The sequence below is a fragment of the Siniperca chuatsi genome, linkage group LG2, assembly GCF_020085105.1.
Source record: "Siniperca chuatsi isolate FFG_IHB_CAS linkage group LG2, ASM2008510v1, whole genome shotgun sequence".
Classification (NCBI taxonomy): Eukaryota; Metazoa; Chordata; class Actinopteri; order Centrarchiformes; family Sinipercidae; genus Siniperca; species Siniperca chuatsi.
This window is the reverse complement of record NC_058043.1, coordinates 5258568-5546925: the sequence shown is the minus strand read 5'-3', so window position 1 is coordinate 5546925 and position 288358 is coordinate 5258568. Positions and strand designations below refer to the sequence as shown.

The 288358-nt window shown below is 38.5% G+C and overlaps 2 protein-coding genes and 1 long non-coding RNA gene across 8 annotated transcripts; 2 read left to right on the top strand and 1 right to left on the bottom strand.

Moving 5' to 3' along the window:
- Window positions 1-43385: 43385 nt before the first annotated feature.
- Window positions 43386-47105, top strand: LOC122882464. The gene is made up of 3 exons (XR_006379363.1): window positions 43386-43488; window positions 43575-43773; window positions 46330-47105. It is a non-coding gene; the product is annotated as an uncharacterized LOC122882464 (long non-coding RNA).
- A 22144-nt stretch (window positions 47106-69249) lies between these two features.
- raly (RALY heterogeneous nuclear ribonucleoprotein) lies at window positions 69250-220367 on the top strand. 6 transcript variants are annotated; one of them, XM_044209848.1, is made up of 9 exons: window positions 69250-69459; window positions 153190-153518; window positions 159643-159712; window positions 161438-161485; window positions 176641-176804; window positions 189132-189251; window positions 198609-198793; window positions 201082-201129; window positions 201232-203918. In XM_044209848.1, exons 2-8 carry the CDS (start codon window positions 153263-153265, stop codon window positions 201124-201126), a joined length of 888 nt encoding a protein of 295 aa, XP_044065783.1. In that variant the 5' UTR covers window positions 69250-69459; window positions 153190-153262; the 3' UTR covers window positions 201127-201129; window positions 201232-203918. The 6 variants fall into 6 exon arrangements, with proteins under 6 accessions (XP_044065783.1, XP_044065774.1, XP_044065745.1 ...); XM_044209839.1 differs by having other exon boundaries at window positions 69295-69455; XM_044209810.1 differs by lacking the exons at window positions 69250-69459; window positions 201232-203918 and adding exons at window positions 69889-70135; window positions 212901-220367.
- A 19560-nt stretch (window positions 220368-239927) lies between these two features.
- Window positions 239928-261153, bottom strand: asip1 (agouti signaling protein 1). The gene is made up of 4 exons (XM_044209792.1): window positions 260749-261153; window positions 241686-241857; window positions 241085-241134; window positions 239928-240490 (listed from the first exon to the last, which is right to left on the bottom strand). The coding sequence occupies exons 2-4, from the start codon at window positions 241849-241851 to the stop codon at window positions 240326-240328; spliced, it is 381 nt and encodes a 126-aa protein (XP_044065727.1). The 5' UTR covers window positions 241852-241857; window positions 260749-261153; the 3' UTR covers window positions 239928-240325.
- Between the last annotated feature and the right edge of the window lie 27205 nt (window positions 261154-288358).

The following is a 288358-nucleotide window of genomic DNA, read 5'->3' as shown; positions in this document are numbered from 1 at the left end:
GTTTGCGACTACTCGCACGCGCAGAACAGAAATTCTAGATCATGAATTTTACTCGGAATGTTTTGGCAGTGCAAAAGTTGCTGTCTATCAGCTGTAGCATGCTAGTCAGCTTAGACCGGTTAGCCAGGCTAGCTCATGTAGTGTCGCAAACACAAATGAGAGACCAGAGCTGGTGGATCCTCCCTGACATTTAGATCCACTGTATGGGAGCATTACGGTTTCCTGGTTAGTTACTATGGGCAACAATTAGTGTCAAACTGTAAGTCAACATTGTTCAACTGAAGTCAGGTATGTCTGTGGAAACACTTTAAAGACGTCATTTACGACGGCATCACACAAATGTGTTGAGTAGTGGAACCATACAAAAACAGACTGGAAGGCGAGTCCTTTTCCCCACAGCATTCAGGCAGCCTCTCACTGCAGATTCAGACTGTGCCAAATCAATTACTATAATCCAATAACAATAACTTACTATAGGAGTATTTATCGCTGCAGATGTGCAACCATACTTGGCCGTAGACAATACAGAATTTAAGCATATGGTCAAAGTGCTTGAGCCCGGCTACAAAGTGCCGTCACATGTGCATTTCAGTCAGTCCGTTGTGCAGCTCTGTACAACCGGAAAACCCACTTTGTACTTCACACTTATTTTATTTTATACTTATACCCACCTGGTACTTAATTTATTTTCTGACCTGTATTATAGTGTATTGTATTATATTTTTTGCTAGTACTTTCCTGTCTGCACTGACACAAAGGTGAGCTGCTGCAACAAAGAGTTTCCCTTCGGGGGTTAATAATGTATTTCTGATTCTGATTCTGATAAACCAGTGCAAGCTAAGTAAGTAAGAATAATGGCCAATGAGCCACTTTTAAATGTTTACATTTTTCAAAATAAATTAAATAAATACCAAAAACGTACCGAACTGTGACCCTAAAACTGAGGTAAATACCGAACCATGAATTTTGTGTACCGCTACACCCTTACTATGTATGTATATTTGTATGTCTATGTGTCTTTTTATCCTATATGTGAAGCACTTTGTAACTGTGTGTTTAAAAAACAGTAACTGTGCTATATAAATAGAATTATTATTAATTATTATTATTATTAACAATAAACATAGTAAGTAGAAAATATAAAAGATGAAAGCAAGTACTGCAAGTCAAGAAGCATAAATATGAAATTTAAAATTGACAAAAAAATATGAACACATATTTAATATATAAAACAATATGTTCAAAATGTTATTTAAATGAAAGAGCTGTACAGTTTTATGCAGGAAAATATTGACCAGGGAGTGTGCAAAAGTTGCCATAAGTCGATATCAGGAAAACACATTTGTCAATCCACGTTTTGCAAACACAATTAATTTCTTACAAAACATATTTATTTTTATGGAGATATTTACCATTTGGTCACCCTTGAAAACTTGCACAATGATGTTTGCATTTTGTTTTACACAATTAATGAGACTTTATTCAGATTTGGTTAGTTATTAAGACATAGATACATAAATTCAAGGTTCTTTCTCTGTCTTTCTCTTTCACTCTCTCATGGTAATACTGAAAATAGATTTATCAATTCCAGGGCAGTTATGTTGCAAGCATGTTGAAACTGATGTAGCTGATAATCTGTTGTATTTCAAGAAATTGTCTGGTAGACAATTTGTGACTGAGAGTGAGTGACTGAGAACATCACCACCTTGTGTGTGTGGTATCTGTTAATGTGAGTGCTTTATATTCAGACTCAAACCACAGAGGAAGAGTTAAATAAATGTCAGTAAATTCGAGAGTTGACAGATTGACTTTTCAGGGGAAAAAACTGTTCAAGTTCCTTTTTTAAACACAACGCTGACATGTAAAAGTGCCAGAGAATTAAAAAGTTAAGTGTATATATGTGCGAAGGAGGCTTGTAGCTGTGTGTGTGTGTGTGTGTAACAATATGAATCAGAGCGAGTGTGTGTTTGTTAGTTTCTGAGTCAGTGCACTCTCTGATGAAATCCTTAGAAGGTGCCAAAACCTTAATGACTGTGTTTTTCTCTCTCACTCACTTCAAGAGCAAAGGACAGAGGTTCAGGAAGCTGTGTGTGGTCTGCTGTGTGGTTTAAAGAGACAGTGTGACATGAGTAGGAAACATAAGCCCTTTTTACACAGAGATCCTGCAATACTGCCATAAAGAAGAGCCGTCATTACACCGGCTTTGCTTTTTTACACTGAACTAAACAATGCCGGCATCATGCAGCCCCAGTATGCGATTTTGGATAGCATGCCAGCTTTCCTGAAGCAAAAGAGGTGTGACATGAAACACAACAGTGTCAGCGTATTTCCACTGCATGGTAACAATGGGACTCAACTCTTCTCACTTTTGGTACCACTACTTCGTTTTCCACTGCAGATAGTATCCCCTCAAAGTAGGCGAAGCTGATCGTCATAGCGACGCCATTCCAGCAGTTGGGAAACAACACACGGGAGCTTTACTTTGGTCTTGAGAAGCTGCAGCCTTTATTCACTGGCTAACTGTAACCTACACTGTACATTTACTGACTGATTGACAACTTCAGTGCTCACTTTTTCCTCTGCACTCCTCGCATTCACCATCACTCTCTGCCATGCTCTCTCGCTCAACCACACACTCACTACGCACACATGTGTGTCCCATCCTGCCGGTTCACCCTTTTTACACAGACATCGATTCAGCTCTGTTACTACCTCCGCTGTTGTCTCAAAGGCGGAACACCAATGCCAGCCCATTCCGTGTTCGTACGTTTTATACAGAACGGCACAGCAATCCTTGAACAGGCTGTGCAAAAGGGGCTTTAGAGAGAGAGAGAGTGAAGAAAAACACTGGAATAGGAAGAATGAGAGCAAAGAGTAGCACTACGTGTGTGTGTGTAAGTGTGTAACACCTTCTGTGTGATGTAAATCAGAGAGAGTTAAAGAATGATAGGGTGAGACAGTAGTTATGTATCATATACAAATGTAGTATGTTTGCTGTTTCCATTGACAACGTATATGCAAATATATTCCAGGGGACATGACAATACTACACAAGTCATCAAGCACCAGTAACTCAGATACATCATGACATTTCGTTACTGCTTCCCTTCCAAGATGGCGTTTGTGTTTTTTGTCATATAACTGGGTGCCCATCAGGAATCAAACCACAGATGTTGCAGTTACAAAGACCTCTTTATTTTTTATGTAAAGGAAGCAAAATGAACCGCAAAATCAGCCTTTAATGCACATTCTCCTTTTCGATATACTAACTTTTCTACCTTAGCTAAGTATATAAATGTTTTTGAGATATTTACCTTTTTCCACATATTTATATAAATGTGCATAAAAACAGTCGTCTGGTTCCAGACCTTAGATTTGCTGCCCTCAACTCAGATTTGTTCAAATAGTTTGGTGCTGTGCCCATTTATGACTATTTCCCCTCGCTGGAAAAACAGACATCAATCAGAGCAAAAGAGTGGATGAGATGGACACAACTGTACAGATTGTTGTAACACAATTTACAAATAACAACTTTTAAACTGGCTTTTTTTTTTTTTAACGTTCTGAAAAGACATTGGACCACTGTTTGTTTAGGGCAAAACAAAACTGGCTAACATGAACAAAATGTCAGGCTGAATGAATAAAGCAAAACGCAAAGGTAATTCAGTCAGATTATCAGGCTATGAAAAAAGTGGAAGACAACATCTAGTGGAAGATTAAGCTGATTCAGTGCTCTGTTCTCTACTGGCTGAAATATGTTCTATACTGGAAATTACGTTTGAAAAAGTGTCATCTTATAATCGAAGACATACACATTATTAAGAGGATCACATGTTAAATAAACTCTGACCTGAACAGTGGTAGTAGTAATGGGCACACTAATAGTAACAGTAATAGCAATAGGCATAAAGGGAAAAGCAGTAGCAGTAGTACTAATAGTACTAAATCTATGCATGACAGTAGTGGCAGTGAGAGTAGTAGTACTTGTGAGCTCCTGAGTGCTATCATGTGTGAAGAGTATGTGTGTGAAGAGAGGACCTGCTGGTTTGCATGACTCTTTTCTGGTTTGGTGCTGAATAATTGCTGATCTCTGCTTCTCATACACAGAAGCTCTGTGGGTCTCATAAAATATGTCTGCACGCACTCACGCGCACACACACACACACACACACGTACACACACATGTATACACACGTACTTCTTTACTTGTGAGGACCCTCACTAACATAACACATTCCTTAGCCCCTTACCCTAACCTAAACTTAACTGTCTAAACGTAAAAGATGTATTTTGACCTAAACATATCTTTAACCTTAACCTTAAAGCCAAGATTTTACCCTCAAACAGCTGTTGAAAGAAGTGAAGGCTGGTTCACATTGATCTCATTTTACAAGTATGCCCTCCTGTCCCAAAAATGTCCTCATATTGCAAACATGACCACACTTTTGAAAAATGTTTCACTTTCCAATAAATGTCCCCAATATCCCAAAAATTCTCACTTTCCAACATGCCCTCACTGTCCAACATATTTATTAGTAAATGTAATTTTCTATTTTGAAAATATATTCATAATTTCCAAAAAATCTTCACTTAAAAAAAAAAAAAAAAAAAACGCTTTCCACAAAGGTCCTTACTTTTCCAAAAAATAAGTCCTCACTTTCAAGGTTAAACTCAAATTGGTCCTCACCAAGCTAGAAATATAAAGGCAGACATACAAAATCATCCACATTTTACACATACACTCACTCTGACATTCCCTGCCTTTTTATCATCACAAGTATGGAAATAGAAGTACACACACACACACACACACACACACACACACAGTAACACACATAGGCAACATCACACTTCTCCCTGCTTGGTGAGATTATTGATGACAGGTTCAGTAATTTGTCTTTTAAATGAGACACAAAAATATCTTTTTACTCTGAAGACGTTCACAGGCAATTAAGGCCAGTTCATTAATGATGTGTGGAGACAGTGAGAGAGAGTTTCTGCTCTCCTTTATCCATCACAGTCAGTTTTCTTCCTACAGAGGAATGACTACAGACGATCGTACGTTTGGTAATAATTTTGTATTTTTTACAATCAGACAAAAACTAAAACTATTAAGAACGGCATCGGAAACTCAAATGTTGCAACAAGATAACATAAAAAAAGGTGCACAAATTGTTTTGCTGGAAAGTGCCAGCCAACAGTGTTTTGTCAGGTCATATAGAATACAAAGTTGTAAAATACAGCTTCATAATGAATGCAAAGAAGCACCAGAATATCATTCGCCTGAATTTTAGGAAACGGCCTGGAAAAACTCTGCTTTAAAAGCTGAGTCTAACTTTTGGAGCTTCAGCTTTTGAAGAATTCACACACGATGAACAGACAGTGTACCAGATATATGTTCATATAACTTCATCTGTAACACCCTTTCATGAACATGTCCAGGCTGCTGACAAAAACAAACAGTGAAGTGATTCCCAATATTTACGTCCTCCTGTGGCTTGTTTATCAGTCCACTTGATGTGATGTATTAACCAATGACTGATGACCACCTGGAAACAAATACCGGGAAAATACAACACAGTCACAAGATATTTCCTGTCTTTACAACATTACAAGGACCACTTGAACAAAATATTAAATAAATGTCTGCCATGTATTGGATTGTGGAATACTGAGGGAAACGGTTGTAGCCTTGTCTCCAAGAAATCACATTTATATATTACAAATTCAAGACAACCAATATGTTTTGGAGAAAACGTAATGCCAACTGGATTGAGTTTTATGTCAACATAGTGAGGAACTGATGTAAATTAACCTACCTGGCAATATGATGAACAAATGCTGAATGCACTGCCAACGTATTTAATTAGTTTTCCTGCAACATCCACTACTGCAATACATCTACTGGTAGCAACTAAAGCATGGTAAAAGTTTTATATGATTATATGTAGGCACTCACAGCACTTAAGTTTATGGAAAGATTGTGGTCTTGGTTTAATCCAGAAAAAAGCTACAACACACTTGGAAAACAAATTAGTATACAAACACAATTTCTATGAGTCAGATTTTCCTCTTGTGTCCTCCAAATCTGGTCAAACGAAAGCTACATTTAGATGAGCTTTTGAACTGGGACAGGCCCTGTCTACCTACAATTATGTATGTGGTCTTGAAATGCAGACTTCGGCTGATGCAGACTGTGAATCGTGATGACACTCGTGCGTCAGTGCAGCCTGCACGTACACAGGGAAATTTTGATTCATTCACTTGAAAAATAAGCATTGACAGCAGCAGGTTTTATGAGAGCACAGAGAGCAGCAGAGCAACAAACCGGTCATTGCGACCAGACCCTGTTTGTATTAGTGAAGTGAGGCTCAGTTTCAGCACTTCATTAAAAATTATATACTGCTATGAATCACATTAAAAACTTAAGAAAAAGTTGTTCATGTGTGATTCTTCCAAAAACTTGCATCTTGAACAACTTCCAAACAAGCAGTCAAGCTTGGTAACCTACTTTCTGCTGCAGTGAAACACCTGAAACCAATTTGGCAAGAAACTGTCCCTCCCTCATGGTGGAACAGCATTACCTGTGAGGCAAAAACAAACACCAACAAAACCAACTCTGAGCCAAATTTGTAGTAATGAGGTTAGACTAAGATGAAAAATGTGCTCAAAGCAACAAAACAACAAGTTTCCACAGTAATTAGAAAAACTGAGTGAAACTGAATTTACTAGAAATTATATTATATAACTTATATGATCAAACAACAGCATAGCAGAAATACATATTGTTTTTTTCCTTTCCTAAGTTGTTAATCATACTGTGACCACTTGAATCGATCTTGAAACCCCTTGGGGGGTATCGATCCCCAGGGTTAGGTTTGGCCATAACTGGCAATTACATTAGATCATGGTCATGGTTGAGATTATGGAACGATCTCTTTTAGAGCTGCAGCTAATGATCATTTTCATTATCTATAAATCTGACAATTATTTTTTCAATAAACCGATTAGTTGCTTAAAAAATAAGTAAAAGTGCATTTTACAATTTTCCAGAGTCCAAGGTTATTGATATTGCTTATTTTGTCCGACCAACAGTCCAAAACCAAAAGATATTTAGTTTACAATGATATAAAAATGAAAAATCAGCAAATCCTCACATAAGGAACCAGCGAATGTTTGGCATTTTTGCTTGTTAATTGTCTGTGTGGTTGATTGCTCATAACAATCGTTCTTGGCTCATTCACTTAAATCCCCAGTCTCCGGTCTCAAAGTCAAACACTTTGTGTTCACATCCACCACCCTGACATCCACACCCTTTGCCACAAAAACATCAGTCTGCTTCCTGCTTTGCTTCTGAACATAAACATGATCTTACATAAATTCTTACATCTGATTCAACATTTGGATTCATTTCAGTTGAAATTAAAGCTTTTGAAGCATGGTTGCAGGGCCTCATTTACAGTGATAATGACTCAGTTATACAGTTACACTGTAGTTTAAATATAGTTTATACAGAAAAATGCATGTATTTTTATCTTTCAAATAGTTAATTCCTTCCTTCAGTTTGAATGATTTGCAGTGTAATTATGCCAAGGTAAATAACTGATTTCCTCAGTTACTACATCCTCACATACATATTAAGGCCACATTCAGCATTGTGCTTTGCTTTCTGCCTCAGCATTAAAAAGCTTAATGTAATCTGATAGGTCTTCTTCTCCCTCTTTAACAGATGATGTTACAGTACTTGTTTCATCTTTCTTTATATTTTCTACTTACTATGTTTATTTTTATGCACCAATGTACAAAAGCAAATTCCTTGTATGTGTAAACCTACACCGATCAGCCATAACATTATGACCACCTTCCTAATATCGTGTAGGTCTCCCTTTTGCCGCCAAAACAACCCTGACCCGTCGAGGCATGGACTCAATTGGATTGAGATCTGGGGAATTTGGAGGCCAAGTCAACACCTTGAACTCGTTGTGTGTCCTCAAACCATTCCTGAGCCATTTTTGCTTTATGGCAGGGAGCATTATCATGTGCATCCTGGTGCCATGTGTTCCCCAGGTAAGCGACGCACACGCGCCCGGCCTTCCACGTGCTGTGAAAAAAAAATATGATTCATCAGACCAGGCAACCTTCTTCCATTGCTCCGTGGTCCAGTTCTGATGCTCACATGCCCACTATAGGCGCTTTCGGACAGGGGTCAGCATGGGCACCCTGACTGGTCTGTGGCTATGCCGCCTCATACACAACAAACTGCGATGCACTGTGTGTTCTGACACCTTTCTGTCAAAACCAGCAATAACTGTTTCAGCAATCTGAGCTACAGTAACTCGTCTGTTGGATCGGACCATACTGGCCAGCCTTCGCTTCCCACATGCATCAATGAGCCTTGGCCACCAATGACCCTGTTTACCGCTTTTCCTTCCTTGGATCACTTTCGATAGGTCCTAACCACTGCAGACTGGGAACACCCCACAAGAGCTGCAGTTTTGGAGATGCTCTGACCCAGTCGTCTAGCCATCATAATTTGGCCCTTGTCAAAGTCACTCAAATCCTTACGCTTGCCCAATTTTCCTGCTTCTAACACATCAACTTTGAGGACAAAATGTTCACTTGCTGCCTAATATATCCCACCCACTGACAGGTGCCATGATAACGAGATTATCAGTGTTATTCACTTGTCAGTATCAGTGTTATTCACTTGTCAGTATCAGTGTTATTTACTTGTCAGTATCAGTGTTATTCACTTGTCAGTATCAGTGTTATTCACTTGTCAGTGGTCATAATGTTATGGCTGATCGGTGTACTTGGCAATAAGAAGTGAGTTCTGGTTATCAAGCAGCCAATACAGCACATAGAGACCTGGTCTCATATTGATCATGGCATGAGCAACATGGTGTAAAGCAATGCTTGTTAAAAGACAACAGACTGAACATTTGAAATTGAACCTTTCCTGAGCTGCCCATCAATTGTCTCTTTGTGAGATTTTGCTGCAAAAAGAACTTGTCTCAACAGACAGTTCAGTATTTTCAGTTGAGTTTAACAAACATTCTGCAAACTATTTGAAATTCATGGCAGCTGATTGTTAAGGAGACCAGCTGGACTTACTCTCAATAGACAAGTTACAAGGTTGGGTTTTGTTGACAGAAATGTATTTGTCTCACCAGGCCATCATTTATTATGTAAGCCTAACTAAGATTTAAATAAAGATGAGGTTATCTGCCAAAGAAGGCTGGAAGGAAGAAGAGAATGAAACATGGAGTACATAAAAACAAAATAAGAAATACAAAGAGTTAAAAGTGCATTTATTGATTTTTGTCCAGTAGGGGCAGAAAAACATAATAAAATCTGAAAGATACCCCACTATATCATATCCCTGGTTTATAAAGTTGTCATGGCTATGGCTGAGCAAACACTTGACTATTTACACATCCAACAGACACAGAGCAACATTATGATTAATTTGGAGTTGTGAAATATTGTCAAATATTCACTTTCCTCTTAGCTCTGGCTTGGCCTCCACCAACTCCTGAGAAAAAAACATCTGACTCTTTAGCAGCTAAATGCTACACTTCCTTCAAAAGCTAGTCTCTAACTTTGTCTGTCTTTGTCTGTCTGTCTGTTTGGTGCTGGGCAGGTAGTGTAGGTTAATCAGAGCTTGTTTGCTGAAAACAGCTGCCTGCTGCTGCTGGAAGTGGGGTCACTGAGACTGAACCATACAGTTAATGTGAAACAAATCAATGAGCTAAAAGGGGCTCAGTAGAGTTGCAGAGTTGGATGATAGTTTTTCATTATTTTGGTACTACAATTGACAGCTATTACTGTTAAGATTTAATCTGAACCCAGGTACAACAGATTAAATTTTGTTATTGTAAAAGCATTCTTTGTGCCCATGTTTGGACCAAGGAATTGTATCCAGTTTCACCTGTACAAGGAAGTAAAACTGTGGTTTGGTAGCATCAATGAGATGTGAACATCTCTGTGTATGCAGTCACCCACTGTAGTGTAAACAGAACTGCATGCACCTCCGCTGTCTGCGATGCTGTCAGTTGTCAATTGTCAGTCTTTACAGCTTGAGCACTTAGTGTGGAAGTTAGTATGCGCATAGATATAACTACAATATAACTTAACACGGTCAGGTCAGCTCGACTCAAGGAAACACCATGAGTGAATATGTAGGAGAAGTGAGAATGTATTTTGAAACACCTATAGGAAACAACCTCAAATTTGTAGGGATTATAGGTAGAAGGAGGAAATGAAGTTGCTTGGAAAGCCAAAAAGGACAATGATTTCTGGAATAATAATGTTCAGCTATTACATTTTATGTAGGATGACAGGTTGTCCAATAAAGGAGCTACTTTTGAATCATGAGCTTAAACTTTACATTCTCCAATTATTTTGGAATTCAGCTGCGTTGAATGTTAACAAATCAAATACACAAAAGAAAAGTTACCTGTTACATACAACCATTAATGAAAACCAACTGGACGTAGTAAAACACACATTGAAAAACATAGTGACAGACAAACAAAGAGGATCAAACAAACACACACACACACACACACACACACTCCACCCTGTGCATGGAGAACAGGTGGAAAGGCAATGTGAGTGAGCTTGGCTGGAGGTGACTGGATTGACAATGAGTAGACGTGTATTGTGCTCCGGTGATTCTTCCCCTCTCCAAGGCTGACTGAAGGAGTCTGCACCGCTGCTGGCTACTGAATAGGCTTCCTTTGTCTGCAGATGAGGTGTGTTTGGTTTGTCTTCAAGGACAGCTGAGACCAGAGTGATGAACAAACCAAGAAAACATTTCTTTATTTAACTTAAATGTAAAGGGACAGATTAACACAAGTGGAGTTAAAGCTGAGTGTGGGACTTTTACATATAAATGAACGTCCGTTACATTCAAGCCCTTGCCAAAGGTTCAAGCTGATTAAGCCTATCATCACCACGTAAATCTCTCTGTATTTCGCAGAGTTTTTAAATCTGGTGTCTGTGGCAACATTCCCGCACTGGCGCACCTGTAATGATGAGTTTTACGCCAATCAGCAATGATTGGTTTGGTTTGGATTTGATTTGGACACAATTCCGGTGTAAGATCGAGGAGCAGCTTGTTTTAGCGTTATCACTCGCTTTTAAGTTATTTTTTAACGTTTTTTACCAATTGATCGGAATTGATCTTAGCTGTTTTACTAGTCTTTAATTATTTTATCACAGCTCCGTTGGCTTCACGAGACTTCCCCGCTTGCCTTCTAATCAAATTAACCTTTGCTTACTCTGTTTTTTAGCTTGGTGGCTAAGCTAACAGACACAGCTATGCCAACTATGCCCTGTGAGGACTGTGTGCTACATGTAAAAGCAAAGAGAAAGATCACTAACCTTAAGGAGGACATTTGACGGCTTTCTGATGAACCGCAGGAGAAAGACTCTCTTTTGAACAGCTTAATGGATGTGGCTTCTGGGCAGTCCGAACGGATTGCCTCTCTCAACTCAGCCATCCAGGACACAGTTGCGTGGGACTCCTCCACTTGTCCACAGCTTTCCTCCTGCTCAACACTGAACCATCAGGCATCAGAATCAGAATCAGAAATACTTTATTGATCCCCGAGGGGAAACTCTTTTGCTACAGCAGCTCACTATCACATCAGCTGCTGTAGCATTGTGAAGTGCCAGTGTGGTTTGCAGTCTCATTACACTATGTAAATCAAATAATTTCTGTCATCTATGCCAGGGAGATTACAAAAGACTGAGATCTTTCAGGGCTCCAGACTACCTTTTTTCACCACCGTCCCAAATAACAATTTTAACCATCCCAAAGTGAATGCAAACCATCCCAATATCAAAATGTTGTTTCTTTACTTTGTTAGTATCATCTATAGTTGTTAGTTGTTAAATTGTTGAGGAAATAAATAATTGAAACTGATTTAAAACAAAATCTGTAATAAACAGAATTTTAAAAATTTTATTTAGTAACACAGCAGCAGTGTTTACGTCACCACGACCACAAGTCAAGGGGGATTGATAAGACAGAGAACTGATGAATGTCATTCAGGCTTACATAAAATCATATTGTGAACATTATTGGCCATGCTGGCAATTATTTGTCAACTAGGAAAGCTACCATGGCTTTTACCCTGTAGGCCAATATTGTTGTTTGTTTTGTCAGCTGACAATTACGTGGTTGCTCAGGCTATTGAGTTATCTAAATCAGGTTACTTACAGTTACTTGCAGTAACTAAGATGCAAGTTTAAATAAAAAGCATGATATGGCCACATCCACCTAGTTAAGCAGTGGTGATATCACTGCATAAAATTGGACTCTGGCTGGCTAAAGTTAGCTAGCTAGTAGCAAGCAGCTGGCTAGACTGTTTCAATCAAATGATGTGCTCGATCAGTAACCAACATATTTGCGAGGTCCTGCCAGCAAGCCCTTTGTGACTGAGGGGGTAGATGGATCGGTACTGCAGGAACATTTCAGAAACTTCATATTTTTCGTAGGTCTTGAGTTGAGTAGCCAGCCAGTGATAGTAACTATAGTAACAGCATGAGAAGACGTGCTCCACTGTAGTCAGCACTCGGTTGAGTTTGTCATTTGCTAAGCAATAGTTATACATACATACACATACAAAAATCCCTTTCATCCCGGAGGCGTCCCAGGGAAGATCTCTGTTCATCCCAAACACATTTTCTATCGTCCCTGGGATGACGGGACGCCGTTAGTCTCAAGCCCTGTCTTTCTTCAAGACTGACACAGAATCAATAAGAAAGTGGGTGATCAAGGTTGCAGCTGCTACCTGTGTAAAAAGAAAAGAAGAAAAACATGTATGACCACACATTTGCAACTGAGTAAAAAAAAAAAAAAAACATACTGAGTGAACTGTCTATTAAGTGTCTTCAGAAACTCTCCTGTGAATGAAAGGTGACAAAGGTGACATTCAATTCCAGCAAAAGCAAACAACAACAGCTGATAAACCCCTGGTTAAACTAAATTGTCAAAAAGGAAGGAAAAGTCAGGAGATCACCAAAGTCATTAGGATTTATCCTCTGGGGACCATGGACATCTGTACCAAATTTCATGGCAATTCATTCAATAGTTGATGAATTGGTTGACCAACCAACAGACCAACATTGCCATCCATTAGCATGGCTAAAAATCTAACCTACACACAGCTAACGCCTTTATAGTTGGTGCATTGGCTGTTTGTGGTGAATAAACATAGTCTGGTCAGATATGTACAAATAAAGTGGTCAAATCTGCAATTACTGCTAAATTCATCAGTGTGTACAGAAGTCTTCTGTAAATGTTTCAATCAAGTCAAGTCAATTTTATTTATATAGCCCAATATCACAATTAACAATTTGCCTCAAGGGGCTTTATATTGACACAGAGATGGCGTGTCATTTTCTGCGTGAAAGTCATGTAACATAGTATAAAGAGCAACAAAGTCGACATAGGGAGGTCGGGGTGGATGGATGGATGGATGGATGGATGGATGGATGGATGGATGGATGGATGGATGGATGGATGGATGGATGGATGGATGGATGGATGGATGGATGGGACAGGACTTTCACCCAGGAGACTGCTGTTCGTGTCCCGTGTGAAACCAAAAGTCACCGTTGACTTATTACTTATATTTTAACTTATATACGTAAGTTCACTTACTTAACATTTTTAACTTACTTAGGAGTGAGGAGTCAGTCAGAAATTATAAAACAGAGCAGTCAATAAAATAGGTTTTTCAAAAATTGTGCATCATCGCAACTATGAGAAGTCCTTGAGCGTACAGTCATAAATGTGCACAAAAAATATTAGGCTGATGGGTCCAGTAGCAAGCTTAGCTACGGACAAATACACACACACACACACACACACACACACACACACACACACACGACCAATGCAATAGATGTTGTGTGTACAGAATAGATTCACAACATAAAGTCATATGATGACAAATCATGTAGATTGTAAAACATAAGTGAAGAGGATGGATCCAGGAGGATCTGCATGGAAGGAATTGATTTATTGTTCAGAGTCCAATTACATGCAGTGATATCACCACTGCTTAACTAGGTGTATGTGGCCATACATTATTAGGCCATATCGTGCTTTTTATTTAAACTTGCAGAAGAAAACACAAGTAACCAAAGATGATCCATTATAGTTTTTACGGCATTAAAGTGATATCTCTGTCGCCACCTTAGCTCCAATGTATTAAAGTTTTGAGGAGGTTCACATTAGCTACAGCATAGCCTCCAACTTAGCTACAGTACACATAGCCTCTGTAGTTTAACACAGTAGGAATACAGCTTCAACAAGACTAATATGGCTTCAAGTGTAATCTGAACGAACTTTGTCACAAACAGGGTTTTGGGTTTTGATTCCCAGTGGAGCCAAAAATACTAAACATTTCTACATTTCCCCAAATAACACATTGATATTTGAAATGTACAGTATGTTCTGGTAATAGAATATGACAACCAAGACACCAAAATAGTTTGTCTAACTGGGTCAACACAGTGAAATACTGCTCTTAGTACAACTAGGCACAAAGTTATCAAAGTCATCCTGAACTTTAAATAACCAGATATTTTGGTATGATAGTCCCAGAAGGGAGTTGTTTCCAAATTGTCATCTTTCAAGAACTTTAAACAGCAGAAGTGCCAGAATTTGTTTTTGGCAGGTGCCGATTCTATTCACATTTGACAGTCTCATTTTGTCTTAAGTTGTCAACTGCAGACAAGCAGAGGGGCTGTAAGGAAAAAAATGAACTGTTTAATTCCTAAAACACATTAACTCTATTTCAGGAAAATGTTGCTACCTGGAATTCATCAGTTGTCATTATTAAAAAGCAAAATATTTCAAGCCTCAAAAATAGAATTTGCTTCTAAGTTAAGGTCTACAGATGATACATGACGGTAATGAATGCTTTACCTTCAATTTTTATGCCTTGTATTTATCCAGGAAGATTTCTGCAAAGCCTGCAAAATAGGTGGTCCTAGAGGCTTGATGACGTAAAGTGACTAATTGTGGGTTGTGCAGTGTCTATCACTGGTCATGGCTAGTCTAGTTAGTGGCAAAATAATGTGACACTAATAAACTAATGTGATACCTTTCTGCTTTTTCATACTTGCTGATTATTTATGTTCTCTCAGAACAACAGTAAACTGTCAATACAAGACAAAATCCAGTTTGCAATTGGCCACCAAACTTAAACTTTAGACGAAAGCACCAGAAGCAAATCCATTGATCGCTGTGATTCAGTTGAAATGAACTGATTTTAGTCTGAAATGTTGCTGTTATAAGTGTTAGTGTTACTGGGTGCCTCATAGACTTTAATCAATGTCACCTGTGTGATTAACCATGTGTTTGAGTGGAAGATCAAGGGTGCAAAAACAGTGTATGAGGAACACTTTGAAATCCCATGTAACACCTTGTCAGAGGTATTTCTGTGGCCAGTTATGTATGATTCTCATATTTTATATACAGTTTAAAGGAGCAACTTAACACCAGGCTGGAAAGCAGTGCAACACCAGCCTCTCCGGTTGAAAGTTGTTGAAAGCCTGTTTTACCTCTGTCCACACCCAGCATCACCTATAACCACACCCACACCCCAAATGATGATCAGCAGAAAAAAAGGCAGTGTTAAGTTACTCTTAAATAACATTTTTAAAAGCCTTTATATTATTAGTAACTTTCCAAGCTGTCTCTTGCCAGTTCTAATTGTCTTGAACATTTTCGCACTGAGCTGGAAACACATTAACACATAGCATTAATAATTAAATTAACAAATACATACCACAAGTTCAAAAAGCAAGCTAATTATAGCATTTGTGCTGTGTCACACAAACAACCAATCATGCAATCATTCAAACTTTATTTGTATAGCACCCTCCATACAGGTTAGTGTAGTTCAAAGTGCTTCACATATGACAACATGATAATAAGACAGTAGTGTAGACCATAATAGAGGGAAATAAAATAGATTAAAAGACAGAACAAAGATAAAAATGTGATAATAATGATAAACAGAGTTAGATAAAAACGAGACTAAAATTTTGATGAAATATTTAAAAAGGCAACAAAATAAAAACAAATAAAATCAATCATAAATACAATAAAATAATATAATAATAAAATCAAATAATCATAATAAAATTAAGCAAATAATGTCTACAAACCAGTCTTAATCAAAAGCCTGGCTAAAGAGGTAGGTTTTCAGTTTTTGTTTAAACATTTTAACACTTCCAGCTGCTCTCAGATCCTCTGGCAGACTGTTCTAGCAGCTCAGGGCATAAAAGCTAAAAGCTGCCTTACCAAAAGTTGTCATGATCATCAATCATTGAATTTCATACATTAGAAATATGTGTTGACTAAAATGCAACACATGCCGGCTGCATCCACACTTCAACTGACACCTGAAGCACACACCAAATGCATCATACAAACAGAAAAAGTAGCCAGAGTACAGTAACCGGGATGTGCCAATACAGTATCGACATGCATCAACCTGTAAGGACGCGTGTCAAGGTGTTGCCTTATAGAAAACAATGGGTGCTGGTGTTTTGATGGTCGGCAGACACTGCTGTTGTGTGTTGCCCTTAAGTCCTGATGTCCCCACAACCACAGTAGAATAACAGGCTTCAGTGTGGAAATGAAGTATTTATGTGCGTGTGCAGTGTTGTGCATGAACGCGCTAAAAGAGCGCCGATCATTGAACATGCTCATGTTTTTGGTGAACTGAACGTAACCGTTTGCAACTAATGAGCGTGAACATGAGCGTCGTTCACTCCCGCGAGAGTTAATGACGCTCACGCACTCTGTTTTACAGCATGCCAGGGTTTTTGGTCACAGAATCTGATGGGTCACAGGTTTTTGAAACGACACAGCGAGCTGAAGCATCCAGCCAGTCTTGGAAAAATATCTGTGAGTGAATGATGATCACAAGAAATCATTAGCAAAGGTTAAGACGAGCCAACAGTCAAGTCAAACTCATTTTTTGGTACTGTGAACTTAGTTCAAAAATCTAAATTGTGAACTATGAATGTGAACTAGTTCATTTTAATCTGTGTGAACTGAACTTTGAGCTAGCTCTTGTGATGTGATAACTTGCACAACACTGTGTGTGTGTATAAGGATAACCTGTTTGTGTGTGTGTGTGTAAGTGCGTGTGAGATCTATCCATCATGTGTCCTAGTGGATGTGGTTATCCATCATGTAATATGGGGTTAAAGAGAGAAAAATAATCACCCCTTTCTGACATCCTTCTGTCCCTGAGGGCCCCAAACACACACACACACATAGACACACACATCCTTGTATCTTTGTGAGGACCGTCATTGACATAATGCATTCCCTAGCCCCGTACCCTAACCTTAAGCCTCACAACTGAATGCCTAACCCTTACCCTAACCATATCCATAAACTAATTCTAACCTAACCCTTAAAACCAAGTCTTAACCTTCAAACAGCCCTTTGAAGTTGTGAGGATTGGCCAAAATGTCCTCACTCTGTTGGTAAAAATGTGTTTCAGTCCTCACTATGTAGCAAGTACAAGTACACACACACATGCACACAGTTTTTCTCTCAGTCAAATGGTGTATCTGGCACATACACACTCTTTCTTTCCCTTCTTCGTCTCCTGAAATGAATGATGGGATGTCAAATGAGACTTGCTGCGATCAGTCAACCTTTTAACAACCCAGAGGGAGCATAGGGAAGGTGGGCTTCTCTGTAACAGCAACACACACACACACACACACACACACACACACACACACACACACACACACACACACACACACACACAAGTACACACTCATGTTACCCATGTATGTGATACTATCCTTAGTTACCCCACACACTCTAACACACACACAGCTGCAGACAAGCAGTATCACACAAACAAATTCACTATGCTCTCTTTAACTCACTTTCACACTCATTTTTGGTGTCTCTTGCTCTCTCTCTCGCTCAATCTCTCACTCACTCACTCACTCACTCACTCACTCACTCACTCACACATACACACATTCACACACTACTCTGTACTGTGTGAAGGTAATAGAGGTTCCAGCAGGTTTTATCTGCTGCAGACGCTGAGATGAATTTCCTGCTCTAATTGAATAATAGGAAGCAGCTCAGCAGGAAAGTCACAGCAAACATCAGCAAGTACAGACAGAAGGATTGTCTGTGTGTGTGCATGCATGTGTGGGGCTTCTTGTGTCTGTCCTTAAAAGAACCAAATAGGTGGAAAAAATCACTGCTTTTGCCTTCACTTTCTTTGGTGTGTCACACTGATCATCAAATAAAAGAGATGCGATGTGTTCAGAAATGACTTAAAGTTCACCAGCTTTCACCAGCCTGCTGTGGACATTCGTGTTGGGTTTTTTTCATACAAAGACATTACTGGTTTACACTTTCTTCTTTTCCCACAGTATAATGCTGATTTTGAGACTGCCATCATAATAAAAATGACAGCATTGGTTGTTTGTTCAAGCACTTAAAATGACGTATGTGGTCAGGTGAAAAAAAACTGCCCTCTCTCAGAAGTAAAGTAGCATAGAGTTGTTAAAAAGACCACACCACACTCAAGACGTCAGTGGCGAGTAAGATAAGCTCTACTGACTTGTCTGTCCGTTCAATCCACAGCTACTCTGACCTCTGTTAGGGTGTCACTCTCCTCAGAACCAGCTGTCAGCAGCACAGCTGGCTGTGGCTGGAGAAACTGTCTTCACGATGTTGACTAATAACATAATTTCAAAAATAGTTTTCAAGTAGTCTCCATAAGAGGTGTACAAGCAGAAAACTGAATTGTTTAAATTAATTGATTCATATTGTATTTCCTCTGCCCACCATAGCTATATGCCTATAGTGAAACCAGAAATCTCACAATGAGACTGGGGACTTTCATTGATATATATACTGTATTTAATAATTTTACAACATGTAGACTGTTTGAATGGCTGCCTGCGGAGATTATGTTTCACCAAGTGCCCGAGAGAGAGAGAGAGAGAGAGAGAGAGAGAGAGAGAGAGAGAGAGAGAGATAAATACTAAAAAGCAGGAGGGGTGCACTGGAGGGCATGATTAGCATTGATTTGCTTTAACCATGAGGGTGATTTTCAAAAACTACTTTATCCAAGTACTTTTAGTTGTCTAAACTTCTAACTAAATCTTAAGAGACAGCAGATCAGATAACTGATATGAGTCGTTTTTGGAAGGCACTAACAAATGTCTTTTAAGCAAGGGGAATCCTGCTCCTGGTTGAATGTGCACACTGTCTACCTTTTTGAATCCATCACAGTAAACAGTTCATAAGTTTGTATTGTTTTTCTTTTATTTCCAGTTTTTTTTTCTGTCAAGGCTGTCATCATTCTGTGTTCAGACAAATATCTATCAAGTATAGTGTACATATGATCCAGCATTATAGAGACAGCTTTGGAACTTATTGCTCACAGTCAGTTTCTCTCTGACCACCGTAAAAATTGCTGTTTGGTGGATGAGGATACATTTTACACTGTTTGGCTGAATCGGATATTCAGCCGTATTTATTAGAGCCAAAGTGTACGGGCTTAGAAATGCAGCGGAGAGAGGCTGAGGTTGCAGGTGCATTAGCCATGCAAGAGGATGTGGCTGGCGGGGATCATCCAGAACCTGAGCTGCCGAGAACAAATAGCGACTGGTGGTGCCTTTGCTCAAATTGCCCTCTGATGCCAACTGAAACTCAATCATTCTGTGGCAATGAATTTCAGTGTGGGCAGTTTTTGTTGGATGCTGCCACAGACGCCAACTCTGAGAGAGCGTGCGTGTGTATTACTATACATGGTTTTACTCCAAACTTGGAAAGAGGTGTGCTGGAGACCTTCTTCAGGATCCCGAAGATAAACTGGAAAAGACGACCATGACCAGCAGAGCCAAGAGGGCAGATGACCATTGAGTATTTTTGTCACCTAACATTATGTTTTGGCCAAAAAAAGTAATAGCTGTAGGCTAGTGATACTCCCACAGGCTGGGGCAATGTTGGACTAATGTTGTAATATTAAGGGACAGTCAAGAGAAACTGTGTGAATGTTAAGCCTTATTTGAAGCCAACTAAATAACGAGAGAGTAGGTTGGATGCCGGTAACTGTTTTTTAATGTTGCTTTTTGTGGAATTTTATACTGCAGCGCTAGCTCAGCTAGCGTTAGTTTTGCTGTTATGACGGAAGTCAGCTGGGTGTGCAATGAATCCTGGTACGTGTAGGCACTTTCGGCACGGCTCTGTGAGCAGGAGAACTTAGCTTTCACAGTTAATATAGCATACATTGTGGAATTTATTGCATTTATTGACTAGATTTACCATCAACACTGACTGGACATCCACATAAAACACGGTGAAATTTCCCTTTAACAGCTAACAGGAAACAGGCTTGACTAATGATTCATTCTGACAAGAAGCAAGTCTGTATATGAGTGTGTGTATGTATGTATACTGCATGTGTGTGTGTGTGTATGTTTGTGTGCCAGTACCATCATTCTCAGTGTTGAGTTTGATTGCTGCTCTGTTGATGAGGTGTGGAAAATAATATCTACAAACATGCACACCAGTACCTCAAATGCCTCACTAGCGCCTGACAAGACCTCTTCCATCTGACCAACCTGTGACATTACACCTACAATTTCCATAGACCTACAATGGTTACACAGACATCATGCACAATAAGCATAATTGACAGTTGTCTGCTAAGAGTTTATCATAATTAAGTCCATGTCCATTACAGATAAGGTCTGATCTTATCTTTTGCCATTTACTCTTTTTCTTTGTTTCTCTCCTTGTCTTCTTTCCTCTCCTCTCTCTATCACCACAGTTCATATCACAATCTCCAGCTTGATCTTCCCTCCCGGGAGAAGCTAAGCAGCATGTTCCATTCATAATACATATAAGCTCCAACACTAAAACACGTTCTTCATACAGTGTGCTACTGTGAGTGGACTGGAGCTGAGGAAGAGAAATGCTCTACAGTAAACTGACACAGTGTGAAATACAGACTCAGCATCCAGGTCCAGAACCACAGGGTTTCACAGGTGAATAGAAAAAAAGATACTGTGCAATAAGAATATTACCAATGTACTAATAATGTACTGCACAGTATAGACACAAGTACACTTTCTCATTATAGTAAATTCAAGTGTTAAAAAACATTGAGTGAAAAATGAAGATTTGATGCTGTAAAGACTTTTATTTGTTTTTCAATAAAATTTTTAAGATTTTCAGACTTTCCTCTTTGTGAATAAGTTCAGTAATCAGTCACTAGGACCTACCAATTTTTTTTAACAGCAGATTTAGCTTTCCTGATCATAATACATCTATGCCTAAACAAAATCCAATCCAAAGCAGCCTCGTTTTTTCTAAAAAAAAAAAAAAAAGATTTAAGATCATGTTTAAAAACTAAGATATCTTATCAGAACAACCCAACACCTATTTGATTGATACTCCCTGGAATGCACACAAAAAGAACCTTGATTTCGGATAATAAAGACAAATGGAGATATCTGTTTTTGCAAAAGAATCCCTTAAACATGTTGTACAGTTTTATCTGGAATTATATTAAATTTGAACTGTAATTATTAAATACTTGCATGCTATGAACGGCGTAGAACTGTTTGTCATTTACCCTCAGGGTAATTCCCACACCACTCTTCAGATACAATCAAATGGGTGGGTATAAAAAGGTATGCAATCACAATGCGTAGTGATGAACAATGGTTGTTTTGGCACTGTTGGAAGACATGGCGAATGGCAGACTTCAGAGGGAGCAAATCTTCAGAGACCAGCAAGATGAGTGGCTTATGAGCCGGTTCCGACTTTCACAAGCTGTTCTCTTGGATCTCTGTGCTGTATTGGGCCAGGCTTTACAGAGAAGCATGCGCAGAAACCAAGCCGTGCCAGTCCCACTTCAAGTCCTAAGAACACTGGGATTTCTGGCCATGTTATTTCCAGTGTCATGGTTTTGGGTTTTGTTATTTCCTGTTTTATTTTGTAGTGTGCTACCTCATGTGTCTTGTGTAGTTTTACTTCCTGTTTTGGTTTGCTTTTCCTGACATTTTTGATTACCTGCCTCTACCTGATTAGTTTCACCTGTGTCTCATTTTCTCCCCTCACCTGAGTGTATTTAAGTCTGTGTACTTCCTTTGTTCTGTGTCAATTTGTCTTGGTTCATGTGCCTTGCGTTCCAGCCATCTTTACTTGTGTTTATTCACAGTGTTTTGGATTCGATACCTCGGCTCCTATTGGATTTGTTTGCCTGTGTTTGGACTGCTGTTTCATGGTTTTGATCGAAGGAATTTCACATTCCTAATACAGGCTATAGGGTAGTGATCACTGAAATCTTGAGGAGAAAAAGCCACTGGATGAGTACCTCTGAGGCATATTGGTGAGAATAATGTCAATCAAAGAGGATTTGGAGCTACACTTCACATTAGGACATACTGGTTTGATTAGTAATTGAGTCAGGTTAAGATTAGTGCACATATCTTTTAAACTATCAGATGTTGCTTTTTCCCATTTAATGTTAAGATCAACCATAATTAACAATTCTGAAGCTGTATAGTCAGAAAATATGTCTACTAAGTTATCAATAGCGCAAGGGAGGGCTGAAGGGGGTCTATATGCCCTCATCACTGTCACCTGTGTGTTTTCTCCAAGATTTACTGACAGAGCCAGACATTCATACTCTTTTGGAACAGAATGAGATTTGTACAGATACCAGAAAACATGTCTTAAGTCAAGTTCTAGAGCACTTAAACATTTAAACACAGCTTAAGATGACCAAAGTGCTGTACAAAAAAGAACATTAAAATATAAAGTAAAAATTAAGAACCACATTAAGGCACATCTAATATATAACGGCAACTGGTTCCACAATCGTGGAGCAGCAACTGCAAAGGCACTGTCAGCTCTGAGTTTTAGTCGAGACTGTCGGACATACAAGAGAGATTTGTTGACAGATCTAAGAGAGCTAGGTCTGTGTGAATAAGGTCTGTGATATAAGATGGGGCCGGACCATTAAGAGCCTTAAAATTAGTCAGCAATGCCTTAAATTGAATTCTAAAATGAATGGAGCCAATGGAGAGAGGGACTTGGGTGATGTGCTCACACTTTTTGATACCAGTCAACATCCTTGCAGTTACATTTTGGATCAACTGCAAGTGAAGGAAGGCGTAAGTAAAGAGAATTACAATAATCCAGACATGATGTAATGAAGGTGTGGATTACTTTTTCCATATCATGGAAAGATAAAATTGGCTTAAGTTTGGAAATGGTTCTTAATTGTTGGTAACTATTTTTAACAACAGAACTGATTTTCTGTTTTTTTTAAGACAGAGCTCAGAATCAAAGATAACACCCAGGTTTTTTGCATGTGACTTCACATATGGGTGAAGTGGCTTGTGGACGTAGAGGAACCAAAGATAATTACTTCAGTTTTATTACTGTTTAACTGAAGGAAATTATTTGCTATCCAGCATTTAATGTCCTCGAAACAGTCCAGGAGAATTTGTAGGAGATCTCTAGCTTTTAGTGGAAGGTACAGCTAAGAACCATCAGCATAGAAGTGACAGGATATGTCATACTTCCTAATAATGTTTCGAAGAGGGAGCATGTACCGGCAAAATAGAACCGGCCCTAGGATGGATCCCTGAGGGACCCTATGGGCGACCAGGGCAGAGGAAGAGGAAAACTGGCCTATAGTTACTGAGAATGTCCTATGTTTAAGATAGGATTTAAACAAATTCTAACCAACCAACCAAGCCCTGGGCCTTCTTCAGTGATTAGAACCTACTAAACGACCCCTGGATTCCCAAGAAATCTGGGAAACCCAGGAAGGACCCTCATGAACCCTTTAGTGTCCCTCAGGAACTCATGTCACCTTGTCAATAAACTTGAGAAGTCACTCAAAAACCCTTAAAACCCCTTTAGTAACCACAGATGGTCTCTCAAGGACCCTTAAAATGTCTTTGACAACTTTTGAAACATCTTCAGAACCCCTTAGGAGCTCTGTCACCTCTTTGGTGACTACTAAAACTTTCTGAAGAACCCCTAGGGCCTCTTTGAAGATCCCTGTTTTATGAAAAACTGCTTTATGGCAACACATGCATTCATATGTGTGTGTGTGTGTGTGTGTGTGTGTGTGCATACCACCAGCTCTGCTGCTATATTAAACCTCCAACATGCTGATCTGTGCACAGCTGCAGTCTCACTGAGCTCCTGTAGCTTCAGGGCAGCTACCTAACAGCACGCCGAGGATTATCCTGCTTACACACCTCTCGTATTTCCAACATGCCTACACACACTACCACAGGGGTGTATGGCACATTAGTGTCATGCAGAGAATACTGCGTGTACATTCAGGGGGTATTTTTTATTTGGCATGTTAAATTGAATATGCATGTGGTATTTGCATCACAGTGTTCTTTTATGGATGTATATTTGCTACAGAGCAGGGTAGGAAGAAATGCTTAAAAGATGTATATAAACAAAACAAGGCTTCTTTAAGAGGTCTTTTATAGAAAGGTGTCTTTTTATAGCACCATAGTGACTCAACTGTGAAACTGACTGTTGTCAAAGTAATTAAAGTAAACATAATTCTAAAAGGTTTAATGCTGGTTTAGTACATTTAATACACTGCTTTCATGCATTCTTTGATGGGATTTAATGGGATTTTATATTGAGCATTGAGGTTATTATCCTTGCAAATCCAGCCTCACTCTCAAGCTCAGTTTATTTATTTATTTTGCTGTCAAGAAAAACAAATGTTGAAGAATCATTTGAGCCCAGGTGCTGGAAGCTGGACCAACTTTGGGGATTAATTAGATGATAATCATTGGCCTTCAAAACCCCTTGTCTTCATGAAAATAAAATGAAACTATAGGTGCTGTAGCTATAAAATAGAACCACACTTTGCAACTCTATAACCTAATTCAGATGTATTCAGTTATTCAGGAAGTGATAATTGATGACAAATGTATCAACATGTCCAGAACAGCCACCATATTTCAGCAGTTTGAAAACTGGGAACTCATGACTTGATTTGATATCAATCATCAATTGTACTTTCTACTTTAAATAACATGCTTCTGACAAGCAAATGGCATGTCAGTACACAATGGGAAAGAGAAAGCCTTGAACTGGGTTTGTGAGGCTAAAGCTCTACATGAAATACTTGAAAATGGTGAGATAAATAACTACCAACATAATTCTCTCGACAGTCGATATTAGCTTGGGAAGGGGGGCTGTTGGCCAGAGTGAAACGCAGTGGATATAGAATTTTATCTAGAATCTAACTAGAATTTTATCATTTAAATAATCCCTGATAAAATAAATTCCAGCTTTAAATAAAGTGTTTGTGTATGCTTTATTATGTTGTGGTTAAAGTATGAAAATTGATATGAAAATGTGATACATTTGTAGGATAAACATATATATGGTTTTCTACCTCAGTATCCTGACGTGACTGCGTGCTGCCTGGCAGCTTCTCTCCTGTAAAACCAGTGTTTTCTTAATTTGTTGAAATGGAACCTCTGTGTCCTCTTGTGCGCACCGAACAGCAGCTAACCCACTATGAACCTGTGGCGGTAATGAGACAAAAACAAAATACTCAGAGAAAGATGCTGAATTTGAGGACAGACTTGATGGACATCTACAATATCTGAAACATGACACATAAGTTTAATAAAACACCATAAAGTAAGTGGTAATCAGCCCATAGCTGTTAAGCTCGTATGTTAAGCCCTGACTAAGCAGCTGAGCTAATTGCAGGTTTAAATATCCTCGATCATATGTATCATATTGTTTATCCTGCTGTAATAATATTTCCACATAAGTTTCAGATTTAGTGATACTACATCTGTCAGTTGTTTATTTTAAACATTACTACATGCGTACATGTAAGCTGCACATATTGCAGGGCAGCCCCCCCACCTGAAAATACTGTACGTTCCCATGTGCAACGTTGACAGTTGTCTGTTAAGATACTAAGGATGCATTTTCAACTTCGACTGTTCAAGAACTGTCTCACAGTGTAATTGGACAGTTTGTTACCATGGAAATGCTCACCATTTCCTCAAACAAGGCTGGCAGAAGGTGTAAGAAAATAGATTTAAAAATAGATTTGCTCTCAGATACTACTGTTAATTAAGTACAGCTGCATTTTGTTTTAGTGTTTACACCCACTTTCAATTAAATTATTTGTAAACTGAAAATTCATATAAAATTCATGTTCAGCTGCCATATTACTGTCACAAGCTCAGCGACTTAAATATAAAAGAGAAGAAAATATCCACAGAAACAAACAGCAGTATGTGTGTCTGTGTGTGTAAAATTACATGCTGAACAGAGTCCAGATAATGCTCCAGCAGCCCAGTGCTTAAATAAAGAGGATTAAAAAAACAAGTAAATCAACAACAGTTGCTGTTTTAATTAACAGAGAACAGCTTGTTAAAGAAGGGGAGAGGAAGAGATGTGTATTTTTTATAAAACTTAAATGATTAAAAACAATAAGTAAAAAGTCAATATTTTTTCCTCCACCTTTGTCAATTTTAATTAATCATATTAGTATAATGAAAACAAAATTGCCAAAGCAATAAAGTGTAAGAGATAAATCAAAAACCTTTTAACAATTAAGCAGATCATTAAACAGAATCTCAGTCTAATCTCCTTCTCTCTCTCTCTCTCTCTCTCTCTCTCTCTCTCTCTCTCGCTCTCCCTTTATTTCTACCTCTTTCTATTTTTTTAATTTAATTTTTATTTAATCAGGCAGTCTCATTGAGATTCAGGTCTCTCTTTTCCAAGAGAGACCTGAACAAGAACATTCAAAAGAACACAAACAAAAACAGAATCAACACAACTACACAATAAACAAAGTAATTAATTAAAACAGTTACAAGAACCATTAAAAACTTTAGATGATAATTTTTTAAAATCTCCAAGGGGAATGTAAGACTGTAGTTTGAAGGCAGTTTGCAGTTCAGTAGAGATTTATAGATGAATAACATGAGATGGCTATTTCTTCTTGACTGTAAGGAAGTCCATCCAACCGTGTGATAGAGAACAATGATAAGTACGAAAATCTGTCATTTGTTATAAAGAGTAAAGCACTGTGTTACACAGGATTTAACTGCTGAAGTATTGATGGGGCAGCATGAGAATAAGGAATATCTCCATAGTCAAGGACAGACATGAAGGTTGATTGCACAATAGTTTTACGGTTGGAAGAAAACAGACAATTTTTAATTCTGTACAAGAAACTTTTAAGATTTTTAAGTTTTAAGTCAAATGTTGAATATGAATCTTGAATGATAGTCTGCCAAAATCCTGAATATTTGTAGGACTCAGTAAGAGTAATATAGGTGCCATTTAAAGTTGTAATGGCAGGATAGTCACTAGTGGAGAATACCATGAACTTTGTCTTTTCTGCATTTAAAACTAGTCTGTGACTAAAGAGTGATACTTGGAAAGCATCAAAGGCAGATTGAAGACGAGTGAGGGGCTGGGATGGCACCTGGCACATATAACATAGTATCATCAGCAAAAGAATGTACATTGAACTATTGATTTGGAACTATTATGTTATTTATGTATAACATAAACAGCAGTGGACCAAGGATAGACCCCTGTGGCAACCCATTTCTGATTCTAAGATGGCTTGACTCAGTACCATCAGCAACGACAGTCTCTTGGTAAGGTAAGAGTGGAACCAATTCAGCGTTGCTTCATCTAGACTGTAGTTTGTGGAGTAGGATTTTGTGATCGACGGTAACACATGCTTTAGAGAGGTCAATGAAGAGGGCAGCACAAAATTGTTTTCTATGAAGGAGACAGTGTTATCAATGACTGTTATTGTTGTTATTGTGCTGTGGCCTGGGCAAAAACCAGACTACTGTGGCTATAGTAAATTTTGTAAGTGAATAAAGGCACGTAGCTGTAAATTGACCAAGGGTTCTAGGATTTTTGGTAAAAAGGGAAGTTTGCATATTAGGTGACAGTTATTGAGATTGGAGACATCCCCACTTTTATGTAATGGTGTTACTGAGGCACTTTTCCATGAAGCTGGAATCATGTCTGTTAAAAACTGTTTGATTAAAAATATGTGCTAAGTGTGGACAGATTAAGGGGGCACTTTGACAAAGGAGCTATGGGTTATGTTTGTGGAGTGGAAAGCCTTGTATTTATCTATGTAGTTATCTACAGTAAAAAATTATTTATTTGTTTAATTGTGTAAAAGTTTTAATGTAAACTATAAAAGGGAAGACTTTTGTTAAGGGGCCGAATATTTCTGTTGTAGGGCCGGAATTGGTCAATGGGATTTGGCCCATGTGCACTGCTTAGCTAATATTTCCTCCTGCCACTGCCAGGGTTGAGAGTACATCCTGACAGGGGATGCATGTTCAAACCATCACTCTCTTACTGTCACCCTTCTGTGTTTCCTTAACTGGTCCATCTTCTTCATTTTCTGTTAAACCGTCTTTCACTGACAGGGACACACACACACACAGCTTGTTGTGTGCTACTATGCTGCTTGGTCATGTTGAATAAATTAGTGTGTCACAGGAAATTAACATGTGCATGACAGCCTGCTTAATGAACTAGAGGTATACAGTGGTGTGCAAAAGTGTTTGCCCCCTTCCTGATTTCTTATTTTTTTGCATGTTTGTCACACTTACATGTTTCAAATCATCAAACAAATTTAAATATTAGTCAAAGATAACACAAGTAAACACAAAATGCTGTTTTTAAATGAAGGTTGTTATTATTAAGGGAAAACAAAATCCAAACCTACATGAACCTGTGTGAAAAAGTGATTGTCCTCTAAACCTAATAACTGGTTGGGCCACCCTTAGCAGCAACAACTGCAATCAAGCGTTTGCGATAACTTGCAATGAGTCTTTTACAGCGCTGTGGAGGAATTTTGGCCCACTCATCTTTGCAGAATTGTTGTTATTCAGCCACATTGGAGGGTTTTCGAGCATGAACTGCCTTTTTAAGGTCATGCCACAGCATCTCAATAGGATTCAGAGACCCCACAACAACATCCAAACAACTGCAGGGTCACTTGCCTCAGTTAAGGTCAGTGTTCATGACTCCACCATAAGAAAGAGACTGGGTAAAAATGGCCTGCATAGCAGAGTTCCAAGACAAAAACCACTGCTGAGCAAAAAGAACATCAAGGCTCGTCTCATTTTTGCCAGAAAACATCTTGATGATCCCCAAGACTTTTGGGAAAATACTCTGTGGACTGATGAGACAAAAGTTGAACTTTTTGGAAGGTGTGTGTCCCATTACATCTGGCGTAAAAGTAACACCACATTTCAGAAAAAGAACATCATACCAACATTAAAATATGGTGGTGGTAGTGTGATGGTCTGCTTCAGGACCTGGAAGACTTGCTGTGATAAATGCAACCATGAATTCTCCTGTCTACCAAAAACTCCTGAAGGAGAATGCCATCTGTTCGTGACCTCAAGCTGAAGCGAACTTGGGTTCTGCAGCAGGACAATGATCCAAAACACACCAGCAAGTCCATCTCTGGATTGCTGAAGAAGAACAAAATGAAGTCCTGACCTGAATCCTATTGAGATGCTGTGGCATGACCTTAAAAAGGCAGTTCATGTTCAAAAACCCTCCAATGTGGCTGAATTACAACAATTCTGCAAAGATGAGTGGGCCAAAATTCCGCCACAGCACTGTAAAAGAGAAGGCGAAAGGGGATGATGAGGTGAGGAGAGACGAGAAAGCTGACGTTCATATTCTGATTTGGTAAAGTAACAGGTAAAGTAATCAGTACTCTACTGAATTTGAATCCAAATTCTGTTTGTTACTATTTACAGTATAACTGTAACATACTTGGTAAGAGAACACTGTTGAGCATGATTTTATTATTTTATGACAATATTTCAGTAGGATCGCCCCCTAACAGTTGACTAAAGCATTAGTCGATGAGAAGAGTCTTAGTCGACCAAGTTTTTATTAGTCGGGTAGTCACTGAAAAAAAACCCCCCTCTCAAACTGCATTTGGTAGCTGCGTCTTGTCACCGAGACAAATGTATTGCAACTCGGACATTTTCTCTTGTCACACAGGAAGTCACTTACTGGCGCACTGCTACTTACTTTACTAGCTGCCATTAGCTAGTTAGCTAACTTAGCAGTCCTATTAGCTGACTCTGCCCGGACTGGAAGCTCGGAGTACCGAGGGAATCTTGTTGTTTGCTTACAACACTAGCACAGGAGCTTTGGTCCACCAGGAGGAGAGCATTTTCAGGCCCGAGGTGGGGGACCCAGCAGGGGATGCTGCTGGGAAGCGGGGCCGGAATGAGCACCAGAACCGGAGCCGGGCAAGCAGGTAATGGAACCGGGCTTAGCAGCCTCCCAGACCGACGGAGGTGATTTATAGCAGCTCCGACCAGGACTCTATCTCTGGGGACGACGAAGACACAGCATGTTCAGGCGGGGACAGGAGAGGCGTGAAGCGGGAGACAAGCAAGTTTGTAGAGAGTTAATTTGTAAGTAACGTTAAAACATCATCCGTCGTATTAATAAGTCTGTGAGTATGGAAGTAGAAGTTATTTATTCCCATGTTTTGAACAATGTCACTTGTGTGATGTTATACTGTGTTAAAATAAATTAACTAAATGCTGGTTGTTCCGACACATTCAGAATTATTACTGCTTTGCCGTTAGCAACAGGCGGCTCGCTTCGTGCCCCTTGTAAAATGTATGTTTTAAAGGCTCATTATTATGGTTTTGTAATTCTCTGTAATGTAGCACAGTGATAACAATGTTACTTGTAACATTCTTTCTCAGCCCTGGAATTTTTATGATGTCCCAAAAATATCAATTTAAATAATGAATTTAATATAATAAACATTCGATGACTAGTCGACCAGTAGCTTGAACTAACAACTGCTACTTAAGAAAATCTTTAGTTCAAATCCTAAATTCACTGTTTGGTTTGTGTTTGTGTCTCTCTGTGTGTGTGTGTGTGTGTGTGTGTGTGTGTGTGTGTAAGGGATTCAGAGCTGAGAGTGTGTGAGTTTATGAGTATTTATGAGTATTATTGCATATGTGTGGACTTTGTGTGAGCGTGTGAGCCAGGTGCCCTGTGTGTGTGTAAAGTCTAAACCACTCTGCAGCAGAGCAGTTATTGGGGCTGTGCAATAGCCTACAGTGGTGTGAACCTCGTTAATTACCCCCGTCTTTGATCTCAGCCTAACGAGGTGTTAACGAGCCCAGGCCGGCTCTGGGGGACTTTCAGCTACTAATCACTCCTTGGAAAGAGCTGTGTGTGTGTGTGTGTGTGTGTGTAGAGGTGGGGGGTTCAGGTGAGAATCTGAGAGTGGTTTACAGTTGGTCCTAAAAACTTTTGAGGGAGACTGTGGAATGGTTCTACAAATGTTTGAGAGAGGTTTGTTAGAGGTTATGAAAAGGTTGTAAGGTGGTGCTTGAAAGGTTTTGTGTGGCTTGAGAGGAAAGCCCAGTTTCGTTCTCAGAAGCTTTAAAAAATTTTTTTGGAGGAGTTGTAGATTCTGGTGAGGTTCTAAAAATTGTAGCACCACAGGAATCTTTGGCAGGCCACTGGGGAAGGTTGTGGTTATGTTCTTGGTGATTTCCTTAGATGAAACTGGAGGAAGTTATTGGAAATAAGTTGTTCTTGATGGGGTTTTAGTTTTCTTTTGCACACGTGTACTGAAGACTGACAATAAACAATCCCTAATCTTGAATAAACATTGAGCCCAAGGCAAAAAGGTGGTCAAGCAAAAAACAGTAAGGGCTAGGTTATGCTAGAAAAGAGCTAGTTCATACAACATCTCGTCAGACCAGATCAGAAGGCAAATGTGTGTGTATAGCCGCTTCAAATCGCCTTACTCGAAGGCGGGTGAAAAGCTAGCTGTCACAGAGAGGGACGAGACGCAATAATTTGTTTAAATATGGATATACATCGCACCCTGTTAGACTGTCTTTCTTGGAAGGTATTCATAGTGTTACTTTTCATGTGTGCAAATGAGTGTGACAAATATTTCTGCTACAAATAAAAAAGAGAGGTGGAGAGAAGTTCTGATTACTTGACCAATTGCTAAACCAATTGTTTTGAAAAGTTACAGAAATTGTCAGACGCAGCCTGCGGGGGGTTAAGATGTTCAACCATCTGATAAGATCTTCTGATAGAGTATACAAGAGTCTTAAAGAGTCCCTCACAGTGACCAGTACTGCTTCCTAGAATAAGGACACCTAGTGGTCACATGGAATGTTAAAGTTGTTATCCTTAAGCTTTCAGTCCTGGTTGATTTGGTGACACCTGTGGTTACTGGTGGTAGGCCTAACGGCAAGTGCAGTTTAATACTACAGGTCACAGAATTCTGGGGGCAGCAAAACAAACTATTGTCATTTTAATAAAGAAGTCAGGCAATAATTGGCCTTTTTCCATCATTCTGTAAGCAACCATGATCAGATTTAATGCTGCACACAGCATGAGTCTGCGAACAGCAGGGCACAGTGAAAGGAGGTGGTTACCTCCCCTAAGAAGTTGGAAGTGTGCAGCCTGTCGCCTGCAGCTCTTCATCTAACAGCTCACTGTGGCGGCTCCTTCTTGTTCCATTACTCCCTGCAGTATTTCAAACTGATCCGCTGTCAAAAAATGTCGAAAATGACCGTTCTCTTGTTTTGTAGACGCATTTTGCATCAGTGCTAATCTGACTGACAAACACATTGCATTTCCTGTGACTACTTCATAACAAATGTCAACTTGTGTTTCACCAATTAAATGCTTTTAATGTGAAGCTGCAGCAGTAGGAAATGTTCGGTTTGCATTAGCAGTAACTTTGTACAGCATTTTTTCCGGGAATGTCGCCACTGACACAGTTTTGTAATACTGCAAATGCAAGGGCTTTCATCAGTGGGTCATAGGCTCAATCACCATTGTTACCTCCTTCGCCAATAGTGACTTAACATACATTTATTTAAATGAAAATCTTTGAGATTATTGCTTTAAACTTGCATATATCACTTGTGATATTATTCATTATGTATAGTTTTACACTTTACACTATTTATAACTTGTCCATTATTTTTTGTGTGGGAGCCTTTACCAATGGATATTTGGGACCCAATCAGCTGTAGATTTATTTGTAGATACTGATACTTTTTTGGTTCATAGCAGCATTACAAAAAAGCAAAGCTCATGTGGGATTAAAAAAAAAATCTTTTACCTTGTATTATTAACACTGACAAGGGCATTCACAGCTTTGAAATGAGTCAATTTGAAGACTTGTTTTAATTTCATGTAAAAATTGTTTTATTCAGTTCTATTGAAACAGTGAATTTCTTACTTTAAACTGAAACAAATGCACCAATGTTTCTGAGACAGAATACTCAAACCTGTTCACCTTTGCATGACTGCTGGCTGGTTGATCACACTAAATAAATTGAAAGTGAGGAGTAATTCATTTCAAATGAGACAATCCATCACTGCTACTTTCATCGTGTGCAGATGTATGTGCTGTGTGTCTTTGATTTACTCTATTTATGCATTGATAATGCAGGTGTAAGTCACACATTTTACCATACGTTGCTTTAATTTACAGTGAATATGTCATGGTTTTGGGTTTGTGTTGGTCATTTTCTGTTTTATTTTGTAATACTCACCTCTCCTCAAATGTTTTGCACTTTATTTCCTGTCTTTGCCTGTCTTCTGTGTCACCTGTGTTGCATTAGTTAATCAGTCTCTTGTGTATTTAGTCCATGTGCCTTGCCTCTGTTAGTTGTCAGGTTGCCTGTGTTTTTCCAGTGTCTCTGTGTTTTGCCCTGTGTTCCTGCATTAATCTGCTCCTTGGATTCTGTACGGGTTATTATTTGTTTGGACTTCTTTTGTTGGAATTAATTCTTGGTTGGATTTTACCTGGAGTCCTCAGCCGGCCGGTTGTTTTGTTTCGGCTTCTCCTTTCGATTTGTCTGCCATTAATGGACTACCTTTGTTATCTGCCTGCCCAACTGTAAGCTTTCAGTTTTTACTGTCATTAAATATCATTGAACTGCACCTGCTTTGCCTAGTTCATCTGCATTTGGGTCTTTTCTCTGTTGCCTGGCATACCTGCCATAACAGAATCTGTTGTCTCAATTGAGGTTGTAATCAATAACACCTGATCAAGTCTACCTATTAACCTCAGAGCTCTGTTTACGAAAACAAATGTGTTGCACATTTAAGACTAATCCCAGTGTGAGAAAGACATCCACAGCTTTGAAATAGAGAAGGATTCTTCTCTAAGACTTTTCTTCTTCTCTTATTGCTGTGAGTGAAGGCCCTCTGAGTATGCCTTTTAATTGCAATTTGAAAAAAAAAACCCCAAAACACACATTGTAAATCCTCGATATTCAGCTTCACCTCCGTGCAACAGATGGTGAAGACAGTTTGTTCAGACTGGATGGTGTTATCAAGACGGTGTTTTGCTCAACTTACTTTTTATGTCAGGAATGAGTAATATATTTCTCATCCATTCTCACTCACACACACTGATGGAGTATAGGCTCATGGTCAAAGGGGAGGTAGAGAAAGGATAATCGATTTAATCTGACATCAGCCTCACGTTTTAGTGTGGACAGGGAAAACAAAGGTTTGGACAACGATAAACCTGTTTAGGCCTTGTGTGGCAGTAGTGTTGAAAAGTACATTTTCTATTGCATCTAACTTTCTGTGGGATCACTCAATTTAAATGTCCATATACTGTAGATGAGTATACAATAGGTGTTGTCATTAGTAGGTTTCTACTGAATCTCTAGGCTGGCTGAGTAGACCTTTCCATTCCATTTCCATTTGAAAGGAGTAGTAACACAGAAACTTGGAAGAAAAAACCCCAAAAGGCTTCAGACTCAATTAAGTGTCCTTTTTATATAGCAGAGCTTTTTGACTGGTATGGAGAGTAGATGGTGCACACTTAAAAGTGTGTTTGTGATTGAAAGAGGAAGAGAGGTTAAAGGTGTCGTACTGTGTGTGTTCATATGTGGTTAGGAGGTGATACCATTCAGCAGAATCACAGCACTGGAGGTTGGACTGGGCAATCGAAGGCTGTTAATCTTTGGTCTGAAACTTTAAACATTAAAACATAGAATCTCTTTAGTTTTTTTTTTTTTTTTTGCAGCTGATGTACAGTGGGGAAAATGCCTGTAGTGATTTATTTGACAAGAGCAGATCTGGCCTAGATTTTGTGCTGCATTTTCTGACAATCAGTCAATCAGGGAAAAACAGCTTTTTAACAAAAATATGCATCAAAGATATTTGACTGACAGCCATGTTGTTAGTTAAAGGTATCGCTCCAAGCTTGCCTCTGGGGAGGCAACTTTTTTTCCCCCCAAACAAGTTTTAAAAGCAAAAGTTTTATTTTCTTCACAAAAAAACAAAGTAACAACTGATTCCTGCCAAGTGAAGGGAGGAGGTCAGGATGGTTGGAGTCAACAATTGTGTGCCTGTCTCCTACCAACAGTCATTATTTTTGTTTTATTTAACCCCCTAACCTTAACCAATTAGTTTTTGTTGCCTAAACCTAACCAAACCTGAACCATATTAGTGGCAGATCAGAAAATGCTCATATGAATGTTTTCTGTAATGATTTTGGAAAATACTGACAAGCAATGTAGTCTTGCTAACAGTAGCACCAGAACTTATGGGTCATTGTGGAAGGCAATGACCCATAAGCATACTCTCTGACCTAGTGATGTCCCGATCAAGTTTTGGTATCTGCCCATTTCGAGTCTAAATTTACTGATACAAAATTTTACTTAAATGCTGACACACTGAAATAACAGCTGTAACCTGCTTAATCTGACACATTTTTTTTTCACAAGCTACTTGATACAAATCCTGGAGGTCCTGGTTAAAATATATTAAGTTTTTAATCTTAAATTATTTATTAATGAAAGATTAACTGGGAAAATGTGATTCCTGAAACTGACATGAAGCGATCAGCTAGAGAGAAGATGTCTCACTCTGTTGGATTTGTTGGAACCTCAGAATCACTCTGTAACTCCACTGTACAACCACGAGTGAACTGAGTGGATCTTCTTCCCTCACAAAAGAGCTTCTTCCCTCATGTGACCTGACGTCACCGCCATTTGTCACTTTAACTGTTGAAAGTGACGGTCAGTGCTGGGCTAAAAATCAGAAGCTGCCACCTGAATGTTTTATACACTACTCTTTGCTAATGATAATTAACGTCATAGCATAGTGAATCCGTGCATTTTGCCAGCCTGAGTGTTTGAACTCAGTCACTCAAGATATACCCAAATCATTTTTTTACATTCACACACTCTAATTTGCATTCTCATATGCAGCGAAATGTTCGCATTGTAGAGCCTGGCTGTGGTAAAGCAGAGCAGTGCTACAACTCTCATAGGCTGAGGTGGACAATACACAGTAGAGGACAGTAAAAAAAGGACTGGAGTTTGACTGACTTTATTTTAGCTGATTCCGATCCATCAAAGTACGCTCGGATCGGCCCCAATACCGATCCTTAGGATTGGCTCGGGCCATCTCTAGTATGACCTGTAACTGTGACATTGACAATCTTGACTTAATTTTCTTGAGATTTTGTTGCGGGTGTTGAGAGGGATTGGTTATCTTGGTTTATTTATCAATAAAAAACTGACCTTAAAAGAAGAGCAGGAGAAATGTGCCCTCATCAGCCTACTCAGTGTAATAAATGGCCTGTGGTTTATTCAAAGCACTGTACAGTGACTACATACTTTTCTAGCACAAGTGCCCAGTGAGAGAGACACCTCTAACCTCTGAGTTTCTCTCAGTGAGTTACATAGGACCAGTGTGAACGTGAACAATGAAAATGTAATGGAGTTTTTCATTCTTTCATTACTATTACCCAATTGTATTATGCTTGTTTGGATTTCATGCCTACTGATGTGAATTTGGCAAAGCAAAGTTGTACCATGAGGATTTTTTGACAATGATATGATTAACCTAATTAAAATCTCATCAGATTGGCTGTAGATCACACATACTTTCCATACTCCCATGTTAATTGAATTTGGACTTCCACCAGTGCTCGTTACCGACATGTTGTGCCTTGTGTGATCATACAAGGCTCCATGTTTATATGTATTTACAAACAACAAACAAAAAGAAGATAAGAATAATTATGGCTGGAAGACAATCAGCTCAACTCATTAACTACAGTGCAGGGCCTCATGCAGGAACATTTTCATATATTTATCCTTAACGTCTTTTTTTCCTTGAGGGCTACTCGTACCACTGTTCCGAATCGGACTGGAACTTGACTGCACAAATTTGCTATAAATTCCTTGTGGTAACTTGATGGATGCCATCTTTATGTGAGTGGGTATGTGTTCGTCACACCACCAAATTGCTATTTAAGGTTACTTGTTCTGCTCCTTTTCCAGGCAAGTCTCACAAGTCATCAAATAGTAAAAAGAAGAACTTTGCAGTGTACATCTTGAAGTCCTATAATCTGAAATCAGCAGATGAAGAAGAAAACTAAAAATAAATGTGGCTAGCAGCAGGTCATGCATTAATCGCAGGGATGGCGGTCGATTCCTGGCTCCTCCTGTCCACATGTTGAAATATCCTTGAGACAGACACTGAACCCAAATTGCTCCTGATGGTTATACCAATGCTTTGCATAGAAGCTTGCTACCAACTGTGTGTGAGTGTCTGTACAACTTGTTTTCTGAAAAAAACAAAAAAAAACTTGAAAAAGTTATTACTCCTGTTAATGCTGTGTCATTATAAATTAGGAACTGTTTGAATTCATTTAGATGACAAACTATGTCAAATCAAATATCCATATCAAAATACTGTCAGGTGTTATAAGGTCTTAATATCATATGATGATACAATAAGCTATCAGAGGTGAAAAAAACTTTTGACTGTGGGTTTTTTTCCATGCACATACCCAGCTGTTGTGGGATAAGTTCAAGTTTGCGACTACTTTTTCTTTATTTGTGCTGATGTCCTTTTGTGGTGGGCTAGGCTGCTGTGGCTGATGAACTGTCACAGGTTCATATATAGCATAGTGTAGTATCTTAGAGTTTGATTTAATTGAAGAATTCCTTGTCCATTTTTGGGTGCTAATGACAAAGTGACATGGGGCACTGCCAGAAATTGCATATTTTGGTTACTATTTTAGAGTGTTATTATGAAGAACAATAAAGCATGAGATGATGAATTGGAAAATAATATTGTATGATTACCACTGAAACTAATATAACACAGAAATGCAGTTGGGGCATCTCACAGACGTCAACACAAGATAAGTATTCTTGCCTATGTGATACCTGGAAGGGACAGGGCAGTCTCTTTGCAGTCCACAAACAGTACTGACAAGTTCCATTCCACCAAAGTATTGCTCTGCTTTCATCGTCCTAGTTACTTCAGTTTGTTTGTGTCTGGTTGGGATCCTCAGGTCTTTCCACGTATCTGATGCAGTCATCAGTGAGAAAGGTTGGGGTGATAGTTTCCCCTGAGGAGGTTGGAGCTCCCTTGTTACACACCAATGTCTACAAATACAACAAATTTATTTTCTAGATCTTTTTCACTATCACTGCATTACCTTGAGAGAATTCCTGTTTGTTGCTGGTCTGCTTTTCAAGGTAGTCGATTCCCTGAAACCCCTTCACCTGCTCAACATTTATGCAAAGTTGGAGTTGCTCCTGAGGCTGCCTCAGGGGAAATTCATTCACAAAACCACCACCTGTTTAGAGAGCATATCTTCTTTTATAAGGAGGGGCGCTATCCTGCCCTGACGTGATCTGACATTTTGACAACATCTAACATTAACTTAGCTGGCCGCAGAGAGCAGCTGCGCACATGCCCCTTGGATCGAGGTAGGTTGTGGTGACAGATGGGTTGAAATTGTATGTAGTGTGTAAATTGTGTTTCATACATGATCTGGCAACTTGGGTGACATGAGACAAAACATCCAAAACTTGGATGAAACTTGGATCAGTGCATTCATAATTAAGTTTGAGGGCCATGCAAATTACGGGAGTTTCCAGGGAGAAACAACAAAACGGGAGGCCGCCGAGAGATGGCGATAGAGATTTCTAATTATTAAACTGAGGCTATGAATTAAAGCTGCTTTATTTGAGTTTACTGACACTCCAGGGTAGAAGAACTCCACAACAAGCTAAAAAACACACACCTATGACATTATCAGCCAACTTAAACATCCAACACACACAGAGCAACATTATATGCTAACGTTGTTATTTGGTGCTGGGCAGGTGGTGTACTGTGGGTTTATCAAAGCTTGTTAGCTGCCTGCTGTGGCTGGAAACGAGGTTGATGAGAGCGCTGAAATAGAACCAAACAGTAAATGTCCAGTAAAACCAAAACTATGAGCTAAAAGACTTTGTGATCATTCTTTGCCTGTTCTTCTGTGGAAGGAAATAGCTTTTCCTTGTGTTTTCCAAACTTATTAAAATTACAGCACCTGCATTGTTTTTTCAGTTTTTATAATTTTGCATCAAATGTAGTGTAAATGTTGTGTGTGGCGAAATGTTATTAAAAATGCACAATCAACAAATGGAAATAAACAAATCTTCACCCTTGGCCCATCCTCAAGGCACTGCAGGAACCACTGTCCTTGTGATATGATTTCACTTTATTGTCAGATTCCTCTGAAATGTGCCTTGCATCACAAGGCATATACTGTTTTGCATACATAACAAAACACAACATTCGGCAAGACAACGAAACTAACGCCACAAACTTATCATATCAGACATTATGAATAAGCAGCTGTAGTGCAATCAGTGTCATCACTTGCTTTCACGATCAGTGTTTAGCCTACATAGTCACACAGGTATTAGAAGAAAAAAAGCACATCAGCTAGATGCAATGCACCAGAAGCCTGTGTAACATGACTACTGGCCTACCGAGAAACCAAACTCTGATTTAACAATTTGACAGATTGCATTTGTAAACCTTCTACTCAGTCACAGTGTGACAGGAAGTCTAGTTTATGCTCTTATTAACTGCTAAATCAGTACAGCGAGTTAAATCACCAGCACCAAACTTGCCGAAGTTGAACCCACAGTGGAGCTGCAGAAACATGACACAGACTCATGCACGTGTGATGTGGTAACACGAGAGACTTTGCATAATTCAAGGTGTTCATTGTTTAATAACATGTCAGTTTTTATTCTTTCAACATGTTCATTCATTCATATTCAGTTTCAATTATTTCATATTCACTCTTTTAATTTTTATTTGTTTTTTAATTCTAGATCTTCTCTTCCAGTGTCCTTTTTCAAAACTGATTGTCGTTACTGGTTGTGATTATTTTGGTGCATGTTTGTCTGCACCGATTTGTATTTGTCTTGATGTTGCTTTCTAGGCCAAGTCTGCTCTGAAAAGGAGGCCTCTCATCTCAGCGGGACTACCTAGTTAAATAAACAATAAATATATTTTCAAAAAGCATTCAAATCAGCCTGAGATTTCAGCACTACTTCCTGGGGCAAAATCAGGTTAAAAGAAATTGTTGCACAATCATCCGTTGCAACATTTCCTACCCCTGACAGGATTAAATTTGATGGATATTTACCACAAAGAAAACAATTATTTCAAAGTGAACGAAAGGAGCCTGGATTAGTGCTTCTTATGGGACTTTGTGCAGCTGCATATGTTTAGGAATTCAATTAGAGAGTGAAATTATAGAATGGATATAGCATTTAGTCTTTTTTATGCCCCATTGTTGCATTATGAAAGCAGAGTATTTGGTGGCTGTTGAGGCATACAGTCTCTGTAGTGAATGGAATATAGAAAATGTAATTTGCACAATGGGCTTCTTTGAAACACAATTCAGTGCAACTCAGTGATTATATAATACACAGGAGGTTAACAGTGTAGAGTGCTGGAGGATATTTAGGCAAAAAAGAACCATAAAATAGTGTAATCTGGTGAAGTTTAGAGTCTTTAATCAGACAACACAGTCTCATAAAATGGTGTTGAATTTAACACAAGTGTTTGAATGAAGATTACAGGACTATGAAGAGTGTGAATACTAGTTTTTTTTTTTCAAGATTTGTCAGATTATTAGAGAACAGTTGTTTATAGGCAGTTTTTCTTAGCACTGACACAACAAATTTGTTTATCATTTACAGTAGCATGAATTATTTGTTCCAAAGTTACAGTAAGGGCTGAGTTATGCTTCATAAGAACACGTACTGCGGTACGTATTATCCAAACACGTCGGAAGCAGTTTATAGTTGGCTTTTATTTCTAATTCCCTCTATTTTGCACCGATTAACCATTCGTTAATTGATGCATTTAGAGTGCAGCTTTGGTGCTGATACAAAGTGGCTTCACTGTATGTTTTCTTAGACATAGGCTTGCTTGGCTCAATAAGTGACAATTTGTGTTTATGGATAGGGTAGGATATATCAGCTATTTTACAGTTGTGAATTTTAAAATGACTATCAGAAGGGCCCCTTGAGAATGCTCTGCCCCTTCTGCGCTGAGAGTCTAGCTCTGCCCCTGGTCCTCAGTGTCACAAAACACATTTGGCATCCGCCAGTGTTTTAATGGAAAGTTCAGATGTTCCTTGTTCACTCGTAATGTCAGGAAATATCATCTGACTACACTGTATTTAAGGTAATTGCCTTCAGGTGTTTATCAGTGACTGGTAAATCCATTATTTTAAATGTAAAAGCCACAACAGGATGTGAATAATGGAAGCCAGACATAAAGGTTGTCGTGCATGTTTTAATATACTGATTGGTAATGTTTGGTATTGGCCACTCCAAACATATCTTAAGACATATTTATCAGGAATTGCAACAGCCTCAAATGTCTGCAAGTAAACTCTAAACCCTTTGAAGATGGAACGGTGATGAAACATAAACTTTGGGGTACCAATGATCATTTTGGAACACAACCAAAAACCTTGCCACAAGCTACAGAATCTTGAAGAAAACTTATATCTAGTTGTAGATACAAAGTGATGATCTAAGGTAGTGTCGGGGGAAAAGAGCTGCTCTTAAAACCTTTTTCATCGACTGTCTGAGGTGATTTAGTCTTTATTGAAGCTAGAGCCATTACACCTAAGATCATAAAAACAATCATATCTTTTTGCTGTATGTCTATGTGTGTGTGATCAATCACTGTTTAGCATGCTGTCATCTATCTATTTTTAAGTGTGTCAGTGTGAAAGATGGAAAAGAGGACCAAATAATCTCTCTCTCAATCTCACACATACACACTTATATGTATGGAGTTCATTAGCGACAAAACTAACTGAACATACACAAAACAAATTCAAACATGTATTAAGCTACAAGTCTTTGTAGACTTTGAGGCTCCTAGGGACAATATTGTAATTGCAAAGCAGGACCCTTTTGTGTGCACTGACTTCTGTGCTGCTCTATAATTTCCTGCGTTTCAAAAGATTTTAAGCACTTGAGAACGTAAGAGAAAATTGTAGATAGTGCATAGATAGGCCTCTCTATCATACCAAGTCCTCCAAATTAAACGACAAAATACAGTTTGTCCATGTCTTCGAAACAACACATAGAAGCCTTTTCTGATTTGACGCCATTGTTGGCAGGACAGCATTGTTTGTGTTTGTCTGTGGCTTCTAAAATTAATTACTATTGAAAAATAAATCCATTTTATGATGTGTCAATATAAGGTTTGGTTAGGTTTAAGCACTAAAACATCTCGATTGGGTTTGGGGAAAGATTATGGTCACGCTTTAAAAAAAAAACTTTGGATTTGAAATGTTCAGTGAACATCCAAAAGAGCAGTTAACATGTTGGGCTAAGATATATGTAGCCACACAATTCCATAACGTGCTGCTTTACCACAGCCATAGTTACTGTCATTACTGTCACCCTAGTATCACAGCAAGGGTAGTACTGGAGAAATTATTTGTGGCTGGGTCGAGCGAAATTAATTACCACAAGCAGCTATATCAGCTACTCACAGGCTGCAACATGTGCCAATGGTTGCCGACGCCCCAGGAAAAGATGAGTGTCCTAGCTGAACCCTGGTGGGCTTGTCTCCTACACTGTCACTTGCACTAAACCAGCAATAAACTATTTTTAATCCTCCATCAGCATTTTATTCAGTAACTTTTCAGAAATGGGCATCTCCACAGCCTTAATGTGGAAAAGACATCTGTACCATCAGCACCATCAAGTACGTTTGAAAACACTGAGAAGCACAGAAAAAGCCCTGCAATTATGGTTTAACATGGTTTTATGCTTTTACATCACCAATCTATGAAAAATATACTGTTGCCTTGTTACAGACAGAGGCAGGAGACACCGATATGGAGCCAGATGTATGTTTATTGGATTACAGCCAGAGTAGACAGGGACGCAGGTATGGAGAAGGGGAATCCCGCTGGAGTGGAATGGTGGAGTGGATACCTCGCTGATGTAGGATGGAGTGGGGACAACGAGGTTGGACAACTGGCTGAGGTGAGTGTTGGGCTTTTATGCTGGCTGTGATTAGATGCTGATGGGGAGCAGGAGTGTGATAAGGAACAGGTGTGTGTGATTAACAGACGGTGGAGCCTGGCAATATCCCTGACATTACACCCCTCCCCCGAAAAACCCCGCCGACGTGGTGGTTGTCCTCTTCCACGGGGAGCAGGTTGATCCGGGTGGACGGCCCGGGGGTTGGCTATGTGCGGAGCAGAGACCAAAACCATCTAGAGGCCTGACGGAATCCCTGATGGGGAGCATGAGTGTGATAGGGAGCAGGTATGTGTGATTAACAGACGGTGGAGCCTGGTGTATCTGTAACAAGCCTACTGCTTGCAATAGGAGAGGGGAGGAAAGGGAGAGGCCCTCTTCTTTCTGCAGTGGCTCAGATTTATTTGGCCACTGTGAAATTGTCACCAGTTTACCAATAAATAAAAACCAGAAGATGTTAAAACATACACTGTAAAATGCCAACTTATATTTTTTGGCATAAAAAAGTATTTCAAGTTAAGACTTTAAAATATAAATTATTAACATTTGAGGCAATAACTTAAGTCAGTCCAGCAAACCAAAACCATTGAGTCTTTATTGTGAAATGCGGGAATTCTAACTCATACCATTTTGGGAAAATAAATGAAAGTCAGGAGACTATTACAGTGCATCATGCACAGCCTATGGCCAGCCATCTCTCTTAAAAACAGGAGGCAGACAGATTAACTTGTGACCACACTATCTATGCACTTAAGACCATTTTGGTATTTTACTGGTTTCCAACACAAATAAGAGGCCATTTAACACAAATTTGTCTCTAAGATAAATTATCTATTTATATTAGTAGCCTTAAGGTTATATTATAGGCTACTTAAAACATGTAAATATGACAAACACATTATATATGGGCTAGATATTAAATCTTCATTTATAAACACAAGATTATAGATTATCAGTAATAGAAAACATACACTATATGGCCAGAACACCCAAACATTACCCATATGTGATTGTTGACCCTCTCATTCAAAAACCATGGGCATTAACTTGCAGATATCATACACCTACACAACATAAATGCTATAGACTAAATTAGTGACATAATGCAGAAACAAAGAGGCATTCACAAGGACAGCTATGCATTCTCATCCTGTTTTCAACAGCTTTCGTAACTACGACAATCACAGACAACCTGTCACTAGTTTATCTCCAGACTTTTTTGAAGGTGTTATTCCGGTAGAACTGTCTTTGTGTCTAAAGAAGTTTATTTCAAAAGGCTTTTTTACTTTAGACAGACTGAATAGTGTAAAAACTTAATTTCCTCACAAATACTCAGACAGGGTGAATAAAACAAAGGAAATATCTAAAGCAAGTTTTGAAAAGGGCAGTGGCCATGAAAATTGGACCCTGTGACCATTCCTCCCTCTTCATTGAAAAGAGTATACCAGAACAAGAACCTGCATGGGAGATATTGATGTATTGTTGAGATTGTTGTCTCACCTGTTTTTTTTTTTTTTTTTTTTTTAGAGCAAATACTGTACTACTTGGAGATCAAGTTGTCTGATCACAGAACGCTGCTCACAGACACTTTTCCTAATTTTAGCTTGCGCCCACAACACCACTTTGCTGAACATTGTCCTTACCTTCTACGCTGCTTTGGTCCATTGGTGGAATTATGGACAATGAGGTTTGAGTCAAAACAGCAGCTGGTCACTGCAGAATTGTACAAAATAGTGACCATAGTAGTTAACCATGAAAAAGTGGTCTTTTGGCAAAAAACTCACATCTTGGTACCTGGAACATTTTAGGTCAGGGCTATTCAATTACAAATTCATTTGGGCCAGATTTTAAAACCAGGAAATGCAGATGGGCCAAACATTTTCAGCAGCTTATTTAAAAAGTTTTTAGTTTTTTGGTAATGACACATTTTAAACAAATGCAAATGAATGTAATCAAAAATAGCAGGCATTTTGAGATGGCGGTAAAATAAACAAATACTTGCCAGTCCAGGCAGAATTAAACTGAAAGTTTTCATTGTCAAATTTACATTTCAGGGGAGACATATTTTCAGTAGAACACTTCACACTGTCAATAGCCAAATGTTTTGAAAAGCTACTTAGTGTGGGAGTGTTTCGGCTCCCATCCGGAAGTCATTCTCAATTGACTTCCAGGTGGGAGCCAAAACGTCTTGACTTTTTTGTGTGAAGCTTTTTGAAGTACCTGAATCAGATGAACATTTGCAAAACATTCTTCAGGAAAATCTTCAACTTCAAGGCAGCTTCACACTACAGTTTGAGGACCCAGACTTTAATAATGCTCTCAGTAATTTGATTGATATCCATGAGTTGCCACCTGAACATCTTGTACATTCTTTGGGATGAGCCACCAGCACTTGCTCTGCAAGAGTCAGACTCTGTTGATTCATCATCTTCCCTGGACACAGCCAGTTTATCCTCCACAGTCTCTCAGCTTTTATCTGCAAAGTACATCCAAGTGGCCTTCACCTTTTCCCATTCCAGCCTTCTCCTATGATGTGAAATGCCCATCCCGTATACTAATAACCGAGTGGTTATTAGTAGAAACTGTAAATATATATTATACTCTTATTAAAAATAGACTCCTAAGATTTTATTCATGGTGACTTCAACCTTTACCTCTCTGCCCTTTTGTCCTATTCTAGACTATCCATTCCACGGTCCTCCTTGTTCTCTTTATCTGTCCCATTGCCCACAGTGTCTTCAAGAGTTGTACTTTGCTGGTTAATATGTAATTGGTGTTAATGACAATGTCTTTCAGTTTGATTTACTATTCATGTGTTGGTTATTTCCTGTCTGTCATCACAAGGAAACTGACCCAGAAGAGGAGCAGATGAAGGGCCTCATTGTGGATATCCTCACTGTGTTGGAGGATGATGATAGTTCAGCTCTTGCACGAGTTATAAATGTTGCTGTTATTTTAGAAGAAGACATTGTCCTTCAGGATCTCCTTGACCTGCCAACGGCTTTTGCTTACCTCCAGTACCCAAAAGAACTAAGGTACGCATTTGAAACCATTCAGAAGGTTTTCATGGAACTTGGAACAGATCCCTCAGAAACAAATTCCTTCAGTGAATCCAGCAAGTTAGCTGATAATGTAGGGTCTGAGACAGTTTTGAATTGCAGAAGTTCCTCTTGCCCCTAGAATTATGTAAATCTCAGTTGCCTGATATGGATCCTCCTCTACCTCTTCTCCTTTTACTCTCTCTCCTTTTTCTGTCTTCTTTTTCTCAAGTTACCTCTCTTCTCTCACCCTCTTCTCCCCTTTTCCCCTCTCCTCCCTCAATCTGTCACCCTAACTTGTCTAACTTCCTTACTCCTCATACTTTATTCACATATTCTCCCTTTCTCACTCAAATTCTGACCTCTAAAACTCTCTTCTGTCGAGCCAACATCATGTTAATTCATCGCTGTTACTCCTAAACTCTTATCTAACTCCTTTTCTTTTTTTGTCTCCCTACCTGCCCATCTGTCACGCTCAGACATGCCTGAATGCTCCCTTACATTTATCCAGCACAATATTGGATTTTCTTCACCACATGGCTTATGTTAAGATGTAATTGTGTGTAAATTGAAGACATACCAATGGGCAATATTCTGATACATAAAACTTTTGCTGATAATTTTGAGACTAAACATTCTAGAGCTATGTAGCCTTGTTATTTTATGGCGAGTTTTCAGGTCTTAAATACATATTTGCCATCACAAAATCTGATGCAAATATTAAACATTGTTTATTCATGCAGAACCCATGTGTGTTTTTCCCCCAGACACAGCGATAACCACTTGCTGTTTGCACCTTTAAATAACTGTGCACACACACACAGACACACAGCAGCATGTAAGCAAGTGTTTGTCCTTTTTTTAATCTGTGTGTGTGTCATTCTGACTCACTCATACATTTTCATACACAAGCAAGGTCTGTTCCATTTGTACTGGTCAAGTCTTCTCCAAGGTTTTTATCATGAATACTAAGCACTGACATTCGAGATTTTAAAACAGCTACTGTGTGTGTGTGTGTGTGTGTGTGTGTGTGTGTGTGTGTGTGTGTGTGAGAGATTTTGTATTTATCTTTGTGAGGACCAATTTCAGATTTAAACCTTGACAGTGAGGACATTTTTCAAAACTCAGCACAGACTTTTTGGCCAGCGCTCACTTCCTCAATGTGCTGTGTGTGTTTGAGGCTTAAAGGGTCAGTTCACCCAAATCACAAACATTTTTCCAATGCAAATACTTTTATTTGCCCAAATTTTGAGATATCTGCTGAGATTTTGCATTGTGGTGCTTATGCTACAGCATAAAAAAAAAAGACTATCAAATTATCTACAAACCCCACTGTAGAAAGTTGTCATTGAAACTAGACTATAAATGCAGCTGTTATCGCTTTGTGTGTACATGGAATGGTTTATATGTGTAGCTGTGTATTTCTGTGTGGTGGTGGGGTATTTATTGAGGTGCTGTGAGGTTAGATGACTGGAAAGAAGATAGAGGCTGGGAAGGAAGGCGTGTGTGTGTGTGTGTGTGTGGATTCTACCTGAGCTTATCAGTGAATGTGTTGTATTAAAAGGTCAACTGGAGAAAATTAAACTGTCATGTTCAGTGGAGGTGAGGCTCAGCTACACACCAAGACAATAAATATCTTGCTCATGCGGTGCAAGCTGACATGCGTATAATGTGTTCAGTATCTGTGTGTGTGTGTGTGTGTGTGTGTGTGTGTGCGTGTGTATAGGTGTTTTTCCATGTGTTTTAACTATGATTTATTCGAAGCCATTCATAGATAAATCCATGAAATAAAACACTGGTGTTTGATCAGTTGTGGGTTTAGTCTAAGTGGTCTTTTTATATCATCAAGCATTCCCAGAGTTCCTGGCATTTTTTTAATGTCTCACAGGAAAACATCAATGGTTTTCAGATTGTAAGACACGATTAACAAGACAGAAGGAAAGTTTATCATGCAAACATGGAGGAAGTTTTGATAGCATTAATAGCGCATTTAAAAAAAAAAAAAGGACCAGATCTGAAAACAGGATGACTTCTTATTAAAATACAACATATACTTAATATATGAAAACAGGAAAAACACATTTTAAATCAAGGCCTGGTTCTGTCTGCAGCTGAGGTAAATAAAGGCCACTATTGAGAATGACTCTTGATCATTTTCTGTTACTTGCTGACCTGAATGGCAATAGTTTGCAGGCACAATTCACAGAAGGATGTAAATTTCATCTTAAATATATTAATATTTAAAATTAGATTCATTATTCAGTCCATCTGGGTAAAATATTTCTGCAGTGAACAGTCCAGAGCTTCTCTTTGTTTTATGATAACAATTGACACCACAAAGAGCTGCATATCACACACCCAGTCTTTTTTTTTTTTTTTTTTTTTTTTTTTTTTTAAAGACCCTCTACATGGTCAAACGGATGGTAGTCATTGCAGGATGACTGACATGACCCAACACATTTACCTTATTTGATTTCATTGTTTCACTTTCTGCCCACTGTGCACCATATAGCCTAATCAGGTCTAAGTACCAGAAAATAACGACATAACGTGCACTGTTCAAACATCTGCTGTAGCTATTGAACTACTTAATTCAATCTGCTCTACAACCCTCTGGTTGCAAGCCCACTCCTCTGACCAGTACACATGTTCCCACCTATTACCTCTAGCAGAAGAAACCAGCAGTGGGGTATTAAAGTGGATTAAAGCCATAAAGTGAGAAATTATCCCAACAGACAAAGCCCACTTGCTTACACAACACTTCCCCAGCTCATTAAACACCAAAGTTGCCGTCCCAGCCATAATTTTTGGAGCAGCAACTTGTTAGGAAGCTTTCAGGGGCGAAAACTAAGATGTAGGATTTGCTTCCTGATCTTCACAGTTTGTGTAAAGTGCACTAATTGGGGCAAACTAAGGAGAGAAGGTAATTATGTCTCTTCCCAAATCTGTTGTTTTGACTGCAAGATCTAGAAGATTTAGAATAAGAGCGTTTATTGCATATGGGATAAATAAAAACTTCAGCTAAGTTTTTGAAACCTGTGGTTGGGTTGTCTGACCTTGCAGCTCCTTTGTGTATGAGGCTGTGTTGTCTGTATTGCTGGCATGTTTCGCTACGCTACACACTCTTGAATTACATGGGTACAAATTTCCACCCAATAGAAGAAGAATAGGTGATATTTTCCCCAATTTTCATGTATAGCTGCAGAAACCACAAACTTTACTGAGACCTGCAGCTGTTAAATTGGACACCGAAATGTACAGTAGTCTGTTAAATGTCTCAAAGGACTACAACCCACACCTGTCTCATGTGCTGCTTTATGCAGTAAAGTGTCATTTAGAACAGTTGGAGAAAAGGGGGAGGCATGTTTACTCAAGACGAATATATGTGTTTCAACAAACCTTTAAAATGACATTTATTTTCTCACATTTCCAGACAGTTGGATCTCTGCATCAGGGACAGATGTGGCTTGACAGTTAGGTCTTAGCAGCTGCTGGCAAAAAACAAACCCACAATGTTTTACTTGAGATTGATGGAGCCCATAGTTGTGTTTTCCACCTGGATTTGCCTTCTGGAAATGTAATTTTAAAAGAAGGTTATTTTTCCAAAGTGGCAGAACCAGGTGAGAAACGTAATTGCTTTAAGTTAATTATTTAATATGCAGAGGCTCCAGACCATCTGTAAAACGACTATCATTTAAGATTTATTACTTTTTTGTTAGTTTGTTTCTCATTTTGGAGCAAACTCTTTAGGTATTTTGGTACATTTCTTTTGGGTTTATTTCATTTTTGGGTTGTACAGTTTACTTAAACATGTTTTGCAAAAAGGATTCACTGGCAGTTTTAAATAATGGCAGCAAAACGTATCAATACTTGACACATTAGAGTTGTTGAAGCTGAAAATGTGGCAGAGCAAGAATTCTTCAAAAACAGACAAACACAAAACCTAATGGCATGGCTAATAGACAGCTGCAATGTTACTATGAGAATAAAAGAACAGACAAGAGAATGAGGCTGACACCCTGACAGAGGCAAATGCTGATGAAATAAATTTTATTCATTATTAACAACTAAGTATTAATTTGAAAGAGAGAAAGATAAAGAAACCTTGAAAAATGTCAGTTCAGTCACTTGTTTGTTTTTTATTACATATTCTGATAAAACCCGGGGCCCGTTATTTTGATAAGAGTTATCTAGATTAGAATGTTGATTTGACATGAGTCTAGATTTTTGGGTCTTGGAAACTGGCTTAAAATTAACATGGAACTTAAGTCCTTAAGCCCAAACCAACAAAAGTGCATACTTATTGACACGCTGGATCATGACCAAGACGTTTTACAATGAACCCCACACATGAACTAAATGTCAGATACAATTGGCTCGCTTTGCTATACTGAAAAAATGTGATTTATAATTTGAGATGAGAACATGCAGGTTCTTGAGAAATCATTATGATCTGCTGGTTCAATTATCACAATTTAATTTTCATAATGAGTTACCTATACTTATAGGTGATAATATAGGCCTACAACAAAATGAAAGTTTGTACTAGTTAGTCTGAGATACCATTAGAAGAAATACATAAACTCAACTAAAATATTCTGACTGTTAAAAGACCAACGGAGCCAGAACGTATGACTTAATTTGATTTTAAAATAATCTGTCATTTGAACACTAAAACTTGTTAAATGATTAACTGCTGAACTCACTTTGCTGATATTTGTTTATGCAATTAAAGCTGCTTTAGGGAGATTTTAAGCAAGGTTTCATCTTCATAGCTTCATATGATTATTACTTAAAAGTCTCTTGCACATCTATCACGAACCTCCACCAATATCATTTGTCGTACAACTGCATTCACTGGTAATATCTCAGTGATTTAAGTGTGGAAACTGCGGAAACATTGTGGAGCACAATGTATAACAACATAACACCGTAACAAGTAAAAAGTAATGAGACTTATGTCCATGAATCTATTGCCCCAGTGCATGCTGGAAGGGTTCCCAACACACCTAACTGCAATCACATGATCAGCACTGAACCATTAATATGAATCCTGATCATGGTTTCAACGCATAATTTGTGATAAATACACAGAATCTCTGATGAACGTGGTGCTTTTTCAAAGTCAGTTAGGATTGAAAGTTTTCCAAAGATGCGAGACAGTGGAGGCAAATAAAAAAAAAAATAGCATTCTGGTTCAACTGGAGAGTCTTAAGGGACTTATTTGGGCAGCCTGATAAAGGAAGTGATATTTGAAGGAGGTAGCAACCATATTTATTATTATAAGCTGCAAGCAAACATTACGGGATGTGGGGAGTAAGTCCAAACAAAGCAAACCAATCCAACAGGGAGCAGGCAAAGGTACACAAGTCCATAGTACAGGCAAGGAACAAGGAATCAAATACAAAGAACTCATGGTAAGAAATGCCAGGATGCTGGACATCGGAATAAAGTGCACATGAAAAATGCATATGACAGGAACAACAACCCGACAATGAACAAAGGAAAAGACCCGGACTAAATACATTAAGGTAGGTGAGGCAATGAGACATAGGTGCAAACAATCAAGGAGGAGCCAACAATCAAAATTGGAGGGAAAGCAAACAAAAACAGGAAGTAAAACCACAAGACACACAAGGGGAGGAGAATACTACAAAATAAAACGGGAAACAGGACAAAACCTCTAGACATAAGTAACAAATGCATGGACTACTTTTTCTGCATCATTTTGAGACAGGATGTGCCTGATTTTTGCAATGTTACGTTGGTGAAAAAAGGCAATCCTTGAAGTCTGAAAAGGGACAATGTCAGATATTGATTATTTTCCAGATTTGTAAAATCTTGTCATAGTATTATAACCTGCTGTGTGTGTTTTTATGTTTGATAAGCCTTCAAACCATACTATATCCATATACAGAAGAGATTGGCAAATACTGGTATATGGGTCAAATCTGGCCCTCCACCAAATTAATGAGCCCCCCCCTAAAATATCTGAAATTGTCCCTTTTATGAAGTACATGGAGTTACACGAGCTTTTAGGCATGTTTCCTAAATCTACTGTAGATAAATATATTGCAGATATAAACTTGAAGCCCATTTAAATCTCAGTGAAAATGACAATGTACCAGCTAAAATCTCCGACTTGCTTAGACCAATCTGATACTGAGACTTGATCTGCAACGTGTGAGAGTCTACATAACAGGTCAGACTGTTGACAGCTCCTGGTGTTGAAATAATTCTCAATATTTAACCCAAAACCAAGCATGTCTCTCAAGCACAATTGATGACCAGATTTCCAACAGTAACAGCTTTGTGATTGAGTCAAAAGACCTGTTAATAAATTTAGGAATGACAGCAGGTTTCAGTCATGTGTTAGACTTGTCAGTGTTGTCATCCAAAGAGACAAAGAAACAGTTGACCATAGTTTGTTAGAATTTTGTCAATTAAAAAAGGTGGGGTATGCGATTCTGGAGAAATCCAATACCATGACAAATACCATGATATAGAGCGAACAACGACACAGCAAGTAATGTAACTAACGTTAGCTAGGTTGAGGGTTAGCAAACTGTCGCTACAGTTGCTTAGAATCGATTAGAATTGCATACCCCACTTTTAATTGTAAAGAAAACAGCTTGGGTGTCTGGTGTTTTGAAGGTTGGATTTACTGCTTGCCTACATTTCCATCTACAATTTAAAAAGTTAAAAAATCCAAGATCGGCTGAAACACAGAGACTGTGTTAAAAGTCTTATCCATCGGGATTAAAGGACGAAGTTGGATGACATTTTTATAGAGCCACAAAGTCTGCGTAGGGTGGATGGATAGGTCAACAAAATGTGGAACTTTGGCATAGGAGTACTTATTTTAACCCAAATGATGATGTTGCCCTAACCGAGTCGTGTTTTTGGCTAAACATAACCAAATCATAACCGTAGCGCTGTCACAATAAAATGGATGTATTTTTCCAAAAGTCATTTGTAACGGTTTGGAAGGTATTGAAAGTTTGTTGTCCTGCCAACATTGGGGTGTCAAATCAGAGACTCTTCTATGTGTCGTTCTAGAGGGCAGTTACAAACGGGTTTTGCCATTTAATTTGGAGGACTTGGTGAAAATACTTTTGGTCAAGCAAATACACAAACATTTAGCCTTAATATCTTCATAATGGAACAATAACTTTTAAATTCACCAGCAAGATACACATGAGTAGTAAAATTAATATTTGAAACACTAACTTGTGTAGGAAATCTACATGCAGCAGTTTTATTAACATTCTCCACCAAAGTATGTAGTAAAATTACGTACTGAAACCGCAGCAGTTTCAAGAATTCTCCACCATTAACATGTACTGTAGTTAAAATTTAGCTCGGTTTTACACTAAGCCGTTTCTCTTGATCAGTCAAGAGATAATGCACAAATTGGCTTTGTGAAGGACCTGAAATCAAGTAGTAAGAGGTAAAACATACGTTAAGTGACTGATTGTAAGTTTCAGAAAACAAAGGTCAGCGACTTTATGTATGAAACATTTCTTACACACACAGCTGATAACTACTAAACACATAAAGGAACGGATAAATGCAACCATTTATACCAAAGATTATTTCAGAGATGAATCATTTATAAATGAATCAATGACCAATGTACCAGATAAAGCAGTGAACGAAATTAAGATTTGTGGAAAACCAGGAGAATGTATAAAACCTTAATATTGACCAGTGAAATACCTTAATGTATCATTCAGCAGCTGAGAGAAGCTGTCATCGTCCGACTGTGCTGCTTTTCTTCTCCCTATGTTTGTCTGTCAGTCCCCTGTTTGTTCTCCCCTGTGTGTGTCTGTGTCTGTCTGTCAGGGTGTGGCTCTCTGGTGCTACTGTGCTGAGGATCCTACACACCTGTTCCTCATCTTCTGCTGCAGGCCTCCAGCACACCAGTTTTCTATCCACCAATCAAGACCCTGCAGTACATCTACCCGGCTCTTCACTCTGATCTTTGCCAGATTGTCCATCTGTCTCTGTGGTTCACGTTGCTGCGCTGATGCCTGCATTCTGATTGTCTCTGCAAACAGTTACCTATTCCTGGACCCACTCTGCTTTTGCTTTGCTAACCTGCCCTGCCAGACATTCAGCCAGTTCCTGGACCTGATCAGCTTCTTGTCTCTATTCTAAGGATCTGCCCCACTCACCCAGTTTATCCATCTCATCTGATTTGTCAAATAAACTAAGATCTTTCACTGCACTAAACTCTATTGAGTCCTGCTCCTGGGTCCAGATTCTGTGATTGACTCGACGTTGGACACTCTTCCTGGCTCGCATAGTTAGTTATTTATTTATTTTTCTGTTTTTTTTTTTTTTATTTTTTTTTTTTTTTGTTTGGGTGTGGTGGATTCTTCCAAATGGCATTAGGAGGAGCCAGAGGAACTATTTTATTTATTTCAGATTATCTATCTCATGTACTGCTGTCAGGATATACTGATAATTTCAGCAAATATGCCAAAATTATTTTTAAGTTACCTACTGAACCTTTTAACAAGATAGGAAAGCAGATAAAAAACACTTATGCTAAACATTTACTTTTTCATGTGTTGTGCTAGTCTTTAACTTTATTTTCCCTTAATCATTCAAAAAAGGGAAGGGGGGGAAAAAGTCTCTGAACAGGTCATGACAAATGTAACTGATGAGGTCATAAATAGACATGGCTCCATTTTTTAAGAGGTTGTAGGCCAAGATGCTTAGGCAACTCTTCTTATCATTCTGCCCAGACAAGAGACATGAGAAAACATGCTGAGTTGTAATTTTTTCTCTTAAACATCTCTATCTGCACCACTACAACAGCATTAATGCTGACTGTTTACTGTTACTTAGTTTTTTTGGGGGGGTTTTCTGGTTGGTTTGTTCATGTCTATGAATCATGTTAAGAAGTAAGATTTTTACATTACAGTTTACTGAAAGAATACTTCCCCTTATTGGGTGTGTTGGTTTCAGTCAGGGGTCATTTGGGTGACACTAGAGGAGAAAATAAGGGGGACCTGTTTCGGGGGTGCGTATGACCTGTGGTGTATGGGACAGAATGGTTATAAAAAGGACATTTGGTTCTAATTCCCAACAAAATAACGGAGATATGCTGCAGACGGATTTGGGATGTGAAAAGTGGGGATACATCTTGATATGAGGTTGTGATTAGCATTGGATAACTAGCCCTTTTATCATTTCATAAGTCTTTGTTTTAACAAATATAATGAATTATGAGTTCAATGAAAAGCATCTTGCATCGATCTAAAGGATCTATCAGAGGAAAAGTGTGTGTGTGTATCCACTTTGCATAACTGTAAATTTGCAGTCCCCTCTAAATAACTCAACACACAGCCATTAATGTCTAAACCGCTGGCCACAAATGTGAGTACACCCCAATTTGGACAGTGAAAATGTCCAAATTGGGGCCCAGTTAGCCATTTTCTCTCCCTGGTGTCATGTGACTCATTAGTGTCACAAGGTCTCAGGAGTGAATGAGGAGCAGGTGTGTTAAATTTGGTGTTATCACGCTCACTCTCTCATACTGGTCACTGGGGTTCAGCATGGCAGCTTATGGCAAAGAACTTTCTGAGGATCTGAAAAAAAGAATTGTTGCTCTACATAAAGATGGCGTAGGCTATAAGAAGATTGACAAGAAGATTGAAACTGAGCTGCTGCACGGTGGCCAAGACCATACAGCAGTTCAACAGGACAGGTTCCACTCAGAACAGGCCTCACCATGGTCGACCAAAGAAGCTGAGTGCACGTGCTCAGCGTCATATGAGTGCTGCCAGCATTGCTGCAGAGGTTAAAGGGGTGGGGGGGTCAGCCTGTCAGTGCTCAGACCATACGCCGCACACTGCATCAAATTGGTCTGCATGGCTGTCGTCCCAGAAGGAAGCCTCTTCTGAAGATGATGCACAAGAAAGCCTGCAAACAGTTTGCTGAAGACTAAGGACATGGATTACTGGAACCATGTCCTGTGGTCTGATGAGACCAAGATAAACTTATTTGGTTCAGATGTTGTCAAGCGTGTGTGGGGGCAACCAGGTGAGGAGTGTGTCTTGCCTACAGTCAGGCATGATGGTGAAAGTGTCATGGTCTGGCGCTGGGGAGCTACAGTTCATTGAGGGAACCATGAATGCCAACATGTACTGTGACATACTGGAGCAGAGCATGATCCCCTCCCTTCGGAGACTGGGCCGCAGGGCAGTATTCCAACATGATAACGACCCCAAACACACCTCCAAGACGACCACTGCCTTGCTAAAGAAGCTGAGGGTAAATGTGATGGACTGGCCAAGCATGTCTCCAGACCTAAACCCTATTGAGCTGTGGGGCATCCTCAAATGGAAGGCGGAGGAGTGCAAGGTCTCTAACATCCACCAGCTCCATGATGTCATCATGGAGGAGTGGAAGAGGATTCCAGTGGCAACCTGTGAAGCTCTGAACTCCATGCCCAAGAGGGTAAATGCAGTGCTGGAAAATGATGGTGGCCACACAAAATATTAACACTTTGGGCCCAATTTGGACATTTTTACTCAAGGGTGTACTCACTTTTGTGGCCAGCGGTTTAGACGTTAATGGCTGTGTGAGCACAGAACCACAAAGACAATACAAACAGCCAGTCCCCAAACCTAAAACAGCTCAAATAGATTGTAAGACCATACCGCAAAAACAAACAGCGAATTAACTTGCATAAGACAGGTGGGTGGGGTGCATGATTTTAACATCGCAATTTTAACATCACAGAACAAAGTTTAACGGTATTGATATTAGTCATTCTTAAAACTTGTCTAGTATCAAGATAAATCATATGGAAACAGCTTTATATGTACTAAAACGTCACTTAACAGAAATTGGCTCAGCCAGTTTTGATGGATCTACAGATGATGTTTTAAACATAGTTTTGAGAGGTCAATGTCCATTAACGTGTGGGCGATGTTAAAAACTGATGCCCGCAATGTCGAAACATTTCTGAACAAAATAGACAATGTAATAAAAAACAAATGATAGGCTTGAATTTGTTGTTTCAGCTTCCTTTAAATAAATACGGTGGTGTGAGACGCAGTTAGGGAGCATGCCTTATGATCAGAATTCAAAAGAAAAGAGCATGTCTCTATGTCCCTCCAAACACAGACAATAACTTGTGCTTCTCCATGTGTTTAGCACGTTACAAAACCCTGACATGTCTAAAAGTGAAACTCAAGAACAGGCGCGATAAATCCAAGCAGATGCAGGATTTAGTTGGACCCACAAAGTCTCGTTAGCAGATGTGTCAAAATTTGAAAGACGTGTGTTAAGATTCTTGTCTCATCACAATCACGGTAATAAAAAATTGGATCTGTTCCAGACCTGAGAGCAACCCCAGGAAGACACAGCATGGCTTTATCTGTACAAGAACCATTATTACATGAAACAAAACAGGATTTTTTTTGGAAGTGACTGTGTAAATCCTGTTACAAGGGTTATAAAAGCCCAGCTTACCACAAATACAAATATTTTTGCAATATGTCTGTCTGAAGAGTGTCATAAGTGAAAGGATTTGAAAAACATAAGGTGCCCACATTGTCAGCACATTTGCAGATCGGTGTCTTGTTTTAACAGGCACAAACGTGACAGAAACCAAACCCTGCAAAAGAGCTAGTCCGTGTGATAAGACAAAATATTGTGACGATTGTGGACGTCTGTACGCAATCAGCTACAACAAAAATGCAATGGGACAACATGCCAAAAACAACCAGCAAACTCATAGGCCGTGCGTACATTGTCTCGTTTTGCAAATTTCATCAACATGATATAGACCAATTTATTCTTCGCCATGATTGAGGGCATGCTGAATTTCTAACTTGTTTTTTGAAAGTCTCAAATTCAATACAATCATATGTCAATGCCAGTGTGTGAAACTGATCTCAAAATATTGATTTATTCATGCTGGCAGCCATTGTATGACAAATTGTTAAAAATTTGAAATGTGAATTTTATTGAAGGTTTGCCTTTGTCTTTATGTGATGATGCATTGTTACCTGTAAATTAAAAACAATTTGCTGATTGTGCAAAATGTATTTACAAAGTGGGTGCATCATAGAAACTTGGAGTTTATATTTGGTACAAAACTTTTTTTTTTTTCAAGGTAAAGCCAGCAGGACAATTAATCTAAACACAAATGTATCTTTTTTTTTTTTTTTTTTTTGTTTTTTAAGACCGAGACAAATACAAAATCATGCTAATGGCAAAGCAGATGTTTCCTAGGCAATGTAAACTTTTTAAATGGAGTGTTTTGATGATGCTACAAGTGTTCCTTACGGGTATCTATTGATTATAAAGCCAAAACACGTGATCAGAACTGATTGTAACAAATCATCAAGTCCAGAGAAAAATCGAAGAGTTTAAGAAAACGACATCTGACGCCCCTACTCCTCTTATTAGCAGAAGGAATTGGCTAACAGAAATTGAAACAAGCCCTTATCTCCTGAAACACATGTAACTGACTGGATACATTTTTAATTGTGTCTTTGTCTGCTTCTTTGTCTTTTTATTTAAAAACAATCATTTATCTTTGTACAATAAGTTTTATTGCCTTGTTGATCAAAATATACAACTCTATGTTTTACATTTTATTTAACATTTTTCAATAATTATACGGTATATGTTAGTTTACACATATTTGAAAGAATCCCGATTGGACGCATAAAAAAAAAATCATAATAAATGCAGTTGAGGGATGTATTTTTTCACAAATTTGACAGTATGTTGCATAGACCCATTAATTTCTATTAAGGCCCCTTTTAGCCAGAAAATGTATGTCGGCAGGTTCCCAAAAAAGAATATTCCCATACCCTGCTTATTGATGTAAATAGTGACCCAATGTTGACCATTCAAGTAAGAAGGATCCATATTTATCACAAGCATGACAGGTCTCATTTTAATTATTGATTTAGGAAGTTGATTGCTGGTAAATACCCCTAAAAAGAAATTTTGTTTCACCAACTTATCAAGAATCTCCGACAATTCTATTGTATTCATATTACAATTATTTAAAATTAGAAAAAGTCAATGAGAACTTGACGCCTTGACGATATCTCAATTATATAATCAAATGTAGCATAGATAACTGCATTTATTGTTCACTTAACATCAAAGCACACAGTTTAATACTAAGAGTACAAAAACAAAACACATGACCCATGTGGAATTCATTATCGTTCAAAGGAAAACAATTAACAACATTGACTAGATTAGATTTCACATCTGCATATTTATCTGCAATCAGTTGTACCATAGCATGCCAATACTCTGTCACTTGTCTAACACATTCAGTCTGCTTTTCAAATCTAGGGCAACATAGCAATCTATCAGTCACATACTGCATTATTAACAGCGTCACAAAGCAAAGATTTCATCTTATACAGTGGTGTGAAAAAGTCTTTGCCCCCTTCCTGATTTCTTAATTTTTTGCATGTCTGTCACACTTAAATGTTTCAGATCATCAAACAAATTTAAATATTAGTCAAAGATAACACAAGTAAACACAAAATGCAGTTTTTCAATTAAGGTTGTTATTATTAAGGGAAAACAACATCCAAACCTACATGGCCATGTGTGAAAAAGTGAATGCCCCACCTGTTAAAACATAATTGTGGTTTATCACACCTGCGTTCAATTTCTCTAGCCACACCCAGGCCTGATTACTGTCACACCTGTTCTCAATCAAGAAATCACTTAAATAGGACCTGCCTGACAAAGTGAAGTAGACCAAAAGATCTTCAAAAGCTAGACATCATGCCGAGATCCAAAGAAATTCAGGAACAAATGAGAAAGAAAGTAATTGAGATCTATCAGTCTGGAAAAGGTTGTAAATATTCAACATTTAAATGTTTTCTTTGCATATCCTTCTGCACAAATCTTTAGAAAGGCCCCATAAACAGGAGAGGTTTGAAATATTTGAGTTCATCAGGCCATGCTGGTCTGGGCAAAGGTCTCCCTGCTCTAGTTTGTTAGTTTGCTAGTTTGTCCTTATCATCCTTTGGAGTCTGCTCATTTATCAGTGTCAAAGTTTTCTTTTGAGACATTCATAGCACTTGAAAGTCTTATACCATCTGAAAAGAAAACACCAAGAGTTCTCCCCCAATCACGCCACTGGACTACAAAACCAGAGGTATTAAACCCATTCTTTAGATGTAATGGGATAGGGTTTATCCTGAGGGATGCCCCTCCGAGCCTTTTGAATAACAGTGTTATCCATGCATAGTCTGAAAAAGATGTAGGTAGATGCGGGGTAGACCTCAAGGTCTGTTTCTACACGAAAGGTCTCTCTGGACACAGTTCTATCCCATTGTGCAGTATACACCCCCTCTTCACAAATTTGGTTTCTGAAATGATCCCACTCTCTGGCAAAAAATCGAATGGGTGGGGAAGATTCGCGAAGGAACATTTCGTCAACTTCTCTTGTGTAAAGATAGACTGCTCCTTGGTCAAACAAGTATCCCAATACTCTAAAATCTTCTACATCCCATTCATACTGTGGAGCCCATGCCTTTTGATCCAGAAAATCAGTCAAGTTTTTAGGGGAGGACTTTTTCTTTCTAGGAGCCATAAGCAGATTTGCATCAGCACGATTTATGTGTCGCTTTGGTGTCAAGACCCCTGAATGATTACCTGTATTCTCCATGGCCATGAAGCTGATAGAATCAGTGCAAAATGGAAAAGATGCACGGCAAATCAGATGCTCAATGGAGATACAGCCATCGTCCAGAAACAATGCAAAAATCTGTTCAAACGTAGCAACCGTCGGCCCACACTCACTATTTAGTTTATGACCTGTCCCCCACAATGACACTATATAGCTGTACCATGTCAAAAGCCACTCCTAAAACACTTACACCATTTTAACAACATCAGCAAATGGTCTTGGAGGGGTGTAAAAGGATGGTGTGACCGGACAGTTCCGCATCCCCCATCACTCAAGGATGCTTGTCCACCATAGATCATACGCGTGCACGTTAAGGTCATTGGGTCTACTGTGCGTACACAAAGGTCATGCGCGCCCCTGAAACAGGGTCCCCCTTATATTCTTCTCACTAGATCATAGTTTTAAAGTGAAATGTTTTGTTTAAGAAACTGTCACTCACTCCAGTATTTTCTCTCACCCCAAAAGGAAAACCACTTCAGACAAGCAGCTCTCTTTTGTGCTTTTAACATCAGACTTCTCACTGAAGAAAATCAAAAAACACTCTTCAGTGCTTGCTCCTTCAGTTTCACTGCAACAGTGAGGGAAGGAAAATAATTCAAGATGAGCATGAAGGAAGAGAATATGGTCAACATAGAATGTTACGTTTTAATAAGCTAGTTGTATTACAGTAATGTCCACCGTGACCTATACCTCCATGGACTGTACACAACCAAATAAAATAGACACATTACCTGTCTTGTAGAAAGAGGGCCAATTCAGGATCGGTTTTGAATCCTTTCAAATCCCGCAATTCTCTCCATCTGTCGAATGACAGATCAAGGCTGACTCGTGTTTTCGTCTGTGCTTAATCACTGTCCCTTTTTTCCCTTTGCTGATCCTGCCCATATATCAGCCATAACCACAAAATATAACATCAAAAATAAAAATCTCTAAAGAAAAATCTCCTCCTGCTTCCTTTTTAACTGGCTAATGTACTGTGAAACTGCGTTGCAAATGGTTTCGTCTGATTTCGGGGGGAATGTGACCCAGTGACAGGCATTAATAACTATAGTGCCGCCTTCGACACAATCAATCAATCCATCCTCCCCTCCTGTTACGGACAGAACAGACCGGAGACACAGTGAAGATACAGATATGGTTTTATTGACACACGAGGAGTATGAATAGGAGAAGGGGAAAGTGATACCGTCCTTTTAGTGTAGGTAGAGTAGTTCTGAGGTAACTGAGTTGCACACAGGAGAGCCAAGTCACCCGAGACCGGGAACAGGAGCGACCCACACAGGAGACTGGAGACACACGAGACCTGGAGCTGGAGTGACACACTCGGGAGATTGGAGACACACGGAACCGGGAGCTGGAGCGACACTCTCTGGAGACTGGAGACACACGGAACCGGGAGCTGGAGCGAAACACTCTGGAGACTGGAGAATACAGGGAACGAGCTGGGAACGAGGTTCGGGATACTATCAGGTAAGACGTTAGTTCGTAGAGGAGTCCAATGCGTAGTGAATGCAGGAGAATGAGTTCTGTCCTTGCTTCGAACGAGACCGGACCCTGACTGAGGTGAGAGATAGTGCTTTATAGGGGAGTGGAATGCTGATAAGGTGCAGGTGTGTAATGAGTGACAGGTGATTGGCATTAGTAATCGGGTGAGGGAGTGCGGTGTGTGTAGTGTAGTGGCTGGACAGAACATGACAGACTGTGACACCTCCCGCCTTAAATCCCCTCACGGTATCATTGGCGCTGCCCTCTCCTGGTTCAAATCATACCTCTCCGACCGCCACCAGTTCATTAGTATCAATGAATCCAACTCTAACACAGCCCCAGTCTCTCAAGGTGTCCCCCAAAGTTCGGTGCTTGGTCCCCTCCTCTTCATCCTCTACATGCTTCCTCTTGGTCACATCATAAGCCACCAAAGCCACCATTTTCATTCGACTCTGTCTGCCAACACCTCAGACATTCTCCTTCACTCAAAACCCACCTATTTCAATCCACTTCATCTGTGATCTGTTTGTCCCTGCCCCTTCTCCTTTTTTTCACTTTTGTAGTTATTGCTTATTCCTTATACGGTTATTGCTTTTTGTTTTATACTGATATTGCTTTTACTGTCATTGTCTTGTAAAGTGCCTTTGAGTACTTTTTTTTAAAGCACTGTTCAAATAAAATGTTATATAATTTTTGTCCCCATTGTTTGCATACAAATACTGATTAGTGCAGCTACAGTGCATCAAAAAGGCTGACCTCATCTACCAGTAAATGCAGCTAGAAAATGTTAGCTTGCTATGAAATGGGATTCAACAAGTCATACAACTGAATGTCTGGGTGAAGTTTTCTGTTTCTGCCTGATTAATTTTCTGTTTGTCCAAAGTGTGAACATATTGTCATGTTTTACAATCTGACTGTTTTACCACTGAGAAGACTAACATTTACTACTTACTACACATTTTCTCCAATTTGTAGCAGCAAATGGAGCATCGAGGTAGTTTAGGCACGAAAGTCATTTTAGTGTGTTCCATACATCCTCCAGTTATGTACGTACATGACCTAGGTGGTCGATAAACATTAGAATTTAACTCCCTCCTCCTCCTGTATTAGCTTTTAGTTGTAGATGAATTTTAAATGTTTTTAATGTGTTCATTAAATGTATCTCAGGCTCTGCCAGGGGGGATGGTGATCTTAGACTGTGTCAAGCTTGCTCAAATTTATTTAAGAGCATCACATCTGCATAGCCACACCATCAAACTAAAATGCATATTGCTGCAATAAATGGTTAAAAATGGATTGAACATTAGTTCAACATTTTAACAGTAACATTTTATTTTGACTTCATCAGTCCAATTACAACTGTCTGCTTTATTCTCTACATGAACCTGACTGTGTAAACCACTGGGGATTTGCATCTTCTGTGCTTCTGTTTTTCTTCTTCTGTCTGTCTGATCAGAGAGTCTGTATCTTTCACTGTCTCTCTCTCTCTCTTTTGTTTCTTCCTCACTTACTCTCGTTTCCCAGCTCCTCTCTCTGCCCTTGAAGGAGAAAACAGATAAACAAGCAGAACAACAATATAAACAATCTTGCTCTTCTTCTCCTCACACTGTTTTCATAGATAACTGTGTGTGTGTGCAAGATTGCCCTTCGGCTTTTAAAGAATGTCAAGAGTTTCAAGCGTCACTGCTGTCAAGAAAACAAACAGACGTGATGCTCAAAGTTCAAAAAGCCTCTCTGGAGACTGTATAGCTGCTGTCAAAGGTAAAAATCAGTAACAGCACAAGCAATAAGGACCCTTTACTGTACATCCTCAGAGCTCTGATTTTTGATGGGTGGAAATAGTGAGAGTCTGTGGTGGGTCAACTATATTTACTGCACTTTTCTCTAATGTCTATGGATTACTATTTTATTCCTTCTCTCTACTGCTCACTCTGTGTTTGCTTTGTATGTTCAACGGGTATTATTACATCGGGTAGCTTTGATCTGCAGTAAAAAAATATCTCACTGAGGTCTTTACATGCTTCAATTTATACCAAATGTAAGGTTTTTCTTATTTTTTAATTTAGCAAATTGTCATGGTTGCTCATCACTCAGCTCTCTCTCCTACTAAAGAAAAACAGCACTGACTATGCTGGTCTACCTGTGTGCAGAATAGCGCAAAAAATATTTACAAAAAAATGTACAATGAGAAACTATGTACAAACAGATTTACAGTTTACTATTACTTTAATAGCAATGAGTGAATTAACAGATGGTACAAACTCTGTAAACAACTAACTTTTTAAAATGAAATCCTTGTATGCTACAAGGTGTAAAGCTGTCCTGTAATGTCAATAATGTCTTTCAAATTCTATATAGGTAAATGGAGTGCAAATAACTTAAAATTGCATGGAATTCTTTTCAGAGGAAAACAAAGTCTTCAAAGAAAAGAAATATATCTGTGTATCTCTGCTGTGTCTACCACAGGAAATAAGACATACTTGACTTCTGCATCACCACATTGGCAAATCCATCAAGATGTTTAAATATGATTTTCGTATAGTTATGTAGTTGTATAGTATGGCAAACCACACTGCCTAAGCAGCAGCCTATTAGCACAACATTCTACAGGACTCATACAGATGGGTGAAGGACAATCCAACATGAAGTGTAGTATGGAGTCAGGCCACCACGAACCTCCAGAACAGTTTCAGTGCTCCTTGCCAAGTCTGTGGAACTCTGTTCGAGGGATGAACATCATTCCTCCACAAGACGTTCCCTCATTTATATATGCCACCTTTTTTATTTAATCAAGTAATATCATTGAGATCAAGACCTGAGTACAGAAGAGACAATCACAGAAATTCCTAAATAGATTTGAAGATGAAAGTTTATATATCATTTGGTCTTATGGTGATGGTGGTGGAGAGCATGGTCTTACACGTTGGTCCAAAATCTTGCATAGGTGTGAAACTGGGTTTAGAGCTGGTGAAAAGGCTGTAGCATTTTATTCCCAAACCATTCAGTGAGCCCTGGTGCACAGAAGCATCTGCATTTGATATGTTTCTCCACTCTTTTATTCAGGTTTTTCCTTTAATTTTCCCCCGTCTGTATATAACCTTTTCCTTTTAACAGTTGCTTGCAAAGAAAGTAGAGTCTACCCCTCTTCTCTTCTTTCCGCTACTTCTTCCAATCTGTATTTAATTTTTCCTCGCAAAGCACCCGTTGCTAGAGACTCTCCAGCAGTTTATCAGCAACTTTCCTTTCCTCAACTTCTGTCCTGGCAGCCATAAAAAATCCAACATGACATGTTCTCAATTCTGAGCAAGCAACATAAAATCTCCTGGAGTAACACAGACTCAATTGAGAATTCCCCTTAATTAATCCCTGTTGACACGCTGTAAAGAATGGCAGGCTGACAGAAGGCTTCCGCTGGTTCAGATTAATTCCCCAAATTCAACTGCTTTAATGCAATAGGATTGCTGTCAAGAATATGAAAGGGAATAAACTCAGAAAAGGTAAAGTGACCACAAGATCAGAGAAAAATGACAAATCAGCCATGGAGTGTGACGAGGATATGAAGAATGGGCTGATTGAAATTAGAGACAAGGAATGCAACATCGAACTTAGAGGTGCTCCCACAAATCAAACAGGCACAGTAAAACATGCAAGCAAAAATTACAGAACTGAAATGATCATGAATCATGAATTAACATCTGCATCTATGGGATCCCTGAAGGTGAGGAAGACAACAGTACACTGGAATTTGCAGCTAGTTCTCTAAATCAGAGGTGACTAGAGTTACATTAAGCGTTATATATATTTGTAAATGTGTGACTTAAAATGTAAATGAGCAAAATATTAAATATTAAGTATTCTGTATCATAAATACTTGTGTGGCATTTGTGACAAACCAAACTGTTGGAAATCAGTAAAAATTCAGCGAGTTATGATGATTTTAATTGTGGATATACCTCCTGCCTTGATAGACTTATATGCATTTCGAGGCGAGGTTTTCCTGTACCAATATGGCGGCCGCGTTGACACATCGCTGTGATGAACATCTACATGTATATATCTATGAATGAATGTAGTAAGCAAACAGAACCAGTGGGGGCAGAGCGTGAGTGGCGAATGCGCAGTTTGAGTGTGTCTGTGTGTGGGTGTGTGTGCAGTACCTACACTCAGTGATGGGACTAGCTACTCCCTCTGGCATGAATTTTGCTACAAGGGTACTGAAACACCAAGGTTTTCTGTAGTACATATGATATGTTGAATAAGCAAGTAATATATGCATTTGAAAAAGTTTTATTTTGACAAACATCAACAACAAATGGTTCCAACCAATCACAATGACAAGATTTAAAGTCAAAACCTGGTGCCTTGCATCTCCCCTTCCTTTCAGCCATAATCATCCAGTGGGCTGTGGCATCCAGGCGCACATCAGGGACTGGAATTGGTCCTTTTCTCCTCTTCTCCTCATACTCACCAGCAATTGTGGAACTGGGACAACCTTTCTTTCGCTCCAGACTTCACTTTTGTATAGGCCTTCAGCAATGTATGACTTGAAGGTATACAACTTAATTTGTTCCTTCTTTCTCATGCCATTGACTTGCTCTCACATCTGCTAGCTCAGGTGATTGAACAACTCTGCCTGTGTAGATTTCAAAGTTGTGCAGGATACCAGCCAAGACGAGTATCTTGTAGTTCTATTTCTTTGGTTTTGCTGGCAGGTTTTTGCTTCATTATTTCTTCCCTTGAATGTGACCATCTGACAGCCAGCTCATCTAAAGCCAGCTTCTCACCCACTGGGACTGATGTCAGTTTTGAGCTTTGAGTTTTGAGTTTTGACCAGTGGTCAGATCTTGTGGAGTGGATCATCATTTTCCTCCTGTCTCTCTTCATTGTTGCTGAAGTGCAGGGATTGTTTGATGGCCTACCATCTATTCAGTGTCATGGTGTCAGTTACTTGGGACACCTACCAGGCTTCGTTCCAAAACATGCCTGGTAAAACAGGTGCCTGGTGAACCAAACAATGACATGTTCACCACAGTACCTAGGAACTGCTCCAATTCTTTTGTAGTGAGGTTAAGGAGCTTGTTTGCGTCACATTGAATTGCATGTAGACTGCCCTACAATAACTTTCAGAATGTCTTCAGAGTATAAACTGCTTAAAGTACTGGAGGGGGGACATGATATCATCAGATCTTCTATTCAGCCATTCTGGGTAAGCATTGAAATATGCATTGTGGGTTGTTCTCCACCGGGGTAGGTGTGGAACATCAACCTCTGCTACATCTTCATCCACAGGCTCAGTCTTGTTGTCAACAAACAGGCATTCTCCTTTAAAAAAGAAATTAAGTCTTCAAACATACTTCTTTACATACTCATGCACATGCATATGTTTTTTTATATAAAGTTATTTCAATTTAAACGTATTAAAAAGTGATATCAAAGATACTCTATAACAAAGATAATGCATTACAGGCAGCACCAATGGGATGAAATGGTATACACTTCCTGTCTCCTACGTGGGCGTGGTCAACTTTCCCCAGTTAAATAATAATATAATAGTATTATTAAGCAAAGAAACACTAGTTTTATTTGAGTTTTAACTTATAATTTATGGTTTCACATATAAGTCCCTTTAGATTTCTGTTTATCAGGTAGGATAGAGAAGAGATATTGCCAGATCTCGCGTGAGTGTGTTGCTGAGACAAAGACAGGTCTCGATCAAAGTAAATTTTTCCTGATTTGTCTGTCTGAAAAATGCCATTTTAGTGTCAGAATGTTCGGAAGATATGTGGCTTGTGAAAAATGGGTCCGATATTTACTTAGGTGACTATGGGACGAAAGAATCGGTCATAATCTGTGCTCACGTTCACTTATCCCATTTGATTGAATAGACTCAGGACCTGCCGCTAGTCTCCTGAAGGGGTGGTGAAACCCACATGACACAGATACAGGAAATGGCTCTCAAGTAAGCCTTCTCCTTTCTGAACCATCTCTGGTGATATTTATCTTACCAATTGGTGGCACTGTGTCCCATGCTGCTTTGCTTCCTGAAAGGACTGCTCCACCCAGACAAAAGGCCACACCCACTTCAGCCCCTCATTTCGTTGGATACAAACATGTCTGGTGATATATATTTTTTTTATTTAAAAAAAAATTTAAGCGGCCATGTGAGGTCCAAAAAGGTAGTTACCTGAGGGCAACACCATACCACAGAGGGTTTTAAGAAGCAGAATAAATTATATTGGTATACATATGCGAACCTATTTAGCCCTGCAACAGACACTAAAAGAGATTAGCTAATAGAGTAGTTTGATATGAATTCACTTACCTGCAGTAGGTTTTATTGTGTAGCCTACATGTTAGTGTAACTGTGCAGCAGGGCACTGCTGAAAACTAGAACCATTATCTTATCAAAGCCAGCCTTTTTTACCAGCTAGAAAAAGCAGGCTTGTTTATAGTAAATGGACGTTTGGATGGGATGTCCTTTTAAAAGCCCGTCTGGCTCTGGCTGTGCGCTTTTTAGCCAGGTGCCTAATTACGCACAGAGCTCCCAGCGGTCGCTCTTCTGCCCGGCCTCCCCCTGCCTGCCAGCGCTCAGTGGTTCGCTCCAGTCGGCACTGCTGCTGTTCATCGCCGCCTCACTGACCGGCGCACAGTCGGAGCTTCAGCCCGGTTACCAAGCGCACACTGAGACTCACCGCCTGCCCGCTCTTCTCCACTCGCTTCAGCCTCTTTGAGCGTTTTTGCCTCCTCCGTTGGTAGGTCAGTCCTCTCTTCCTCTTTTCTTCTCCTAATTCTTTCTTTCTTGGTGGTTTGGTTTCCCCCCTATTGTTTTTATTTTTTTGCACTCAACGACTGGTTGGATTTCTCTCTGTCTCTGTCCTGCGAGTCTACCGGAGCCTTTACCCGCTGCTTGTTACTGGAAGAAGCTCATCTTCTGGCTTTTCTTGTGTTTATTTCCAGTTTCTTTTATTTATTTTTTGTGATGTTGTCTCCTTCTTCTCCTTCCTTCTCTTTTCATTTTAAGAAATATCGCAAATATGTGTTTCTTCTCTCTATGATCTTACAAGATTTATTTAGATGTTCGTGTATGTCTGTTTGCCCACTTTTATCTAATTCTTGCAGTTTGATTTTTTATTTTTTAAAAGCCAAAGGGGATTTAAATGTCTCCTGAACTTGAATGTCGCGCAGCATGCCAGCACGCAGCGAGGATGAGGATGGTGATGGTGGTGATCATAATGGGCAGGTGTTGCACTGACAGTCGATCTTCATCCACCTCATGTGTCTGTTGGGACGGTTTTTGCCTCAACAGGGATCTCCGATGTGAGTCTCGGTCAGTCTCAGCGTGTGCATGTGTGTTTACAGCCACCCCACACACACACTTCAGGAGCCTGTTTCACTGTCGGTCTTCAGGAAGCAGATCAGGAGGAGCTGACAGGTCGGGTTTGTTACTCTGCATCCCTGATGTGTAATATCAGCAGACTGGCTGTGGCTCCTTGCAGATTTGAACCTCACTGCATGCTGAAAATATTTATATGACATGTCTTGCTCTTGTAAGCTTACAGTCTGAACCTGGCTATTTCAAGATTTGTTTTGGCATTTGGTGAAGGAACTGAGAATCAGATTGAACATCTGTTTATTGGCCAAATGATATTCCTAGATCACTCATCAATGAAGACTGAATAAAAAGTAGGAGGCATATCCAAGAATAACAATATTTAAAGGGATGCTTTAAACTGTGTATTTGTTATTTTTTTCCCCAAAGTTTCAGCTGAGTAAAACTCTGCTAAAGTGTAGAAGTATGGGGAAAATGAGTCATTCACTATTCATAGCTGTATTAAAGGGAGTCAAGTGTGAGATGTATTGGTGCCTTTAAAAAACAATTAGAATCAAAGAAATGTGCTTATTTGTTAAAATGAGGGGTGACACTTTATTTGGATAGTCTGCCTACAGATAGTTTAGTATTTGTAACATTTCAACAGTTTCATTTTGTTTGTAGATGTTTAACAGATTATCAGTACATGTGACAATTCATGAACATACCCTAACAAAGATGTTTTTGTGCCTAAACCTAACCAAACCTTAACTAAAGTTTTATTTGTGAAACAGTTGAATTGTTGAATCTCAACTAATATGCTGTTGAAATGTTACAAATACTCTATAAACTATGTGTAGGCTGACTATTAAAATAAAGTGTTACCAAATGAGGGAAATCTGTGAAAGTTGGAAAATACAAGAAAAAATAACCCAATAGAAAACATAAGAATTGACTGTGAGATGTGACTGAATTTATCTGGACTGCTGGAAGGGAAATCCACCTCCTCCAAATGAATTCAGAAATGACGGTTTACGTGAGTAATATTGTCCGAAGTAATGGCAGGTCTTGGCTTGTGGGGGGAAATGTTTAAAAAGAGCAGAATGCAGTATTAAAAAAAGGCATACAGACATCATCCCATAGTGGTAGTGCACTTCTCTGCCTCACACAGCACCAAAGTAACATGTTTATGTGTGTAAGTGTTTAATGTGCACAGTGGTGTGGAGTTGGTGTTGTGCAGTAAGATGCAGCTACAGGCAGGACTGTGAGGCTCAGGGGAAGAAAAGAGTGTGCAGGATAATATCAGTGAGGCTGCAGGCTGCTGCTGTGCATTGTTGGTTACTTGACTCTGAAGGTGTTTTGTCTTTATTATTCTGAAACAGCATGTATGGAGGATTGATGATCCTGGTCTATCTGTTTATGATTGTGTGTATGGAGCAGTCTGCTTGTTGCTGATAAGTGTGTGCTATGTTTAGAAGTAAATGTGATTTTTATTTTGTTTGTTGCCAAACAAAACTTAATTAGAACGTATGTTTTAATTACAGATGTTCCCTAAACCAGCCATTTGGCAAAACATAAATACTTTAATCTTTTAATTTTCCCACATAAACCTCATCAGAATATAGGCCTTGCACACGCTCACTGGTGTTTGATTTCCAAACTGAATTTTGCTCTGCATTCACTTCTATGAGGAATGGGGCAAAACATATTCGCTTCTGGTTGCAAATATACCCACCTCTTTGGCTTCGTGCAGAGACCAGTCAGGTACCCTGATCAAATTGAATTCTCACTCACAAAATTGCAAAGCTCTCAAATATCCAGGTGGTTTGAGAGACAATGTGGAACTGACCTCTCATTCAGGAAATACTGATCACTTATATCCTTGTTAATAGAATTTCACAGCAAACGAATACAAGCAGCTGAGAAGGAGGGATGTTGTTTGGCTATAGTGAGTGCAAGGACAGTGACAGAGATCACTGATAGTAAAGTGTTTGATAAGCTCAATAATTAACATCTTTGGTTTATGTTTACATCTCTACCCACGCCATTTCTTGTCCCTCTTGCTTTTGGCCACACCACGTGAGTAAATTTTGTCTGGTTTGGTTCATTCTCACTGCTCTCATTGTGTGGTTTTTGGCCGCAGCAGGCAGCTGTTTGAGGTGAAAAAGCTCTGAAAACCCACTGTACACTACCTGCTCAGCACCAAACAGCAGACAGACACAGTAAGAGACTAGCTGGTGAACATAGTGGAGCATTTAGCAGCTAAAGAGCCAGAGATTTCCCACAGCAGTTGGTAGAGACCAAAAACAGAGCTAAGAGAGAGTGAATATTGGACTTGACATTCATCACGTGATCAGAAACACAACTCCAAATGAATGGTAATTTGCTCTGTAACTGCTGGATGTGTAAATAATCAACTGTTTGCTAAAACGTGATGAGATTTCAGTGTTGCCTTCGGTAGCCAAAAAGATTAGTTATTGCAGGTTTAATTGGCCCTGCCTTAACAGGTCTGACATATTTAACTGGAGAGTGACAGAGATGTCAATCAATCAGTTTGTACATGCCCACAAAGTCCTGACATGCAGTTTAATGAGGTAAAATAAGTGGACCATAAACAATGCAGCAATTGACACCTGTAATGTTAGAGTGGTCGCTTGTATGGATAAACCCACAGAGAATTGTGAATCAACTCTGCAGCTCTACAGAGCTTTTTAGCCTCTTTGAGCTCACAGTTTTGTTTTACAGCAGATTTACTGTGCACTGCCGATGACATTGCATTGGGTTGCGGCAAAAGTAGAGCCAGGTTGATTGTTTTGGCTGGACGGCCCTGAGTTTTTCTTCAGCTGCAGCTTTCTTCAGTCACACCTGCACTGTGACAACAAAAATTGTTTCAACCCATTGAGGTGTAAACCTTAAAATCATCTGAAAGCAAGAAAACTGGAGATGAAAGGTTCTCACCTTACAACAGCGGTAATATAACACTTGATGGTAGCACAGTACAAGCAGACACAGCTGAGTGGCAACAATAAAAACTGACAACTACAGCGCTGTGGAAATGAGATACTGCACTCGCTATTCACACAGTGTGTTCATCATTCTACTACTGCATGTGTTCAGGCTGCTGTATTGATAGAAAATAGAAAAATGAAAACAGGAATAAATAATGACTCAGATTTTAACTTGCTCATGTTAATTATTTTGTGCCTCTGTGCTGATAATGAGTAGATGTTTCTGCACTTTGACTCCATGTGTAGAAACTCATTAGTGTTTGTGCTCTGCAGCGTTGTGTGTGATTTAGTTTGACTGTGCACACAGATGGCAATGAGGCAGTGTTGTTGATGCATGTAGATTCTAAGTTGTAGAAAACTGATTGTCATTGATTGATTTTTGCTTTCTAGCTTTGTACAAAGAGTGAATTTTTTCGTTGTGGCATGCATTCATGTTGGGAAAGATCATAAAGTTCATTCAAGGCTGGAGGACATCAGAGGGAAAACCAGAAAATATTTTCTCCAGAAAATATGATTCAGTTTCACCAAAATCAGTGAATAAAGTTATAAAAATTGTGTGTTTTTGTACAGTAATCAGTGAGGCCAGGCCCCCAGAAACACTCCACTCTGATCGTTTTTCCAACCTAATTCTTGTGTCCTTTGTGGTCTGATAAACAGTAAGTTCATCCAATTCAGTGCCCCATATCGCCATTTTCCAAGCTAAGTTACTGTAGCTGTCATAGCCATCGAGTACACCGGCAAGAGAACAAGGCAGTGCAGGTGGTGGTCATCTCACAAGCACTAGGTGCTGCTGATTGGCAGGCTTCCAGGAAGTTGGCCAATCAGAAGAAAGTGAGCTGTTAGGAAGGGGGCCTTAAAGAGACAGGAGCTAAAAATGTTTGTTTCAGAGAGTTGAACTGAGAGGCTACATAAAGGGCTAGTATAAGATAAATAAAGATTTTTTTGAACTGTGAATCAAAGCTACTCTAGTGGAGTGCCAGAAAAAAATATAGACTGGGAATGAGCATAATAGGTCCCCTTTAAATGATTTCTTACAGTAAGGTATCACAAACATATTGGTAGCAAAACTCAGGTATTGTATCGGCACTAGTAGCGAAATGTAGTGGAAATGTAGGTCAGTTTTACTGACGATAACTAATGTTTAATCATTAGTGGTCTAAACAAAACCTTTACATTAATTCAGATATGTGTCATGTTTGTGATTGAGTCAAAAGACCTGTTAATCAATTTAGGAATGACAGCAGGTTCCAGTCACGTGTTAGACTTAGCTCATAAAAATGTCAGTTTTGTTTCTTTGTCATCCAAAGAGACAAAGAAACAGTTGACCATAGTTTGTTAGATTTTGTGTCATTTAAAGGTGTGGTATGCGATTCTGGAGAAATCCAATACCATGACTAATACCATGATATAGAACGAACAACGATACAGAAAGTAATGTAACTAACGTTATCGTGGGTTAACAAACTGTCCCTACAGTTGCTGCTGTGGAGCCAGAGAGGGCGAGACAGTTTTTCCAGAGCCAGCACAGCAGCTCCAGACAGCGATACTCACAACTCTCCTGCTACTATAGCTAACATCACAATAACAGCTGAATGTCCGTGAGAAAGTCATTTAACATTACCTGACACACAAATCATGGCTGGAATAGTGTTGTTTGGCTCGGTCTGAGCCACTTTGTTTATTTCCCATTTACCGAGCCAGGGCTGTGTACAAACACTGGATTTTTTTTCAGCGCACACACAGAATGGACAGCTAGCGGACCGTGAGGAGATATTCGCTGAATTTGACAAAAACATGTGTATTGGATTAGAATTGCATACCACACCTTTTAAGTAGAAGTTGTTTGTCTCTTCAACTCAAATTATACTTTACGTGTCCACGTAGCGGTGAGGGTTGGCTGTACGTGCGACTGAATATATGGAACACGTTTGCGTGTCTGTACGTTTTGGAGTATTTCGGGACCTTTTAGACATTCCCATGTAACACTTTAAGCCTTCAGATGCTTTTAGCTGAACTAACGTGCTGTATGTGTGTGTGTGGGGAGACAGGAGGTGTGTAAGTGTTTTGCTCAAGGTCACTTCACCAGGATATATGGCGATTTACTGAATGTTTACATTGTAGCTCAGTAGGTCCATAATTCAATTCACAATTTATAAAACAACCGTTTTCCCTTCAACCTAGTACACTTTGTGCAGTATTCTGCTGTATGTTTACCTCATACTGTTTTAAACCATTAAACTTTACATACAGTAGGTGTTTTTCTGTACAGACTGCAGATGTGTCTTGTTTTGCAAGCGATGTCCTGGATGTCTAGCGTTTCCTCTCTGATTCTCAGTAGCAATACAGCTGGAGGGTAAATTCAGTTTTAGTTTAGCAGGTTTCTCTCTCTTTCTAGTGCAGGTTGCGTCGCTCCAAATGTTTCTCTCAAGGGGGGATCCTATAATAGAAACGTGGATTGTAAAACTCAGGCTTGCAGTCCTTTATAAGTGGGAGATTTGATATTATTTAATTTTACCTTTCTGTTCTCTGTAGCAGTGGTGGTATTTTCCTTGTGGAGTAACAATACAGAATAAATAATGAAGAAAACACCAGGCGGTCTCTTTTGAAGAAAAAACTAAACAGTGTTGTGCTATGTTGCATGTGTATGTAGAAGAAGAAAGCCTTTATTGTCATTGTACAGGATACAACAAAATTAGGAGTGCTACTCCTGATCAGTGCGTTATAAGTCATGCAGCTATTTGTTAAAAAAAAAAAAAAAATCACAACACATATAGAGTGTTTCATGATTCTAGTCATTTTATAGAGATTTAAATGTTAATCCAGAACCACATGTTTATACCAAGTTATACAATGTTGATAACAACCACCAGATGAGCTTAAGGCAATTTACAGTGGGATCATTTGCAGGAGCTGCAACAAACCACAGGGCTCTTGTTTTTAACAGATCTAAGAAAACTGTGAGCATTCTCTCTCGAACCTGCTTCTGAATTTTACTTCTCATTCACACTGATGACAGTTTCATTCGTTAGAGAACCGCACTAGTGGTTTTGCATGTTTGCTGCCCATGACATTTTTCTAACGTTGAGAACACACACACACACAGTGAGGTGCAGATCAGTGTGAGCATCAATGCTAAAAGTCCATCAGAATTAAAACCTGTCGCACAACTTTTCTCCAGTACACCATTCTTTATCATTAAATGTTAAAGAATGGTGTACTGGAGAAGAGTTGTCATGAGTCTTTATCCATCCCCTGTCCTTTTTTAATAGCTTTTTTTCTCCAATTGTATTTTAGATATTTATGGTACAATGTGTAATTTCTGGCCACATGCTCCAAACATATAGGGGGCAGCATTTCACCTTGTACAAGAACTGCAATGGTTTACTAATTGCAGCAATGACACTGTTCAAGATTGTGTACAGTTAAACACGCATAATAAACCTTGCAATGTCCTTAAAAATGTATAGTGAACTTTCCAAACGTCCATTGATGCCATTTGGAATGTTTTTCGGTACGATTCGTGTTGTCATTAGTTTCACTAAAGACATGTTTTGCTAAATAGTCAACGTTAGATACTACTTACCAGTCTAAAAGAAGTTCAGCATCAACTTGCATCTCTTGACTCACCAACAGTGGAAAGCCACACCAATATTTACTCTTGTTTAGCTTATTTTTATATCGCTTCTTTTTTTGGCTGCTGAACATGGTTTCTTGCCGGGATCAGTTGGTTGGGATGGTGATAAAGGTCGCTTGCCAAGAGCTTCAGCCATCTTTGTGTTTCTGTGGCACTAACGGGGGCTGTACCTTCAACGTGATTGACAAGCACTCAGGGCAGCTTTATTTCTTCATCCTCTCATGTTGGACTGAGGGCAGACTGAATGCTACAGTGACTCACTATCGCCTCTTGAGGCACAGGTGGTATTACAACACAGGACGTGGTGGGGCTAGCTGATTAGCGTCAGAGCTGTTATTTCTTCACATTCTGTACCTTTTAAATACATAATAGAGGAAACAAGAATGTGCCACTCTGTGTACATATTAAGATCTGTACTGTAGATTGGACCAACTCAGCTCAATTAACCTCCAAGAACACCTTCAAAACCTAAGACGGTGTAGTCCCTCATTTGTCCAGGACTCTACTCCATTCAGTGCGGTGAGGAAAACTGCAAAGAACAGTACATAGGCAAGACCAAACAGCCACTTCACAAAAGACTTTATCAGCACAGACGACACGCTAACTCAGGACTACAGAGCGCCATGCATTTGCATCTAAAAGCTACAAACCACACATTTGAAGATAGCGAGGTGAAGATTCTAAGTAGAGAGAAGAGTTGGTTTGAACGGGGCGTCAAGGAAGCCATTTTTGTGAAAAAAGAGAACCCCTCTTTGAACAGAAATGGCGGTCTGAGATTTAATCTGCCCAAAGTCTATCACAGTGTATTATCACCTTGGTCACGCCAATCACATGCTAATCAGGTACTTAACAGTGATGAGGGAGGTGCAGCCAGAAAACAATAGGCCTGATTACTGATTACTGGGCCATCTTGGAAACTATTAGGTCAGTTTCAGGTGAAACTAGCTATTAACAGATACTCAGGCAGATTCCTTCCTGAGGGCAGGGCTTACGTAACACAGAGTAGCTTAAATTTCTAGTTCCTGTCCCATTTTTTTCACAATTGAGAATGACTTCCGGATGGGAGCCGGAACGTCTTGATTCTGAAAACAGTGTCCAGATGACTGAAACCTTTTCTACGATACCTTCAAAACCTATTTCTCAACTTGTGGTCATATGTTTAATTTTCTCTTACGATATTATTAACAAGAGGCTCTTGCACTTAATAAGGATGAGGCACTTTCATTTGAGTTATTTATTACATGGAAACAAATTACGGCCATTTCATCACAAATCCAATCTTTTGTGTTTTAATTAAATGATCTATATTACTGTTTCCCCTAAATTATTTAAGCAGTGGGTGCTGAAACCTGAAAAAAATGGCTCCATGCATGGCTTGAAAAATGTCAAATCCAAATAGGAGCCATTTTTAAACCGTTAACATTCCCTGAATTAGTCCCAGAAAGACAATCTGCACGTGAGAACCAACATTATTAAAAAATCTCTACAGGAGAAACTGAATTTCAAATAAAAATAATTAAAGACTGCAAGAAATATATCTGTGGGTTTGGAATCAGTATGGGGTCATCATTTCAAAGATATTACAGCTACAAATAATTTATATGCTATTACAAATACATGAAATATAGTCGACAGCACATACTATCCAACTGACATGCTTAATCTCTGTTTTGCTGATTTTTCCCATAAGCATTTCAGCCAACCCGCAGCAATTTGAGCTCACAGTGGAGAATACAAAGACTGAACTCATCAATTTTTCTGATTGTAAAGACAGTCAGTGGTTTTATAGAGGCTCGAGCAATTTATATTAATGCAGAAGGAGTTTGTGTCCAAAATGAGAGCTGAAATTAGGAAAAAGTTCTAGAAAGTGCAGCATATAATCAAAATGAATCAAATAACAGGTAGATGAGTTTTGATAACTCAAATACAGAACAATTATTTAACATTAATAAACCAACAAAGCAAAAGTGAAAAAAATAATCTAATATTGTGTACAAGAAAGTGGAAAAGTGGAAACATCTGTGTAGGCTTCGCGAGCTGCTAGCCAACCAGCTAAACACTCCCAAAAACTCCACGGAAAAGGTGCTGATTTTCATGTAGTTTACGCAGAATCTTGTGAAACAGTAAGCACAATACAGACATAGTTTCAAAATTGCTAAACATTACTAAAAGAGAAGCATTGAACAGGTTACGGTAAGTATCTAGGCAGATAGCATAGAGATACGGAGCTAGTTTAGCCACATGGCGATTTAGCTACTGTAAAATATATGCTTCGACATTCATACAGACACAAAATAACCTGCTGGTTATGTTAACATCTGTTGCCGGATGAATTGTATTCCCAGGCGTTGCTTTAGTATAACAGGAAAATGAGGACAGCATTTAAACCGAGGAGCTGACGACTGCTAACGGTGTGTATCACAGACCATGAGTTTTCTTCCGGTCGCCTGGTTACTTGAGTCTAGTTCACACAGGAAGTAAGTAAATAAGAAACTGACTTGTACATGGATTACCACAGGGTGGTGCTATTACACAAGATAAACAATTTAAACACATTAAACTACATTTGTAGGGCTTTAATCCTGATTATTAAAAACGCACCTATGTCTTATTTGGCCTGCTTCCTGTCACAACACATGTCACTCATCTTGATGAAATGTCACCCAGTGTAATTTTACAGCAAAAGCAGGGGTCTGTAAAGTCTCAAGTCTGTAAAGACATGCTAGAAGGAAACCAAACGCGCCCCAAAATGTGTCCAACATCAGACTGAAAATGTTTCATTTGTCAAGTTAATATGGGAGTTTGGAGGCATTAAACATAGGAAGTAGAAAAATAAGAAAAAAAAACTGTTCTCTTTTCCTGTTTATAATATTGACAGGTAGATGTGTGTTTTTTTTTATTTGGGTGACTGACTGGTGAATAAACTCCCATTCCATGAGGCATTTTTCTGCTGCATTTTCCACTTAGGATTCGTCACGTCTTCTGCAGCAACAAGACAGCCATTAGGGTTCCAAAACCCAAAAAACATTTTTTATAGTTATTTTTTGTGCATTTCTGTGCCTTTACTGGATAGCTAGAGCAGAGATTTAACAGGAAATGAGGGGAGAGAGAGATGGGGGATGACATGCAACAAAAGTCCCCAGCTGGATGCAAACAAGGGACATTGTGATTCATGGTCAGTGCCTTAACCCCGAGGCCACCAGCGGGACCCAGCGCGTAACCAACACTGACAGATTTGTTCAGCCGAAAGTCATGATCTTGATTGACATGGAGTTTTTATTGTTTAAATAAAAAGGTACACAGGAGTTTTAAAGTGTATTGTATATCAGCGCATTCATAACTGTTGCATCTGTGTTGCGGGAATTTGAACTTTGCATTGACAACGCAAAAAGATGAGTAATCAGAGGATTTCTCTCTGTGGCTTCATAATTTCCTAATCCTGCAATATAACACACACACACGCATGCACACACACACACACACACACACACACATGCGTGCCACAGGAAGTACTGTACCCCGCACCCACTACCACAACACTAACCACAACCTCACTGCTCCAATGAAACCAACCATGACACACTAACCCACACAAACACACACACACACACACACACACACAGAGTGAAGCCAGCAGCTAGCTGAACATCACTTAAGAGCAGATGGGGTTTAACAGTGACACACACTCACACACACATGCACGGCATTTGCTTGCCCAGAGAGACTCACGCCTACACGTAGACCAGAAGCAAACACACACACACACAGCTGATGGGCATAACTGGTGCAGATAATGCAGGTGTGGCACGCAAACATGTCTTTCTGTCAGTGAGTTCATGCACTTGCTGACTCGTTTACAGATTATTAAAATTGGGTGATTTGGATGAAATCTTCTATCAGGGTTCATGTAAACTTATATATTAAGATATTGATATATTGTGCAACCAACATAAAACAAAACTTAAAAATTTTGTTGTTTTTGGCTAATCCAGTTAAATACCTAACAATCAATCAATCAATTAAAAATCCGGTAAATCCAATTCTGCCATAAAGCAGTTCTGCACATTGATTTACAATATTGCCCAGAATGGTTCAAGTAGTGTATTAAAATCTCTACTGGTATACAAAGTTCTATCATCTACTGATATATATATCTCATCATACATCATACATATAATCTTTTCTTCTTTGAGAGCAAACACAAGCGAGGTACATTGATTACATAATTATTTTTTTTGAATTTTCATATATCATCATATTGACTGATTTAATGGTTAAGTGACTGATTTACCAGTTTACGTCCTGAGTTAGTAACTGATTAAATAACTTCCTTGTTAATGGAGCTGATTTTCTGAACCACTACTAAAACAATTATGTTTTCAATACCTTAAAAACATATTTTTGTACAAAAGAGCCAAAGTCCTCAACTGTTTAATGTTGTCTAAACACAAGTAGCCACACACAATCTTTTTCTACATAAAATACTCTTAAAATGTGAAATTTTTTTTTTGAAACAGCAACTATCTGATCAAAGAATATGTAAAAACAGATCTGAATCTCACCAAACATTCAATGCCAACTTTCAGTTTTTGATGCTCTGCTACAGACACATTTTGGTCAGTACCAAAAAAATATTGTGGTTCGATACCCAGCACTAGTGGTTAGTTGACTGACCTAGTAGAAGATTAGGTGACTAAGAGGTAAATGGACTGCTTAAATGATCAGATACTTTTGCATTTGAGCAATGTTTAAATTACTTAGTTCATGATACAGTAATTATAATTAGGGCACGATACAATACACACAAAAATGAGCGAGTGGAACATTTCATGATATTATAGCAAAAGGAACAGTACAAAGTGTGAATTCGGGGAGAGCCCTGAGCACATTAGCTAAAATTTGGATATAGGCTACTTGTTGACTGTTTTCTACATCACATCCTCAGTTTTTAGATTGTTATTCATTGGTTTCTGTTTTATTCAGTACACTTTAAACGTGAAACTTGAAGAAATGTTATGTAAATGTTAAGTTATGTTATGGTTACATGAAAATGCAGCTGCAAGCAGGGACTGTTCCTGAAAACACCCTGGTGGTGCATTTAAAGGCGTTCCAACACTGGATGTTTCACTTTCAGCTGCCTGACGACAAAACGAAATGATGCCAGAAACTACCACATTCACAGATTCCTTTTTAAACAGTCTTTTTTGTTTGCTTGTTTGTGTCTCTTGTGTTTGATTTCCTGACAATAGAACTCATGAATATGCTTTTGTGTAGCCACTTGATTTACTGCTGATGTACTTGGCTGACTGGTTGTTTACTGACTAGTCGACTGACTGACTTGTCTGCTTTCTCTCTTCCATTCACTGTCTTTGTCAGCATCTATCTCTCCACTCTCCTCTTTTCTTGATCTCTCTCTAGCTTAGCCAAAATTTTCAACTAAACTCTCATTAATGCAAATTGCCTGTGCTCTCTTTTTGCTCCAACATTCACAGCCCTTCTGTGTGTGTGTGTGTGTGTGTGTGTGTGTGTGTGTGTGTGTGTGCGCGCGCTTGTGTGCAGTCAGGAGTCAAGAGGAGTCCTGACATTTAGAAACTCATCCACCTCCCTGATTCAGCAGAAACACAGTAACAGATGGAAACCTCTCCTCCTCCTCCTCCTCCTCCTCCTCCTCCTCCTCCTCCTCTCTCCATCATCTGCTTTCTTTCTCTTCTTCCCCTCTCTGTCTCTGTCTTCTCTCTCTTTGTACCACTCTCCATCTGCACTGTCTCATTTTCATTTATTTCACTTAAATTCTGGCTTTGTTAGTATGACAGACAAATTTCCGCTGAAGAACATCTTAGGGCGTTTTCAAACCTGGTTTCTTTGCTCTGGTTCAAATCAGTGGATGAATTGTTGTGTTTTCTCCTTGGTTCAGATATTTTTTTTACACAGAAGAAAATTCAAGCAAACCAAAATGCATCACTAAAAGCCATCTGAGAACGTTCACTCCATTAACTTTGTCATTATGGGTTATCAGCCCATCCTCACCAGAAAAACGGCCGTATAGGTCTCTTGTGAAAGCAGCTTATTACGCCCATATTTACGTTTATTGTCAGGCCACAACCTCTAGTGGCCATAGTAATTATGATGGGAGTGTCAGTGCCCGATCGGTATCGGCTGTCCAATCAGTTCTGCACGTGCACGAAAGTGATCCTGTCAGTCAAAGAAGGTTACCACAAATGTGATGTGAATGACTGATCATAAAACAATCCTATTCATACTCAAGATAAAAAATGGTTTTTAATCATTGGAAATGTGATAGTTCGGTCCGTGAATCATCCGATAATCTGTACTTCATTTGTAAATAAAAACGAAACTTAACTATTCTAACTTCTATTGTGTTTTAATTCTATATTCAATCAATACAATTCATTCAATATATGAAAAATACATGTTCCAGATGGTATGTCATTATAAAAGATATTGTAAATATACATCACAGTATATAATATAAAAATAATAAATTAACTTGAAATCACAGTGTAATCATCTGTAGAGTTCTCTATTGGTTAACTTAGACTACTTTAATATTGTGTTATTAATATGTGTGTAATGGATCGGTCAGCCAGTACGGATTGGGCACTCACACGGAGCAAAGGAGGAAGTCAGGTGACGTTGTATAAAGAGCAACAAAGTCCATGTTGGGAGGTGGTTGGGGTGGTGGATGGGGTCAAACAAACAGGACTTTCATCCAGAAGACCAGGATTCATGTCCCATGTGAAACCAATAACATTACGTAGTTGACTTACGTCACGTGACTCATGTTACTTACGTCATGTCACGTGACTTACGTAACTTATTTGAACCCAAACCACGATCTTTTCTTAAACCTAACCAAGTAGTTTTGTGGCCTAAACCTTACCAAACTGCCACTGTTTCACAACATTATGTGTTTAATGTCATGTGACTTAAGCGGTACGCCTGTTGTTGGTACGTTCCAACGGTCATAAATGTCACTTTGGGGAATGTTCGTATATGTCGTTGTGGGAGACATTGGCAATCAACCTATTTGTCGTTTAGGTATGAGGATGTGTTGGGGTTATTGTGTGTAGATTGATAAAACATTAAATACATTTACTCCATTTTTAATTAGATCTATTAACTTCACAATGTGTGAAAAAAGTGAAGGGATCTGAATACCTTCCAAAGCCACTGTAAGTAAGTCTGCAATATGATGGTAGCAATGTAAAACAATAAATCGAGTAAAAACCATGTTTACCAAAAAGTGCTTTTGATTCCTCTTACAGTTTTCATGTTTTTGTCAGGATTTAATCACGTCAGTCAGACACTTCATTAAGCAACAGACAAAAAAGGCAGAAACAGGTTCTGTTCTTTGAGGAAGCTCTAAAGGAATCACAGCAGCAACAAGGATTCTGCTGGGAGAACTAATCTCCCCTCAAACACGCACGAACATTAAATCTCAGTAAAGTCATTAATACCAAACACTTGGCACGTAAAGAGATCAGGGTGGTGGACAGAGCTGCAGCAGCAGACAGCCTGAGAATCAACATATCAGCAGAGCAATAGTGAGAAATGTCATGTATAAAGCATGAATAAATAAGCTGATGCCAATCAACTAATGTAATTGTGTCTTCATTGCTCTGCCCAAACTCACGCTTTGCACTATTCCTTTTGCAATAATATCATGAAATGTTCCACTCATTCATTTTTGTGTGTATTGCATCGTGCCCTGATTATAACTATTGTATCATGAACTTATAAGTAGTTTGAACATTGCTCAGCACACCTTTTTAATTTCTTATGACCATCACCACTAAATAGAATATTTTTCTGCAACAATGGGCCTAAAAAAAACTTCACAACTAAAATCCTTTGCTGCATAATGTTCTTAAAGATAATGATAGTTAAATATATGCAGAATGATAAAATGTAAAGGATCTAAGTTGTGTTGCATATTAAAATAAAATATTTTACATGTGTAAATATATCTATTATATATTATATGTGAAAACATATGTAATGTAACTTTCACTCGATATAGTATTTGCATGTGACTGAACAGGGCAACAGTCAGAGTTTTGTCTAAGTTATAGAGAGAATTAAAAAAACAAGAAAACAACAAGCTTGAAAACAGAAGTGAGGTATCCAGGGAAGCAGATGAAGGGAGGGAGGGGGAAAAAAAGCAGATCAAGAAAGAGAAGAGTGGAGGAGCATAAGTACAAATACAAATAGAAGATGAAAAAAAGAAGAGGGAGAAAGGCAAGAGGAAGAAAAAGAAAGATGCTTGGACAGCAAAAGAAATAGAGAAGGAAGCAAAGAAAGGAGGAGAGATCAAAGGAGGTAGTAATGAGGAGGAAAGGTGAGGAAGTGGACAAGAGGAGAGGACAGAAGAGAAAAAGGAGAAACTGATGAAAGGCAGAGAGGAAGAGGAGGAGAAAATGTGTAAGATGAGTGCAGAGGAAGAGAGCTTGTGGAGTGTGTGTTTGCATGAGTGTGTGTGCGTGTCTAATGACAGATAAAGCAAGACTGGCGTTGAATTATAGATGCAGCTGAGGTGAAAATTTCATGAAAATGTTACTAAGCCATTGAAAGATTAGTCAAACAACCTCAAACATGATATGAAATATAGAGGGATGAAAGTATGTAGGGAGGAAAGGAAAGAGAAGAGGAATGAGAGGTATCGTAAGGAAAAGGAAGAACAGAGAGGAGGTGAGGGGAGGAAAAGGAGGAAACTAAAGGATAACAGGAGGGGAGGTAGAGAAGAGAAGCAGGAGGAGGGATGGAGAGGAATGGAGGAGGTGCAGAAAGAAAAACAGAGGAGGTAGAAAAGGAGAAGCATGAATGAAAGGACAGGAGGATAATGGAAGAGATGGATACAAAGGGAAGATGTAAGGAGGAGGAAGAATGATACAAAAAATGTAGAGATGTAAAGGAAAAGGGGTGAATGACAGGAAGAGGAGCTGAGGAGAGTAAGGAGGTAGAGAGGAACAGGAAGGAATAAAATAAAAAGGAAGTAAAAGGAGGAGATGGAAGGATGGAGAGAGGAGAGGATGGAGAGGATGGAGAGGACAGCAGGAGGTAGAGAGGAGCTGAGGGAATGTGGGAGAGGAGTTAGAAGCAAGGAGATGTTCATGGGTACAGACCAGGAGGCAGCAGGAATGGGTTGGAGAAGGTAGAGAAAGTGAAGGAGCTGAAGTGAGAGAGGTAGGGAGAGGAGCTGGAGAACAATGGGAGGGAAGGTTGTGTCATATGATGGAGAGAGGTGAGGAGAAGTAGAAAGGAAGAACGCAAGAGAAGGAGATAGGTGTGATGGAGAGAAGGGAAAGAAAGAAGGGAGAGTTTAAATTTGGCTGTATTATGTTGCTTAAATTTTTTTTTTTTCCAAAATGAAGGAGTTAAATATATTTGTTTTGACTTTTCATACAAACACACACTAGCACTAGTCTCGGTTCCACAATGTATTTTTTGCAAAGCGTTTCTTTAATCTGTTTCTGAAAACCTGAAAAATTATACCAGGGTATATTGGTATTTTGTTCATATTATAAGCAACAGGCTATCTACTATTTATATCAGCATTTTTTTTTTACCTTCAACAACTGCAGCTCCCATCAGTCATATTTCATTAATAGGATCAATTTATCTAGAATATTAGTGTCATGTTTCAGCTTTTCAGAAACAAATGCAAAAATACATGCAAAAATAAATAGCCCTGAAGTTGGGCGGGACTTTGGATCTCCATGGCAACAAGGCAACCCTTCATGCAGTACATGGGCCAAACCTGGGCCAGCAGTATATTTTTAATTTGATATCAGTATATAGTGTAGGGCCAGAACTGGGCCTAAATGTTAAAATTAGAATGTTGCAGTATGTGGGCCAGAACTGGACCACAGCCTTTTACTATTGTGTCAAACACACTGGGCCAGATCAGGGTTTGATCTGACAATCATGCTGTGTACTGGCCAGACTTGGGCAGAGGAACCGGGCATATATTGGGGCCAGAAGAAACACAACCATGTGGTTCAAGTATGTGCCAGAGGATTTTTGCTATCTGGGTTTACTTAAAACTACAAATGTCAACCTCATGGTGGCACTAGAGGAAATGTCAGGGGATTACCAAAATAATCACATTCATCCTCTGGGCATCATGAATGTCTGTACAAAATCCCATGGCAATCTATTCAATAGTTGTTGAGATATTTCAGTCTGGACCAAAGAGGTGGACCTACGGACCAACATTGCCAGAGCTGCTAGCGGCTAAAACATCACAGAAAGACGAACAAAACAAACCAGTCAGACATTTCTTCAATCTCGTAGGTGATAATAATTTACACATTGTAAAGTTGCTGTTAAGTTTTGCTTTGCTTTGCACCGGAGTCTACAGTCCGTATTCTTTTGCTTGTGGAATTAAGACAAGACAAGGCAAAGTAGACTGATTTTCAAGCTTGAACAGTCTCTCAAATCAGTTCTTAAAATGTTCCACCAGTAAATTTATTGCCTTTTACTTTAGCTTTAGATTTGTTAAGTACTCTCTCAGTGGTAACCTTCATTAACAACAGTTTTAGATTACTTCGGAGTACTTTCTCCAATACTGATGATATTTCATAAAATGACCAGTCCACATAACGATCAGGTTAGAATGAAACAACATCCAAAAAGAAGAGAAAGAAGGAAGGAAAGATGGAGCGCCAAAGAGAGTTGGACGCAGTGTTAATGAGTGTGTTAAAGAGTTTGTGTCAGAAGAAATACTCTGATTGTTTCAGGTTAATTTCCCAGCAGCTCTGTAACTCTACAGAAGAGAACCCACATGTTCAGCTTCATTACCTGCTCTGTTTTGACCTTCTGCTGTTTAAACTAATTAATATGACCCTTTCTACACACACGCGCGCACACACACACACACACACACACATACAAAGCAAAATTGGCCACCAGTGCAGTCCATATCAGCCTGAAATAAATGGTAAATTGTGTGTGTGTGTGTGTGTGTGTGTGTGTGTGTGTGTGTGTGTGTGTTGTCTAATTACACTCCCCAGGCATTATAGGTTATTTACATTAATAACACCATCAATGGCTAATTTCCATTTAACAACACTGTTTACAGTCATTATCTGTTTAGTGCTGACTGTTGTTGTGTTGTCTTTAGTTAATTAGCTAGAAACCCTGCAGTTCCACAGGATATAACCCACCCCAAAAAATAATAATGAAAATGAAAATAAACTATATATATATATATATATATATATATATATATATATATATATATATACTCTCTTCAAATGAAAAGAAGAAATAATGTCCAAAATAATAAAATAAAATAACATACAATATTCTTGTCTGACCAAAGCCAGCTAGTAGTAGTACTAAGAAATAGAGATCACGCCTAAGCCCTGACATACATGCATGTGTGCTCAAGACTGCAAGACTAATGTGCTTCCTCATGTCCTGAACTCTTTCCAGTGTACAAAGTGGTGTCAATGTGTAAATTATATTAAAGCAAATTGAACATGGCTTTATTCATTTAGCTTCAGGCTACGCTGTAAGAACTATTCAAGGAAAAGAGATAGGCTTTCCTCTGATATTTACACAGAATACACACATTTGTTTATTTTTAAAGAAAAAATATACAAACCGATAATAATATAATATGCGGTATGTTAGAGCACTATTTATACAGACCCATCTCCTAGGAATTGAATTCATATATGGTGATTCAGCAACTAACGATTTACATCCAATGCCAACATTCAGTGCCAATGCAGGAAGTAGTGTCCTTTATGTAGCAAGTCATACTGTAACCATGATCTTTCCCTAACCTTAACCGCAGGACTCGTACAGTATTGACTCTGTTGTGTGGTGATGGGGTTGCATTTATCTTGTGTACCCCAGTGCCCCTTTTTTGTTTTACAATCAATTACAGTTGTGTATATACTGTATTTACTCATCTTGTGTATTACAGTATGCCCAGTATATACATGTATTATATGTACTACTGAGCATTTTGGGCACACAAAATTGCTTTGGGATTAATAAATCCTATACATAATGAAAATTAAACAGAGTGCAATAAATGGTCTTCAATACAAATGTAATCAGAAGGATAATGTAAAATGAATATATATCAGAAATGTATCATTACAAAATATCAAGATACATAATGAATACACTAAAATCTGTTTTAAATTGATAAATAAAACTATAAGACAGGCCCCCTGACAATAGGATTAAAGAATTTAAAGAATCATGGCTATGTATTCTAAAAGCCCAACCGACCAGATTTTGTTTTTATCACATTTATTTCCACAGTTGTTTTTCATAAATCCTGCCTCATGTTTGCAGTGAGATTTGTTAAATAAATATTTTTCAGTAAATAGTTAAGTGACACACCATTGTAAGTTTGTGCACTGTTTACCATGACTGACACTGACCACCAACAAGCCTCCCACCCACACAGTTTGATTGACAGCTCATCCCTGGAAAATTAAGTGCAGAGAAAACTGGATTTCTAGATGTTTCTCTGACCTTTAGCTCATGTTAACTAACACTGGCTCATTACTGAAAGAGAGAGGTGTGGTTGTATATGATGATAATTATCATCCAGCCTCATTATTTGCAGTTATTTAATTTCAGTGGCTGTCTGTGTGTTTCTCCACTTGGCTGCATTAGTGATGCATCTTATCCCATAAAGCATTGCCCTGTCAATACCTGCAGCTGCCAAATGCTTTGGCTCCCATTTCCTCCATTTATCATCTGTCCATTCATCCCAAAACCTGGTCCTCTCATCCAGCCACCACCCACAGTCTCTGGAATCCCACCAAGTTAATCTGCACCTTTCGATCTGTCAGGTTAGTCACACTGTCTGTTTATTATCTATCCGTCTGTCTGCCTGAAACATTTAATCCATCTTCAAGAACCTCGAAGCGTGGCTGTAGCCAGCTATGAGGTCACTGAGGTCCAGACCTTGGTAATTATTTCCTAAAAAATGTTTGTTTTTTTTCATACAAAAAAATTGGGGGGGGAATTAGTTGAATGGGGCGTTGTGAACAAAGGCTGGCATCATCTCGCCAGCGGAGCTGAAAAGCTCTGTGTGCGCAACTTGTTATGCTATGTGACATACATGTAACGAGTTGGGCACGTACAGCATGGTCCTGTTGGCGAGGGGGCTGTAACCTACATACACGCAACAGATCAGTCAACACTGTGTTTGAATACAGGTTTTGCAATCAATTTGGTATTGGTAATGTGGATGATACAAATCATCTACTAATTTAAGAACAATATAGAATGGAAATAATAAGGAGGGAAGCTCTGATTATATAGCCTACCTCTCCAAGCAAGATTGGTCAGTGCCATCACTAATAGGTCTGGCTATAGCCTTCCATAGACTATATTCCACCTGACCTACACACTCAAAGCAAGTAACGAGTTACACTACAGGAACAGAAACTGAAACTGCGTTCCAGATCTGAGCTCACAAACCCAAATGCTTTCAAAATGTAACATGTCCAAACTTTTGCGCACAGGAGGTTCTGCTTTTACATTTTCAGTGGCAAAAATTTTCATGGTGTGAAATAGGCTAATACATTATAATAAAGTTATATGGCAGCAGCTTTGAATGAACAATAAGCCGACATTGCTGCAGTCACGCTGTCTGTTATCGCCTACTCTAAAAGTGGCCGTTGCCAGGCCTTGTGCAAGGTTCGTGGTGATGAAATATAGCATCAGGGCGTAGAGCCTATGTCCAAAATAAATACTGTATGTTCACATGTATGATTCACAAATGCGTAAATATTACTTTACATGTATTTGTTGAGGTGAAATACTTTACATTTACATTTGTAAAACCTATATAATTTTTATGTGAAATTAAAATACGTTTTTACAGAGTAAGTTATGCATATTTGCAAATCGATCTGTATTTTTGTGAATAGGACTTTACACAATACAAATTAAAAAAAATACATGTTTGTGCATTGTGAAATATTTGTGGATTGTTTTCTGTGGGTTACAACTAATTAAGTGCAATAACGACAACTGTGTGATCACATTGTTCCACACAACTTGGTGTCATTATATATCTGAAATTAGCTACATAAAACACACTAACTCATCTACAACTGAGTTAGCATGTACTGCAAGAATAGCAAAAAGGACAAACCTTTTTTGTTTTAAAAGATGTTTGGAATTTTGGAAACAAGACTCAAATGCACATTTGTAACAGCCGGGTCATGTAGTTTCTTCTAACATGACCCTTAACTATCTGGCCTCCCTCACTGGTTGGAATAAATATATTCTTTCTGCGCATGTTTGGGGGTAACATTAGGTGATGTGCACAAGTTTCCAGGAGGGACAGAAACATGTTGGTAGCAAAACAAAGCTGGTCTGTGACTTTTTGTTGAAGACTGTGCTGTATTCACATGGATTCAGGCAGACGGTAGATGACAGGCGGACAACACCTTCTGGATGGCACGGGAAAAACAAACAGTCCGACGGAATGGCAGGACGGCAAAACGAAACATGCATGATGATATGTTGCTATGGTGATGTCGACTACACAAAATTAATAGCTAGATAGATAGCTCGCTAAGCTAATATAGCATAACACACTTTTCATATTACATACCTGGTATTCCACCCAGCTCAATACTGATCACCTAATTTTACCGTCTCGTCCACTAAAATGATGTCCGGTTTGCCGTCTACTGTCTGCCTGATGTGAATGCAGCAAGGATTGAAACAGAAACAGAACAGCAGAACTTTTTCTTCTGTTATATTTCTGGGAGATTAGATGCTTCAAAGTGGGTGGAACCACTTTGCGCATGTCAAAAAAATTTGATTCTGATTAAATGCTTTGGGGCATGTAAATGCACATCTTATCGGATCACTTTATTTAACATCCATGTAAACAGGTAAATTGGAATCTCTAATCAGAATGATTTCATTCCAGCTGAAGAAATATTGTTCATGTAACCACAGCTATTGTTTACATGACGGCATCAAGAGCAACTGCACCATGGTCACTAACAGAGCAGAGAGGTGTAGAAGTGGTGAACTCTGCTGGCTTCTCAGCCTGCTCTGTGGAGAATAAATGTATTCTCATCATATTAAATGAATACTTCAGGGAGTGGACTAATACATTCCTGACATAAAAAATGATAACTGAAGTTGTTGTTTTTTTTCTGAGAAAGATTGATTTCTCAATCCCTAAAGTGGAAATTTACTGGTCAGCAAAATCTATGATACATCAACTCTTCGATTCCCTCTCTCCCTATATATATATTTTTTTTATTTAGTCTCTCTGAATAAATAATCTCTTTTCCCTAAGGAGACTACCATCTACCAAAGTGTTTTATTAGCTGTTTTGATAGATACAGTGAGAAGGCAGTGAAGCAGGGAGAGTACAAAGATAGAGAAGCACAACATTTCTGCAGTTAAAAGATATAATAGATATAAAGATAAGTAATCTCATCATGATATGCATGACTCAATGATTAGATGTTCTAACAAATAAGATTATGGGTCGAAGCTAAGATGAATAAATCACTGACTTAACTGACATTTACTGTCAGTTAAGTCAGAATGGTCAACATCAATGCAACACAGGCCAAAATTTCTTGATATTAGACTTTAGTATGGGTCAAGCTCCCAAATCACTACACTTCCCATATTGCAACTTGATAGCATCTTCAGCCCCTCCTTGCCTGGTAAATATCCATGTCTTTCAAACTCCTTGCTCCTTGCTCATGACACCAGGTCAGAGGGGAGCTAACGGCGGATCCCCAACCAGAGATTGGGTACAAAGCCCCAAAGTGCAATCACGCTGAATGAGGCAGCGACTGACCTGAAAGATAAGATCACGGAGAGAATGAATGCAAGGCAATCCCAATGCCAATTACAACGGCTAAGTAAAGTACCATCAGAAAGTCTCCTAGAAGATGTGAATGCAGCATTGAGTGTGATCCCTACCACAACCATCACCGAAACCAATGAGCTGTTATACACTTCAGCAGCAGTGATCCTCAAGATGCTTGGCTATAAGAGCAACCATGGGAGCCATGAGAAACAATACCCACCATGGAAACAAAGGCTGGAGGCTAAAATCAAGGAGGCAGAAGTGAGCCAACTGACAGAGGCTGAGAGAGGTGCAAATATAAGTACCCAAGAGGTACAACCAGATGCCCATACCTGAAGCACTCGAAACTGTCAAACAAAGGCTCCAAGCCTTGGCCAGCTGCCTATAGAGGTACACGAGAGATAATGAAGCCAGAAGAATAAACCGGCTGTTCTCAACTCAACCTGCGAAAGTGTACGCTCAATGACAGGGTAATAACAGCAGAGCAGACCCACCAAGGCTGGAAACTGAACAGTACTGGAAAAGTATATGGGAGAGGGAGGCATCACACAACAGCGATGCACAGTGGTTGGTGGCTCTGAGAGAGGACCACAGCAACCTCCCTGAACAGAATCCAGTTACCATCACAGTGGCAGACATCAAGAAAGAGTCTCAGGTATGAAAAACTGGACAGCACCGGGCCCTCCATCCACACCTACTGGCTAAAGAGGCTCACTGCACTCCATGAGCGCCAAGGAAAACAGCAACTGCCAAATACTTCCAACGAGTAAGGCAAGTCCTAAGAAGTCAGCTCAATGGCAAGAACAAGGCCCAGGCAATAAACAGCTACGCCCTGCCAGTAATCAGATACCCTGCAGGAATAATAAGGTGGCCAAAGGAAGAGATACAGACCACAGACGTTAAGACATGAAAGCTCCTCATCATGCATGGAGGGTTCTATCACAAATCCAGCACCCTGAGACTGTATGCTAGCTGTAAGGAAGGCGACCGTGGACTAGTGAGTGTGAGAGCCACTATCCAGGATGAAACATCCAAGATCCACAAGTATATCAAAGATAAGGCCCCAACAGATGATGTGCTCAGTGAATGTCTCAGGCAATGGGGAACAGAGGAAGAGGTGCTGGAGGAGGCCCCATCATGGGAGGACAAACCCCTACGTGGGATATATCACCGGAACATAACTGAAGTGGCTCAAGAAATCCTACCAATGGCTAGAGCAACCAATGCTGGACTGAAGGACAGCACAGAGGCACTCATCATGGCTGCACAGGAGCAGGCCCTGAGCACCAGAGCAATAGAGGCCCAGATCTACCACACCAGACAAGACCAAAGGTGTAGGCTGTGCAAAGAGGCCCCTGAGACAATCCAGCACATAACTGCAGGGTGTAAGATGCTGGCAGGGAAAGCATACATGGAGCGCCATAACCAAGTGGCTGGGATAGTGTACAGGAACATCTGCACGGAGTATGGACTGGAAACCCCAAGGTCAAAGTGGAAACACCTCCAAAGGTGGTAGAGAATGACCGAGCCAAGATCCTGTGGGACTTCCAGATACAGACTGACAGAATGGTAATGGTCAACCAACCAGACATCGTGGTGGTGGACAAACAGCAGAGGAAAGCCGTTGTGGTTGACGTGGCAATACCAAGTGTTGGCAACATCAGGAAAAAGGAACATGAAAACTAGAGAAATACCAAGGGCTCAGAGAAGAGCTGGAGAAGGCGTGGAAGGCGACAGTGGTGCCCGTGGTCATTGGAGCACTCGGGGCAGTGACCGCCAAACTGGAGGAGTGGCTACAGCAGATCCCTGGAAGAACACCAGACATCTCGGTGCAGAAAAGTGCAGTACTGGGAATAGCAAAGACACTGCGCAGAACCCTCAAGCTCCCAGGCCTCTGGTAGAGGACCCGAGCTCGAAGGATGAGACCACCCGCGGAGGGTGAAGGACGAAGTTTTTTTTATTTGTATATATGAAATATTGACTTGTCAAGTAGATTGCATCTGGCATCAAACACCATCTGCATTTTGATAATGTGATATTTTTTTCCCAGTTCACCAAACAAATCCAAACCCCTAACCCATCCTTTGATGGGTTTTTCTACCTATAGCACCAATTTTACCCGGTAATCTAGCAATGGCCATGAAATCAGCTTTTTCAGCTTTATGTATTTATTGCAGTTAGTGATTATTTAATATATATTTAATGGGTTGAATAACGTGGGGCATTTTGGTTTGACGAATATGTCTGACAGACAGTTGAGATATACGCAAGACTCATCTTCATATGCGATTCTGCACATCGCGTCATTCCATTGACTATGCAATCGTGCCACCTCTAAAATTTGCTTGGCATTTTGTCTGAACACACAGTTAGACCAAAAACCTAGGAGTCTTAAAGTTAGGACTGACACGCCCCTTTCCCCTAACTCGGCCAATTAGGAGCTACTTTTAGCCTTAGGATATTTTGAGAATACGACCCCTGGGAAGGCCTACCTGAAAGAAACCCCTCAAAATTCTGTGATATTCCAGGATTACCATATTAAATATTAAATGGAAAAAATCTTAGGGCAACAATGGATATTTTGTTTTACACAACAAGACAGACCAGAGCAAAGCAAAATTAAATATGTTTTACACAGTTATTTTTCTCTCTCTCAGAATTTCTAATCTCACTTACATGAATGCTTTATCTGTCATATTATTCAATATAGAATATAGAGAAGAGGGTTTAACTGCATTAAAGTGTACTGTAGATTATGGTACAGTATATGTGTGTGTGACTTTATGAGTTCTTCAGGCACTTTTGGTTATTTTCTTCTGCTTTGTTTAATCAAAGACTATCAGAAGCTAGCTTCCAGTAAGAGCTCTTCATGAGAATAGAGTCATTAGAGTCATTTTGTTGTGTCAGTTTAATTGATTGAATGAAGGAAAGGAGGCAGGAAAGACGGGAAAAAAGTTCCTTCAATTAGGCTGAATTAACCTTTCCCTGGGTTGTCAATACCCTCAGCCATAGGGGACGAATGACTAAATGCAGGAAAGACAGAAATTGAAGGAAGGATAGTGATTTAATCAGATTAGTTTTCCATTACCAATATGCCTCTCACTGCACAAAAGGAGGAGTAAATTAATTAAGGGAGGGAAGTATGCAAGGAAAGAAAGAAGGAAGGGAGGAAGGTCTAACCGAAAGAAGGAAAAGAAAGAAGGACGATGGAAGGAAGGGAAATATGTGAAGAATGAAGAAAATAAGGAACAAAGGAGGAAGAAAATACTTTTCAAACATGCTGAATTAGCTTGGATCAGATGGGATTTCATTTTGAATGTGAAGGAAGGAAAAAGAGAATGAAGGAAAAGAGAGAAGAAAAGAAGGAAGCTCCTGAGTGTAGATCAGATGTAGCCTACTGGTGTGTGTGTGTGTGTATCTGCTAGTATCTAGCAATTTATCATCTATGCCTGAACAGTGACAATTCATTATTCATGATCTGGCTGTATTGTTTCCCTCATCAACAAAATTTATGTATAAATAAAAATATATAACAATCTGTTTTGATCCCACACAGGAAAAGAAGTGTCATAGCAGCAAAAGTAAAGTGCAAAAACAAATGCATGCAAGTAACCTATAAAACATAAATCTAAATAATCATATATCTGAGACAACAATCACATTATAAGGTCCATTTAAAAGCAGTTCCGGGACTCTCTCTCTATTAAAACCTAACACGGCAGCGGCAGATGGCCGCCCACCATTGAGTCTGGTTCTGCTCGAGGTTTCTGCCTCTTAAAGGATGTTTTCTCTTGTCACTGTCGCCAAATGCTTGCTCATGGTGGGATTTGTTGGGTCTCTATAAATAATATTAAAAAGAGTACGGTCTAGACCTGCTCTATAGTAAAAGTGCAATGAGATAACTTTTGTTACGAATTGGCGCTATATAAATAAAATTGAATTAAATTGAAAAGGGGGGGTTTCAGATGTTGTTTAATGGTATGACAAGCACTTTGTTTGAAGCACACTGAGGCCTTGAGATTTGATAAAATGCTTTCAAGCATAAATGGAAGGTCTGTTGCAGCAGCCCACTTCTGCTTATTCAGACTAAAGACTAATTTATGGTTGGTTGCTCAACAGTCTCAACAACTGTCCAATATTAACATATGACACATCTCACTTCATACCTTGACAACAAAGTAAGTAGAGTGCACATAATTACCCTGTTAGGTCCTACAGACTGCTGTTGTTTTATTCATGGATGAGTCATATGCTATAAGTGATACTGCTGAGAATAAAAGGTAATGAGGTTATTTTGCTGTAGGCCTACATACAAAATGTGTAGTTAAGTGTTTGTGTGTCAGTCTTGATAGCTGTGTGAGCAAGCATGCAGACCATAAAGGCCCAGATGTACTATATTGTCCAAAAACAGGGAATCAGTCCAATACATTTTAACTTATGGATTTCAGCTGTCAAGGAAAACAGGACACACAGATGGCTTACGGTTGTAAATCCTGACTTTGGGAAACATGAAATTTGCATGGAAGTATTAAGAAAATGTTCTAAATCAGGAGAGGTCAAAGATCAATGTCGGTTTTAAAAGCACACTGGAAAAGCAAATGATCTACACACACAATGAAACAGCTCTTCGAGGCTGTACTTAGACACATCAATGCTTTGAGCTAAATGCTAATGTTACAATGTTAACATGCTGATGGTTGTAATGTTTACCACAGTCACCTTATTAGTATGGCATGGTTTTGCTAATTTGCCCTAAACACAAAGTACAGCTGAGACTGGACAAACTGGAAAAGTGAGCGTGGCCTAAAATGAAAGATTTGTCTTTAAAGAGGAAATCCAGTTAAAGAAAAAGGCTTTTTTGTCTGATTGTTCAGGTATTATGAGCCAAAACAGAAATTGCTTTATTGATAGCCACATGGTGGCACTATCAGTAGTTTTATTGCTAATCCGCTAAAAGACGAAAAATAACAAACAAATAACATAATATACTTGGTAGAGGTGAAAAATGCAAAAAGGAAGTAAAGGTGTTTTTTGGTAAGACTGTACACTCAACTCCTATAACAGCTACATGAGTCTTATGTTTTACCCAGGCCCGCCCACAGAAATGGCTGGGACCCTGAAAAGGTCCAGTGAATGGACCCTCCCTAAATCTGCTTTACTCATATCAAGACATGTGCGTGCTGTACTGTGTGCTGTACGAGTATTGGGGAAGGCAGCTAATGCTAGTGCTAACCTGGTTAGTAAAGTACAACCAATAGCTGGAATCAAGTAACAGATATACATATTTTCCGAATTTACCATGTAGTCCTATGGTTTCATTCACTTTTCTCCAAGCCCCTCTCCTTTTTGTTTTGTCTCTGTACAGTAAAGACCTCCATTTCTGAATCGCAGGTATGTCAGGAGAATTTCATCGCTGAAAGGCTTTTGCGACACAGCGTCGCACAAATTTTTCGCTCAAGTTGAAAAATTTTCAGCTTTCGTGCAAATTTGTGTCTGTTTGCATCTTTGTATTGACTTTTTGCGCTGCACAAATAATTCACTTCGCGTTTGGTCTGAACACACCTTAAGACTCACATTTAATCCTTTGTTCATCATCTGTGAAGTGAAAACATCAGATTTCCAAAACAGTCAGAGAATAAAAAGTGTGTGTCCTGGTCATAGTTCCTTTAGGTCATAATCCTAGCTCACCATGTAGTGATTTTTTTGGACAATTACAGATGTGTTTTTAAATTCCTCATGTTAATAAACTGCTGCATTTCCCAGCAGTCCATCCTCATGTAAGTGATAGCAGGAGATGAAGGGATAAAGGACGAGTAATTAGAAAGAGGAGGCAAAATAAGAGAAAGAACTTCCTTGAGAACAACTCTGCTCCAACACATTTGTGTGTGTGTGTGTGTGTGTGTGTGTGTGTGTGCATGCATGCATCATGTTAATCTATGACTGATTACGCAATATAAGGCACTGAGTTGTTAATATGAGCCTTGCCTGTGCTACATTTCAGCTGCTATGATTTATACATTGTATTAGCATGTGTTGAAAGTATGAAAGGAGGGAGGGGGAAGGGTTCAATGAATAAAAAAGTGAAGGAAGGAAGGACACAAGGAAATAAAGAAGTAAAGTCCTCAAAATGAGTTAGCACAGTTTTAGTGCAGTTTGTCAACCATTAGTGGAAATCTGATGTAGAATGTGTGTGTTTTCTTGTAGATGTGTGTGTGTGTGTGTGTGTATGTGTGTTTGATGTGTGCATTTGCGACCACCATGCATATCTGTGTGCCGTGCCGTGCCGCACCCCGAAGCGCTGAGTTATCGTTTAATCTGTTCCTGCAGCCTCCTGCATTGAAAACAGCTTCACAAATCACAGACTATATCCAGATGTCAGCTCACCTCCACACACACAGGGAGGGTGGTTACAGTATGTAGGGTCATGGTTTGTGTGACAATATGTGTGTTAATGTGGACCTGAACATGTGTGTGTGTGTAGAATAATGTTCAATCAGGCTCAAATGACCAGCAGACCCTTGTTTTCCCCATTTTGAACACAGAAGTAGGGACATACTTATGTGCTCAATGGTTTTAAATACATGGAGTTAGTGTATATTTACAAGCAGGTGACTTGATATTTTTTAATGTGGAATTTCCTACTCGAGTAGTTTCTTTTAGACAAACTTGCAACTTTCTGTGATTTCCACAATCACCTCTCGTGTGTCTGTTTAAGGAGTGCTGTGTCTTATTGTGGCTACGGTCAGTTGAACATTATCAGTGTGTCAAAAATTGCAGCCTCCTCATTCATTTCAATGAGCCCGCAGCATAGGAACATACCCTCATTAAGGCAGACCCTTGTGTCTTTTTTAATCCAGTGCTGTTTTTGGTCTGATGTAGTGAGATTGGACCGTATGTCCAGAGCAGGATATCTCAGCAACAACTGGAAAGATTAACATATTCACTGTGTGTATTCAAACCCTTTACTTTTAGTGACCCCAATATGTCATAATGTCTTATAATACAGACCTATTGATGAACCCTTTTAATGACCACATGACCCATTCTCTCCTTTCTCTCTCATGCCACTCTTACACTGGGGACACACAGAAGGCGGAAGCGCCGCGAAGCGCCACACTAGGTCATTTCTCCTGCGAGTAGTAGCCTGGCTGTTCACACCAGAAGCGCATTTCTCCGTGCCGGTCAACAAGCAATTCTGCTCCTCTTTTCTAATCACAATAAAGAGCTGATCTTTATAATAACCTCATGAATTTATAACTTAAAGCTTTTTATGTGTTTCTACGTTATGTCGCTTCTTCTGCAACAAGGAAGTTAAAAGGATCGCCTTCTGTGATGATCTGAGTAGGACGAGGGGCACACACACACACAGACATAGGCCTGCCACTGTGTCTGTGTGTGTGTGTCTGCTCATCTCTCTTGCTCTCTGTTTAGAGACAACTGACAAATATGTGAAATAAGTATGTAATTTAAAAAAACACAATCACAAACAGCAGTGATACTCCTACTAAATATAGTGGATTATCATGTGGGGGGAAAAAAATCAGTCCAGAAGAACAGGAGGGAGAGGGGCAGAGAAATCAAAAGAGTTGGCAAGCATGGGATATTATTTATCAGAATCAGATCATTTATATCATATATATATATATATATATATATATATATATATACTATTAATATATATCATTTATAATAGATCATGAGTGTGTTTTCTTGCTAGATTCGCTTGTGGCACACGGAAAAAAACAGACCAGACGTCGAAACTATTGCTGCTGAGCGTGAGCCTACCGCGGAGCTCCCCTCCGCTGCGTGCTCTGTCTGAACAGCCCAATTGGTTAACATGGGTGCCGAAAGGAAGCGGGCAGTGCATCGCGGTGCTTCTGCGTTCTGTTTGTCCCCGCCGTTAGGACAAACAAGTCTGACATTGTGTTCATTTTAGCCAATTTCTGATTGGGGATTGGTGGAGGTCTGGCCCCAACCAATAAGTATTGACTGACATATCCATCCTTACGTAACATTGTTCACACCGCTTTAAGACTTGCTATTTGTGTAGATCAACAATTTTTCATATATGTAGCTAGCTAACCGTGTAGGAAGGTGATTGGTTGATTGTGTCTACAACTGGAAAAAGCGGCTGTCATGAGCACAACGTCCAGCCTATTTGAATCGCTGAAAAATCAGAGGTGAGGGTGTTGATTCAGAGGTCTGGAACCAGGATAATAGTAACAACAGTTTGTTGACCTTCATACTTTGGGTTGTAATGACCATTGGAGCCTCTAGGAGTCACTAGTAGGGCTTTAGAAGTCGTATTTACTCAGAGCAATTAAAATAAAATTTTGATTTAGTTTCATGTTGAATGACATTTGGTTTGAATGTGTATAATGTGTCAGTTTGTGTATATAGATTAGGTTCAAAGCCTCAAAGAACATGCGGAAAATACTTCAGCTGCTGAAGCCAAGAAGATCCAGTGTTTCTGTGTGTTTAATGTCTAACCCCCAAATAGATGCATAAATGTGCAAAATGGGTTTGGAATGCATATAATTATATTTGCAAAACTACAATTTTTTATGCATGTGTAATTTTGTACATTTGTAATTTTATCAAATACACAGCTCGTTTCCATTCCCTCTCCTTTATTCTTTTATGCTTTCATGTGTGCAAGTATTTTCCGCTTACAGCAAATGAGCTCATGTTTCATGCTGAGCCGTGTGTGTGTGTGTGTGTTAAGTAGTTTGAAGGTTAAATCAGACTCCAATCATGTAAGACCATAAACATCAGTAGCTACAGAAAATATGTGAAAAAAATATGTGATTGCAGTGTAGAATCACTTATGAACACAGTAAGTAATTCTATCTGAAGTCTTCTGTTATGGTGTTTTTACACATGTACATTTTGTATAAGCACTGAATTTTCTTTTGAGAATACATGACAACTCAATGATTTAAGTCCTCAAATCCTGTTTTTTCTGCTTCCTTTTTCTGCATATTTTATCTTTTCTGTTCTGCGCCTCATTCAGCATGTGTGCATCGGTGTATTCTGTGTGTATGCATCTGGCACCAACCTCTCAGCTCTGCTCCAGCAGCCACCTTTAAGTAACCTGTTCTTTTAAATATTGTCAGGCCAAACCTGCTTTGTTGTCATGTAACAAAAATCTTGTCTGTCAAAGCCAATGTCGCCAGACATTCCTCACACTTTCTAGTTGAAAAGAGATACAATATTTTATTTTCCATCTTGTTCCCCTCTGTCAAGCTACTGTACAGCTATCCTGTACATTCAGTATTCTGAAACTGAGGGGAAAATGCCTTCAGAGTTTATCTCCTGTCCTGACAAAGGCAGATTGTATTTCATTCAAAAGCATTTACCAGCAGCCTTTTACTTTATATGAAACCTAAATCCTTGTTGTGACATTTCAATTTAAAATACATGAAATATAGTTCAGGCTGTCAGCCAGTGTTACACACAGCAACAGTATTTACACTAAATGGGATGCTCTTTAATTAAAAAAAGTGCTGTGGCGTTCTGGGAAGTAAACTGAAGATGATGTCAAAATTAACATTAAGGAAAAATAAATCAAAAAGTCACTCTCCTTTAAACTTTGAAGCTCTTACTGCATACATAGCACCATATTACTATCCTTTCATTAGCGAGTTTGTTGTGATTGTCTCATCTTTTAATGAAGTCCCATAAATGTAGCTATATATTAGTTTTACTGTTTATGGTCTGTTGCTTCTCACTGCAAATTAGAAAGTACTCAGAAAATACTCATACAAACGGTAAGGCTGGCTATATTCTATTTTTCTGTCAACAAAGTTTATGAAAAGACCAAAATCAGCTTAGCTAGTCTTAATACCTGCCTACCTCCTACCCCGTCTGTTGCACTCTACCACTGTACCAAGCCCAGCCCGAACTAGTAATTTGAAAATGACAATGATTGAGGATTTTATGTTCTTAACAAAGCAGACATATGGAGTCATGTAATCTTTTCTCTAATTCATGTGAAACCTACATCATTTCCATTTTGAACACTCAGCTCTGATCCATAGTTATGAACGTCTGTGGTCTCTCTTTTCAGGCACTTTACAACAGTCCAGGATGCCTCTGCTAGCCTTCACCCCCGCAGCACTTCATAAAGGGATTAAATACACAAGTGCTTGGCTCTGCTGAAAGGTCAAACTGAGGCACTAATGCTCAGTTTGTTGGTTTCTAATATATGAAGTGGGTATGCAGACAAGAGGTTTACTGTCGACCAGGTCAGTCAGGCCACTGTGTGATCCACTACCAGTCCTGATCGAGGTGAAAGAGAACAGACAGGTTCATGCAGGATTTTGCATTCTTGAGATGTGATTTATATATTTGTGCAGCAACCCAACCGTTTGTGAAATGTAAAATTTGTAAATATTTTTTCTTCTAATTTCCCAAATAGACTGCAACTAATTACTTGTTATTTTGTCAAATGTAATAATAATAATAATAATAATAATAATAATAATAATAATAATACTATCAACCATTTAGTCAATAAAGAGTCAAAACTAATGACAAAGGTCCATTTAAGTTACCAGAGTCCTGATGTTATGTTTTTATGTCTTAAAATTGCAGTTTGACAAAATCCAGATATACATTTTCATAACTTATGGAAAACATGTAAAGAAAAAGATGCTTTAAAAATAATGTTTTCCTTTACTCAAAAGCAAATGATGACGAATGATTAAATTAAATAAAACAATTATCAAATTGCAAAATTTTGAGTGTTTCCACCATTACTTTTGCCAGTATTGATGCATTGACACCTTATCGTCAATAAATGTTAAGAATTATCTAGCATATATTAATTAAAGAGGAAAAGATGATTGCAGTAGACTTACAGTACTCCTGAGGGACTTCAGATGTTTAATTACATGTGAATTGACAAACCAAAAGCTATTATTATTATTATTATTATTATTATTATTATTATTATTATTGCCAGTTGTTTTTGTCTCCTTTTGGCACCCTGCTCTGCAGCTCTTGGTAACAAGATTAGATGAGGATGGACTCTACTGAAAGGTCAAACCAGGGAGCAGAAGGTTCTGTTTGATTTAAGTCAAGTCAAATTTGGTTCTAATGTGCTTTTAACACAACAGGGTTTGTCACCAAAGGCACCACAGAGCACAGACTGACATGAATACAGATTGAAGTGTGCAGATTTGTAATAGTGAGACAGTGGATGTGTGTGTGTATTTACACAAATAAACAACAGCTAATTGTGATTCAGATTGCAGGTTTGTGTTTAACTATTTCTCAGTGAGCAGTTGCAGCAGAGGTAGACAGCTTCTTTTATTTCTTATGTGATAAGCAATACAATTTTCCAATACTTGTTTGCTAAATTCTTGTAAACTATTTGACAACAACTGCCATAACTCATGGAACTTGCAACATGATAAATTTAAATGTCAAAACTCAAAAATAACACAAATGTGTGTTAGCATGCTAACATTTGCTATTTAGCGCTAAACACAAAGTATGGCTGAGGCTGATGGGAATGTTATCAGCCTTGCAGGTATTGGTTTTTTAACTAATGATGGCAATAGATGGAAGGTCAGGGGATCAAAACTCTGCAAAATTTCACAGCAATCTATCTAACTGTGATACTTCATAAAAACAACATGGTGATGCTAGATGAAAAGTCAGGGGATCACCAAAGTCACACTGATTCATCCTGAGGGGGACATGAATGTCTGTACTAAATTTCACTCTGAACCAGAAATGTCAAGCACCAATGTCATTACAATTTATCTTCTAGGGAACTTTTTTCAGCAGATTTCATGGCAATCCATCCAATAGTTGTTAAGATACAGTATTTCACTCTAAACCACAAACGTTAACCTCATGGTGGCACTAGAGGAAAAGTCAGAGGATCACTGAAGTCAGTAGTATGTATCCTTTTGGGACCATGAATGTCAACAAAGTGACAATCAATTCAAAAGTTGTCATGATATGTTAGTCTGGACCAAAGTAGTGGACTGACCAACCAACCAACAGACAGACATTTCCATTCCTAGAGCCGTGCTGCTGGCATGGCTAAAAGACACCCACCTTGAGTGCTTGATTATTAGGTGTCTGCACTCTTGGTCTCACTTGTAAAAGTACTATTAACACAGCTTTGAAAGGAAAATGTTCAAATGTCAAGTATTTTTAATGGTTATGGGAGAGCTGAAAGACTTGGAAAGGCCCAAAGATCTTTACTTGCAATTTGATTATTAATACTTAACTTGTACTTGAGACTTGCTATGACAGACCTGACACTTGACTTTGATTTGTCTCGAATGATTTTACTTGCCCCAAAAGTTCCTCCAAAGTTCCAATATTCCACCATATTGGAGACACTGGGTTGATAGTGATTGGTTGCAATAATCAAAAGTCTCTGACTGCTGTCTCTAATGTATGTAGGCTGATATAAAGTGTATTGTCTGCTGTTCATTTTTGTTGTCTCTGTAGCTTATCTCATGTAACTCATGTAATTCCCCTCATCTCTCTGTCATCATGGATAATCCCAGCTCATTCTGTGGAGGTCAGAGCAACTCTGATTATGCAAATATGCAGAAACACAACTTGCTGTCGAGCTGTGAATTATGAATACACATGAAAGTAGAGGTCATAATAATGGTATGAATGGTATTAATATGGATTTCTCAATCATATGTGTGTGGAATGAGGTTATTGAATGTAATCGACTGAGTAATGTGTTCAGGCAGTCAAAGACTCCTCATGGAAATGGGAAAGCCTTGACCTTTCTGGATGCATCTGATTACTGTCGGCTGCATTTTATCAAAAGTGTGTATGTGTGTGTGTGTGTGTGTGTTTTTCGTTTTGAAAGTTGGGAGGGAGATCCAGAACCAGAAAAAAACACCCCACTATGAAAGTAGATAAATTAATAAAACTTATTATAGTATGATGAAATTGGTACTTGTGCCTCCTGTTGTCTTACAAAAGAATAAGATTTTCTGTGTTCTGTGTCCATAGATTTTAGTCAAAAGTAAATTAAAATGTAATCCTTAAAGCTGCATTTTTTTGGAAGCAGTGGAAACAAGTTGTGAACACAACATTAACATATCATCACCTTTTAAGTTGATATGTGATATGGAAAACTTGCAAACAGTTGCTTATTTACACATTCAGCAGAGCAGTCATGTTTCTGGCCATCTGATGAATGTATGTCCAGTCTTCTTTCTTTTTTAGCTCTGTTTTTGGTCTCTACCAACTCCTGAGAGAAATATTTGGCTTCATAGCTTATAAATGCCCCACTATGTCAACTAGCTAGTTGCTAACTGTGTCGGTCTGCTGTTTGGTGCTGAGCAGGTAGTGTACAGTGGCTTTTTAGAGCCTTTTCTCTGAAAACAGCTGCCTGCTGCTGCTGAAAAACAACGCTATGACTCGCTGTAAAGCTCCGTAAAGCCGAGGGGACCTGCAGATTCAGGTAATAATTTTCTGTAGATTCATCACTACGAGGTACCCCTTTAACATTGTCACATTGTTATGACATGGTCATTTGACACATTGTTATTATAAAAATATTGATGATAGCGGCTTTAAAGCTGCAATAATTGAGTTTTGGCCACTCGGGGCAACAGAACAAGCTGCAAACATAACACTGACATATTATCACCTTATAAAGTTAATATGGCGAACTTCCCATTACTGGCGAAATTTGGAGTCGTGTCCAAAATAAATTTTCCTTTTAGCTATGATTTGGTGTCCACCAACTCTTGAAAAAAATATGGCTATTTAGTTGCTAGATGTTCCACTTTCCTCATGAGCTAGTTGCCAACTTTGTCTGTCTGCTGTTTGGTGCTGGGCAGGTAGGGTACAGTGGGGTTTTCTGAGCTTTTTCGCTGCCTGCTGCTGCTGAAAACAAGGTGGTTGATGTGAGTGGAGTTGTTGGTCGGGAAATCACTAAATGAGCCATTAATGACCCATCTTGACCCAAAATAGACTCTGTAGAGCTGAGGGGACTGCAGAGTTTGGTGATATTTCCCTGTGATCATAGATGTTTGAGAACTAAGCACAGAGGTAGAGACACTAAGTTATTCAACTCTAACTTTTGACAGATTTTCTGTTGTTACATGTCACAGTTCTTGTGTGTATCATATAATTTCAGACTAATCAGTTGAACTTCAGCATGTGTTTTTCGGTTTAAAATTTCCCTTTAACGAGGAGTCTCTTAATAAGGTTCCTTAACGAGCTGTTTCTGCCGTGGCGTTGTCAGCTTTGGTCTGTTGACTTTGCAGGCTGTCGCCTTAGCTGCTGAGCGGCTGACAGCTCGTCTCAGCCTGGGTATTGCTCAGATGTCAGCTGAGGGGAGCTCAGCTCAGAGCAGAAAGATTTTCCTGCCGTCGCATCATATTAAACTGCAAAGAGGTCAATGTCACCTGTGGAGACATTTAGAAAGGCATTGTTTGGATTTAGTTTTTCAGTACTGGTACATTAGTGTTACAGTGATTTTAATCCAATTGTTGGATTTCAAACTGAATTCTGCTTAATGTTATTACTTTCTGTTCACTTTTTTGTAACTGTTGTTTTCCTACCTGATTTTTTTAAAATGTTTTTTCTTCTGTTCTCTTGTTTGGGTCAAGACGCGTTGCTGTTGTGACCATTTTAGAGTCTATTAAGACATTGTATGTGGTATTTGGCTAAACCCATGAACTTGCCTGGACTTGAAAGCCTGCATAATGAGAATCAGTGTACTGTTAGCCTAGCTATGTTACATAGAAACTGAGAAAATAGGTTTACATTGTAATTTATATAACTGCACAGGCTGTTCTCATTCACTGTTTGTACTTACACCTACGAAAAGTAATGCACTGTATCGTGAGCCAGGAGGCTGTTCGATTACTGTTATGCAGCGACCTTTAGTGGCCTAAGTAATTATGACAGGATTCAAAAGAGGAAGCCAGGTGAGGTAGTATAACAATATGTATCAAACACCAGACTTTCACTCAGGAGACCAGGGTTTGTGTCTCGTGTGAAACCAAAAGTCAACAATGACTTATTTTAGGTTACGTACGTAAGTTAAGTTATGTCACGTAATTTATTGTGACTTACTGTCATAACTTACTTATTTTACACCAAACCATGATCTTTTCCTAAACCTAGCTAAGTAGTTTTGGTGCCTATACCAAAACAAACTGCGACCATGTGTTGAAGGTCTGTTACAATTCTCGCCAGTTGCTGGACATTCGTAGAACTCTGCATGAAAAATTGTGCATAACTTTTTCCTAAGATATCATACGAACCCCTGTATGAGAATACGTTGAACTGCATGCTTTTGAGTTTTTCTTTTTCTATTTTTCTTTCAACTGCTATTTCATTTCAGTGTCAAAGTGTCCTCTGACCTTTGAAATCATTCCCTACTTGCTACCTATGCACTTTATTTACTTTCTGCCATCTTATTTAAGTGACTAAATTCTAACATTTATCAGCAGTATATGACGTGCATTACATCACCTGTACCCACTCTTTTCTATGTAAGCCCGCAAACCTGTGGTGTTAGGTGGGATACGAAATTGTCCTACTTTTCCAGCATTAGTGCGTGTCAACTAGGGAATAGTGAGAGTGAACGAGGGAGTGATTTCAGATACAGCCATTGGTTTAGGTAAACCTCAACAAGCAGCTGTGCCGAGGCCCAAATGTCAAATAAGGGACTTGCGGTCAAAGTAAAATCCTCTATATCTGTATTTCCTTCATTTATGTTGCTCTTTATGATGCTAGATCATGGAGGTATTAAGGAGAACTGGATACCATGTTCCAAGATGGTGGGCGCATACGCTGAAAAAGTCACCACCAGTTTTGGGGCCCTTAAAGCATGCGTGCTGGAGTCCTTCTCCAGCTCTTGCTAAAAGTGTATGTGATAAATGTATGTTTTCAAGCTAGAAATCACTTGCTTAGTATTTTGTCGCATTAGTGACATTTAGTGCTTCAGTGTGATGAGGCCAGTGAGAACAAAATAAGAAACCCCAAGTTTAATTCAAATCACGTCTCAAAAGAAAAAAAGAAACAGCCGGGAGATGAACAGCTGTGTGTCGTAATTGACTTTGTGGCTACTGTCAAACATACAGTCCATATCAAACTGAAAAGACTGTTACTGCATTCATGAAGAGGAAGCTTGTTCCTTCCAAGAAAATTCTGTCACAAGGATGAAAAGAACTTGGCCCAGATGTATAGAAGAGCTACTGTAAATGTAAAAGCTTTTTTGAGAACTCGATAGCAATCAAGGGCGGAGATTATTCATTTAATACGATTTAGAAATTACAGATTCATGAATTAAAATAGACCTGTATGTCTTTGTCCTGCCAGCTGTCTTGTCCATCTAAAGTGGTTATAGACGAAACCGGCTCTGGCCAGCCAGTATTTATGTGTGTATTGCCAGGAAACACACTCTGACAGGATCGAATGCCAAGTGATTTACACACACACACACACACACACACACACACACACACACACACACACACACAGACACAGAGAGAGAGAGAGAGTCCATACTGGTTGCTATGTACAGTAATGGGAAGATAATTGCACAGGTAGCTTTCATCTCCCACTTACTACTCTCTCTCTGCGTGTGTGTGTGTGTGTGTGTGTGTGTGTGTGTGTGTGTAGATCTCTATGATAACAAAGGCAAGATTGTCAGTACCAGCATTTGATAAACTGGAGAGAGAGAGAGAGAGAGAGAGAGAGAGAGAGAGAGATGTTTCAGTGTGTATGTGTGTTTGATTTATACCAACAACTATTCAACCACCTGGCAAACCATCATTCTTATCTTTTTCTTCTCCCCTCTGATGTCCAGCCTCCTCTTATTCATTGGAGGCAGAATTCAATTTAAACTAAATGCAGTCGGGGACATTTGGTTTGCAAACATAGTTTGCAGTGGCACTGCAGAACACAAACATAAAAATACAATAACGAAACATCCAAAGATTGCAGATGATACAAAACGCTGCTGCCAGGCTTTTAACATGTACTAAGAGAAGCGCCCACATCACACCGATCCTTGCTACCCTTCACTGGTTACCTGTGAGGTTTAGAATTGATTTTAAGATTTTACTGCTTGTTTTTAAAATCCTTGAATGGTCAGGCTCCTTCCTATATCTGTAGGCCTATGAGCCTGATCGCTGCTTTAAATCCTCTGGTAGGGCCCTACTTGTGGTTCCAAAATCTCGACTTGTCACTAAAGGTGACTGGGCCTTTGCTGTCCGGGCCCCTCAGCTGTGGAACTCCGTGCCTGAGGATCTCAGGAAGGCAAATACAGTATCCTCCTTTAAATCTCTTCTTTAGACTCACATTTAACATATGGCTATTTCTTAATCTGATAGTATTTGTTTTAATTATTTTATTTTATCTCATTTGTTTTATTGTAAAACACTTTTTAATTTTGTTTTGAAATGTGCAATATATATAAAGTTATTATTATAACAACACACAGCAGTGATGAGAGCTGACAGGAAGGCACCAGCTGGATGTAATGAAAGAAAATGGTTGCATATCTGCTGCACATTGTGTATATGAGCTTTAAACACTTGCAATTATTTTCTTCTCAGTGTGTCTTATTTTACATAATTTATATACAGTATCTCACAGAAGTGAGTACACCCCTCACATTTTTGTAAATATTTTATTATATCTTTTCATGTGACAACACTGAAGATATTACACTTTGCTACTAAAATGTAAAGTAGTGAGTGTACAGCTTGTATAACAGTGTAAATTTGCAGTCCCCTCCAAATAACTCAACACACAGCCATTAATGTCTAAACTGCTGGCCACAAAAGTGAGTACACCCCTAAGTGAAAATGTCCAAATTGGGCCCAATTAGCCATTTTCTCTCCCCGGTGTCATGTGACTCGATAGTGTTACAAGTTATCAGGTGTGAATGAGGAGCAGGTGTGTTAAATTTGGTGTTTTCGCTCTCACTCTCTCATACTAGTCACTGGAAGTTCAACATGGCAGCTCATGGCAAAGAACTCTCCGAAGATCTGAAAAAAAGAATTGTTGCTCTACATAAAGATGGCGTAGGCTATAAGAAGATTGCCAAGACCCTGAAACTGAGCTGCAGCACGGTGGCCAAGACCATACAGCGGTTTAACAGGACAGGTTCCACTCAGAACAGGCCTCACCATGGTCGACCAAAGAAGTTGAGTGCACGTGCTCATCATCATATCCAGAGGTTGTGTTTGGGAAATAGATGTATGAGTGCTGCCAGCATTGCTGCAGAGGTTAAAGGGGTGGAGGGTCAGCCTGTCAGTGCTCAGACCATACACCGCACACTGCATCAAATTGGTCTGCATGGCTGTCGTCCCAGAAGGAAGCCTCTTCTGAAGATGATGCACAAGAAAGCCTGCAAACAGTTTGCTGAAGACAAGCAGACTAAGGACATGGATTACTGGAACCATGTCCTGTGGTCTGATGAGACCAATATAAACTTATTTGGTTCAGATGTTGTCAAGCGTGTGTGGGGGCAACCAGGTGAAGAGTGTGTCTTGCCTACAGGCATGATGGTGAAAGTGTCATGGTCTGGCGCTGGGGAACTACAGTTCATTGAGGGAACCATGAATGCCAACATGTACTGTGACATACTGGAGCAGAGCATGATCCCCTCCCTTCGGAGACTGGGCCGCAGGGCAGTATTCCAACATGATAACGACCCCAAACACACCTCCAAGACGACCATTGCCTTGCTAAAGAAGCTGAGGGTGAAGGTGATGGACTGGCCAAGCATGTCTCCAGACCTAAACTCTATTGAGCATCTGTGGGGCATTCTCAAACGGAAGGTGGAGGAGTGCAAGGTCTCTAACATCCACCAGCTCCATGATGTCATCATGGAGGAGTGGAAGAGGACTCCAGTGGCAACCTGTGAAGCTCTGAACTCCATGCCCAAGAGGGTAAAGGCAGTGCTGGAAAATGATGGTGGCCACACAAAATATTGACACTTTGGGCCCAATTTGGACATTTTCACTTAGGGGCCAGCGGTTTAGACGTTAATGGCTGTGTGAGTTATTTTGAGGGGACTGCAAATTTACACTGTTATACAAGCTGTACACTCACTACTTTACATTTTAATAGCAAAGTGTAATATCTTCAGTGCTGTCACATGAAAAGATATAATAAAATATTTACAAAAATGTGAGGGGTGTACTCTTCTGTGAGATACTGTATGCTGATATCCTGATGAATTCTTACTTATTTCATATTTAATTAAAATTTATTTGCATGATATTTTCATCTGCTGTTCATTATCTGGGGATGTAACTGCAGATATTCATTACCTTATACATCTTTCATTATTTTTACATAATGTATATTTTTACACAATATAATGTTGAAACTTTATTGTCAGTTGCATTGCATTAACTGCTCCCTATTTGCTATATTTGTACGCATAGTCTGCTTTTCGTTGTATCTTGTTATTACTGATCACTGCTGCTGGAAACAGTGAAAACAATTCTGTTAAAATGTTTTGGTATTAAGGTATTTTTGTGCAAGTAAGCTGTGAGTCCTTTCTAAAATCCTACCTCTCTATTACTTATGGTGTACATGTTATGCCTGCAACAACCTTAAGGTTACCTTAAGATCATTGCTGCTGTAGTTTGATAATCTTGATAATCTCACAGAATTGCTTTGCAGCAGTGATTGACGTATCTGTCACATCTATGTCCTTTTTCAGTTGACACAAAGGCTACAGTAGTGGTTATTAGGAGCAGCTAAGGTAAACGTTCATCATGTTGATCGAAGAAATATGCAGATTTAAGAGTTGTTGACTTAGTTGACTTATGCTGTGTTCAGACTACTGGCATCGGGTTACAAGTCATTTTTAATGGAAGCCGGTGACATGAAGCTACAAACTGATGCCCGACACTTGTCGCTGGGTGACGGGCGTGATGCGCTACAAATCAAAGCTGAGCTGTCCTCAACTTTTTTCAGCGCTCCAATCATCTGATTTTCTTTCACCGGTCCCACTCTCTGTTCCGTTCCATCTAAAGAAATGGAAGAAAAACGTATTCTTGCTGTTAGCCAGTTCCCAGAGCTATTTAACCCTACCCTTTTTACCGCGACATTAACAAAAATAAATGCATTACATAAATACATTTTTAAATGCACAATGGCTAGCTGTGGTACTGTGTTATTTAGCTAAGTTAGCTGGCGCTATGCTACGTCAACGAGTGACTGAGCAACACTCCAACAGCGACACGCTGACATTGCAGCTGGCCACGCCAGTAGTCTGAACACAACATTAGTTTTCTGTTGCCATCTATTTGTCTGCGGCACAGGAAGACGACATTTTAAACCTGCATACAAAGCTCTGATTGGTCAGTGAGAACAACACCAGAACTGAAATCACTGGATTCAGAGGTCTGGAACCAGGCTAACTATGTATCTCCAGTGTCGACAAAGTGGAACAGACATTGACAACAAGTTGCCATGGAAACAAAGCTGGTCAGAACTAGCTAGCCCATAAAATAGAAGTTTAGGTCAGGGCCTTTAGCCTACCTTAGGCAAGATCTTTATTTTTTTTTTAATTGATTAAAAAGGTTGCTTTTAATGGCTCATATGAGGGTACATTTACAAGTGCACAATAAAGCCTCTACTGTAAATTATGACAAAAAAAAACAATCCAGCCAATTACATAAACTGAGAACTTCCTGAAATAATCATGTTGAAACCACAGATCTGTTTTGATTATCCAGAGGAAACAAAGTTTGGAGATTTGCTTAAAGTAAAAAAGTCAACTGCTATATAAACAATCTCACTGTATAAACTTGCGATCTGTGAGTGCTCATAAGCCTGTACAAAGGGAAGGTCAGTTACAATTAGATGTGTGAAAAGATTTAAATAATTATTGAAGCTACCTGCTGTGCGAGCCATGTGTAAAATGATGCTGTGCATCAAAGCACTGGAGACGGGAGACGCAACACATATATTCTTGCTGCTGATGGCTACAGGTATTTAACTAAACAAAACATTTACACATGTCTACAAACAGTTCTTTCTCTCTCAGTCTTCCTCTCTCTTTCCCCCTGCTCCCATGGGCCACCACAGGATTATATATATATAGGATTTCCCTATACTGCCTATGCCAGCTCTGGTTTAGATGTAGCACAATGCTAACTTCATCAAAATGTTTTCATTTCATGCCAATTGCAAGTATGAAAATATAAAGTGTGAAAGAAAACAGTTATTTAACTAAACTAATATTTGTACCCTGTCCACCACTCGCACCACCACCCTCCATACCCATCTATGAGTAAATTTATAATGGATCATTTGATGGTCCAAGTTTTCTAGATGAAAGAATAATATCTGACCATTTTGACTGCCAGTCATGATATCTATTTTAAAGGATGTGAAGGGTTGGCCACCATAAATTGTTTAAAAGGAGGACTAGTAGCTTATGTTCTAACATAAATTTGTAAAGACTTGAGACTACTCCTTTAGCAGTTTGCTTAAGGATTTTAGTAATCATCCATAAGCATGTAGTGCAGTGTGTAATTCATTTGGGTTTCTGTAGGTGGTGCTTTGTTCTCAGTCATGGTGGTTAGTGCTGTGCATGCTAACTATATTCTCTTTTGTTCTGTCACAGGCTTTCAGTTTTACTGGTTCTCTGTCATGTACACACTGATTCTATATCTGGCGCAGAACGTAGACATTTACTTGCTCTCTTTCAAAGACACACACATACACACTCTTATGACATATGCATACACTTTATTAGTGCCTTGTTCAACTGTGTTCTCTCTAACACACACGCACACACACACATCAATGCACTTACATTTTCCTGTTCTCTTTTTTTATTTCCCCTGCCTCACTTTTTCACCTCACGGCAATACCCAGAATCCATTGCATAGAAGTCAGAAGGTCACATCTCGCCCACCCATCTCCAGGGAATTCTGAGGACTAAAAAAGGTGTCATTTCAGCACTGAAGAGTGCCGGGCCACACATTAAGAACATTAAGTGAAGTTAATAGGCAGGCGTAATTCTCCAGACGCTGATGACTTCATTGGGAAAATTGGTTTGGGAAAATGTAATTTAATTCAAAATTGCAGTGGAAGTCCCCTCATCCTGCTGGTTATTTAACAGAAAATAACATAAAATGGTCGGGCAGGTTATGATGAAGCACATTCATCTGGAGAAAGAGAGGAAATAATTAAAAAATGTCGCCCCTTCAGGGCTAATTAAATAAGCTGGGTGAAAGAGAGAAGGGGGGGTGTAAGAAAGGAAGAGAGAGGAGGGAAAAACGAGGGTTAATATAGTTTCAGGAATGATAGAGGGGTGAAATAATGATGAGACTAAAAGCAAGAGACGTAAAGATACTGTGGGAGAAAAAAAGCAAAGATATTGTCAGAAAAAGACCAGAAAATAAAGTAAATGAGAAAAAGTGTGATAGAAAATGGAATAGGGATGAAAAGAGGAGGTGGAGGAGAAAGACAGTTTTGTGTCCAGTCCAGATAGAGAAAATGAGGAGAAGTTAATATAGAGTGCAGATAGAGGGGTGATAAAGTGCAAGAAAGAAGATTAAAATGTAGAAAAAACAAAGGGAGAGAAGGACAAGGATGGAGATAAAAAAATAGATACAAAGAGGGGGCTGGAGAAGAGAAGCACAAGAAAAGAATGAACAAAAGATGTCAAGATGGTAATGATGAAAAATTATGGAAAACATTCACCTCTCATCTCCTTTTCATCAACTTTGATCTCCAAAATACACTTATAGTTAGTTATACCTGTTTTTGTATGGCAAAAAAAAGAAGCTTCTTAAAAATGATGACAATGAGAAGTGCATAAAACTGTTTTCAAAGTTTCTTTTCTTATCAGACTGTGGTTAAAGAAGAAAATAATCTTGTTGCACAACCTTGAATAATTTACATTCTAGCTCTAGCAAAGTGGTGGCAGCATGCAACCACAGTTGAACTAGACAGTGAGGGCACAGTTCCAGGCAAGGCTCTTGCTTCAGAAACCCTCTTTGAAACATCTTTGATATGTGCCGCTGTCTCTTTGTGCAGTAAACAGCCTGGCCACTTAATATTTGATGTGGTGTTTTTGTGTCTCCGCAGCCATTGCTTGTAGACACTTAACTTGGGTCGAGGTTAGGGAACTGGGAGAGAGAAGCATGCATGCATATTAAAATGTATATTACACATTCAACTTTCAAAAAGCCCCCAGAAGCCAACCATCCATGGCTATTAACTAGCAGCGTTTGTTGTCCTTTGATGACCTTTGTCTACTTGAAAAGTGAGCTAAACTGCACTGTGGCTATCGGGATTTTCCCAATACTGTACTGGGAATCATGTCTCAGAGGTGACAGCAAAGTGAGCCTTCTTGATGTTGACATGAACATCCCATGCACCTAATTTCTAGCCGTTACCTGGTAACTGCCCGGGGATGCCCAGACCTCCAGCAGCTAGTCCCTCGAGCATGTCATGTCAGCAGTTGATCATTCCTGACAAACTTCAAAAGAAGTGTTCAGTCAGAAGGTAAGTATGCTTCCGATTGTTGTTTTTACCTTTAGTCTACTACTAAACACTGTAGAGAAGTGTCAACCCCAAATGTGTGTGTACTTTCCAGCACATGGTCCTTTTCACTCTGTGTGCTGTGTGTGTTCTGTGTTTTGCTGAACATCCAGCGTGTAGCTACTCGTTGGTTAATACTGAAAATTACTTACTGTTTGTTCATTTTTACAAAACGGGGTCTTGACTTTGTGCCAGGTGTGTGTGCATTTGGATACAAATAGGAGGCTGACCGGCGATGTGATTGGTTAGTCTACTTGGTGTCTTGGCTGTTTATATAAGGAGCCAATCCGACCTGCTGATGCTGGTGTGGCAGAATATTTCCCTAATTTCCCAGATCAGTACTTTGATCATTAGTGTTTTATTTTGATTTGTGGCTCTTCCTTATCTTGACATTATTTACAATTTAAGGTTAAGTTATATTTTTATACCTATTCTTTTAGGGTCCCCCCTAATGCCTGACTGAAGATTTCGCCCAAGGTTGCACCCATGACTGAGAGACCATGGGGATGCCCTTTTTTCCCTCCATATGGCTTTAGTTGGCAGAGGTGCAACTGAGTACAAAATACCTTTCATGTATATGGTATTGCCTCTTTCACTTTGCTATACAATTCATTTATGTTGTATAGATTCAAATTACCATGCAAGCTTTAATGTGATTAAGGCAGTCTATGAGAAATGAGTGGTGAACAATACATGCGCTTCATCTGCAGTCTCCAGTTAGAAAAAGGTGTGCGCATTTACACACAGACCTCACAGTGCACTAACTTCATTAATTATTCAAATCCACCGACACAGCACGAGAATTTAACGATCCTTTACCTTCGATGCCGTCTTCAGGAATGCTATGGTCCACCACCGCTGTCGGGACATTTTAAGCAAGATCCAAACACAATTTCCTCTGATTTTTCAGTTTTGCAGCTTACATGCAGTCATGATCAATAACTAACTGGACTAACTGAATGCGACCATTCTTATTACTAAAGTAAATAATAAAGAGAAGAGACAGTAATAATGGAACAGATTTAATTATACTATAATTTACAGTAGTTTTTGCCTCATTGCGCAGTTATCTGCCCTTATGCCCCAACAGAAGTGTGTCAGTGTTTCCAGAAGCTTAAATTAAATATATAGTTATGTTTTGTGCAAAAGCAATTACATTTTAATGGACATTTAATGCATACAACCAAGACTTACAGCAAAGGTAGAATTTTAAACTCTGACCTTAAAATTTAAATGTTGAATTATGTGTAGCTGTAGAAATAAGAAACTAAGCCCTCTGCTGCAGCCTCTCGTTGAGTTCACATAGATGGTTAGTTTGTCATTTCATGTATCAGTCAGTTAGTCCTTTGCTCCACTATAAATGAAATAAATGCAAATAGAGCAAAGATCTGGGTAAAAAAACACTTGCTTATTGATTATGGCTATTTGGAGTTATGAATGGTAGTTATTCATGGATTGAATATTTCATATCAGAAACAATGAAGTTGTGTATTTGGCATTCCTTACACTGAACAAACAATCTAACTATTAATAATATACATCTAAATGTGCTCCCCTTCTTTGAGTGTGTGCCTCAATTCAAATTTTTCTAGACCCGCCTAAACATATCTAGCCTACTGAGTAGGTATGGCAAGCCATTTTAAGGTTTCACTTGACCATCTTAATTGGATTTTAGACATTATAGACATATAGATTTATAATTCAAGATATCTTCTAGTCAGAAATCCTTTTAAGATATCTATAATGATGTCACAGAAATCATCACAGCGTTTTATCATTTATTAAACTCACATCCACAATGCATTTATGACTAGTCAAAACTTTAATTTAGGATATCGCTAATTAAATTTTGATTAGTAAAAATTCTAATTTGAGATATCGCTAATTACATTCTCACTAGTAAAAATTAACCTCTAAGTTATATGGAGAATCTAGTTAGATATCTACAGTTCAATTTTGCCTATCCGAAATGTGAATTGAAATTATGACTAGACAACACTCAAATTCAAGATATCTTTAATCTAGTTTTGACTAGTTAGAGTTTTTGGATATGTCAAAATAAGATATTACTAGTCAAAATTTAGAAAATTTGGAATTTAGGAATTTGAATGGAAAACAGGTAATAAAAGTGCATAATACAGATGTATCTCATACAGCTACAACATGAAATAGTCCATATTGTATGTACACAAATATATCCAGTTTAAAACAAAATGAAATGTGGAGTACCACAGCTTTTGTGTCAACCAAAGAGAAAAATGTTGTCGGCTGGATGGATGTGTCACTCACATGGACACAATGTCAGACCTAACAATGGAATGAAAATGAAATGGCAATCCAGCCTGGATTTTAGGCTACGTGCTCATCTGTATGGTAGCATATCGCTTGACTGGACTGTGTAAGATATAGGAGGAGTTATTGGCAGAAATGGAATATAATATTTATAAGTATGTTTTCATTAGTGTATATTCACCTGAAAATAAGAATCATTGTGTTTTCGTTTCCTTAGAATGAACCGTTTTCATTTACAGAGGGAGCTGGTCCCCTTCCACGGAGGCCGCCATGTTACACCGCCATGTTTCTACAGTAGCCCAGAATGGACAAACCAATCACTGGCTCCAGATAGGGCCTTTCGTGTTTTTCGTGGCCACTGTAGTTTCTCCTACATGCTTGGAACGGGAGGGTGAGGCAAGCGGTATTCAAATGGTTGCAAACTGCATTTTCACCACTAGATGGCACTAAATCCTACATACTGGACCTTTAACTCGGCCATATATTATTGTTGATGTTATTTTTATGGCAGTTTTTGTTATGCTGTCCACTGGGAACCTACCAGCGCTTCCTTGTCTGATGTCTCCCAAGGTCTCTTCAAGGTAGACCTTCTTTGCTTTTCCCACTTGACAGTAGTGTGTGCATCACCAGGGCTTGTTTAACTCTGTTTAAGAAAATTGATATTGAATTTTAATTATTGATATTTGTAAGAAAGTTTGTTACATATTTTTAAAATGCAGCTGAATTGTAAGTACTTATACGTAATATATGTACTTTTGTATCATGCAGGAATAAGAAAAATAACACTTTCTTCTTATATTATTATATTGAATTACAATATGCGATGGGCATTTTTGTCCTTGTGTGAGCAGCACCAAAGATATCCAGCTGAATGCAGAAGTTGTATTCTCACTTAGCCCCTGTAAATATCACAGCAGAGGTGCCCTTGAGCAAAGCACTCAAACCCCCGAACAGCTCCAGTGGAGCTGCTTATCAGCCAGGCAGCCTGTGGTTGTGCTGGGAACTGTCAGCTGCATGCATGTGAAGCAGGATGGTTCTGTGCACAGAGACCCCATGCTTAACAAACATTCATTGGATAAATACTAGTTAAATAAGTAATAAGCTTCATGCTGAAAGTTTAATGCTACAGTAATGTAGGCATTGGCAGTAAAAACAAAGTTGTGTATGAGACATTAGTTCATAGCCAGTTCTAATTTGAATTATTAAATACACCTAGAGAAGTAGAAACTTTTCTGACTGATACTACTGCAGGGAGAAAAAATCCACTCTAAAAAAAGAAAAACAGTGAATAGAAATTGAAACATACAAAGAAAGAAAGCAGAATTAGTGAATGAATGTCATTAAATAAATGGATCTAAGGTGAGTAAATTAGACACGAGGAAGGGGGAAATCTAAAAAAACAAGATGAAGACTAAATATTGGCACAACTTTAAAGAGAAAGTAGTTTGACATGAATTAAGTATGGTTGGTGGAGGTTTGAAAAACCACCAGCCAAGGTGTGTTCAAGGAATTATCTAAAGAGTATCAAATACTAACTCCCTGTGGTCTTGAAAGGTGGCTCTGTGTCTGCATTGGAATCCATTGTAACTGCTGTGAATCCAAACTGACTACAGCTACCACAACAACAACCACAAACCTTTCAGAGCCACCTTTCACGACTATAGGAGATGTTTGATACTCAACGAGAACATTTTCACTGGAGTACTCCCTTATACCCATGTCTGTGTTAAAATGGGGGAGCCTGCAGGATGGGACAGGGGTGTGACATTTTGATGATATGTTATGTGTGCGACCCACCACCGGGGGACAATGAGGTCCGGAAGCTCCTCACCCTCCGAGCAGTGGACGGGATCAACCGACGCATATGTCACACCTCTTTTGCTTCCAGAACGCTGGCATGTTATCTAAACTCACACACTGGGGCATCATTATGCCCACGTTGTTAAGTTCAGTGTAAAAAAGCAAAGCCGGCCTAATGACAGGTCTTCGTTATGGCAGTATTGTGGGATCTCTGCTTAAAAAGGGCTAGTGTTTACATGTTCCTGACAAGTGACCACTTGCAGCTGTGAGAGTAATTACTGTCCTCTGTAAGTAGCAAGGCATTGTTATACCCTCAAATGGTTGTTTCAGTTGCCTAACCATAACTAAACCCTAACCAAAGAGGTGGCAGATCAGAAAACACTCAAAGTAAATTTTGTTTATTTTGAACCATAGAGGTGGCAGATCAGTTGTTTCTTTTGATTTTGTCAAATGGGTGGTTTTGGAAGATAGCTATATGCCAGGTCTCCTACAGACACCATTATATTTGAAGGGATATATTTACTGCTGAATTTTTTTATACAATCTGTTGGTGCTTTGAGAACAATAGACCAAATGCCATGAGCTCTTTTTTACTGGGACGACCAGACATTTTGAAGTCTCCCTAAATCACACCAAAACAAAACCATCTGAGTATAAAGCAAGTTTAAGTAAAAGAGTAAAGAATAAAGAGTAAAAATAAGTTTTATGTGTGTATATGTGTGTGCATTTTGGGTGAATTGACTTACGTCTCAGGTCACAGAGATACAGAAATGAAACTATTATAGGTTTGTACTGTAGCTCACTCTTGTTTGACAGTGGAAAATGATGTGACCTAACCTATTCACTGTAGCAGAATAATAGCACTGTTTTATCGCGTGTCTATGAAAATGAACAAGTGTGTGTTATTCATATAACTTGACACTTTGCTTCAGTGCATTCTATAGCAACACACACACACACACATGCACTCTTTCCAGAGCATTACTCTTCCTCGCTTGAATAAACCCTGTTGTACTTGTTTTTGTTGTTGTTGTCCTGGTGAAGCAAACAAGGTTGTTGGGATTAATTGTGACCACAAACCAAAGGCTTTATTTCTGCAGTGAGAGACTGGCAGTGTTAGCAGGTGGCAACAATAAAAAACGTTTGTGAAAGAAGAGCTCTGAATGGTTGGTACAAAGGAACAATAGCTGGATTGGAAACAACATGAGGCAAACAGTGGTGTTATAATAAAGACTGTGGAGGCTGTTTGTTCTGGCAATCATAAAGGAAAAATCCAGCCTCAGATCATCTTCCTGTGCTCTGTATTATCATTTTGTAATCTTCACTAACTTCCAGAAGTGGCATCCCGCTTTCCATTAAAGGGACAGAAATCCAAAACACATATTTTCCCTCTTACCTGTAGTGCTGCTTATCCCTCTAGATTGCTTTGGTGTGAGTTGCCGAGTTTTGGAGGTATCATCTGCATTTTTTAAATATAATGGGACTATATGGCCCGGTCACTAATCCACAGATGTGTTGGGATCAGTTTCATCTAGTTCCTACATGAAACTACTCATCTCCACACACATTTGCAAATTGCCACACGCATTTGCAGATCTCTGCCATGGCTGAAGTGTAGCAAATATCGAATGTAAAAACACAGCCATTTGAGAGGCCGGCCTGACTTGTAACTGATGACTTGTCTGTATTTCCAGCTCTTGGAGCAACATGCTTTTCAGCCATATCTATGTGCACATTTACAGATTTGTTTACGCATTCACAGATCTATGTGCGCATTTACATATTTGTCTACACATTTACAAATCTCAATACACTTGCAAATCGGAATACAGATTTGGAGATTTTCTTTACACATTTACAAATATAATTCCGTACACACGGATTGAGATACAGTTACACAACTCTCCACTCATATTTGTATATAGTTCTGCTACAATAATGGCCCCATACTTTATGAAGCTTGGCGTTGACATGTGTCGTTGACATTTGACGTAGTTGGCTGTGACCCCAGCAGACACTGACTGATTAACTCCAGTTAATAAGGTGTTTTACATAGATGGCTGTTGGATGTTTGGGACCAGAGCTTGGTGACATTTCCAGAAAACTTTTAAGTGGCGGTTCAAAGACTTGCTGCAGTGCATTGTGGGACACAGCAGCTTATATCATAGAGGCTTATGGGATGGTCAATCATCCTGACACCTCTGGTATTGTTCCTGGTGGCACTGTGTGTGTTTGTATGCATGTGTGTGTAGCTTTGTGGATACATGTGTGTTCGGTAGAATGACTGAGAAAGCAAAACGTGTGTGTTTTCTGAAAGTGTGGGTGTGTGCTTGATACAGTGACACGATGATGGAGAGACCCAAATCTTTGTGTGTTTGTGTGGGTATGGAGTGTGGTAGTGTATAGCGGTGTGGAGTGTGTGTGTGTGTGTGTTTCAAGTTCTTATATCCCGGTGGGGACCTTAACCTGCATGCACACTAACCCATGGGGACTTGTGTCACCGTGGGGACAAGAATTGAGATCTCCACAAGTAGAGACTGCATTTTGAGGGTTATGACTTGGTTTTAGGGTACAGGTTACAATTAGGTTATGGTTAGGGTAAGGGTTAAGGTTAAGCATTTAGTTGTGATGGTTAAGGTTAGGGTAAGGGGCTAGGGAAAGCATTATGTCAATGACTGTCCCCCAAGGGGATAGCGAAAACAAACGTGTGTGTGTGTGTGTGTGTGCGTGCAGGCTCTTATGTGGCGTTATGTGTGACCTGAACTTAAATTCAGAACAATTAAAACCAACAAACACACACACACACACACATACAATGTATTTTTGCTGTTGTCTGTTGGTGTGTGAGTGAGAGAGATACATTTATATGTATGCTGTACTGTACATCACTTGTGGACTATGCTGTTTTCCCTCTGGTGTCCATGTGGCATAATAGACATAATGTGTGTGTGTGTGTGTGTGTGTGTGTGTGTGTGTGTGTGTGTGTGTGTGTTTGTTTTATTGTTTGTATTTCGTTTGACGTACTGCACAGGCTCTGGATTATGTTTCATTTCTGCTGTGTTGGTGCTTCCGTCGTTATTTCAGAGTTGTTGTCCCCTGTGTCAAAAAATCACTAGTGAAACAACAGTCCTCTATTCTGTCGTTCTGTCATGTCAAAATTGAAAGCACCCTCTGGCAACATACATGTAAACTTCAGTTTGTTTTATTGTTAAGAAGGTGCTATATCATTAAGAGCTTTTTATGTGAGTAAAAGGACCTTTAAATCAATTCTAAAAGAAATGGGGAGCCAGAGCAAGGTAGCTAAAACAGGAGTAATGTGCTCTCTTTTCCTAGTCTTTGTTAAAGTCTGGCGGCAGAGTTCTGAATTAGTTGAAGTTTCCCATTCAGCTTTTTTGGTAGGCCACTGAAGAGACATTAGAAAACAAAACTGCAGCCATCTTGATGCAGGTCATCTCATGGGAATACACCGCAATTCTATTAACCAGCGACGAGACTATTCAACTCTCCAGAAAAGTAGCAATTTTATCAGGTTTTGTCCCTGGATTGGCACATCCCAGCTACTGTACCTTGACTACTCCCTCTGTCTGTACAGTACATCTGGTGTGTGCCACATACTGTATATCAATTGACACTTGTGAAATTACATGACGCTCTGCAATGTTGCCAGTGTGTGTTGCACTTGAGATCCTTACCACTTGTGGGGCAAAAAATGTAATCTTCAACATTTCATCATTTTCTTTCACAGAACAAACAAACCGCTCAACTTATCCTCTGGTTGTTATAGCAACAAAAAGCAGTGTGACTGAACTATTTAAAAAAACATTTTTATTATGATTATTTATGATATTTTGTTTTATGTATATCGATCCATGATTTCATTCAAAGTATTTCACATATAGCCAGTACAGGCTGTACTAGAAGAAAGCTGTGTGTGTCTGTGTGTGTGTGTGTGTGTGTGTGTGTGTGTGTATGTGTAACAATGGTAAAGAGATAAATATGTCTTGCTCATGATGTGGAGAAGAAACTGCCACCATGTCATTGTATGAACATATAATCACCCCTGCACATAAAAATCTATCCACTAATATACACACAGGTCCATTATAATAAAGTGCTAAGGTGATCAGTATCTACACACACACACACACACACACACACACACACACACACACACACACACACATACATACACAGAGGTTTCCTCTAATAAAGTCTTGCTGTAGTGTAGTTCCTTATTGTGAACATAATATGCTTCTGCTGTTATAAATATAAATACTACACACACACACACACACACTAAAAACACAGACATGAGAGCAGCATTGGTTTTATATGGGTAAAAGTGATTGGACATATCTGGAACTGGAACATAAAAAGCATAAAAAAACAATGACACCAACACATAAACACTCCTGCATATGAAATGTACGCACACAGAGACACATATTAGTGTCTGGTTTTATGATTGTGTGATACCAGTAAAAGGAACATGCACACACAAACACTAGACAAGCATAAGGGTCTTTATTGCTGACAGTTTTATAGCTGCTACATGTGACATGTAGAAACCAGAGAAGGATGTTGTAGCTGGATATCTCAGAGTCAGAATCTCCTCCTGCTAACAGAAAAAACCCAACAACTTCCACACAGTGAAATAATCCAACAGAAGGACCTGAAGAAAAGGTTTACTTATGATGCCATTGCTCCTGGGTGTAATGTTTTCATATCAGCACGGTACAACAACATTTCCTGTCAAACACCCAAAACCCACTGTAACAAATCTCCTCCCAGAAACAATCAACAAAAAACATGACTTAGACTCACATTTTGAAGTCTTTGTTATGGGTACAGCAGGTTTGACACTGAACTTTGGATTTTATATGAAACATGTAAATCTTAAAAGCCTTTACAACTTCTGGAAATGTCATCTAGATTAAAACAAAAGTAAATCCTCTACTGTAACGCTAAATGTCTCTGATGCTGTGGTTTAGTATGTTTGCCCTTGAAGGAAAAGGTTTGTATGTACCACCCTATGTCCCCTATGCCCTAGGGTGTATTTCTGTCAAATATACCTACAGGTAAACATAACATTATTCACTACTGCTTTAATTTTCCTGGTCTCATTGATACAAAAATGATAAAAATGGTATTGTTCTTTATTTTTTATTTTTTTGTCATAGATCCCAAGAAAAGACTAGAGCACCAAATGCGTATTAATCAGCCTCTGAAAATAGTCCCCAGAAATGCCCTATTTACTTCTGTTTGTTTAAAACTACGGTGTCCAGCTGTTTTAGGAAATTACTGAGCCTTTAAAAAATGAATGTATAAAGAACAATGAGCTTGGGGTTGAGTGCCACAGACAGGTTAGGAAAATTGGAAAGTATTGAGAGACAAAATAACACATTGTTGGTTTTTGTCTTTTCATGCGATTTGTTGACAAAAGAAAAATATAGAATAACATCAGCCTCATCCTAACTTCCAAACGGACTGATTTATTTTTTGGGAAATGCCCAGTAAGGTTTGTAATTTGGTGCTTATTATATTGAATTAAGAAAGTGGTCATTTGGTATGCTTGGTGATTTGAGTTTGTAAAAAAAGAACAAGGAAATTATATGCTGTGTAGAGAACAGAAGAGCGTTGTTGTTGGGAGTTTATAAGCAGCTGTTTCCAGGGGAATTTCCTGAAAAGTTTTTAACAAATGGCTATTAATTGGTTCCAAGCAAAATGTTCCAAGTTTACCAATTGAATTTTTATTCCTTTTCCCTGATTAGTACCAACTTACATAGTAATTTCCAGGAAGACATAACATGTATATATTCTTCTCTAGGAAACTATTAGCAACTATGTGACCTGCAATATAAGGTGTTACCAAATGTTCTCATCTCCATCATTGTACAGACTGTGGTAACAAACAGATTTCAAGAATTGTTACTTCATCTAAATATTGTTCTACTGGAGTAATATTTAAGAAAAGTAACACTACAAATGTGTCAGTACATCTGTAAAGTATGGACTAACAGTGAATTATTTGGTGGCTGTAAAAGGGCCAACATGGCATATTTAGTACTTGCTACTTGCTACAAAAAAAGATATATAAAACCTTTTGATAGTGTGTTCTGTGGAGAGTAACAGGGACACTGTTCCAGGAAAGACACAATATTTCAATTTTAAGTGTACTTTTTCTTGTTGTGAGCACCACAAATAAAAATCCATTCACCTCCATTGTATAGGGGTGGAGACAGAGAGATACCTCAAAACCTGCACAAATAAAACTGCCACTCCAATTGTTCTTATTAGTCTTATTAATATTATTATCATTATTATTCCTATCACTATCATTCCTATTATTATTACTTTATTGATATAATTACCACTACCGTTACATTATTATTATTTTAAAATTCTAGGTGGAATTTGCATTGTGCCCCCCCCGCGCTCTCTCTCCCTCTCACTCTCTCTCTCACTCTCTCTCTCTCTCTCCCTCTCACTCTTTCTCTCTCTCTCCATTATAAAGAGTACGGTCTAGACCTGCTATATCGGAAAAGTGCAATGAGATAACTTCTGTTATGAATTGGCACTGTATAAATAAAACTGAATTGAGTAAAACTATCTGCATGATTTGATACCAGTTGGGGTAAGCGAGTGGGTGAACTGGCCGTTTAATGCAGCTCTTGTTACATTCTATATTATTGTTGTATTCTATAGTACATTATATATTATTGGATGAACTACTTGAACTACTCCCTCTCTGTACGATCACTTGTCTCCATGGTTACCTGTTACCATGGAGATGTCAACTGCACGCCAGTCAGTTAGGCAGTTTGATCAAACTAAATTAATTCTCCTTTCTTTACCTGCACCTCTCTTTTCATTCACTTCCTTCTTTCCTTCTTATTTGCTCCCTTTCTCCTCTGGTTTTCTCTCCTGTTCCTTGTCTCTTTTGTTTTCCATGCTATTTTCCTCTTCTCTTTTTAATCCACCCCTGCTCCTCTGTTATCCTCTGTCCTCATCATCACCCTTCTCCTTCTTTCTCTCCTCTTCTCTCTCCTGCCCTACTCATTTTGTCCTCTAATCGCCTTTAATAGACACTTGTGTGTGTGTGTGTGTGTGTGTGTGTGTTTGTGTGTGTTTGCAACTACTGTATGTATTTATCTGAATTTAAATTTTGGCATATAAACAGGATTTGTAAATATTTGTACAAACAAATATGCATGCATAAGCAGCTTGTGTGTGTGTGTGTGTGTGTGTGTGTTTGCGTGCGCGCAGGCCCGTGTGCAGGGAGAAAGAGTGTCATGACTTTGCATCCAGTTGCCTCATTAAAAGTATTTAGTCAGGCCTTTATTTTAGCATAAGTCTGCAGGACCGTGTGTGTGTGTGTGTGTGTGTGTGTGTGTGTGTGTGTTGTTACTTTGTGTGTGTTAGATGTATAAAGTGTCAAACAAAAACTTGTGTTTGAGAGAGAAACATTTATACAGACAGAGAGAGATCAAGGAAGGAAAAAAAGAGACAGCAAAAAATGGTAAAAGCTTGATTTTTTAGGTTAGGGACTGCTGACCATTTTTTGAGCAATTCAGAACTCTTGTGAATGGCTGTTTCCTCTGTTGGAGAAACAACTGAGCCAATCAGAGCTTATGTGTGTGAGGCTTAAGTTGATGACGTTGATGGTTGGTGTTGTTAAGGCTGGACTCATATTTGATGAACATATTTTTAGAGGCCATTGTGTGCTAGTTTGCAGAGTGTTAATTGTCCCCTTCACCCCATCATATGCACACTTGAAGGGCAGTCACTGACACGGGGTCGGTGGAGCTAAGATCGATTCCGATCATTTGGTTAAAAACGTAAAAAAATTACTTAAAAGCAACTGATAATGCTAAAACAGGCCGCGCCTCGATCCTTGCTTAGCGCCACCAGAAATGACAAACATGGTTTGTATTTCAATGTTGTTAATAAATGAATTAGAAATAAGAGATAAAACTCTCAGCCACACTCAGGTTGTGTATTGTGTCGCAAATATCAAGCATGTCTGACATGGAGGGAGCTCACTACACAGGCAGCAGTACCACGGGCACAGCGGGGCGCCGAGCTTCTCACAGCAGGTGGACACGAGGCACTGTCTTCTGTGTATTCTGCTATTTTATCTGTTGCTCGTTCTAAACTAGTTATATCTGTAAATGTGAGGGAATACAGATCATTTCCCCCACATTTCTTGTCTCTTATTGACTAACTGTTGCAGTTCGACAGGTGATTCATAAATACATGGAGATCAAAGTGTTTCTCCTGAGTAAAATGTTCCTTTTGTAAACAGACATGTAATCATAGTAGTTGTCGTGATCATGAAATATTAAACTGCATGTAACCACAGAATAAAGACAAATTCAATAGGTTCATGATTTTATTCTTTTCTGACAGTAGTGATTTTATCATTAGTCTTAAATGTGTCCAGATGTGTCATGACACATATGTTTTCATGTGTGTTCTGTCTGTGATTGATTAATTTACCAAGAAGTATGTATGTTTAGTTTGTAAACAGGAAATTCATCTAACCTTTAGTTTACATAAATATTACCAAATATCAGCAGCCTGTTACCGATACAGTAAAAAAAGCTGCAGCCTCTCCTGGCTGAGGGATTAAAATCTAAATCAGAGAAAACAGGTTTTTGTTTTCATTCATATTTTACTGTGTTTCCAAGCTATCTGAATGCACAGAGCAGATATGAATTGCTGTTGTACGCAATGTGGAATCTATAATATTAAAAGTAGATTTTTTTATGTTCCTATGGAGATTGTTGCTGGTGTATTTGGTAGCTATTTTTTTGTCATGCAAATACAGATAATTTGAATTAGAACCAGAGAGACATACAGTACAAAGGAGAGAAAGATGGAGAGTAAGAAAGAGAAATTATGAAAAAGAGAGTTGGAAAAGGAGGGAGGGTGGTGTTTTTGGACAAAAAGGAAAAGACAAAGAGAAAGAAAGTGGTGGAGAGAGGTAGGAGGTTAAATTGGGTCTCACTCTTGTTTCTTACTTGACTGAGCATTCAGCATCCTTCACCCCAGGGCTCTCTCTGCTCTGTCCTGTGTGTGTGTGTGTGTGTGTGTGTGTGTGTGTGTGTGTGTGTGTGTGTGTGTTTGTGAGACTGCAAAAAGAAACTTGGAGGTCAAAGGAAAAACTAAAAACATCAATGAAAGAAGGAGGAAAGGGAAGAAGGAAGGAAAGTAAAAACATCAGACAGAATGAGGAAATGAATGACTAAGTGAAAAATTAAGGGAAAGAAAACCAGAGAGGGAGGATTGAGAAAAGGACAGAAAGGAAAACTGAACAAAGGACAAAGGACGACACGTACAGTGTTGCAACCCACTTACGGTTTCTGCAAAACCTAAGATTATGTGCAATCATGTTTGTGAAGGCTCATACTCGCACATTGCAACTATAGTCTGGTTACGATAAGGTGACTACAGCTACTTGCTCAAGATTGGGGAAAGATTGTCAGCAAGGGTAGATATTTAAAAAAGCTAACATTAAACATACAAAGCAAACATTCATTTTTTCAATTTTTTAAGTTTGTCTGAGACCAAACACAAACTTCAGTATCAGTTTAAAGATACATGTTACATGCCTATCCACCAACCCAACCTCCACACCCTTACTTTCCCCTTCACTACATAATGTTATAGGACTTCCTGCATCCATAATGAGTGTGGGTGTTTGTAAATGTAAATCCTGTACGTATGTCTCATGTGTTCTGAGACCGTGGCGATTATTAAAAGCGGCAATGTGAAGCGCCACTACGAGACAAAGCACAGAGCATCTTTTGAGCAGGTTAACAAAGGGGATGGATTTTGGTCATTTTACTAACAAGGGGGATAGCATCCCCCTCCTCTCCCCTCAAATTGTCTACTGGCCACCTTGATTCAGACTGAAATATCTCAACAAATAATTGTATACAAACACTCTTGGTCCCCTGAATGTACTGAATTTGGTGATCCCCTGCCTTTTCCTCTTGCGCCACCATGAGGTTGACATTTTTGGTGTATATACCCAACAACTAGTGGATGGATTGCCATAAAATTTACACACATTTATGTCCCCCTTCAGGATGAATTGTAATAAGTCTGGTGATCCCTTAAGTTTTCTTCTAGTGCCACCATCAAATTTAAATTTTTTCCAATACTTTGGTTTATGACTAAATATTTGCTAAACTAATGACTTTCCGCTTCAGCTTCAGCTTCAGCCATAGTTTGTGTTTAGTGCTAATTAGCATATTTTTGCATGCAACACACTAAATTAAGACGGTGTACATGTTAAATATTATACCTGCTAAACATCAACATGTTAGCAATGTCATTGTGAGCATGTTAGCATGCTAATGTTAATGTACAGCCTCACAGAGCCGCTTCCATGGCTGTAAACTCTTAGTCTTGTTACTGTTGTAGTTGGTCGAGATGGAGCTAATAATCTTTTCTAATCGTTTATACACTGTTAAGTGTTTTAATCCATAACAATGTGTCACATTTCATAAGATGATCAATGTTTTCTATTTAAAGTCTGAATCTGCAAAGTAACCGGTAACTTCAAACTGTCAAAAAAATGTAGTGCTGTAAAAAGTGGAATATTTCCCGTAGTGGAGTGGAAGTATAAAGTATGAAACAAGTAGTAATACTCAAACTATAAGTACCTCAAAATTGCACTAAAGTACACAACTCTAGTAAATGTACTGTAATGTTACTTTTCACCACTGGACAAATGTGAGTGAGAGACAAGTGGTCACAGTCACCTCAGAAGGTAACAGAGGATGATTCTCTTTCTCCTCACAGGATTCGAACCTGCAACCTTGAGGCCACAAGACTGATTCTGAAGGCTTCTGTACATGATAAATTGACAGATAATTGTGCTTGACAGAGAGTGCAGAGATTGATTCAGGAATTAATCAAACAGACATACACACACACACACACAGAGTATGTGTGTGTGTCAGCAGATGTATAATTATAGCCTGTGGTAATATAGATACAAATGCACAAACACACACTGACATACATTTTAATGATTCTCAAATGCCTGCATGGAAAATAGAAGTCTTGCACACAAATGTTAGAAAGCCACCAATTACACACACACACACACTCACACACACGCACAGACAAGAATGTGAGTGTATCCCCGGGCTGTGGTTCCCATTAACATCCTGTACGTGCTGCAGTGTTAACCGCCTGCAGTTCCAATCAGCTGAAATGCCAGTCTGCAGCCACCGGCAGGGGCCCGAGTTGTTATATCCTGCTATCTTACTGTTTTCTTTTTCCTGCTGCCTGCAGAAAGAAAGACGGAGAGAAACACACAGACCATCAAAAAGGTGGAGAGGGACAGAGACAGAAACAGGTAGCCAATATATTGACAGACACGGACACACAGTTAAAGACATACACATTCTTAGTGGATTGTCCGGTTGGTTACTAATGTTAAAGTATTTTCCCACCTACCAATGGCAATAGTTTCTAGAAAGAAACTGCTGTTGAGTTTTTCAAATGATATGCACCACAAACAAAATTCCGTTTACCTTCCATTTCAATCTCTTGAACTTAAACTAAAACTATCTACATGTATATGACTAAGAGTAAGTGGAAAATGGTTGTTTTGTAGTGTGGGTAAACTGACCCTTTAGATAACAGGAAACTAGACCACACTAGACCCCATAGACCATTGGATTTGGGGCCCATTTCCCAAAAGCATCATTACAAAAATCCATCGTATGAGCCATCTTAAGTTTGAGAGATATTTCTGGGTTTCAGAGTTAAAAGTACCCTAGTTCCTACCAATGGTTTCACACTATTCCACGGATCCACAGGTGGTGGTAACATGCCAAGAAATGCAGTAGTCCACCAGCAAAGGCAGAGAAAAAGACTGCAAGCCAGCAAACATCGATGTAAACAATGCAGGTTTCAAACCTTTAAAAAAAATGGCTTTGCAAATGTTTTATGAGGAAGGAAATTAATTTGACACATTTGTTAGACCTCAATGATACACATAGAAATTTTGTTTACAAGCAAACTTCACATCCTCTAAAGTTACCTCAGGTATCATAATAGGCAGCAAGCTGAAACAATAAACAACATTTTCATACTATACCATTCCACGTGTATAAAACATTTCTATTGTGTTGTCTGCAGGGAGAAAGAGACTACCAAACTGTTACGGTGTCTGTGCTTCTCTTAAAAAAAAATCCTGCTTTGACACATTTATAAACCCTGTCCTTCATGTATACGATTTTATAACAACTTTTCTTTTTCTACTAAACCATTCCAACCATGGGTAAAGTAGTACTTATAACCATAACCGTACCAAAATAGTTTTTTTCTAGGTTCAGGAACATTGAGGATATAATTTCACCAAAACTTTGAAATGGGAAATTACAGTAGGGAAAAATACCTCCATACAACTCTTTGCATTCAGAGTAATACAACCAGTGGAAAAGCTCTTCCCTGACTCTAGATCCCTGGAGCAAGGCAGTCCCACCATTACAAACATTGATATACTCTATGTTTAGTGAAAAATATCTGTTTATGAAAAGTAACGTTCTCCATATCCATTATTATTTCATACATGTGGTCCATAGAAAATAAAAGTAGATTTTCTCAGAATAAATAAAGTTTAAAAAAGGCGTGTGATTATGTGTGTGTTTTGATTCTGTGTGAAGTTCCCTTTATCTTTTGACACTGTTTGCATAAAACTCAAAGCTAAGAAGTCTATAAAAAGAATTTCTTAAAATATGAGCCGTCACCGGGCTGTGAGCTCCCATCAGCCCCCTTGTCAACTCCGTTTGTCTGTTGTTATTTGTTTGTTTGGGCCTAATTAGCACAAAATCCAGCCTCAGTTTGGTGCTGAGGGTGGGGGTGGTGAGACTGATGACAAAGAAGCTGCAGTATATGCATTATGCAAACGACGCTGTTTAATGACGACCGCCAAGACTGTGTGCTGTACAGTGTGTGTGGAGTGCAGCTGTATGTGTTTGGTAAATGAGACAACATGAAATAATGAATAAATACAGTTACATTTTTAAATGAAGCAATAATTTATGAAATAATTCAATAACTGAAATACTATTTCATAAGTCTTATTATTCTTACATCATTCTCATAGTAACAGTTTTACTGGATTTGTTGCAGTATTATTTCAAAATGCCCTATTTTGAAAGTCACTTTTCATATGAACTTTTAAATTAAAACTTGCTATAGTTAAATGAACTATAGCATCAAAATGTGCTTCATGATAAAGGATCAAATTAAAATGCAATGAGGCAGCATTGTGTTTTGGGGTTAACTTTAACCAAAGGCATTTGTACATATCAGCAGATGCAGAACTGAGCAGGAAGTCCTGCAGTGTGTACAAAATCAGACATTTTGGATAAAGAACAAGTTAGTTCTCACCAGCCGAAAACAGTTTACAGCTGAACTCCTCCTTTCTCCTCAGGCCTGACCAGTCCAGATGAAAATCAAGCTAAAATTAGGCAATAATTAGAATGAGATGTGTGCTGCAATCTGCTGATGTGAATATGAAGCAGCTGATGAGGGGCGCATCGCACATCCATCTCAGTTGTGGTTTGATTGAAGCAGACTTTAAATGAATTGGTTAGGAGGGTGAGAGGGAATCGGCTGCCAATGACAATTGACTTAGAAACTGATCCGTGAGTGTTTATGTGTGTGTGAGAGCGAGAGAAAGCACTGAGTCTTTGTAGAGGTGTGGTTCAATTATTAGCACTAGAGCATGTGCTTTTAGACTATGTGTGTGTGTGTGTGTGTGTGTGTGTGTGTGTGTGTGTGATCTGTGTGTTTGATTTTGAGTCTGAGTAAATTAAATCCAAGATATGCTCATGTGGCATACATGCCTATATGCATGGGTTTAGCATTTGTGTGCGTGTATGCTGAGTGTGTATAAATTGAGTTCGATTGAACAGGCATTCCAATTAGAGCCTTTTAAGTCTTTCATTAGTATTCAAGTGTTGCTGTATGTTGCTGTAACAGGTCCATACTGTGTGATATTGTACAGGCTGTTTGGTGTCTACTGTGTGTGTGTGTGTGTGTGTGTGTGTGTGTGTAGTATGTAGTGTGTATCATATATGTAAGACTGGGGCTGTAAAAGATAAAGAGAAACAAAGAAAATGCTGGAGAGAATTAATAATAAACAATAGAAGCCAGATCCTCTATACAACCCTATGTTCTCAAAATTTGGACTTGTCATGGCAGAGACTCCAGTCATTCAGCGATATGGCCAGTGTGTATTGTACTTCAGGGGATATGGTAAAAATTGTACTTACTGAACTTGCATCCTAGTAATGCAATTTCATAAACCTTCTAGAACAATATGATTAAAATTAGCCTCCTCTTATGTGTGGGCATGTCCTCCTTACCTTATTTATAATGATGATCCCAATTAGTTCCACACGCTGAGGTATAAAGATTTTAAATGGATAAAAGACAAAAAAGCACTTGCATCACATTAGGACTGTCAGCTGATACAGAGTTTAGGAAAGAAAAAGTCAGATCAGTGCATCCCTTATTATGATTGCCTTTAGTTTCAAACCTGGAGTAAGGCGCAATCAACATCCGAGGTGGTGTCCAGCAAACGATGTGGGCTTTGTAGATAATTGGCAGACTTTCTGGGGAAGACCTGGTCTGATTAGGAGAGACGGCATTCATCCCACTTCGGATGGAGCAGCTCTCATATCTAGAAATCTGAAGGTTAGCTTCATGGTATAACCCCCAAACCGCAAATTAAAGCAAACATCGCAAAAACTTGAAAGGAAATGGCGTTCCAACAATCTGGAAGAATTTCATTTAGCCTGGCAATGTATTATTAAAACATATAGGAAAGCCCTCCATAATGCCAGAGCAGACTACTACTCATCGTTAATAGAGGAAAATAAAAACAACTCTCAGGTTTCTTTTCAGCACTGTAGCCAGGCTGACAGAGAGTCACAGTTTTATTGAGCCATGTATTCCTATAGCCCCTTAATGATAAAATTTTAACTATTAGAGAAAAAATTCATCACATCCTGCCCTCAACCGGTACCGATTTATCTTCAAACACAGGAACAGCTGTAAATCCTGATATATATTTAGATTGCTCTTCTCCTATCGACCTCCTTCAACTAACTTAAATGATTTCTTTATCTAAACCATCAACCTGTCTCTTAGACCCCATTTCAACTAGGCTATTTATTGATATATAAATATATATATATATATATATATATTGATTCATACTTTTATTACTACTGTGCAATATCCACCATCTCATAATAATGTTAATAAGCTACACTTAACTAGACAGTTCATGCACTATTACTTACTACTTGTATTATTACATTGTATTATTATACTGTACATACTTATCATCAACTGGTAAATCAACTTTGTACTTTACACTTATTTTAATTTTATACTTATATCCACTTTGTACTTACTTACATGTATTATAGTGTATTATATTTGATTGCTTAGTACTTCTATTCCTGTGTGCACTGCCGTGATAGTGAGCTGCTGTAACAAAAGAGTTTCCCCTCGGGGATCAATAAAGTATTTCTGATTCTGATTCTGATTCTGAAGTTTTACGCTTAGTTGGCACTTCTTTACTGGATATGATCAATCTGACTTTATTAACAGGCTATGTCCCACAGTCTTGTAAAATATCTGTAATTAAACTTCTTCTTAAAAAGCCCACTCTTGATCCAGGGGTTTTAGCCAACTATAGACCTAGATACAGTAGTGCTCAGTGTGATACTAACCAGATTATAAACTGAGAACTACTGAATCTACTATGAAATTACACAAATCAGCCTCCAAGACGGAAACAGCTGGTTGATGGGAGATTTGTTTACAGCTGCAAAGCTCGTAGGCCCGTGTCTGATTGAATACAAGGACAAAAAAATCTGAATCTTAGCTTCAACTGTAGAAAAACAACAGGTCTCTCTAGTTCAAAAGCTGCTTAATTTCAGTTCCCAGACACATTTTCACCAGTTAAAACACATTTATCCTTTAGATATGGTGAAAAACATGCAGAAGACATTACTGTGTGCACTGTATCACTATTGATGCAAGGTGTGTAGGAGTGCTTATGATTTTAGCAGACTAGCCCGGGGTGGACAGATTTTACCGAGCTCAGGCTATAATCTGCTCTGGGAGAATAAATTAAACACGCCCCCAAACTCAAACCTACATCCAATGTGTATGTTGTATTGTGTGTTTGTGTGTGTGCTTGAGCCCCTGCCTCTTTCTCACTTCTTAGCATTTCCTCTTTTAAGTGTTGATCCCATAATCCACAACTGCTGAGAGGAGACAGTGAAACAGAGCGCAAAGAGGAGGGAAAAGGCAGGGAGGCCTGGAAGGAGAGAAAAGGATGGAGGTGGAGAAAGAGAGAGAAATAGAGAGAGGTAAGGCTGTAATGAAGGAGGTATTGATTTTCTATAGAAGATCTTTAATCAGAAGCTTTACTGACACACCCTGAGGGAGGGTGTATGTGTGTGTGTGTATGTATGTGTGTGTGTGTGTGTTTGCGCGCAGGTCCTAGCCCATTCAAATTACACTTCATCCTTTTCTCTGTGTACACCTTGAGTGTGTGTGTGTGTGTGTGTGTGTGTGTGTGTGTGTGTGTGTGTGTGTGTGTGTGTGTGTGTGTGTGTGTGTGTGTGTGTGTGTGTGGGCAGGCAATGGATAGATAGATGAGGCTGCCCAGTAGATGGATGAGTGGAACAACCAGTCGTTCATCATCTGAAGAACAAGCAAGGAAGGAAACACTGTGATGGAGAGGAGGAGGAGAAGAGGTGGGGTTTAAGGGAGGGAGAAAGAAATAGGGGAGGGAATAAAGGAAGGAATTGACGAGAAAAGAAAATTTGTGGAAAAAATAGAAAAGTGGAAGACAGGATGAAAAGAGGAGAGTAAAGCGGAAGAAGGTTGAGAACAAATAGACGATGAGAGAGAGAGAGGAGAGAGGGAGTGATCAGGAGGAAGGGTGAGAAGGAGGAGTCTTTTGTAAGGGGGTTGGAAAAGACAATAAAGGAAAAGGCAAAAGAAAGAAGTCAAAAGTAGAATAGAGGGAGGAGGACAGGAAAGGAAAAATCTAAAAAATGAATTGAGTGGAGATCAGATAAAAAAGGGAGAAAGTAGGAGAAAATAGAATGTGGGGAAAACAAGATAGGAAAAGAGGAAGTAGAAAGATGAGGAGAATCAGAGTAGGAGTAAAGAAAAGAAAAGGGAGATAAAGGAGGAGAGATGGTGGAAAGAGAGGAAATAGTGTGTGATCTGAACTAACATTGACTTTTACCTTCATATCTTTTTCTCCACTCCTTCAGTGTTCTTATTTCCTCATCAGGACTTTCACTTTCATCTGAATACATTTAACTGGGTTTCAAAAATTCAGGATCTTTGTGCTGACCTATTTCGAATCCAGAGTGTGCCGTTTATGTATTTTTCCTACAGTTCCAGGCAGCCATTGGTTTCCATTCATTTCTGCAAGGTATGAAAAATCAAGCAGACTCTTGAAGATTGTTTATGTTGCATAATCCACTGCAGAGAACATCAAGTCTGCGTACATGTTTGTGAATGTTACACAGTTGCTGTGTGAAAAGTCTCCACTGCATTATGTATATGTATAATGTCTGCCAGTAAATTATGGCAATTGAAATGAATGAAAGCCAATAGAGGTTGAATATATATACATTTCTAAAACATAGCAGTATTGTTTGTAAAATGTGATGTAAAGTAAAGTATTGCGGTAAATCAGATAAAACATGCAAACCACTGGCATGAGCCTTTTAAACAGACTATTCCATTGTGGAAGTGCTCATAATAATTAGCTTTTTCCCAACCAGAAAAAGCAGCCTTGATTTTTACTTAACCAGTTGTTTATAACCCTTAATCTTTAAATTAAATATTCTGCACCATTTTGCATTTTCAAATACACTAAATTTAATGCAAAGGGGGAAAAAAGGAAAAATAAGCACAGAAAGGAGCAGTTTCTGACTTTAAAATAAAGTTAGACTAGAACCAGTTCACCTTCAGTCAACTCAATGGAGGCAGAAACAATCATTCTTGAGGATCTATAAAATCGCTATTTAAATAATCATTGAGTTCGTAAATTGCCCTCTTATTAATTGCCTACCTGAGCCGATAGTGAACTGATGTCGGGTCTGCCATGATTGTGGAGCAGAAAACAATGCAGTATCGATCCATCCATCGGCTGTCCTGGTTCCAGGAACAACAGTTCATTAATGCAGTCTAAGAGAGACTATCTGTCTCTATTACTGCCTGTTGGCCTGCATGGCAATGATTTATAGGCAACCTGTGGAGGCAATGGAGACGGCTAATGTTGTCCTGAGTGGGAACGGAGGAGTGACTTGGGATGAAGCCAACAGTGAACAGCATGCTGTCAGGCATGCATGTATCACCAATAAAAGCCTTAATGTTGTCAGATTCCTCAATGATGCACTGTAAAAAAAAAAAAAAAAAGAAAGAGGTCTGTAAGTGGCTTTATCTCAGTCAACATCACCAATATATGATGCTGCTATATCTTTACCAGGTTATTTCATCCCTCCCCCAATCATCTTCCTCCACTTTATGCCCATGCATATCACAAAGTGGCACAGTAAAATTCATTTTGAATCGAATCCATCAAATCCACTGATTGCAGTGATTTTATTAAAATGATTTAATTTCAGCCTGAAATTTTGCTGTTATAAATGCTGGTGTCACTGAGCCCTTACACTGCTTTCACACTGGGTTGGTTTTTTGGAATCCAAACCACAGTTGGATTGTCCCCTCTCCTGCTTACCCCGCTGGTCTGCTTTCAGACTTGTTTACAATTGTTCCAATCTGCTGTCCACTTGCGTAGTCTTTCATCAGTAAAGTGTGGCTGTTTATCATGATTGCCAGGAAACAAGGGTCATTATTGTTATGACATTTGCAAGGAAAATGGAGAACAATCTATAGATGGGGGAAACCACGCAAGCACCCCTCTTCCAATGGCCTTCTGGGAAAAAATGTAGTGTGGCGTCAAGTTGGGCTTGAAAGTAATTCTGTACTCTTTCATTGTTAAGAACTCCACTGAATATGTTTTAGTGAAATGTTTGTGTGGCTTTTCTTCCAGTTTGACTGGAACTGGTCTCAGAACACGTCATTTGGGTGGTATGGCTTCTTGGTCTACACCTATGTTCTGAAAAAGCATTCATATTACCACATTTTTAAGCAGACTGTGGATAAATTACTGGTTGGAACATACCAAACCTACACATTGTTTAGTGAAGTAACATAAATAGTGACCCTTGAAGTTTGATTTAATGTGGTAGGATTGTTTGATTGATTGATCATGTTTGTGCATCTTACCTAACTCAATAACAGGACAAAAACATTAATTTAATGCAAAGATGAGAATCTGTATCTCCACACTCACAGTTACACATATACATCTAAAAGCTGCCCCATACAACAGCAGTTTGATCCATGGGCCACTGAGCAGTGGGGGGTTAATACCATACCATACCATAGGGGTCTCACTTAATGGCACCTCAGCGGTAGTAATTACAGCAGATCGCTGGGTTTTTGCTTGACCCTTTGTCAGTGCACTGGAATTGCAGAAATTGTGTGTTTGTTTTAGTGAGGCTTCATTTGGGATGACACTGTAACATTAATCAAAGAACTGCCTGTAGTAAGGAAATCATTAAAATAAGATTTTAGTTTTGAAGTAAAGCCTCAAGCTGTTTTTACAATGTCAAATGTACATAATCACTCTGTTATGTTCAAAGCAGTCCAGGAGTTATTTTGTGATGAAAGGCTGTGCTTTTTGCAGAGCCCACTTTGCCTCAAGGACAACAAACCACCAAACAATAAAATGGACCCAGAAATGAAAGGTACATTTCCATCAGTGTGTTTTCTTTTAATATTGTGAAAGTAGCTGTAAAAGCCAAACAATGGAGGGTGAGACTGTGAAGAGGAGACAGTAAGAGTTTTCTGGTTAGAGTTTACTAATTCAATCAGTCTTTGAGGAAGAAAAGAATCATACTAATTTAAAAAGTGCTGATTAGAACTGGTGATGTATGTCCTATGTGAGATAAACTCATTTGGTCCATTGCTGACAGACTGAGCTCCTTCAGCTCTGACCTTGAAGCCCCGCTTGTAAACACTGCAGATTTTGCTACCTCGAATGCTGGTGCTAGATACAGTATCTGCTGTGTGAGCATGGGAATCAAAAGTAAGTTAATGATGCACAAACAAGATGTGCTGTTTGTCTGACTATATTGTTTACGGGCATGTTCACAATGAAAATTACAGTTTGGTTGGTTTGTGGGCATGGATTTTGTAGATATGATTGTGTAGTCCCTCATTCGTCCAGGAGTGTTCTATCGTAGAAAAGGTTTCAGTCATCTGGACTCTGTTTTCAGAATCAAGACGTTTCGGCTCCCATCCGGAAGTCATTCTGAATTGACATTTGTCATTGCGAATGACTTCCGGATGGGAGCCGAAACGTCTTGATTCTGAAAACAGTGTCCAGATGACTATGACTGAAACCTTTTCTACGATATTTTGTAGATATATATTCCACACAAAAGTTTCAATGCAATTACTATCTTTTGTGAAAAACATTTAAATAAAACTGCTCTTATTTATATTTCTACTTGTCTGGGAATATGTGTGCATGTTTATCTTATTATTGTCCACCTGTGGGCACCTCCTGACAGGTGAGGACATTTCTGCAGCTCTCCGAAATCCTGAAAGGCATATGAGTAATTTCATAGATTTAAGAACATTGATAAAATGCTTTTAATGCCAAGACTAAATCTAGGACTAATATACATAACTGTGGACTAGTTAAGACAGCTTTCCCACTGGCCACTGGCCCTGGACTGATTTAGCTTTGAGCTTTACAGTAATGATATCATACTAAAGCTAAAGTTAATGGAGTAAGATATGGTTTGACTCCATGTGGCACCGGAATGAAAGGATGACAGGTCATCCAAGACAGCTACTCTAATACAGCTGCAAGTGATTCCTTTTACTTTTCTTTGCAAGTTCTGAATAGCTTGTCATTGAGAAGTATATACCCTCAACAAACCCAATACTAAATGCAACAATGTAAAATTGTCTCCTAAATTTGTATGCGATCCCATACCATAAGTAAATGTTGTTTTGTTTTAACCATGACTACATTCTTCTTCAACATTAACAAAGTTTTAGTTGGATAAACCTAACTAGACCCTAAATGTAGAGGTGGTGGAAAAAGCTCATATGGATCATTGGAAAGTTTTAAGACTCTGACTGTAGTAGTAAAAGATGAGGTTCACAAATCTTGAATACACTTTGTATTTGTAGTAGTTTTATCACACTCAGGTTGCAGCCTGTGTCTATAGAGACACGTTCTAACTACAAATTAAGAAAAAACTATTATAAAAAAGGATGATCTCTCACTTTTTCCCTCTCTCTTACTCTGGACTCTAAAGCCACATTTCTCTGTTCAATTCACCATATCTCAGTGATAATACATTAATACGACTCGTAGGTTGCAGGGACTTGAAGTGGCAACACTCTGCACTGATCTGCCAGAGAGAGGGGAGAGCAAGGTGACGGCGAGGAGGGAGCAGATAAAAACACAGCTATAGAGACAGACCGACAGACCAAAAGATATTGAAAAAGACAGAAGTATAGACAGAGAGAAAGGGCTACAGATACAGTATAGTACTAGCCTTAATGCAAGAGAATGCTTTTTTTAAAAAAACGTCAGGTACAGGCGCACACATACACACACACACACACACACACACACACACACACACATCATCATCATCATCAGAGTGGTTATGCCAGGTAAGAGGGCCTATTCATTATCATTATCCAAGCCAAAGCTAAACCATTATTCACCAAGGTGTGTGTGTTAGAGAGAGAAAGAGGGGGAGAATTTCTGTGTAGCTTGTGTGTGCTTGTCCTCTTATCATTTCCAGTCTGAGTTCCTTGAGTCAGAGTCTTGATGTGTGTGATTCTCATGTGTTTGTGTGTGAATGTTTGTGTGTGTTGTGAGGGCTGTCATGTGTGTCTGGTGTGTGTGCCAGCCCAGCCTGCAGCCTTGCTCGGGGGCTTCCAGCTCAACTCTTCAGTTATGCATCGAGCCAAGAACCAGTGTGTGTGTATGTCTGTTTGCGTTTCATGGATCTGAGTTTATCCTTTTGCCACAGCTGTTACCTCAAGCAATAATTCTCTGTGTGTGTGTGTGTGTGTGTGTGTGTGTGTCAGAAGGTCTTGAGCAACACGAATGGATCAGAGTGGAAATGAGGGTTTAAAAGAATTTCAAATAGCAACGAAGGGACGCTGTATGTTGGTGTTTAAAAGTTTAATGTGTGGCATGAATATATGCATTATTTCACATGCACACATTCACACACCTTGAGCTGATGCTCTTTTCCAGAGTGAAGTGAATTCACTGGATCTCCATACTGAAATTTTTGATTATTCTTGAGAAAACAGTCACACTGAAAACTGACTCTAGATGTATCAAATGTTAATATGAAACTGTGACATCACATCCAGGTGTCTAAAGAGGCTGTTTGGGGGTTAAGACTTGGTTTTAGTGTCTGGTTAAATTTAGGTTTAGGTTACGGTAAGGGTTAGAGGATAGGACATGTGCACTACATGGTCAAAATTATGTGGAGAATCAAATATTACACCTATACCTATATATGTGGTAGTTGAACATGTCATTCCAAAACCATGGGCATTGATCTGCTGCCTCCACCCATCTGGGAAGACTTTCCACAACATTTTGGAACCTGGCTGCAGGGATTTGCTCCCATTCAGCCACAAGAGAATTAGAAAGGTCAGCCACAGATGTTGGGTGAAGTGCAAACATGTGTGTTTGAGAGATGGTGATGGAGATAAATTAGTAATTGCCAGTCTCTACTTGAAGGTCAAATATTCAGCATTACACACTAACAACATGACAACAACTGTAAACAAATTAACCCGTGACTCTAAATTAGTCTCTCTCTCTCTCATTTCTCATTTCCTTAGAGAAGAAAATTGTTTCCTTGCTGTACCACATTTGTCCAGGTCTGTCTTGTTATCTCTGCCAAACACACTGACTCCTCACTCACTCCTTTTTTCTCCCCCCCCCATTCTGTTTATTGGCATGGGAAAACAGATGTCAACATTGCCAAAAGCATGTGTGAAATAAAAACATGAAAAAAATTGCTATTAGAATATATGCAGATAAGTAAGATAATATAGTAATCTCTAATCTCTCTCTCTCTCTCTCTCTCTCTGTGTCTCTATCTATCTCCCCCGCTCTCTCTCACTCACACACAATGCTGACTGAACAGGGTGTTGAACAGGCCATGTTCTTGGCAGTTAAGATCAGTCCTTCTCTGTACTGCTCCTCTGAATGGACAACATGTTACACGTCTTCCCTTCACACATGACACTGATAAGGTGAATACAGGTGAGAGCTGCTCCAGCTCAACATGCTGCTGGATGGCCTCGTTGAGCCACAGGTTCATTATTAACCATGTCCAAAAACTGTACCATGCTCTTGCTACCAGAGGAGGACACAATAACATGAACACCGCCACAATCTAATGTAATATAGTGTAACTATAACATTAACCACAGCCTCAGAAATTATTTATTGCAGGGAAATTGCTTTGGATTACAACAGACTCTAGTGTTTGTCCTTGACCTCCTGCTGATACAGTAGATGGGATAAATATTGAATAGTGATTACTACTACTGCTACTAATAAAATTAGGACTAACATTAATAAAAGCATTTTAAAAAGATTTTGAGAAGTGATTTAAAAGATGTTACTGAGTCTGCAAGTGTTGGATACTCAGGCAGTTAGTTTCAGAGCTTTGGGGCCTTGACTGCAAAACCCTGGTCACATTTGATCTGGAACCAGGAACTTGGGAACAATCAGAAGAACTCTGCCTCAGGATCAGAGACTGCACTCTGGTTCGTAGGCGGGCAGCATTTCAGCAATATAGCTAGGAGCCAGTCCAGAAGTTCTTTAAATGTAACTGGTAACCAGTGAAGAGAGGCCAAAACAGAGGTGATGTGATCGTGTGTCTTTGAATGTGCTGAAAGACTATTACTTCTTATTCTATTTACTATAGAAACATTGACAGGTGGGTTGATAGATTAGCTACATACAGTATATACATAGACAAGGTGTTGGTAAAGTCCAAAAATGGACAAGGACACCAGATGTGCATGGAACAACAACTACATTGAGTGTCTCCACATAGCTGGATATGTTCACATATGTTTGTCCAAATACATTTTGGGCTGCACGCTGACAGTCTGTCCAGACCCTTGCATACATGGGCAGATGACGAACTTTATGTCACCCTCAAGGCCACACGGATGTAGATAAATTGCACTTATGTTAATAAGTTGCAGAAAGCTGTCAAGGTCTTTACTATTTTCAGTGGGACAAAATCTCTATGAATTGTGGAAAAGTTAAAGTGAATGGCCATATGGACTATGGACTGGAGATGTTCGGTTGTTTTATACTGTTGTTTGGCTGGTTGATGGCATCTAGGATGATGGTATTTGTCTTTGAGGTGATCCTTGGCTGCAAGACAGTGAACATTAGTTTTACAGTTTACACAAACAAATAAATGTTCCAATATGTGTCTGTATTTCAGAGTTACAACTGTTTGTTCAGTAGAAGAGTCTGTTGTTTTCAGGAATGAGGTGCAGGTAAGTGGAAAGGAAATGTATTAGTTTTGTCACTGAAAGATTTTTTTGTTCCAGTGTTTTTAATCACTCTAGATCACTTGTGTCACTTTATAGGTCTTTTTTTCATTTTATATTCATATTTTAGATTGACATCTGTATATCTGCCATTTCTATGGGGCTTGTTTTGTAGTTTTTTCATCATCAGGTCTGCCTTATAGAGAAAGTGAAACTTGTTCTCTTTTTAATGCAAACCTCTGAGGACATGGAGCGGAAGCTATCTCATAGTTTTAAAGGTCAACACTATATGTGAATAAATCAGTGCTTCAGTGATATATCATCAGCATTAGCTGTGGGAATATTGACTGGAAGCCCACAATGATTCATTCTATCATAGCATTACCACCTTGTGTTGTGAGCAAAGTTGATGGAAGTGACTCTAATCCCAAAGCTACTGCTGTCTGTGTGTTTCTCCCTGCCGGCACCTCTGTGGTGGAATGACCTTCCCTCGCTAAGGGCGGAGTCACTTCTTGTTTTCCAGGCTGAAAACTCAACTTTTTATGATGTACTTTACATTATTGTCCCCCTGCTGAGCCACAGCCTCTCTTCGCTCACCCTCACTGCTCTCCAAAATCCTCCTGATAGCACCCCTCTCCTCGTTTTCCAGCACTTCACTTCACACAAAACATATTCCACTGTTATTGACCATTTAGGGTGCTTTTACACCTAAACTGTTTGTTTTGTTTCAAAGGGATTCTGGTACATTTGCCAATTTGGTTCAGTTCATGTAGACTGGTGTGAAAGCTGATTGCAGTCCTGATACTCCACTTGCAGTCTCACCTAACAATGCTCATAATCACTTATTCCATGTTGACACCGGAGACTAGGAACAAACACATCAGGTTCAGTGAGGTGTATTTTTACAATATTTTATTGTTATTGTTTATTGTAATAGTTATTTTGTAATGTTGTGATATAAATTACTTTAATGGTGAACCTGCTTTCCTTCGACCTGCTTCCACCACCTCAATAAGTGGTTTCCAACATTTCCCCAATGTCTTTTGACATCAAAAAAAGCATCAAGCAGTTGAGGAATATATATGAGTGATTGTAAATACAAGGTATCTTTAGCAACAGCAACAAGGCAAAAGTGAGTCAAGACTGCACTTCCCTCATATTTTAATTGCTGTGTAAAATAGATTTTATTTATAGTGAACAAAAATATTTACCCCCTATAGGCATGAAGGATGGCTGTAAAAGTTTGCAGTTTTGTCCTTTACAAAGAACAGTGGCTGCAGTCAGCTTGAATTCACATCAATATTGTAATGGTTTTCTTGGTGGAAAAAAATAATCTAAACATCCACAGAAATGTCTCAAACCCTTGAAGTTCAAATGCTCAGTCAGAAGTAGCATTTAACCATTTGCAAAATGATTACTGTAAATTGATCACATTGAGCATAACAATGTGGAGCAGAAGTTGCTATGATTTGTTTAATGTTTTTACAGCAAACTTATTATAATGGGAGTACTTTAAACTGCTTTTAAAAAAAAAAACTCAAATGCAATATGCATTTCAATGCAAAACCTGTACAAATCAGAATTGTTTATCTTATGATGTCGACTACAGGGAGCCCACTTTAAACTAAACCAAGCCTCAGCAGTATGCTGTATGTAGCAGACAGTATGTACAGAAATAAAAAATACAGAGTAACATGAATTAATCATGAGCATGCTAAAGCAGTACAGAGATTTGTTGGGTCTCTGTAAATAATATTATAAAGAGCACGGTTGAATTGCAAGAACAATTTAAAAGTGTTTTCAGTGATACATTTTTGCCTCAAAATAGTTTTCAAAAAGTTTGAAATTGGAAGCAATAATGACCAAATGTTAGACTCTTACTTTTAATATCAAATCTGACAATACAAATTCATTCATGTTTCAATTTGAGTATCAAGAATTTGCATGATCAATGTAAAAATCAGTTTCTTGAAAATCAGTCCATAATCTCTGACTTTCATGACCTCTGTGTCATGTTAACTCTGTCATGGTGTTCACGTGTGTTGAAATCATAATTGTAATATTTCCAACAGCGCCTGAAGACATAATTTGTATAATCTGTATAATCACAGCGCAGTCCCCTATGGTGTTAGTTTTAATTGCTAATCCTACATACACAGAATCACAGAGAGAGGCTGCCTTTTCTGCAGCAGGGTGTGTGTGCAATTTCATTTTAATTTAATATCCAGGAAATAAAGCTAATTTGATTGTAAAGCTGGACCCATGAAGCTGCTAGTTCTCAGGACAGAACACGACATCAGTTTCAACTGGCAGGGTTTGGGTTATTTGCTCAAGGGCACCTCAGCAGCATGGATATGGAGGCCTGATTGGTTTTGTCCAGACTCAGGGCATCAGCTCAGGTCACTGCATCAGGGTTTTCAGGCCACCCAGCAATGTAAATGGTACAAAAAGTGATAAAGGTACATTTTCACAAAGACAAAATATAAGAAAGAATCCCAATGTTTTACAGTTTAATTACAATCACTGAATACACTGATAAATTTAAAAAAGATATTCTAAATCAATTAATTACATTTTCATTTAAATGACAATAGTACAATAGATGTAATAGATTCAAAGTTAAAAAAAGATCATTACATTTGTCAGTTTACAATTCTATTTCCTTATTCTGGCTTGAGATGATTCGTTAATAAAAGGAATCAGAAAATACATTTTAAAACAGCTTTTACATTGTATTTTTGGTTTTACATTCACTGTGTCTGTCCCACAATTCATTTGTTTCCTGATTTTATTTATTTACAGTTCTTAATAGTGGGATTGTTTTGATTTAAAGACGTGTAAGCAGTTTGCCACCTAAAAATTTGTCCAATCCCAGTTTGTGGCACACTCCAGCCTCCATAGCTGGACAGAGTGCAGGATGCTTTCTTATCCTATCCAGTTGAACAGTCCAACTGAATTGATTACAGAAACACTACAAGTGGGCACTAACAGATTTTTTAGGAAAATGGTAATTGAAAATAAAAATATGACTATGATTTGAAGCTCATTTGAGTTTAAAAGGTACAATTTACATTAAAACTATACAGTCAGCTTTCTGATTCATTTAGAGGGCTTAGAAGTTTTATCCAGTTTTATGCTAATGTATGTACGTATCATCAAACCATGAGGCCTTAAAGGAGGAAGCTTTTAAAGCTAATTTGCTTATAGAGCATGAGATCATTGGGCTTTAACATTTTAGTACACAGTCTCTGTTAGTGCTGAGACAGGAAGTGTTCCTCTGTTTCCACCAAAGGCTGTTTTCTATGGATATTGGTGCATTTTCTTCTACAATGCTTTACAATGATAATATGTAACACTCGACTGGGAGTAAAGCTTGATTAATACTGAGAGCCTATTCATACTTTGGCTTAGATTATCTTTGTATCACCTCTTATGCTAATGTAGAGGCCTGTGCATAGAAATGTCTTCTTCAAGGAAGATCCACCCTTGAATAGTTTGAACCTGTTAAATGTTATTATAATTTAGTGATCAGTCAAAGCTTATTAATTCATTTATTAGTGCGTGTATGTGAGTGTATGTGTGTGGAAGGAGAATGTATGTATGCATGCAGACACACACAGACATATCTCTGTAGGATGTAGACAAACCCCTTCTCGGTATGTGTGTGTGTGTGTGTGTGTGTGTGTGTGAAAGAGAGAGAGCAGCCTACAGTACTTGCAATGGTGCATAAACAACTCTTCATGCAGAAACTCAAAAATGCCAGACTGCGACTTCCTGTGTGTGTATATGTGCGTGCATTTAATTCCATTTAAGTCTTTTCTTTCTCTTAGTAAATACCTGTTTACTGCTAACACACACAGGAACTGAAAACAACACAAACCTTTACTCACTCTCTCACTCACTCACTCACATACACACAAACACACACACAGACACTTTGGTTTTGCTGGATCAACACAATTCTGTTGTCCACTAAATGTGGACCTCTGAAACAAACACACACACAGGTTCCTCGGGGCCAAGCTCAATTTGATTCATTAGAGTTTGACCAATCAGGTTTAAGATGGCTCTGTCCGTCACTGAAAAGGTCAGGCAGAAAAGACCAGAGATCATCAAATCAAGCACATACTCACACACAAAGAAAGTTGCTTTGACTTGACTTTTTAACCTTTTAACTTTTCTTGAGGTGCAGGTCTGAAAGCAAGCAGTCTCTTCTTTTCTGCAATACACACATGCACACACACACACACACACACACACAGTCAGCATAACTGAATCATAAACATTTCTTCCTTCCTGGAACCCAGACTCACTGCTGGATATTTCTAATGAGGGAGAGAGAGAGAAAAGTGGAGGCAAGCAGAAACAGAAATGCAGTAAGAAAGACAGATAGACTATATGGCCAAAAGTAGGCGGACAGACATTTGTCCACCTACTTTTGGTTTAGGTCTGGTTTTCATGGTTTGGACCCCTTGGTGTGATTCAAATGAGGGGAAATCTAATAGTATGGCTTTAAATTATATTTTAGACAACACCATGCTTCCAACTTTGTGGCAACAGTTTGTGTATGGCCCTTTCCTGTTTCAACATGACAATGTCCCCCGTGCACAAAGCCAGGTAAATTCATAAATTATTTTCACAGTTTGATGTGCAAGAACTTGGACTGCACAGACTTCAACCCATCCAACACCTTTGTGATGAACTGGAACGCCGACTGTGAGCCAGGCTTTATGCTCTTGTGGCTGAATGGGAGCAAATCCCTGCAGCCGGGTTCCAACATCTGTTGGAAAATCTTCCCAGAAGAGATTTGAAGTGACATGTTCTACAGTCACATATGGGTGAAATCTGCTCACATACATTTTGACATGTCGTGTAACGAAAGGGAGAGAATATGAGAGCTATAGAAGGACAGAGTGACACAAGAGCAGGCAAGTTTGTTTCTGCAATGTTTCTAAAAAACAACAAACTGCACTTTAACTTGGACAGTGTGTGTGTATGTGTATGTGTATGTGTGGCTTATTTTGTGGATTTGTTACTTTTTCTGATCTGATGACTCTGACACACAACAAAATCACAATTTTAATGGTTGCATTTGTTACATTGCTTTAATTTGATTTAAGAATTTAATTTTTGTTTCATATTGCATGAATTTTAAATACCACCACACACAGTATTTTTATGCATGAATCACAGCTTGATATTCAAAATATTTTTGACGCTTTTAAAACTGCATATAATATTTGATTTGCTTTGGTTGTAGTTTCTGTGGAATGTTTGTTTTTTTTCCTTCAGTGGTGGGGAGATGTACTGTGGTGTTTTACAGTAGTTATTTCAGTGCTTTTGTTTGAGTTCAAGTTCTTGTCAGTTTCAGAGTTGCTCAGCACAAAGGGAGCGAGCAACTGATAGGAACAGTGATTCTCCAGTGACTTAATGAAACTGAGACTTAAAATAGAAAAAACCAAAACCTAGTGTTGCTCTTAAAACTGCTTTTAATATTGCTGATACATTGCTTTTTCTGCTTAAAAGCTAATTTTCCAGTGTTATAATCATTTACTAGACTTTACTAAAGCAATTAGTTGTGACTGTGAGGAAGTGCCCCCCCATGTAGTGTATGTTACTCCCTCTTGGTTAGAGGTTACCTGTGGAGTTTTTGACCTCTTGTGGTGCTATGCAGCTGTTTTTCTATGAGCTGGTCCTCATTTAGTTTATCTTGCGCACATGAGGATGCACATGCATGCACACACACACGCAGGTGAGGCGATACACAGTCCTGCCAATAATGTCACACTATTCCACTGATCAACAGGTGGCAGTAACATGCCAAGATATGGTGCAATGTGACAGCAAAGGCAGGGAAGACTGCTTGCAAGTAAACGTGGATGTAAACAATGCTGGATTTAAAATACTTAAAAAATCTGATTTGTAAATGTTTTATAAGGAAGGAAGGAAATGCATTCAACATTTGTTAGACCTCAAGGATATACACAATGCATTTTGGTGAGTAACACCAGTGAGTGTGATCATAACTTTGTTTGTTTTCAAAAAACTTGACAGGGCACCTTTAAGCTCCTCGCTGGCACTGCAGAGATTCAGTATATTTCAAATTCCAAGTCTCTGAGGTCCAAGTTAAGTCAAAAGTCTTTAATTAAGTCAAGATGGAAGTCTTTTAGGTCACTTAGTGGTGATCATTTGACCATTTTCCTTTCAAAGCTGTAAATGGTAAATTTTTACATTCCAAAGTTCTTTATGTACCTAATCTTATTTTTACCATTATTTATTTTTTATTGTGCCAGAATTTTTCCAGGTGAAAAAGCAGAAGTATACAAGTCTCAAGTGATATCTATCAAGCAAGTCCTTTCAAGTCCTCATTTTTGTGAATTAAGACTGACTTGAGTCCAAAGCTCAAGTCTGCAGCTCTGGGAGACGGATGTGTGGCTGTTGTCACCCTCCAGAGGAGAACATAGGGAGTCAGCAGCGACATGGACCACAAAGAATGGGAAAAAGCCATTCAAAATTAAGAGTAAAAAAGAAGAAAAATACACGTGTGAGTGATGTGTGACTCTTGGAACTAATAACTCTTCAGCTCCATGTCAAATACTCAATGGTGTCTTCTGTCTCCTGAAGTCCGTCTGCTTCGTGACATTGTTGATAGAAAAACAAACCACAAGTTGTTCTATCTTCTCTCTGCTGACTCATATGTCAGACTTAACTCCCACTATCAGTAGTTTAGATGAGTCATTCACTCATTTACATGGCTCTCTTAGCTTTCTGTAAATGCCAAGTTTATATCTGAAAGCTAAGTAGAACTGAAGCAGCGATGAAACATGTGTCTTAATCTCCTAGAGCTTTACAGCAGCCTGTGCACATCTGAGAGTCAGCTTGAGAGTCAGCCTCAGAGTGGCTAAGGTCTTCATCTGGGTCAGGGCCTGCTGGCCATTTGGATGCTCGAAGCGTAATAATCACTTTGTGGTGCCCCCCCCCCCAAAAAAAAAAAACAACAAATAACACACACAAATAGTTGGAAGTTCAATCTTCTTTATACCAAAGAAATATATTTTCTGTAGCTAACTATAGAGCAGGCAAAACACACACACACACACACAAAATATGTGGAAGTGCAATCTTCATCAATAAACAAACCAAATAATATTTCCATTATCAATGTTACCATTATTGTTAAAATAAATAAATAAATGTAACTCTACTACTACTACTGCTGCTGCAATAACAAGAGGAACAAGAACAGTGCAGTAACAGTACATTTGTGCCTATTACTACTAGGCTACAGGATGTAATTGTTGTGATGTGCTACTTAGATATGTCTCTAGAGGGAGCTCACACATTTTTAAAGCTTACAAAGCAGCACTGTCCAGTCGCCTAAACTACAAAACGGATTGTAAAATGATGCAGATAGAATCCAGCTACTAAATGAATGTTCAGTTTATTATACATCTGCTGTAAATATTGTTATTATCAGCTGGTTCATCATGACAATTTAGAGTATAAGGCATTTAATGAGTAATATAACTATTGTTACCATCATTTTTTTAATTGTGTTAATTAATTTTAAAGTTGAATTTAATTCAACCTCCTGTGTCATTCTTTAATTTCCTTTCCTTCCAGTGCTCCCTCTCTTTCTTCCCCTCCTCTCCTCTCCTCCATCTTTTTTTTTTCTCCACTTGTCTTCTCAGCTTCTGTTCATTTGTTATGCGGATGTAGGGAATCGGCACACAGCGGGATAGGGATAAAAACTACATTTTGTTTTCAAATCCTGCTCTGAGATCGATTGAGCTTGTCTCGTAATGAAGCGGCGATGGTTTGGTCTGCTGCAACTCATCTGATCAGAGCAAACTTGTTGGTTGTTGTTCTTTTTCCCAAGAGATATTTTGATTTGACTGGAGCTGTTCTTTTCCTTTCACATGAAGAACTTATATTAGTAATGAGTTGAGTAGTCAGAATCCAAGTGGCACGGGTTGTGTATAATGACTACTTTGTGAACAGTCCCTTCAGTACTGATTATCACTTAGTTAAAGAATTCATTTTTTCCTTTTCATTCATGAATCTTTTATAAAGATGTTCCAGGATTGTACCAGGGTTTACTATATTTAATGTTAAAAAATCTGCTGCTGCTCTTTGACTGAGTGTTATAAGTGAGGCTTGTGTTGAGATGCCTTCATGTGCTGAGCAATGAATGAACACTTTTTTGCTCAATAAAGAAAGGTAACTACTGCTGGTTTGGTGATTTTTGTTCAGTTATTAGATAATGGGTTGCAGCTGTCCTCCATTATCTGTCTTTTGTGACTAACACCAGTTATCTGTTCCCTTTTATTCTCTTCAGATCACCATCTGTCTGCGTCTCTACCTCCCAATCCATCCATTTGTCAGTTGCTTCCTTCGCCCATCTCTCCAGCATGTCGCTGAAGGTCCAGACCAGCAATGTGACGAACAAGACAGATCCAAAATCCATCAACTCCCGGGTGTTTATCGGCAATCTGAACACAGCAGTGGTGAAGAAGTCAGACGTGGAAAGCATCTTCTCCAAGTATGGCCGGGTGCTGGGCTGCTCCGTGCACAAGGGCTACGCCTTTGTCCAGTACGCCAGTGAGAGGCATGCCAGGGGGGCTGTGATCGGGGAGAACGGCAGGGTGCTGGCCGGACAGACGCTGGGTAAGTCCACGTGACACAGCGTGAATTATAGCTCTACTTACAAAGCAGGAAAAGACAAATGCAGTGGTTGTGGTAGATAACTGTTTGAGACTTTTTTTCGAAGTTTGAAGGATTTACCCACAAACCATTTAAGATGATGTTATCCTACCTTCAAATGGAAATAATGAGGTTGTATTTTCAACATGGAGTGTACATTATGCTTGGCATTCAAGTCACAAGATTTCCTTGTTCCATTTTTAAAAACTTTTACATCTTTACGTTTAGGAACAACAGATCAGTAGACAACAAGAATGTCATTAAAATTAGAAAAGTTTTTTTTTTGCTGAGCTGGAATTTCTTTAGAATGCTGGTGTATGCCAAAACTCATGAACTCTGAGGTTTCAGAAAATGTCCACTTACAAAGATTCCAAGTTCTAGTTAATCAATTAATTGATTGTATTAGTCTATAGAATATCAGAAAATAGTAAAAAAAAAAAAAAAAAAAAAAGGACCCTGGTGATGTCTTCGAATTGCATGTTTTGTTTGTAGTCAAAACCCAAAGGTATCTGAGCATCACTTTAAACCACCGATAAAATACTTTTAAATAAATAAATACAATTAATCAAGTATCAAACATGTTTGAATTATTTTCTGTTAAATTACCAATCAATTAATTGACTAATTGTTTCAGCACTTCCCTTGGTTACTGTTTTGAAGAAGACAGGTAGACTCACCTGTAGCTTGTCTAAGCTCTGGGGAAACCAACACTGCAGGCTACAGAAAAACCCAGGGCTAGCTTAATCTTTTTTCTTACTTGGAGTTGTCAGGACTCAGAGCCCAGCATTAAAAGCCTCACAGTTTGATGAGTCTTTTTCACAGGGCAGACGAGATATGACATATGACAAGATGCAGTTTGTAAGTATGTTTTGGTTTAGGCATGATCTCTCTCTTAGCATACAAAATGTGCCTATTCCTACAATATTTGTGCATCTTTCCCCAAGTTAGTTTTCTGGGGAAATGAAAAGCTAAACATATGAGATGGGACACAAACAGAGTTGAGTTGGTTGATTTGAATAATTTCTTGAGAACATACACTTATGCAATATCCTGTGAAATCAGACTTAAGTTCAGTGAACTTACTGACTGCACAAACCTTTGATGGACCTTAAGCATCATTACATCAATTTCCTTCTTGATTGTTTACATATGCTGTACGTTTCCCACCTTTCCTCTGTGTTACTGTGCAATAAAATACCAGAGGAAATCAGAGTTGAGCGGAGTGTGTGCCTTTAAGCTGCTGGAGCGTTTTCCTCCGTCTGTCTGTTCCCCCGGCGGAGCAGGAAGAGACGAGCTGTCAGCGAGCTGGTGTGAAGAACTCAACTGGTTTATGTTCAATCACCGCAGAGCTGCGAGCACATTTCTTTAATAGACTCTCTCAGTGTAGTATGTATCTGTGTGTGTGTGTGTGTGTGTGTGTGTGTGTGTGTTTGTGTGTAATCAAGTATAAAGCTGTGACAGCTAAGGGGCCACTAAGGGATGCTCTCTGCCCCATTGCAGCTTGTGTGTGTGTGTGTGTGTGTGTGTGTATGGGGATCATATGAGTCTTATTTTCTGTATTACTTAGTTACCTGACTCTTTTCTGTTTTTACATGTCTGGCTACCACTATCCCTCTCTTTTTAGCTCTCCAATCATACCTGCTTTACTGGGATGACAGGAGATATGAGTTTTTATTATGAGACACGTTTAACCCTTTTAACATATAATTACTTGCTAGAATGAGGTCGTCCACAGCCAAGTAGGTCCAACAGCAAAAAGCTCCATCGCTCCTAGTTTTAAATTTGATCTCTGAAACAGCCAGTAGCTTCCTGTCAGAGGACAATGGGCTAACTCAGATTAGTAAGGTGAGAGCAATACTGAGTATGATCTCAAGCCAGGACATGAAATACCTTAAATGTCATCAATGACATCTCAAAAGCAATCATAAAACAATCCTAAAACAAACCATGCTAGTTAGCTGGTAACGGTTTGCTAAGCTAACTACTGCTTGCTGGCAGTTACCCAAGTTAGCTGGCATGCTACCAGTCAGTTAATTGGTAGTTCAGTCTCTAACTGGACAACATTGGTTAGTGGATTTACTTCACCTATGCAAGCGAAGTTACTGATCGTGGCAATTCTGTTGTAAATCTATTTAAGTATTTGACCCAAATATACAGTTAAAGTATCGTATATAGAAACTCTTAGATTTTTGCTAGGTGAAAACATAAGGATACCGAACCTTAGCTTTGGGAACAATTTATTCACAAACTGCTTAGCAAACCGCTAATGAGAGCTGACAGTTTCCAATTTCTAGATCAGCAGAAGAGTGGAGTGAAGTGTTTTTGGACATACTGTTCAGAGAGACATTGGAAGAGTCGATAAAGAACATTTGTGTGTGTGTGCTGCATTCAGGGACTTCCCCTTTGAATAACAAGACTCTGCAGGAGACAAAGCAAAGTGAATGAGGCATATGGAGCAGCAGGTAGACTGTGTGTGTATGCGTGTGTCTGCACAGTTTTTTCCCTAGGTCATAAAGGGGAGGATCAATAACAGTTTGTGCATGTGTGTGTGTGTGTGTGTGTGTGTGTGTGTGTGTGTGTGTGTGTGTCTGCTTGCAAACAACTGGACCTCAGCCATTTCCACACCTGGCTGCGGTCAGACTTCTGGATCACTGCCTCAAACACACAACACACATTCCCCTTCACGGTGAAGTTAACAGGCTTGAATCTTCAGCCTCTGGCTGCTGAAAATTCACTTTCCATTCTTATCTGTCCATCCATCCTTTTGTTATCCTCAGTCCTGATTTGGTGAAATTAAAAATATTTTATCTCAGGTAAAGCTGCCCTTTAAGTCATAATTTAGCATGACTGTAACCATAGAAACATCTGTATCTTGGAGCGACACAGTATGACCTCTGTGGACATTTTATGGACCGCAACTATAGCATGCAAATGAGGCCAGCGTACCAGTCAGCCTGAAACATAAAAACGTGTTATGTTTGCTTGCAGTAACATCTTTTTGTCTCTAGGTAGCAACACATTGCCCAGAAATGAACAAATACAAATTGCATTAGCATTGCATTTGTTCAGGCAGAGAAATGATGTGGCGCTTGTACTGGCATCATCATGTTTCATTCATACAACTTGAGATTTCACACTATTACTCTGATAAAATGCTCACGCCAACACCGTTTGCTGCTGAAGCTCACCCCAACCTCCTCCATATTTGTTCCATTTTTGGTTTCACCTCCTCCAAATCTAAATATATAAACATTTGCTATGAATGGACAATTCCTTGACTTAAATGTCTGACTGAATATGATTTCCTGACCACAGAGTGATATGATACAACCATTTATTATAGTCCAACATTATAAGATGATAATCAGTTTAATGTACACAATAATTTTACTTCACTGCGTTCAGAGAGAAATATTTCACTTTTTATCCCTCTACATGTATGCAGTACACAGTTTACCCAGTTTACAGAATGAGATACATACTTATTCATGACAGACAGTGGCTCAGTGTTTATAACTCCTCCTTAGTCCTGTGTTCAAATCTGCCAGCAGACTCTGCCTTTTCTGTGTGGAGTTTGAATTTTCTCCCTGTGTCTGTGTGGGCTTCTTGCAGGGGATCTGGTTTCCTCCCACAATCCAAAATCATGCAGGTTAGGTGAACTAAAAACTCTACATTTCCCAATGATAGACTGTTGAGCTGTCATGGTGTTCCCTGCCTCACATCCAGTGCATGCTGGGATAAACAAACGAACCCTAGTAGTCTGCTGAATAAGAAAAACACAAAGTTCTTGATTCATGATCTCCTTTTCACAATTTATAAACAAGGTAGTTGTTGAGCATGTTACTGGTTTACATATCTTATTCTATTCATATCTATATTACATAATTGAAATTTAAAACAATTTGGGATAAAATAATTTAAAAAAACAACAAAAAATAACAAATACTCCCAACAAGTACAGTCAAAACAATGCAACTTGGCAAAAAAATATTTTTCTACAGACTGAAAAGTTGTAGCCCAAAGCAACCGCTTATCGCGCCTTAACACTACCTGTTTGATGTCAAAAGTAACATCAAATTTTACACTAGCCGTACTATGCTAATGGCGTCATTTCATTGCAATCATCCTATTTATTTGTCCAGTAAATTATGTTTTAAATAGTTTTTTAAACTTACAGTGTGTGACACATTTTCAGTTCCTCACTACAGCTGTTCCATAAATTCACCCCTTTAGGGCAAGGCAAAGCAAATTTAGATGTATAGCACCTTTCAACGATAAGGCAGTTCAAAGTGCTTTACATTAGACATAAAGGCATTAAGACAACATATAAAAGAAACACAAGGCAATATAAAGACAATATAAGAACACACATAAATAAATTTGATTTAAAAGGATTAAAACTAAGTAAATAGAAGATTAAAATAAGTGCATATAGAATAAAACAGTCTAAACAGTACAATAAAAATTAGACTGAACAACTTTTTAGAGAAACCTGTAAAGACAGCGTCACAGGTTTTTCTGAATCCTGCTGAAACACAAGTCCTTTAATTCTTGATATATTCTTAAAGTGATAGTAGGCTGATTTTGTAATTGTCATAATGTGGATTTTAAAATTTAGGTCTGAGTCCATGACTACACCAAGATTTCTGGCCTGGTTTGTGGTCTTGAAAGTTAGCGCCTGAAGCTGAGCACTGACTTTTAGTCGTTGTTCTTTGGGCCCAAAGAAAATCCTTTCAGTTTTATCTTTGTTTAACTCAACAAAAGTTTGGCACATCCAATCATTTATTTGTTCGATGCACTTACTCAGTGCTTGTATGGAACCATAGTCACCTAGTGATATTGTTATATAAATCTGTGTGTCGTCAGCATTATTATGGTGAGATATATTGTTGTTCTCCATAATTTGAGCTAGTGGCCCGAGTCCACATGTCATTTTTGTATGCTCAGATGTGTAATTACCGATCAACACAAAATAGTCCCTGTCCTTCAAATAGAATTCAAACCAGTTTAGCACTGTGCCAGAAAGTCTGTCTAGTTTGTTTTCCAGGCTGTCTAGTAATATGTTGTGGTCGACGGTGTCGAATGCAGCACTGAGTACTAAGCACCATAATACTAAGACTTAAACTTTTCCACTGTCTGTGTTTAAGCGGATGTAATTTAAGACCTTAAGAAGAGCAGTCTCTGTCCTGTGGTGTGGTCAAACTCCTGACAGGAAAACATCAAAACAATTGTTTAACAGAAATACACAGATTTTTTTTTACCTGACCTTTTGTTTCTTAAAAATGCATTTTCCTCATTAATCCTAAATTGCTGTAATTAAGATTGCATCTTTTTTTTCTCATCCTTTTTTTATTCTCATAATTTCAAAACATTAAAACAGCACAAAAGCTAGTGCATTATGTTTAATTAGAGATTTTTCTCAATCTCTTATTTGACTTGGTCCATGCTGCAGCAGCAACATGAACTAGGGGTTTATCCACATTTTTTCAATTACCACCACAGCCCTGTAAGCAATGCAGGACATTTACTTTTAATGTGGTATTCCTCCTTGACTTGAGTGAAGGATTTGAGGGTTTTTTTCTCGTCACCCCAAACAAGGGAGGAAAGCCACAGACAGTACAGCAGAAATCAGATTTCTTACTTCCCTTCTGATTATTTATACATGGCAAGTTGACAGGCCAATGTGGGTCCACTGAAAGCTGACTGACGGAATAACTGAACAGCTGAACAGCTGACTGTACTGACAGTCATGGTGGGCAGACAGAGTAGAAAAGATGTTGTAAAATGGCTCAACAGCTTCCTCAAGTGGAAGTTGCAAGCCAGCACACCATCCACCTTTAGAGATAGTTTCCCTACAATAAGCTATGCTACCTTCTCTCCACTTATATTTCACCCCTGTGCTTTTCTCTGAATCAGTATTGTCTGTATCTGTATTGTCATACAGATATTTTACTAAATGTTTTGGGATCTGACTGTTTTAAAGATTAAAGGGCCTTGGATACACATCTCTTTAATTGGATGGGATTTTAGTAAATTGTGTTCATAATAACTTAAGAAACTCCTCTTTTTTCCTCTGCTCTTGTTTCAGATATCAACATGGCAGGAGAACCGAAGCCAAGAGCCAAAGGCCTGAAGCGATCAGCAGCTTCTCTATACAGGTTTGATTGATCAGTGTGTCACTCAGTCTGTCATTCACATTTGTAGGCAGATCTTGTTGTGTTTCAGGACTTTTCTAAACAAACACAGGTTATTTTAAAGGTCGGATCTACATTAGAAGGCCAACAAGAGAATATTATACCCACAAATGTTTACCACAAAAACAAATACAGGTGCTCATATGGGACGGACATCTAAACCACTTTAATTGAAGAGAGCCAAGGCTTTAAAACCACCCACACTGGATAACAACTCCCTGAAGAATGTGGAGGCTGAGGCCTGTAAGTGTTTTATTAACAACAACACCCTGAAAAAGTCTCAGGCTTCTATTTTAAACATCTCAGCCCTCAACAGTTAAAGGCTGTCTAACTTTTTTTGACAGAGAATTCAGACTTGAAGTTTTATTGTAAGAGGACAGTATTTCAGATTTTTCTTTCCAATACAAAACCATACAAGACATGGCACTGTCTGTAAGGTGCTTTTTTTAACCTTAGACACCTTAATCATTTGTTTTAATGAATTAATTCTTTCTACGATAGTAATTAGTATCAAAGTTTTCCTTGTGTTGAAAAGGTGTAGTGAGTCATGCTAAATTTGCTGGTGAGCAAAAAATCAGCATCTCATAAGAAGTCTCAAAGCAGATGTCTCAAAAACATTTCCTGAATATTTTAAAGCTGCATTAATCTAGGGGGCAGAAAAACATAAATGACAGCCATCACATATCCCTGGTTTCTATAGCTGTCATGTTAGCATGCACTTTGCATATTTAAACATCCAGTAGACAGAGAGCAACATTATCATCCCTTTGGCATTGTGATTGTGTCCACCGCATCCATTTTTAGCTCTGTTTTTGTCTCCACCAGCTCCTGAGAAAAATATCTGGCTCTGTAGCAGCTATAGACGTTCCACTTTCCTCACCAGCTAGTCTCGAACTTTGTCTGTCTGCTTTTTATTGTGGTTTAGGTAGCGTACAGTGGGTTTATCAGAGCTTGTTCCCTTAAAACAGTTTCATGTTGCTGCAAATGGGTTGACGAGAGCAGTGCAACTGAACTAGAACAGTAAAGTTACAGGCCATAGAAACAAAACTATGAGAGACCAAACCAACTCCAGAGTTGGTTGATAAATCCTTCAGGGTTTGTCACAATAAGCGATCACTTACACATTACAAAGTAATTTGATTCAATTGGTTTCAGTATAGGGCAGTATTTATTTCTACATAGTTTACAGCTAAATAGTTGCAAAGTTTTATTGTTTGGTTGAAGAACCTCTGCCTTCATCGTGTCCCCCAAATTTTGGAACCAAACCTACACTCTTGTTTACACTAGTGTCTCCGTGACATGTGCTAAAAGTTCATGCGTGCTAACAGCAATTGTAAAATGTGTCAGGAAACGTTAAACGTACTGCACATCATTCACAAGAATTCAGTTTCTGTTGCCAGGTTCTCTTTTGTCTTTGTCATTTTTATTTCTCTCTCTCTCTCTTGGGGTGAGATGAACTATATTGTGGTTTCTTTGTCTCTACCACATAGTTTGTAATTATTGCCTTTTTTGTGAATTTTTATTTTTTTGATTTGCATATGCAACTATAAACTGTATGGAAACCCCAAAAAGCTTTTGTTCCCTGTGTTGTTTTAAATGTGGTCTCATGCTCATGTTATGACAAACATTGTATGACATTTGTTCATGTTTGTTGTGCAGTCACTATATTCCATTGTGCTTTTTCCCCAGTGGCTATGAGTTTGACTATGATTACTACAGAGAAGACTTCTATGATAGGTAAGAGGAAGGGTGGTGCTTGGGGTTCTTCCAGCATTCTTCTCCCTGTTAGAACCAGCAGGGCTGCAGTCTGAGTTTGAGCACATGGACTCTTGGCTCTGGTGTTTCCAGCTATCAACAGAAGGTTAATCATGTTAACCTCTCAGAGGCCTGTGGTAGAATGTTGTTTGGAGACCCAATGGGAGTTAAACATATTTTATCTGAGCCATAACAATGGCTCAAATACTGTGTTTAAAGCACTTTATTGGATTGCTGTTGTAGTATACAGAATGTGAACATGGAAACAAAGAAAAAATAATGTGGAGCACATCTTCAACAATAACCAAACATGAATACTCTGATGCTGGCAAGCCTATCAGAATTCAGGTTATTCAGTTATTTAGATAGCAGCATGGCATGCAAATTACAAGATGGACAGATTTTTGACAAGTAATAAAAGAAAAACAGTAATGCTCTTTGACCAAACACACCAGCTAAATCCAAAATATGATAAGTCTTGGGATCACTGTCACAACTGTATCAGATGAGCAGATGTTTTTTGTCTAAAATCTCAAAAAGTCTGGGCAAAGTTTAACTTGGATTTTTCATTTGCACAAAAGTAACTTACTTATATTATTGCACTGTATTATTATACCGTACATACTTATCAACCTATCAACCTCTAAATCCACTTTGGTACTTACACTTATTTTAGATTTTATACTTATTCCACTTTGTACTTAATTTATCTTACCTGTATTATAGTGTATTATATTCTGATTTGCTTAGTACTTCCATTCCTGTGTGCACTGACGTGATAGTGATCAGCTGTAACAAAAGAGTTTTCCCTCGGGATCAATAAAATATTTCTGATTCTGATAAAACATTTTCAAATTGTTGCACTGAATCATGCTCGGTTCATCTCATGCTCATGTCAGTTCCACAGAGTGTAATCTTGAACACTTTACTAAAAATTCTGAAAATAAATTGTTGGACAGAAGAACTCGCTCTGTGTGAAGATTATCAAACAATTGTCAACTTTTCTCCAGTGATTCCCACAGGCAGAGATAGCTTAGTTGTGTGCCCCAAAACTGGCAATTTGCCAAAAAAATGTCTGACAGTGTTAGAGATAATTCAAGCTTAAAGCTAATTAAATGGGAAAAAAGGTGTGTGATAGTTAAGTTCAGGGTTAAGGGCTAAGGAATGCATTATGCCAATGGGGGTCCTCACAAGTACTGTATATTGTGTGCATATACAGTACATATACACTTAGTTGCCAATTTATTAGGTACACAAGGCTAAAACGAATGCAGTCTAATACAACAGTCCTGCAATAAATCCTTCATGAAGGTTATGATGTTAATTTTTTGTTGAAACTGTTTTAGAGAGGTGTTGATTCTGTAGTTTGTGGTTCTGTTACATTGTATTGTTTTCTACTGAGAGGTTTCTAGAAAGTACTTAATAAATCCAGACGGCAAATTACGCTGTAACATCTACAAGTTGCGTTTGTGGTTCTGTTACATTGTATTGTTTTCTACTGAGAGGTTTCTAGAAAGTACTTAATAAATCCAGACGGCAAATTACGCTGTAACATCTACAAGTTGCGTGAATCACAAAAGAATGAAGTAAGGACACTCAAGGAGGTTGAAGGAAAAAAAGAAAGAAAGAAAACACTTTATTAAAGCCATAAAAATAGACAAACAACTTTAATGCTATGTGTATGTTTTTTGATGTTATGTGTGCTGTGTGAGATATGTCATAGACAAATTTCCATTGCCTTGAAAATGTTTTTCTGATTCTGATAAAGACTAGCACCATATTCTAATTTGTACTGAATATGCACACTATTCTTGAATTCAGTCTGCAGTCTTGAATTCAGTCATTGAAATAAATAGGGTGGAAAAAATATAAAAAAACACCTGTCAGTATAACTCAATACAATACAATTCAACAGCACCACAAACTGCATCCTCCAAAATGGCCATGCAGTTGAATCAATACAAACAGTTTCAACAAAAACTGAACATTATAACGTTCATGAATGGAGGATTTACTGCAGGACTGTTGTATTAGTTTTAGCTAGGTGTACCTAATAATCTGGCAACTGTGTGTATATGTGTGTGTTTCTATCTGCTAGATATGCTCGGTTGACATGTGGTGAATAAATATCCTAACGGGTATTTACAGACACTTCATATTTAAAGTCTCACTTGTATGTGGAAATTATAAGTCATAGTGATTTTTATAATAACATGTTCAAAGCAGATAAAAACACATGATTGGACATTCTTGATGCTTTTGCAGAAGTGTATCTGAAAAGATATTTGAATTTGACAACAAGTCCTCCAAATTAAACAACAAAATAAGTTGTTTGTCCATGCCATCTAGAACGACTCATAGAAGAGTTTTCTGATCTGATAAACTTTTAAAAATTTTCAAACAAAAAATACCTGATCTTAATGGCATCCAGAAGTCAGACCAGTTACAAAATAGAAATAATCCAAAACACAGCTGACCCGAACAGACCCAAATATATAGAGAGAACACCAACACTGGCAGCAGCATGATACTCCACCGATTAACCGAACACCTGAGGTTGGAAAAACAAGTGACACATGTTATTTTTTCTGCACTTCACAGTTTACACTCTCCGTCTGCCTCAAAAAATAATTTGTTCTCCTGTAATGATGATGACACAGAACGTGATCAGAGCTGATACAGAGTCAGCTTGGATCCACTTAGGTGTTGACAGACAGATGTCAGACATGACCCAAGTGGACTAAATATAATTTAGACCACAATATGCCTTTTCTTTTACAGCCATTAAATAATGGAATAAGCTCCCTGTCAATTTGAAAACCTGCACAGATTTCCATATTTTCTCCCAGATTTTAAGCAACCAGTCTTGTAAGCATTAACTTGACATTTTGACAACCTGTTTTATAAATTTGGATGTATGTATATAATATTTTGATATTTGTATTTTGTTTTGTGTTTATTTCTATAAAATGTACTATTCTATGTGTGTGTCAGTCAGTAGTGGAGATGATGCCTTGCTCTATGTTTTATTGTTTCCTTTCACCTGCCCAGGGACTTACAGATGGAAACAAGCAAGTAGCTAAATCTGGCATCTCTTTTCTTTTTGAGATTAATGTATTTTGTACATGATACTTGATATAAATACATTTAATACTAAACTAAACTAGAACCTGCTCAACTTTGGTCCAGGTTCAGGTCTCAGTTACTAGGGTTAGGACCTGTGAACACCTCTGTTGGAAACAAAGCAGATGTCCTAACTAATAAACAGCGACTTTTATAAACATGATTGATTTATGTTACCCACTGTGGAGGATATCAAATCCTTACAGCAGTTAGGTAGTAAGAGATCATGTTTATGACAGCAGCAATTGATAGCTGATCACATTTGATGTTAACACAACAGGAAGGTTTACAATGTTTTTCATCATACTAATAAGATTTACAAGATTGCAGACAAAATCTTTCAACCAGGGGATTATCTGCCTTAGGCGGAATTTCTTTTCACCCTGTGCCTGCCTCTTGATAAAGCCAATCAGAGGAACATCTGGTCAAATTCAATCTATTTACATTGACCTCTGCAGTCATGTCACAGTGTGGTAACTATTACTGCTCTGACAAGACCAGGTGAAAGTCATCATCAAAGCTTTCACTGTTGTGAGGGTAAAAAGAAAAAGCTGCATCTGTAGTCCTGGCATTCCTCTTATTTGAAGCAAGTCCTTGGACCCAGTCATGTATGTCTCAACTGATTTCCATGAGAGTTCAGGGCTTTGAAACTGAGTCTTTACTTTGGTAACATAGAGAAATACATGTGCGCCAATGGGAGAAATTTTTATTGGTTTTGAAAATTGTATGTACTGAGAAGGACAGAAAGCAGAGATGGCCAGCTGAGTTGAATCAATGATGATGCATCCAGATGATCCCAGATGTCAAACTAGTATCTGTCTCCGATCTAAGGAAGAGACCTTTGCATTTACCCTGAGAAAAAAATAGAAAACAATCCGGGGTTATTCAGTGTCATTATATGCAGAGGTTTTGAAACTTTTGTGGTGCAGAGGTTTCGTGTTTCACAAAAGACGGTCATGCTTGTGGGAGAAGAACAACTCTCCCGAGCCTCTTTTGACTCCTGTCAAAACGCATCAAACTTTTGAAATAAAACAGTCTAATGCAGTGAAGAAGGGTAACCAAGGTTTCTCCACCTCCCTGGGAGAGGAAAAGCAGTTGTGTCTGTTAATTGTCTGAATTATACATCACCATTCCAGTGACTTGAAAAAAGAGGGAACAGACAGAGAGTTTAATTCTCATGGGTGTTTTTGAACACATGACTTTCCAGTCCTGGGATGCTTCCATTACCCACTATGATCCCTTTCTGTCACTGCTTGGACATTGAAGAGCCCTGCTTTCACTCAAGTGACATTGCTCACATAAAAGTCATTATTTTCAGTGGATGGTGTGGCTACACTCTCCTGCTCAGCTGCACAAACCAAACCATGCTGCCCCAATTTTCCCCCAGTTTTTGCTGCCAAAGTTCAACTTTGACCCCCAAATATAGTGACAGAATACAGAACGAAAACCCAGTGGCATTCTGGAATTAATGGAAAGTAGAATTTATGACAGTGCCAAATATCACTGTAGAGAAGAATGCAATGTTAGCTTCTTAAGTTAGTTCATTTTTGTATGCGCGTTGTGGAACTCCTTGGATCCTAATGGGGCTTGGGTAAAAAAATCTAAAGCATGACAGAAAACAGAGTTGTGATAATACCAAGTTAGAAAATTTGATTATTCACATTTTGATGTAACTTGTAGCAGCCAAAGTAGCTGCTTTGTAGGATGGTAATGCTCTTTATCCTACACAAACCATTCCTGCTTGCACACTTGATGTGAAATACAGGTATTAAGGAAGACAAGGGCTTGTTTTTACTGCTAGTGCTGAGGTATGGTGCTCTTGTTCAATCAGTTGATTGATCCGTCATTCCATCAGTCCATCTGTTGTCACACTGTTCCATCAACACAGAGTAGATTTTTTCATCAAGTATTGGCCAGATTTACATAAAATGTTGTGTAGATATTCATATTCCCTACTGGAAAATGCCCAATTAAGTCACAACAAGTCAAGTTTATTTAAATAGCCCAAACACAAGATTGTACCAAAGTGCTTTACAATAAGATCATACCAAAGGGCTTTACAGTCTGTACAGTATATAACGCCGTTTTATCTTAGACCCTTGATTTGGATGAGGAAGATCTTTATTGGGAAAAAAACATCAGAGAAACCTCGGGAGGAACAACAGAGGAAAGAGCCTTCCTGGATGGACAAACATACAATAGTTGCTCCAATAGTTGCAGACCGGACATGCTATGGATCTCATTGTGGACACTGGAGACCACTATTGTTAATACCAGGTGTAAATATAATCAGGTTAAAATCATATCTAGATACAATCTGGATACGAGACACATTTTAATGCAATGTGCAAAGGGGGTCCATGAGTAATGTTAGGTTAACTAACTTTTTAGCTAGCTGGCAAACAATGTAATGTTTTGTTAAGGAATACAGAGTAGCACAAAGCCGTTACTTATGTAACTTATTTTAACCCAAACCACAATCTTTTCCTAAACCTAACCAAGTAGTTTTGTTGCCTTAACCTAACAAAACTGCGACTGTTTTACAACATTAATCATGTGTTTAACGTCACGTGACTTACGTAACGTACTTAAGCGGTAGAAGAAGAAGAAGCAGAACCCTAATCGCAGCCTTTGTGCAAAATGGTTGCTGTTACATCAGTTCAGTGATCTGTGCGCTTAGATGAAAGCCATATACTTGATGTCCATAGTGTAGTCCATATGTAGTGCAACATTGATACATGTTTCATTGTTTTTGCTCTGTAATCTGTACATTTGATTTGAATAAAACAGTAGCTATGAGGATATAGTGCTAACTTTCAGCGTTAAGATTATTTGAGGGTGTCTACATCCATATTGTGTGAAAAGTGCATTTATACGTAGCCCCCAATTTGCAGCAAGACAACAACCAAACAAATGGACAAGGCAACCAAGGAGTAGTTTCATGGCCAAACAGTGGAATGATCTTAACTGACCAAGTCAGTCATGTGACCTCAGTCTAACTAATCATGTACAGTATTTCACTGCTGAAGATCAGACTGAAAGCAAAAGGCCCCTTAAACAAGCAGAAGTGAAGATAGCTGCTCAGTTCCCACACTGTCCATCTGATATGGATGTAAACACCCTCAAATTAAAGGTGAGAGTCAGCAGTTTAACCTCATAGTCATTGTTGCATTTCAAATTCAATGTGCTGGCATATAGAGCCAACACAGCAAAAAATGTGTCATTGTCCTGATACTTTATGACTACATTGTACTGTACATGTACAAATAAAGCACTACATTGTTTTGTAGTCTTAGTTAATTACATTTCATTCTATGCTCGATCCATTCAGTAATTTTCTTACTATCCCAATCCGGGTCACGGTGGTAGGCTGTGCTACTCAGCGCTCCTTCCAGATGTCTGAGCTCCTCATCCCATCGCTCAGGGTCAGCTCAGCCACGCTGCAAAGGAAACAAAATAGTACAGGATTCAACCCAGTGTTTTTCTTGCCACAAGCTGACATCCTTAACCTCTGTCCATCAATTCCCCCAAATCAGCCCCTATACCAGAGTCAAAGAAATCCTTCTGAGCTTTAAAAATCTGTCTAAACAGATGTTGAAATATGCTGACCAGGTGGGCCGCAGACCTCTGTGATCTGTCAGTCTCACTCCCTCCCTCCCATTTTTAACTGATTGAAGCAAGTAGTATTCAGATGGTTGCAATCTGCAATTTTGCTGCTAGATGCCACTAAATCCTACACAGTGGACCTTTAAGTAGATTATACTAATTTCCAGTCATCATTACATTGTTCTTTTGGCATTAACTTTGCCTTCAAAGTTAGCACCATATTGGTAGCATTTACTCAACACCTGCTGACGACAAGCAATATAACCATTTTATCTGCATACACAATCATATGTTACGAGATTACCAACCAACCTGACCTGCCTAATTTTGGAGTCAGTCTGGGCTTCTTATGAGGATTTCAATTTCCAATTTTAATGCTGTGCTTGGATGTTTTTGTTGTCAGTGTAACTGCACCCAATCTATTAATCTGGTTTACTCTGCCAAATAGTGGTGACAACATGATTTTTCCAAACCCTGTGTGGCAGTATATCACAGCTGGGTGTGGTCACAAGTTCAACAGACCACAAGTGACCACACCCAGCTGTGATTTGGGTTGTTTATTGTTATAGTTTGAGGTTTAGTCATATTTCCTGTTTTATTTTATAGTATTCTCCTCCCCTTGTGTGCCTTGTGGTTTTGCTTCCTGTCTTTGTTTGCTTTCCCTCCAGTTTTGATTGTTGGCCCCTCCTTGATTGTTTGCACCTGTGTCTCGTTGTCTCACCTCCCTTAGGGTATTTAGTCCAGGTCTTTTCCTTTGTTCTGTGAGTGAGTGAGTGAGTGAGTGAGCGAGCAAGTAAGTGAGCGAGCGAGTAAGTGCACGCGACGCACTCTCTCTCAGTGAGTCTCTCAGTGAGTCTCTCTGCACACTCTCTGCACGCACTCTCACGCACGCACTCTCTCACGCACTCTCTCACGCACTCTCTCACGCACTCTCTCTGTGTATTGTACCTTGTACCTGTGTCCAGTTTCCTGGCATTTCTTTCCATGAGTTCTTTTGTATGGATTCTTTGTCTCCCTTGGACTGTGTCTGGATTCTGGACTTTGAACTTTCCATGCTCCCTGTCAGATTTGTTTAGCCTTGTTGGACTCATTTCCTGGTTTCAACCACTGCCAGCTGGTAACCTGTTTTTCATTACCTGGACCTGTATCTGCCTACCTGCCTGTAAGCTACATCACCCAATAAATACTGTAGTCATCCGGCTACCTCCTTCCTCATATCGCTTCCCGGTCTTCTGCATTTGGGTCCTCATACTGCACCACTAAACGACAGTTTATAAGACTAAAAGTACGGTCACATTACATTTCCGTCCTCAAATTATTTGTGGAGTTTCCCATTTCCCACTTTTACTGAAGGCCGAACAACGGATGAATCCAAGCATGCGATTCGTCCAGGTGTGATCTCCAGCAGACTCCAGCAGATTCACAGGTCAGACTTTTGTTCAACTTCGACCAAGTGGATGTGCTCAGTCGGCCAATAGAAACACTGATGCACTGTTTGCAAATGGAAGAGTTACTATTCTAGCGTATTTCATCACCATGTTTAGTGCAATATCACGCTACTAGACTATAAACTGCAGGGCAATTTCGTTGAACAGAAATGGAATGTTAAAGGTGATGTAAGCATTATCTTTTGTTAAAAATAAGTGTTAAATAGCTCTACATTTGGACAGCCATCACTGAAATAGTGTTTGAACAGTAACATGGGTCTCCGGGTCCCTCTGCTGTGCAGTAAACAGAAAATAAATGATCACTTTATCCAGTCAGGAGAGCGAGCTCTACAAAGGGGTATTCCTCTCAGAGCGTTCACAGGCAGGCAGCAGAGCTACAGTGTGACTGAAGCTGAACAAGTTAGTTAACTATTTCAGCGTTACCTATTCCAGCGCTCCCAGGAACGGCTTACACCACAAATGAAGCTAGGTACCCTGATAGCTAACGTTAGTTTATAACTCTATACCATTCATGACCACAAAAAGGTATTGCTCTGACAATACAGTACAAAACCGTGAACCTCTCAGACACAGAGATGTCCCAAATATGCACTAAATATGCAAAGCTTATGAAGACTGATAAAGTCAAAAATCCATATTTACATCGGTGTGGCCTTTGATCGCTGGAAAAACTTCAAAGTTTTGAAGGAGTTGAAAAGTGATGTGCAGCTAGCCTTAGTGCTTCTGGACAGGTAAGCTATATTTTACTCTGCCGTAGCTATACGGATATTTGTAAGCCAGCTGGGTTTGTTGGTGGGTTTTACCATGATAGCTAATGTTAGTTTATAACTGCCTAGACACTCTTTTTGAGGTGGACTTCAGCTTGGTTTGCTATGTAACAATAGCAGCAAAGCTTGTTGTGAGCTAGGTACTAATATTAGCTGTAGTTATGTGCTTCATTATTTCATAGCTGAAAACGATCTCAGGAATGCTAGCTAACTTTACAGCCAAGTGGATGATTGATGAAACATGTTTATTTGTCCTTTCCTAGTTATAAGACTGCTCCACATTCACACCCTTCAAGCTTGTAGGAAGACTTTTATATATTTAGATGATTAGGGAACTTGGGATGTCTGCAAAAAGTCAGACAAGATCCCAATTTGCTCGAATATACAAAAACAGTCTAAAATCTGTATTTAGTAATATCTACAACATTGTCCAAAAGAGCACCATAATTTACTGTCAAAAAAATCCTATAACTTAAAATAATTACTCAATATGTTTATTTATTGTTAGTTGTAAAAAATAAAAATAAAAACTGATCCTGATCTGTGATGCACTTCAAATAATGACTGCTCTCTAGCAACAGAGTTCCCAAAGAACATCTCCCTGACCACAGCAGCAACAGAATGTGTACTTCATAGTCTCAACCTGGGCATTCCAGTATCATGTGGAACAATGGGGTTTTATAAAAGTTTTTATACAACATTTTGAAATATTACAATATACACAATTACAATAAAACAAAGTTAAAAAAATGTTACTACAAGTGTAAACTGACAGTAGTGTCAGTCAGTAGTGTGGTGTCAGTTAGGCCTACACCCTACTTGGACGAAAGCCTATGTATCTCCCACGAGAATCTGGAAAACATTCTGAATCTTCAAGATGCAGCAACTGGGATCACATCCAGGTTGCACATGTATAGTGCTTCCTCAACAGACAGACCAAAGGTGCCTCTGCCTTTCCCTAAACCACGATTGCATCCTGGTCCTCCTCTGCCCTGGCCCGCAGCTCTCCCTCTTTCCCGACCACATCCTCTTGGTTGGTCTGCCTGATGTCAACTGTGATAGGAAATTATGGGAAAGTTACTTGCACAAATCAAAGTGCTAGTCTGCAAGAAGAGGACAGGAAGTTAGCAAAAATGCTGATATCGCTTACAGCCCCTTTAATGCTTTTCAGTCCATGGAGACCAGCACAGCTGTTTTTCCTCAAACCAAAATTTAGTGTGGAGTTACTCTTCGACTGTCTTAGTAGTTTGAGCTTCACTAGAGTCTTATGACTCTGAGAACACTTTGTCAGTCATCCTTTCTTTCCTGGATTCAAGCTTAGAACTAGCCTTACTTGCAGTTTTTTGTAGTTTAGTCATGATGTTTGAAGTTGTAATAATGAAACTGTCCTCTCAAGAAAAAACAAGAGCATTAGTCGTAAACAGGTCACACCCCTCACATGGTAAGTCTGAATGATTTTAAATTTCTCTCACAAGTTCAGCTCAATGTGCTCTACAAAAAAGCCTCTTGGACCACTAAAGTCTGCCTTACTTTGATTTTCCACCATGTTTTGAAAAACACATTTTTGACATCTAAAACAGATTGCTAACAAATTTTCAGTGGATCATCATTGCACGGAGCTTATCAAATCGAAGCTTATATAAAGCTTGTTGATATTTTATTTTGTTTTCAAGATATTGGCCAATGAACTTCAAAAGGGCGTGGCTCAGCACATAGACCACAGTCAACCGCTTTTGGGCCAATCATCACAAAACTTACAAGATATGTCCACATAAGTACCTGAAACATACTCTGAAAGTTTCATTCAAATCGACCACTAGGGGGCCCTACAAATGAAAAAAAAAGGTCGTGGCATAACGCAAATCAGAAATTGTTCATTTTCTTCATTCAATTGTTTGTTTTCTTAATTGTATTTGTAAAAATGCAAAAAAGGGAAATTTTACTGGTTTTTTTTTGTCTTTTTCTTTATGTAACCATGACAACGAAGGTCTCCAAACCTTAATGAAGCAATGATTTTAAACCAAACCATGATATTTCCATAACCCTGTCATGGTTTTGGGTTTGTGTTTGGTTATTTCCTGTTTTATTTTGAAATATTATCCCTCATGTGTCTGTTAGTTTTGCTTCCTGTCTTGGATTACTGTGATTGTTTTCACCTGTGTCAGTTGGCTTCACCTGTGTCTTGTTGGCTCCCCTACCTGAGTGTATTTAAGCCTGTGTCTTCGTTCAGATTGTTGTTTTATGTGTGTTAAGCTGACTGATGCTAGTGGTATGTGGTTCTTGGAGTTATGTTTCTTGTGTACCTTTGTTTATGGACTTTTGGGTTTTGTTTTTTTGCTGGTTCACTGTTGGGCTTTTTTGACTGCTTACCTGTTTGCGACCACTGCCTGCCTGTAACCCGAGTAAGCCTTGTTCTTTTCATTAAAACTGTTGAACTGAACCTGCTCTGCCTGCTGTCCACATTTCGGTTCTCTGTGTTTCCCAGCTTAACACTTAAATGTGACAAACCCTAAACTTGACCCTAGTACCATCAAATCGAGGAAAACATTTGTCATTGTGTTGCTTAAATTGGAGTACTTGATAAGATGTGTTTTGTTGCTTGATTTTAGAGGACTTGTTAGTTATGGTCTAGTGCCGGCTGCTCTGTTCACTTTGACTTTTTCCTGATATAACTGATGTAATTTGTTGTTGCAAGTCTTTCATGTTCATTTATGGTTGACTGACTGATGATACAGATATGACACAAGAAAATTGTATTATAAAATGGATGACTTAAAAGCAAAACACTGATAACATTACCTGCCACCTATAATCTAACATAAACCAAAACTTAGTTTTAGCTTAAATTTAACGACTACTAACTTTTTCATCTGACATACCTGAAAATAACAAATGTCAAATTCATGCCTGTCTCATAATCCATTAATAATAAAAATTAATAATTCCTGTCATCGATCCATTAATAATAAAAATTAATAATTCCAGCTATTCCAGCTAGGTTGGAGGAACTTGATGATCATATAATTTGCCTCAGCAGTTTGTCAGTGTGTCATCATTTCTCCCAACGGTCAGCCTCAAAAATTACAAGTTTTGCAAAGGCAGCATTTATTGCTGGGGATTTCTATTTTAATGGATTACAAAGTGTTCGCACTATTCTGGCAACATATCTTTCATTAATTAATTCAAATGAGTCCAACATAGAGTTAAAATATGTTGAACTCATCACGAAAATGTTAGGGTTTACCACAAGAAAATCAGGCTCGCATGCTGGGACACAAAACATTTTTAGTTTTTCTGTGTCCTCTTTCTCTGGTTTATCCTGACATTTTAGCCACTAAATAGCAATTTTGGGGAAAAAATGTCAGTAAAATACGACTTTGCACTACTTTGCATTTAAATCTCTAAGCTGCTAACATTTAGATGTCAGGTTCAATATAACATTTCCAAGCAATTAATTTACTGGAGGAAAAATATACATGAGTTAACTATTGTTTTAAAGCCAGTGGTTGATGCTTTGTTAGCAAACTACTACATCAAAAACATGATTTTCCACAATAATGTTTTTTAACTTTACACAACTATATATCCTTTTTATAAAGACAGTAACACAGAGCAGCCTTGTGGTTTCCACTTAAAGTGTTTGTCCTTCCCAAAAGCTTCTTGCTAATGCTCATTGAGAGGGAAAAGGGAATCTGCATTGTATGGCTAATACTGTTTTGCTTGACCTCCACATTGAGAAATAACATGCTGGATTTTGTCTACAAAGTGATGTAATCTATACAAAATGCTTTGGCCAAATAGAGCAGAGGAAAATACTTAAAATAAAGACAGATTGTCTGTTACTGTCAAAAGCATTACAGCTGTGAGCAGCAGTGAGCTCAAAAAACCTGACAAAAAATATTGAATATTGATGGCCAACAATGTAGAGAATCAAATTACTTTTATGGTTTCCAAAGGTTCAAGGCTCAGCTTTGTCATTATACAATACAGGATTGCTCAATGAAATGCACTTGTAGCCCCCTCCATGCTACATACATAAAAAAATGTATAAACAAATATTTGAAATTAGAATAAAGCAATAAAATAGAACAAAGTGTGTATAAAACTAGCACTAAAAGAAGAAAGCTGTTGATGGACACACATACTATACCACAATGGAAATACAGGAGCTACTTGCAACTGGAAAAAAGTCAAATGTTGACCAAAGTGCTGTACAATAAAATAACATAACATGGTAACCAGCATAACAATACTATCTGATACACAAATAAGTAAAAAAACAAATGGAAAATTTAAAACACTCAGGAATAAAAGTGAAGGAAATTCTTGTGAGCTGGTCAACTCTTATTAATAATGAAGGTTTCTGGAAACTCAGGATGTCTTAGGCTAAAATATTTACTGATGCTCTGCCAAGGAGAAAATGATAACAGAGTGAGAATCACAGCTCAGTGTCAAAACCAACTCCTGTCGGGGAGTATTTAACCCCCACCAGACCTACTGAGACAACGTGTCCTAATAGGTTTATTCTTCACTCAGCTAGAGTATTCTATTGGATCCTAAAAAGAAACTATGCTTACCTAAGTTACCCTAAGTCACGTTGTGTCATTCAAGTCACATGCAACACTTTCTAAGGTGGTGCCAGTCAGTCAGTCTATTGAGTCTGACAGAATACAGCATCTCTCCTCTGACCTTGGTTGTCCAGGCAACAGCTCTATCTACCTACCCAGCTGTCATCATGCACATGAGGAGGCAGCAGAATGAACTATTGCTAGAGACACAGAGGTCAATCCATTTCTAGGCTTGCAAGTAACCCCAATTGTGACATGTGTTTGACCTGTACCTCACCTGTTAGCCACATAGAGCCCCTTAGGAAAATTCTTTCACAATGCATAGAACCTTAGAACAGTCAAAGTCCTGAGAAAACATGTGGATCTTAAGTGAAACATAAAATCTTAAGGGCATTAAAAGTCCTGAGAAAACATGTGGATCTTAAGTGAAACATAAAATCTTAAGTACACCCAAAGGCCTGAGAAAACGTGAGTCTTAAGTGAAACATAAAATCTTAAGGACACCCAAAGGCCTGAGAAAACATGTGGGTTTTAAGTTTAGCCTTAAGTGTATACAGAGGGGCAACACTTTATTGAAAATAGTAAACTATTCCAAATCTTTGGGGTGGCTACTGTAAACGCATGATCACCCTTACCCCTTAGCCTCGATCGAGGGAAAGCCAGGAGCAGCTGGTCTGAGGATCTAAGAGATCTGGGGTTGAAAAAGGGGCATAGGAGCTCAGAGATGTACTGGGGCGCCAGGCTGTGGTAAAGCTTTAAAAACAAATAACAGGATGGTACAAAAGCCCTGAAACCAAAATACTAAATTAATAAATCATTAGAAAAACATTTTAATTCACTGTATGTGAAGTTTCCAAATATCACATTGGACATTGCTTTCCAATGTTTGTTGTTGCATGCTTTGTATTATTTCCTGCTAGAACAAAACAATGTAGATTAATTAGATAACTGCGAAAATACCACACTGTAAGCATTAGTACTACGTGTGTGTGTGCTTCAAAAGCACAGAGATGGAGAGATTTTCTGTGAGATTTTTATTTCTCTCTCCTCATTCTGTCTGATCAGAAAGTCTGATGATCTGATGTTCGTACTTAGCAAGTATTTATCTTTAACCCTGTCCCCTAGAAATGTTGTTTATATACTACTGATTTGTTTTACCAAATATGTTTTGTGGGAAAACACAATTGCTCCCTGGATTATGTTGGAGAGAGAGAGAATATTATACTGGGAAAAACTAATCTGGGTGGGATTATGTTTCCTTAATATTGCGTTCACTGTTGCAAATTAGTATATAAACATAATTTATATCTTTGATCGATGAATAAAGGTTGATTTTCAATTTCATTTCTTCTCAGCTCCTTCTTTTCAAACCTCCTCTTTCTCCTCTCCTTATTCACAACTCCTGCCCCCCTTTTTCTTTTCCTCCTCCTTCATTACTCCCTGCCTCTCTCATTTTCCCAAACGCCCACTCTTCCTTGTCTGACTACTCTTCTCCTTTCCCAACTTTTCCCCTTGTTTTCCTCCTTTTCAACCCTCCTTTTATTTCTCTGTTTCACCCCTGCTCCTCTTTTTCCTTCTGTTCTTTTTGTCTTCCTTCCCAACTGCCCTCTTCTCTCGCTCTACAGGTTGTTTGAGTACCGTGGCAGGGTGTCTCCGGTCCCTCGGGTGGTGCCTGTCAAACGTCCACGGGTGGGGGTGCCTCTGGTACGACGGGTCAAATCTCTGCCAGTCAAACTGCTGGCGCGTAACGCCTCTGTCCTCCCCACCAGCAACAGCAACAAACAGAGATGTGAGTTCTATATCTATCTATAGTATAAATTCCCCGTTTGTGTCGCTTGTATTTTCTTAACATCAACATGTCCTCATACCTAAATGACAGAATAGGCCATTTGCCAATGACTCCCAAAACGAGATAAGATGGTTAGAGATTGCCAGCGACGGGCGTCACGGGCCTTTGTCGTCATGGTAACAATAATAAATATATAGTTAATGTTGTGAAATGGTCGCAGTTCGTTTATGCACCAAAAGTACTTGGTTAGGTTTAGGAAAAGACCATGGTTTGGATTAAAACTACGTTAGTTATGTAAGTTAAATTACGTCACGTGATGCATTAACATAATTTAGCTTACGCTTACGTAAGTTAAAATAAGTCAACGTTGACTTTTGGTTTCACATGGGACATGAACAGCGGCCTTCTCGGTGAAAGTCCTGTTTGACCGATCCATCTACGCCAGCCTCCTCCCTATGTGGACTTTGTCGCTCTTTATACTACCTTACTTGACTTCCTCCATTGTTTCCGTCATAATCACTACAGCCATTAATAAACGTAAATATGGGTCGTAATAAGCTGCTTGCACAGACAACCTATATGGCCGTATTATTGGTGGAGGACGATTTGCTTTTCATTAGTTATCTGTTTTTCTGAAAGTTAAATCCCTGAAACTTTGAACATTCCAGAAAATCATTTATCAGCACCACTGTTTCAAAGGTATTTCAAATACTTTTCAGTCCATCTGAATCTGCTATACAATAAAAAATATTTTGAATCTGTTTCCCAAATTGTGACTCTATTAAATAATTCTTACAATGATGGTAGTCATAAATTCGATATTTCCCTCTCTCTTTTTGTAAAACACAGAAAAATATATATTAATGAATGAATGAATGAAGTTTTTATTATTGTCTCATGCATTCAGCCCGCACTGGCTAAAAAGACACCATAAATTCATATAAGCACCAGTAAGAACCAGTGCGCTATGTATACATTTTCAAACAATACTATAAAAAAAAATGTCCACCTGAAATACTTTGACAATCACATCTTTAGACATTCATTGTCTACAACAGAATTAAGAAATCATTTGAAAAAAACAGTCCCTCTGAGACAAAGTTTGCAAACTTAAACACATCAAAATTAAACAACCATTCCAATTCAATTTTTGATAATCTGTACACACTGTTTTTTATGTGTAATTAATAATTAAACATTTTAAATTTTGATGATGCATTGTACAATCTGAGCTTGAAAATGCAATGATAGTAGTATAAGCTACAGTGGTGTGCAAAAGTGTTTGCCCCCTTCCTGATTTCTTATTTTTTTGCATGTTTGTCACACTTAAATGTTTCAGATCATCAAACAAATGTAAATATTAGTCAAAGATAACACAAGTAAACACAACATGCAGTTTTCAAATGAAGGTTGTTATTATTAAGGGAAAACAAAATCCAAACCTACATGGCCCTGTGTGAAATAGTGATTGCCCCCTAAACCTAATAACTGGTTGGGCCACCCTTAGCAGCAACAACTGCAATCAAGCATTTGCGATAACTTGCAATGAGTTTTTTACAGTGCTGTGGAGGAATTTTGGCCCACTCATCTTTGCAGAATTGTTGTAATTCAGCCACATTGGAGGGTTTTCGAGCATGAACTGCCTTTTTAAGGTCATGTCACAGCATCTCAATAGGATTCAGGTCAGGACTAGGCCACTCCAGTCTTCATTTTGTTGTTCTTCTTCGTCTGTCAGCCTCACTAGAATGCTGTATCAAATTCACATCTGAATCCATATAAGGTTTGGCTAATATGCAACAGATGTTGAATAAACATTCGCAAACAGTTTGCTCAACTTATCTCCACTAAGCCAGTCCAAAGTCTTCATTTTGTTGTTCTTCAGCCGCTCAGAGACCCCACAACAACATCCAAAGAACTGCAGGCCTCACTTGCCTCAGTTAAGGTCAGTGTTCATGACTCCACCTATAAGAAAGAGACTGGGTAAAAATGGCCTGCATGGCAGAGTTCCAAGACGAAAACCACTGCTGAACAAAAAGAACATTAAGGCTCGTCTCATTTTTTGCCAGAAAACATCTTGATGATCCCCAAGACTTTTGGGAAAATACTCTGTGGACTGACGAGACAAAAGTTGAACTTTTTGGAAGGTGTGTGTCCCATTACATCTGGCGTAAAAGTAACACCACATTTCATAAAAAGAACATCATACCAACATTAAAATATGGTGGTGGTAGTGTGATGGTCTGGGGCTGTTTTGCTGCTTCAGGACCTGGAAGACTTGCTGTGATAAATGGAACCATGAATTCTGCTGTCTACCAAAAACTCCTGAAGGAGAATGTCCGGCCATCTGTTTGTGACCTCAAGCTGAAGCGAACTTGGGTTCTGCAGCAGGACAATGATCCAAAATACACCCGCAAGTCCACCTCTGAATGGCTGAAGAAAAACAAAATGAAGACTTTGGAGTGGCCTAGTCAAAGTCCTGACCTGAATCCTATTGAGATGCTGTGGCATGACCTTAAAAAGGCAGTTCATGCTTGAAAACCCTCCAATGTGGCTGAATTACAACAATTCTGCAAAGATGAGTGGGCCAAAATTCCTCCACAGAGCTGTAAAAGACTCATTGCAAGTTATCGCAAACGCTTGATTGCAGTTGTTGCTACTAAGGGTGGCCCAACCAGTTATTAGGTTTAGGGGTCAATCACTATTTCACACAGGGCCATGTAGGTTTGGATTTTGTTTTCCCTTAATAATAACAACCTTCATTTAATAACTGCATTTTGTGTTTACTTGTGTTATCTGACTAATATTTAAATGTGTTTGATCTGAAACATTTAAGTGTGACAAACATGCAAAAAAACAATAGCATTAGCTGCTGCTGAAGCAGCAACAGTAAATGTTTTAGTAACAATAGCAATCACAGTAAATGCTGTTCAAATGAAGTTCTTGTATTGGCAGTTTTAGCAAACATGGAAATAGTCAAATTTTAAGATTCCGAATGTAAACATTAAGTATATTTAAGTACATCAGCATAATCATCTTCTTGGTGGAAGTCCAATATTCTGATGTAAACCATCACGTCATTAAACTCTTTGTGTCTGTATGTTCCCACTTCCCTTTCTCTCTTCTTTATTATTTCTTCTCTTAATCTTCCTGACTCCCCTTCATCTATCTTTCAAGTCTGTTTTACATGTCAGTGAAAAGGTCAAGCATCAGGGAGACTGTTGTCACTTTCTTTTTGCATTCTGCTCATTAAACATTCATTTCACATCATGTTCAGATTGTGGAACTGAAGAGAGATGCTCCTTTCATATTTGACTTTGACCTGAACCTTTCTTTCCCAAAAGCATTTTTTTTTTCTGCTAAGTTTCACTGAATTTCACTCTGTGCAGAGCTCACAAAGCAGTTTTCATGTCACTGATTTGAGTTTATTTCTGTGTACTCATCAAACTTGCATTTCAAATGGTTTTGAAAAGCAATATCCAAACAAAACTCACACTAAAGTTTTTTCTTCACCTCTCACTTTTTGGGAAGCTCAAAATAAAGACCTGACAGTTTACACTTTTTTTCCTCCTAATGTTCAATATATATCCACAAGCCCTACCAATGTTTAGTCAGTTGTTGGGACAGTCCTTAGGGATTGACATTGTGAAATAAATAAAACTGAAATAATCCAATCCTTGTTAAAGATGATTTGTTTTTACTCAACCATTATCAATATTTGTGCTGCTTGCACTCACACATGCAGTGCAAGTAATTTTTTGTTAATTGTGTGAATGTAACTTTAGTTATTTTAAATAAGAATATACATATTCCTATTTAAGATGTTTCACTATAAAAGTTAGAATGATATATATCAGGAGAGAAAAAAGGGAATTGTTGTGCAGTGAAACATTAGACTACGCAGATATTTGAAAATATGGCTTATATTTCACCTAACCTTTTACTGAGCTGGACTCACCCTGGTATCGCCCACATGATGCAATGTCAAGGCTGGTGGTGATAACAGCTGTTTCAGGTGGTTCTAGCATTGGCCAGCCTGTTACTTTTTTGATGTTGGCAGGTCATGTTTCATTTTATGGGTAAAGTGAATGGGTAAAATTTGTTATAGTATCCAAAACAACAAATCAAACAATTCAACTTTGCGACTATAGTGTTGTCGTGTCACAACTAAACATCCCGATATTTGCTCGCAGCAGTTAGCATTTGATTGTAATTTATACCGTAAATATACTAAAAAGCCAAACCACAACAATGACAATTCTATACTTTTGGACTATTTTAAACTAACATGCTCTTTACTTAGCATGCATCTCCAGAGTAAATGAGCATTTTTTGAATCCGAAAGTTACATAGTGTTGTTTTTTTAAGTGAATAAAAATCAGAGCTGACATTATAACTATCATGGCAGTGTCTATTACAGTACTGCCATGCAGACGCTTCACTCCAACAAGAAAATGGGATGCAGACAAGCGTAAAATGGTGTCATGTTTTAGACTTTTAGAGCTTTGACAGGCACATGGTTAAATTTGGATTTCTGAAGTCTTGGTGGGAATTAACTGTGATACTTAGATGTCTTCAGTGTCAAAAGAACACTACATACATACATTTGTCAATTTAAAGAGAATAATCTCTGGCAGACTCAAGGACTCATGCTCATACAGTCTCCAGCTGCATTATGTGCTCCTGCTGTTTGAGCAGTGACACCTCGGAGGATAGAGAAAGTGAGTTTACAGCAGCATGATGTTCTTAACAACTGCCTTTCACTCATCTGTTGTCAAGGTACCATTGAGCAAGTTGAGCTCAAAGCTTACCAGGAACTCTAGGTTTTATTAGTTTTTCTCCTCCTGTTTCTCTTTTTTCCACTTATCTCTTAACCAAGACTGTCTTCACCAGAAAAATGACAGCATTGGTCATTTGTTCTAAATGTGGTAGTACAAATAAAATCTAGACAGAAGTAACGGCTCTCTGTTATAGCACCACAAAACCTCCTAGATTGGAGTTCAGGTGTGACTTTGACACGAGATTCTGTTATTTTTTTCTTCTTCAAACCATGACTTTAACATTTCCCTAACATTAACCAAGTAGTTTCAGTTGCCTAAACCCAACCAGACCTTAACCACAGTTGTGGCAGATCAAAACATTTTCATATGAATCGCTGAAACATTTTTGCCTTACACAGATGTGTCTCAGCCTCAATTCATGACTGTCACTCATTTTCAATGTCTTTTAAGCATTACTTATCAAATTTGCCTCACTTTTTGTATGAAATTACCTGAATGGTTTTGTCTTATTTCAGAGACACACAAAACCATAATGAAATCAGTTGGATTTGGAGATAATAATACGTTTTAGGCAGTGGTGGGCTGTCAAGGCCAGATAAGGCCTTCTCTGCTGGCCTAGAGATTGCCAGAATCAGAAAATTATATTTTATAATTTGATATATATTTTCATTAATGCTATGTATTTTACAAAGTTTGTTCCCATCTGTCTATTAACGTCATTTCATTGCTACTCTCTCTTTTAGTTGCGCTGCTTCCAGTGCAGCTCATATAAATTAGAGCTTTTATCAAATCAGATTTCCCTCCTGTGCTGTCTCCAGATTAAATTTACTCTGAGGCCTTCAGAATTTTGAGTGAATCCCTCTGCTGTTGAAGCAAATGGGGATGATGTTGCCATATTGGGTGTATTCTTTGACACAGCGGAGCCTTCTAGCTTGCCTACCTGCCTACGTCAGCAATTTTCGTGTGGTGTGATCGGAGGGCCAGTTAGCTAACTGAAGTAAAAGTAGCTAGCACATAAATGTAGCATTATCTAAGAGTTCAAGTTCTAAGATTTTTTTAAACGTTGTTTTGTGAAGTTTTGATTTTTAGATGTAGTGTTTTTGACTTTTTTGTTTAGATTTTTACTTAGCTCTGCTGTTTTTAATGCACAATGGCTGAAGGAGGAAAAGAAACGGATTTGGTGGAAATTGTGATGAAGGGTTAACCAATCCTGCCACTAGCCGCCCTGTCCCACCCAGGATTTGTGCAGCACACCAATTGAGCAACTACCAAAGGTACACCTAGCTTACACTGTCTAAAGAACGTTGCAAATTGTATTGCTGGGAATGCCTGTTTTTTGCAACAGATCTATATGGTGTTTGGAGCCATGCTGGGTTTGTAAACCTGAATTGCTTAACCACAGCACGACAGGACACTTGCAAACAACGTGCTGTTGTGAAAACGTTCAGAGACACCTGAATTGGGTCATCCTTCTGGGTAAACAAGAGCTCTCATTTAAGGGACATGATGAAAGCAAGGAGTCCACAAATGGGGGGAAACTATGTAGAGCTTCTTTCCTTTCTAGCCAAGCACGACAAAGACTTGCATTACCACCTTCCCACTAACAAATTGTGTTTACTGGGACTTCAGGCAAAATACAAAATGACCTGATTAGTGCTATAGCTGAAGTGATGGGAGAGGAGATAAAAAGGAAGATGAATAAAGCACCTTTTGTTGCAGTTATGGTGGATTAAACTTCAGATGTGAGTACTGCAGCCCAGCTGGCACTGTTGCGCTGTTATGTGACAAACACTGGTGTCAAGGAGAGGCTTGTCCGATTTGATGATGTTACTAGTGGCAAGAGGGCTGATGACATTGCTACTCTCATTATCAGATTCCTGGAGGAACTAGAATGTCTGGATAAAGTTGTGGCACAGTGATGGCACTGCCGTCATGGCGTCTGGACTAAATGGGTTGCAGGCTAAAGTTAATGTGAGGGCTCCTATGGCTTTATTTATACATTGCTATGCACATTGACTTAATTTAGTACTGACTCAAGGGGCATTGAAGCTTAGAGAATGTAAGATCTTTTTTTGCGCATCTCAAGCCTAGCCGCGTTGAAAATATGGCTTATTCCACTAAGCAGATTCAGCTGCTTAACAATATCTGTCAGTGGTGTCTTCCTTGTGTGGCACCAACAATGTGGCAATATAGTTCTAGACTGGTCAGTGCAGTCTTTGAGAAGAGTGTTGCCCTAAAGGAGCTATTTGAGCACCTATAAGAACACCATGATGAGTACAACGATGATACAGTATGCTGTGCTGATGGATACAATGCACATCTGGATGATTTTGAGTGGGGTTTTTTACTTTCTACTTTTCACGTGATTTTTGAGTATTCGGATGTGCTTTTTTGGAGCACTGTAGAACAAAACACTCAATGTACAATTCTGTCTGATGAGTTTTGTGACACCACTGAGAGGGAGAGAAGATGATTTGTTGAGATTTGAGTTTACTGTGTGCAAAACAGGTGCGCCAAGCGCAGGGGGACATTCGTGCAAGGTACCAGAAACTCCACAGCTGCATTTTAGACAACATCCTTGCCCAGATATGGAATGGTTGGTGGATATGGTTTTAAAGACCACGAGAAAATGTTTCTCTCCCTCCTCGACCCTCAGCAGTTTCAGACATACTGGGAAAAAATTCCCGGATGTGGCCTTCTCCAGCTTAACGCTCCTCGCTTTCCTTCAGTAGAAAGATCTGAGCATGCATCAATTTTACGCACTGGCATGTTTGGTGGTGACCATCCCAGTATCTACCTCCTCTGTCGAGCGGACATTTTCAGCCCTAAAAGGCATTAAAACGTATTCAAGAAACACGACTGGGCAGGCTCGACTGTCAGCACTGGCCTCCGTGGCAATTGAGAAGGAACTTTTACTGGAACTGAAACGCACAATGTACTGTACAACTGTGTCATTTAACTCTTTATGAAGAAAAAAGGGAGGATGGACTTTGTCTTCAAATGATGAGCAGCTTTGGCAAGTTTTAATGAATTTTTATGTATATTTACTAGCTATTAATTGCTTGCTTTAGATCGTTGCTGCTGGTGTGCATGAGGATTGCACTGAAGGCCTAGGTGTAAAATACACGGCCCACCACAGGTTTTAGGCCATTCACACCCCTAATCATGTAAAAAGCTCTTTTGAGAAATAAAATGTTAGTTACAGCATTTCATTAGTCATTTGCTGAATTATTACTGCTATACTACAAGATCACTGATGCTACACAAACAGCACAAGAAGATATCTTAAAAATCTGTTGTGATGGCCAAATCGCAGCCATAATCGATCTATCTGAAGAAGTTGCCAAACTGTATGAGTGACTATCAGGAAAAGAGCAGAAAATGCAACATATAATGGTCACTTGATTTTGATAAATACAGGTTGACAAAAACGCATTTTATTTTTTTCAGTGGAATGTTGTAGTGCTTATGTTTAAAAAAAAAAAAAATAACTTTTAGAACTGTCAAAATGGATTAAACATCATACCTGCCAACACTCCCGTTTTCCTGCATGTCCCTCAAAATTTATTATCAATACACTCCCGCTTTGCAAAATATTCTGGTAGCAAACTGTTACAGACGAGCCTCAAACTCTAGGGGTTACACTGCATGCAATTGTCTGACCAGGAAGTGTTACAGAAAAGGGGACACAAGTAAAGAAACAGATTAACTGATTTCCAAGACTAGAGAAATAGCCGAGAGGTGGGTTAGCTTACTGAGTCAGCAGGCCTGTTAGCAGGCTAGCAGTTAGCTCAGACAAGGCCTCATCAGTGAGTAGTGATGCGCTCTCACAGCTGAGCCTCATCACGTCCTTAGATAACTCCAGTGGATGCGTGCACCTCACAGTGACGTCATTTTATCAACACATAGCTTACCCACACCTCATTACTTCTCAATGAAAATCAGTCCAAATGTTTAAAAAAAAAAAACTATAACCCCCTTTATAACTCCTAACACAAGTGACAGGGGCTTCATCTGTGTGCAGAAAAAAAAGAAGTAAAAATTTTCAGCAATAAATTAATTATAGCCAAAACCAATGATGGTGGGCAGCAGGTGAGGATGTTGCGGTGGGCTGAGCGACTTGTCTAGACAATTAGGATGAATGTTTAACATCATCACTTTAATATACAAATTTAATGTTACAGTTTGTTCTTAGGCTTGATAGCAGCAAACTTATATGAATTAACAGTGGATAATCACATTATCTTGTTGATTCAGAATTGTGAGGTTTCTACCACAGCAGTTTAAAGGAACCCCCAGACAGGCTTATTTTTGTTGACTCCCTGCACACCAAAACTCAGTGTTCCCGTTAGGGATTATAACCTGATGTATATATGGCCTTGCCAGCCACATATTTGAGTCCTGCATGGGTTTGTATTTGTAAATTATTGATTTATTGGATAAAGAAATCAATTATATACTGGAAACAAAGGTTAACTTATATGCAGATGATGCGTTTCTCTATTTACAGAACCCAGAAAAATATGTCCTTTGCCCTGATCTAATAACATCATAGGTCATTTGAATTGCTTCTATGCTAACGTAATAAAATGAGAACTGCAAAGTCCCACATCTATTTAGGTAGGTCATTTAGGTATGAGAACCAAGCTACCAAGGAGTAAATGGTGGCTGTTTTAGTGTCCAATTTCAAACACAAGGCACTGTAGACTCTTGTTTCCCTACGGGGATCAATAAAGTATTTCTGATTCTGATTCTGATTCTGATTGACCTGATTGCCCCTTTGCTTTTTAATTAAATTTTCTAAAGATTGATGTTTTGGTACATAGACTTCTTCAGGATAAAATTCAACAGTTATCTGAATGTCATATATGGTGTCTAGCAGCCATAAACACAAAAAGAGTTAGTTCATGTTAAAGTTACCAGCCGCTCTGAACTTCCACCAGCCAAAATTGTTTTCTTGAAAGAAAATAAATCCATTCACTCCATACATTTCAACATAAATATATCTTAAAAATAAAAAATAAAAGACAGTTTTGGAATAGGTCGATTGTCAATGACTCCCAAAATGACACATACAACCATTCCCCAAAACTGCATATATAACTGTGGGAAAGTACCAGCGACAGGCATACCGCTTAAGTACGTTATGTAAGTCACGTGACATTAAACATATTAATAATGTTGTGAAACATTTGCAGTTTGGTTAGGTTTAGGCAACAAAACTATGTGGTTAGGTTTAGAAAAAATTGGTTTGGGTTAAAATAAGTTACGTAAGTCACCTACGTAACGTTATTTAACATAAAACTTTTAATAAGTCAACGGTGATGTGGTTTCACATGGAATACAAACCCTGGTCCCCTGACCTCCTCCTTTGCTCCCGTCATAAATAGTACCGTCACTAGAGGTTGCAGCCAAACAATAAATGTATATATGGGTCGTAATAAGCTGCTTTCACAATCGACCCATACGGCCATTTTTCTGGTGCGGATGGGCTGCAAACTGGACAAGTCATGCACTTTAAAGTGTTGGAGTTATGTATTGAAAAAGTGAATTTGAAACCAGAGTGGAAGGTCCACCTGAGGTCCTGTCTCAGGTTTTTAATATCAAAGATAAAACATTTTCATGCAGTGTTTCATGCTTCTTTACTAAAATATTTTAGACTGTATTGTTTATGTGTTTGCATTTAATTTCACTGTGGGTTCTTAATGTGCTATCCAGTACCCTGTGTGTGTCTCTGTGTGTGCAAGTGACAGATGCCTCTCAGCTGGTTTGGTTTGAACTCAGATGGTTTTCTGTATGGAGACTTTTCTATTGACAAAGCTAATAGAGACATGGAGATGAGACGAGAGATGAGAGAGCAGCAACAAGGAAAGAAAAAAAGAAAATAGGGAGGAAGTAAAGATATGGGATGACAAGAAGGCAGGGAGGGTGATGCTGAGAAAGAGAGAGGACAGCAGGAGAAAGGACAGATGAAATGACAAAAAGCAAGGCGACAATACCTGGAAGGAGTAGAGAGAAAGTGAGGACACGAGAGGTAGGCAGGTGGAGAAAAAGAAAAGAGAGGGAATAAGTGAACATGAAGACAAGATGCAAATAGATGCATAAAATGAAAGAGAGAGAAGGAGGTAAAAGAATAAGACAAAGCAGAAAGAGATGGGGCGAGAGGAATCAAAGAAGAGAGAAAACAAGTGGACAAGAGAATTAGGGAATACTGAGAGAAATTGAGGTCAAATAAACTAGAAGAGGAGAATGAAGGAATGTGAGATGAAAAACAGGAAAGAGGAGCAACAGAAAGGAAAGGACGTGAGAAAGTGACAGAGCAAAACAGGAAAAGAAACAAGGGAAGAAGCAAGTAAGATGAAGAAGGGGTGGGGCGAAATGAGAGGGAGGACAGAGAGAAAGGAGTGGTGAATGTGTATTGAGCAACAACCACACACACACACTTGGTGAAATATGGTAGTAATTGTGAGTTCATTGTAGTGAAACAAAAACAACCACCAGATGTGTTGCATGGTTCCAGTTGTTCTCTGCTGTCACTAATCTACTCATCACTTTTTTTATCATAAATAATAATATAAATAATAATATTGTAAATAATGTACCAATAATTCATTAGATTTATTTGCATTTCTACAACATGTTATATCACAAAAATAAAAAACCCACGTAAAAATCAATTCCAAAGAAATGTAACAGAGCTAAGATGAATAAGTTGTCTAACATCTGCAATGCAAAACAGTTAATCCATCACTTTGACCCACAGCAAAATATCTCAATACGTTCAGAAAAGAAAAGGTCCAGAGTCCTCAGAAGTTCAAACAGGTGTAATGAAGGTGCTCTTTGGTAGGAAACACAAAAGTTCAAAAAGAAGAAAGGTCCAAGGCAAAAAGTTAAAGCCTTTATTCAGATGGCTGACATTCTACAAACATAGACAATGCTTGTAAACTAGAGCTGGATAACAACCCACGCATAGAGGCACATACAGCCTTCTTCAGGGTGTAGCCCTCAGCACTCAGTTTCCCCTTTAGTAGATACAAGATGATTTTAAACACCTGATAACTGCAAACACCTGAACAAGAAGCCAATGAACTCACAGGTGACAAATGCAAAAATAGTCTTGTCTTGTCTGTACATTCATGTTTTCTTATTTTATTCTCATTATTTTTTCTTATTATCCTTTCCATGAATCCCGTCTGCCTGTTATTAAAAGTTCAGGCAGGCTGCTGGAGGTAGTGTCATGGTAAATGATTTCATGGCTCTCATTAGACCCATTGGTGACCCTGGGGTATCATTTGCACATTGAAGTGTTTCTAAACCCTGTTGCTCTCCTCAGGATGCAGCCTTTGTCTAATAGAAATGTCCAGCATGATAATGTACCTGCATCTCAAAAAAGTTCCAGAAACATCATAATGTTTGTAAAATATAAAGGTCTGAATCGCTCTCTGCAGACTTATTAATCAGTAACATATATTGCTAACATATTTCTCTCTCTCTCTCTGTCTGTCTATCTCTGTCTATCTTTTTCTCTCTATCTATGTCTCTCTACCAGCAGTGAAAGGGACAGAGCTTCAGGCGATCAAGTCAGAGTTGACTCAGATTAAAGCCAACATCGAAGCTTTGCTGGGCAGACTGGAGCAGATCACAGAAGACACACACATCACCGCCACAGGTGACACACACACACACACACAATAATTCAATCATAATGGGATTAATAAGAACAAAGTGGAGCCTATGTAAACATGTATGTTTACATACATGTACTCTAATTATGTTAATGTAATTATGCTCATAGCCGACAGTTCGACAAACATGATCACAGTCAGGTATGTGAAGGACTCCCATTCGAATACAAGCAATAAAACTCTGACTCTTTAATGCATTTTTTTAAACACACACTGCAATCCAAACATTTAATGATAAGATACTTTATTTTTCCTGAGGGGAAATTTTGCTCAGGCAATCAGGGCTACACATGCAAAAATATCTTACTCTGTTTCTTCCATTATTTGGTAATTTAATAAAACCATTTACTGAAGTGTCTTTCTCGGCTAAAACACAGACATGTATGCATCCACTATGGCAGAAATCCACTGGCTTTCTGTATCAACTTTGAGAATATCGTCTGTGTACAGATGAGTGACAAATGAAAGGAATAAACAACTTCTTCAGTGCTCTTTGTTATAAATTCTCCAAGTCTCAGAACTCTACCGGATGGATGAATACCATTCTTCATACAATGATGTGAAGATATAGTTTTGATGATGGTGGTGGAGAGCACTGTGTCACAAATTGCTCCAAAATCTCCAACAGGTGTTAAGCTGGGTTGAGATCTGGTAACTATGAAGGCCATAGCATATAACTTGATTAATTTTTATACTATTTAAAGTATTTCATTCAGTGAGCCCTGGTGTCCCTTAGCATCTGCATTTATTATATTTCTGCACACATTTGTTCAGGTTTTTCCTTTAATTTGTCACCCATCTGTATCTGCCAAATTGAAAGTTTGGTTTCTACCATGAACTCTTTCTATCAAATAGGACATATAGATGATGATGATGAAAAAACAATAATCACTAACTGACTCTATATAAAAGAACATCTGAAGCTGCTGCTGTTTGAACATACAAGTGAGAAATGTATATTTAATATATATTTACACATAAAAACGTATTATCACATACTTCCCTGCACCAATCAGGATTTGGCAACATTTGAATCAGAATCTGATGACAGTTTGTGAGTTGTTTGGCTGCTGTCAATCTAATCTGATCAAACCACACCCACACAATCCTGATACATTTTTGAAGCTCTTAATAAATAATACCTAAAGATGTTTTCTATAATTTAAGTTGTTGCTTATTTAGTCATGAATATTTGATGTTATAGAGAAATACTTAAGATTTAAAGCCAAGGGCTTCAACAGTTTGATGATAAACTCTCACTTCCTTATCAGAAACCTTCTGGTAGCCACATGCACTCTTCAGATTCCTGGAGAAAGAATAGAATTGTCACATCAAGAGATGAGCAGGAAACAACATGAAATATGTCTTGTCTCAGTGATGTTACTTCCTGTGCTTCTCTGAAGATATATGTGGCTTTTTGATGTCCCCACTCAATGAAAAAGTCACTGAGGCCACATCTTTATTTGTATTATAAATCAGGCTCAACCCATAATTAAATACCTGCTAAAACAAAAACAAAAAATTCTGCCAGGGCAAGATTCTAAAGAAAAACAATCCTGTGCAAGAAAAAGTATGCCATTGTGGTAATAAAAAAAAAAGAAAAAATAGCATGCTGTGGGTTTCACAGGGTTTTTTTTTTATTGCTATCATCAATATGTGGAGGATTTATTTGATTATTTCTTTTGGAAATGTTATTTATTGATTATCTGTACATATCCAATCTTTCTGAATGTAAGCAGGTGTTTAGGTTCAGCTCAGCTCTACCTGCCTCTACTCAAACTAAATCTAAATTTGACCATTATGTACAGCAGGCAATAAATAATTTAAATAATTTCTTTAATTATTTAAAAAAACCAAAAGCGTTTAGAAAACCAAGTGACACTTTTTTAAGCTGACAAGATTTTAAAATAAAGGCTGTTCTTTTCAAGCATTCGGAAGGAAGAATGATGGACTTTACAACGTGTAAACAGTTGAAGTTTGTCTATACTTGGCTCAAATGCACTGATATGCCAGTATCTACTGTATCCCAGCTCCAGTTTCCATCATAACAAACATTGACAATACAGAAGTACTGTCATGGGAGTCCTTAGGAATCTTAAGGGACTACTTAGCAATTTATATCTAACCTTGTCTCTAGTAACAGTCATAGGCCTCAGGTTCTTTTCAGTACTTTTTAATTCTTTTATAAATACCTGTGACTCAGCTCGTAGTCTACCAATACCAATTCACTCTGTGAAAACTTTCTTAAATGTTTTATTGGAAAGATTTCTGCTCTTAGGTTTTCACCCACTTCCTTTGCCTTAGACCCTTCTGTTCCTCCTCTGTGCCTAGTTGTCTTTGATCAATTTGAGCCTATCACTTTCCTTACTATCAGAGATACTTCATAATACAAATTGTCCCTTAGACACTATTCCCTATACATTTTTAGAACGGTTGGGTCTAGTATCGTCATTCTGATAAATACCTGTCTTATTTCAGCGTATGTTCCAGCTGCTTTTAAAGATGCTGTAGTGCAGCCTCTTATTAAAAAGCCAAATCTGGATGCTCTCTTCTCTCTAACTTCAGGCCTATTTCTAAGCTACCTTTTATATCTAAAGTTTTGGAGAGTTGTTATTAATCAACTGAAAACATTTATAGGCATTCATGAAAAGTTTGTCTTGGTTTAAACCACGCCATAGCACTGAAACAGCTTTTTAATGATCTTCTCTTAACTGTTGATTCAGGGAACTCTGCTATTCTGGTGCTTTTAGATTTGACTGCTGCCTTTGACACTGTGGATCATAAATCATCCATTTATCGCACCTTGAAAAGTGTGTAGGTATCAAAGGTATTACCTTCAAATGGTTTCAGTCATATCTAACAGACAGGAGTTGACCTAGGCGAATTTTTGTCAACTGTGGCCCCTCACCTGTGGGGTCCCTGAAGGCTCCATTTTGAGCTCCATCCTCTTTTCATTGTAAATGCTGCCATTGGGATCCATTTTTAAGAAACTTAATATTCCTTGTCATTGTTTTGCTGATGATGTACAAATCTATTTGCCAATGAAAACTAAAAGTAAAGATTCAATACAGCCTTTTTGTACTGCTTAAACGACATCAAAACTTGGATGGATTTAAACTTTCTCGCTCTTAATGACCCTCATGGTACTCTTGGCCCTCTAGCATCTTACAGTCGATCTTTTGCTAAGAACCTTGGAGTTATTTTTGACAGTTCCTTTAAACTAGATAGGCAGATTAGTTCAGTTGTCAAAACTAGCTTCTTTCAGTTAAAACTTTTAGCCAAGGTAAAGTCCTGTCTCTCTCCCAACGACTTTGAGAGAGTTATCTATGCTTTTATTACTTCTCGGTTGGATTACTGCAGTTCTTTGTACGTGGGTTTAGAACAGTCATCTCTTCGTCATCTGCAGTAAGTACAAAATGCAGCTACTCGTCTTTTAACTGGTAAGAGAAAGCACGGTCACATAACACCAGTTTGACAAAATATCATAAAGAAAGAACTTCTGGTTGAACATTTGTTAAATACATATGACACATAAAATCATGTCAGAAATAAAGACAATTACATTTACACCAAGCAGTTGCATGCTGTGTGATTTCTACTATAATTGTTCCCATTTAAATTCATACAAACAAAAGAAAGGAAAAACATCAAACAACAACCACATTGTTTTAAAGAGTAAGCCCTAATAACACAATTGAAGAAAGGATGCCTTATGTCAGCAGTTACAGCTAAACACTGCATACATACCAAAGCAAAACTGAAAATCTCAATCACACATAAAGGTCCAATTCTGCTGGACAAGCATGCCGTTGGGGGCAATCGTCACTCTGACATCTGTTCATGTCGTTTAGTATCTCTAATATTAAGTATAATTACAGTAAAAACAGGATAACAGCATGCAGAAGGGCCCAGAGGGAGGCCAAGACATATTTCTCCCATAGGCTGTCAGGCTGTGGTTCAGAATACTGTGATGTACAGAAGACTTCAGATTCCTGGACCTGCACAGTCGGAGGGGATGTGGTTGACCTGAAGGCTGCAGCTCTGAAAAGTAGGTTTCTATAAATGCTCACTGTAGCATCATATAGGAATATTTTGTCATTAGTATTGTGTGTATATTGTGACATCTAAACTAACTTTTGCTTGTAAATTTTGTTGTGCAGAAACTGGAGAGACAGAATAGTTCATTTACAAACTGCTTTATCAGAATCAGAATCAGAAATACTTTATTCTGATACCCTGACCTTAGTGTAAAACATCATGAGGTTGAGTACAGATGTAGTTAGGAAACGACAATCACAGTGTTAAAGTAAAACACTGTTGCTAAGAAACATTTTTCTTTTAGTATAAATCTTTATTAATGGAAAACAACAGGGATAACTTAAAAAGGCATACTGAAAGCATACATCAAAGCATTACAAACATAACACATTGTTTCTGTACTGACCAGCAACATTTCTTCCAACCATTAAATGAATTGTACCTCAGTGAAACTACTTTTCATGTCACATTATGAAAAGTAAATACATTATTGTCTAACTTGACGTGCTCAAAAATGATGCACCCACCAGTGTAGTAAAAGGTCACCACACGTGTTTACCATAGTAACTGGCAAGAAAAATGCTCAAGAATGGTCAAAATACAAAACCATAGATAAGAGATTCCAAGATGAAAAATGCAGAAGCAGCCTGTACAGTGTTAAGTTGTGACCAAGTTTCTCTGAAAGCATGTGGAGCTGGACAGAGTTCAGCACTTGGAAAAAAAAAAGCTTGTGTGAGTTCTGAATCGCAGCCCACATCTGGAATTTTGCCGAACGATTCAGAGGTCTGGTGTTGCTCTTGTGTATAGGTGGCGCCAGAGATTGTTCCATGCTGGGGCTAGTTGGAGGCTTAAGGCCCATGTGTTTTGATGAGATTGGCTGTACTCCCTCATTGTTTGGTTACCACAGACCCCACTGCTGTATGTGTAAAAATAATAATATATAAGTGTTCCTTTGCAACAATGTGGGTTTGCACATTTGATGAAGGTAATACGAAAATTTCCATTAAGAATGGTCATTACAACGAAAAAGGGAATATTTCATGTTTTATATGCCATATGTATGAACAAATCTATTCTTTTTGTTTACCGCAAAGTCCTTTTACAGCCAAATAAATTAAATACAGTGTATTATCCTATATAGTGAAGTTATTATTGTTTGAGCCCCAGATAGGTCTATAGTAAATCCCTGTTCAACCTATTATGAACAAACTGCTATACAATTCCAAATTAAAGAAATCCAAATAGACTTATTTGTGTCTTGGGGGCATAGTGCTGTGTAAAACAAACTGCCCACACCAATCACAGATATAGAGCATATGAAATTCCATTGTATTTAACTATGTTTTACAGCTGGAATCTCTGAGACCCCAAACAGAGGTAATGTCATTTTTTGTAGCAGACTTCTGAAACATGCCATCAGTTCAAAATCATGTGTATATGCAATTCTCATTAAATTTGGAAAATATATGAAATATCAAGGTGATAAAACAGAGTTATGTATGTTATGAGCTGAGACCCCAAACAGAACATTAGGTTTAATTACTTATAGGTGGGGATATGGAATTTGTACTGAAAACAAGGCTACATGTGGATGTGTGGCATTTGAAAGTAAATTTCAAGTATCATATGCCTACTACAAGCACTGATGATTCAAAAGTACTACACACTAACAATAACAATATTTTTTAAAGACGGTGTAGTCCCTCATTCTTCCATGAGTGTTCCATCGTAGAAAAGGTTTCAGTCATAGTCATCTGGACACTGTTTTCAGAATCAAGACGTTTCGGCTCCCATCCGGAAGTCATTCTCAATTGTGGAAATGGTCTGAGAACTCAGAAATTTAAGGTAATCTGTGTTGCATAAGCCCTGCCCTCAGGTAAGAGTCTTCCTGAGTGTCTGCTGTTTACCCTGCCTAGTTTCACCTGAAACTGACCTTCTTTTGTTTCCATGATGGCCCAGTAATCAGGCCTACGACTGAAACCTTTTCTACAATATTTTTTAAAGTTAAAAATAAAATATTCAGCACTTTGATATGGCCCAAGCTTGCATCTTAATAAACATGCAATACAGACAGACAATCAAGCTCCTTTGCTTGGAATTTGTTGACTTTATGGGAAACTTTTTTACTGCATGGCTGGGCAACACAAAAATAAACCAATTATAGGCTGTCCTTCCCAGACTGCTGTAGTACTAGTAGTAGTAGTAGTGTTAGAGTGGGGAGATACCTAAAACATGCATGACAGTAGCTCTCCAGGAGAAGGGTCGATGACTACTGATATATGATGTTCATTGTCAAAACAAAAATCTGGCTGGCACGTTTGTGGAGGACAGTCTGAAGATGCAGTGTGGCAAGTTTGGTGTCGATTGCATAAAAATGTGGAGGAGATCGGTTTAATTAGTTTTACAGTTTTTGAGAAAAACAGAGTGATGGACTTCATAATTCTTGACAGCTCAAAGCATGTGAACTATTCTGCTCAACTGGACCTACGTTTTGGTGAACGTTGCAAAGTGGTAGCACGTATGACTGTTTTGTTATGAATTTTCAAAGTTTTAAACTTTAGATGGTTGCTGTAGCGCCACCATCAGGACTATTGGCCCACAATTTCTGTCGAGGACGTTTGGCATAGGACTGGATCTATGTGCAAAATGTTGTTTATTTTCACACATGGGAAGGCAGATTTTCCAGAAGGCAGAAGAACAAGAATTATAGCTGCTGCGCAGCTGTAAGTCTGGACTGGGCATTTTGAGGAGGAGGAGGAAGAAGAAGAAGTACGAAGATGAAATAAAGAAGACAAATGCAGTCCATTCCGGACCAGTTATTAAACCTTGAAGTCACACGTCTCTAATTCACACAACACAATGGCTGAGTAGACATTTATTTATTCTGCATCACCCAGGACCTGAACTCACAACCTTAAACACTGAGACTAAGTCATGAAGTTGCTGAGCTACCTACCAAGAAAGAAACTGTTTGTTAGTTTGGTGTCAATTATGCAAAAAATGTGAGTGGAAGCAGCTGAAGCTTGTCAAGGGCTGAGTAATGAGTTAATAATTAGAATCAGGTGTGTTAGAGCGGGGAGATACCTAAAAGATGCATGGCAGTAGCTTTTGTTCATTGTCCATCACCTGGGTCTTGAACTCACAACCTTTGTCACGTCTTGATCATAGTGAGCTGCCCGCAGAAACGGGAAAATCAGAGGTGGCTTCACACTTTACACACACAGACTTAAGGCTTAAAGGCAGATTTCAAACTAATGTCAAAAATTCAGTTATCAAGACAAAATTCTGAGAATTTGTGGACTTCATCAAGACAACATAGAGATGTCTGTAATTTATTTATTTATTTTTTACAATGACTGATTGCTCCATAAATGACAAACTGATGTTTAAAGATGCTCTATTTCCATCGACTGTTCACTGGTTTACATGAGGATAGAATTCAAAATACTGTCAAAATTCAGTTTTTGAGATACAATTCTGGAATTTACCACATTACATCTACCATAACTACACAATTTTGTAGTTATTTTTAAATTTGGTGTCGAGAGCAAAAAATGTGGGAGGAAGCAGCTGAAGTTTGTCAGCGTGTACCGACAAGAACTAGGAAAAGAGATCATATTTCTCAAATATTAGCTTCTCTGCACTGGCTCCCTGTAAAATCCAGAATAAAATTTAAAATCTTTCTCCTTACCTACGAAGCTCTTAATGGTCTGGCACCATCGTCTCTTAAAGAGCTCATAATACTGTATTACCCGACTAGAACCGGGCGCTCCCAGGATGCAGGGTTACTTGTGGTTCCTATAGTCTCCAAAAGTAGAATGGAAGCTAGAGCCTTCAGCTATCAAGCTCCTCTCCTGTGGAATCAGATCCCAGTTTGGGTTCGGGAGGAAGACTCAATCTCCACATTTAAGAGTAGACTTTTGGCCCACAATTCTTGTTGAGGACATTTGGCATAGGACTGGACCTACGTGCAAAATTTTGTTTATTTTCACACATGGCAACGCAGATTTCCTAGAAAGAAGAAAAATAACAATAATGATGATAATAATAATAATAACATTGGCAATTCCAAGAAGGTCCAACAGCCTAGTTGTCCGGCCCCTAATAACATTGGCGATTCCAAGACACCTAATAACAGTAACACAGTTAAAACACATCATCACAATTAAAACCATAATATTGCAGGCTGCTCTTGAAAGCTACATTTTTGGCTGCAGGGATTTACAGAATAAGTGGGTCCCACCTCTCTGGTGTCTCTGCTCCTGAACTTGTGTGGCCATTAGTGGGCAATGGTGAAGCCCACCTAGACAGTTCTGTCAGGTATGGGGTGGCAATGTGCCACATGGATTTATAGACCACTTCCAGTACAGATAATTTAATTCTGTCCACTATGCTGTCTACATATACCCGCCATTTACAGAAGCTTGTCAATCTTTATGTGGTCTTTCAGAGTGTGGCCTGTAATGAGAAGTCCTACTCTACTGATCACTCGCTGAATCTGGTCTAACCCTGTTCTGTTACAAGTAGTAGTAGGCCGTTCCACAGTAATCTAAATGAGTAAGGAAAAGGGCATTGTACATAGTGATGATGACTTTCCTGTTCACAAATGCCTCTCCTATGCTTGCTGCACCCAAACCAGCAAATAATGTTTTGATGACCATAGTTTTATGCAGCCTCCAGTGATGGCAAGATCCAGTGTCCTGCTCATAGATATTAACTCCATTGCTAATTATCAAGTAGTTTCCAGCACTTCTACATTTTTGAGAAAGCTCAGAGAGCATGTATTTAATTAACTTATCTTTTAAATGGCTGTTAATGTCTTGGTGGGGCTACAGTGGGGCTATTGCAGTGGGCCCCATTCAGTCCCATGCTTGCGGGGCCTGTGCTTTTGTCAGTGGTTGTTTCCAAACAAAAAACACTTAAGCCAATCAGAGCATTTAAAGGCAGTTCCACATTCACATTTATTTCTAATACACACACACACACACACACACACACACGACACTTACCTAGGATCATTTAAAGCATATAAGAATGAGTATTGTGTGTGTTTTTGTTTTCTCATTGGATCTGGATCTGAGTTTCCATTGTTCCTTTATCATTGTTTCACAATACATAATACAAAATCAGTGTCAACTCAAATCAATCTCTCCTTTTCAATCATAAAAAATGGTTATATGTTTTCTTAGAGAACTCGACGATCTGTTTTCATGGCCGACACTGTGACATGAAGGTCAAGTTATATTTTTCACAGTTTTCTAATGTTTGGAGTTTTGTGCCTCTGTCTGTGTGTGTTCATGCAGAGCTGAGGAAGGCAGAGGAGTGTAAGAGTGAGGAGGCGTGGCAGGAAGGGGAGGAGTCGAGCTCAGAGCTGGAGGACAAGGAGGAGCACAGACAGAACAGCGAAGCTGAAGAGGAGGAGGAGGAGGAAGACGAGGAAGAGGAGGGGGGAGAGCACACACAGCACGACACCCACGACCATATGCCGGTATTTACACCTGTCTGTATGAGTGTGAGAGATAGGCATCTGTGAAGCTTCATCACACTTAAACTAAATGAAAATTAAATTAAATTCCAGTCCAGCATGCCATGTTTTTTTGTGGCTGCACCATTTCATCAAATGGATCTGTTCTATATGTTTTGAATGTCTTTTTATATACATTTCCCCCAAAGGTGAGCCTGACAAATGGTGTTTTTGACTGGAATGAAAAGTTCTTTTGAACAGTACTTGTTTGCACAACATGATGATGCACCTTGTGGTTTGAAGAAGACAACATTAGAGTTGATATTAGGGTTTTGGTCATATAACAGTCCAGTGCTGATATGAGTGGGCAATTAATTGATTAGGTAATTACCAGAAATTAATCAACGGCAACAAAAAAATGTGTGCAACAGCTTCATTTAAACAATTAAAATACACCATAAACTGCCTAAATTTTACCACACAGCAAATCTTATCTTATCTTATCCTGTACTTTATCCTATCCTTATTCTTATTTGTGGCAGTTCGTATGGACTTTATTCTGTACTGAGTGTGTTGCTTACACACTTTTAATTTATTACATTTCTGGCAGAACAATAAAGAGATTAATTAAACTGAACTGATGATAAAAACTCCAAACGTTTTTTCCAGTGTCCCACATGTCAACATTTGTTTGTTATATTCTTTGTTTAATATCATGGTAAATTGGCTTTTGGACTATTGGCCAGACAAAACAAGCAATTTGAAGACACTTTGGCTCTGGAAAATTGTGAGGGGCATTTTTCATCAATTTCTGATATTTTATTGATCAAAATCTGAAACAAAAAGATCAACACAATAATAGGTAATGTAAATAACTGATAGTTGCAGCCCTATAGCAGCTATTATTAAGATCATTGTTAAAGCTTTAGGCCGTTAATTTTAGTCAACATTATGTACCTATAAGCAGACCTGTTGCCAGACGAAGCATTTGATTTTACTTGGAGAGCCTGTTTATTTTTATATTTTTGTATTATTATTTCCTTTTAAGGCTTAAGCTTCCATTATCAATTATAAATGAATTGAATAAAACAATATATTTTATATTTCAGTGACATTGTTGGACAAAATTCAGGCATCAATTAATCCTAGAGTCCCACTGATTTGAGGACTGTGGGTACCAGCCCAGTTGTCCTAATCCAGTGTCCACACTGGCTCACACAGAACAGTTGGAGTGACTCTGGGGCCCACTGATAGCCAACAAAACATTTTACTCAACAATATTTTACTAACATTTTACTCAATGGACAGATAATCAATAAGACTAACTAGCTCCCTAGTTTTATAATATTATCAAAACCACTCAGTGCAGTTATTGTAATTCCCATTTATTTATTTATTATCTAAAAAAATCTGTTATTTTTTTTCATAAAATGTACCAAATAATGTTCACAATCTACTCCTTTTTAATTAGGTGTTTCTATGTCAGTTTGATATTATGTTAGTAACTGTAACTGAAACAGCTGCCATAACAGTCTGTCAAGAGATGGTGTATAACGTGACACCAAGTGTGATTTGATTATGTTTAATCCCAAGTCTGACCCTGAGCTGGAAGGTGATCCTAAGTGACATGAGCCAACATCAACACTGAATGTCAGTCAATGGAAACCTGAAGCATTTTAACATGTAACATATGTTACCGTTTAAAATGTGATTTGTGTGACTGAGATTAGTCAACTAAACATGACAATCAAGGCTTTTGATGGCAACACAAAATCCCTTTTAGCATTTCTTATTAATATTCATTGTAGTGATTTTGTGTTTGTGTTTACCCTATTTTTTCCTCATATTAAGTCATAATTAAATTCTATTACAAGATGTGAGTGGTCTTCTTATGTATGTTGACTCATAGGCCTATATGTATTTAGATTAATTGTTGAATTAAATGCTTATAATACCTTCCCATCATAATGCTTAATGTTCCAATGTATTTTATGCTCTGTTGTGTTTGTTGCTTGTGGTATTTGGAGTGTTTTGATGAGCTCTGCCCTTCTAATTCCACAGTAGTGGACTACAGATGGCAGATAAATTTTATTTGACTCTCTCAATATTTGCAATAAATAACACAAAAACTTACAGTGGGTTCCTTTTTGTAAATCTGCATGAAAATATTCAGCCTTCTCCTGTTGCCCTTCTGTGAGCTAAAATTTTACATAATCATAATCTGTGGCCAATTGCACTGAATACTTGAATATTTACAGTACATATTTGTGTGTGTGTTTTGACTCTGGTCTTTTCTCTGTTGTTTTGTTCAGGAGAACAGTCGCCTATCACCAGAGATGGACTCTATTCACCCATGAGAGGTGAGTGTTTCTCCTGTCTGTTCTCCCTGGCTCTCCTCTTTGTCTTTACTGATACGATATTTTGCTTAAGAAACATTGCAGTTGTGTTCCTGCCAAATTTAGGACACATCGGCTGTCAGTCACACTCCAGCGGGGGAAGGGGATCTGCTCTGCACTGAGGAAGTCTCCAGACTATGAAGGAAAATACTTTTTGACTCTTCACATCTAGCTCACTGTCCAAAGAACCCCAGAAAACATGCTAACTTTTAGCAGCTGCCATTTTAAATGTCCCCTTGCAGTATGAAAGGAGACACATCTCGGAAATGTGCCAGCACAGTTAAGTTTATTGAGTTTAAAGTAAAGTTTATTGCCCAATATAGAAAGCTCTGTATGACTGAAACACAATCCATTTGAAGTCGTCTAGTTAAAACTTTTGCCTCTTGCTAGATTTGTCTTGCATTGTGTTAGCATCTCTCTCAGCCAGACGTAACGATGACTCCTGCAAAGCAAAGCAGTGATGTTCAGTCCAGATTTATATCAAACAGGTCTGAAATGATCTGGGGCAGCCTGTGGAACTCTGTAATGCTTTGAAGGGGCAAATCGGACGTAAATCAGCCTTGACTTCCTCTAATTTGAACCCGACTTCAAGGATGAAGAAATTATCAAACAAATGCCAAATCAGTCATATTCAATTTTTTTTTAAACTTTGATAAAGCAGCAGAACAAACGGAAATTATTTTTTAAACCTTGATTTAACCAGGGATGTATTGCTGAGAGCCAGACTTTCTGTATCAAGAACGCACTCACACACTGTTACACACACTCACACTTGAAGCTGTCAGTACAACCACTGATCTCTGGCCACCTAGCAGCTCCACTGAAGCAGTTTGGGGGTTGAAGGCCTTGCTCAGGCCACCTTAGTGGTGGTAATAAGAGAGGCGCAAGTGTTGCTCTTTCACTTCCTCATCCACATTTATCCTGCCGGTCCAGGGATCCATCCAGTGATCTTACAGTAGTCCATTTCTCTAACCTATAGGCCACCACTGCCCCTAATTTTGGTACCAATCCTTGCCAAACAATCATTTACAGGACGTGTATATGCAATTTTAACATGTCACATTCCAAAGTAGCCAGTGTGGTTCTTTAGGTTCTGCTCATTTCCTGCATGCCCTTACTGTTTTACTGATTAAAAACATCTTAAATCAAATCTTGGTCCAAGTATGTAAAAAGAGTCAGAATTAATCATAAATAGGTGGAAAATTCGAACATTGCGGACATTTGCAATTTGTGCAGGTGGAAGGCAAAAGGCTATGAAAATAAGACACACACATACATACATGTAACCATACATACACATACACACACCATCATATGCAGCCAGACATACGCAAAAATCCCTCGCATGCCTCAGTAAATATACAGAGTCAAAGCTCTGGTTTTGATTGAGCTCAGGCCTATTTGTGAAAATACAGATTTACTCCTCAGTTTCTGCAAATCACATTGTATTAATTTCTCTTCATGTTTATCGTGTCATGTTTAATATTATACAGATATGTTGTCAATGGAACAAAATGACAGCTTGTTAGATTTCCATTCACTCTTATAATTTTGAGTGTATACATTTTTTCTCAAGCACTCCAATTACTAATACTGACTTTGGAAAATGCATGTTTTGGTGCTCTCACCTACAGGTCTAAAAGTAAATTTTCCTAATCAAAGGCAACCCTGTTGCTGTTGTGTCTTTCATTTGTCATTTTTTAATCATTTCAGCACCACAAATGTAAATCCACTTCCATTGTACAAGGAGGGCAGCAGTCTCAGCAGGAGAGATCTCAAATACTTGGCAAAAAACAAAACAAACATTTTCTGCGATGTTCAAAATGTATACATTTTTTTCCCCTTGCACACTGACTCCAACCACAAGCTTGACCTATAAAGATCCCAATAGTGACTTAAACTTTGTCTATTTAAATACATTTCTGGTTTGGAGTCAGTGTGCAGGCGTTACTCTTCATCAATGCTGTTTTCCAATAGCCTTGCATCTACAGTACATATGATTTGCATATGATTACCCTCCCTGTATTTGGGTGAACAGACTATTATCAAACAGTGTCTGTTGTCTAATGTGAATGTGTTCACAGGTTCTTGAAAAAGAAACTGTTGGGGAACTTTGTACAAAATAGGAGAAACTGTTTAAATTTCTGACTTAGAGCAGATTGCACACAGAAGCAAAAGTATGTGCACTGTATATACTATAAAGATCTCTATGATATCTATTCTTTGATGATCTTAAAAAGTTCTTGCATCTAAATGCTGACAAAGCATCTGATTCCCTGAAATTGGCAGGAACATTTATTTGGTCTGAAACACGTGCATGGATGTATATTTTTGTAAGTGACCCTGCCAGCTTGTGTTTGATAATGTACAGAGATATTGGTGATCAGTGTTTATGAACCTGGGCGTTATCAGAGTATCTCTAAATCTGATTATCTGAGGTAAACAAAGAGGCAAATTGCTTTGGCAAGGACTGAGAACAAAAAAATAAAAAATTGGCCTCTGTGTTGCGGCACAGCATATCAAGTTCTTCCAGAAATGTGGATTTAAGTCCAGCTCGTGAACTTGATCACGGCACTCAAAATTAAAACAAATAAGGTGTTTTCATATTGCTCCCTGTAGTGAAATTCTTCTTTTCTTCTCTGAGGTTGAGGCGGTTCTGTCTAATTACTGAGCAGTCCTGCTGCTTTTATTGAACAGGACGTCATAGCTTTCATTAGCTTATAGCACTTCAGGACTGAAGACCTGTACTACAAAAAATTATTACCGTATTAAGCTTTTTCATGGGAAACACAAGGCCAAGTTTGTTGCCAGGTATTTAAAAATAAATTGTTTTCTTAAGTCTTTTTCTGGCACTAAATGTGATGTATTGATTTTTATAGATGTTTAAATTTTTTAATGAACTTGTTTAAAGTAACGTTATATGTGATTAGTGTTGCAAGAACAAGTGCTATGTACTATAAATATATAAAGTAAATAAGTGACGTGCAGGAGCAGATGACCAGCTTTCAAATCATGAATCAGATGCAATATGGTTACCAACAACATAACTACATCATCATTGTAACATTTGCAATGTCTATCACCATGGCCAGATTAACCTGGTAAATTATAGTTTGGAGGCCCCATGGCAAATATTTGCTTTTGGGTCCCAGTTGACAGAAGGGACCCCTCTACAGTATGGGTGACAGGACAAGGTAATAATGCAGAACCCACCGAGTTTATATAGTACTTTAGTGGTATAAATTCCCTAACAAAAGGTGGACTGTTCAGATAAGGAAGGTAATTTTAAAAAACGATCCAAATTCCTTGTTTATTCAATATTTAACAAACAGCATTCCCATAAGCTCTAGACCTTCACGGGTTAAACATCGCGACTAGACATTAACAGATATAAATCTTCCTTGACCGGTGGTCTAAAAGCTTTTAAGGAACTGAAGTTATTTACATGATGTTGAGAGTACTTGTTTTGACATGTGTTGATCTTCAATCTCATAACTAGTGTACAGTAGACCCGTGACACCATCAGCTACATTGATACAACTGAGCAATCAGCTGGCACACCTCGTATTTATCAGCTGTTGTTTCCTGAAACCTCTACCTGCTACTGATGCTGTTTTTAAAGGAAAAATGAAAGCTTGAAACTGCATCAATGCCTCTGTCTTTTTTTTTTTTTTGAGTAACTCTACTGCTACATATTTTGAATATCAGGTGATCTCCTGGTTTCATCTTTAGAGATTGAATCTGAAAAGCAGGAATGTCATGTCTGCTTCTCTTTCCCAAACCTGATGTACACACTCCCTCAGTCTTCCCTTCCTTCTTCGAATTTTCCTCTTTGTGGCTGATCTACAGTGAAAAATGGGCTCAGACTCCAAATCCTCACCGAGCAGACTGTCTGCTTTTAATTCAAGGTCTTTCCAAGAAAAGGGGCCCACAGCGGTTTATGAAATGAGTGCACACTCCCTCACAGAGATTATGTGTTACAAACAAATATAATGTGAAAGATACAGTTCTCTGCCATGAGATGCGATTCTAGAGTCTGTTGGGACCCTAGGCAAAAATTCCCAGGGGTCCCCTCCAACAAGTGTTCTAAATAATCTGACACCAACGAAAAATGTAAGAAATCTAAAAAAAAAAAAAAAAAAAAAAAAAAATTGTAAATGTTCACATTTTCAAAATATAAATGTAAAGAACAATAAAAACCAAAACAATAAAAACCTAAACAAATAACTACAGCATTGTCACATTGTAAATAACCCACATTATAAGGCAACTGCTCATCAACACATAACGCATTGATTTTGCAAATACTGTTTACGGGCCTTGGCTAGTGCAAATGCTGCCACTATGTCCTCACATCAAAAGTTCACAAGCTGCACATCTGAACCTGAGCACGACTGCTTCTGCTGCTGTTATTCAAGTGTCTCCCCCATTAGTTAAGGCTAGACTTATCAGACTAGGCTTTAATGTTTGAATTCCATTCAAAAAGAAATCAGCCATACTTTGTCAATAACCAAAGAGCACATCAGAGAAGCAGTTTTGCTCTGGCAAAGTGGCATTTTCCTGAGGAACATTTTATGCAAGTGGTCTCTAAATTTCAGTTAGGGCCTGCGGTACACTGAAATACAATCATTTTAATGCTGTTTGAAACATTACATACATATTTAAAACAAATTTTAAACATCTTCACATTTTTAGTTTGACAAGCTGTCGCACAGATCTCCCAGCAGGATCAACTCCTGTGGAGTTTAAAGGAGAGATTTACTTTCTCCAAATGTCTTTTCTCAATTAAATTAAAGACCAAAGGAATAGGACTTGATGTATTCAGCAGGGCAGCGTCCTCCTTACTATTTCGCAGAGTGATGAATTATCCTTTCAAGTTCTTTACTCACTGATGTTTTTAGGAGCGCAAACAGCTCTTTAAGTTAAAGAAAAACTCCTTGTTGAAAAACTGTTGCGTCAATGATCATTTTTGTGTTGCACTGCAAAGCATTATTTTGCATTATTTAACAGTCTCCTCACTTACCGGCACACAGCTCATGTAGATTTTTGTTCTGTTTGTTCTGTCCTGTGGTCCATGGTTCTCTTTATTTATAGGCCTACTGCAGAGTCACTACATGTTTTGGCTAGGTGTGCCACATAAATAGAATAAGTTAAACTACTAAACCAATTGGCATGTCAGTGGTACAATAAATTAGTTTTTATCAAAGTTTTATGTAATTTGCAATTTCCTCTTGTTTTTTTTTTTTTTTGCTTGTGTCTCCACAGGTTTTCAAAATACATCAAATCTGAATGCAGAGAGAATTGTCAGTGATGCAGGGATATAAGATATGGAGACCCAAAATATTAAATAAACCAAACTAAAAGTCTACAGCCATGCTAGCGACTTTGTGAGACTGTTTTTAGGCACAACAGTGCTTTGAGCCAAGTGCTAACATCAGCATCTCTGTTGAACAATTTCCTAATTAGCACTAAACACAAAGTACAGCTGAGGCTGATGGGAATGTCATTAGTTTTGCAGGTATTTGGTCATGATCCAAAGTACTGGACAAGTAACATTTTGATCTGACATTGGCACTAGATAAGGCATCACTGACCTTATTACAATTAATCTGGAGGGGAACATGAATGTCTGTACCAACTTTCTTGACCATCCTAAAAAGAAACTCTGAAATAAGTAATCATATGAATAAATACAATTTTAAAAATACAATTTAACCATGGAATTGTGAAGTAATCCAATTCCATTTTCCAAACTCAGAAAAAAATATAAAATGTTATTTCATCCTTTATTTGAAAATTGAAAAAAAAAAATGGATTTATTATTTATTTCATAATATCTTATTTATTTATGTAATGTTTAATTTGGTCTCCTTAACTGCATAATAAGAAATTGAAAAGTTGGTGAGTTGTCTGCAACATCTTTTTAAAATCTATTTGTTTACATTTTGAGAAATCTTCACCATGAGAAGTGATTCTACATTATGTGCTAGCAGTTCCTGTTTGCACCATAAAATTACTTTGATACTTTAAGAAAAATTCTAAATGATTATTAGGCAAGTTCTGAAGTTATAAGATGTGTTTTGGTACATGATTTCTTAGGATGTTATCCTCAATGGACATCAAATGATACCACTAGTAATGTAAAGAGTGAGTTGTGCTGAATTCAGCAGTATGTGCATTCCTATTTGACAGAGTTATGACTCTTACAATAAGGGGTGCACTTTCTGATGCAAAAGGGGTATGCAATTTAAATACTGCTGATGAAGTGAGAGAAACTGGAGCTTCATGTAGGTTAAACAAAGGAAAGGAAACAGGGCATGGTGGTAATGTAAAGCATATGTCAATGTTACACTTACATAACTTTAGTCTTTATAAGGATGCTTTTGTCCAAAATACTATATAACATCAATTCCATAAATTTTTTGCATGAGTGGAATTCAACCCATCACACTGGCAGTAAACTTCTCAGACGAAGCACAATTTGAAAAAGGTGTAAAAATTCAGCCAAAGAATGAATTTCTTGTGATGGGTGAAATTGATTTATAGTCCTTGTGCATGAAAAGCAGCAGAAAATGCCCTTAAATACATCACATCAGGCAAATTGCCTGTACCACCCTGTTCAGACAGTATATGAAAATCTGTGCAGATAATTTTGCATGTGAGAGTCTTAGCAGGAGTGTGTTTCTGCACTGTCCTGACAAAATAGTGCACCACAGAAGAGGAGAAGTACTTTGTTCTCCAGCTCATATGCTGTACTGATTGTAAAGCCCCTTGAGGCAAATTTGTGATTTGTGATATTGGGCTACATAAGATTGACTTGACTTGACAGGAGGCAGCAGCAGATTACTTTCTGTACTTTTCCAGATAGTAAAAGTATTTTTATTGTCCAGCTTCTTGACTTTCACCACAATCATACATCAAAGCCTTTATTTGTGCAGGGTTCCTCTCACACCTGGCTCAGATGTAACATGTCAAGTTATATTTATATTACTGTGCATTTGCTTAACATGCATTCCTTAGTGCCAGTATGACACCACAGGGCGTCAAATACCAACGTTTTGCCACGCCCCACGGCTTTGTGTGCAGATGCACATGGTACCCTTTAGCGTTTGTATGGGATGCACAGAGCTGCCAGAAAGCCTAAGGGAGGTCAGGTGAGGTATTATAACGAGCGACATAAAGAGCGAGAAAGTCCACCTGTGGAGATGATAGGGTGGATGGTTGGATGGATGGGTCAAACAACACTGGACTCACCCAGGAGACTGGGGTTCATGTCCCATGTAAAACCAAAAGTTAACATTGAGTTATTTAAAGTTTACATTACATTACAAGTTATGCCATGTGACTTCCTACTACCTAACCAAGTAGTTTTGTTGCCTAAACCTAACCAACACGTGACTTACGTCACTTATGTCACGTGACTTCCTACTAACTAACCAAGTACTTTCTGAAGGCGTCTCCTACAGACGCTAAAGTAGTTTCTCAAGGCATCGGTTTTTGACGCCCTGGGAATGAGAACAAGTTGCACACCACTGAGAGATCAAAACCTATAGTGGACTGTCGGATGACAATAACAAATTAAATATATGGACACGTGTTTAGTTCACAGGTAAAACTCACAGCTTTGACACTGTGTTCAATACTTCATTAATCTGCATTGGACAACGCCACTGTTCTCCCGATAAGGTCACTCCACAGTCTGATTTCCTCCTGGGTGAGCTCAGTTCAGTATCCCTATCATCATACACAGACATCAGCAAAACATGTCAGACAATTAACTGCATTTCACAGGAAGGAAGAATAACTGCATGTTAAAGTAGCACATTGCATAAGGGGTCTGTGATTAAGTTCAAAGTCAATAATAAGAGGTCAGATGTGATTTTACCCGACCTTTTTGTTTGTGTGTCTGTGGTAATGTGATTAAATTGATGGATGAGGGCAGCCTTTGATCTTGGATGATCTACTGAGTGTGCACTACATTTATTTTTTTTTTTTTTTTGCCTGTCTGACTGTCTTAGATGTAACTGTGCGTGCTGTGCATCTGTGTTTATACTGCTTTGCCAGGTTGATGAGCTGAGGGGAATAAAGTACACACCACATGGTTGTCATAATAATGGACTATGTCACCTAAATGCAGCAGTATGGCTCTTCTCTGTGCTTTGTGGACAGCAGTGGATTTCTGTGTCACATGGCATAAGTCACACATGCATTACTTATTAAAAGGATAAATATATTGTTGGTTTTGCATTGTTGCTAGAAATAAAAACACTAGTGTTATCCTTTAATTGCCTTCCACTGTCTTCATGTCTTTGTCTTAATAAACAGGAGTGGCCCAGTAGGTGGCTGTTTTTAGCTATGTGACTGATACCCAGTAATATTTTAATTTATTTTGTTACATTTTTAGTGTAGTATACAGTCGAGAAGAATAGGAAATGTGGGATGACATGGTATGTGGTACTGTATGCGTCTAAAGCACCCTGACTCTCTAAACCCCAGAAACACTTTCCCTCAGCTTTGCATTTAGACCACCAACCACCTTAGCATGGTTGGGCTTATGACTATTCTGACTGGTTTAAAACAAAACAAATTACCTACATCTATCAAACAATTATAGCACAAACACTGTGATATTGCAAATCTGGCAAATGAAGGCTATAATTCACCTTTAACAATATAATTTCAAAGTAGCACTTTAATGAGTACCTTGGTTTGATTTATAGCTGTGGATCCAAAAAATGTATTGCAAGCATGAACATTACATTTCTTTAGTGTGGAGGAGGAGAAATGTGTGGACGTGCATCAATCTGTCGGAAACTGATTCAAATATTTTAAGGTTTGATTTACACACCTGATGTTTCCACAGGTCATAATGTCCAAGGGAACAACAGTAAATCTGACGTGGATTCTCTGAATATTTGAAAATGTTTCAGCTCTGCCTTTTCAAGCTTTTCAGGATCCTCCAGAACGTCTCTTTCCCCCTCTCTTTCTCTCTGACTCTTGTAGTATGAAATGTTAAAAGAATAGTTCAATATCTTGGGAAGTAATATATTATTAATGCAGCTCAAAGTGCTTTACAACAAAGAAAATACATGCACAGAATGTTTCACATAAAAAATAACAGAATGAACATAAAAACAGGGATAGAATGCCATAGTTAATGTAAAATAAAGTAAAAATAAGATGAGAATAGCATACATAAGCATAACATACTTAAAATGTAAAATAAAAATGAGGAATGCATAACATAAAATGGAAAATAAAACCCACTAAATAATAATAATTAAAAAATAACAAATCAAAATATAGTTACAAGGATACATAAAGAATAGAATACATAAAATGCATAAAATCTAGTAAAATACAGCATTTTAAATGCAGCAGTACATAAATGTGAAGCAAAGAGCAAAAGAGTTCCGTGCTTGTATTAGAAAAGTTCTAATTCTTATCTAGTTAAAGGCTTCCTTGATATCTACAAGTGTGTTCTATAGCTTTGGGGTGTAATTGACAAAGGCTGCATCCCAGATTTTCTTTCAGCTGTTGCTGGGAACCTCCAATAAACCAGCAGCAGATGGTCGCAGTGTTCTTGAAGTAGTGCACAAGGGAGTTAGCAATGTAGCAAGTTTGGTCCTAGCTCATTAAGGGCTTTGTATATAAGGAGGAGGACCTTAAAATCAATTCTAAATGTTACAGGAAGCCTGTGAAAAGCAGCTAAAACTGGACTAACGTGCTCTCTCCTCTTGGTTCTGGTTAATAGCCGAGCTGCAAAGTTTTGAATGAACTGATGTCTCTCCGTGGCCAGTGAAAAGTGCATTACAGTAATCGAGTCAGCTTGAAATAAAGGCATGAATCCGTTTTTAGCATCTTTTTGATTTATAAATGGTTTATTTAATTTATAAATACTTTAGCTATGTTTCTAAGGTGGAAAAATTATGTTTTGGTCACCTTGTTAATGTGGGACTTGAAGCTTAGATCTGAATCTAAGATAACGCCAAGACTTGTAACCTCAGATTTAACCCAGGGAGTCAGTTTCCCCAGATTATTAAGCAGCATTTCTCTTTTTGTTTTAGGGCCGACTAGTAGGATTTCAGTTTTGTCCTCATTTAACTTTAAGATATTATTGCTCATCCATTTATTTATTGCCAAAAAACAGGTAATCATGGAGTTTATAGCTACAGCATAATTTGGTTCAGCAGAGATGTATAGTTGCATGTCATCCGCATAGCTATAGAAACATACATGGTGCTCTCTAATGATGTCACCAAGTGGCAGCAAGTATAGTGAGAATAGTAATGGACCAAGGCCCCATAACAGATGTCATGTTTCTCAGACACATGATCTCTAAGACTGACGTACAACTTCCTCCCTTTAATGTATGTTTTGAACCAGTTTAACACACAGTCAGAAAGACCAACCAACTTTTCAAGACGATTGATTAAGATGTCCTAGTCAATCATATCAAAAGCTGCGCTTAGGTCTAAGAGGACAAGAATCCAACAAGAGACCTTATTTTCATCAGAGTTTAGTCTGAGGTCACTGATCATTTTAGTAAGAGAAGTTTCAGTGCTGTGGTGTGTTCTAAAGCCTGACTGAAGTTCCTCCAGGATATTATTTTCTTTAAGAAAGGGGTTTATTTGCACGGAAACTACTTTCTCAGGTATCTTACTAATGAATGGAAGGTTGGATATCGGCCTATAGCTGGTCAGTGCATTGCTGTCTAGGCTGGGTTTCTTTAATAAAGGTTTTACAACAGCTGTTTTGAATGCATCTGGGAAGATGCCTGTTTGAAGAGATGTAGTTATAATCTTCAAGACATGAGTTGAAACACTATCGAACACCCGCTTAAGAAATGCTGTAGGTACAGGGATAGTACATGAGGTGGAGGAGTTACACTCAGTGACAGTCTTGCAAAGCTCAGTTAATGTAATACAGGTGAATGTTCCCATGGTTACATCTATTTTACAGCGTTTGCTGAGGTCATCTATGTTTATATCAGCAGCAATACTGGCTCTAATTGAAGTTATTTTGTTATTGAAGAACAATGTAAGTTCTTCACAGTTTGATGCAGAGAACTGCAGACAGGTGGGGGCAGTGTTGAATAGCTGGTCAATAGTGGAGAATTATCTAGAGTTTCCAGCATTCTCTGTAATAATCTCATTGTGGGTTTTTTTGTACATTCGTCAGAAACAAAGTCATTTTATGTGCCCAAACATCCACTCTGAACTTTAACATAAGAACATCACGCTTCCTCCTGCTTTGCTGCTGAATGTCATTTTAAGCTGTTTGTGCTTACAAATCTGTCTCTGGTCAATAGTGGAGAATTATCTAGAGTTTCCAGCATTCTCTGTAATAATCTTGGAAAAGTAATTCTTTCTTGCCAGTCGTATTAGCTTTGTTATAGAGAGTCATGGCTTCTTTGTATATATACATGTATATATATATACAGTGAACTGTGAGCCTAGTTTTCTTCCATTTTCTTTTAGCTGCTCGACAGATTCTCTCAATCTCATTGTGGGTTTTTTTGTACATTCGTCAGAAACAAAGTCATTTTATGTGCCCAAACATCCACTCTGAACTTTAACATAAGAACATCACGCTTCCTCCTGCTTTGCTGCTGAATGTCATTTTAAGCTGTTTGTGCTTACAAATCTGTCTCTATAATCTTGATTTGTGATTGTGATTGATTACTGAAAAAGTTTATTTGCATTGTTGTTAAATATCTGTCTTCTGTGTTTCAGGTAGTGTGGACTGTGGACGAAGAGACAAACAGAGAGAGGGAGAGACAGAGAGAGTGGCATGGACTGACAGAGAACTGGATAACAACACAGGAAGGCCATCAAACAGCAGGGAGCTGGACACACACACACACACACACACACACACACACACACACACACACAACCATAATAACACACAGCAGAGAGTCAAACTTGACACTTTGTCAAAGCCACAGGAAGATACTAAAACAGCAGGATACTGCCAGAACACATCATAAACTGATGAGTTACACACCGTAACAAACACACACAGATGAAAAAACACAGTGATGGAGACAGACTCGATGCTGTGTCAGAGCCACAGGAAGATAGTAAAACAGCAGGCTGCTGTCAAAACACATCTTAAACCAACAAGTTTTACACACACACACACACACACACACACACACAGAGAAGAGCTCTACAGTTGACGGCAGCCACGTTTGGGAAAGCCGGAGCTCATCAGAACATCATCTGCTGCTTTACAGGACTCTAAACAACACGACTGAACGGGCTACATACTGAGGCAGAGCTGGTTGTTGATTGGAAACCTTGTTAGTGCAAATTGTTTTGAAATTAAAATTAAAAACAAATCCCAAAATCAAATTCCTGGACATAATATTTTCAATTATTTCAATGTTGATTGAAGAAATTTCCTGGAAAGAACTATATGTAATTTGGTAGTAATTACAGGGGAACTAGAAACATTGTTCAACTGATACACTTCCAATTATCTGAAAAAATGTGAACTTTGTCTACATGCAATTCAACACACTATGTATGGATAGCTAGATATTTACTTGGGTTTAAATTCAGCTGTTCTTTAAAGAAAATTCCTTTTTCAGTAGCACATTATGAAAATGTGGTAAAGGCCTTGAAAATACCAGTTATTGGACAAAATACTTTAAACCTCCACATATTTGGCTCTCCTGCTCCAACTACTGTGAAATGTAACATGGTGTAGATCACCTTACAGAACAGTGGTGACAATCAACAGGTCATTGAGACAGAAGCTATCTTTACACCCAATTGTGCATAGGTATGATGATGATTCCAGGTAAACACAAAGAAATGAAAAGGAGAGGTCTTCTCTTTGCAGACTTCCCTGTTGATGACAAACCTGAACCGTCTGTGTGAATTGGCTCTGACTGCTATTGGCAGGTGGTATCAGGCTGTACAGAAAGACTAATAGTAAATTGAAGGTTCCTAAGAAATTATTACGAAATGATTCAGAAATTAAGGACATGAAAACTAAAGTGTTACCTTTCAATGCAATGAACTATCTTCCACTACATCCCTAAACATTTCTTCACGTGTGTAAATCATAAACCTTATGAACACATTTTATTCATTTTTAAGTACAATCTACCACCACAAACCTATTCCACTGAAAGCTGATACCTCTATGAAAAAATGAATTATGGCCCAACTCTAATGCAGGGTATTAAACAGGATAATGTGGTAAGTCGTCCAAAGAGAACGTCTTTCAAAATGAGTTGGAAATGTTAATAAAACGTGTTTTTGTCACATTGTTCAGATGATGTAAACTCTGGTTATTAATCACATTGTAACATCATCAGATATAAATGACTGTACACCCCTTATCAAGAAATAATCACATATTTAAACTTGGATGTGATGCTGTCACTTTAATCCTATAATGGATTGTTTCTCAATCTTGGGGTCAGATGGGGTTGCTTACTATGCAGAAGGGGTCGTGTTAGATTTTTAAACTTGTGATATTAGTTTGACATGACAAACTATTATCATAAGTTTTGGAACTCAACATCGAGTCAAGGGTTAAGAAAAGCTGAGAAACAATGAATTAATATAAACAGGTTTTAATTACAAACGCATGTTCACATGTTCATTATCTTAAAGTTTTATTATCAGTTGTTGTTACAAGGTTGATTTGTTTTTCAAATGAGTTATGAACAAATAACATATGGGGTTTTATTGCACATAAATCTACCAAACCTTAAAAGGGTTCAAATCAACAATAAAAATGATCAAACTTGGAATATGAGGCTTTTATACAAATATAACAAAACCCCTAATGTTTTACGTGATGACTTCTGTAGCGTTATACCTACTTAAATTTAAATATTTGCACTCATGTGAATTATCTGGGGCACCACTTCCAACTGGAAGAAAAAAAAAAGAAACCTTATACCTTAATTATGAATTCTCAATACATTGATCCTCATCTCTATTTTGAGGAAAGATTCAGACAAAAACTTGGTGATAAGTGAAACATTTATTTATAGCTAAATATCTATAACAAGTGAATCAAGTAAATAAATGAGGTATTAATAATGGTTATATGGCATACAATCACAATTAAATAAATGCAGTAAACGGGTCGTTTAAATCGCAATTTAGGTTATTATTCAGTTTGGTGATAGTGAAAAGGAGTATGTGATTTCTGATATCAGAGGGAGCAAATGATTGCTAGATTATCAATTCAGCTTCCTATCCAACATCAAACTCTTATCACAGTAGCAGATGGAAATTTTGCCTACTTTTACAGTGTAGTTTCAGGCGAACATCTTTCAGGAGGGACCCCAAATTGTCGTTCTGGTTCCAGTTTACTTCATGGCCTCCCAGCGAGGTGATACCCACTGGAACACTGTGGTAGTGGAGCAGGTCAGGTCAGACAGTAGTGTTTCTCTGGTTGTCCTTGGCTGCCCACTGTTGTGGGATGCAAAAGTCTTTGATGCAACTTAGGCTGCCTTAATAATTAAGGCAGTCAGCAGGCAGGTGCCATGCACAATGAATCTTGATCCGTAGACTGGTTGCTGTCGTCAGATAGAAGCTCTACTAAACTTCCTTTCTATACTTGTTACTCGTTCTATACTCGCTATTATCAAAGCAAGATTGACTGGAATACAAAAAGCTTAACGAAAAAAAATTAGGTGTGCTTTCACTAAGATTAAAATACACACAACTGAGACGAGAAAGGTAAACTTAGGAAAAGAAAATCTCTGGAGAAAAGGTAAACTAAGAGGAGCAGTGGTTAGGATCTCCTTAGGGATGGAGAGCAAAAAATGAAGAGCGATGGACAAAGGAGATCTAGCCTAATGGTTTTATCCACTGTTAGGTATAGCCGTGAACTGGAGGCAGAGAAGCGGACTTTTCGCGCCAACTTGCTATGTGCCTCTCCTTTTCTTTGTTCTGATGAGAAAACGTGGTTTCCTTTACTTTTATGGATTTATTTAATTTCATATTTTTTGCAAAATCATCACATACTTCCTCATCACTGTAGTCAATCCAGCATGATTCTAACATCGAATAATATGTAATGATGTTGTGCATAAAACATTTACAAAGGCATATGGTTTAAGCAGAAATCATATTCCAGAATATCATTCATTCAGTTATATCTTTCCTAACTACGTTAACCATGTAAGGGACAATGTACAGCGAGCCGGTCATTATTGCAAGATTAACCCCAACAGGGTGATGCAGGACAGTCTAGAATCACCCTGTACATTATCCCAGTTATTACACGGATACTTACTAAAGAAATCAATAATTTGACACCAAATATTGATTTAATTGATTTAAAAATTATTTTAAAACGTTTTTGTTTTTTTGCCACAGGACTTCTTTCTGCGGATTGTTATGATTGGACTCAAGAGTCTATGTTCATATCTGCACTGAACCATAGGAACAGTCTGTTATTCATAGCAGCGGTCTGCTCTTCAGCAATAACAGACTGTAGAATGGCGTAACTGACCAATCAGAATCGAGTATTCAAGCCATGTAATAATAGTAACATAATAACATAATTTATAATACTGATAATAGGTGAGCAGATGGCTAAACAACAGTTTAATTACACACTATAATAAGTCACATTCTTATACAAATCATTTTGCATTCTTAATATTACAGAGACTAATCAATGGTCACTAGATAGAAGTATGGTCACATGGGAAGCAAGGTATTAAATTGATGAATGAATAATTCAGTTGTTCTACATCGTATATCGCAGTTGGGCTATTCTACAAGAAAATGTGCTAAGTAACGTTAGCTAGATTACTGACCGAATTGACATTTGAGTTTACATTAATTCACATTTGGTTTAGCAAAAGAAGAAGTAATTTCCTCAGGAATGCATCCGAAGATTTATGTCACATCTGCTGAGATCTTTATCTTCCTGACTGAAGTGAGAGAAAGGGGCTGAACTGATCTTTGTGTGTGTGAGTGTGAAAGTGTAAAAGTCATGTACACAGAGGACACAACTGGTTCTTTAGTTTTAATTTGATTGTCTTTATGGTAAGACTCCAGTCTTTGTTCTTTGGGGAAGGTAATTCATTGATTGTTTGGTAGGTTTTGTTTTTCCTTGTCGTTGTAGCCAGTTGTATTAGAAGAAAGAGTCTTGACTATTCCCACCTCCACTATCAATCTCATTATCATGACAAGACCCTTAACTCCGAAGGGAGACAGAGAGTCTCGGTACCAGGTCTGGAAGGTGTTGTAGTGACACTTTTACTTGTTGATGAGTGCTAAGTCAACTTATAAATCCAGCGAAAGTCAAGGAAGGATGTTTATTCAAATCCCAGAGAAATTTTGCAAGACCATAAACGGTCTCTCCTTTTTGGCCTTCTCAAACACGGACCTCCAGTCCTTGTGTCTGGATGATGAAATTTGAAGATAGAGGGACTGATCAGTACACTTTACTATGCTGAGCCCCATCTAGTGACCTCTGAACCTGTCTGAAAAAACTCATGCAAATATGTCTTTGGTTTACAAATAAGAATAAGAATCAATTGCTGCCAAAATAACCTCACGTCAAAAATAATGTCTGTCAAAGTGTTATTTTCTTAGTAGTTATAACTTTAATTATTACTATTATTATTATTATTATTGCTCTTATAGATATGAAAGGTTTTTAAATAAAATTTGGAAGTGGCTGCATTCGTATTCACAGTAATGATCATACTAGTGGTTTTGCATGTTTGAGTCCATTAACTACAAACCACTACACACATTACTACTAATTATTTACTACTACTAATTCTTTTTTTTCTGAAACACTCCAGATATTTCCGTCATTCAAAGTGCCACTGGTTTTAGTTCATTTCAGTAAACTATGAAAGTCGCTTTTAAAAAGACTAGCAAATGGCTTAAGAATAATTAATTTGGGGGGGGTTAATGTCACATTAAGGTTGAGCTAGAACTGACGTTCATTGTCAACCAGGTAGAGCCATTGTTGATCCGACTTAAGGTCCACTTTCTAGCTTATACTGTAGCTTTTCTTGATGAAGATTGGGAGATGTGGTTCAAGCTCTAGAAAAAAATAGTACATACATTGCAGTTGTGCGATTTCCTCTCCTTGTTGACACATGAGAATTGCAGGTAATCTGCTAAAGTGCATTACACTGATGAGCGTTGGTATTCTTTTTTTGTGTAATAAAGTTTGCTGTTCAGCAGTTAACAGTCCCTGCCTAAAGCCCCTGAAAATATAGTTTCAAATCTATCTAGTATTTTTATATAACATTAAATACTCATTACTAAATGTGCAACAATCAAAGTTAAAGTCTAGAAAGACTTTGTCAGGTATTATTTACTATGAGTATTTACTACAGTAAACAAAAACTCAGCAAATCTGCTTCATCAGGATTGTGGGGGTGTGCTGTGATCAGATGTAATTGACCGTTGCCTGGCAACACGAGCAAGCAACCCCACAACTGTCATCATATGTTGATTAAAATATTTCTAAATCCAGATTGGTGCACAGAAATGCATTATATAAACAAAACATACAGAAAATCTCTCATGTGAAAAAACAAAAACTGTTGACTGGGACTTTGCCTTCATGCTGGAGCCTATCGCTCACAGTAAGAAGCTGGTTAAGAAAATATGTTTTCAGAGCCTTTAAGTGAATAATCCAGAACCATGTTCAATCCATGTCAAATACATAACTTTATGTATTGGTTGAAACTGCATTATTATGAAAGCATATTACTATTAGTAAACAGTAAAGGCTATATTGGAAGTTTTAAAGTCCTCAGTATATTGCCACTGTATTGTAATTTCAGTAAAAAAAAGGTCAAAATAGAGGAATAGATGGAAGGAGCTTGGCTGCTGTTGATAATGTGAATTTGTCCCTGAAAAGACCCTTCCCTCTTACTGCATTTCCTTGTTCCCTTCTGAACGTATCTTCCTTCCTTCTGTCTTAACGCCCTCTTCCCAGTTCATTCTTCCCTCCTTCATTTTCCCTTCTTAATCCAACATCTTCCCTTTCCTTTTCATCTCCTCATCCTTTTTACCTTTTTTATTTTCTTTACTTCCTGTCTGTCCTCTTCACCTCTCTTCCTTACCTCTTGTCACCCTTCTTTCCCTTTCTCTTCTCTCCTTCTATTTATCTCTGATTCCTTTGTCCATTTTTCCTATTCCTTTCATAGCTTCTTCCTTGTTCCTTTCATCTTTAACTTTTCTTTCCTTTCCCGTCTTCCTTCATTCACTCTTTTCTTTTATTCCTCAACTCCCATCTTGTTTTTCCTCTTCACGAAACTGTCCTCTCCTGTTAGAAATGAAGAGAAAGTATCTTCTCTTGATGGATGATGTGCTCACTTCTAGCTAAGTCAAACTGACTTACAGCAATTTTAACAAAAGGAAGAAAGTAAACAAGCAGATTTCCCAAATAATTATTCCTCCAAACTTAAGTTAGTAGGAGCCAGCGAGTAGCTGCATGGCCGATTTGGGAGACAAAACAAGTTACAACTGGTCTGGTGATAAAATCTGTGATAATTACCTGCTGCTTTGTTCTGCCACTTCTTGGTTCAGTTTAGGATTGACTCACCATATTGACAGTTTGTGAAAGTGAAAGTCTGTTTAATTTGTTATGAAGTTCATCATTACATAGGCTATACTGTACTATATACTTGTTATAATCCCATGAATGATCATCATTAGAGCAGGTTTACAAAATTTTTTAGACATCGTTTATGTAAAGGTGAGCTACATCCTACAATAAAAAGTGGAAAACTATAGTGTGTTCAATAGATCGACCCAGATACAGCAAAAGATTAGATTTGGTTCATAATGTTTATCTTTGACTTTACTTCCAAATAAGAAGCTCAGGTAGGTTAGAGGAATCTGCCCTTTTCAAACCAGCCTGAGCTCTTGTTTACTCTTCTTTACTTGTTTGCTCTTCAGATGAAAATGTAGGCTTCCTCTCTCCTCTCTCCTCTCGTCTTACTTCTCTTCCTCCAATCATCCTCTTTCTCCTCCCTTCTCCCTCTTCTTCACCTTTTCCCTATTTTACTCCCTCTTGTTGCTGTTGGATTTTTACATGCTGATGTTAAATAGTCTTTGCTGTCATTTTTAATGACTTGTGCATAGTGTGCGATGAAGGTGATGATGCTGACTCCTCTGTCTGCACTGAGAGGGTGGCCTTTACAACACATGTAAATAATCCAAATAAAAGGTTGGAATATGTGACCGTCGTCTGAAGCCTTTTGTGATCACAGACCATAATTCGAAATGTTTTCAATATCTTCCATGAATCAAACTTGTTTCTTTTATTTGCAATTTTATGCTCTTGAAAACATCTTCCTTACATCTTGTCTCACCTCCTTTATTTTTCCTCTCAGCAACAGCAATGCATTTTTGTTTGGCAGAGCTGCAGAGTTAATCACAGATACAGTAAATAACTTGGTTAGAATGTTTTATGATGGACATTAGTTGATTTTAAAGATGATCAGTACAGACAGTGAAAAGTTTTCCTTTAAGCACAAAATAAAGTAATTATCAAGTTTTCTCTACAATTGTGATACAACAGCAACATCCTGAGGGGTTTTTCGAGTTCATTACCATCCGCTGACACTATCGCTACAGCGCTTCAAATGGACAATGAATAACCAGGTATCAAGCAGATGTACTCAAACTCTGACTAGTAGTGTACATTTGTTCATGTTCAGCCCCAGTGTGTGTTTTATGCACATGTGCATAGTTGACATTTTAAAACAAACCACAAATGGAAGGTGGAATTCATGTGTGAGACATCAATTGATATTTACAAGATTGTTTGTTATTATTTTGGGTATTTTCCTTCTGTTAACTGTTTTGTATTGGTTATCGGGGACCCCCCAATTGATTTTTGAGTACAATTCAATTTAATTCTCTTACGAGAGAGTTTTGAAGCAGACGTTTGCTGGCATTAACTATCTCTACACCTGACTCCCATGCTTATATCCATTCAAGTGTCTGAATAGCAACTTAACACCACTAATTGCACTTCATGTTTATGTCTCCTCCTCTGTACCTCCATATTGGTTTCCCCAACAAAACAAGGTCCATAGGGGCATCTCAATAAATAAACATTTTCTATTACAGATTTTATATTATACTGAATTTGCTTCTGTGGGGGACCAAAATAAGATGTCTTGATGAGTTTGTCAAGGTGTTACTTACTGCTTTATTTTATGTTGGAATAAAATAATTGTTAAATATTTAACTGCAAAGTAGTAATTATTTTTTGATGCATTATGGGATGTTTGATGAAATTGATTGGATGTGGCACAGCTCTACCTAGAAAATTTTCCACCTGCCGCCACTGGTGAAAACTGTAATCTGTCGTAAAAATCTAATCTGTGACATAATCTTCTAGAATATGGGCATTGATTTGATCAGAAGGCAAACAATAAGAATGATTAAACACTGGACACTGTGGTTGTGTCCGAAATCACTCACTACTCACTATATAGTGGACTATATAGTGAGTTTGCCATTTTGTAGTGCTGTCCAAATGTATAGTGAGAATTATTATACCATATCTAGTGTTTGCATTATGCCATCACAGCACAAATCATGGCTAGTGGCCCAGCTCGCTAGGATTAGCTAATGTTAGCTAGCCTTCTTCTGTACAGTAATTGCCATTGGCAGTGCCGCTAAGTTAAAACTAGATGGGCTACACATTTTTTTAATTTGTAAGTAGCAAAATAACATTGGAGTGTCACATAAGCACTAGCGAAATATCGGTTGTCAATTTATTTTAATCTCTTCAGGGACCGACGATGATGTGGCAAACTTGATTCGCCTGAGGAGCGAGACGGACCACTTGTTCTCAGGGAAGTGTTTTGCCTCTGCAGCCAGGAGTGAGTTATGTCAAATTCTTGTGAAGGAGTATCTTATTTTGATGTGTATTTATAACAAAAGTTAATTTACACTTTATATTTTGACTAAATTGCTGTCTATATTCATTGTTAATAATACTGAAAGATTTGTTTGTTGTTTTTCGATATACTTATAACATTTTGTAGAGCTGTGTTGAAAGAGATGGGCCTGGCGTGGTGACTCCTGCCTGAGCAGCAAGAAGTGGAAAAACTTACAATGTTTGGATTCATTGTATTTAACTATAGCCCTAGATAATGAAAGCATAGATCAGTCACTGTTCTCTTTGAGTATTTTCTTTGCTGTATTTAATATTTGAAATGAACACTACATGAATTGTGCACTACAAATGTTTGATATAAATTGCAATGTGTGCAAGAGCAGGGGAGCCCACTGCTGCAACATGGAAGTGGTTCTCTCTCATGGATGAGGCAATAGGTGGCGGGCCATCTATTCAGCCTCTATGCCTCATTGCCTCAGACTGGGGAGAGAACCCTTGCATTTCAGAATCAGTGTCCCCTGATTCAGTGCCATCTGAGCCAAAGAGTCAGGCTCCAGAGCCAGGGAGTGCGTCAGGGTCAGAGGAGCCAGGGACACCACCAAAAAGGCAATGGTGTGACGCCATCCTGGAACTGCTGGAGAGGGCAGAGGAGAGGGCCAGACGAGACAAGGCCAGGGAGCAGAGGCTGTTAAATTTGTTTTCAATAATGAGGTTCCTGGTTCGATCCTCGGCTCCTCCACAGAGAGTGTTGAAGTGTCCTTGAGCAAGACACTGAGCCCCTGACCACTCCTAATGAGCAGGTTGGCACCTTGCATGGCAGCCTTTACCATCAGTGTATAAATGTGTGTGTGAGTGAGTTAATGTTGACATGTGTTGTAAAGCGCTTTCAGTGGTCAGTAGACTAGAAAAGCACTATATAAATGCAGTCCATTTCCCATAATATCTACAAAGCAAATTCTAACATCAACATTTCCTTAACTTTCCAATATAGAGAAGTTATAGATCAAAGGCTATATTGTTAACTGTTAACAATATTAGCAATAGCAATTGAAACTATTTACATGGAATGTAAAAAACTTGTGTGAATGAGTTTTGACTCCTTAATAATAGTCATGGTCATGAAGAGCTGGAGGAGTGGTGTTTGGTGCTGAAAGAGCAGCAGCGATGCGCTCACGCAGCTGTTCCCCACACTGCAAGTCTGGCTGAAGCTGACCACCTCCGTCATCTGGCCCCAGTGCCTCTTCCACAGGCTCAAGTGTATCTCCATCTCTGAGGCAGAAGTTGGCACAATGACAAAATAACAAAATGGCACAAGCAATGACCTTCACTGCAAAAGCAGGGTGCACTTCAGAGCCTTGAAAAATATTGATCGCCACCTGGTCTTCATAATGCCAAATGCCCTTTCGATTACAGAACGGGCCTTTGCATGGTGCCTGTTGAACCTTGCTGGGACTGGCTCCCTCTAAGGTGTTATGAGTATGATGGGTCGTGACATGCAAGGATATCCACCATCCCCTAGAATACAATAGCCTTCAAGTGGGTACAGTTGTTGAACATAGAAAGGGCTATTTTTAAGTACTCTGGCATCATAGACTGAGCCCGGGTAGCACACAAATATGTCCAGAAACACACTGCTTGCATCTGAACAGAATGAAACCATTTCCTGTTGAAGTAGCACTGAGCATCTGCACTTGGGGGCTTGATTCTTACGTGACAGTCATCAGTGCTGCCCACAATCAAACCAACCATTGTGCTATGTCTAAGTTTCCACAGGAGGGGGTCTAGTCTAACACTATGATAGTTAATTGTTCACACTAATAATTCAGAATGACACACACACATATATATATATATATATATATATATATATATATATATATATAAAATACCTTCACCCTCCACGGGTGGTCTCATCCTTCGAGCTCGGGTCCTCTACCAGAGGCCTGGGAGCTTGAGGGTTCTGCGCAGTATCTTTGCTGTTCCTAGTACTGCACTTTTCTGGACCGAGATGTCTGGTGTTCTTCCAGGGATCTGCTGTAGCCACTCCTCCAGTTTGGGGGTCACTGCCCCGAGTGCTCCGATGACCACGGGCACTACTGTCGCCTTCACCTTCCAAGCCTTCTCCAGCTCTTCTCTGAGCCCTTGGTATTTCTCTAGTTTCTCATGTTCCTTTTTCCTGATGTTGCCAACACTTGGTATTGCCACGTCAACCACAACGGCTTTCCTCTGTTGTTTGTCAACCACCACGATGTGTGGTTGGTTCGCCATTACCATTCTGTCAGTCTGAATCTGGAAGTCCCACAGGATCTTGGCTCGGTCATTCTCTACCACCTTTGGAGGTGTTTCCCACTTTGACCTTGGGGTTTCCAGTCCATACTCAGTGCAGATGTTCCTGTACACTATGCCAGCCACTTGGTTATGGCGCTCCATGTATGCTTTCCCTGCCAGCATCTTACACCCTGCAGTTATGTGCTGGATTGTCTCAGGGGCCTCTTTGCACAGCCTACACCTGGGGTGTTGTCTGGTGTGGTAGATCTGGGCCTCTATTGCTCTGGTGCTCAGGGCCTGCTCCTGTGCAGCCATGATGAGTGCCTCTGTGCTGTCCTTCAGTCCGGCCCGCTCTAGCCATTGGTAGGATTTCTTGATATCAGCCACTTAAGTTATGTTCCAGTGGTACATCCCATATAGGGGTTTGTCCTCCCATGATGGGGCCTCCTCCAGCACCTCTTCCTCTGTTCCCCATTGCCTGAGACATTCACTGAGCACGTCATCTGTTGGGGCCTTATCTTGGATGTACTTGTGGATCTTGGATGTTTCATCCTGGATAGTGGCTCTCACACTCACTAGTCCATGGCCGCCTTCCTTACAGCTAGCGTACAGTCTCAGGGTGCTGGATTTTATTAAGAAGTATTTTCCATGGAGTATAGTTTTTTTCCCCCTTAAGACGACAGGCATGAGATAAATCCATGAAATAGGTGTATAATTAATTAATTGTTAATTGTTTATAATTTTTAATAATATGCGCAGAGCAGCGCAAATGCCTCCCAAATGTCAACACCAACTGAACCAGACTGGCAAAGACTTACGGTAAAATTAGAATTGTAATCCTCACACATGTTGCTTCACATCAGCAGCAGAAAAGATAGATATCTCATTCGCTCCTGTGGGAATACTGCTGGATACCATCTTCTTTAAAACACTTCCATAATTTTCAAAATCTCAGGACCACATGAGAATAAAACCTGTAGCTGCTTTGAGTTTTCCCTCTCAAAACTGCCTTCTCGTACCTGAGAGCTTTTTAAGCACAGTGGCTTTCAAAAATCAACTTGGACCCATGACCTCTGCACCTGTAAACACTTCAGCTTTTGAACTACTTAATGTTTCTATTTAAAATTATTACTTCTAAATTATTTGCTTTCTCTGAGCTTTTCAGATGTTCCTCTCTCTGCTGATTTTCAAAATATGTAGTACTTGAAATTAGGGCTTGACGCCGTAACCTTAACACCCTTACATGCCGTACCTTTTAGACACCTGTACACAACTGATCCACTGAGTGTTAGTCCTTCTGACTCCATTCTCTTAGAGATTTTTTTATCTTTTATCTGCATGTTATCTTTCCTAGTGGCCCCAAGCCTGCATGTCGAAGTGTCCTTGGACAAGATACTGAAATTGCTCCCGAAGGCTGTGCCATAGTGTGTGTGTGTGTGTGTGTGTGTGTGTGTGTGTGTGTGTGTGTGTGTGTGTGTGTGTGAATGAGCATTAGTTATTCTTTCTGATGAGCAGTTGGCACCTTCTATGGCAGCCTCTGCCATCAATATAATATATTTTTGTGAATCAGGAGTTGAGTTATTTTTGTATGGCTCATGGACATTATATACTGTATAATGTGAAAGCCACAGCCTGTCAAACAAAATGGTTTGATAGTGCATGCCATGCATCATTTTACCTTTATCTAAGCTGACTGAAAAAAATAGTTTTGAGATGGTTTAAAGATTGTTATTAATGGCTCTGGCTCTCTCATGTTAACTACAGAAAGCATTTGAGTTTTGTGTCAAATCAACGAAAGGGGACATCTCAGGTGAGGTTTGAAGATGTTTTACAGCAGACAGTTGGTTCAAACAGAGTAGTACATTACCCACAGGTTTTTATCCATTTATTTTCTTGTGGCATTTATTGTGAAAATCTATCACGTCACTTTTACATTTTTAATAATTAATTTTAGTCTCAGATTTATATCAATAAAGTCTTGTTTTAGGCAAGTTATACTGCAAATACATATTTAATGTAGGAAACATTTTGTATAGTCAAGCTATTCATGTCTGTGCAGTATATGTGTATGTGCATGTGTGCATATGGAAGAAAAAAAGTTAGAGAGCAAGTGCACACACACACACACAACTGTACATATTGGTCGTCCTGCAGAAATGTCCCTACCAAAGTTTAAAGCAAACGAATGCCCCCAGAGATGATTACTACAAGTGGGGCTGTATTCTATACAGTACTTTTTACTGTAAAAGCTATTTGTATATGTGATAATAGCGTCACCCTAGTATTTTTTTGCCACAGTAATGCTTTTGAACTTGAAAACATCTGTTCCACCTTTCATGACAGCGCACATCAGATAACCTAAATATGACAAAGATGTCACAGTCATAGTCTGACTACTGCAAGCTGTGTTGTACATTTAGTTTATTTGCATGCACTTGGTGCACTTTCATGCACCAGAAACAACTTGGTTTGGTGGGTTTAAATGGGATATATCTGATCTTGTGAGGGCTTTAAATGTGACGGTACATCTTGAAATAATGTACTTTTAGGTGCAACAATTAGCTCCTCATGTATCCCTGTTTCTGAATATGCAGCTTTTACACATAGTGCATGTTCTTTTAATCAAAGTCCAGCAGGGCAAATTTGTTCTGCATGCTTTGTTGAATCTGGCTAATTGTATTTGGAAATAAGCCACAATAACTGACTGTTAGCGTAGATATGAAAATACTCATCAGCTAATTGTGCTTGATCATGAAGGATTAGCCTGATATCATAATGATGCCGTAACCTTAAACACCCTTACTTATTGTTTCACCCACTGAGTGTGAGAGGTAAGTGCTTTAGAAGTTTATTTGCAGTCCTTTGTCGACATATTGGCTTTCAGAAAGTATTTCAAACCGGAGGCAGAATTTGAACTTGTAACCTCGACACCTGTATGCACTTAACAACTGAGTGTTAGTCCTTCTGACACTATTCTCTTAGAGATTTTTTCATCTGCATGTGAATCTAGCAAACACGTGGATTACATAACTTGAACACATGTTATGTAGTTTATTAATCCCCCGAGGATTCATAGTTCTGGGCTTCATTTTTTTCCCTTTTCCTCTGGCTGCTAGTTTTCTTGTTAAACCTAAAGTGGACTTCAAAGTCATGATCTGTAACATTTTGTGTATCTGTGCATCAGAGTGTGATGCTTCATCTAACATAGCTAATCCACCAGTTAAAAAAAAATTGAACACAGTAGTTCATCGGAGAAGGGTGGCAATGATGTGGCTGTCGACACAGTTTTACTTCTAGAGGTATATACCCATACATACCTCTAGAGGTAGGTGATCGTTTTGGTTCTTTCCAGTATTAAAACTAGGCTCATGATTGGATAAAGACCACATATGAGCTGTATCTTAAAATAAGTTAAGTTAATTTTATCCTTTATTTTTGTAAAATAAACTAAAAGCAAACCCAATCAAACTGAAAGGGTGGAAGACGGGGAGAAGAGAAAGATCCTCAGGTTTCTGTAGGGCAAGGCTTAGCAAGCCTGTCCAAAGGGTTGTCACACCAGATTGTGTCCCAGTTCTATACATACTAATTTTAAGCAGGTTTTTTGAGAATGTAGTGTGTTCCACCGGAAAAATATATCCAAATATGTCAGTATACATACAGTGGTGTGAAAAAGTGTTTGCCCCCTTCCTGATTTCTTATTTTTTTGCATGTTTGTCACACTTAAATGTTTCAGATCATCAAACAAATTTTAATATTAGTCAAAGATAACACAAGTAAAAACAAAATGCAGTTTTTAAAAGAAGGTTGTTATTATTAAGGGAAAGCAAAATCCAAACCTACATGGCCCTGTGTGAAATAGTGATTGCCCCACCTGTTAAAACATAATTGTGGTTTATCACACCTGAGTTCAATTTCTCTAGCCACACCCAGGCCTGATTACTGCAACACCTGTTCTCAATCAAGAAATCACTTAAATAGGACCTGCCTGACAAAGTGAAGTAGACCAAAAGATGAGACGGTGTAGCCCCTCATTCATCCAGGAGTGTTCTATCGTAGAAAAGGTTTCAGTCGTAGTCTTCTGGACACTGTTTTCAGAATCAAGACGTTTCGGCTCCCATCCGGAAGTCATTCTCAATTGTGAAAAAATGGGACGGGAACTAGAAATTTAAGCTACTCTGTGTTACATAAGCCCTGCCCTCAGGAAGGAATCTACCTGAGTATCTGTTAATAGCTAGTTTCACCTGAAACTGACCTAATTGTTTCCATGATGGCCCAGTAATCAGTAATCAGGCCTATTGTTTTCTGGCTGCACCTACCACATCACTGTTAAGTACCTGATTAGCATGTGATTGGCGTGACCAAGGTGATAATACACTGTGATAGACTTTGGGCAGATTGAATCTCAGACCACCATTTCTGTTCAAAGAGGGGTTCTCTTTTTTCACAAAAATGGCTACCTTGACACCCCGTTCAAACCAACTCTTCTCTCTACTTACAATCTTCACCTCGCTGTCTTCAAATGTGTGGTTTGTAGCTTTTAGATGCAAATGCACGGCGCTCTGTAATCCTGAGTTAGCATGTCGTCTGTGCTATAAAGACTTTATCAGCACCCATTTTTTCACAATTGAGAATGACTTCCGGATGGGAGCCGAAACGTCTTGATTCTGAAAACAGTGTCCAGATGACTTTTCTACGATCTTCAAAAGCTAGACATTATGCAGAGATCCAAAGAAATTCAGGAACAAATGAGAAAGAAAGTAATTGAGCTCTATCAGTCTGGAAAATGTTATGAAGCCATTTCTAAAGCTTTGGGACTCCAGCGAACCACAGTGAGAGCCATTATCCACAAATGGCGAAAACATGGAACAGTGGTGAACCTTCCCGGGAGTGGCCGGCCGACCAAAATTACCCCAAGAGCGCAGCGACAACTCATCAAGAGGTCACAAAGACCCCACAACAACATTCAAAGAACTGCAGGCCTCACTTGCCTCAGTTAAGGTCAGTGTTCATGAGTCCACCATAAGAAAGAGACTGAGCAAAAATGGCCTGCACAGCAGAGTTCCAAGACGAAAACCACTGCTGAGCAAAAAGAACATTAAGGCTTGTCTCATTTTTGCCAGAAAAGATCTTGATGATCCCCAAGACTTTTGGGAAAATACTCTGTGGACTGTGTGTCCCATTACATCTGGCGTAAAAGTAACACCACATTTCAGAAAAAGAACATCATACCCCGTTCAAACCAACTCTTCTCTCTACTTACAATCTTCACCTCGCTGTCTTCAAATGTGTGGTTTGTAGCTTTTAGATGCAAATGCACGGCGCTCTGTAATCCTGAGTTAGCATGTCATTTTTTCACAATTGAGAATGACTTCCGGATGGGAGCCGAAACGTCTTGATTCTGAAAACAGTGTCCAGATGACTACGATCTTCAAAAGCTAGACATTATGCAGAGATCCAAAGAAATTCAGGAACAAATGAGAAAGAAAGTAATTGAGCTCTATCAGTCTGGAAAATGTTATGAAGCCATTGCTAAAGCTTTGGGACTCCCGCGAACCACAGTGAGAGCCATTATCCACAAATGGCGAAAACATGGAACAGTGGTGAACCTTCCCGGGAGTGGCCGGCCGACCAAAATTACCCCAAGAGCGCAGCGACAACTCATCCAAGAGGTCACAAAAGACCCCACAACAACATTCAAAGAACTGCAGGCCTCACTTGCCTCAGTTAAGGTCAGTGTTCATGAGTCCACCATAAGAAAGAGACTGAGCAAAAATGGCCTGCACAGCAGAGTTCCAAGACGAAAACCACTGCTGAGCAAAAAGAACATTAAGGCTTGTCTCATTTTTGCCAGAAAAGATCTTGATGATCCCCAAGACTTTTGGGAAAATACTCTGTGGACTGTGTGTCCCATTACATCTGGCGTAAAAGTAACACCACATTTCAGAAAAAGAACATCATACCAACAGTAAAATATGGTGGTGGTAGTGTGATGGTCTGGGGATGTTTTGCTGCTTCAGGACCTGGAAGACTTGCTGTGATAAATGGAACCATGAATTCTGCTGTCTACCAAAAACTCCTGAAGGAGAATGTCCGGCCATCTGTTCGTGACCTCAAACTGAAGCGAACTTGGGTTCTGCAGCAGGACAATGATCCAAAACACACCAGCAAGTCCACCTCTGAATGGTTGAAGAAGAACAAAATGAAGACTTTGGAGTGGCCTAGTGAGTGCCAAAATTCCTCCACAGCACTGTAAAAGACTCATTGCAAGTTATCTCAAACGCTTGATTGCAGTTGTTGCTGCTAAGGGTGGCTCAACCAGTTATTAGGTTTATGGGGCAATCACTATTTCACACAGGGCCATTTAGGTTTGGATTTTGTTTTCCCTTAATAATAACAACCTTCATTTAAAAACTGCATTTTGTGTTTACTTGTGTTATCTTTGACTAATATTTAAATTAGTTTGATCTGAAACATATCAAATGATAGTTCAGGTTGTACTGCTCTCCTTCCTCTTTTTATCAGGTTTTATCACTAGCGACTTTTATTTTCTCTCACTACTAGCAGCCACCACTGAGGTAAACAGAGCTTGAAAAACAAAAACTTAATTCAGTCACAAAATGTTCTCACATATCTGTTCAATTTATCATGTGTTATTACTTCTGCAAAATTTCATCAAAACCCCAATTGGGATGTAGAGTTTTGCCTCTTGTGAAACCAGCTTTGACATCGGCAATATTAGGGTTCAAATTACGCCAAATGTCATGGGGCGCTAGCTCTGGTGAGAACATCACTGTTACATGAAATCTTGGCTAGTGACTGATGCGTCAGCCAGGTCCAATGGCAAAGCTTTTTCCTTTGGGGCAGCAAAGGATAACAGCAGTCGACGTCGGTAGGGAGAAGGGCCCAGCGGTGATCTTGCTCTCCATGAAGGGAACGGTCAGTCTGTGTCTCTTCTTTCTGCAGGTACAGTTCGTTATGAGGAGTAAATGATCAGGATACAAAAGTGTTCAGCAAACACAAAACAGTCTGTTTCTCATCCAGTGAGTTAAGTCTCTTCCTAGGGAAATTAAAGTTCAAGTGAAAAGCGTCTTCTTGTGGTAAAGGAATTTACCATGGAGAAAAACGTGATGTGCCTCCTGTCGTAAACAGAGTTTACTGTGCAAAAGAGATTAGACCAGTCACATTCTAAACATGCATTCAGGGTAACATTGCAATAAGCCAAACAAAAACATTTTCATTATTGCCCAAATTGGTAGTTTGGGAAACCTTGAACCTTGAAATGTTTATCTTATCTACAAGATTGTACTTAGTTTGGCTCTTCCCTTACTCAGACACTTTGTCAAAATAGGAACTAATGGATATCAGATTACAGCTGGTGTAATGAGAGAGGATTGTATCATCAAACTGAGAAAAAGTACCTAAGCTTAAGTGCAAAACAAACTGGCCACATCATTTGATGGTCATATAGAACACACAAGATGCGCCGCAAGACAGAAGCAAAAGTCAAACTATGGTAGCTGGGATTCACCAATCCAGGAAACAAATGTGATAAAATTGCTGCTTTTCTTAAGCTTAAACAGGCGTCAACACCAGGAAGAAGGACAGTTGATTATTGCGTCAACCCGCAATGATATGTGTCACGCCGCCAGTGGTTTGTGCTTTAGTCTGCTTTTCTGAAAAAGCTGCACAAGAATAACATAGCACATTATAGCCCCATTTGGTGGCTTCCTGGATGGGTCCCATAGCAAAGCTCAGGGAAGCGTCTGTGCTTTATCTGAGTTGGGTTCGTTAACTTTGCCAAACCAACCAGTTAGTGTTCATCTTTGAAGTCTTTTCTCTTGCAAAATAAAAAATACAGTTTTAAAACACTATACAATAAAGCATAAAACTCACCTTTGTGTCGCTTGCAAGTAAGTTTTCTACTGCCATGTCTTCTTCACCTCATTGTGGTGTGCCAAGCTGTAATGGGCTCATTACTGCTCCTTGTAAAAAAAATGGGCTCATTACTGCTGGTTGGTGAGAACTGTTTTTTTGAAAAGCAGACTAAAGCACAAACCACTGGCGGCGTGACACATGTCATTGCGGGTTGAGTGCCTTCTTCCTGGTGTTGACGCCTGTTTAAAAAAAAGCCACTGGTACATTTGTTTCTGGTTGGTCCCAGCTACCATAGTTTGAACTGTTTTCTTGCGGCCTTGTGTGTTCTATATGACCACAAGGGTTTTGCACTTAAGCAACTTTTTCAGTTTGATGTGAGCCCATTCCACTGTAATCTCAAAAATGGCCCTGGCCCTGGATTTGAATACCATTTTCTGCATTTTTACATGCTTTTATCATATTTCTTTCCCAGCTACTTAGAAGCAATACATTATGATTAAGATGGCTATCATGCTTAGTTTAATCATTCTGCCAGAAAAGTGGTAAATATACATCAGAAAAAGCTCTCTTTCTCTCTGCATGTTTAACCCAGAACCCTACTTAACATCACATGCTGTGGAATTCAATTAGAGATATAAGCTACACTTTGAAGAATATGACTGGTAGATCTATGGCACATTATGTGTGACACTATCAACAGATAATGTTCCATTTGCAACTTCAATCACAACATATAAGAAATGTATCAAAATATGAAATATATATAGCCTATATTTTAAGAAGTCACACACTGTCAATAGTTTCATCAAGATTACTGTAAATGAATGTGTTGTTTATGTTCAAGTCCAGTATATAGTACTCTTTTTTATGAGGAGTACATTATGATGATACCATCTCACTGTAGCTCAAAATACATGCCTTTTTTGCTCCTTTTTTTAAATAAAAAACATTGTGTAGCCACCATCTCATTGTCTTAAATGTAATAATAATTATCCTTCTTACCTTCATGTATCCATACTTAACTTTTATATTTTAAGATGGTGAAGGACATCAATTAATTAAAGACAGACAGAGATCAATTTATCAAAGTTATTTTTAATTTTTCTATCACTAAACAGTATCGTTACCACTCTAGTCACAAACTGTCTGCAACTCTCACTCAAGTGGGTCCACTTGATTATTATCCTGGCGTACACTGGTGTCGCATCAGCTGGGCGGAGTTTGCCATCAAATTTATGTAAAATAAGTTAATTGGTCACCCGGCAGTATACACCAGGACTAATCAAGTGGACCAAATGTTAGCATACTGGACGCTAGAGAGTTACCATGGGGTTTTGCTGGAATACAAAAAAGTGGGGGGGGACATGTACCCCCTGTTCTTGGTGGATGTTACACCCAAGCTCAAATTCAAAATAAAATGGTAATTGATCTTAATTTGATCTTCTTTATTGAACTATTAATAGTTTTAAATAAAAAGAGCATCCACAAAATGGCAGTAGCTGAGGTGATTTAGCGTGATCTGCTCTGTGTCAGTATTTCAGCATCTTCCACCCATCCTTTCAGAACTCTGTCTGTCTTCCAGCTGTGTGCGATAATCCTTCTTCCTCTGTCCCACTTCTTTCCAAACCAGATGCCTTTAAGCCCACTTCTGGAAGGACTGGTGGAATGTTGCCATACTGCTGTGATCCAATAAAGTAAATCTGAGTCAGGTAACAATGGGGTAAATCCTACTTGGTTGTAATTTTTATAATCTGGCAACTGGAAAAGAAATCTTGCACACACTGAATGGTAGGAAAAAACATTTAAATAAACTGTTGCACTGTTTATGAAAAGTATTTTTGTTGGGTAAGTTTTCAAATTTCAAGACATTACTGGAAATTAAACAATAAATTAGAGCAATATAGCGTTGTAAGTAAGTCAAACTGTTGCTAGAAATTGGAATGACTGGTAATAAGTGAATATTATACAAGAAAAGAAAACCAGAAGAATAGGCTACTTCTGTGAACTTAACTACTTTTGAAAAGGAAGAAAACTCTTGCATACTCTGTGCACTGAAAATGTAACATTTACTGACAATGAAGGTTCAATTTTCGGTCATAAACGTGTTTTGGAGCATGAAGCCAACAATAAGACAAATTTGTCCTCCACAGACAAAAAATTATTACAGAATGTCACAACAGCAGAGCATCTGTTTATTTAACAGCTTCTCACATATTTACACTAGAGAATACAATAGTACATACATAAAAATTCCAATATTGGCAATGCATAAGTTTCACATCTGTACTAATGTGTTATAACTCTACACTTGAGCAAGAGCTATTGTAAAGAATAAGACAACAAACAAAGGAATAAGAAAACAAAGGATACATCATATATAAGATTTTAATTGTTTTCATTTACATATTAATTCATAATCACCAGTCCTTACATTTGACACAAGTTATTATAATTGTTCAACTTGGATCATGCTTAGTTATTACTGAACTCCCAGTTGTTTTGGGGAACTCAGCTCATGTGAATTATATTATCGTTATTTATGGCAAACAGTAATACTTGTTTTTATGTGATGTGACAGATGTTGGACAAATATGTCTGACCCATCCTGTTCCACTTGTATGGACTGTTAAGTTGTGTTTTTCCTCATCTTAAACTGTTTTTTAATAACTCAAAATATTTAAAGCTCCAGTATAGGAATTTCCGGCCACTAGAGGGCAGAAATATTCCAAAACCAACACAAAAGCAGCCCTGATTTACCATCAACTTATGAACTTGTTATGGCTAACAAAATATTGCCTACACATCTAGCAGACACAGAGCAAATACCATTGGTGTTTCTGTCTGCCTGATGAATGTAGGTTCAATATTAACTCTTAGCTCTGGTTTGGTCTCCACCAGTTAAACATATCTAGTTCTTTAGCTACTATGTTCCACTTTCTTCACCAGCTAATGAACAACTTTGTCTGAGTTTGTTGCTTAACCAAACAGTTAAGTTTAATTAATATTTTGTTATTAAGAGCAATCCTTTTACACTACAAGAAAGGTCATGAAGAAGGTCTAAAAGGGATTGTTGCAGATTTGAATCTGCCAGCAATAATTTTATCATCAAAATATATGAGAAATATTTGTCGACAACCTTTTTTCCAAGACAAAAAATAAAAAGTAACCTCTAAAAATGAAAACTAGGACGGAATGTATTCCAGTTGTTGTCAACAAAAAACTAAAACAAATGGACAAATTGTTATCATGCTTAATAGAAAATACGATAAGAGGGAGCAGCAAAACAACTGCAACAAACCACGAAAAACAGGCAGGAAAGCATGGTGTCTATCAGACCGGCCGTTATGGACGGGGGCCAGGAGAAGTCAGCATTATTATTGTTTTTTTGGTTGTGATTTATTATTACCATTACCATTTATTCAAATGTTTCTTTTGCATTCAACTATCTTGAACCATTAGTGTATGGAATATCATGTTTTTATTGTGGGATGAAAGTCTGGAAGAATTGACTCAATTTCTGATAATATGGTCTAAGTATACCCTCTGTTGGTGATCTGCTAGGTTTTGAGGTGTGTCTAACAACGTGAGTGACGCCAACCTCTTGAGAGTTTTTCATGTTTGTTTTTTAAGGAAGTATGATGCTTCACTTCAGCCAGCGTCTGGCTAGCTTGGTTAAAGTATTAACAATCATATTTCTCTGTGGAAATGGACATAAGAAAGTGGTATGCTTACCTAATGAGGATGGTCACTCAGCAGATGCAGCCACACTACAAGAATCAGCTAGCAGTTTTGTAGATTCCAGTAATGAAACAGGAACTAGTGTTGACATTACCACCAAGCTAGCAACCGCAGCAGGGACAAATGCAGCCACCACCGTGCCATCCCTCCTGCCATCTCCTCTCCTCCACCAACACTACTACCGGGGCCTTGGCGTTTTTGCCACCAGCAGCTTTATTAGGCCCAGCCTGAGCTACCGAAATAAGTAGGCCACAATCATATTAGTCGTATAATTTTTGTGTAAGGGTTTTCCTGAATTGTCTTCCAGCTTTTAGGTGGTTAAAAATATTGGGTAATTTTCAGTGTATGTTTGCCATTGAATAATACATAATTGAGACAGTAGCATAAAATGTCCCCTGATCGGCGCTGTCGTAGAGCTTGCTTGTTTGATGTGTAACGTTAATGCTGTCTATGGTGCTGATTCAACTGTCACAATGTCGCTGTTTTAGTAACTTTTTTTTTTTGCACTACATGATTTTCGGGTCACAATTAATTCGACTGAACCAAATTTGTGCCATCATTAAATATACATTAAATAAGCATATAATTTAATGGTAGTCTTTTAATATACAAACCTACATAATATTGAACTATTCCATATGAATCTGTTGTTGAATTAAAAAATCTGAAAAAAATTACTTAGATCGTCAGGGCCCGCCCATAAAAACCAAATGCCTGGCCAATTACTTTCCTCTGGCACCAGGACTGGTGTCAATTATAAAAAGGTAAGGTAACATTATCAAAGGCTAATTAAATGGTTAAAACGTAACTAATAATCTAATAAAAATGTTCGTCAAAAGACTTAAACCAAATCTAAATCTGGTGCCAAAGTCGCCACCCAAAATATTTCACTTAGTGCAGGTTTAAAGTGACTTTTTCCCTTTGATTGACTTTACAAAATGTCCTTTCTAAGGGTACTAACTTTGTTATAAATAAATAAAAATCTCAAGTTGCTAATAAACATTTTTTAACCTTAATTCATTGAGGCAAAGCCAGCATTTAAAATCTTTCCATTACAATCATTTGACAGGTTACAGCTGTCAATGGACTTACAGCTCGTAGTCCATTGGTGGACGCTGAGCATCTGCAAGAGCAGCCTTGGTCAAGGTCGCTTCATTGGTGGTTGTCGAGGAAGGACTGGTCAGATTTTTCTTTCAATCCAACCTGATGATCATTCACACTACAGACAATCCAATGTAAGAAATCATTAAAAGTACAGTTCCAGCCCGTCCTCACCAGAAAAACCACTGTATTGGTCATCTATCAAAGCAGCTTATTATGACCCAAATTTACGTTTATTTTTAGGTGGCACCTCAAGTGGCTGTAGTAATTGTGATGGGGGCAGTATAAAGAGCGAGAAAGTCCGCGTTGGGAAGTGGTCGGGGTGGATGGCTGGATCTAACAAACACAGGACTTTCACCCAAGAGGCTAGGGTAAAGTCAAGTTTTAAGTTACATAACGTTATGTACGTGACCCAAACCACAATCTCTTCCTAAACCTAACCAAGAAGTTTTGTTGCCTAAACCTAACCAAACTGACCGTTTTCACGTTAACCACGTCAAACAGACGTTAACTACATCTTACATAACATACTTAAGGTCCAGTACGTCTGTTGCTGGTACTTTCCAACAGTCATATACAGTGGTGTAAACAAGTGTTTGTCCCCTTCCTGATTTCTTATTTTTTTGCATGTTTGTCACACTTAAATGTTTCAGATCATCAAACAAATTTGAATATTAGTCAAAGATAACACAAGTAAACACAAAATGCAGTTTTTAAATGAAGGTTGTTATTATTAAGGGAAAACAAAATCCAAACCTACATGGCCCTGTGTGAAATAGTGATTGTGCCCCATAAACCTAATAACTGCTGGAGCCACCCTTAGCAGCAACAACTGCAATCAAGCGTTTGCGATAACTTGCAATGAGTCTTTTACAGTGCTGTGGAGGAATTTTGGCCCACTCATCTTTGCAGAATTGTTGTAATTCAGCCACATTGGAGGGTTTTCGAGCATGAACTGCCTTTTTAACGTCATGCCTCAGCATCTCAATAGGATTCAGGTCAGGACTTTGACTAGGCCACTCCAAAGTCTTCATTTTGTTCTTCTTCAGCCATTCAGAGGTGGACTTGCTGGTGTGTTTTGGATCATTGTCCTGCTGCAGAACCCAAGTTCGCTTCAGTTTGAGGTCACGAACAGATGGCCGGACATTCTCCTTCAGGAGTTTTTGGTAGACAGCAGAATTCATGGTACATTTATCACAGCAAGTCTTCCAGGTCCTGAAGCAGCAAAACAGCCCCAGACCATCACACTACTACCACCATATTTTTCTGTTGGTATGATGTTCTTTTTCTGAAATGTGGTGTTACGCCAGACACACACCTTCCAAAAAGTTCAACTTTTGTCTCGTCAGTCCATAGAGTATTTTCCCAAAAGTCTTGGGGATCATCAAGATCTTTTCTGGCAAAAATGAGACAAGCCTTAATGTTCTTTTTGCTCAGCAGTGGTTTTCGTCTTGGAACTCTGCTGTGCAGGCCATTTTTGGTCAGTCTCTTTCTTATGGTGGACTCATGAACACTGACCTTAACTGAGGCAAGTGAGGCCTGCAGTTCTTTGAATGTTGTTGTGGGGTCTTTTGTGACCTCTTGGATGAGTTGTCGCTGCGCTCTTGGGGTGATCTTGGTCGGCCGGCCACTCCCGGGAAGGTTCACCACTGTTCCATGTTTTCCCATTTGTGGATAATGGCTCTCACTGTGGTTCACGGGAGTCCCAAAGCTTTAGAAATGGCTTCATAACATTTTCCAGACTGATAGAGCTCAATTACTTTCTTTTCATTTGTTCCTGAATTTCTTTGGATCTCTGCATAATGTCTAGCTTTTGAAGATCTTTTGGTCTACTTCACTTTGTCAGGCAGGTCCTATTTAAGTGATTTCTTGATTGAGAACAGGTGTTGCAGTAATCAGGCCTGGGTGTGGCTAGAGAAATTGAACTCAGGTGTGATAAACCACAGTTATGTTTCAACAGGTGGGGCAATCACTTTTCACACAGGGCCATGTAGGTTTGGATTTTGTTTTCCCTTAATAATAACACCTTCATTTAAAAACTGCATTTTGTGTTTACTTGTGTTATCTTTGACTAATATTAAAATTTGTTTGATGATCTGAAACATTTAAGTGTGACAAACATGCAAAAAAATAAGAAATCAGGAAGGGGGCAAAGACTTTTTCACACCACTGTATGTAGTTTTGGGAGTCATTGGCAATCGACCTATTCTGTCGTTTAGGTATGACGACGTGTTGACAGTTCCCACTAACATCTCATTATTCTTTCTTATTGATCTCCTAAGGGAATGTGAAAACCCATGTGTTTATATTAATGTAGCAATGACTTAATGGAAATCACAGCCTGAAGGTCCCAGGAAATATGTTTGTTATCTGCCCAACAGTCCGGCGGTGATTTGAAACTGATAGAGCTGACTCCTGAGCTGAATTTATTTTCCTCAGTAACAAAACACAGATAAGAAAGTTAAAGCACTGATTCAAGATAATAAATGATGGAGAGGTAAAAAGAAAATGTTCTTGGAGAAACTTAAGACACACTCTAGACACATCTCCTATTTGAGTAACGTTTGCAAACAACTACAGTGTCTAGTTGTTTGGGAAATACTGAGCTTTTTTTTTTTTAGAAATGAAACTATATATTTTATATAAGTTTTTAAAGATATATGTCTCAGTTAGGAACCAATGGACTTGTTGAGGAAGTCAAAGTATGGAAAGACTGACACACAGACTAACACATTGTTAGTCTTTTTTGGTCTTTTCCTGGGATTTGTCAACACCTAATCCTTTAAATATATGTTAATTCATATCACTTTGGTGGGGAATTCCAGTTAACAGCTAAGATAAAATAAAATACTTGATATTGGTCCTGTGGTCTAGACACTAAATAAAACAATAACACTGTTATATAAAATGTAGTACAACGACTTTAATCGTGCAAGGCTTCATAAAATATTATTATAATAATATAAGTATGATACTGCATATTAATGTATTTCTGTGTAAAAATAAAGCAAAATATAAAATTTTTGAGCAACCATATCCTATTTATGTATGCTAAAAGCTCAAAGTAAACGTTTATTTGTGAGTTGTATAGCAGTGCTATAAGCAGAACACCCTGTAAGATTTTAGGAAAGTTCACTGTGGTGCAGTCCTCTGTGATAAAGTGCTTTCATGCAGTGAATTTTAGGCAAAGTTACAAACCAAACACTAGAAGTGATTCACCTCTCACAGTGTTCAAGTGGTTTGCTTTAGCATGAAGTTTTGTTTTGTTAGCTTGGAGCTAGGTTGGGCTGCAGCTGGCTGTTCAGCAGCGAGGGTTGCCCATTCGGCAGAAACAGACAGTTCTGAAGAGCCGACACTGGCAGAAGGCACAGAAATCACAGCACACATTGCCTGGAGATTTACAGCTTCCCCACAAGGGAATGCAGTCAGCAGGAGGAGGAGGGCGCTTCTTCACACTGAATTTGTTCTGAGAGAAACAGAGAGAGAGAGAGAGAGAGAGAGAGAGAGAGAGAGAGAGAAGAGAAGCAGTTACAATACATGAGATCATACTGTAAGAGCAGTTTGCTGCTCTTGTTGGAACAGCAAGCAATAAAAAAAGATAAAGCAGATAAGATAAAGATAAATATATACATATAACTCCAGTATGTGACAATAGAGAAAATTAGTTTAGAAAAAGATGGAAATATTAATGTGTTTTGAGTGAAAATGCTGGTATAGCCAGATTGTGAGAGAATAGTAGATGTGTTTTGACCATGGTAGTTAATTCTTGGCTTTGGCAACAGTATGTGTGATAAGATAATCTCAGCTCAAAAGGTCCGCTTCTTTTAAGTTTTCAATTGCATCTTATGGTCAAGACGTGATCAGGACTATGAGAAGCAGCTGAAAGATTAGAAAAAGCTAGTGCATGGACCTTTTGAGTTGAGATTATTTTGTGACACAAGGAACATATTGATGTACTCATACTGTGTATTATCTAATCATTTTGCAAGAAATACATCTAGCATGATTTCTGAATAAATCGTCATCACACACTGTCAAAACATTTTTTCTTTGGTCATACCTTTTTTTGTTTCTTTGTTTTCTTGTTCTTTTTCGCTGATTTAGGCAATTCTGAAACAGAACATTAGAAAATATAGATGAATGGTACTGAATTGATAAGCGATAATTCACTTATATAAAATCACAGTGCGAGATATTCTGTTTGACATCCTACAAGCCTGTCCCAGAGTGCACAACATCCAATCTCACAAAGACACTTGTTAAGTGATTGACTGTATGAATACATTTGTGGTGGAAGTTAGCCTGCCACAGTTTAGTTTGCCACAGTTTAGTTTCTCTAGTTAGCTCACCAGCTGTCTTGCATTTTGAGTACATTAGTTACATTTGAACAAGTTCTGGTTTGCTACCAATATGCTTGGTCTTTCAATAAAGCAATTTGATTCCACGACTATCAGCTGGTCTGGATTGCAGCCTTGTGCATTTGTGTCTCATCAGGAAACACCATGGCCAGTATAATATAAACATGACCAGGAACATTACAAATGACACATTATGAATTAAATGAATTCTAAAAATTTGAGACATTTAAACAGTACTATTCAATCTGGACTGTGACTTTACAAACAAAGTGAAAACACTGAAGTTTAAACTTGAAAACTTACCTACAATAACCACAGGAGGTGAGCCCATCTCAAGGTTTTGAGACAGAGCATTAGATACAACAACTCTATTGGTGGAAAGTTTCTCTTCAGGGATCATGTGGGCAGAGCCAAGGAAGTACTCTGTCGCAGCGAGGACAAAGCAGCTAAGTAACAGGAAGGCATGCATCTTTCTCTGGAACAAAAGTAACAACAGTGGGTACTTAGAATTAATGTTTGCTCTGGCAAGGATGAAGCTTAATCAGCAGGAATTAAAAAACATACACTTAAAGTATATTAACTTTTCTTAAATTAGCGAGTGAGTGCTAATGTCAGGATGGTAACATTCTCACAATGACAATGTTAACATGCTGATGAAGAGAAAAGTTTACCATATTAAGCATCTTTGAAGTATGTTAGCATTTGCTAATTGGGATTAAACACAAGTACAGCTGAGGCTGATGGGAATGCCATTAGTTTTGGAGGTATTTGGTCATAAAACTAAGTATTGGACAAATAAATGTTTGACCTGATGTCACTAGATGAAAAAATAAGTGATCACCCACATCATTAGGATTCATCCCCGGGAGAACATGAATGTCTGTACCAGATTTCATGCCAATCCATCCAACAGTCGTCAATACATTTCACTCAAAACCACAAATGTTAACCTCATGGTCGCATGTGATGAAAAGTCAGGGGATCACCATAGTCAGTAGGCTTCATCTTCTGGGCACAATGGATAATTGTACAAAATTGCATGGCGATCCATCCAATGGTTGTTGCGATATTTCAGTCTGGACCAAATTATTGGACCAACCAACCAAATGACAGACCAACATTCCTATTCCTAGCACCACGCTGCTAACATAGCTAAAAATAGAGGACTGGGTTAATGGAATAGATGAACACAAAGTTACGTAGAGGATGCTGCTAACAAGAAATACGAAGAAATATGAAGAGATAATATGAGATAATATGAAAGGTTAATATTATAAAGAGTACGGTACCTGCTCTATAGGAAAAGTGCAATGAGACAACTTTTGTTATGAACTAGTGCTGTATAAATAAAATTGAAAATTGAAATTGAAAACTGGCACCACTAAAGTTACCATTACTGACTCATCAATGAATTGACTGACTGATTTTATGTGTCAACTGATTCCACCAAGAACCTTGTTTAACCAGCATTCCCCAACACAAGGCTGACTTTGTGTGACTCATTTATACCAAACCAAACATTCTACTGTCTTCTACTGTCTTTCTACAGCCTTTGTGGGTTGCTACAGATATTACAGTTTGGACCAAAGTGGTGGACCGACATCAAACATAATATTGTTTGTCTGTAGCCTCATATCACACCCATTTCAAGTTGTTTGATTTGATTATTTAAAATTTACAATAAAGACCAAATGTCTTGTCACCTGCATGTCTCTCTGCTTACCTGCCCTCAGTATTACATCAAACCATTTGTTTACTTGGAATTTTGAAGCAGGTTTACAGTGACAGTCTGACTTCTGCTGCTTTTTTAATTGTTCCAATGTGTGTTGCCATCTGCAAAATCCACTTAATAAATGCCAGGTGGTGTTTTGTTGAAAAAATAACCAGGCCCTGAGACTTCTTTGCAAATATAAAACAATTCTTGTTGTAGATAACTATGTGTTCTTGTTTGCTATAAAGTTCTCCTTCTCCTTGACATTTATTTTCTGGTGACATTGCTGCTACAGTCAATATTGTGACTGATGTCATCAATGTTGCTGCCTGCAGGCTGCCACAGGCTGCCACAGACACTGTAGAAATTGACACTGATCTTGATCTTGGGTGCAGCTGCTGAAAACTGGCAATAGTTTCTGCTTTGGTTGTCTTGTGCTGGCAATAACTGCAACTTTAAATCATACATCATGTGATTGTTTATTTTATTATGACCGTAATATCCGATCTGATTTCACATTTCCAACTGGCAGGAAATTTTGGGAATGCTCAAACTCCTCAGCACCCACAGAGCTCAGGCCTATGATTGCAGGTTAACTGATGACCTAATTCCTAATGATTCCTAATGTTTAGTTCTCTTGCCTAAAAAAGCTATAAAAATTTTCTCCTTTGATGATTATGATCCGTAATTCCAACCCTCACCTATTGTCATGAAAAGAATGAGATTGCAGATACAAGCTGCCAAAATGTGTTTCCTCCGCAGTGTGTCTGGGCTCACCCATAGAGATAGGGTAAGGAACATCTGGAGAGAGCTCAGAGAAGAGCTGGTGCATCTTTACATCAAAAAGAGCCAGAAGCGGTTTCTGGCATCTGATAAGAATGACTCCTGGGCACTGCCCTTTGGAGGTTTTCCGGGCACACCCAACTGATAGTACAGGAAACCCAGGGATTATATATCTTATCTGCCTTGGGAATGCCTCAGGATCCTCCAGGAGGAGCTGGAAGATGTTGCTGGACATTTGGACTACTTTGCTTGGCCCGCATTTGTTGTTTTACATTTGGAAATTATTTTCTCTTTTAAAACATTCAAATAGCCACATTATTGAAGTTACTCACTCCAACAGGTATCTCACTGTAAGCTACATCATCTTGCTGGCTGTCAATTTCTAGTGCAATAAAATACAAAGATGAAACTTTAAATGTGAGCATGCTAACTTTACTAGTTATTGCTAGCTTGAGCGGTGGCACTACTTGTCACCTTGTAAACTTTAGTAACATCAGTCATTGTTAGGACATCCAACCTAGGTTACTCTCCAGTACTGTACTGAATTACACAGCTAACTGTCAACTAGTCCACTCTCAATATGCCAATATGCTTTTAAAATGTGACTTTGTAGATGTCACAGCTGCCCCTCGATGTTACTGAAGAGCCATTTTGCTAAACAAGACCAATATCATTAACTCCAAAGTATGAAAACAGTGTCACACGCTGTTACCTGCATGTTTTACCATCACTACTATGCTAATTTACTGTAATGCCAGTTTGTGTGTATATGTGCTTATAAATGAATTGGGAGTCATTCATCTGGGTCTGCTCTCCCCCAGTTGTTTGCGTTATTATAATCCAATGTGTTATCTCACATATGAGTCAAATATTATCTCTGCAATGGGGGTATATTACATGGTTTTATCCAGTTTTCCTTTTAATGCCAAAATATACAGAAAAAAATAATAATAAATGTTTTTCAGGCTGCACTAGAACCCCAACTGAAAAATAAACTGGCCACAAAGCGTCAGTGCTGCCTTTCTCACACTGACCAAATGCTAATTAATAATAATAACTGTGGGATTAGGTTAGCAGAGGGCCACAGCACTGTAGGAAGTGTAGTTTGATCTGCTGGGCAGGGTTACCACTTTAAGGCCAATAAAAAGGTTCAGCCAGGTAGTGTGTTATTTCTTTCACCTGTTTTTCTGCTGTTTCAGACTGTTGGAACACCATATATTCTGTTCAGTGAGTCTCAGCACCAGTGATCTTCATGATTATATGTATCTATGATTAGAACTTAATCTAGTGTTTAGTTGTTAAATCTCGTCTCTTGTTTATTATTTTCCTCACAACAGGATGTTGTAGAGACTGTATTTAATCTTGTTTGGTTACTGGCTTGTTGGCTGCAATCCATCCTTGTTTTGAATTATATTACAAGAGGGTAGACAAAATAATGTAACCTTTAAAACCATTTAAAACCTGAAGAAATTTGAAGGATAGGTGTGGCAATCAGTGCTTTGTTAAGTGGCGTGAAACAGTGTTGCTCATTCAGTGGCAGTAATAACCATTTATTTATTAGTAGCTCTTTATTCAAAATGAGAAGAATGTGCACTTTGCAGGCCATTCTGAAAACCATTGTTCCACTATGATGTACCCTTGGTTGTCTATTCACCTTTGAATACTGAACATGTATTGAATGCAAACATGAACCTTATTTATATATCATGTAAGAAGCTGAGAAAACCAGTAGAAAGTGCTAATTACAAACAGTATCTTTATGTCTGTACACCATAAAACATTTTTTTAAATATTTTTTTAAATTGTGAATTATTAATATTTTCAATGATTTACAAAGGCATACACAGACCTGAAAAAGCCACAACAACGAGTTGGGATAAAATAATTTTACATGTAAATATACTATAGTTTTATTTCTTACTTTTTTGCTATATTTGTGTGTATAAATAGTGAAACAATATTTTTTCCAACCTTGAATTGTTCTATAATAATATTTTGGGTGATCATCACTAAAGATTTGTAAATTATTTTTATAGACACATGCATCATTGTACTTGTATTGTAGGTTCCTGGCAGCTTTACTTTGATAAACTGACAAAATGATAAGTCAGACTTAAAGCTGAGTATGTGCTGAAAAAAATGATACCATGCATGTGGGGTATGGACATTTTAAAAGGTGCTGAAAAAAGACAGAAATGAATGCATAGAAGATGGGCAGAAATTAACCGAAATCAACATGGACATAATTTTGTATGCTTTGCCTCTTTTAGTCTTTCAATTCAATTTTATTAAAATAGCACAAATTCATAACAGAAGTTATCTCATTGCACTTTTCCTAGAAGAGCAGGTCTAGACCGTACTTTTATAGTATTATTTACAGAGACCCAACAAATCCCATCATGAGTAAGCACTTGGCGACAGTGGCAAGGAAAAATTTCCTTTTAACAGGCAGAAACCTCGGGCAGAACCAGACTCAATGGTGGGCGGCCATCTGCCGCTGCCGTGTTGGGTTTTGAGAGAGAGAGGCAGAGGCAGAGAGAGAGAAGAGGGGTGGGGGAGAGTGAAGCACAATGCAAATTCCACCTAGAATTTTAAAAATAGTAATAATGTAATGGTAGTGGTAATATTAATATTAATAAAGTAATAATAATAGGAATGATAATCATAGAAATAATAATGACAATAATAGTAACAAAGCCAATAACAACAACTGTAGTAGCAGTTGTTGAGCAGGAACACAGGGGCTGCAGGTGGTCCACAACCACAGATCCAGTCTCTGCAGCTCCAGCAGAAATACCTGCTTAAAGCAACAGAAGGAGAGAGGAGAGAAACAAGAAAGCACAAAACTACGGGAGAGAGAAGATGTTGAGTTAGTAACATGCATTAATGGGATAAAAATGCATACAGAGGGAGAGGAGGAAAGAGGTGTATGAGAAGTCTCCCGGCAGTCTAGGCATATAGCAGCATAACTAAAGGATGGTTCAGGACTCACCCAAGCCGACCATTAAGAGCTTTATAGGTGAGTAGAAGAATTTTACAGGGAGCCAGTGCAGAGAAGCTAATATTGGTGCAGAGAAGCTAATATATTCCTAGTTCTTGTCAGTACACGTGCTGCAACATTCTGGATCAACTTAAGGGACTCATTTGGGCAGCCTGATAATAAGGAATTGCAATAGCACAGCCTGGAAGTAACAAATGCATGGGCTAGTTTTTCGGCATCATTTTGAGACAGGATGTGCCGGATTTTTGCAATGTTACGTAGGTGAAAGAAGGCAGGCCTTGAAGTTTGTTTCATGTAGGAGTTAAAGGATAAATCTTGATCAAAGATAACTCCGAGGTTCCTTACGGTGGTGCTAGAGGCCAGGGAAATGCCATCTTGAGCAACTATATCTTTAGATAATGTGTCTCTGAGGTGTTTGGGGCCAGGTACAATAACGTCAGTTTTGTCAGAGTTTAACATCAGAAAATTGCAGGTCATCCAGATTTTTATGTCTTTAAAGCATGCTTGAAGTTTAACTAACCGGTTTCATCTGGCTTGATCGATAGATATAATTGGGTGTCATCTGCACAACAATGAAAGATTATGGAGTGTTTCCTAATAATATTGCCTAAAGGAAGCATATAGGTGAATAGAATCGGTCCAAGCACAGAACCTTGTGGAACTCCGTGACTAACTTTGGCGTGCACAGAGGACTTACCGTTAACATGTACAAACTGAGATCGATCTGAAATATATGATTTAAACCTGCTTAATGCGGTTCCTTTAATGCCAATTGAATGTTCCAGTTTCTGGTATCAAATGCAGCCCTAAGATCTAACGAGACAAGTGCAGAGACAAGTCAATTGTCTGATGCAATTAAAGGGTCATTTGTAATTTTCACCAGTGCTGTCTCTGTGCTATGATGCATTCTAAATCCTGACTGAAAATCCTCAAACAAACCATTGTTATTTAGAAAGTCACACAACTGATTGGCAACTGCTTTCTCAAGGATCTTAGAGAAAGGGAAGGTTAGATATCCAATTCAAGAAGTTATCTCATTGCACTTTTCCTATAGAGCAGGTCAAGACAGACTTGTCGGACAGAACCAGACTCAATGGTGGGCGGCCATCCGCCGCTGCTGTGTTAGATTTTGAGAGAGAGAGAGAGACAGAGAGAGACAGAGAGGGGTTTTAGGTTTTACTATTTTTAGATAGTAGAATAGTAATTGCCCAGCTATAGGACCACAGATCAACAACTGTAGTAGCAGTTGTCGGGCAGCTCCAGCAGGTGGCCCACAACCACAGATCCAGTCTCTGCAGCTCCGGCAGGAAAGCTAAAAGCGACAGAAGGAGAGAGGAGAGAAACGAGAAAGCACAAAACTATGGGAGAGAGAAGATGTCGAGTTAGTAACATGCAGTAATGGGATAAAAATGCATACAGATGGAGAGGGAGAGGAGGAGAGAGGAAAGAGGTGCATCATGGGAAGTCTCCCGGCTGTCTAGGCCTATAGCAGCATAACTAAGGGATCTGATTCCACAGGAGAGGAGCTTGATAACTGAAGGCTCTGGCTCCCAATCTACTTTTGGAGACTCTAGGAACCACAAGTAATCCTGCATCCTGGGAGCGCAGTGTTCTAGTGGGGTAATATGGTATTATGAGATCTTTAAGATATGATGGCCAGACTATTAAGATTACTTCATCTGTTTTAAGGACTAAACTTGATAAAAACTGATAATTCAGATAAAAAATAATGACCAGGAGTGTGGTACACAATATATATTGTTAATACAAATAGAATTGTCTGTTGTGTTTTACAGGTTGGGTGTGAAAGACTAAGAAAAAGGCTTTCGAATGAGTTAGAACTAAGTTTAGGTCTATATTTGGCTAAAACCCCTGGATCAAGAGTGGGCTTTTTAAGAAGGTTTAATTTTCCATTTCCTTTCAAGTTTTCGCAATGTTTGCTTTAATTTGCGGGTTTGGGGGTTATACCATGAAGCTAACCTTCTTTGTTTTATTATCTTCTTTTTTAGAGGGGTGATAGAATCAAGTGTCATTTGCAGTGAGCCTGCAGCACTATCAACAAGATGGTCAATTTGGGAGGTGCTGAAATTAGCATAGGAGTTCCCTGTTATATTGAGACATAGCACCGAATTAAATGTAGACAGAATCACTTCCTTAAATTTAGCTACAGCACTATCAGATAGACATCTAGAGTAGGAGATTTGGCCTAATGGCATGTAGTCCAATAATAGGAGTTCAAAAGTCATTAAATAATGGTCCAATAATGAAGGATTCTGTGGAAAGACTAAATTAAATAGATTAAATGTTCAATTTCAATGCCATTTACCAGAACAAGGTCAAGAGTGTGGTTAAAACAAGCCAGGTGAATCTAATAATGAGATAAACGCAATGAATATTGAATATTGAAATCACCTACAACAATTTATATTTAATAATTTATCTGTTTTAAGGACTAAACTTGATAAAAACTGAGAACTCAGATAAAAATTCAAAATAATGACCAGGAGTGCAGTACACTGTGACAAATAGAATTGTCTGCGTGTTTTCCAGGTTGGGTGTGAAAGACTAAGAAAAGGCTTTCGAATGAGTTATAACAAGTTTAGGTAATAATAAGTATAATAAGTTTAGGTTTAGGGTTGATTAATAGGCTTGAGTCGAAGATGGCTGCAACTCCATCTCCTTGGCCGGAGCCTCGAGGAATGTGAGCATTAATGTGACTGGGCGGAGTGGATTCATTTAAGCAAACGTATTCTCCATGACCCAGCCAATAAAAGTAAAACAAAATTAGTCAGTATTATTAAAATTAAGTACAGCTTTAGATGACAGAGATCTGATGTTTAGGAGTCCACATTTAATTGTCCTATTTTGTTGTGCTATTTCAGCATTTTTGTTTAGGTTTTTATGTATAACTCCTCTTCTATTAACTTTTGATTTTATTAATTTAAATGGTCGGAGGCAGACACCATCAGTAAGGAGTTTTGGGTGGGTAACTGCTCTGGAAGCGCAGAGAAGCGTGTAGGACTGCAACTCTGCCTCCTGGTCTCAACTCTGAGTTGTCATGGTTTTAGTCCACTAATAATTCATGGTGAAATAAGTTTTACCAATACTGTTATTACAATTACAATTATTACAGTTATTTTGGGATATTAGGGGAAGGGTATTGCAGTTTTGCAGTTTTTTCTCTTATACAAGCAGAGGGTCCAAAAACACATTGATATCTTGCTTTTTGGTCTTGCTCTTTTTATGTGAAACACAATATTCAGACTCTCTGCCCACCCACCCTCACAATAATTTCTGCAGCTAACAAAGGAGACACCAGCAAAATCATCTGAAAAACTGCAGCTGCACAAATGCAAATGCAAGCTCCACAGTTAATAGAGATACAAGATGACAGACAGTAAATGGGGGGGTAGATAAATAACATATGTTTGCCATGTGACATCTACAGTAGTGATGATTAATGGTAGGGATGCAGTAATCTAATAATTAGCATCAGTATCAGTCTGATATTATCCAAAAAACTGAAAGAAATTCACAAGTTGCAATTCCTGACAAGAGTCAGTACATTGGGAAAATGTTGCAGCATTGACATATGGAGTTCAAAGGTGTCGTATGTCATTTAAGTATTTATTCACCTAAGGGATTTAACATTTTGATTCATTTTTCATCCATGAGAATTTTGGAATCAATTGTAACTGACATGAATACAAGCTGACCACAGTCACTATTTGGCAACACTTTACTTGGATAGTCCGTCTACAGAGGATTATACAGGTTATAGAGTATTTGTAACATTTCAACTGTTTTGCTGTTGTCTTTAGATGTTTAACAGATTAATAAAGTATGTGACAATTCATGAAAATGTTTGTGCCTAAACCTAACCAAACCCTTATTTATTAAACTGTTTAATTGTTTAATTGAATCTCAACTAATAAGCTGTTAAAATGTTACAAATACCCTATAAACTTTAGAATCTGTAGGCGGACTATCCAAGTAAGGTGTAACCCACTGTTCTTTGTGAAACAAGAAATAACAAAACTCTACAGCACTTCTAAAGCCCACAGGGGTTCAAGTGTTTGATACTCAAAAAAGTGATTTTGGGTGGAGTATCACTTTAAGCATTAAGCAGTTCCTTTGAAAGCAGTGGAAGCTTTGAGCAAGAATGTCAAACACATTATATTTGTGAAATAGCAGCTCAGTCCACCTTGAGACGTCTCCTTCCCAGCGTCTGGTTCGACTTTAAAGCGTCACCAGAGGATCAGGAGTGGAGAAACAGGAGTGGCTGTTTATCATGAGGTTTTGGAAAGCACACTTTAGTGCACTGATCATTTCAAAGCGGAATGATTTAAAGAGGTGAATCAGTGAGAAAACTCAGTGGGGAAGTTAACAAGCAACAAAAATGAGCAGATGTGTGAGCAATATATGAAGTCAAAAGTCTAGTCGCTCTACATGCTGCTGTCCAGATATGAGATGCAGACTGTAAAACAGTGCAGGGAGAATAAAATAAATAATACCATATAATTCCTAACAGTTGTTTTATCATTATTATTATTATTATTTAAATGACTATATTTCAGTATGAAGTAGAGCCTAACTACATGTTGAAATATAGTCTTTTATCTATGCAGCTTTCAACCTACAAATCACCAAATTAATGCTTACTTGGATGTTCAAAATCTGTTTATGTGACTAGAGAAAATCTTAGGCTCGATTCATCAGAGGAGTTTCTTCTCAATCTCAACTTAATGTGATATTTTCTAATTAGTTTGAAGAGCAAAAAGCTGCAGGGAGTCTCATTTCACTTCTGATCTGGACCACATGGACATGTGCTACAAAAGATCAAAAGATGTGTGATGAAAAGCTTGGAAAGCTTTCCATTTTTTTGTAAAACTTTTAATCACGTTACAATACAGGTGTAAATAGATTTAAAATCCAATATTCACTATGATAATTCAATCACGTCATGGGCACGACCACAGAAACGCTGTTGAAAAGGTATATATGCAGTAGCACACATGCAGGACAAACCAGCTGAAAATGAGCTACAAGGAAGACCTTGATGAAGGACTAAAGGAGGAGTCCCCTGAGAATAAACACATTTGGACATTCAACAAGAAGTGGAGCAATGATGAGAAATATTGTTTTGGAAAGCTGATATTTCACAGCAAAATGCAGTCTTTGTCAAACTTTAAGGGAGATACAAGAGTGTATCATGCTGCCAGCAAGAAAATCCAGGACAGGAAACAAACAACATAAGAAAACACCCCTGATCATCTAAAATGACTCTCAAGACTGTGTGACTATGTGAAAGTTGCAATTTGTGATCCAAAAAAACTGTTCCACTGTTACTCTCTGTCACTTCAGGCGGCACCAAGCGGACAACTGTGGGACAGCTGCAAGGTCAGAAAAATAAAATGATTCTCTTATTGTGTTTCTCAAGTAAAAAATCCTGCTGTCACTGTGTAGTGATTATGTGGTGCTGAATGGAGAGCTGTAAAAGCTGTAAACCTGTAAAGTGCAGTTTACTCACATCTTTTAATATGCTGCACTATTCTTTGTTACTGTACTATGACATGTTATTACTGAAGATTAATTACTGATGAGTTAATAATATTAAAAAAATAGTCCTCTTTCTGTGGTGGTTGAATGGCAAAAGTTATTATTGCTGCATATTTAGTTTCTACACTTGGTGACTCTTTTTGTTGTTGTTAATAATTACAGCTCTGTGGCTGTTAAGTAGAATTTTTTGGATAAGACGATCATAATTTTGTAACATCTCAATCTGTCCAGATCTTCCTTGTCTGGCTGTTTTCCTGATCTTTGGTCCCATCTGGACATCAAACTTAAATTTCATGTCCCAAGCTTAAAAAAAGTAATACTTTGAAATAATAATAGTAAATTCACTGATGGTGGGGTCCTCACTCGTGAATATGTATTACATGTGATGTGACTGGATTTGCACATGAATTTGACAGCCTACTATTCAAACATTAAGTGTGAAAAATATTTCTTCCATTTGACTTTGATAGAAAAGAAAAACAAAATACTAGTTTTACAGCAAAATCCCAACTAAATGTATTTTAGAATACTTCAATCACACAAACATTTCATGCCTCTCTACATCATTTGGAAAGCAACTATAAATGACTGAATGTTACTTCAGGCATTTCTACTCAACACTCAACAGCTCTTCATTTGACCTCTTGACCATTTTGTTTTGTCACACATTGAGGACTTTATGTAATGTATGTAGCCATTAACTGATCAACACACACATGATTGCACACACTGACAACAAACATATTTTTACGTTACACAGGACTAGGTCTTTTGCACTGCGCATGAAACACAAACACACACACACACACATATACACCAGTCGCACAAAAAAACTGCTTTTGGCAAAAACAGTATAATTCTAATAATCCAAAATATATGTGATTCAGCTGATTTGAAAATCGCAAAACCTTAACAGTAAATAAACTATAGTATGTGGTTTTCAGAGGAAAAGTGGAGGACTAATTCCTCATTCCTTTATTAGTAGTGTGAAATACAGAGAGTACATAGTGATGGGTCAATGTTTCCCCTAATTACTGTAAATCATCATTATTTGTAAAATGGCAATCATTTGCCCTGATTATGTGTTGTCAATTTAAAGGGGAAAAAATGATTGCAGCTGTGCTAAAGGGGTACATAAATGCTCTCATTAGATTAGGTGCACTTTTATTAGATTACAGTGAAGAAAGAAGGTGATCACAGACCTTGACAGTAGAACAACCAAACAGATGGTATCAGTTTCAACATCTCTAAGTATTTGGCTCTCACCATCAAACAGCAGTTTTCATACTGGTGTAATGATTCTAATACTATTACTAATAATAGGAATCAAAATAAAAACATTTAAACATGCACATAAGTTGCTGAACATCAGTTATAAAGAGGTAAATACATGAGTAATTTAAAAAATACATAATCTGTATAAAGTCCATATACAAAATAAAATGTTATTTTACCAGACATTCTGACCAAGAAACCAGTTCTTACATCAAAGGTGGTCAGACGTGTTTTTTCTGGCCCCACCAAGACAAAACATCTGACTTGCACCGGGTAGAAATTAATCCAAGGATCTCTGTACTTTGTCTGTTCGAACACACACACACTCACACTCACATTTTCTGAAGAAACGTGTCTAGGAAACTGTGGTGGAACTGGAGGAAGAATAACATCAGAGCGCCCCAGCGGCCTGGTTCTCATTTTGAAATAATTTTCAGTAATTTCCATCACCATGGAAGTTGGCAATAAATGCATGGGGTTCCTTTTTAAATTGATCTTCTCTGTTACAGAGGATGCTGGCTCCACACACACACAGGCCTGCTTTATTTCCTTTGCTTTTCTAAAATCTGGTTTTAAAAAAAGTATCAGAAACAGCAGGAAAACACACGTCGACCTGCAATATTTCACAACAAGTTTGGTTTTCTTTTCATAACAACAGAAATGAACATCTTAAAAGCTGTGAGTGAAACTGAGCTAAATAAGCTTAAATACATTTATTTAAAAAATGAAAACACAAGTAATATTTCCATGATTTTTTAAAACAAACGCATTGGTAATCAGAAACAGAACTATTGGGTCAGTGGTGACACAAAACAATTAAAACAGTGATATCAGCCAGTTTCTGAAAATTATAATGTTTCTACATTTTAATGATTAACTTTGTGACCTAACAAGTATTGCAGTGTAAATACATTTTAAAGGAAGTGCACGCTAAGTGCTCATACCTAAACAACAAAATAGGTCGTTTCTCAGCGCCTTTAAAAAACGGCACAAGAAACGGGCACATGTCCCCTTGTCTTCAAAATCTTTGTTTTGTCCCTCCACACTTTCACAGTTTCAGTTTGATTTGCCTCCTCAGACAGACCAGCTGCTGAAATCCAGATGAGAGAAGATTTAAATGTGTTAATTCGTTCATCTGAGTCGCCTATAATTGTTACTATTTTTTTAGCTCTGTCTTTTGCCTCTCAGGCTACATAGAGGTGAAGGTTAATGGGGACTAGGCAGCCTGAGAGGAAGACTACAGTACTCCTCTGTATGGGTAAATAATAAATTAATCTATGTTTTTATTTTGTTAATATTCTCCTAAAGAGACGACATTAGAAATGAACATTAATCATAAAACTTAAATTTAATTAAACGTTTATATCTTGCGCCTTCATGGAGGACGGCAGCTGTAGTCTGCTTAGATTTACAGCAGTTACAATGGATTCCTGCGACAATACAGTTTCACAGCCAAGCACTAAAAAAATGTCGAAATGTCCATAGAAACTTTATAAAACCCTCCAGCAACATAATCCACTTTCTCACTGTTGATCCATGTGTTCAGCTCCATGAACCTACTGAATATAAAGCTTTTGTCAAGCTTGTGCCATTTGTCACCAGCACGGAGCTTGTTTGGTGAAAACAGCTGGCTGCTGCTGGAAACAGGTTGAGCGGTGAGACTTAACGTACAGTAAATGTTCCGTAAAACCAAAACAATGAGCTAGAACAGGGTAGAAGCTCAGTACCGCTGCAGAGTAGGTGATACTTCGACCCCTTTCACATTACAGTCATGCTTGAATAAAAATATTGATTGATGGAGCTTTTAATAACTTAATTTAATATTAGCAAAACAAGCAAACAGTAAATAATAATGTACAGTATCTATGAATATGTCCTGAACCTGAGGTGTTCAGTGACACTGAAAGTTTCTGTCTCAGTTATTCAGGGCGCATCGCTGGGGGACTGTAAAATGCCTTTTCAGAAATTTAAAGTCTTTCATTTTTTCAGCCAGAAAACCAGCTGAAAATGTGTGTACATTTCTTGGCATTTCTTGGATTTCATTTACCTTAAATGGGAAAGCAATGTTTACAAAATCTTGAAGTTGTCTCATCAGAGATTGTATTTTTTTTTTTTTTTGTGAAAGTTCTAATAATTTGGATTTGAAGGGAAACTGTTGTCCAGTTTTACAAGAGTTGTGGAAAGTGTGCTAACCTTCTCTGTCACAATTTGGTTTAGCAGCCTGACGAGTGCTAAAACGAATGCATTAGAAAAAATAATTAAGTCTGTATCTAAAATTCTGGCCATTCCTCTCATCGCTTTCTTCAAATTAAAAAGTTCAGCTTAACCAAATATTGTTGTGGATATTGCTGAAAATGATTCTCTCATTGTCTCCCTTCTTTGAGGAAATACTGTCTGGAAGGAGAAAGATACAACAAAATTTTGAATGTAAGCGGCTTAAGAGAAATACATTCAGTGAGGCTGTTTTTAGCTTATTGTTTTGTTTGTAATTATTGGTGACATTTTTCATATTCTAATATGTTTAGGTTATTTGACTCTTGTGTTGTAAACCATTGGCACTTTCAGGTATATTTAGTTTTTACCTTACATTTTATATTTATGGTATTTTGTGTATTTTTCGATGTTATATTTAGGTGATGGTTTTATTATTAGTCTGCTGTGTTAAGTGTTGAATGTCCAGCACTACGAGCTCACAACTCAAAGTTAACTCAGCTCATAAAACCACTTTAGACAAACTGTTGATATGTGGAACTGTTTTGTCACAGAACTCAAAATGGATCAAAATGATAATCAGTTTAAATCCATGTTCAAATGGTGATTGAAGACAGTTAGGTGTATTTCAAGATTTTATTGATTTTTATAGTATGCTAATTGTAATTTTTATTTTCTGTCCCTGTATTGTCTAATTTAATGTATAATTTTTATTGCAAATGATATCTGTTTTTTTTAAAAAAACCCATCTAGGGACTAGCATTGCCAATTAGGTAAGACTGTAAATGAAATGAAACATAAAAATCTATAAAAAATAAATTATATTCACTCCACAGACCACAGGGCAAAGCTCTAGATCTCCTGATTTACAATCCAAGAAAGCACTGGAGAAGGGGTCAAAGGTCAAAGCCTGGATAATACTTCTGTGTGACTTGACCTTTGCTTTTTGTTCACATCCAGGAATCTGTGGAGGTTTTCTCCATCAGTTATCTCAGTTGGTCAGTGAGGCAGTTTTAAAGGAAGGACGAGAGACTTCTGGCAGATTTGGGGGGGACGACTCCAGGAGGATAAATCAGCCTGACAGTAGTTTTAATGTCATGACATCTGGGGCTGCTCCACACTGCTCACCATCTGTTAGTGGTTCTACAGGTAGACAAAATTTATTGTAATCAACAAAGTACTTGGGAAAAAGTAGTTTCCTTCTGTAATAGCTTTCCACAAAAAAGTTGATCAAACATGTTCTGATGTTCCCTTGTAATACTTAAATACTTAAAAATGCTGCTGTTTTTTTAATGTAAATGTGCTAGAACTTAAGATACCTTATTTCACAATTCTGATTATTATCAATTTCGGCATTCTACAGTCTGTTATTTCTGAAGATCAGACCGCTGCTATGAATAACTGATTTTTGCTACGGTTCGGTGCAGATCTGATCATAGACTCTGGAGTCCAATCATATCAATCTGCAGAAAGAAGTCCTGTGGCAAAAAAAAAGTTTCAAAATAATTTTTAAATTAAATCAATATTTGGTTTCAAATTATTGATTTCTTTAGTAAGTATCCGTGTAATAAGCGGGATAATGTACAGCGAGCCGGTCATTATTGTGAAATTAACTCTGACAGGGTGATGCAGGACTAGAATCTAGAATCTAGAGGTCTAGAATCATTTCGCAATAATGACAGCTCGCTGTAAATTATCCCTTAAATAATGACTTCAAGGATTACAACAACATGTCACAGTCATGTTTTCCTTCATGACACCCAGCATATTAAAGCAGGCATCTTACTCTACAAAGTCTTGATATTTAATTTCTCCCATGCAGGATTTCAAACACACTCCACGGGGTAGCTCTGAGTTGGACACAATTTTAAAAATAAAACAACAACTGAAGGAGTTTCATCTCATAAAGTAATGTGATATAGACTATTTTTCATTCCTTTCATGCCATAACGCATAACCAGACACTACAAGACAATAGTATCAGTGCCAACAGTTAACAGAGAGTTTCCTTGAGATACAATATGTCTCATTTTCTATTCTGTCACAGCGTGTTTGGAAACACCAGTGGAAGAAGAAACGGATAAAAGTCACAACAGCGAGGAGTGGAACACAGGGAAAAGAAAGTGATAGAAACAGAAAAGATAGAAGTACAACTGGAGTGATGAATGTATTGCTGCTGTTTCCACTTGATTTCATCGACATCATGAACTTTTGTCACACTGTGTGGAGCATCTATCGTTCCATATTTCCAATGCATCTACCATTAAATAGCGCTGGCCACATAAAATGTCACACTTGTGACCCATCAGCCATCTGCTCAACGGACACAGCTAGCCTGTGTTAGCGTTTCCCATGACTGTATGAAGGTGTGACCGTGAAGCACATCAGAACAAGTGGGCCGACTACGAAATAACCCTCTGCAAAAGGTTTTAATGATTACTAATTAACACTGAACAACTAGCCAGTTAGTTGACATGCTAACGACACTGGCCCGTTTACAACAAGTGGGCCAATCCACCATGCTTGTGTGTGGCTCATAATTGAGACATTTTCAGTGGAAATATTACACAACAATACACTACTTGTTGCCTCGATTTTTTCATTGTCAACGAATCCTATGAAAAGGCTAAATTACCAGAGAAACACCAGAGATGGTAACAAAATGAAAACACTGAAAATCTCAGGCATTACCGCTTACAGGACGCTCATTTCCAGGATGATAAGCGTGATCACAGTAAAGGATGCAAAGTGTCCTTACATGACAGACTGACTTTTGACTGAATTTTGTACAGCAGAAAGAGTAAGACGCAGTGCTAAGTAAGTGTTTCACATCTGGACATAATTGTTGAAATGTCAGCGGAAGATCATATCTATTCTCAGGGCGTTCTGATCCTCTGAATCCTCCTTGTTAGATGCCAATTTGGAAATCGAAGCTTAAGTTGCACTTTTTGTATCAGCTAGTAACAGCAAATTTTAAACATGTTTGTCATCTGGTGTGTTGATAACAGATAAATGCCTGGATGATGCCGCCTTCTGATTTTTATTTTTGCCTCAGGAGGATGAGAGCATAGATGAAAAGCGGTGATCAAATTTCTGAGGGACGACTTCAATCAACCATCAAGTTGCTGATTGAAATTGTGCTGTTTACCCAGAATTCCTCATGATAACAAAAACATCATGTAACACAGGTTTACAGCAGGCACCAACAATAAAATTTCACATGGTGTTTAAGACTCTTTAGTGACGTTATTGTTAATCAAGCCATATGTACAATATATCACTATTTTTATTCATTATTATGCATTTAATTATATATTTACAATTACTACTTTATAACACTGATGTTTTACAGCTAAATCCTTAATTATTGTTTTATATTACAGACAGATTATACAAATTCTAACAACAATGAATGACAACTGTTACATTATGAATTATACTTACAGCTCGTAAAATGTCACACGATGTAAATATCGTATCCAAGCGTAGTATCCAAAGAGTTTTAACTGCTGTTATCTGAACCTATAAGTCATCTCTTACGGAAAAGGTAAATGTATACAGATATGTAACTCATGCACGATGATCTCAAGATGATTTTAAGTATTATGCGGCATTGTTTTCTCTAAACTGAAAAAACATTTTCTCATTTAATCGAGATCTAAATCAGCGTGCGGAAATCAAGAGATGAGCTCTGCAAAATCATATCATATCATCAATAAAACTTCTACTGGATATGAAGCACACAATGTTTTATTGACTTTTATACTGACTTGCTGTAAAACTTTTGGCTGCAGTTTTACAGAGGTTACAGGTCATAAAATAAATTATTACATATTTGTGGTGTATAAATACACTTCTAATAAAATATAAAATATGAAATATTATATATACATGTTATATTGTGCTATGAATATAATGCGTGTTGATGACACAAGTTTTTCAGTGCAACAGCTTCGACTTGTGTCCAGAACTTAAAGCAGGTTCTTATCTCTGATCAGAAATCTGATGTTGAATAACAACATGCTGTTGCTGCTAAAACTCTGCTGACTCCTTTAAATTGACTTTAAACCAGCATGCAAGTATAACCGCTTTTCTTTTCCCCCTTTATTTATTCATTTTGAGGCTGTTGACACACTGATACCTTAAGCTTGCTGATAATGGACCAAGAACGTGTAGTCGACAGATGGAGCCCTAACAGCGTTGACGCTTTCCTTCAAACAATCAGGAAAAATCCGCTTGTGTTTTCTGATATTATTACTGCACATGTTGTAGTGAAGGTAAATACAAATGTGAAGAAATGAATTTACTTCAACTGACATTTACAGCATAGGTTTATGTAAACGGTTACGGTGCTCAGTTACAATTTACAACCTGATCGACCTTGTTCCAGTTTTTTCTCAGTGATTGAGCATTAACGCATCGAAACACTCAAAGTCACATCACGGAATCGATTCACATATTGGAGACATTGAACAAAAGTGCTTCATTTCAGCTCATTACTGACTAATTTGTTTTTCATCACTGGGCCTAGATTTTTAGTTTAACCGTGTAATGTACATTGCACCCACTGCACTTTACAGGCCACAGCTGGGGAAATCTTCTCAAAGCAGCTGGCACATAGGGAAAAACTGTTGAGGATTTTTTTAACAAGCTCACAGAGGATGATTTCCACTAAATTCTGCTTTATTTTCTGTGACATACAAGATTAAAGCATGAGGACCATACAGGAAGTATGTTGTGTCTCGCCGTGCCTTTCCATCGCTCAACCAATTTCCTGGAACTGTTCTAACATGACAAGATAGCATAAAAAATTCTGTTCGCCTTACCTGTGGTTCCTGGGCCAGCTTTCAGTCTGTTACGCTCTCAGTTTCTTGCTTTCTCTCGTTTCTATAGTGTGCCGCTCTATTCCCCCCCCCCACCCCCCCCTTTTTTTTCTTTCTCGCTACTCGTCTTTATTTCTCTGCCTCTTTGGTCCACAAGTCACCACTCTCCTTTCTTCTCCACCCTCCCTTTTTCCACACTTCACCTCTGATTTTGTTCTTTTTTTTTCTCAAAGTATCTTCTTTTTTGCCTTGTTTCACTTCGTCTCTCTCGCTGTCTCTGTTTCCCTTGTCTCTGTTTCTCTCTCTGTATACGTTTTTCTCTTCCTCCAAACCTCCTTTTATCCCCCTCTCTGTCTCTTCTTTTATCCCTCCTTAAGTAGCAGTACCTTGTTCTGCTGTAGATAATGAAGACATACTGAGAGGTTTGTACTGGAGGCGGGACCAGCACTGCAGTGGGTTGGGGGATGGGAAAGGTCAAATTATACAGAAGATGGACAGATAAATGTGAACCAGACCCTCCTGTGAAGTGTTGTTTCTGGTAGGTGTTAACTCTGTAGCTGATATCAGAGGCCGATAACGGCCTTTTAGGAAAATCCACCTTCATATCCCTTTCACCTGTTAGATCTGTCTGTGATGATCAGTTATTTTGTGATTGCATAATGTATTGTCCTTTTCTGAACCCACTTTCTCTCAGCCTGTCTTGGTTACTACTAGTTCTGTTTGTGATTTTCTGTGTTTCCCAGAATGTCATTCTGGACATACACGATGAGCTGTGTCTCAATTCCAGACAACACACTAAGTCTAAGCAGGTGTTGAGTTTTCAGTGTATTCACACTGGAAAAGTGACAAAAATTGGTATACTTGAAGAAGACTAAGAGTCTACAGTCACACTAGCGGCTCTGTGAGGCTGTACTTACTTAGACACATGGGTGCTTTGAGCTAAATGCTAATGCCATCATGGCAACATGCCCACAATGACAATGCTAACATGCTGATGTTTAGCAGGTATAATATTTGCCATATTCACCTTCTTAGTTCAGCATGCTAACATTTGCTAATTAGAACAGAAAGTACAGCTGAGGCCGATAGTAATGTCATTAGTTTAGTAAGTATTTAGCCATAAACCAAAGCATAAGATAAATTGAAATTTTGACCAGATGATGGCACTAGATAAAAAGTCAGAGGATCACCAAATTTATTACAATTCATCCTGAGGGGGACATGAATGTACCAACTGTCATAGTCATTTTAAAATGTTATCCAATATTTTGTCAAGACATTTCACTTACAGCCAAAAATGTCAATGTGCTGGTGGCACTGGAGGAACTCCGTCTGATAGTTGTTGAGATATTTCTGCCTGGACCAAAGTGGTGGACCATCAGACTGACTGACCACAACAGAGCCATGCCAGTATCATGGATAAAAATGTGTCAAGAAGAGTGTTTGGAGATGGAACAAAACTTATTTGTGCAGTGTGTGTGTTTTAAAGTTTCTGTTTTAATTTTGATTTGGTGTTGTTTTGTTTTTGCGTTCCCACTTGTTCTAATGTGCGTTGATAAAAAATGTATCACAATAAAATCATTATCTCTGAATGTTTTCAGATCAGCCAGTCAGTCCCTGAATGTTAATAAATGAATAAATAATCCAATGGTAAAACCACAAAAATATATTTTTAAAATAAAATATCAAACTGACTGACCCCTATATATACAGTAGTAGCACTCTTGAAAATGCACAAAGACTGATCTGAAAATTGGTAAATGTCTTCCATCTATATCTATTTTATATCTAAAACATGGCTCCAACTGAGGGTGGACAAACACAAACACACACACACACACTTCAGATCAGGTCTGGCTGAGCCGTTCTCCACATCCGAAAGGGAGGTTTAAAGGTCAATTACAGCACGTTTGAATCACTGATTGGAATCAGCCTGGTGTTTCAGGTTCCTCGGGGGCCAGAGTGTGCTGACTGACCAAAACATTTACTACCAAAAGTATCTGATAGCTAAGATGATAAAATAAATAAAATGTCAAATCTTGTATCTTACAAACATACTAAAACATATTGGAATGTTTACAAAAATCCTCATTACTTAAGATGCTTGGCGATTTGGGAGGGGTAACATTGTGTAAAAAGTACTGTCAACACCATTCACACATATAGAGCATATGAAAATTCATACTCATGTATTTCACCCTGTTTTACATCTGGAGTCTCTGAGACCCCAAATGGAATTTTCTGAAGCATGTCATCAGTTCAGCATCATGTTTAATAAGCAATTCTCAAAAATTAGGAAAGGTCAAAAGTAGCAAACTGATAAAGCAATGATACGTTTGTTTTTTGTGTTTAAAGAGGACCTGAGGTCTCCGGGACTGAAACAGAGCATTGGGGTCAAAGATTATTTGGCATATAAAAGCTTATGCGCAGCATTTTAAAATCTATCCAGTTTTCAGACAAAATAGCAAATCCTACTCAAACCCAAACCAACTCTGCTTATGTTTGCTGAGCCTCCTGGTCTCTCTTTAAGTCATGGATCAAAGGTGAATAATCCCTCCTTGTGCATTCATACATGTTGGTCTCGTTTTTTTTTTTTTTGTTGTTGTTCATTTAACCATGCGAATAAAAGCTTTTTAATTTTTTGTACTATAATGAAGCAGTGTGCTTTAAAACTTTTGGCAGGCTTTATTTCGTCTCTCATGAATAATCCCGTTTTGGAATGAAAATCCCCATATGGTCTTCAGTTGTTTTTCTATTTTTAAAAGTTATTTTCCAATTTAGAACCACCCTGTGGAGTTTGTTTCGACATGTAAGAAATTAAATACTGTATAAGCAATGTGGACGATGGGATGTTTACTTTAGGTTTTTTGCTTGCATGAAAGCAAGTTATTATTTGCATGAGAGTATTTGTAGTCCCAGCGGGTTTCCTTATAAAACAGCAACATTTTAGAAGATGTAAGTAATGAGACAGCGTTTTCTACTTTTTCTAAAAGGTTGGGATTAAATCAGTGATTATGGAATGACGTCCTCTTTCCAAATACTTTGCTGATTAGAATAATTTATGTCCACTTGTGGAACCATTAACAGATAAAAGGCGTGCAGTGTGGAGCAGCACCAGATGTCTGATGATAGACATGAAACAGACGTTAAAACTACTGTTGGACTGATTTATTTTCCTTAAGTCGTCCCCCCAAATTTGCCAGAAGTCTGTTGTCTTTTAAAGTTACCTCATTGACTGACAGAGAAAACCTCCTCAGTTCTCAGATTCCTGGGTCTGATGTTCTCAGGTTTATCTAACTCAGAAATAAAGAACTTGTAACACAGGAGAAGTGGCTTGACCTTTGACCTCTTCACCGGTGATTTCTTGGGTCGTAATGTAGGAGATCTAGGAGGTGACCTTTGTTCTGTAGTTGGGTAGTTCACTGAGTGTGTTAAACTCGAGAAATCAGTGACATATGGCCCATTATATAGCTGACCTCTGACATTCATGCTAAGAGAGCACTGCCCATAAAAATTTTAACATTACAATTACAATATCTAACTATACTGATGCAGGTGCTTTGGGCAAATGGATCAAATGACTTGTTGTTGAATGTTTCTTGCAGTGTTGCAGTGGCAATCCACAGAGACCTATGGAGTGTTTAGCTTATTGTTTTGGTTTTCCAGTCCGTTAACTCCACTCTCATCAACCCCGTCCGTAGCAATAGCAGGCAAAAAGTTCATTTAATGCAGCTTTAAGCAGTAACTCACGAGTGTCTCCATTTTTGGCGCACAGTCTTAATCAATCTGGTATATTATCAAATATTATCAAAATCACAATATGGCCAATTGCAATATTCAAATCGCACAAGCTGCAATTTTTTATTTTTTTTTTTTGATAAAGGTAAAATGTGTGACAAAGCATTAGAATGAAGTACTGTAGCACTGCAGAGATGCCCTGGCCTACAACTCTTCTTCTCCAGATGTAACAAAACATCTTTGTCTGGTACAGACCCCAATAAATGTCACATCATCATGATTTTAATAGTTTTTTTCTGTGAAAATTAAAATTCCCACTAATGATCATTCCCACTAATCGTGAATCATATCGTAATCGTAATATCTGTCAAAATAATCGCAATTTGATTTTTTTTTTTCCATGTCGCACAGCCCTAATCTGTAGGAAGGTTCTTTTGCAAATTTTACTGACACGTGACCCTTGTGAGTGACCGACGAACAGAAGCGATGTGTTCACCCATATTTTGGCGAACATATGGGTGTTTGGAACATCCTGATCACAGAGGTGGACAGTGGAGAAGTGGATTATGCTGCAGGACTGTCACCATTGGAGTACATTGCAACTGAAACACTGTAGTGTTTAGAGGAAGAAACTATAAATTTTTACAGCCACCTTTCAAGCCTTCAGGGCTGAGTGGTTGATACTTTACGTGTGTATTTTGGTTGTAAGAATCACTCAAAGTCTATCGACTGTGGGACTGAACATCTGGCAGATCATAAAGTCATCATATCTCTTGATCTACATCTTTTTTCCACTTCACTTTGGAACCTTTCACCTTTCATATGCGCCTGACATTTTATTGATATAATGAGATTATTGCCGTTTGTGATTTATGTTAAATCAGCATGTAAGTATATTTTGGATCAGCCCACATTTCAAATCCGCTCTAAAACAATGGATCCTTGTAGTGCTTTTCTCAGCATTGGGGTTTTTTTAGCAGCAGAGTACACGATCAGTTGTGTTGAGCCAGTTGGGAAAATGTTTTTCTTTTTAATACTGGCGTGGGTCAAGGGTGATGCAGCTCATCACAAATTACTCGCATTATATGCGTGTACATTCCTCAAAGAGACCTGCCAGCGTCATATTTGCACTCTCCAAAAGAAAGGTGATTTATGTTTGCCCAAACAGGATTAATATTTAACTTATTTATGAGCATCACAGCTGCTTGGCTTTATGTTAGTGTTATTCATTGGCTCATCGAACTGAAAACAGCATCTTCTCAGCTACTTCAAACGCCAATGAGCAAACTGGCAGCAGTAGAGCCAAAAACCCAGTCAGAGAGACAGAGAGTTGCAGCAGGCAGCAGCCAAGCACTCTTTGCCAAGAGCTTTGCAGCAGAGCTGTCATTTTAATTGCTGTTTATGACTTAATTTTGAAGCGTTGCAGCACAACAGAGAAATTAAACAACAAATGGTTTTGCCCAAGCTGTTTGGTTGGTCAGATATGTCTCTGCCATGCCAAAGCTCCCCATAAAACATAGCGTTTTGCTTTATTGGTTGTAGTTGACATTCTAACTTTTTTTTCTGAAGTTGTCTGCATGACTGTGGCGAGCATATATTCACCAGTAGGATTGTTTGACTGAAACCAACAATTATATAAACATGTGCAGTATCACATGAATATATAAAATATTCAATATAAATGCCATTAGAACACAGCTAAAAGTTTTTATAGAGTCATTTGCCTATATTTTTTTTGTCTGTCAATCATGATCCAACCGGGTGTTGACCTTTAATACAAACCAGATGGAGATCATTACAACCATCATTACCGTTTCATAAACATAATTGTGGTAGTTTTACAGATTTATTTCAGAACAAAGCCTTAAACGCCTAAAGTCTTCTTGAAGTGATCATGGTCAATTTTACTAAACTATGTAGGAAAACAAGAGTCTACAGCCACGCTCTGTGAAGCTGTGCTTAAGCACAGTGATGCTTTGAGCTAAATGCTAACCTCAGCATGCTCACAACGCTAACATGCTGTTTAGCAAGTGTAATTTTTACCATCTTAGTTTAGCATGTAATCACACTAACATTTGCTAATTCGCACAGCCAAGGCTGATGGGTTAGTGGGTTAGTATTCAGTAATTCATCCTCAGTGGACCCTAAATGTCTGTGCAACCCATTGAATAGTTGAGATATTTCAGTCTGGACCAAAGCGGTGGACCGACCGACCAACCGACCAACATTGCCATCCATAGAGCCACACTGCTAGCATGGCTAAAAACAGTTAAATACTTGAAATACATCAGAAAAGATATATTTGTGTCTTTTGCCATGTTGTCAAGTTTTCTCATTCCAGAGGAATAACTTGATTATAGTTAATAACAATGAGAGTGTACTTCTTTTCCTCAACATAATAGCGATTGCAGCAATTTTCTGCAAATGAAAACGTGCAGTCTCATGGGGCCCAAATAACCCCCCCCCCACACACACACACACACACACACGCACACACACACACACACACACATCAAGAAACAAATTCCATGTAAGCAGGACTATTTGGAGGATTTGGAAACTGATGAGGGAACATGATGGAACATTTTATCTGTTCTGCTAAATGACTGTCTCTGTCTCTAGTAGTCAAGTCCAATTCATGAACAAATCAATCAACAAGAACAAATCAAAACACAACAAAAATGAAATTATAAACAAGGACACACATGCTCAACTATCTTGGATGGTTTGCTAAGGGAATCAGATTGTATCCCAATCTGAAGGCCAAAATCCCCCTGTTTAACTTAAGAATTTGGTTTCTTTATTTTAGTGATTAAAATGTTTTTGGCTTTGACACATTTGTTTATGTAATATTCAACACTGTAAACCCGAATTTGGCTTTAATTTAACTTTTGGTCATTAATCATTCTTTCATATTTAGTAAAAAAAAAAAATCTCATTACTAAATAAAATTAGTTGTTTGCAGTATTCAGCTGAAATATGCAGTGAAATGATCAGAATCAGAATCAGAATCAGAAATACTTTATTGATCCCCGAGGGGAAACTCTTTTGTTACAGCTGCTCACCATCACATCAATGCACACAGGAATAGAAGCACTAAGCAACTCAAAATATAATACACTATAATACAGCTAAGATAAATTAAGTGTTAAAAATAAGTGTAAGTAGAAAAAGTGGATTTACAGGTAGTAATAGTGCAATGATGAGTAAAGTGTAGCAGATTAACCAGATTATTAGACGGTGGATATTGCACAGCAGTAATATAAATATGAATAAATATGAATAAATACGAAATATTACGAAACCAAGGTCAACAACCTTCTTGAAGACACAACCACATATCAAAAACTTAAAAGAGATCCAACCAATGGCTACAAGAAGAAGGTTATAGACTGTCTACAGAAGCTTGAGAAGGAGGAGGTGATAGACAGGCCTCTGTACTACAGACTATACCCTGGGAAGCCATTCCATGCATCTATGGCCTTCCCAAAATTCACAAAGAGAATGTTCCACTCAGACCCATCGTGTGCAGCACAGATTCCATCACATACAACATAGCCAAACATTTGACTACAATCTTGGCTCCGTTGGTGGGGAACACAGTACATCATGTGGAAAACACACAGAAATTTGTGGACAAAGTGAAACATCTCCAGTTGGACCCAGATGACGTTATGGTTTCTTATGATGTAGTGTCCTTGTTCACTTGCATCCCAACCTCAGAAGCAGTGTCAGCGGTGATGAGAAGACTGCAGGAGGACTCCACCTTGCAGCAAAGGACCAAGCTTACACCTGAACACATATGTAAACTATTAGACATCTGTCTCAACACAACCTACTTCCAATTCCGGGGACACTTCTACAGACAGATTCACGGTTGTGCTATGGGCTCTCCGGTCTGTCCCATTGTGGCCAACCTGTACATGGAACAGTTTGAGAAGAAGGCATTATCCTCGTTCCCGGGCACACCACCAAGTCATTGGTACCGTTATGTGGATGACACCTTTGTGAAAATCAAGAAACAAGACTTGGAAGCGTTCTCAGAGCATATTAATACGGTGGACCCCAACATCAAGTTCACGTGTGAGGATGCAAAAGAGAACCGCTTGGCCTTTCTTGATTGTTCTACTCTCAGAGGAGAGGACGGAAAGCTCCAGATAGAAGTGTACAGGAAACCAACACATACGGATCAATACCTGCTCTTTGACTCACACCATCCACTACAGCACAAGCTGGGTGTAATCCGGACATTACAGCACAGAGCCAAAGAAGTGCCCACAGGCTCAGAGGGTAAGAAGAAAGAGGAAAGGCATGTCCAGAATGCACTCTCAGCCTGTGGTTATCCTACTTGGGCTATCAACAAAGTTAAAAGAGCCAAAAACAGGACAAAAGTGTAACTGAACCAAGAAGGAACGGTGTCTCCATTCCTTATGTGTCTGGACTGTCTGAAAAACTACAAAGGATCTTTAGACAGCACGATGTTCCTGTCTTCTTTAAACCAGGCAACACTTTAAGACAGAAACTCGTTCACCCTAAGGACAGGTTACCCACACAGAAACAGAGCAATGTTGTCTACTCCATTCAGTGCAGTGAGGAAAACTGCAAAGAACGGTACATAGGCGAAACCAAACAGCCACTTCACAAAAGACTTTATCAGCACAGACGACACGCTAACTCAGGATTACAGAGCGCCGTGCATTTGCATTTAAAAGCTACAAACCACACATTTGAAGACAGCGAGGTGAAGATTCTTAGTAGAGAGAAGAGTTGGTTTGAACGGGCGTCAAGGAAGCCATTTTTGTGAAGAAAGAGAACCCTCTTTGAACAGAAATGGTGGTCTGAGATTTAATCTGCCCAAAGTCTATCAGAGTGTATTATCACCTTGGTCACGCCTATCACATGCTAATCAGGCACTTAGCAGTGATGAAGTAGATGCAGCCAGAGAACAATAGGCCTGATTACTGATTACTGGGCCATCTTGAAACTATTAGGTCAGTTTCAGGTGAAACTAGCTATTTACAGATACTCAGGCAGATTCCTTCCTGAGGGCAGGGCTTATGTAACTCAGAGTAGTTTAAATTTCCAGTTCCCGTCCAATTTTTTCACAATTGAGAATGACTTCCGGATGGGAGCCGAAACGTCTTGATTCTGAAAACAGTGTCCAGATGACTACGACTGAAACCTTTTCTACGATAGAACACTCCTGGACGAATGAGGGACTACACCGTCTTATTTTGACGAAATATTAAACTGAAAATAGAGTATATTGCCAATGGTCCAATGTCCAGTTTAGTGACTTAGGGTCATGTAGACTGACACACAGAGGGAGGAGTTAAACAGTTTGATGGCCACAGGCAGGAATGACTTCTTGTGGCGCTCTATGGTGCTTTTTGGGGGGGATGAGTCTTTCGCTGAAGGTACTCCTTTGTTTGACCAGCACGTCATGGAGTGGGTGGGAGACACTGTCCAAGATGGCATGTAGTTCGGCCAGCATCCTCTTCTCTGACACCGCCGCCAGAGAGTCCAGCTCCACCCCCACAATGTCACTGGCCTTACGAATCAGTTTGTTGAGTCTGTTAACGTCCGCTACTCTCAACCTGCTTCCCCAGCATGCAACAGCATACAGGACAGCACTGGGCCCCACAGACTCATAAAACATCTTCAGCATTGTCCGGCAGATGTTGAAGGACCTCAGCCTCCTCAGAAAATAGAGGCGGCTCTGGCCCTTCCTGTAAAGAGCTTGAGTGTTCTTAGCCCAGTCCAGTTTATTGTCCATGTGTACTCCCAGGTACTTGTAATCCTCTACAATGTCCACACTAACCCCTTGGATGGAAACCAGGGTCACTGGTGCCTTGGCCCTTCGTAGGTCTACAACCAGCTCCTTAGACTTTGTTACATTGAGCTGCAGATGGTTCTGCTTACACCATGAGACAAAGTTCCCACCGCAGCCCTGTACTCAGTCTCATCAGTCCTTAAAACCTTAACTAATGTGTTGTCACCAGTTAGATTGTCAATATTAGACAAATAACAGCTTCAATCCCTGAGGATCTATGTTAGCATTAGTGACGGTTGTGTCCAGTTACCTAACTTTATAGTTCCGTCAGACAATGTAACGTTATAACGGAGATGCGTATCAGAGGGGATTTAGAAGTGGGCCAAGGTCCCACATAACCAATACCCCGGGACCAGTAGAAGTTTATGCAGGGCAACTTGACTGACCAGTCACTGTTCCGTCTGGGCCAGTGGCGGACTGGTCTGCATATGAAAAGACGGTCACCTTCTTTAAGAACCCCTATCTCTTACTCTTGTTCTCAAGAACCTCAAGCAGGAATTCTGTGAAAGCATCGATCGGTGCACTCTTCATCTTATCGAGATATTTCAAACTAAGAGAGGGAATGTTGGGCAGCTCTTGACACAACTTTCACAACAGACCAAGGTTGGTCTATACCCATTATGCACTTGCATTGTTTTTCACAGCTTATGTAATGAAAACATGTCACAAAAGGTACTATTGTATTAATTGTGCAATACAATCAAAATTATGCTTGGTTGGTTAAGCTTTCTTATGGACCATTAATTTTTTGTCATTCTAGCTATGCCAGCTGATATTCTGACACTGGTGCTCAGAGGACGTCCTATCATCCTTGGTGACAACCCCACAGACTTCTACAAAGCAGGCTTTGTAAGTAACCTCTTACTTTCTCAGAGTTTCTAAAAGAACCATGACGGCGTAATCTTGAATTTTCACCATTATTTCATAGTTCCTGTCTTTGATAAACCCTGTGAGCATAGTTTTATATAATTAAAGAATAAGATATTGTTCCACTTATCAATAGTACAATCTGTCCATCCAGTTAGTTTATGTGTGATTTGGTGAGGTTTCCAGTCCAGTCCACGATCTCCCCCATCTCCCAGCACCCCGATACAATGAGGCAACTCTTTCCAACCTCTATGGTTGATCTGTTTGTTTAATCTACTCCAGCAGTCATAACCAATGCACACCTCCCATGTGTCGAACTCTCCCGTGACTAGGCTACATTGCTTAACATTATTGATGGTTATTTAATGAGAAATGTCATGATTGTGCTATAATGTTGATATAGGCTATCAGCATTATGATGGCAAATCAATCACAGGTTCAGTTAACGAATGGAAGAAAAGTTAAGAGTCATGTTAGAATTTGCAAATTTCAACATTTGATTATCTTCCAAACTAAAGGTTCCCTTTTATCTGCACCTCAAAAAGCTTACTTTCACAACTTTTCAGATTTTTTTTTTTTTTTTTTTTATTAAAGACTTAATGCAACAAATGCAGTGAATTTCTGAGCTGGCATCTGCAGTCCCCAGACACAAATGTGCCTTTGGAGGAACTCAGTGCATTTCCATCGCAGGGACAAGGGTCTAAATTAAGTTCCGGTGACATTATTTTAACCCCCAAAAGGTCCCTGCTCGGGGGTAGTGCTTTCCAAAAGCACAGGAACTTTCGGGGTGGGGCTTGCTGCGCTGAACATTTCTGATGGACTTTCAAGGTGGACTAAACTGTGGACCCAACTGAGCTCCCAGGCTGATCCTTCAGAGACTCTCTAATACTACTCTAGTACTAATGCAGGCCCTGTTTCCTTTTATGTTGAGGTACATTAAAAATATTATAAGAAAACTTTGAAATGGGATTTCAGAGTGTGGAAATTTTCAGAACCCACTTCGCAAGTCTAGTGTCAAGACAGACTGTTATTGGTCATGAATTTGCATGTCAAGTTCACTAAAGCTGAACTTGATGCAAAACCTCTGCAAAGATATACTTTGCTGTTGCCAAGAATCATTCCATTTAAATAAATAGCCTTTGCTGTGAAATTTTACTGTCAGAAAGTTCTATGTCAGAAAGATCATTTTCCTTTTCATAGATTCACAAAACTGGCTTGTGTTCACATCAACCTTTTTCATCGTATTTGGCCATAATTTTTCCTTCTGCCTCCAAAGGAAATCTCCCTGTAATTTTAAAGTGATAATGCTGCAGATGCAAGTTATTAGCCAACCTCCTTTATTCCAGCCCAATAATCATAATAATGAATTCTAAGGTGATTAGGTATTCGCCACTCTTCAGTTATACTGTTGACAGTCAAGTCTCACTTGGCCTTTGAATATTTCTCAAGTTACAAATCTGTTGACAACCACAACACATCTCAATGAAGTGTGAACACTGTTTGTTGACTCACATTGTTTCAGTTATCCATTTAGTTAATGTCTCAACCAGCTTAATCATGTTTAGAGTTGAGAGGCTGTAGCCAGTCCATCTCAAGGTTAACACAGACAATCACTAGTGTTGAAAACTTAAAGGTAATATATATTTCTAATATTTATATATATATATATATATATATATATATATATATGTATATTTTATAGTTTTTCATTTGCTACCTTGTCCTGTACAAATTATGTTTATATTCCAATGCATTAGCAGTTTAAGTTTCTTGATAGCATTCTGTGCCAGTGCAGGAAGTAGAATACAGCTGAATGCTGTACTGTAAAGGTATGGTCAAATTATACTTCCGTCCTACGGATATTAGCTCCATTTCCCATTAAATTCTATTGAAGTCAGTTTCACAGAGGAATTCAAGCCTTTCCTGTTTCTGTGTCCTAGAGATCCAAACAAGTACATTAATCTCTGATTACACATGCTCATTGATTGTTTAAATAATTGTTACTATAAAATTAGATTATTCAGGCTATGTGAGCTCTTCACAGAAGCTCATAGGTCTGAGTTTACAATCTGGAGTAATTACACCTAATAAAACACACATTTTCTAAACAATTCTCAGTTATTAGGTCTAATAGCTGACACATTTCCACCACCAAATACTGACACTCCAGTTGATGGCAAAATAGAGTGTAAATGAAAACCACATTGGTGTGTGTGGAAGAAAGCCTTCTCTTGGCTGAGTTGGTCAACCAAAACAATAACCATATGGAAATTCAGTGAAACCTCAACCAGCACAGACACAATGAGGATGGAGGTCAGCCTTGGTGCAAGAAAAAAAGCCCTGATAATCCTGACAAATCTAAAAAAAATAAAAATAATTCATACCTCTAAATCGTATAATTAAATGATCCCAAAAACTTGCTCTGTTCAAGTTCATTGGAAGTAATTTTTTCTTAGGTTTCTACTCACAAATCAGTAAAAACTGGCTTCATGAAAAAAACAACTTTGCTCTCAACAATGCGTTTTATATTTCTCTACACGTATTGCTTACAGTTTTTACAATTGGTAACACACATTTCTCTATACTGAGTTCACTTTTTCAAACTGTTTAGACAGTTCTCTTTACCGATATGCAGCTCAGCACGACACTGCCTCTCACATCCAAAATGCACTAATGCAACCAAAACACCTTATACACATCTCAGGATCAACTCTTGTACCAGAATACTGACAACATTTGTTTGCCATCAGTAACACTTTGTCACTCATTACACAATGACCTAAAAAAACCAGAAACAGGTAAGCATCACAACATGTATCAGTATTGTCTTTAAAGTATCTTTTATTTATTTATGTATTTGTTTTGCATAAACCAAGATAGTTCTGCATAGAGTAATTCCAAGTGCACAAAATCAAACAAATGTAATTACAGTAATATAATACAAAACTACACATATTCACTATACATACTTGTAAAGGAGAGCTACAGATATAGAATTACAACAGTGCTAGTCAACCCTGTCTTCTGCATTTGACCCCAAGTTCACATTGACATCACACCTTATGTCCTCTCTTGCAATACACTTGGGAAAGAATGTTTTTGAATGGTGAAACGCCACATTGTCCCATTACAAAGCGTTCTGGATTCTTGAGGTCATCAAGGAATTACAATAGGTACTGTTGTATCTCCCAACAAATTTACATTAATTTTGTGTTCTGTTTGGTTTTGAATCTAAATATAACACATACAACAAGTACAACATTGTTGGTGGTTGAGTTTGAGTGAGAAAACAGTTCATGAATTTTGAAAGATGTGGTCACTGTGGATGACTTAACTGTGGATGAAGTCATCCTTGACTTCCGTTGTGCTGACTGTGTGATGAGTTTTGAAAAATGTTACCAATTGTGAAGAACTGTATTGCCTAGTGCAGTGATTCCCAACCAGGGGTACTTGTACTTCCCCTGGGGATACCTCTGCTGTTGCCAGGGGGTGCGTGGCAAGATTGTGGAGTAGCTAAACTAATTTAGTTACCAATTGTAGAAAAACTGTAACAGACAAGCCCAAGCTGACAGTCGAGATGGAAAAAAAAAAGCTGTGTTATACTGATGTGCGCCTCAACACTCAGTCTGTCTCTGTGTATTCAGAAGAAAGATTAACTTTTTTAAAATCAAAATATTGCAAATGGAGGAATATCTAGAAAATAAGGAAAATCTTAAAATTATAACATGTGCTGTTTGTCTTCCAAAAAAAGGCAGTTAAATTCAGCACAAATATTGCCCTTGATTTTCTATGAGTCACTGTTACAGTGTGTTTTCATCACTCAGCCGGATGCACCTGTGACTTCAGCTTACAGAAGAAAGAGCAGCTTATCACAGGATCACAGTTATTAAAATAAAATATAAGAAATTCCCACCTTTTCTCTTTATAAATATTTAAACACAACCACATGTGAACAATTTTGACTCAGCTCAGGCTTATTACAAGGTGATGGCATATTTTGAAAATCTAAACTTTTGGGATGATAATGTCTCTCTGCACAGGATGTGTAGGTATGCCAAAATTAAACTTGTGTGATGTTGTCTGTTAGAGTTAAAGTTAAAAACGTTAACTCTCCAGCTAAGAGTTTATCAAAGACCGTTTCCTGGAAAAGCAACACCACACTGCTCTGTTTATCTCTGTTAGCAGCTGCTGGTTAGCCCCATTTGGGACTGTCTCATCCACTGCAAAGGATATGCCAAAAAGAGCCAATGTTTCTAATTAAGTAGCAGTTGTTGAAATCTACCAAATAAACCTTTAACTAAGCACCTGCAAGTGGAGACTGAGGCTGTATCTGACATATTTCACTCTTAATTACACAGGGAATTCTTCATAGAGGACTAGTGCATGTGATGTCAAAATAAAATATATTCAGGTCATTCCTTTCTTCTGGCAGATATTTCCTCCAGCCTTTTTCCAGTCTTTGCAATGCATGACAGTAGTTACCTGTGAATTTGTGAACATTAATTGTACACTATTGTTTTATACATTGTGACCATCATTCAAGTCCACAATAAAGGGGATAAGAATTCTCACTAGGCATTTGGGCAACAGCATAAAATGGCAAAGACACTATGTAGAGGTCTGAGACTGTCCTCCAACGAAAAACAACAGCATCAGTTATTTCAGCAAATGCCCCAAAATGGCATACGTTCAAGTGCCATATACCTCTAGTGGCCGTTATGACTCTTGTCCGTCGGGAGCAAGTGAAGAAACTGTCATTGAGCCACAAAGTCCATAGAGCGAGGATGTCGAGCGGATGGGTCAACAAAACATTGGACTATAACACGAAAGACTGCTGTTGTTCCTGTTTACATCTGTCAGTGTTTTTTTAAACATGCCTACATGATCGTTCCCTGACGTTAGCCACATAGTTATTATTGTCACAATGACGACAAAGCTCCTCCAAAGCAAGTAGTCATTTTAACTCAAACCACATTTCCCTAACCTTAACAAAGTACATATTTTATCAGACGGTGTAGTCCCTCATTCGTCCAGGAGTGTTCTATCGTAGAAAAGGTTTCAGTCGTAGTCATCTGGACACTGTTTTCAGAATCAAGACGTTTCGGCTCCCATCCGGAAGTCATTCTCATCAGCCAAAAAACAGGACAAAAGTGTAACTGAACCAAGAAGGAACGGTGTCTCCATTCCTTATGTATCTGGACTGTCTGAAAAACTACAAAGGATCTTTAGACAGCACGATGTTCCTGTCTTCTTTAAACCAGGCAACACTTTAAGACAGAAACTTGTTCACCCTAAGGACAGGTTACCCACACAGAAACAGAGCAATGTTGTCTACTCCATTCAGTGCAGTGAGGAAAACTGCAAAGAACGGTACATAGGCGAAACCAAACAGCCACTTCACAGAAGACTTTATCAGCACAGACGACACGCTAACTCAGGATTACAGAGCGCCGTGCATTTGCATTTAAAAGCTACAAACCACACATTTGAAGACAGCGAGGTGAAGATTCTTAGTAGAGAGAAGAGTTGGTTTGAACGGGCGCCAAGGAAGCCATTTTTGTGAAGAAAGAGAACCCTCTTTGAACAGAAATGGTGGTCTGAGATTTAATCTGCCCAAAGTCTATCAGAGTGTATTATCACCTTGGTCACGCCTATCACATGCTAATCAGGCACTTAGCAGTGATGAAGTAGATGCAGCCAGAGAACAATAGGCCTGATTACTGATTACTGGGCCATCTTGAAACTATTAGGTCAGTTTCAGGTGAAACTAGCTATTAACAGATACTCAGGCAGATTCCTTCCTGAGGGCAGGGCTTATGTAACTCAGAGTAGTTTAAATTTCCAGTTCCCGTCCAATTTTTTCACAATTGAGAATGACTTCCGGATGGGAGCCGAAACGTCTTGATTCTGAAAACAGTGTCCAGATGACTACGACTGAAACCTTTTCTACGATACATATTTTATCCCTAACCATGATCTTTCCCTAAACCTAATCAAGACATTTTTGTGCCTAAACCTAACCAAACTTTAACCATGGGTAAGGGCAGTTACAAATGATGCATTTTCTTGTTTAATTTGGAGGACTGTAGAAAAGACTATAGTTCATAGTGACAATTTCAGACACAACCTGAGCACTCTCAACGGGACCAATTAGCGGCCGTCAGTTATCTCCAACATTGTTGTGACTTAGTTACCGGCAGTTTGTCATTACTAATGCTTTTTTAATATCATGAGAATAATTACTTAGTACAGTTCATTACACCATCAGTTTTTCAATCGTCAATTAAATAATCAATATCCTTCATTTGAATGATAAAGGACATTAGTCGTCATAGATAATGCTTCGGCACCCTCTGGTGGTGCAAAGGTAAACGTGCACATTGTGAGTTTTAATTGACGTACAGAATGGACACGGTTTCCAAATTTTAAAAGTTCTAAAAACATAAATAATTATCAATACATTTGTTGCAATAAATTGAGCCAAATGTCAGGACCCTGAGACATTTGTTTGGTTACTGACTGTTGGCTTTTGGTGAGGAAAGGCATATGAGGAACTGGTCTGACTTTATTAAGGTTGGATGAATCTAGATTTGTCTTTTTATGACAGCAGCTTTAAATGCAGAAAACACAACCTCTGAAGAAAGTAATACATTTAAAGGTCCTGTATGTAACATTTAGGAGGAGCTATTGGCAGAAATTAAATATAATATTCATAAGTATGTTTTCATTAGTGTATAATCACCTAAAAATAAGAATCATGTTTTCATTACTTTAGAATGAGCCATTTTTATCTTCCATGTTTCTACAGTAGCCCAGAATGGACAAACCAATCACTGGCTCTAGACTGGGCCTTTTGAATTTTTCGCGAGTTTCAAGGCCACCAAAGTTTCTCCTACACGCTTGGAACGGGGGTGATCCAAGCGGTATTCGAATGGTTGCAAACTGAAATTTCAACGCTAGATGCCACTAAATCGTACATGCTTGACCTTTAAAATAGTGTGTTGTGTGTGTTTGTTTGTGTGTTTTTAGCACTTTTCTTAACAAGCTGTTGGAATTTGTTGCAACTCCCACATCTGGATTCCGGTTAGATAATCAAATCAAACCTCCTCTCTCAAACCAGTGGAAAACTAGGGCACTTTGTACATAGGTTTACTGGTTCCTGTCAATGGCACCAGTATCGTCTCAGCGGGGTAAGTGCATGACTGTATGAACATGAAACAGGGCTCACAAGATCTTTTTTCCTGTGTGAATAAATCTAAAGGGATGATTGATTGACTCAACTGTTGCTTTTCTCTGGGAGAAATACAATGTTGTAAACATGGTTTTAGACTGAAAAGTCCTGTTAACGAGGGACTGGTTAATTAGAAACACTGTCTGTTGCTTCCCGAGTTGTGTAACACCTCTGGGACTCATCAAGGATGTGATTTTCAGGTTTTCATGAACACTTAAAGTCTGAGTTTAAAAGAGATTCCATCAGCTGTAAGTACCATCTTCACAAACATCTACTGGAAAAGGGATTAAACATTTTAATGGCTCATGGGTTGCAGACTTCCTCTGGAACTGTTTATGACTATAAGTACCAAGTTATTATGCATTTAACATGGAATCCAAACACCACACATCTTAATGATTTCCTTTACCTACATGTCCTCCTCACACGACATCATTCCTCTTTATTTTGAGATTTCTTTCTATTCATGGCCTCTGGTACCATTTCAGAGCCATGCACATGCAGTTTTATTTAAGGTTTTTTAATAACCTATTTTAAATTGCTGATTCATTAATCTTCTGAGTTATACTCAGACTAAACTGCCATTTCAAAGTTGATTGTCTTTGTATGTTGCAATATGTCAACATTATGATTTTTGTAACACTTATCAAACAAAAAAGGGTGTGTTTAATTAACCCAAGACAAATAACTGATGGAATCAAAATAGTGATTTGCTGACAATTTTTGCTACGAGTGGTGATTCAGAGGGCTGGAACCAGGCTAAAGCAACACCTGGGTTGTTTGGCACATTTTCAGAATAACTAAGAGGTAACATTCACACATGTTTCTAGTTTGCATGCCTAGAATTGCATCTTTCAACCTTTTATCTTCTGCATCCATTTGATAGGTGAGCTGTGTGACTGACTGAAGGTGTTTTTTGCCTTTTGTAGAGTTTCATGCTAATGATGTGTGAAATCTAACAGAAACAGTCTGGTAAAAAGTTATTGATAAAACACTCCAAAAATGTTTTTTGTTGATGGAAACCAGGTCACTGTCTTCTGCATCAGTAGAAATCTATATCATCTGAATGGGTCTGTGCAGCCATGTGGCTGCTGGGCATCCCCCTAGATAACCTCCCTGGGTTCTTTATGTCCTCCCCTTTAGTATAGCTGACAAGTATCAAGATGTTGACGTGCCAAAACACTGCAGCAGGCCTCTCAAAGTGAGCCGGCTGACTTCCTGCTGGCTCCCCTACACATATGAATAGCATAAAATAATTTAATGATAGAGCTCTTGTATGCTTCACTTATTTTATTTTTATTTTTTTTTTTGGACTGAATGGATCAAATTCTGACAAGAGAGTCGTTTCTGATGCTCAGAAAAATTATTAATTGTTTTACAGCCATTCCTTTTGTAATAATTGTGTAAAAAGGATTTTTGAGCCAGTGTGCATCACAGGATCCTATATCATATATTATTATCATATCACAGTCACTGACTTAAACATTTACATTGTTTAATTGTATTGTCAAAGACGTGTAACTGTTGGGCTATGTTAAATTATGAGGAAAAGTGCACCCGGTGTTGCTTTGAGTGAAAAGGGAGGTCCATGTGTGTTTACTATTATGTTCCTACAGAGAGCCAAATAAGTGGTGGAAAGCAGTTCATTGAGTAGCTCTTCTATGCTTGACTGACACCTGTTACACAGGCCTCCTAATCATTCATTTCCTTATTATTTTATTTTTATCTGAGACACATGTCATTATTTTAGCTCAGTTACTTGTTTTTCCGACAGTGCTTGTTTCATCTTGTTGGATTAGATCGATCCTAGAATAGATTTTGCCATAGTTTGTAATTTTAGTGATCACTACATTCTTGTTATGTCATCATCATGGTATTATTTCTCATCAACAAAAAAAATGTCACAATGTTGTTGACAAAATGAACACTGCTTTTGAGACACTCGCTGCTTGGGAGATACTTTTCTCTCATGCAGTAGTAGAAACCCTCAAGGAGTTTTGATGTAAGGAGTAGCTGTGCTCGATGACCACATTTTTAAAAACACAAGGATGCATTTTTGCAATAAAACCATTTTTAAATAAAACATGCAAATACTTGTTTTGTAATAGAGTGGCATAGTATGAGTTAAGTGGTTGTTGTATATTTTTGACTTTTGTATTATTTCCCATGTGTATCTTACCATTGTCCACCTCAGAGGCATCATGTAGGCTAACAACCATTTGTGAGGTGTCTTTGTTAGCATCTAGAGGTTAATTCTGCAACTTAGATAAGGTTACTGAAGGCAAGAAGAAGAAAAAGAAGAAATTAAAGCAGGTTGTACTTCTTAGAACTGTGAGCAGGCACATGGAGATTTTCCTGGACAAAACAACTCAACTGTCAACATTGCAAGGCTAAATTCACGGGAATATTTATTTGTGGTTAAGGCACAGAGACATAAAAGCATCCACACATTAATGCAGTACTTACTGACACATGGACATTACAGAGCAACTCACACACCCACATCACAACATTACATATCGAATGTCACAGCTAAAGAAAAAATTTCCAATATGATGTTAAACGACTGCGAAGTTACATCAGTATGCCGTGTAAACCAGATTCTCATGTTGGCCTGTAGACGCTCTTTTGATTAAACCAAGGAAGCTTATTTTCAGCACTACCTTTCCTTATATTCACACCACTGCTGCCCGACAAACTGCAGCCTTCTGAATCTGGCCATTGAGAAACTCTCTAAAAGTTGCACAACAGCACGTTATAAATATTTGTTCAGAAAGATTAATTTGAGATATTGACACTAAATACAGGCATTAATTTAGTTTCCCATATCTTGCACTCTGTCTACTGAAACGAGACAGCTTTCTCATTGGTGGCTCTGAATGGCAGTAAAGTCTTTGAGATTTAACATGGACATATTGTGCTTATAACTAACCCATTTGCTCTGTGATGTTTTACACGGAAGGAAACTAATGGGGTGAGAGTCTAGAGGCAGACATTTTTTTCAGGAATCCTGTGGGTCACAGGATTCCTGTGGGATTCCTGTGGGATGGGAGTCCATTTCACTATTCATCACGGGACTGGGGCGGGACAGGAAAAAAGTCAGCAGGAGCGGGTGGGGGCAGGAATCATAGGTCAGTTTTTATATATAAATATGCAGTTCTAATATGAATGACAGGACAGGAGTCATTCTTCTGGGATTGGGACAGGACAGGAGTATTTTTGTGAGAGTGGGAAGGAGTGAAAATCCACTCCTGTGTCACCAGGTGAAAAAATAAGTTTAATATAGGTCTGATGAGTAATTTCCAGCAAGGAGATTTTCTGCTGGTGACCCTAGTGACACCAAAGTAATAAACAGCACCTCTTAGTGGTAGTGTTAGCATAGTATTAGTAGTATTTATTTACATTATTATTAATACCATCCTTATTATTGTTATTATTATTATTAGTAGTAGTAGTAGTAGTAGTAGTAGCAGCAGTATTAGCCGTAGGTGCAAACTGAGATGATCCCCTTTGTTTTTGGTTGTTGTTACTTGAAAAGTTGAAAAAGTGGCAAGAAAGAGGCCCATAGCTGAATAGTGACCACAAGCAGTTCAATTCTTGCAACTGATATTCTTATTTTTATAGTCAATCAATGTCAATTATTTTTTCAATTAATTAGTTAGTCAATAAAACAAAATAGAAAAGGGAAAATTTTGCTCGACACTTTCAGTTTTGTCAGTCATAAATCCAAAGATATTTAATGTACAATGATATAAAACAAAGAAAAGCAGCAAATTGTCACATTTGAGAAGGCAGAAACAGAAAATGTCCACACATGTTGAGATGCTTTGGTTACCCTAAAGGACCCAGCAGGGCAGTAATATCATGGGTGAGTGGGGAGTGTGAGGGCACAGTGGGAATGCAAACGATAATGACACACAACGCCATGGCCACTAAAGTGCATTATACTTAGGTGGGGGAGAGAGGACACAAGAGAGCTGACATATGGATCTGTTTGCCTACACACGGCAGGTCTGACTGTGTTTTCATGGAAAACTGTCACGGGTTTCAATTTCAAACATCTGAAAAATTGGAAAAAGGACAGGCGTATTCGGAAAATATTACGATGGTGTGATTTATTATGCCGGCCTCCCAAGATGAAATAATTAACAAAAAAGTGCTAAAAGGTGAAGCAGAAAAACAAAATACTCTACATACAAGATCACAAAATATTAAAAAAGGGAGATCCTCAATAACTCAAATATCTTTCAAAAAAAAAAAACAACAAAACAATATAATACGCAATCTAGAAGTTCAATGGATGTTACCTTCTCTGCAACCAAGACTGATTTCACCAGGGCCCGAGGCAGCCCCTTTTAAACCCGTAGCCCCACCCACTAGGTTTAACAGTTGCTTAAGAAAATACAATTAACATTTCCTACTACATTAAGCATTTACAGCTTCTTAAACCCAAATATATTTTAAACAAGGATTACCTATATTTTCATAAACATTTTCCTTCAATCAAAACAAGATATTTGCAGCAAAAAGTCATATTACAAACAAGAAACACACTTAAGTTCACGTGACCATGAAAGCGCGTGAGAACATAATATTTAACTGAGGAAAATGTTATGCTCCTGTTTTGCCAACCAAAGTCAGGGAGACAGCGGGGCTAGTATGCAGCACACTTCAACAAATGGTAGGCGAATATAACGTTTGTGTGAATGTATGCATAAATGAAAATAGAACTACCAAGTGTGCACCCTTGGTCACTCTGCAGAAACGGTGAATGAATGAGGGATAATAGCAAGGTTTATTAAGTACTTAGTGAGAATGGAAGGGGGTGGGGTGTTCTGTGTGTGAGTGTGTGGAGCCGCTCCGTCACATAAACTCACAGTCATGAAAGTAGTTAAGGGTCAGCAGTAATGACTGGTTGCCCCCTTCCCTCTTACTCCAACAATGGAACAGTATCCACATTTTAGCCCATTTACTACAAACCACATACAAATTATAAAGCTGCTAACCATTTTTCAAAAACGTATGTAATGTTTTAGATTTTCACATTTTACTTTCAGGCAGCTGTTGCCTTTTCTTCATTGAAGAACAGCATATCTGCTTTTATTTTTGCTAAAATGTGATCCAGCATGGTTCTTTAAAATGATAAATGATGTGCAAGGAGACAAAACAACCCGGTTATGTTTTCAGAACTATTTTCTGAAGCTGTGTTCCAGGATGGACGTTGCGCAGTTTGCGTTGCTGAGAGAAACTCATTCCATACAGAGATGTCATTATGTTTATGGTTTTTGCATTACTTTAAATGGCCAGGATGATTTATAGCTAACAGTCCTTAAAGGATACTTTCACAATTTTTCAAGTCGGTCTTAAAACAGTAACCAGGTGCCCATATGTACGTTGAAACAGTTTTTGCTTGCTGTAATTTTTCCTCCTGTTCATACTGGCTGTGAAGCGATCACTTTTAACACACTTCCAGTAGTGAGGGGGGACAAAATCCCCAATCAGCATTCTGTGCAAAAATACATTCAAAAGTTTCACCAAAGTTAACTTGAGGTTTCAGTAGTCTGAGTTCTGAGCACGGCAACACTGTCTGGGTAACAACAAAGAGGGACTTTTCAAATTATAGTTCTGCAAAGATACAAGTAATTGTCTCTCTATATTTCTGTGTAGCTGTGAATCGCAGAGGCTCAGAGAGGAGCCGACGTGAATACCGCCCTAACCTCAACAAGGCACTGTGGGGCCCCGCGCATCAAGCAAACTGATTGGTTTATCCAACTTCCTGGCTGGAGGCAAGTTCAAAATGGTAAAGGAAAAATACTGTCATGGTTCCTGTAAGCATAAAGGAAACAACCACTTGAACATCTTGAAATGACACCTGTGCACGTTTGCTTACATGGAACCTGCAGAGGCATGTTCCAGCTGTGTCACATACTCCTTCACACGCAACCTTCCCGCCACTGCTACTGACTAGCTCTTTGTTTGTGTGTGTGTGTGTGTGTGTGTGTGTGTGTGTGTGTGTGTGCAAAAACTGTGCACGCAAAAATTCAGAACTGTGTACTGTGTGTTTCACAGGTAATTTTGTGTGCGTGTGTGTGTCCTCACTACTTTTTCAGGGTTAAGATTCGGTTTTAAGGTTAAGGTTAGAATTAGGTTTAGGTTACGGTTGGTTCAGGCGTTTAGCTGTGATGGTTAAGGTCAGGTTTAGGGCTAGGGAATGCATTATGTCAATGATGGTCCTCACTGGTATAGAAAGACAAGTAGGTGTGTGTGTGTGTGAGAGAGAGAGAGCAAGACAGAGCAGATGAGGTGCATGGGAGTTATTGTGCTCTGTTCTTTGTCAGTCATACCAGCAGCTTCTTATAAAAACAAACTCTAACTTCTCACAAAAACAGTTTGTTTTTGAGGTTTAAACAGTTAGGACAATTTAATTACAAAATAAGGTAACTATTGGATTAGGACCGTACTGTTAACTAAGTTACATGACAAGACGTTAAATGTTTCTTTTAACAAAGTGATAAAAACTAAGAAGACACAAACTTTATTCAATTAGAAAGAAATCCAGAGGAGTGCAGCTGGAAAAGGGCAAATGGCATCAACTTTTTTCCAAACAGCTGGTGAACATTCTGCTGAACGTATCCCGCTCAAAACACACACACACACACACACACACACACACACACACTGTTATCATTAACTTTGTGTCAAGTATTGAATGTGTCCACAGTCGTGACCACAGGTAACCATCAGCTGCTCTGCATTACTCTGCTGAAATAGGTTCATTGTTTTTGTAAAATGCTAGTAACACCCTAGCGTCATTGAAAATAAATGCAAATAATTTATCTTTTATTTTCATTGATAACATGAATGAGTGTTTTTCTTGTGTCAATTATTTGATAATAATTCAAATGACTGTATTTGTGTAACTGCTATACCTTAAAAACCCTAAAACAGAACATGCAGATACATTCAAAAACCAATGAAAACAAAACAAAAAAGCAAAATTCTTGCATATGAATCTGACTCATAGGAGATGAGGTTGAATGTGAATGGCGAGTATCCCGCAACACATTACAGACTACAGGCAAGAAAGCTAATAAAGCAGTTTTATTGATATCTAAGCCAACATGTTCGGCTATAACTGCTAAAATTGCACTCAGATTTATACTGTCCCTCGGCAAAATATGCTTTGGTGGAATGTCACACAGATAAGGCTCATTGTTTTTAGTTTTTACTGATAAATACTTTGACCAAGTTCTTTTAGTTGCCTGACTATAACCATATGTTAGCCACAGGGGAGGCCGATCAAAAAAAGCTCCCACAGGATGTGTGATTTTGGAGTTCACTGACCCATTTTGTAGTTTCAGTTTGAGAATTTGGGGTCATTTGATGTAAAGTGCACCACTCAGCTCATCATATAAGAGACAATAAAACAAAAGAAAATGGGGTTCTCAGTCGCTCACTTCTCAAACACAGCTCACTGGATTTCCACCCGTATCATAATTACAGCCATGCGCCTGAGCTTGTTCCAAAGTCTGCCTTCAATTTTCATTTAGAAAGATTGTTTTTTGTAACCAGATATAAGACACAGGCTTTGCTCACTGACAGTTGTACTTGGGCAGAGAAGGACATAGGACGGCCAAGAAGTGAGGACGGGCGCCAGTTTTGCTGCAGATGTAGATCTGGTGGGATGCCAGCCACTAGGGGGAATAATGAGCTAAGAACACTGGCCAGACCTGAATGGCTCATTAAAGCTCCATCTGAGGGCAGCTTTTACATTGTGTGACACATTACAGACTTTTCCACCCTCTCGCTGTGTCCCAGTACAAGAGCAGGATCCTCTGAGGTACTTGGCCCATGAAGGTGTGTCCTCCAGGTCAGGCAGACCCTGCCCTACCTTCCAAAAAATGAGACAGTGTAGTTTCACAGAGACCAACGCTAATGGTGCTTTAGGGCACCATCAACTCATAAATCAAACATTTGCAGGTGTACAAAAGAGTGCTCGGGGTGCAGATTCCAGGCTATGATTCCCTTAATGTATTATTACCTCTAGTCCTCTATTGGCTGAGGAGCACTCTTTCATTAGAGCGGCTCAATAGTACCAAGAACAAGAGCCCTCCCTAGTTACATTCTTTAATCGTCAAGACAGTTGTATGGACTTTCTCCAGGACTGAGTAATACGTTCTTAGAGTGGATTTAGGTGTATTGTTAATAATTGTTAATAATTCCTTGGTGTGAGTCCATGAAGATAAAATCATACCTACCGATGATGCATCTTCCTGTAACGTTTATATCAGAGTTCCTGCAACAAACATGACAAAGAAATACCTGCCTCCCGTGTTCTGACCATCACCACGGAGAAACAGTCACAATTTTCTAAGCCAGCTACCTAACAAACCCCAATACACCAGGTTTACTGGCAGGCTGTGCTATTTCACTTCAACACTGGATGGACAACTGGCAAACAGTGTTTCATTTTAAAGGTAAATATATGCATTAAAAGTTGAATTTATCTGTAGCATCTTGTCAGGAACGACATATCAGGGCTATATCAGGAACAAACGCCAGAGTCTTGCTTTTATTGTTTGACGTGGCGTGGCTAAACAATACTTCCTGACTTTATGAGTTGATGAAGATCACCTGAACGCACCGTTAAGCAAATGACAATTAAACAAATGATAGGATGCCGTAGGCTGCAAATGGTTGTTTTGTTGGTTTCTTGGCCTCATCTAAAGGAGTCCCTTGAATATGGACAGACCTCTCCAGCCCTTTAATGACACACTCCACCCAGTAATCTGGACTTCGGCGGCTCCAGCTCCTGAACTGGGACACTGTCCTCACTGGAGGATTTCTGGGAAATGCAAAAAACAATATGGATTAATCAAACACAGTCACACCAGCTGCCTCTCAGCTATATCATTGATGTTCTTGTGATTTTGATTTCGTTGACAAATCCTGCCTTCAAATCGGACCAGGCGCCTGGGCTCTTTAGGCCTCATTTGGTGTACGTCCCTGGTGTCATAATTAAGGAAAGCTGGCCAAATTTCAACATCCACAAACCACTAGATGTGGGGTAGGTTGTGCAGATCATTTTCAATTCCAAAGACTGAACTTTTTTGAGACAGTTTGTCTCCACAGTATTTCAGCTCTGTCCATTCAGAGCAGATGTACCCATTTTTTCTAGCCACTCAGATGAGTTGAGGTGGGTTGTAACTTGTAAAAAATTCATTTAAAGGAGCATTTGCCGTTATTCACACCTTTCTAAATATGCATAATTCAGTTTCCACCTGTAACTCACAAATACTTTCTAAACTAACACATGACAGCTATAAAATGCCAGTATTTCAAAAAACAATCACATCCATTACTTCTGTACTGGAGCTGCCGTGGGTCAGTGTGTTTCTTTCAACATCTGGTATTTTATTAGAGGATGAGGGCCAATTATTGGTGATGTACTGTGAAAACCTGCAGCCCTTTTCCCAATAACAGTTTCACCTTCAGCTAGTGTTTGATTTGCAGTGGCTCAGCTCCCCTTTAAAGAGATCTGAGTCCCTCTGAAAGCATTAGTCTGAAAGGGTCACAAAAATGCATAAACCTTAGTTTTTTATTATTTCTGCTTATGCATTGGTTTATGTTCAAAATAAAATTCCTGCTGATATCTCAACAAGGGTCTGTTATAAAATCTGTCATTGAAGTGACAGTGCCATTTAAATTTCTCCAGTGAGCCTGTTTGCTTCCTTCCTTTTTTTTAAAATAACTAATAATTTGCATTAGCCCGACGAGTGCGGCAACAAGGACGACAAGTCTCATTGGCTTTCTCACCCTCAACCAAGGCCAGTCACGTTTGCTGATGAGAACTTTACCCCTGCACCCTGTTTCTTTCTAATATTACAGTCCTTAAGTAGATTTTTCACATTAGAGGCCATAACACAGTGTCAAAATGGAGGCAA

Coding starts and splice junctions, on each gene's coding strand:
- raly (XM_044209810.1), top strand. CDS start 69,909: ATGAGGATGGTGATGGTGGTGATCATAATGGGCAGGTGTTGCACTGAC. Junction 176,805..189,131: donor CAACAGCAACAAACAGAGAT/GTGAGTTCTATA, acceptor TCTCTCTACCAG/CAGTGAAAGGGACAGAGCTT. Junction 189,252..198,608: donor CACACACATCACCGCCACAG/GTGACACACACA, acceptor GTGTTCATGCAG/AGCTGAGGAAGGCAGAGGAG.
- asip1 (XM_044209792.1), bottom strand. CDS start 241,851: ATGCATGCCTTCCTGTTACTTAGCTGCTTTGTCCTCGCTGCGACAGAG. Junction 241,135..241,685: donor ACCTCCTGTGGTTATTGTAG/GTAAGTTTTCAA, acceptor GTTCTGTTTCAG/AATTGCCTAAATCAGCGAAA. Junction 240,491..241,084: donor AAACAAAGAAACAAAAAAAG/GTATGACCAAAG, acceptor TGTTTCTCTCAG/AACAAATTCAGTGTGAAGAA.